Source organism: Epinephelus fuscoguttatus, linkage group LG1 (assembly GCF_011397635.1).
Source record: "Epinephelus fuscoguttatus linkage group LG1, E.fuscoguttatus.final_Chr_v1".
NCBI classification, from domain to species: domain Eukaryota; kingdom Metazoa; phylum Chordata; class Actinopteri; order Perciformes; family Serranidae; genus Epinephelus; species Epinephelus fuscoguttatus.
Window position 1 is genome coordinate 48,727,695 of NC_064752.1, and position 288,358 is coordinate 49,016,052.

The following is a 288,358-nucleotide window of genomic DNA, read 5'->3' on the forward strand; positions in this document are numbered from 1 at the left end:
ATAAGGAAGAAGTATAAGCAGGGAAGTATAAGTTGAGGAAGTTGAGTATAAGTATAAGTTGAGGAAGAAGTATAAGCAGGGAAGAAAGAGAAGGGAGGGATTGAACGAAGGGTAGAGGGGCAGATATTTGGTCTCTTTTTGTTTACAAAGAGTGAAGCTCAGTGTTTCAAAGTGCTCTGATCACTGGCTTTGTTTTGACAACAGAAATACTTGTACGTGGGCTTTGAGAGCTCAGGTTGGTCTAACAAGTGATGTAAGCGCGTTCTTTTAAGGTGCTGAATTGGTTTAAATATCCTGATGGTTTGCTGTCAAAATATTGTTGTTTAGCCCTTCTGTTTTGGGCCTTCTAAGTTTGTTTAGAGAGTGAATTGAAGACTCCATGTACATGTACTACGTCTTGTACATTCCCAGCCTTGTATTGCTGCTATAGCCAAAGGAAGTTTGAGTGTCCTTCAGGCTAAATGTTTGAAGATATTCCATAAACAATATGATATTCAAACTTTGGACTGCTTTCTTTTTTAACTACATAACATATTAAAACTTCATCCTTGTACTTTTACTTTCAATACAATACTACTTAAAATACACTACTTTTAATACTTAAGTACAAAAAATATTGAATCCTTTAATACATCTACTTGAGTGTGGTGCTTAAAGTAGACTTCAACTTCTACTGAAGTCTTTTTTTTGGTGAGTATCTGTACTTTTACTCAGGTCTGGGTCTCTGGTACTTTATAGATCTCTGGTTAAACCTAAAGTAAACAATAGAAATGAATAACATAACTACCAGCAATCTCCAGTCCAAACTAACACAACTAACTAAAACAACAAAACTCCAGCACCTGAATGAGCATGGGGGATAAGAACCTGCTTGGGGAGAGAAAAAAAAACAAGGGAGGAAGAAAAAGACTCCTCACTACCTGTGCAGTTATCTGTGTGTCATGTGCCATGCCCCTGTCTCTACACCTCCCTGTCCCTCTTATCATCTCCTCCTCTTTCTACCTGAGTGCCGATTGCACTCAGGTGCTCAGTATTCAGAGGAAGGAGGGAGACAAGGCTGACAGAGGGAGAGGGAGAGGGAGAGGGAGAGAGAGAGAGAGAGAGAGAGAGAGAGAGTGAGAGAGAACACGCTGCTGCACATAATAGCCATAGCAGTTGATAAGGTGATAATAAGTCATGTGTGTGTTGTTTCAGCTTGTTGTGTAGTTTCTCTGCCAGCAAATGGTGTCTTGTAGAATCAATTACTGCAACATGTAAGTAAGTTTGTAGAAACCAACAAACTGGACCAAAGGTTTTGATTGTGGAGTAAATATTTATAAAATAAAAATATAGTCCCTTTCACACATGCACTGAAATCCAGAAATTATCTACACATTATCTACACCCAGAGGAGCTGTATGTGAGAACGCAAACATCCAAATCAGTTGGATGGGACACTAAATAGACTTTACCCCACCAGCTCCCAGTACAAAAAAAAAAAAAGATTCAGAATAAGATTTCAAAACAAGACCATAAGATCTATTGCCAGGTAGGTTTTTACTCACATGGAATTTCTTTTAGTTTTTGATGCACCACTTAAACATACAACAAAAAATATTAAAAGGAAATAAGAATAAGGTTATGTACTGCAACACTCAGGAAGATAAACATAAATAGAAAAGTAACAATAAAAATATGATGAAGATACTTTTAAAAAGTAAAAATATGTACAACATAGCTATTTCATAATAAAAAAACTCTACAGTTTTGTCCAGGATGTGCAAAATATTAATAAGGGGATTCAATACAATTTTAATTCAGTTTTATTTATAAAGCCCAATATCACAAATCACAATTTGCCTCAGAGGGATTTACAGCATACAACTTCCCTCTGTCCTTGGACCCTCACAACAGACAAGGTAAAACTCCCCAAAAAACCCTTTAACTAGGAAAAAATGAGCAACTGAGGAAGGATCCCTTTCCGATGATGGACAGAGGTGAAATAGCTGTTGTGGGCACAGAACAGATTAACATAATAAATGTACAGTGATCCATATGACAAAATGAGATATTAAGAGATGGAGAGACAGAGACAGAAAGTGAGAGAGAGAGAGATGCATAGTAAACAGGAATGACAATAGCTACAATAACATCAATTTTAGTAATAATATAATGATCATAATAATAGTATTTTGATAGAATATGTGTTATATGAGTATTTTAATATATGATAGTATATGTGACAATAATAATCATATGTGTATAATAACAGCAGTAGTATAGATATCACGCAGGACCATGGCAGCAGTGCAACCACAACCCACGAACCAGGTGTAGCGCGATTTGAGGAAACCTGTGAGACAGGGGAGCACAAAGGCTCAGCAGAAGAAGCTGACTTTGTGATATGCAGTAATAGGACGTGAATGTTAGCAAATAAAGAAGAACCATCTTTTCAGAATCTGAGAGTGAGAGAGAGAGAAGGAGCTCAGTGTATCATAGCAAGTTCCCTAGCACACTAGACTTGTATCAGCCTAACTGGTCCAAGGCAAGCCTGAGCCAGGCCTAACTGTAAGCTTTATCAAAGAGGAAAGTCCTAAGTTTGCTCTTAAATGTGGAGACAGTGTCTGCCTCCCAGACCGAAACAGATAGATGGTTCCACAGATGAGGAGCCTGATAGCTAGGGTTGGGAATCCACGGTACAATATTATCACTATACTTAAGTCACGATACAATATTATTGTGATTTTAAATATGTTCAGATATGCTGAGTATTGTGATAAAAATATATTGCAATATTGCGATTATCACCTCCAGAGATGGTGGTCACTGGCTATTCATGGGCGGGGATGTATGCTAATTGCTGACTAGCGGATGCATGCCGCTAATTTGATTGGCATCCATGAACATACACATGTGCCTATGATCAGATCTGAGTTTCTTACAGGGTTCATTTTTAATACCAAGGTTTTTTAAGTGCAAATCTACTCATCGATTTACAAACATTTCATGAATGAGACCCAGTGTCTGGAGTTCAGAAAACAAAAGAAAACAGTTTCTGTAAATTATATTCAGATCAGGGGCCTATTGCACAAAACTAGGATAAGGGATTAAGCCGGGATATCTTGGTTATCCTGGCTCAATTTATCTGTGATCCGGTTGCACAAAAGCGGGACAGTGGAAAGCGGGATATGCTATGACATAAATTACCATGGAGATTTATTCTGTGGAGCTAGCCTGCTCCAGACCAGGCTAAGTTCCAGGATCTATTTAATCTCATCCCTTATCTCAGTCAGCAGTCACCACAAATGGTAACCAATAGTTATTCCACTGCCCACTGCACATTGTCATCATTAATTGCAATCATTTTAGATAAATGATGATTTTAGATAATTTACAGTTTCCCATAGACTATACAGTATCTCACATAAGTGAGTACACCCCTCCCATTTTTGCAAATATTTCATTATATCTTTTCATGGGACAACGCTATAGAAATGATACTTTGATATAACTTAAAGTAGTCAGTGTACAGCTTGTATAGTAGTATAGATTTACCTTCCTCTGAAAATTACTCGAAACACAGCCATCAACATCTAAACAGCTGGCAACATATGTGAGTACACCCCACAGTGAACATGTCCAAATTGTGTCTAAAGTGTCAATATTTTGTGTGCCAACCATTACTATCTAGCACTGCCTTAACCCTTTTGGGCATGGAATTCACCAGAGCTCACAGGTTGTTTCAGGAATCCTCTCCCACTCCTCCATGATGACATCATGGAGTAGATGGATGTGAAAACACCTTGTGCTACCCCACCTTCAGCTTGAGGATGGCCCACAGGTGCACAGGTGAGTTTAGGGCTGGATACATACTTGGCCAGTCCATCACCTTCACCTTCAGCTTCCTCCAAGGCAGTTGTCATCTACTAGGTGTGTTTTGGGTCATTATCATGTTGGAAAACTGCATTGCAGCTCAGTTTCCGAAGAGGGGCGATCATGCACTAGAGCCGGCAGCACTCATGCAGCCCCAAACCATGATGCTGCCACCACTATACTTAACTGTAGGCAAGGGACACTTGTCTTGGTGCTCTTTCAGCATGTGTGGCACCTTGGTGAAGAGCACCATGACAACTGTCCCTTGCCTACAGTCAAGTATAGTGGTGGTATACTGTGGGCCATCCTCAAGCTGAAGGTGGGGTAGCACAAGGTGTCTTCACATCCATCTGCTTCATGATGTCATCATGGAGGAGTGGGAGAGTATTCCTGAAACAACCTGTGAGCTCTGGTGAATTCCATGCCCAAAAGGGTTAAGGCAGTGCTAGATAATAATGGTTGGCACACAAAATATTGACACTTTAGGCACAATTTGGACATGTTCACTGTGGGGTGTACTCACATATGTTGCCAGCTGTTTAGCTGTTGATGGCTGTCTTTTGAGTAATTTTCAGAGGAAGGTAAATCTATACTACTATACAAGCTGTACACTGACTACTTTAAGTTATATCAAAGTGTCATTTCTATAGTGTTGTCCCATGAGAATATATAATGAAATATTTGCAAAAATGGGAGGGATGTACTCACTTATGTGAGATACTGTATATAAAGAACACATCCCATATAAAGATAAATACACATCAAAGAGTAGCATGATGTTCCTTTATTGAATAAGGATAAATCAAAGCAAGTAAACCATCAGCTCCTTTCAAAACTGAAGTCACACAGTGACTCTACAAGATAGAAAGCACGGAATCAAAGCATATTATACAACACAAGAATAAATACACATTCAAAGTTCTGTATATGATACACCCCGCATGTCTGCACACTGGAATAAATGCAGGGCAAATCCATACACAACAAATGAACAGACAAATGAATGGATGCAGTAGCCTCCCTGCAAGCTTGTATACACACAGTATACAGCACAAACAACATAAGAGGCCAAATCAATTTAAATTGAATTAAAAAAAAACAACACAAATTCCTCTACCAATGCAGGCCATATTTAACTGAAATTCACATCATGCATCTCTGCCACTGCAGGACATATTTAACTGAAATTTAAAGCATGCATGTTAACTAAAATAATTTAACACATATTGGTCCCTGACCAGCCGACCACTGTCGTCATAAGGGAAGATGGCAGGATTGTCCCAATCCATGTGTGATGGCACTCTGGGGGCCCTCTCCTTTCTCAGGCAGTGGAGGACAGCACAGGCCACAGTGATGTCACATGCCCTCAAAGGGCTGACCCTTAAGTGGTGAAGACAGTGAAAGTGTGCTTTCAGGAGGCCAAAGGTCATTTCAATCCTGGCCCTTGTCCTGGCATGGGCATGATTATAGGCCTGCTGTGTTTCCTGAGGGTCTGTGTATGGTCTGAGGAGAAAAGGCTCTCATCATCACAACTTCATAAATAGAGTGACATTCTTGACACAGCCATGATGTAAAAAGTGGTTATTACAGTTTTTGTCCGTTGCTTGAACACATTTTGCAAAACTTGGCTCATTGTGTCAAAACCCTACACACAAGCAAGTAAGACACAACACTGGGAAATAGACCATTCACATCTATGTCAAATTGAAACTCTGCTATCAAAACCTAACAATCCTTTGTCAAAATGTCACTCTGATGACAAAATGATACCCACTTGCATCATATGAATACACTTTCAGATCAGCAGCAACACACTAGTCTACTTTATATAAAACACTGCAGTCTTTTGTTTTCACTGTTTTTATTCAGTTCCACAGAAGGCACCTTTTCACAACAACCAAAAAATGAAATACTCAATTCAAAATCATGACATTACAGTAGTGTATTTTACAGTACAGTAAATTCAGTTAAAGACAAAAATAAAACAAAAATAAAACAAACAATACACTATTGTAAACACAGAAAAACACAATTATGCACAAGTGGGCCTATGGATCTGTTGGGGTCTGGCCACAGGATCTCACCAACATCACAAGCAATGTTTTCTCTCGCTAAGCATCGGGGAAAATATCCCCTTGTGTGCCGAATCCATCCCTGGATTAACCTTACCTCAATGTCTCCGCAGGCCTGTTCCATTGCCTGCAGAAGAGGCATACGGGCATGTGGTTGGCGATCATATACGCATCATCTCCAAGTGGAAAAGAATTCCTCTATAGGATTTAGAAATGGCAAGTAAGGGGGCAAGTACGCAACTTCAAATTGATCATGGTTGGTGAACCAGTTCTGGACCAGAGCAGCCCGATGGAAACTAACATTATCCCAGACAACAACAAACCTGGGCTGCTCTGGTCTATCCTGTACAACTGCATCATGAAGTGCATCTAGAAATGTGATTATGTGTTGTGCATTATAGGAACCCAGTTTGGCATGATAGTGCAGTAGCCCTCGAAGACTTATGGCGGCACACAATGTGATATTTCCCCCGCACTGCCCTGGGACGTGCACAATTGCCCTTTGGCCAGTTCTATTACGTCCCCGTTGTCTGTTTTTGCTAAGGTTGAATCCAGCCTCGTCAATGCCGTCATATATATATATATATATATATATATATATATATGGCGGTGTTGCCTTTCTTTTTGATTTGATCCTTTACCTTTTCGTAAGCCTCCATGAAGATTTCTTCCGTCACCGGGGAAAAGTACGCTGCTCTTGTTGCCACGGTGAATCAGTGAATCTGTGATTGATGGCGGGGTCTATTTGAGGAAGCCACGTGCGTGCACTGATCCAGGATTGGTTTCACCTGGCTTGATGAATCCGTGTCTGCTCATCCTGGCTTGGTCTTTGTGCAACCAATTAAGCCTGGACGTTCTTGTTTTGGATTCGTTAAACCCAGCTCAGTCATTTATCCTGGATGTCTGAATCCTACTTTTGTGCAACGGGCCCCTGAAAGTTCTCCAGCAAGAAGAATGTTGTGGACCCCCATGTTGTTGAATGACACCATACATGCCTATATGACCTCATAGCTCAGCTCTGTGCTTGACTAGAAATGTGTGGAAAGCTTTATTGCAAACAAATGTGCCATAGCATCATCTTAGCAGATAATTACTTTCTCTGCTGCAGGGTGAGTTTCTGATGAAACTCCGCTAGCTGTAATGCTGCAGTCAAGGTCATTTACTGTTATTAATGGCCGTGTTTCCCATATCCATTTAAGAAGATTTTAGCGCTAAGAGATTCTTAAGAACTCTCTTAAGACTCCCATGAAAGAAACGCGTTTCCTAGATGCACTTAGCTTAAGAAGATCTTTCACTAAGAAGGAGTTGTAAGATTGAGCTGACCCACTCTTAACAGTCTTCTTAGTGACCAAACGCTCACAGATCCACCCGCGGCATTAATATTACACTAAGAAAGGAGATATTAAAAGAGTGTGCACCGTATATATTTGGATCTATTTCTTATATATTCTATATATTATTATTATTATATATTCAATATTCTATTGTTTAGCATTAATTGGTGACATATGACAATAAACACTTTGAATCTTGAACCTATATGTTTTATGAAGATCCTGTGTGCGCTCAAAGCTGTGGCACAAGTTACCAAAATCTGGCGGAAGAAAAATAACAATAATAATATGAAAAATAGGTATGAGGAATAACAAGTGTGTTCCTGTATGTGCTGTGTACATCAGGCACACAAATAAAATGAATCGTCATGACTGTCATTTATCATAATTTGTCCACACATATCCCTCATCTGCATGCACATATGAGATAGTTTACCACACCCAAAACATGCGTCAGGGATAAACAGAAACACATCCACCCTCCAAACAGGTGTAATTGAGCTCAGCTGGAACCTCATCAAGGGATGCTCCACCCACTACTCTATATAAAGAAGTTGCCAGTTTATACCTGGCGTTTTGTCTGATTGTCAGTGTAGATTACTATACCCATAAAACTGTCAATTTTGTCCTTCTGTGAACTGGTCACGTTAAGATGATCATTAGCAGAGACACAACATTGATGAATGCAAGTAGGATACAATGTGGTCAGGATACAATGCAGGTCCTTAAGTTCATTTGTCCTTTCGGCCGTCTTTCATATTTTTGTTTATAATACATTTCCTCATGATTTGCTTACCAAGACTACTTCTTATTTAGTTGAAGTCCTGTTTTCATCATGAAAATATGTCATTAACAAATATTTATCATCTTAGTTTTTCATTAGAATTATTACAACACACATACACACAAGCAGCAGGGAATTGGTGAGTTAGGTAGCAGCGCTGTATGTGACTTATGCGCTGATTAAGTGGTGTGTGATTGATTTGCCTGACATCGATTGATTTAGTTTCATCACCACGGTAGTAGGCAGCTCCTGTTAAGAGCTTCTTAAAGAGCAATCTTAAGAGCAATCCTAAGAAGGGCATTAAGAACTCATCTGGGAAACACTCTTATCTTAGCGACCATTCTTAGCTAAGACGTTCTTAACTGTGCTCTTAAGTCTTAAGATCGTTCTTAACTGGGAAACGTGGCCATTACATGAATCTCTCCATTTTCCAGAGCTATTCAAAAGGCCTGGGATAATATCTAGTGATAATATCTAGTACAAAAGGTACCAGCTCTTAACTAGCAGCTAATTCAACCGTCCTGGCTGAGGCATGGGGTTGGCGCAGACAGCTTTTAGGCCTGTGTGCAAAGAAAAGGATAGCTCTGTTTCACAGTGTACAGTCCTTTATGTTCACTGATGTACTGGAATGAGAATAAATGGCTGACAAAATGTTTCAGGAGAGAGATCTGTGGGGTGAAAAACATGTGAAATACCCTGAAATGCACACTCACACATGCGCACACACACATACATATATCCCAAGGCGCTTATATCAGACACAAAAAGAAATAATTCAGCTTTGCACTCAGAATCACCTCTGATAGTCCCAAGCCATGAAATTTCAGCTTTGGCAAAGCAGCGGCCACAAAAAGGGAAGACAAAACCGAATCACACAAACACACGCAGACACTCATACACCCTCCCACATACAGGCCTACCAAATCTGCATTTGACCAGGGAACTCTCTCTCTCTCTCTCTCTCTCTCCCTCTCTGTCGATGTCTCACTCTCTGTCTCTCTGTCAGTGTAAATACAGCCTGCTGCTGGTGATTGGTGCCTGATGGGCTCAATGCCACGAAGGGGCAGATGTTAAACTCTGGCCCTCTCCTCTCTTACATAACTTCTCCTTTATCGGGCCAATTCTCTGCAGTGTAATGAGGCCAATAAAATCAGTGCCTCGTTAGCATACTTATGTAAGCTGAACTAATGAACTGGGCCCAATCCCTGATCCACAAGGAGAACCAGGGTATATTTAGAGTCTGTATATTTACATGTCTATAAGTATTTCATCAATACCAGCAGAATTAGTTTTGAACTCGTCATGTTTTTTGTTTTTTCTCAGCCTCTGTAGTCAGGAGTCAGCTTCATTTTGTGATCAAAAGCCATGGAAATGGTTTATGGCACAGTCAACATATTCTCCCTTTAATCCGCTGAACACTTGTATTAGTGAGCGAAGACAGCGAGGCAGCATAGCATAAGCCATCCTGAATGCTTTCTGGGGTGACAGTATGAGAGGTGAGGGGAAAAAAAAACAGAGAGGGTGAGGGACGGGTCGGGAGTGGATGAAGGAGGAGGACTGAGAGAGAGAAGGAGGCTGGAGTAGAAGACAGGGTTAAGCTGGGTGAGACAGAGACACAGCATGTCAAAGAGAAGGGAGGAGAACAGAGCAAGAGGAGGGCGAAAGGCAGAGACAGGAGGGTAGGGAGGGAGTCAATAGGGGAGAGCAGGGAGTCAGGGCCCCTCCGTGGGGGTTTGACTTCTCCCCCGCTGTTCCTTTTTCAGCTTTTTTTCAAAACCTTATGTCTGGAACCTCACTTTATTTCTTTTATGACATCTTCGCCTAGTGTTGTCCACGCATCAGTGCCCTGCCCTCCTTCCACTGTCTGCTTCTTCTTCTTCTGTCTTTACAGAGAGTCATGGTTGGAACTCTAGGTGTAGATATGTATGTGTGTGTGAAGTGTGTCTGTGTTATATCTAAGCTGGAGTTCCAGATAAGCCTCTCCTAAACAGCGTGAGATCGACAGAGCTGCAGGCAGCCAACTAAGATTAGGTACACCCACCCTCTGAGCAAACCCTCAGGAAACCCAGCTAACACATGGACATTTACTCAACTACCTAGGCACTTGTACTTAAGTACTTACATTTTTTTGACGCTTTACACTTATACTCCACTACATGTCAAATGTCATACCTTTATTCCACTATATTTGACAGCTTTACATACTTACACAAACAAACAAAATAACATTTTACGCAAACACATGACCAACTTTTGTACTTTAACTTAAAGGCAAACTTTGGCATTTTTGAACATGCACCCTGTTTTTCCACGTCTCCGTGCCTAAGTGACCCATGAGGATGAAAATTATTTATATTGGTCCGGAACTGAGAGAGAGAGTGCTGCAGATGGCATGACAAAACAGGCTGCAATGTAATCCCTAGGGGCAATTGTCCGCAGTCAATTTACATCCACTGAAGAGCTTGTATTTGCCACTGACAGGCTCATATTGTTATTAAAAGTGTCTCACAACATAGACCCTACAGCAAATTGAAATGTTTTTCCGTGCCTTCTACTGGTCTGTTTGGGTGGTCTCACTCAAGGAGAATCTTCAGCCATGACATTGGAAATCTTTCAGGTAAGACTAAGCTATGCTTTCTGTACTCCAGCACAACAAACTTTTCCAACTACTCTTCTCCCCAACCCTTTCAAATGTTTCCAGTCATCTCTTGTAAAACTTCAGAACAAGACTTCTCCTTGAGTGAGACTTTACCACACAATGACAAACAGACTGGCGAAAGATACAGAAAAATGTTTCTTTTCTTTGTAGAGTTTCTGTGATATTTTGCCACACTATATTGACAATCTGAGCCTGTCCGTGGCAAAAATTAGCACTTTCAGTGGATATTATTTGATGGTGCACAACTATCAGTAGAATTACATTGCAGCCTGTTGTGCAGCTGCAACTGCACAGGAGGTCTCTCTCAATACTGGACCAGTTTCAAAAGTTGTTGTTCCATTAGTCACTCAGACACAAAACCATGGAAAAATATGGTTCAAAAATATCAAAGTTTCCCTTTACTGGAGTAACATTTTGAATGTAGTGTTGATTTTGTTGATGAAAATTTGGCCAAATTTTTTTTGGCAACAACCTTTTATCCATGACGAAAATGAGACGATGGCAAGCAAAAAACAGATCTTGATAATAAAAACTAAGACCAAATCTCTATTTCATTTTCGTTGACGAGATGAGATGTGATGAAAATGTTGGTGGTGGACTATTGGACATTGAAGGCCGAGAGTGGCCGTGCTTGCAATTATCTTCAAATACTGCATGAGCAATAGGCTGGCAAACTGCATCAGAATGTTTCCCTAGCCAGCAAAAACACTTACACCGGAGCAGCATCAGCTGCTGGTGTGAGTTGTGAGCTGTAATTCAGAAGTAAATAATCAGTTGTGTGTGTCATAGTATGCAAAACATTGCCTTCTGGTTTTTATTGGTATTATCGGGTAACTCCATATTTTGTTTATTATTTAAATGGTTTGATGTTTGTTATTGCTGTGTGCTATGAAGCAATGGACAATATTGATTATTATTGATGTTTATTATCGCTGTGCGCTACAAAAGCGATGGACATCATGGTGTGATTATTATTGTGTACTGTGGAAGTGTTGGACTGTTTTACCTGGGATCATAAACTGTAAACAAAGGCACATGTTGCTGCAGGCGGACACACCTGAGCCTCATCACATCAGTGATTGCAATCACCGGTTGTTCCTCCCACTCCCTATAAGGGTGTGCAATTTGAACCCTTATCCTGTCTTAATACCTCAACAGCGCCCTCTTCCTAATGTCTTCCAGGTTGATCCAAGCCAGATCCAGGGGGAAAAGGATCTCGTACTGAACACTTTGGACCCAGGGGTCGTTGAGGTGGATGTTCAGGCAAGCCACATTACTACAGAAGATCCACATCCAGTCAGTCTGCTGAAAGGTGAGGGATTGACGACAGAACAACAGCAGAAAACTGACTCTCTGTTGCAGCGTTGGAGGGAAGTCTTCGCAGCTGGCGACGAGGATTTTGGACAGACCAGTGCAGTCCTCCATTCAATCCCCACAAGGTCTGCACCACCCAGCAGGGAGCGCTACAGACCAATTCCACCAAGTCTCTACCCTGAGTTGAGGGGGCTGCTCCAAAACATGTTGGACAATGATGTCATTAAAGAAAGCTCCAGCCCTTGGGTGGCACCCATCGTTCTGGTGAAGAAAAAGGATGGATCATGGTGGTTCTGCATAGACTACTGGAAGCTCAATGCCCTTACACACAAAGACGCCTACCCTCTACCCAGGATAGAGGAATCCCTCGCCAGTCTCAAACAAGTTACTTGGTATTCCACCCTTGATTTGGCCAGCGGATTCTGGCAAGTGGAGATGGATCCAAAAGACAGAGAGAAGACTGCATTCACGACCCCCTTGGTCCTCTATGAGTTCCAGAGGATGCCCTTTGGCCTATGCAACGCACCAGCAACATTCCAACGGCTGATGCAGTGGTGCCTGGGTGGGCAGGTCAGCGAGTCTCTTCTTATCTACTTAGACGATGGTGTGGTGTATTGATGTGGTGATTCTGACACCCACATCGAGCACCTGGAGCAGGTCTTCGAAAAGCTAGCTGCTCATGGCCTGAAACCGCAGCCCCATAAATGTAGCCTGTTCCAGAGGAAGGTCACCTACTTTGGCCGTGTCATCTCCAAGGATGGAATACCCACAGACCCTGAAAAGACAGAAATTGGTCCATCCCTTCAACCATCAAACAGGTATGGTCATTTCTGGGGTTTGTAGGATATTATCGGAGGTTCATCAAAGGTTTCTCCAAAATAGCAGCACCCCTGACTGCTCTCCTAGTAGGCACTGCTAGTATGCAGCAAGGAAACAGGACGGTTGATTGGACTCCAGACCGCCAGGTGGCGTTTGACACCCTGAAGACCGCTTTGGTGAGTGCCCCAGTTTTGGCCTATGCAGATTTCTCCAAGCCATTTCACTTGTACTCTGATGCTAGCTTAGGGGGCTTGGGGGCCATACTAGCACAAGTGCAGGACAGCCGAGAGAGAGTAATTGTCTATGCTAGTAGAAGCTTGCACCCCACAGAAAGGAATGACAAAAACTACAGTTCTTTTAAACTGGAGTTTCTGGCCCTTAAATGGGCTGTTACTGAAAAGTTTAAGGATTATTTGTGGGGCAACAAATTCCTGGCTTTCACAGATAACAACCCACTTGTCCACCTGGACAAAGCACACTTAGGGGCCACTGAACAGTGCTGGGCAGCCCAGTTGGCAAATTTTGACTTTGAGTTGAAGTATCGCTCAGGTATCGCTAATCGTAATGCTGATTTATTGTCCAGATTGCCACAGGAGACAATACCTACCCAGCAGGCTGAGATGGTACCTGCACAGCAGGCTCAGGTTTCAGCAGTGGAGTTGGATACTGCCCCTGATGTTGGAAACGAGTGGAGGGACTGGCAGGAGGAAGAGCCAGCATTGGTGCAAGTGAAGGAATGGGTGACAGAAGGCCACCCCCTAAGACCAGAAGAAAGGAAGATGAGCCTGCCTGTTGTAAGGCGCCACCTAAGAGAATGGAGCCGGCTACACATCCAGGAAGGTGTGTTAAAGTGTAGGGTCCTGGAGCGCCATACCAGACTGAGTCTTTCCAAAATTATGGTGCCCATGAGTAAAACCCATGAGCTGTGGGAGAAGTATCACAACACCTCAGGCCACATGGGTGTGGCCAAGATGGAGGCCTTGCTGAGGAAAGCCTTCTACTGGCAAGACATGACCACAAACCTGCAGGAATGGGCATCAAAGTGTGTGAGCTGTGTCCAACAGAAGAGGGGTCCAGAGGTAAGAGGTAAGGGCATCAAATGTGAGTAAATATCATTGCGTGCATATAGATCTTCGCTGACTCCATAGTCAGGAAAGGTCTTATATGTTTGAAATTTCATAAGTTAAATTTAATTGTATTTGTGACTTTTTTAAGATGTTGCTAAAAATTAAGATTAGAATCGAAGATTACCCCAAGGTACTTAAAATGTTCAACCACATCAAGTCTCTCTCCACCCACCATGACTGATGGTTGCTGTCCCTCTGTTGGCTGTCGGGAGAAAAACATACAGACTGTTTTTTTTTTTTTTGTATTCAAATGTAGACAACAGTTTTGGAGCCAATGGCACATTGGCACCATGGCTCCTGAGAGTATTGCAGCAACTTCTTGGATTGAGTTGGCATGGCAGTATAATACAGTGTCGTCGGCATATAGTTGCATTTTTATATTTCTACAGACATTTGGTAAGTTATTGACATATAGGCTGAATAAAACAGGACCCAGTATTCAGCCCTGTGGTACTCCACCAGAACAAGTGAGGTATGAAGACAGTGAATCACCAATTTGAACTGCCTGTTTTCTGTCCGACAGGTATGATTTCACCCAGCAGAGGGCTCTATTTGAGAAGTTGAAATGAGTTAATTTAGCAATAAGCACATCATGATTAATGGAGTCTAAAGCACGCTTTAAATCAAGAAATACAGCAGCTACAAAGCCACCCTGATCCAAAAAGCTCTTTAGGTTTTCTAGGAAATAACAGGTAGCTGTCTCTGTTGAATGAAACATTCACATTATCATTCAAAGGGAAGTGGCTAACTTAGAGGCCAGATTGGCTTTGAATTTGCCGGCTGCGGGACAGGCTGGGCACTGATTTTATTGTTTTCGTCTTGTGGCAAGTGGAGGGTGGGGATGAATGTGTTGCCGAACAACGCCACCTTGGGAATTTCGCCCCAAGAAGTAGTTACTATTTGTAGGGAGGCTAAAGGTCACACAGGTTCGGATCACCACTGGGCAGGAGACGGTGTTCAAGGTATAAAAATATCCTTTATTGCACAGATTATTATTAAAAAAGTCTCAGAATTACCAGTCTGAACCACAATGAAATACTGGGCCAAAAGGGGAATGGACAGGGCTGGGGCTTACCACAGAGGCCCGAAACCAATGAGGGAGAAAAAAAACCACCTAAGCTATCACCCGTGACACTGCATACATGCACACTGAGGAGAAGTGAAGAACCCGCCACCAGGGATTGGGGCGCTGCTCTGGGCCCACAGCACCTGTCCACAGGGAGAGAGGGAAAATTAAAATGGCCTCACAGTATGACTGGTCTTACAACACACGCACGCACACACATACAGGCATACATGGTTTAAGAGACCAATTTTGCAGATTCTTGCATGGCAGTGGTTTATGAGACCACACCTAACGCAACATCTGGTGAACTTAAAAGACGTATCAAAAAATTGTATTTTATCTGCAGAACACAAATCTGACTTCAAAATCATCAGTTCTCTTTTAGAAAAATATGTGACATATCGCAGGCTTACGGGGTCAGACAAATAGTGGTCTGCGAGACCAACAGTGTTTATGAGGCCTGTTTACATATAACACACAAACACAGACCAGGTAATGGTATGAGAGGACTGACCAACATTACAAGGTCTGTTTACATATAACACACAAACACAGACCAGGTAATGGTATGAGAGGACTGACACACATTACAAGGTCTGTTTACATATAACACACATACACAGACCAGGTAATGGTATGAGAGGACTGACACACATTACAAGGTCTGTTTACACATAACACACAAACACAGACCAGGTAATGGTATGAGAGGACTGACACACATTACAAGGTCTGTTTACACATAACACACAAACACAGACCAGGTAATGGTATGAGAGGACTGACACACATTACAAGGTCTGTTTACATATAACATACATACACAGACCAGGTAATGGTATGAGAGGACTGACACACATTACAAGGTCTACAAGAATACAATACTATATTTAATGTCTTAAAAACCCTTTTAAAGACCCACTCCAATCATCCTTTTTAGCTATTTTCATTTGCAGTTGTCTCTAAATTGTTGTTATGAAGTTTTTAGCCAAAATAACAAAACCTGTGCCACTTTCCAAGACTTTCCTTCTGCAGAGCGCCAGTTGCTCATTAGCAATGCGCTCTGAGTCGTGGCAGAGGCGGTGCTGCTGCTCTGCACCCTCCCCCTCACACACCACATCTCAACCGAGGAAAATAAAAAAAAATAAGTTAGTAGCAAGGTTAGCATATTTTACAAGTCAAAGCAATCTGATCCCTGCATCCGATGCTCTCTGCTGCTGTCCCCCTCGCAGGGGAGCCTTCTGCCTGCCAACTGCCAGCCTGCTCTGGCTGCTGAGCAGCGAGCAACCAAAACTGCAAGCTTTGGTTGCTGCTGTAGAGTCAGTTCAAAGATTACATGCAAACCTGCAAGTTTTTAGTATCACATAAAAACTTACTCTTCAGGTTAAGAGAATAGACAAATAAATCTGGGTTAGATTAATAATTGGATCACAAATTAATGAATGAATGACAACCATTACTTCTTCAATGTGAGAGAAACCACAGAGACACAGTCGGTACATGTAGCGTTAGACGCCAATCTGTTGTTGATCTTTTGTTTACTCTAAGCAGCACGTGTTAGGAATTTTCCATCATTAATATGCACTGGGTCAAACTAGGCTTTGCAGTCATGACAAGGCCACCCCAAACCTTGGGTTTAGACACTGTCTCCCCTTGAGATAGTGGTAAGCAGTGATTCTGCTCCTTTTGGGGAAAACAGGAGGCATTCTAATAGCATTGCTATAGCAGCCAAGGCCAGATATGTGTTTGACTGTTTTCCCTGAACAGGGTACAGGTAACTGGAATCAGAGGTTTGATATTATGTTGGATGGAGAACAAAGGTCCTGAGTGGCATCTAAGCAATGTTTTGTCTATAGACCAGTAGACCAAATTCTGTATATTGTAGATGTGTTGGATCTGCCCATATTTGGGCATGACTCAAACCTATGGCATTATCTGTGTGGTTTCCCCAGAGGACAGACACTTCAGAATTGAAAGGAACATCAGAACATAACATAATAAACCTTTTCAACGCAAGACATCCTGGACTCCTGTCTACTCTCTCCACTGATGTATGGGGCTGCATGATTAAAATCTCTAACAACACGTAAAGTAATAGTAATCGTGTTTTAAATGGCTTGTTTATTATTGTTTCTGGAAGCTGATAATGCAGTAAATGTATTTTTCCTTTATGATTTAAGGTTATCAACCTGACCTGAACCTCCTTCTGAATTAACAAAATTAATTCAGAAAGGAAAAGGAAAAGAAACTGAGTTGTCTGCGCGTCATCTGTTGTTTTCTAGGCCTTTCAAGTTTGGCATGTTGAGGAAGAGTACGAAACTTGACAAACACAAGCTGTTGTATGACACCATAGATATATTCTAAAAGACAACATAAAAATGGAGTGCAAATGCAGCAGTTGTTTTTGTTGGAGCCTTACTCACCCATAAAATTGTGTTAGACGTTAGAGGTGCTCCTATCAGGATTTTTTGGTAAGATAACTGATACCGCTCACAGGGTCTATTTGAAGCCTGAATTTTTTTGTGTAGCATTACATATTGATGTAACTATTCTTAAGAACATTAACTATCACAATTAAGAGATTTCAATTTCAATTCATTTATTTCAACGGGACAATGTGCAACATTGAACATATTAAAAAAAAAACATTATTGCACCCAATTGCAGCCAGAGGCTGATTTACATTGGCTGTCCCCCTGCCAGATGTACCGGCAACTTCCTTAAAAACATTCAAAACATTACACTTAATAATATATAACGATCATGAATTGATAACTATTTATTGCTTATTAGCTGCACAGATTGCTTCTTCATTGTTCTTCAGTGTGGATGACAGTTTTGGCGCTTAAAAGTCAGCCCCTTGTTTCTCACAAAGTCTCTAATGTTTTGGCATGTTCTATTTTTCAGTGCTGGCTGTTCACATTCTTTGCAAACCAAACACTCCTTCATTGATGCCAAATGGCCTTTAACTATGTGAGACTTGAAATGTCTCAGCACAGCATTTTCCTCTGCTTTGGTCCATGGTCTTCGTGTTGTGCCTTTGCGTACTGAAAACAAACAAGATGACATAATTGTTTGTTAGTATGGCTGAGTACATGTTTCATCCAGATATAAACAATGACTAACCATGAGAATTAATGGGAGTTTTGTTTGCCACTCACAGAGTAAGAGGCGGCTGTGCCAGCTGTTTACTAATTGTAATAAATGATGATGTACTTCCTGTATGCGTACGCCTGTAATCTGTAAAACTGTTTCTACTGCAAAAGGCTGCATATTTCGTTTATCAATATGTTGACTTTTCCACCTACTCCCACCGTAAAAACTTTCTAGCGATATTTCAAGTTTTTTCAAATTTCCAGCGTTTCCATTCAGATTTTTCATGTGCAAATTGAACATACAAACCCCACTTCTCTGTTTGTCTCTGTTCGTCTCTGTCCTTACATGTTGATCTGATGATGATGACCTTTCTCTATAGGCCTAGAAACTCCTGAAGGTTATGCACGGATATTATAAACTTGATACGTATTAAAATTCAACTTGATCATACCATTATGTACAGGAAGGAGTCCGTCTGTGTCAGGAGTGTCCATGTCTGAAAAATGTGTAACAGGAGAGCATAGTAGATGCATTTTATTAAATAGTATCTCTTGTTCAATTTTGTAATGCAATTTGTTGAACATTATTTACAGTTGGTTATTCTTTCTGTAAATATGTTCGTCATTATTGAGGACAAGAAACCTGGCCCAGAGAGCAGGTTCAATAAACACTAATTGCCAACATCAGTTAGCTCAATGAAAGCAGAAATAGATCAGACAGGTTTAAATTGTATTGACACCTCATATCCTGATCCAAGAAAAGTTTCAGGGTTCTAGTGATTTTCAGTCAAAAATGTGTCTTTAGATGTCTGTTTCACATTTATCTGTAGCCTTTAAAGAGGTATGTCATGGCCATTTCCACTGTTCATCGTTTATTCTTGGTGTCTGCTTAAATAGATTTATATGCTTCAATGTTCCAAAACGACATTATTTGTATTATACTGTACATTTTACATTGAACTCTAATCAGCCTCTGTCTGAGAAAATCTTTTCTTATCAGATCACACTTAAATCGGACCATTAACACACAGGTTGTTTCTGATTCTGCCCTGACACTTCAAGACATTGGCCATGTTTCCCAGAGTCGCTCTTAGCTTAAGAAGAGCTTTCACTAAGTAGGAAATAGGAATAGGAAACAAATGGTGTGTCATATGACTATATTTGTGCTTGTTTAACTGTCCTGAGACATTTTTCATTTTTAGGGGGTGCTGTTGCCCCCGCCGGCGGGGCTCTCAGGCTTATTAAGATCCTTATTAAGGATTTATTAAGAGGGTTCTTAAGTCCTTAAGAACAATCGAATCCAGTAAACGCGGCCATTGTAAAGTGGCCAGGATCTACACAGGATTAAAAAATTAAATGATAGAATGGTTAATAAATTAATCAATGGAGAGTATCTAGAGCTAGTTTCCAGTAGTATGTACTATGTGTACCAACATGCTAGATCACATTCAAAATACATACCGTTCGGTTCACGAGGACAATCCACCTCTGCTTCTTTATCAATGGTTTGTTCCTCCTCACTCTCATCTTCATCATCATCTGTGACATCTGGACAATTAATGGAAAGTATTTTAATTTGGTTATAAAACAAATTAAAACGTTACACCATACATCAGTGTCCCAGTGTCAACAGACAATGAATAGATTTTAATTTGAATTCCATGTGTAATATCTGAATGTCGGAGCGTTATGTCAATGTTACTTTGGTAACTGACTCAGAATGAAAGTGATCTCTGTTTCTGGATCAAGTCAGTTTTCATTGAACACACTTTCTGGAATACCCCCCACCAATACATCACCATTTCATTCACCATGATGATTAAATCTAAGTTTCAATGAATAAATAATAAATTCAATCAGTGCCCACACATCCTATACTGCTTTATACTGCTATATTTTACATACTGCCTGTCCAACATATAGACTCATAGATGCTGTGTTGCCCAGTGAATTGTACATTAATGTCACCACCACATTGGACCAAGCAAGACTGGCCTGTAAATAAACACAGGTAAACAGAGAAGCTGGGGTTTTCTGGATAGAAAGCACTACAACATTTACATTTCTCATTTGATCTCAATGAGTCCACCATGTAAAAAAAAATCTGACCTGTTTCACCCATTTATGACATAGGCTCATGTTGATGGGCAGATGTAAAATACGATCAGGATGTCTGCACTGGGCTATTATTTTGAAAATTTACTGGATGCAGGCACCGCATTTTATCAGTCTAATGTCAGTGCCATGGACTACATATATCATTACCATAGTTTACATGTGTCAGGTCCACAACTACATGTACCAGAAATTGTCATTGTAACTCTGTATATTCAGTGATTGTTGATTGCTTTGTACACACATATGAATGTGCATCTGTCCGTCCTGGGAGAGGAATCCCTCCTCTGTTGCTCTTCCTGAAGTTTCTTCCAAATGTTTTTTCCTGTTAAAAGGTTTTTGGTTTTTTTGTAGGAGTTTTTCCTTATCCGAGATGGGGTCTAAGGACAGAAGATGACGCCCCTGTACAGACTATAAAGCCCCGGATACCAATTGTGATTTTGGCCAATATAAATAAAATGATTGACACACTATGTTTATGCATCTGGTTTCCTGTCCAGCTCAATCTGCTCTGTGCAGCTTGACAGGTTCGGCAGAAATAGACAGATTCTAAATAATAGGAGACATCAGATAGATCATAATTTTTCTACTCCACATATTACAAACCTTTGAATATGAAAACATAGTTCGATTAAGTTCATTATGTCTTCACAGCTTGATTATCACTGAACAGTGTTCTTTTTTACCTTACAGTGATTGGAAAAAAAAACCAAAAATGAATTCAGGTGAGGAAAATAAGTGTTACAGTGCTTTTTATCCAGAAAAATCACAGTTCCTGTTTACTTGTGTTATCTTTCCCAGAACTACAGTGGGTAAGGAAAGTATTCGGACCCCGTTAAATTTTTCACTATTTGTTAAAGGGATAGTTTTGGTTTTTTGACATGAAGTTGTATGACATCCTCACCCTCAGTGTCGTGCATCAACAGTGACTTTTCCCCCACTGTGTCCTGTGAGCAGAGTTCTGTCCTGGTTTTGGTGTTGAAGTAAGTAATTCCGGCTAGTTTGCTGGGGTCACAAAGACGAAGCGTTTCGCATCACAAAACAATGTGTTCAAAAGGGTAACACATTTGCATCACAAAACCGGTGTCCTGAAAAAAAGTCAGACCTCACAACTTTGTCAGATGGAGTTGTAACGGGCAGAGAGAGAAAGGAGAGATAGAGAAGCGGTGCGAGCTGAAGTTGGACCCACAGCTGTAGCTGCGAGGTGGAGTGAATGATGAATGGTGGTGCTACAGCTGTGGGTCCAACTTCAGCTGCACCGCTTCTCTGTCTCTCCTCTTTCTCTCATCACTTGTTTCATAGTCAGACATGTTAACTTTAACTATTTGTTAACTATTTCAGCTCATTTGCTCGGGGATGGAAGTCATCATCTCAATGACTCCCATCCCCGAGCAAATGAGCTTCAGCACATGCCATCAGGCCATAGAATCAGAGTCCCAGGGTCAAAGACCACACGTTAAACCATGACCAGTGAGCTTGATTTTCTGCCCATGTCTCTGTCCTGTGCTGGGTTGAGTGTCCCCTTGTCTTTGTTTTTGTCTTTGTGTTGTTGTTTTCTTGTTTTTGTCTCAAATGTTTTATTTTCTGTAGATGTTTTGTCCTGCTACAAAACAAGTTTATCTATTAAGCCAAAATGCAACCAAGGCTTTATTTGTGATTGAATATGAGTCAAACCTTCGGGTTAATGCATAATTATGACGAAAGAGGCACTTTTAAGATTTACCATAGTTTCATTTTCAGGCACGATAATTTTTAATGGTAGCTCTTTGGGGCACAGATACGATGGCATCAAAATCGCTATTTTTAGTAGGGATGGGTAGCACAAGCAAGAACAGTATTCAAAAATCATGGTAACTATTCGACGATTTTTCGAATAATCGCCCCCCTCCCCCTCCCCTCCCGGAGCCACGCACACAGAGATCCATTCATCATTACGGCCGGGCTCCACGTGCTTCAAACGTACAGCGTAGCGTCGCGGCGTATTCATTTGGGCTCCACTGACTGCGTACGGAAGCGACACGTAGAGAAGCCAGCAGGGTTGTTTACCGTTTGCAGAGCCGAGAGGCTGCATGAAATGTTAAAGCATTTTCCACCTAAGTTATTACATATATTTGAGTTATCTACAAGTTTACTGTACTGTTTGTCATCTACTCGCTTTCAAATGTCCACCATGGACATTTACACAATGTCATGGATAAACATGGGTAAATGCATGAAAAAAAGTCATCACGTATCACCTCTGATAATGGTTAATTCATTTAAAAACACATTGTGCTCCTTTAGCACACTATTTCATGTAGTTTTTATCTCCTGGAGGGTCGCGTAGGGGAGCGTAGCATGACAAAAATAGAAGAGCCGCGTAAAATAGAGAGTTGTCGTGTGACAGACAGGGGTTGTCGCGCTGGAGCCGCTGTAATCGATTAACAGGGGCGAGCTGCTACGGGACTCGCGCTGCTGACGTGCCCAGCCGTCACGGTCCTCGCCACCTCCTGCGTGCCTCACTCTCAAATGACTGTGCATACTTGTTGTAGATTTGTGATATGCAAGCTTTGCCTCACAGAGTTTGCACTGCACCTCATTTTCGTTTATTTTGTTGAAGTTGTTCCACACGGAACTTTTTGATGACTGTAGTAGTCTCTGCATGTTTCTCCTGTTTGTAGAAGAGCATCATACTAGCTGGTAGCCCATCTCACACTGCTGTGGCAATCCGATACTCCCCTCGTGCGGTTAGGAGCTGAATTGCATGTCAAATAAGGGGGGGAAATAAGACAGCGAACAGTAATAGTCGCATTAAAAAAAAATAAATAAATAAAAAAATCGATTTTTCAAAAAAAAAAACACTATTCGAAAATTCGAAAATCGTGACCCATCCTAATTTATAGAACACCAAGAAGGCTTTACACAACATGAAACTTTGCCCGTAGCTTCACCAGGGTCTCTACACATGAACACAAGCATTGAGAACATTGTTTGTGTACACAGAGTTTATGAAAAAGGTTTTTGAACTGCTCACGTTAGCTGCTGCATCTCCAGCATGCGGCTGTCATGGCAGGCAAAAAGTGTCGATCCTGAGTGCGACCTGACAGGCACGCTTGAGGAGCGGTTCACCATTGCTCTCCTGCCTGAGCAAAGTTTCATGTTGTGTCGAGCCTTCTTAGTGTTCTAAAAATAGCGATTTTGATGCCATAGTATAGTAGAGAGAAAATAGTGCCAAGTGATTGTGAGGTCTGACTTTTTTCAGGACACTGGTTTTGTGATGCAAATGTGTTACTCTTTTGAACACATTGTTTTATGAAGCAAAACGCTTTATCTTTGTGACCCCAGCAAACTAGCCAGAATTACTTAGGCTACTTCAACACCAAAACCAGGACAGAACTCTGCTCACAGGACGCAGTGGGAGAAAAGACACTGAAGGTGAGGATGTCATAAAACTTCATATCAAAAAATGAGATGGTTCTACACCTTCATCAGAGTCCAGCTGTGTTGAATTTCTGTCTAAATAAGGCCTTACAGCCCATCAGAGCAAAAATGAGATCCATGAGCTCAAAGAACTGCCCCAAGAGCTCCTAGACAGAGTTGTAGAAAGGCACAGATATGGACAAGCTAGAAACAAAAATTGCATTCTGATATGGAAGAAGTTCAGGTCAACCAGGACTAGCCGTCCAGCCAAACTCAACAGTTGGGGGAGAAGAACCTTGGTGAGAGAGGTAACTAAGAACCTAAAGATGACTGTGACTGAGCTCCAGAGATCTTGTGTGGAGATGGAGAAAGTTCCAGACCGACAACCACTGTTGCAGCTCTGCACCAAAACTGGGCTCTATGACAGAGTGGACCAATGAAAGCTTCTCCTCAGTGAAAGACAAATAAAAAGGCTGCACAGAGTTACTCACAGCCTGGGAGTCCTTCAGGTGTGTTTTTGAAAACCCTAACCCGCCTTTCATGTGGTCTGAAACTTTCTCCATCTCCACACAGGATCTCTGGAACTCAGTCAGAGTGATCTTTGGGTTCTTAGCTACCTCTCTCACCAAGGCTCTTCTCCCCAGTTGTTCAGTTTGTCTGGACGGTCAGCTGTAGGAAGAGTACTGGTTGACCCAAACATCTTCCATATCAGAATTATGGAGACCACTGAGCTCTTAGAAACAATAAATGCAGCAGATTTTTCTAGCCTTGTCCAGATCTGTGTCTTGCTACAGCTCTTCTTCAGCTCTTTTGACCTCATGGATCTCATTTTTGTTCTGATATGCACTATGAGCTGTAAGGCCATATTTAGACAAGTGTGTTCATTCAAAATCATGTCCAAACCAATTAATTCAAGACAGCTGGACTGTGATGAAGCTGTAGAACCATCTCAAAGCTGAACAAAAGAAATGGACGGCACCTGAATGACCTTCATAAGTATGACAGCAAAGTTACGTATTTACTCAAGTATTTACTTGATAGGTTAATTAATTACTTACTATTAAACTACAAGATTCACAAAGGCACGGTCGATAAAACTCCAGTGACGAAGCCCTCTGTAAAATGTTACCCATGAAGATCCCGTAAAACCAAGATTTCTTTAAACACATACATATAGCCCTTTAAGTCTGCATTTTACATGAAGAACATACACATTTAATTACCTTCAATTTCGTCAAGAGATTTTCCTTTGAGTTCATGCATCTTTCCCCTTTCCAGTGCAAGGAGCAACTTGGAGATTTTTGCACTTTGTATGGTAGGGTCTGACAGGCGGTAGAACTGTCTATGTACTGATATATCGTGCCCCATGAAATCAGCAAGCTGATCTAGTTCGTTGCTCTTCAAGTTCAGGATTTGTGATGTGGTCGCTATGTCTTTGCGCAGTTGAGTTGATCGTAGATACTCTGGCCTCTTGGCACCACACTCATCTGCGAGCTGTCTGAGACACTGATGTCCTCTGTAGTAAGTCAGACAATTTGGTACAGCAAACAAGTATTCATTTTGGTCTGGGACACCACATTCCTTCCTCTTCTCAATCAAAAGGTTGAGTGCATTTACCATCTCAGGTGTCAGCAGCACTGCTACCTTTCTGTCCCTTTTTCCTTTCAGTTCAACACGCTCAAAATAGTTGCAGAGTTTCTTTTCAGACTCTGACAGCCCCAGTTCATCAAGGGTGTTCGTTTCTTTGTTTCTTTCCAGAAAATTCCTCAGTTTTATCTTTGAAACCTCCCCAACACGTCTTCTATTGAAGAGGACAATCTTGGTCAATGCAGCTTTTGCAAGGCTGGAGTAGTTCTGCACTGTTGTGTCCTTCGTCAATGCAGCAGTTGCTGATTCAGCAGTTTTGTCAAGATGCTTGTTAAATTTTGTCACATCATCAGTGAGCGGTAATTTGGCTGCTTTGTTATATTTCAAGTCACTAATGGTGCTTAAGGCACAGTGGGATATGTACTCCGACCACTTTGCAGTATATAGCTTCTGAAAAGCTTTTGAGGATTTAATCAAGTTGTCATCTCCAGCCATAAGAGCATGACAATGAATGATGTCACTCACTTTCAACAGTGAGTGTCCAATTTTAAGTGCAAGGCTTGGAGTTTTGTAACAGTTCTTATCTTTATCAAATCCTGCTGTTTCTTTACTGCTTCAATTACTTCATGAAATTTCCTGGTTTTATGGCATCCTCTAAGGTTAGGATTGAAGACCTTTTGCGGATGGTTTGCAGGAATCTTCCCAGCTTGGATTTTTGGCGGATATAATCATGTTTTGAAGGTCATGTCCATGTTTTCTGAAAAGGGTGTCAGCATACCGAAGAAGGCAGAAGTCATTCTGAATAACACTTGCAATGTCATGCGTCATGCATACGGCTTAACATTTTAAGCACCCGTCATTAACTGTGCTTGAACATGCTGACTGGATTGCAGATGCTAGGCCAAGCACCCTTTTCTTCCTTGATGTTCCTGTTCCTCTGCTTTGGAGGAGCACCTTTTCATATGTCTCCATAGTTCGATTAGCAAAAACATACCCTTACAATGGATACAATATTCATATTTTTACATTCAACCTTCTTAGCTTTGCGCTTCACTTTAAGCTGACCACTTCCTTTTTCAGTACATCTCTGTTGTACTGAAGTTTCCCCTGTTGAAGATTCTCTAGGAGCTTCTTCTAGTTGCTGAGCCTGCTGGGAGACTGAGGGCATATGCTATATCAAATTGTCTTTTATGTGAGTTTTGAAATGCCGCTATTTTGAAATGAAAATCCTTGCAAATGAAGCAGAAATTTTGTCCTGCTCTTACAACACTGGTTGAAGGTACTGTGTTGGTGCAAGATTGTCCAATGTCAATGTCATCTGTGACAGTACAGTTCATAGAAGTATCCATTAGTGATTCTTCAGCAACCTGGCATGTTGAATTCGCCAAGCCTTTTATTGGTTCCTCATCTTCTGTGTCACTTTCTGAGCCTGGAACGTATTCTGGATCACACACATCATCCGATGCCTCCTCTTCACTGAAGTCACTTTCATTCTGATTAAAATACAAGGAAAACAAAAGAAAACATAAGGCATACATAACACCTGCAATAAGCACTACATGACAATCAACAAGCAACTGGACCTCACATGCTTCTCATTGTGCTTGTATAAACCACTACTGAGCGCACACACACACAAACTAGGACTGTTGATGTTTAAAAATTCAATTTCGATTATTTTTATTATCATTTTAACAACAAAGACAAAGTTATTTCACATAAGTTGATCAAAGTGGTCAAATTAGAGAGTGGAAGTGGCAGCAGTCTAGGAACCACAAATCTTGTAGAAATGCCCCTGTGTGGACTATAGCAGCGATTGTAACTGCTGAGAACATGGCTAATTAATTAAGCTCATACTCTGCTGGTTCACTTTAATTTTTGTTCTGTTTGTTCGCTGGCTTTTATTTTGAAATGTTGTTTCCAGACAGGAAGACACTGTTATGAGGTTGCAGTAACCTACTGTAACATGTCAGAGTGTCAAACTCCACACCTCTCCTCTCCTGTTATTTTAGATATTATAAATTACAGTATTAGATGAACCCAGGGCACATGGCTACAGAACATTATGGTGCATCGGTGGGGATGTTTACATCATTATAGCTGTATAGTTATAGTTCTGTGTGGACAGCGCTTAACAAAGTTGTGGTTGTAAACATACTACAACTATGAGTAGGAGGGGGGAGACATTAGCGGAGCAGATGGAGCCGTGTTGTCCACCTCGTGTTAAACAGCGGTACACAAGTAAAGAAATGCGACAACGTTCAATTTAATAACAATGAATTGAAGTCAAGTGTAAACAAGCCGGTAGATATGTTAAGCGGTGGTCAGTCGCTGAAGTAATTAGCGGTTGCTCAAGTAGTTGAAGAGAAATCTCGATTTAGCGATTTCATTTTATCAACATTATCATAACTAAAAAATTTGATTTACGATGTATAACCGATTTATCGAACAGCAGTAAAACAAACACACACACGCAAGTCTTTGTGCTAAAGTATTGCTTCTCACTGCTGTCCTCATATATCAAACAATGGCCTCAAACACTATGAGTAGGCTTACACACAAAACACACCAGGGTTATAGGACCATACCAAATCATAAGTCATATACAAAGGCAGAAAGTGAGCATCATTTCAGGTCATGTGAATGCATTTCCTGTGCGTAAAGCTACACCGACAAAAGTACTGACAAACCTCTTCAGGAAGCACTGTGGAGGAGAGGAATGGTGTGTGGCCTGTAGACGGAGACACAACTGGTGTGTGACTTGTGGCTGGAGAGAGGACTGGTGTGTGGAGAACAGGTTTCTCGACAGTAGTTGGAGCCATAGGCTGATGGAGAGGCAAAAAGGGAAAACCAGAGGAGAATGAAAGAGGGAGACATGGCAGTTATTTCAATGTAAAACATCTGCTGCTGAAATACTGAATTTGACATTGAGCTGACATATCAAATTTCCGGCCCGCAAGAAATTATATATTAGGGATGCACCGAATATTCGGTAACCGAATATATTCGGCCGAATATTGCAAAAAAACACACATTCGGTATTCGGTGGAATAAGTTAAAAGCAAGGCAGAATAATAGCGGCGTGTTTTGATAACGCAATCAAACAGCGTCCGTGACGGGTGGAGTAAAATGTCGGCAGTGTGGCGATCCGTCCGTCACGGCGCTCGCATTTGCAACTAAAAATAGTTTTGAGCGAGCAAAATAGGCTTAAATCATTCAGCACGCTGTGCGAGCAGCCTACAGATTTCAACCAGCAGCAGAAACCAAAGGCGAATCCCACAGGTTGTGGGTTGAACGGGGGTCACAGACACAGACAGTAATGTATTCCTGTCAAATACGGCGGCCATCAGCTTACCACGACAGAGAAGTCGGCTCCAATAATATCCTCTTCTTGGCGTGTGGACTGCCCAAAAGTACCTGAACAGCCGAGCCAGCCGAACACAGGTATGTGACGTGGCAGAGGAGAAGCGAGCGCGTTCACGGCCCACAAACCTCAAGCGCACTTTAGGGACTGTTCTTAACTTATGAAGGGAGGAGGGTGGCTGGTTGATTCTTATTTTATTTATTTATTTTATTTTGATCCCCCCTATGTTAATCACTTGTTGATGCTGTTTTGAAGTATGAATAAGTCAGTAAGTAATTTATTCCATTGAAATATCATTGATGTATTATAGAAAAGTGATTTATCTTTTTATAAATGACAAAAGGCACATCTGCCTCATTTTCGCTGTGGTATCGTGATACTACTCAGAACCATGATATTTTCACTGGTATCGTACAGTGGGTCCCAATATTGGTACCGTGACAACACTAATCTGGAGGGCAGTGTCAGAAATTAGCAAGGGCCACGGGCCCGCAATTTATCCAAGAATGCCCCCAAAAGCCATGTTCCCCCAAGTTTTTGAAACAACTATATGTATTTATATTTTTAACGGTATTAAAATCTGACATTAAAGTATAATTTTATTTTCATTAAATTAATTTACCGTCACGTCTACAACTCATTTTCCAGACATAATCAACGAGATTGCACTGATTACGTGAGAGTAATCTGACAGAGAAGGGGAGGGGCTTTGCTGTACCATAAATTTAAATTAACCATTTCTTGGGAGATCTGTGTCTACACAATGTCAAATTAATGAAAAATTAAGGTAGAATGAATGTTAAATTTTAAATTATCTTACTTCCAGGATTGCATCTAAGGAATTTATAGTAATTTGGCCTTTTAACAGTAAAAGTAACTGTAATGTGGTGAAACATTAGTACTGCTATCAGTAGATTAATGGTTAAATCATCACATTTAAACTGGTTGAATTATAGGAAATCTGAGTGATATTTTGCAACCATAACTTTATGTAACCCATTATTTGTTTCATTTATAGTGGTTTCTACTGAAGAGTGAAGACACTATCTTAGTTAGTTTTGCTTTTCATGTGCTTACTGTTAGAACATAATTACAATTTTTGATGGCCCCAAACATTTTGAAAATGCCCCATTTTTTTAGACCGTGGGGGCCAAAACTGCCCCCAAAATATTTTGTTAATTTCATACCCTGCTGGAGGGGGTTCATCTGCAAAAACTAATGAAAAACTAAACAATATTCGGTATTTGGCCAAGCGTTTAATATTATTCGGTTTCGGCTTCAGCCACAAATTTTCATTTCGGTGCATCCCTATTATATAACATATATATATATATATATATATATATATATATATATATATATATATATATATATATATATATATATATATGTTATATCCCTATCAGAGAGACGGACAGAGGACAGAGAGAGGACAGAGAGAGCGGACAGAGGACAGAGAGACGAAGAGAGGACAGAGAGGGGACAGAGAGAGACGGACAGAGGACAGAGAGGAGACAGAGAGAGGATGGAGAGGAGACAGAGAGAGGATGGAGAGGAGACAGAAGAGACAGAGGACCGAGAGAGGACAGAGAGAGGACGGACAGAGGATGGATAGAAGACAGAGAGGAGACACAGAGGAGACAGAGAGAGAACAGAGAACATGGCTAATTAATTAAGCTCATACTCTGCTGGTTCACTTTAATTTTTGTTCTGTTTGTTCGCTGGCTTTTATTTTGAAATGTTGTTTCCAGACAGGAAGACACTGTTATGAGGTTGCAGTAACCTACTGTAACATGTCAGAGAGTGTCAAACTCCACACCTCTCTCCTGTTATTTTAGATATTATAAATTACAGTATTAGATGAACCCAGGGCACATGGCTACAGAACATTATGGTGCATCGGTGGGGATGTTTACATCATTATAGCTGTATAGTTATAGTTCTGTGTGGACAGCGCTTAACAAAGTTGTGGTTGTAAACATACTACAACTATGAGTAGGAGGAGACATTAGCGGAGCAGATGGAGCCGTGTTGTCCACCTCGTGTTAAACAGCGGTACACAAGTAAAGAAATGCGACAACGTTCAATTTAATAACAATGAATTGAAGTCAAGTGTAAACAAGCGGTAGATATGTTAGCGGTGGTCAGTCGCTGAAGTAATTAAGCGGTTGCTCAAGTAGTTGAAGAGAAAATCTCGATTTAGCGATTTCATTTTATCAACATTATCATAACTAAAAATTTGATTTACGATGTATAAGCTATTTATCGAACAGCAGTAAAACAAACACACACACGCAAGTCTTTGTGCTAAAGTATTGCTTCTCACTGCTGTCCTCATATATCAAACAATGGCCTCAAACACTATGAGTAGGCTTACACACAAAACACACCAGGGTTATAGGACCATACCAAATCATAAGTCATATACAAAGGCAGAAAGTGAGCATCATTTCAGGTCATGTGAATGCATTTCCTGTGCGTAAAGCTACACCGACAAAAGTACTGACAAACCTCTTCAGGAAGCACTGTGGAGGAGAGGAATGGTGTGTGGCCTGTAGACGGAGACACGACTGGTGTGTGACTTGTGGCTGGAGAGAGGACTGGTGTGTGGAGAACAGGTTTCTCGACAGTAGTTGGAGCCATAGGCTGATGGAGAGGCAAAAAGGGAAAACCAGAGGAGAATGAAAGAGGGAGACATGGCAGTTATTTCAATGTAAAACATCTGCTGCTGAAATACTGAATTTGACATTGAGCTGACATATCAAATTTCCGGCCCGCAAGAAATTATATATTAGGGATGCACCGAATATTCGGTAACAGAATATATTCGGCGAATATTGCAAAAACACACATTCGGTATTCGTGGAATAATTTAAAAGCAAGGCACAATAATAGCAGAGTGATTTGATAACGCAATCAAACAGCGTCCGTGCGGTGGAGTAAAATGTCGGCAGTGTGGCGATCCGTCCGTCACGGCGCTCGCATTTGCAACTAAAAATAGTTTTGAGCGAGCAAAATAGGCTTAAATCATTCAGCACGCTGTGCGAGCAGCCTACAGATTTCAACCAGCAGCAGAAACCAAAGCGAATCCACAGGTTGTGGGTTGAACGGGTCACAGACACAGACAGTAATGTATTCCTGTCAAATACGGCGGCCATCAGCTTACCACGACAGAGAAGTCGGCTCCAATAATATCCTCTTCTTGGCGTGTGGACTGCCCAAAAGTACCTGAACAGCCGAGCCAGCCGAACACAGGTATGTGACGTGGCAGAGGAGAAACGAGCCGTTCACGGCCCACAAACCTCAGCGCACTTTAGGGACTGTTCTTTACTTATGAAGGGGAGGAGGGTGGCTGGTTGATTCTTATTTTATTTATTTATTTTATTTTGATCCCCCCTATGTTAATCACTTATTGATGCTGTTTTTGAAGTATGAATAAGTCAGTAAGTAATTTATTCCATTGAAATATCATTGATGTATTATAGAAAAGTGATTTATCTTTTTATAAATGACAAAAGGCACATCTGCCTCATTTTCGCTGTGGTATCGTGATACTACTCAGAACCATGATATTTTCATTGGTATCGTACAGTGGGTCCCAATATTGGTACCGTGACAACACTAATCTGGAGGGCAGTGTCAGAAATTAGCAAGGGCCACAGGCCATTTGGCCCACAATTTATCCAAGAATGCCCCCAAAGCCATGTTCCGGGGGCCAAAATTGCCCCCCAAGTTTTCGAAACAACTGTATGTATTTATATTTTTAACGGTATTAAAATCTGACATTAAAGTATAATTTTATTTTCATTAAATTAATTTACCGTCACGTCTACAACTCATTTCCCAGACATAATCAACGAGATTGCACTGATTACGTGAGAGTAATCTGACAGAGAAGGGGAGGGGGCTTTGCTGTACCATAAATTTAAATTAACCATTTCTTGGGAGATCTGTGTCTACACAATGTCAAATTAATGAAAAATTAAGGTAGAATGAATGTTAAATTTTAAATTATCTTACTTCCAGGATTGCATCTAAGGAATTTATAGTAATTTGGCCTTTTTAACAGTAAAAGTAACTGTAATGTGGTGAAACATTAGTACTGCTATCAGTAGATTAATGGTTAAATCATCACATTTAAACTGGTTGAATTATAGGAAATCTGAGTGATATTTTGCAACCATAACTTTATGTAACCCATTATTTGTTTCATTTATAGTGGTTTCTACTGAAGAGTGAAGACACTATCTTAGTTGGTTTTGCTTTTCATGTGCTTACTGTTAGAACATAATTACAATTTTTTGATGGCCCCCAAACATTTTGAAAATGCCCCCATTTTTTTAGACCGTGGGGGCCAAAACTGCCCCCAAAATATTTTGTTAATTTCATACCCTGCTGGAGGGGGTTCATCTGCAAAAACTAATGAAAAACTAAACAATATTCGGTATTTGGCCAAGCGTTTAATATTATTCGGTTTCGGCTTCAGCCACAAATTTTCATTTCGGTGCATCCCTATTATATAACATATACATATATATATATATATATATATATATATGTATATACATATATATATAGACAAATACACATATATATATATATATATATATATATATATATATATATATATATATATATATATATGTTATATCCCTATCAGAGAGAGGACGGACAGAGGACAGAGAGAGGACAGAGAAGACAGAGAGAGGACGGACAGAGGACAGAGAGAGGACGAAGAGAGGACAGAGAGGGGACAGAGAAAGGACGGACAGAGGACAGAGAGGAGACAGAAGAGACAGAGGACAGAGAGAGGACGGACAGAGGATGGATAGAAGACAGAGAGGAGACACAGAGGAGACAGAGAGAGAACAGAGAACATGGCTAATTAATTAAGCTCATACTCTGCTGGTTCACTTTAATTTTTGTTCTGTTTGTTCGCTGGCTTTTATTTTGAAATGTTGTTTCCAGACAGGAAGACACTGTTATGAGGTTACAGTAACCTACTGTAACATGTCAGAGTGTCAAACTCCACACCTCTCCTCTCCTGTTATTTTAGATATTATAAATTACAGTATTAGATGAACCCAGGGCACATGGCTACAGAACATTATGGTGCATCGGTGGGGATGTTTACATCATTATAGCTGTATAGTTATAGTTCTGTGTGGACAGCGCTTAACAAAGTTGTGGTTGTAAACATACTACAACTATGAGTAGGAGGGGGGAGACATTAGCGGAGCAGATGGAGCCGTGTTGTCCACCTCGTGTTAAACAGCGGTACACAAGTAAAAATGCGACAACGTTCAATTTAATAACAATGAATTGAAGTCAAGTGTAAACAAGCCGGTAGATACGTTAGCGTGGTCAGTCGCTGAAGTAATTAGCGGTTGCTCAAGTAGTTGAAGAAGAAAATCTCGATTTAGCGATTTCATTTTATCAACATTATCATAACTAAAAAATTTGATTTACGATGTATAACCGATTTATCGAACAGCAGTAAAACAAACACACACACGCAAGTCTTTGTGCTAAAGTATTGCTTCTCACTGCTGTCCTCATATATCAAACAATGGCCTCAAACACTATGAGTAGGCTTACACACAAAACACACCAGGGTTATAGGACCATACCAAATCATAAGTCATATACAAAGGCAGAAAGTGAGCATCATTTCAGGTCATGTGAATGCATTTCCTGTGCGTAAAGCTACACCGACAAAAGTACTGACAAACCTCTTCAGGAAGCACTGTGGAGGAGAGGAATGGTGTGTGGCCTGTAGACGGAGACACAACTGGTGTGTGGCCTGTAGACGCAGACACGACTGATGTGTGGCCTGTAGACGGAGACACAACTGGTGTGTGGCCTGTAGACGGAGACATGACTGGTGTGTGACTTGTGGCTGGAGAGAGGACTGGTGTGTGGAGAACAGGTTTCTCGACTGTTGGAGCCATAGGCTGATGGAGAGGCAAAAAGGGAAAACCAGAGGAGAATGAAAGAGGGAGACATGGCAGTTATTTCAATGTAAAACATCTGCTGCTGAAATACTGAATTTGATGATTCGAGACAATGAATATAATTTCCAGAAAGTGAACATCACTGATTCACTGTTGGTATGTAACACTTCAACAGTTAACACTGAGGCTTCAAAGCTGTGTTTCATAAGATCTACCAACTCACACACATCAAATATTATCTGAACATATTTGGCTAGAACTTCTACTGAGCAGACTCACAATGTTTACATTTTGCTCAAAGATGAAAACCTTGTGAAATGTGATCCTATAACTGCTAGTAATTGAACTGCAAGTTTTGTGCTTAACACATAATGACAAGTCACTGCTGATGCTGCCATTACATCTTTGGTGTAGTGGACTGCTAGGATTTTTCACCTTTCTGATGTGTTCAAAGTTCATACAATTTCAAATTTAATTTGTGTTTTGTTTTAAAATCAAAATGGAGGTATCAGCATCTGTCAGAGTCCCTAATTACCATATATGCCACTTTTACCATGACCGCAGAATTATTTTGGTGACATCAGTTTGAGAATGAATTTTGTTACCTTCCCTGTTAACACCAAATCTATTACCCATGACACACAATACACTATTTGAACTAACACTTTAAACGTTTTGGAAAAGCATTTCAATAAATATATGTTTATGCCAGTTCTTAGTGCTAATGTAGGTGTAGGTGGTATGAAAACCTTATGAATACTGCTTCTAGTAAAGGGTTACCAAAATAACTACTTACCGAAGTCTTTTGTCTTTTGTCTTTGGAGTGAAAGCAGTATGTATGCCATACAGTGGTACAAACTGTTAAAACAACAAAATACTAAGGTTAGCATTAATGTTGTAATGCTTCACAAAATTGTGTTGTTTTTTTTTTTACTTAAAAGGTGCATTGCAGAAGATTCTAAAAATGGTTGTTTTCAGCGCCACTAGTAATGTCAAGTGAACTGTTGCTCTCTCTCACCGTACGTGCTCATAGCATGAGTGACATTCAGACAGATTTCACTAGAGAAAACGTTTTTTGTGCTTATGTGGCCTTTGTGTTGGACTCGTGATGGATGTCACAATGAACCTACAAAGACATGTACAGCACGTCAGTGCTGCTGCCGGGAAAACAGGAGGAATTTGGCGCATTCCACGCAGAGACCCGTGGCCAGGTACATCCACTCACCACCATGGATCCCTCCTCGTGATGCTGCACAACAGCGTGTTGAACAGCAGGTAGACAGCATCGCTGGGATGGATCTGTGGTGTGTGTGGCGATGGCTGGCCACCTCGCTCAGGTCTTGGGATGAAGCTCGCCAAACCCCAGCCTCTACTGTGCTGCTACGCTACTTCTGTAAACATTGTCGAAATCTCGCAGGATCACCCGGTGTTGCTAGTAGACCACTAGTTATTTTTCCTCAGTGCATCACGCAACATTTTGACAATGTTTACAGCAGTAGCAGCAGAGTAGAAACCATCAGGTAAGTGTTATTTTAATAAACTCCTGGTATACTTACAAACTTTCCAATGCATCGTTTTATGAGTACAGACCATATTTGTACTACTGTAGAAGTTCGATACCATTCTGGGCTTTTCTCCAGAAATGTACTTTAACTAGCATGTACAACATCTGCTGCCTTCATCCTGCAATGTGGGCCACCTGTTTTTTCACAGAATCAATAGCCTGACTCATTGAACCCGACACTGCTATTATTTTGAACAGCCTAATATCTGATTTCTTCACTTTTCTGTAAAATAATAACAAAGTTCATGGTTTTTTCCTTCATTTCTTGATTTGGAAAAGAATGTGCAATGTTCCTAAAGCATGTTCATGTGTGAATCTTACAACTATGATGAGGAGTTTAAGCTTTATTCACTTTTTTAAACACACTGCTATTATTTTGAAAACAAGTGTAAGTTTGTCGACCATGAGAAATGTCTTTCTACAAGCAAACACAGTGTACATGTGTAATGCAACATGTCGATCTTAGAATTTTATACAAACCTTCACATCTTAGCCCCCACCACTTCAATGAAGAAAATGGCCCACGGCAAAGTGAGCATTTTTCAAATGAGCCCAAGTTCTCTTTCACGACATGATGTGTCTTGCAATCTAAAAGAAAAAACACATTGAAATTTATCGTGTGAATACAGATTTGAATTTTTTACTTAGATAACTTCCTCTAGGTGGCTGAAACCTAGCCTTGCAATGCCAGCTCAAATCCTGTGAACTCACATTCGGTTTTACTTCAAGATATTAGTCTGGAAAGAAACACATACAAGCAGCTTAGATCTGACAAGAACTCCAATCAGCATATCACCAGGTTTAAAAAAAAAATCCCCACATTTATAAACTATTTAGAATGTTTTTTTCTCTGGGATGTTGTTTTGACAAATTTTAGTTTAATTTGAATGTGAATTTGAATGTTATTAATTGATATCCTGGGGGGATATCGGGCCTGTCTTGAGGTAGCACCGCTGTGTTAAGCAGCGTCAACAGCTGATCCCCGGTGTAAACGATAGCGTCATGGCTGTTCACGGACTCCCCAGACACGGCTATAATAAGCATGAAAAACAGTAGTAAGGCCAAAGCAGACACAAAGTCACTAGTGTCCATAGTGCAAATAAATCAAATCCACCTAATAAATCCTAAGAAAAGTAAGATAAAAGTTCGAGGAGAAAGAAAAAAAAGAAGAAAACAATGGCTTTGTTAATTCTTACCCCTATCTCTCTTCCTCATTCCTCCTGAATTCTCTTGCTTTCTTCTCTTCCTTCCTCTCTGTTCTTCAAAAGCTTAAATAGATTATAATGAAAATGAAAAGAATTGGATTGTGTAAATGAAGGATACACACACCAACTTGTATGGTATCCCCTCAAATGAGTCACTACTTATAATAAGGTTTTGCCTGGTATATCCTTCCTCTATTATGTTTTATATAAAGATTTCTTACCATCATTGCAACTGCCTGGCCTCTTGGCTTGCTGCTGTGATCCAACCATCTTTCCATGTGGAAAAATAAAGCAAAACCACAATTAAACACACAAAGGTCACACAGCCATAACCAAAACATCAGTCAATTGGGCAGCCATAGAGTAGAGGAAAGAAAAACCCATCATCAGTCATATACAGAAGCAGAAAGTGAGCATCGTTTCAGGTCATGTCATAACACTTCCTGCATTTAAAGCTACACCAACAAATGTACTGACAAACCTCTTCAGGAAGCACTGTGGAGGAGAGGAATGGTGTGTGGCCTGTTGATGGAGAGACGACTGGTGTGTGGCTTGCAGATGGAGACACAACTGGTGTGTGGCCTGTAGACGGAGACACGACTGATGTGTGACCTGTAGACGGAGACACGACTGGTGTGTGACTTGTAGGAGAGAGGACTGGTGTGTGGGGAACAGGTTTCTTGACTGTAGTTGGAGCCATAGGCTGATGGAGAGGCAAAAAGGGAAAACCAGAGGAGAATGAAAGAGGGAGACATGGCAGTTATTTCAATGTAAAACATCTGCTGCTGAAATACTGAATTTGACATTGAGGTGACATATCAAACTTCGCCCGCATTTCAATTATATCTGGCCAAGAAATTATATATATATACAGTACAGGCCAAAAGTTTGGACACACCTTCTCATTCAATGCGTTTTCTTTATTTTCATGACTATTTACATTGTAGATTCTCACTGAAGGCATCAAAACTATGAATGAACACATGTGGAGTTATGTACTTAACAAAAAAAGGTCAAATAACTGAAAACATGTTTTATATTCTAGTTTCTTCAAAATAGCCACCCTTTGCTCTGATTACTGCTTTGCACACTCTTGGCATTCTCTCCATGAGCTTCAAGAGGTAGTCACCTGAAATGGTTTCCACTTCACAGGTGTTCCTTATCAGGGTTAATTAGTGGAATTTCTTGCTTTATCAATGGGGTTGGGACCATCAGTTGTGTTGTGCAGAAGTCAGGTTAATACACAGCCGACAGCCCTATTGGACAACTGTTAAAATTCATATTATGGCAAGAACCAATCAGCTAACTAAAGAAAAACGAGTGGCCATCATTACTTTAAGAAATGAAGGTCAGTCAGTCCGGAAAATTGCAAAAACTTTAAATGTGTCCCCAAGTGGAGTCGCAAAAACCATCAAGCGCTACAACGAAACTGGCACACGTGAGGACCGATCCAGGAAAGGAAGACCAAGAGTCACCTCTGCTTCTGAGGATAAGTTCATCCCAGTCACCAGCCTCAGAAATCGCAAGTTAACAGCAGCTCAGATCAGAGACCAGATGAATGCCACACAGAGTTCTAGCAGCAGACCCATCTCTAGAACAACTGTTAAGAGGAGACTGCGCGAATCAGGCCTTCATGGTCAAATAGCTGCTAGGAAACCACTGCTAAGGAGAGGCAACAAGCAGAAGAGATTTGTTTGGGCCAAGAAACACAAGGAATGGACATTAGACCAGTGGAAATCTGTGCTTTGGTCTGATGAGTCCAAATTTGAGATCTTTGGTTCCAACCGCCGTGTCTTTGTGAGACGCAGAAAAGGTGAACGGATGGATTCCACATGCCTGGTTCCCATTGTGAAGCATGGAGGAGGAGGTGTGATGGTGTGGGGGTGTTTTGCTGGTGACACTGTTGGGGATTTATTCAAAATTGAAGGCACACTGAACCAGCATGGCTACCACAGCATCCTGCAGCGACATGCCATCCCATCCGGTTTGCGTTTAGTTGGACGATCATTTATTTTTCAACAGGACAATGACCCCAAACACACCTCCAGGCTGTGTAAGGGCTATTTGACCAAGAAGGAGAGTGATGGAGTGCTGCGGCAGATGACCTGGCCTCCACAGTCACGGACCTGAACCCAATCGAGATGGTTTGGGGTGAGCTGGACCGCAGAGTGAAGGCAAAGGGGCCAACAAGTGCTAAACACCTCTGGGAACTCCTTCAAGACTGTTGGAAAACCATTTCAGGTGACTACCTCTTGAAGCTCATGGAGAGACTGCCAAGAGTGTGCAAAGCAGTAATCAGAGCAAAGGGTGGCTATTTTGAAGAAACTAGAATATAAAACATGTTTTCAGTTATTTCACCTTTTTTTGTTAAGTACATAACTCCACATGTGTTCATTCATAGTTTTGATGCCTTCAGTGAGAATCTACAATGTAAATAGTCATGAAAATAAAGAAAACGCATTGAATGAGAAGGTGTGTCCAAACTTTTGGCCTGTACTGTATATATATATATATATATATATATATATATATAGTATCCCTATCAGAGAGAGGAGACAGACAGAGGATAGAGAGGAGACAGAGAGAGGACAGAGAGGCATGAAAGAGGACAGAGAGAGGACAGAGAGAGGACGGAGAGAGGACAAAGAGAGGACAGAGAGGAGACAGAGAGAGGACGGAGAGAGGACGGAGAGAGCACAGAGAGGAGACAGAGAGGAGACAGAGAGAGAGAGGACGGAGAGAGGACGGAGAGAGCACAGAGAGGAGACAGAGAGGAGACAGAGAGAGGACGCACAGAGGACAGAGAGAAGACAGAGAGAGGACAGAGAGGAGACAGAGAGAGGACAGAGAGGAGACAGAGGAGACAGAGAGAGGACAGAGAGAGAACGGAGAGAGGACAGAGGAGTGAAAGAGGACAGAGAGAGGACAGAGAGGATGGAGAGAGAGGATAGAGAGGAGACAGAGAGAAAGATCTTATGCAGTGCTGAAGTCTTCTTATTATATACTATTCATTATTTTTAAAAAATAGATTCAATTGGTCAAATGTACTCTACCTTGGATATTTGATGCCTTTGGCAAGAACGCCATGGCAGGTTTTCTCCTCCGTAGTCATAGGTTATTTCTTGCCCTTCCTCAATGTCAACGATGGCAAACAAACACAGACTGGGTACACCATCCACCTCTATTTTTTTTATTTTCGCATTCGGCTTTTCAGCATCATTCACGAGTCTGCCAAGTGTCCCATCTTCACTTGAAGCATCAATGCTACAGGAGTTACAAGAATGAGTTACTAAAAATGTGAACAAAATTGTGGTCCAGAAGCAAGAACATCATTGGCAAGCATTTCTATCACCCAGAAATTTCTGCATAGGGCCGTTTCCACTCACGGGGCCAACCGGCCAAAATACGGGGCCGGGCAGCAGGTCTGTGTCTCCACTATAGGGCCTTCCCCCTCAGGGCCATCTCCGGGAACATTTACGGGGCCGAAATAAGACCCTGCCTCGGAGTAGGTACTCAGATCGGCCTCGAAAAGCTCCCAGGTGGGGCTTAAGGTTTACTCGCTGATTGGGTGAAAACAGAGCGGGATGTGACGTTTTCAGAAAACACCAAATCAAGCAGCATTTTTAAAACCTAGCAGAAGAGAAGCATTAGCCTAGTAGCAACCATCTACACAGTTAAAAACAACAAAAGAAGATGTTCGACAAGTGGGCCAGCGACAAAGTCGCACTACAAAAACTGTCGCATTGCGATTCGTGGACATTGAAACACTGCCTCCCTTACCACGCGGTAAGGAGGCATGTCTCCACTGCAGAGTGGGGCCGAGAGGGGCCCATCCGCGAAGTCACGAGTTTCGATGTCCCCATCATCGTAGTGCCACTATTCCATAGTGGAAACACGGGTCATGTGTAGTTTGGCTTTTGATCAAGAATAACATCCTGCAATTCAGCTTACTCACCAATATTCTGTTCCTTTATGTTTGAAGATGTATGTATACTCATTCCATGTTGCAGTCTTCTCAGTCTTCTCCAAAACTCCTCTGTACTCCAAAATGAATGAGCCTTTACGAATTGGCTCTAATGCAAACACACCTCTTCCTATCAATAAATAAATAAATAAATAACAGTTAATGAAAACCAGCATAATAAAAAAAAAAGTGAAATTATGATAAAAAATGACAATCATGAGGAAAGAAGGTGAAATTCATAAGATCTGCTAACTCACTCATCAAATATCATCTCAACATTACTGTACAGATTCACAATATTTACTGTTTTTCCCCCTCGATGAGAAACGGCATAATTTGATGAAAACATTGTGAAATTTGATCCTAAAACTGCTTGTCATAAGCCAATATTTAAAATCATGCAAAACTGTGATGTGACACACTGTATTTTACTGTATGACCTTGTATGTTTCACTCTGTCCTTATAAACCATTACTGAGCCACACACAAACACACAAAAGTCTTTGTACTAAAGTATTGGTTCACACTGTCTCACTGTTGTCCTCATATGCCAAACACTGGCCTCATACACCATGATCATGCAAACACAAAAACACACAAGCCATACTGAATCTTACTCATATACAGAAGCAGTGAGTTAGCATTGTTTCAGGTCATCTTAAAGCACTTCCTGTGTTTGAATCTACACTGACACAGTGTACTGACAAACCTCTTTGAGCAAGACTGTGGGAGACACGGCTACTGTGTGCAAAACCTGACCACAATTGACCAAAAACTACAAAACTGATCTAAAAATGACCTAAAACTGAAAAAAAGAGAAGAAATTAATAAAGATTCAAGCTTATTGTGATTTGGGAGCCTTTACAAATTGGCTCCAATGCAAACACACCTCTTCCTATCAATAAATAAATAAATAAATAAATAAATAACAGTTAATGAAAACCAGCGTAATTAAAAAAAAGTGAAATTATGATAAAAAATGACAATCATGAGGAAAGAAGGTGAAATTCATAAGATCTGCTAACTCACTCATCAAATATCATCTCAACATTACTGTACAGATTCACAATATTTACTGTTTTTCCCCCTTGATGAGAAACGGCATAATTTGATGAAAACATTGTGAAATTTGATCCTAAAACTGCTTGTCATAAGCCAATATTTAAAATCATGCAAAACTGTGATGTGACACACTGTATTTTACTGTATGACCTTGTATGTTTCACTCTGTCCTTATAAACCATTACTGAGCCACACACAAACACACAAAAGTCTTTGTACTAAAGTATTGGTTCACACTGTCTCACTGTTGTCCTCATATGCCAAACACTGGCCTCATACACCATGATCATGCAAACACAAAAACACACAAGCCATACTGAATCTTACTCATATACAGAAGCAGTGAGTTAGCATTGTTTCAGGTCATCTTAAAGCACTTCCTGTGTTTGAATCTACACTGACACAGTGTACTGACAAACCTCTTTGAGCAAGACTGTGGAGACACGGCTACTGTGTGCAAAACCTGACCACAATTGACCAAAAACTACAAAACTGATCTAAAAATGACCTAAAACTGAAAAAAAGAGAAGAAATTAATAAAGATTCAAGCTTATTGTGATTTGGGAGCCTTTACAAATTGGCTCCAATGCAAACACACCTCTTCCTATCAATAAATAAATAAATAAATAAATAAATAACAGTTAATGAAAACCAGCGTAATTAAAAAAAAGTGAAATTATGATAAAAAATGACAATCATGAGGAAAGAAGGTGAAATTCATAAGATCTGCTAACTCACTCATCAAATATCATCTCAACATTACTGTACAGATTCACAATATTTACTGTTTTTCCCCTCGATGAGAAACGGCATAATTTGATGAAAACATTGTGAAATTTGATCCTAAAACTGCTTGTCATAAGCCAATATTTAAAATCATGCAAAACTGTGATGTGACACACTGTATTTTACTGTATGACCTTGTATGTTTCACTCTGTCCTTATAAACCATTACTGAGCCACACACAAACACACAAAGTCTTTGTACTAAAGTATTGGTTCACACTGTCTCACTGTTGTCCTCATATGCCAAACACTGGCCTCATACACCATGATCATGCAAACACAAAACACACAAGCCATACTGAATCTTACTCATATACAGAAGCAGTGAGTTAGCATTGTTTCAGGTCATCTTAAAGCACTTCCTGTGTTTGAATCTACACTGACACAGTGTACTGACAAACCTCTTGAGCAAGACTGTGGGAGACACGGCTACTGTGTGCAAAACCTGACCACAATTGACCAAAACTACAAAACTGATCTAAAATGACCTAAAACTGAAAAAAAGAGAAGAAATTAATAAAGATTCAAGCTTATTGTGATTTGGGAGCCTTTACAAATTGGCTCCAATGCAAACACACCTCTTCCTATCAATAAATAAATAAATAAATAAATAAATAACAGTTAATGAAAACCAGCGTAATTAAAAAAAAGTGAAATTATGATAAAAAATGACAATCATGAGGAAAGAAGGTGAAATTCATAAGATCTGCTAACTCACTCATCAAATATCATCTCAACATTACTGTACAGATTCACAAAATTTACTGATTTTCCCCCTTGATGAGAAACGGCATAATTTGATGAAAACATTGTGAAATTTGATCCTAAAACTGCTTGTCATAAGCCAATATTTAAAATCATGCAAAACTGTGATGTGACACACTGTATTTTACTGTATGACCTTGTATGTTTCACTCTGTCCTTATAAACCATTACTGAGCCACACACAAACACACAAAAGTCTTTGTACTAAAGTATTGGTTCACACTGTCTCACTGTTGTCCTCATATGCCAAACACTGGCCTCATACACCATGATCATGCAAACACAAAAACACACAAGCCATACTGAATCTTACTCATATACAGAAGCAGTGAGTTAGCATTGTTTCAGGTCATCTTAAAGCACTTCCTGTGTTTGAATCTACACTGACACAGTGTACTGACAAACCTCTTTGAGCAAGACTGTGGAGACACGGCTACTGTGTGCAAAACCTGACCACAATTGACCAAAAACTACAAAACTGATCTAAAAATGACCTAAAACTGAAAAAAAGAGAAGAAATTAATAAAGATTCAAGCTTATTGTGATTTGGGAGCCTTTACAAATTGGCTCCAATGCAAACACACCTCTTCCTATCAATAAATAAATAAATAACAGTTAATGAAAACCAGTGTAATTAAAAAAAAGTGAAATTATGATAAAAAATGACAATCATGAGGAAAGAAGGTGAAATTCATAAGATCTGCTAACTCACTCATCAAATATCATCTCAACATTACTGTACAGATTCACAATATTTACTGTTTTTCCCCTCGATGAGAAACGGCATAATTTGATGAAAACATTGTGAAATTTGATCCTAAAACTGCTTGTCATAAGCCAATATTTAAAATCATGCAAAACTGTGATGTGACACACTGTATTTTACTGTATGACCTTGTATGTTTCACTCTGTCCTTATAAACCATTACTGAGCCACACACAAACACACAAAAGTCTTTGTACTAAAGTATTGGTTCACACTGTCTCACTGTTGTCCTCATATGCCAAACACTGGCCTCATACACCATGATCATGCAAACACAAAAACACACAAGCCATACTGAATCTTACTCATATACAGAAGCAGTGAGTTAGCATTGTTTCAGGTCATCTTAAAGCACTTCCTGTGTTTGAATCTACACTGACACAGTGTACTGACAAACCTCTTTGAGCAAGACTGTGGAGACACGGCTACTGTGTGCAAACCTGACCACAATTGACCAAAAACTACAAAACTGATCTAAAATGACCTAAAACTGAAAAAAGGGAAATTAATAAAGATTCAAGCTTATTGTGATTTGGGGGCTTTGAGACACAAGACATCAGACATCATCAAATCTCAAATCAAGCACTTACAGTACGCAAGTACACACAGGGTTTAAAGCAAAAACTTACCTTTGATGGGGTCTATGTATCTCCAGACACACAACGCTTTGTCCCTCTTTAGTCTTACGTGGTGTTGCGCATCAGAAATGGGGTCTTGTCTGCCTTGCCGCACTGCAAAATACCATGTCAAGTCAGTCCTTACAAATATACAGCATTATCAGAACTCATTTTAGCTGTGGCCTAAAAAGGTATTATGCTCACTGTTGTCCTCACATGCCAAACACTGGCCTCATACACCATGATCATGCAAACACAAAAACACACAAGCCATACTGAATCTTACTCATATACAGAAGCAGTGAGTTAGCATTGTTTCAGGTCATTTTAAAGCAAAAGACACAGGGATAGTTCGTGTTTTTTGAAGTGGGGTCATATAAAGTACATATCTATAGTCGGTCTGTTCCCTACCGTAATCACCGAGCAGCGCAGACTTAGTTTGGAGGACGAGAGGTATATTTTCGATAAAACGAAACTTAACAGACTCCCTACTCCCTACGCAGTTGCGCTAATGCGTAGGGATACGGAGGTTCTACGGTCTGTTAAGTTTCGTTTTATCGAAAATAAACCTCTCGTCCAGCAGCTGGGCCTCGCATTGTATTTCGCTGCTGGCAGATCACCTGTTGCCCAGTTGCGCTAATGCGTATGGATACGGAGGTTCAAAGCTCGTTTATATACCCAAAATACAGCTAAAATCATAACTATAACCATAACTTCATATCAAACTTCATGAAGCAGCTCATAAACGATAATTCGGGATTATAGAACAACAATATTTTATGCAAACAACACAACCAACCCTCAAATGAAAGCGGAGCCTCCGCAGCTTCCATCGTTACGAGCAAAGCCATCGACAACAAAGCGTCCAAAGCCAGCAGCCAAACGGCAACAAAACTAATTGCTTCGAATGATGGTTGAAACCTGACTAGATGACAGAATTAGCTTACCAATTAGCTGCAGTGCTAAAGCCATTTACACGAGCTCCGGTCCGGCTGTAACAGACGTGATGCAAACAACGGGAGACACGTTCTGGCATGACACAAAAAGGACACCGCGTTTGTTTTTTTAAAAAAAACAAATTGCACCTCTCCCTCAAACCTAGCTTCACAGCGGAGTGTGTTCAGGCCAGGGGAGGGAACTACTGTAAGTCAAACGTTGCGTTCAAGATCATCTTGTTAAACGGTTCTGTCTCAAACATGTTAACCTCCTTTGACGGTCAAAAAGTCCGCGTTCACACAGAGACACACACAGAGGTTAAGCAGGATATCTGATATCGACATAACACCGTCAGTCTCTTCATGCTAAACAAAATGGATTTTACTCTTTCAGAAGCTACCGCTGTTAAGCTAGCTGACGGAGGATCCAGTGAAAGCTGACTCACATTTTATGAAATAAAAAAAACAAAATAAGCATGTGTACAGAGTGTGTAGTTATCAGATAACTCCTTAAGTTTTAGAGTAATCTGTTAGCTAACAACCAGCATGAACATTAATTCATAAAATAAAATATGAAAGTCTTACTTTTCGAAGTTCATCCTGCTCGCTGCTCCCGGCTCGCTGGTCCACACTGCAAGCCGGCTGAAGGCGGTTTTGTGTGTAAAATTGGCGGGTCAATGTGTGTATTTTCGCGGAAACGTGTGTAACTTGCAATGTCTCTTGCAGCCTGTGGTGTCGCTGTTGGACACACAGGTCTTGGTCTCACAAACCCATCCTGTCATGTGAGACCAATATGTGTGAACGTCAGAAAGGCAGGGGGTGGGCCATAACAGTAGAACAACTATATTAACTGATAACACTAGAAACTATGTAATCACACATATATTCATAATGACTTGTACAATTGATATTCAATAATTATAACATTATAAAGTTTTATGTTTACGAGACCATCAAAATTGGTTCCGTAAACCGATTGGTCTTGTAATGCTGGTGAGTAAACCTGAAAATTGGTTTTGTAAACCATGTATGCCTACACACACACACACACACACACACACACACACACACACACACACCAAAAACAATAAAGTAATATGAAAAATAACAAAAACAAAAAGGAATTAAATCTTCAATTAAAAAAAACGAGAAATACAAAAGAAATCTGACTGAAATTAATCAGTGTTCAAATCAGTTAATCAAACATATTAATCATGAATCAACAAAATCAACAGCAGGACCCCAGAAATCCAGGAGACCGGTTAGGCCTCCGCCAGCAGCTCAGTGATGAGCAAGCATCTGTCAGTGTTATGTGCTGAGGGTTCTGGCTCCCACTTAACCCAGAAAAAACAAAACAATAAAATAATCAAACGTTAAATAGACGAACCAAACACAATGCCAAAACAATAGAGCCAAACCAATAAAGCCAAACCAGCAGCGTCATCCAGGGAGCCCTGGCGATGAATTAATTTTTAAATGGACCTCACCAGCGCAGTGTCACAGCAGGCCAGGCAGCGGAGTTATTTCCACGGCTTCTGCCTGATCCAAACACGAGGAGGCACAACCACACCAGGAGGGCTTCCAGTAGGGCAACCTGGCCCCACGGCAACAGTAGTCTGCCACACCATTATGCTGCGAGAGGAGACGTGCGCCACGATGGCAAAACATGCCAGACAGCGCTCCGATGTGCTCACAGCCACGCCACAATGGCTCCACCACACCTGCACAGGCTCTGCCATGCCAAGCCAGGCCACAGCCACCACGGGGGACGAGTGGAACCGGAAGACAAGAGAGGAACAGCAGGTGTGACCGGACCAGTATATAAAAGGTGCGTGGCGCCGCCCAGCAATCAGTGGAACACCAGAGAAGCCAGAGCCCTGCACTGGGGCCAGAGCCCTGCACTGGGGTAAGGAACACTGCACTGGCTACACTCTGAGTGGCAGGCAGCAGCGTGGAGGTCCTGGCACTGGGTCCACGGATCGGACTGCAAAGTGTAGGGAGCCCTGCTGGCTTTAATGAAGTTATTTTTCTGCTTCTTAACAGTGAGATGAATAAGTCAGAGTTTACAATCAACCCTGGTACAAATCCTAGTTGTCTCATGTTAGTTATTTGTGGTGTCAAAGTTTTTGAGAGCATAAATAGATAGATGTTGAGCTTTTCAAATGATGGTCAGTGAGTGTGTGCTCATAGATCACCCCTTAAAGCCACAGTGTGTAGGAATTTCTCCCATCCAATGTTGAAATGATATATTGCATTCAAACGGATAGCGCACTTTAGTGCCTCACTGTTTCAAACATCACTGTGAGTGATGGATCCCATATGAACACACTATTATCTGACAAAGTTATAACAGTTTTCTGGATATTCTGCTTTTCTCTGCCCTCTTCTCGCTGGTTTGAAGTGGGAAGGCTGAATTGGGAAAAGGTATGTCACATACTTCCGTGTATCAGAATGTATCACACATCTGCTCTGAGCTGGACTATAAGTAGCCTCGCCCTGTTTGGTACTGTCTCGTCCACTCTGTGATCAATCAGCTTTTACCATCAAAACAATACCATGTGGTGTGTTGCTAACTCCAGCAAGCCTGCTGGACCTATTTTGGGAAGTGGGTGGTCTTTTACTAAAGAACTGCATATGATTGGTTAGAAAGTGTTTCTGTAATGAGATTGGCATTTCATTTACCTGCTTCCTTTACAGTATATCAAAGTTGATTAAGTTGTCATCATTTGAATGTTTTTTGTTTTGTTAAGTATTTCTATCACTAAGTCCTATTATGAAGTATTTTTACATTGTAGTATTTGTAATTGTACTTACTGGATACTAAGTTCTTCCATCACTGCATATGAGACTCACACTTGGATGCCTACACACACTACACTGCAGTACATAAGGTGTTGACAGTTACTACACAAAATAATGTAAGCCAAGGGAGGCTATTTTAGTTTGCTCCAAATTTCATGTCTTACATTCACAATCCCTCCTCCTTTTCTTCTGTCTGCAATGTTTCCATTTGGAAAAGTAGCGAGGCCCAATAGTCATCAAAGGCTGGGCATTATCTTTCTGTTTTAAAAGAGAAGGGGGGGGGGGGGGGGGGCAGCAAAGAGGAGAAGGAGGAGAAGAAGGAGAGGTGGCTAATAATTGCAGCTGGCTAGTTTTAATTGTGCCCGGAGTCCCTGGTGTTTACAGGGGCCAATAGAGGGACTAAGGCCATGTTGTGTTGATCAGCATGCTCTTTTCTGTTCCACACAATATCACACATAACCATAAAGGCTCATTGATTCTGACCCACACACACACACACACACACACACACACAGAGCATTTTTTAACAGCAGCCAAGCTGTCAACAAACACAACAACAGTGACCATTATGTGCAGCCGTACCGCTGCCCCCCTGTGTGGCTCATTCCCACAGAGTAAGTGTGTGTGTGTGTGTGTGTGTGTGTGTGTGTGTGTGAGCATACAGGATGTTTAGGAGCGTCTGTGTTCTTTGAATCTTCAGAACATGCTGTCCAAAGCAGCCTCTGCCAAGTGAAAGTCAGTGGCCAGCGGTGATTTGCTGGCCAAACACTGACTGCTGAGCATTCAATAATTTTTTTTTTTTTTTTTTTAAAAATCCACTTTGATTTAGCTAATTTGCATAAAGAAGGAGAAACTGGCCCTCACTGAATTTTAAATTTGGGGCCGTCTTTAAGCTATCGCCCTGGTTTGCGTGTGTGAAGTTGACCAAGGTTGTTTGTGTTCAAAGGGAGTATACTGCAATCAACCTGGTGGAGAAAATCCTCACCATCTTTAATCAGGAGAGAAGTGTGTCAAGGCAAAACTATCCTCTTGTCTGTCTAAATGTACTTTTTTTTCTCACCCATCCTTTGTTTGATGCTCATCGAAAGACACAACGAACAGAGTGAGTGTGTGTGTAAGAGTGGGGAAAGAGAAAGAAGAGAGAGTGCGTGCGAGCATGCGAGGGAGAGATTCATTATTCGGATAATGAGTCCATCTGGGACAATGTGAGACAGTTCACTTCCCCTGTGGTCATCTCCAGCATTCAGGGAGAGGACACTTTTCCAGCTCGGAGCCAGAGGACGTCGAGCAGCGGCACAGCCTCGTTAGCATGCCTGCCAACGTCCGCCGCCACCATGCAGAGTTCCATTCAAGACCACTGTCAGGTATGCCTCTTCAGGAGTTTCTCTTTATCTACAGGTTGTGTAGTTTTTGTCCTCTGGTTAAGGCACGCTCAGTACATTCAGAGGGTTTTATTGTCAGTGTGGCCCCAGCGAAAACAGGAAGTGACAAATCCTGCTTTTCACTGAAAGCCATATACCTTTCAAAAATGGCAGCTTGACAAAAAGTTGTTTATTGTAGAGAATGTAAACAGGCCACATTACCCAGTTATTATAATCAGTACACATGGACATATTTTTGTGGGTTCTGCCGATCCGATGGGTTTAAATTTTAATTAAACTTGGATACTGTATACCAGTGTTGCCCAGTTGGGCAAATTTCTATTTAACTGTGTGGGTAAAAATGATTTTGAGCAGGGTGTGACCATTTGGGCTACATTTTGTACCATGTGTGTGGTAAATTGACCACTCCTTTCCTCTGAGTCTGACAGGACACCAGTCAGGGGCAGTAGTTAGGATGGGGTCCAGTGCATGTTATTATAATGGGCCCTAGTGCAAGATTTTGCATCTGAACTGGCTACAACTTGACATTGGACAACATCAATATACATATTACCCAGCAATTATCAGCATAAATCTGTATATTACAAAAACACCTAATAAAATAATAAAGTATTCATTCAGTTGAGATGTGTCTGCCTCCCAGACGGAAACAGGAAGATGGTTCCACAGAAGGGGAGCCTGATAGCTGAAGGCTCTGACTCCTGTTCTACTTTTGGAGACTTTAGGAACCACGAGTAACCCTGCATTCTCAGAGCGCAGAGTTCTGGTGGGATAATATGGCACTATGACCTCAGTGGCGGTTCTAGGCCAGTTTCAATGGGGGGGCCAAGCTAGGGCCAGTCCTTTTGATACAGGGGCACATAAGTACGGTCAAATATCTAAGTCTGAACAATAAGATATATATATGTGTAAGGGGGTCCGGGGGCATGCTCCCCTGGGAGAAAATTTTGTATTTGATTTAAAGGCATCAATCTGGTGAATTCTGAGAGCAAAGTTATAATGGCAGAATATGCCTAGATTTCAACATCTTTGTGCTTTTTATGTGTGAAAAATGTTCCATTTTTACTGATAAAAACACTAGTTGTATGTTATGGTGAAGGGTTACACTCAAAATACGGCTAAGTATTAGTGGTTAAACATTTCAGTAATCAAAAGAAAAATGACTGACGTACTGATCTGCCTCTGGAGGGCTATTTTAATATTTAAAATCATGTGCAGACAAAATATTCTTTTAAAATTCTCACACTCAAGTACAGTTCCAGATACGCAAAACAATACAAAATACGCAAAACGAAAGGAAAACAAAAGGTGAAATTCAAATAAATTACACACAAGCAGGCACAAATTACTGCTTTCCTCCCTCCCTCTCGATTTGCAAGTACAGCACCCTGAATCAGAGCATTTCAAAAGCCCTCTGGTAGTTGAATGCCTCTAGGACAGGCCCATTTATAGCAACCCACTGGATCCGTGGTGTGTGCGATCCGGCCGAGGCGCGGGTGCTGGAGCTAATAGCAGCCATTCAAGAAGCTGCTCCACCAGCCGCGGCCTAGAAGTGGCTCGGCGCTCCGCTCCGCTCAAATTACGCGCCGGGTCTATTTCTGACGGCGCGTCAATTTGCACAGACCAAATGAGTCAAACAGGAAGTCAGGCGCAGAAAAGACGAGAGTATCCAGTCGATTTTCAAAATAAAATACCCATGAAAACTCCGGATCGTATATCACATCACTGCATAAACATGATGTGACAGGCATGAGTCAAATGAAAAGGAAAAAGTTTTCAGAGCTTACCTCAATGGTGCTGTATGTTGCTGTGCAGGCTCAGAGTTGTCTTAAATACAGCCACACAATTCCCTACTGATGTGTTCTGGGTGTTTTCAAGAATGCTCACGAAGTGGATGTCAATATTCCTCAATATTCCGCTTAGAAATGCGGTCTGCTCTATTAGCGCTAGGAGAGCGACGTCTGTGGTGAGGCCGGGGAGGGTGAGGGGGAGGGAGGGGGGAGCCGAAGAATTCCCAGTAGGAGCTCCAGCCGGTGCGCTACCGAGTGACGTTCATTTACCGGAGGCATTTTATATCTGGCCAGGTTTTGGAGACTGTGGCAGGGCAAATTAGTCAATGTATGGGAAACACTAAACACTAGAAAACTCAGGCCCTTTTCCTTCTTGTGTGGTGTATTCTGCATGATTCACTTGGTGCGCCTCTTTAAGTGGTCCGACCGGCAACCTGTTGAGACGATTTAGTTCCGCGTTCCCCCTCCGACTCCTCGGCGGGGGGGCCAAAGGGGGGGCCGGACTCGGAGTTACGGGGGCACTGGCCCCTGCTGGCCCCCGCCTAAAACCGCCATTGTATGACCTCATTACAATATGAAGGAGCCTGAACATTTAGAGCCTTGTAAGTGAGGAGAAGGATTTTAAATTCAATTCTGGATTTTACAGGGAGCCAGTGCACAGGAGCTAAAACAGGAGAAATATTGAAACGGGCGTGTTGGTGAACCCAAATGCAGTACCAGGCTCGCAGGAATAGTTGGTAATGACTTTTATTAGCACCACAGCAAACAGGGAATGCAGCAGGCAGAATAAACACAGGATAAAGTTCGTTCTTCGGGCAAGTTGCCCTAACACAGTCTCTGAAGCACAGATAAGGGGAAGAGTAGCGGCTGGGCTCAGTCACGGAACCGAGGGGAAGCTCCAGAGCCCCCGGTTCCACACAGTTCAAAACTCTTTCACAGAGAGGAGAAGAGATGTAGCTTACGGCAGCCGAAGGTGGCGAGGCAGGCGCTCTGTAGGCTGAAACGCCGGCTGATCGAGCTGAGAAGCCGACGAGGAGTGAGCTGAGGCGAGGTCGGGAGCCGGTGTGGGGGTCGTAGCCAGAAGAGCCGTCAGCGAAGGCAGAAGCACCGTTGAGGAGCAAGCAGGAGAGTTGACGAGGCCGGGCGGAGGAGTCGAGACCAGACGAGCAGGCAGAAACCAGAGACGCTGAAGCAAAGCACGAGGTCGGGGACAGAAGGCAGGTGAGTTTACCGGGAGGCAGACGAGGAGAGCAGGTCGGGGACAGGCAGAGTTGGCACCGGGAGATCAGGCAGGAGAAGAACGCTGGAGAGTCTCGCATAATGCAGAAGAACAATCTGGCAGTGAGTGAAGGTGCTGGAGTGGCTTATATGCAGGCCTGATTGCAATGAGCTGCAGCTGTGAGGCAGGTGAGCAGAGTGGCCTGATGAAGTGGGCGTGGCTGGCAGGTAGAGTGGAGCAGAGGGAGGGAGAGTGGAAAACTACTGCAGCAGTGTTGCAGGAGAGGACTGAGAGACAGGGATTGTGACAAATATGATCTCTTTTTTAAGTTCTTGCCAGTACACGTGCCGCCGCATTCTGGATCAGCTGGAGAGTTTTCAAAGACTTATTGGAGCTACCTGATAAAAGAGAATTGCAGTAACCCAGCCTAGAGGTAACAAAAGTGTGGACCAATTTTTCTACATCTTTTGGGGACAGGATAGGCCTAATTTTTGTAATATTAAGCAGATGAAAGAATGCAGTCTGTGAAGTTTGTTTTATGTGGGAGTTAAAAGACAAATTTTGATAAAATATTACTCCGAGGTCTCTTGCGTTAGTGCTGGAGGCCAGAGCAATGCCATCCAGAGAAACTATATCTTTAGATAGCGAGTTTCTGAGGTGTTTGGGGTCAAGAACAATAACTTCTGCTTTGTCTGAATTTAACATAAGGAAATTGGAGCTCATCCAGGTTTTTATATCTTTAAAGCCACAGTGTGTAGGAATTTCTCCCATCTAACGTTGAAATCATATATTGCATTCAAACAGATGGCGCACTCTAGCGCCTTACTGTTTCAAACACGTATTGCAACAACAGTAGCCACTGTGTACCAAAAAGCTATGATAACACTGATGAAACCATGTCATCCGATACTTCATGGAGTATTCATTCAGGCTCCTACACAGACACACGCAACGCGAGTTGACAAACCCCGTCCTCACCATGCTGGCTATGTTTACAGCGTAGGACTGGGGGCGGATGTAAATTGAAACAAACCAATCACGTCTTGTCCTTTGACAACTGACAAGTGGCTCAACCTCACACACCTCATCCCTCTCCTCGCATTACTGCGCTGCTAACAGCTGTTAGTGGCCAGCGGCACTACTGCCGCATAACAAAGTCCCACTCTTTGAGCATAATGCAGGATCATGTATTATGCAGCATCACGGGAGACGGAATCCTCGTCGCCAAGAAAGTGCAAAAGGGAATCAAAAAGGCAGCATGACCGGCGAATTAAAAAAACAAGGGTCAGCATTGGGGTTGCCTTTCCCAGGTGGAGAGAGCTGCTGAAGGAGAAAGGTAATACAAAACGCAGAAGGCGGTGCTGTATGTCCCTTGCTGGCGGGTGTATTCTCAAGATGGCGAAACGTAATGGAACCCCACAGATGACTTACCCGCACAATGTACAAACAAATCCGAAATTCTCCTTTTACAAGAATAAGTCCGATTATTGGTGGAGGTAACAGTACACCAGTGATGACATATTTATGAATGCAGACATCAATTTTTGCCAATAAACAACTGAAAATGTTACACAATGTCCCCTTAAAGCATTTTTGAAGTTTAGTGAATTGATCCGTTTCGTCTGACTTTATCGATAGATGTAATTGTGTATAATGGAAATTTACAGAGTGATTTCTAATGATGTTACCTAAGTGAAGCATATATAAAGTGAATAGAATTGGTCTGAGGACAGAACCTTGTGTAAAATGTCTAAAAGTCAAACAGAAGAGATGAGCCGAGAGATGAGATCGAGACTGATGAACGGGAGAAACAGGCGTGTCTGGAGGAAGGGGTTGAGGAGCAGACCATCACTGCATCAGATCTGATTCAACAAGACACCGACATCAATGAGCCTGTTGGCAATTTGAAGAAGCTCTTGGAGCCTATTATGACATCTGCTTGCAGGACGTCTTTAAGGCATGTTTGAAGTTTAGTTCATTGATCCGTTTCTTCTGGTTTTATCAATATGTAACCCCTGGATTATTTTGTTGTTCACTAAACCCTAGACTATTTTCTTGTTTTATTTGTGTAGCCATATAATGGCTAAAATGTGTTTAAATGTCTATTTCCTTTTGAGTAATGCCATTTAGTATTGACTGTGAATGCACCGCAAGAAATTTGTTTGCAAGGCACAGTTTGTTCCAATGTGTGTTTCCTGAATGCTAAGGAGGACTCTTGCCTTGCCTCTGCAGGATCCAACAGGCTTACAAGTGTCCTCAGGTGTGTGTCATTAACTCTCAGCAGACTGAGGGGATTTCAGTTATTGTGATAATTTTGACACTCTCTAATGCTGTTGTACATATTTAAATAAATGTTTCAGTATTGTCAGAATCACGTGACATTTAGGGAGAATAATTTTCTAGATCATATTTAAGAGTAAGTGGAGTAATGAAGTAAAGACAACAGCTAAAAAAGTTCTAAATTATCATTAACAGTATACAGACTCACACACAGAATCACGCTGTCATTTCAAAGTGATCCATATTTTCTGTGTGTATGACCACACACTCTGCTACAATAACATGAACAGACCTGATCTGATGAGCAGCACTGCTCTGAAACAGCTGTCCGCGCAGATTGTACATGATACCGCCGGGTAATCCTCTAAAATATGTTCACCTCAAAACAAATGAGTGATTCTTTGACCTGCAGGATATTCTAATGTGTCTACTGCGGCCGTTCTCACCGCGATTCCCCCGAAAAATACACCTATTGAAGCTGACAGAATGAGAGCAATTATCATGTGAATAATGGGGGAAGGAGGGGAGGGGACACTTAGCGCTCCATCTCTGCTCTGAATGATTCATTTAAAAACTTTTATGTTTTATCTAAATCACATTATTTAAAAAAATCTCATTATGTGGCACTGGACGCATTGGAAAGTGTAAATTATTTAAAAGAGACCTGGTGTTTAAAAGTGGCATGTTGAGAGCGGGTGGAGTTAGTGATTTGGGTGGTGTATGGTGTTTGAAAAGAGGCCTGAGGTTACTGAAGTTCACTCTTTTGGTGTTTACATTGTAAGATCTGTTTGAAATTTTAACCAGAATGTTCATGGATGTGGGAGTAGGGAGACAGCCAGAGGGATAGGGGGCGCTAGAGGAGGTTACAGTGTGGTCACTGTATGCACCCCAGTACAGTATGTGTTAATGTGCGTGCCCTGCAGTCAGGGAGTCTTGCAGGATTGCACAGTTAGGTTCATGTTAACTGCTAAAAGTCGTGATCCTTCCCAGTTGGGATGGAGAACATCCTTCTTAAAAAGCCGGGGCTTGTTTGAAAAGCTTGCACTCCACCCCCATGTTGTAGCAAAAATGCCTAAAATGACATACCCAAATTAAAATGACTGTAGCCTCTGAACCGCTCTGACTACATGCATGCATGAGGTCTTGCCAGAAAGAAAACTCCCTTAAGTTTCTTGTGAAAGTGTCAGAAACACTCCAGGTGATACAGAGACAGAGTAATGGGCCACTGAAGTCAGTAAAAAATTGAAGATTTTGCCTAAAATAAATAAAAAATGTGTTTCAGGATGAATAACTGTCTGTGGCTTCATCTGAGCAGGTAAATGACACTATGGGGCTGTAGGCACACTATGAATGAACATTTGTTTTAAATTTGAAGACGATTGCTCAAAGTATGACCATTCTAGTGTTCTTTTCATGAAAAGATCCACGTGGAGTTCCAAATGACCTAGCATAGTAGGTAGTAGCCTACTAGGTTGGTAGCCTATGCCTACAACATAGTAGGCCTATTCATAATTTTGCATTTTTCCAACAAACAACTGAAGCAGAACAGAAGTAAAAGACAAGCAGTGAAAACATGAGCTAACATAACATACACAACAAAGCAGGAAACACGGTTCTATAGATATGTTATTTGTTATTTTGAGGGTGATTTTTGTGAGTTTGTGTGGCTTATTTTATTTTGCTTACCTCATTCTCAAAAGTGTCAGTCTCTCGATATTTGATGAACTGGGACAGCCATTCGAGTTCCTTCAGGATCAGTGGCACCAGTTGGCTTCCACCAGGGTCACGGGTCTTTCCATGTGCTCTCTTTTTGGCCTTTACAAAACGGTACTGCAGGTTCTTCCACATTTTTTGAAATTTGGATCCTTGCCCAGTGCATCCACTCTCTCTCTCCACAAGTTTTGGGCCATTTGATGGTCTTTATAATCTCGTAGGGATGAGTTATACAAATGCTGGTGTGGCAGTACAGAGACCTGTGGGTTGCCATGCCTAATTGGCAATGGCACAGCCAACCACCGGAGGCGCACCCACCTATAAAAGGGGCGATCCCTCCCTGCCAGTTCTCTCTCTCGCTGCTTCCGATGGGTGACGTCATTTCCGAGCCGGACGTTTTGCTTCGGACAGGTAACTCGGCTTGTCTGCTCACCTGCTGCTTTCGGCTCATGTGGCAGGGAGCTAATGATTTTGTGTTGTGTTGCAGAGTGGCTGACTTGGTGCTTCCCAGGCTCGTGTGTGTGTCACCTAAATGGCCTGCTGTGGTGAGTGTCTCCCTCTCTGCCTGTTAAACAGCTGATAATGACCGTGGCTAACAATAGCCTGATTGTAGGTGGACGTCGGTAGCTGTGCGTTACCCTCTCCCTCTGGTGTGTGTGTCATACTGGTCGACCTGCTAACTGGTATGTAGCTTCCTGCATTCCCAATTGTTGTATGCGCATGCGAAATTTATAGATAATAAATTTATCGGGTCCTCAGATCCCTCTGCTAATGGTGCGTGTGCGACGTCTGCCAATGGTGCGTGAGTGACGTCAGCACCAGCTGACCGGGTTTGCGGCCAGGGTTTAAAGCGACACATCAACACCAGCTACGGGACCGCTGCTGTTTTGTTTTCTGTTTTTGCTTTCTGCTTTTCGCTGCTGCTTTTTTCATTTTGTCGCTTTTTCTTTTTCTTTTTTTTTTTTTTTTTGTTTGCGCCTCCGGTGGTTGGCTGTGCCATTGCCAATTAGGCATGGCAACCCACAGGTCTCTGTACTGCCACATTTGTATGAGCGTACCAGCTCAGCTATTCTTCCCTCAAATTAATCCATTTTGAACTGAGCGACACTAGCGCGGCTTGTGAAAAATTTCAAAATCCTGGAGGGGCACAAACTTGCGAAGCGCCAGCGCGCGCCGCTATCGGCAAGTGCGCGATTACGTCATTTGTGGTGTGCGAACCTCGCGCACTCACAACTGCGTCGAGTATAAACTAGGCTTTACACTGGGACCTGTAAATTTTGACTTGTAATTTAAGTTTTTCATCGACCTTCTCAACAATAAAATGATTAATATCCCTCCAATGCTTAGTTTAGGCCCTTTTGGTTTCTTCTCAATGACATCTGATCGTTATGTCTCCAAAAATCATCAGTTGCCTCCTGCAAAATGCCATGTATTGTGACACTTGCCATAGCGCCTGTCACTGAATATTGATATTTTTTCCGAGTGAGTGGAGGGGTGTGTGGCTTAGCCATAGGTCAATTGCAAATCGCCTGAAAAGCAGAGCATAGATTTTTTATTTTTTTTTAAATAGATTTTTTTTTTTTTTTGATGTTTTTGCCTTTAATTGATAGGACAGCTAAGCCTGAATGGGGGAGAGAAAGAGGGAATGACATGCAGCAAAGGGCCACAGGCTGGCGTCGAAGCCAGGCCCCCGCGGCAACAGCCTTGTACATGGGGCTCCTGCTCTATCCACTAATCCAACGATGCCCGGCATTATTAAAACAATTGAAGACTGAGAACAAACTGATGGTTTTGGTTTCATTTGGATTCAGCCAAAATGTCCAAACTTCACCGCTATTGCAGACTTGCAGACTTTGCCAGCACGTTTCATGGAGTGCTTAGGGCTTTCTAAATCCACAATTCATCCAGTCCACAAGGGGCCTCAAGAGGACTTTCTGCAGACTTCCAGAGAGTCCGCTGGGGGTGCAGACTTCAGCAGACTTCACTGATTAAATAACCCACATTTCATTGCCACACGGATGTGATGTTGTGGGTTTTACAACTGCTGAAATGAATGTGTAAAATAGTTATTGATAGTTAGGCCTATTAAATGCTACTTGAATTGTGTAGGCCAGAAATAATATTCAGCCACATCATGATAGAGAGATATGTTGAAGTCTAGGCTGTAGAGGGACTGAAAATACATTTTATCTCCAGGCTGCAATATCAGGCAGTGAAACAAAAGAAGGTTTCTAATGTAAGTAATATGCAATTTATAGGGTCTCATTCATGAAAAGTTAATAAATCTGTTTGTAGATTTGCACATAAAAGCCTACGCTACTAAAAACCTACTCCGGATTCAGGAACGCTGTGTGAAACTCAAATTTGATCGTAAACATGTGTATGATCATGAATGACAATCCATCGTAAAGTGATAGCGTGCTCCCGGTAATCAGCAATTAGCATAAATCCCCGCCCATGAATATCCAATGACCACCATATAAGGAGGTGTAGGTACATCCTGCCAACCTGTCAGTCATGGCGCAAAGAAAGAAAGAAAGAAAGAAAGAAAGAAAGAAAGAAAGAAAGAATATATTTATTTTCCGAAGCGGAGATTGAAATAATTTTGGGTGAAGTGGATTTAAGAAAAAACATTTTATTTTCTTCAGTTAGTAGTGGTGCGACAGGGACAGGCAAAGCGAAGGCCTGGAGGGAGGTAACAGATGCTGTTAATGTTGTCTCTGTGGTACAAAGAACCAGAGGTGTCAGAGGTGAAGCGTAAATGGTTTGATATGAAACTGGAGGCAAAGAAGCACACAAAAATACAGCGGTCACCAAACAAATAGAAGATTCATTTGTGGGGTTTTGAATGAAGTGGGAACGGGAAACCAGAGATGTTTTGTGCGTAATGGATAAAGATGGATAAACTCTAAATCAGTGATGGCTGTTGGAATGTAGAGCTATTTAACATTTATTTTAACAAATGGGATATTATATAGCCTACAGCAGTTTTGTATGCATCGTCTTCAAATTAGCCTATTTGAATCTTAATAGCCTAAAGCTCTGTTTAATAGAATGAAATTAAACATTTTTCAAATCAGATTTATTCATTCAAATTATCAAAAAGCCACAAAAAACCCAAAAAAACAAAAACAAAAACGTGTTGTCTCAAATAATTCTTTCAGCTGGCACGTGCTCCTTCGTGGCTCCAGCACCTGCTGCTCCTGCTGAACCCAGGCACCGAGGCTGAAGAGGCTATGATCCGGCTGTCCTTACGGATATTTTTATTATCATCATTCAACATGTAGAAAAAACGTGTAACCTATTGAGTCGATTTACATAGATAATTCACAATTATGAACCTAATTTGGATCTTAAACCTGCTAATTGCCAACTAATTTAACTAAATGTGTTATATTTTTAATATTTTGTCATGTTTAGATTACGTGTTTCAAAGGCATCTGTGTACTGTGTACATAACAGAGCGCAATTAGAATTAAAATTGTAATTTCCAATAGTGACAAGCAATATTTATGTGCTTTACTAAATTTACACAAGCACTACAAGTGGTCAGGAGCAGGAGTAGATTTTGTTAGTAGCTACGAAAAGATCGGAGCTACTAAAATATTGATCAATGACATGCACGTAAATTTCTGTCTGTGAACAGTTTACACATAAATTCCTTCTGCTCATGTTTCATGAATGAGACCCACAGAGTTTTAGTCCTGTCCTGTACAGAAATACGTGAAATGACCACAACCTCTTAACACCGCATTCCGTGGTGGCAGCACGTAATGGGTTGAGATTACGTGCTGCCACCACGGAAACAATGCCAATGTAAAGTCAGTTAGGATCCATTGTCGTGGTGGACACACAAATTCCCTGATTCAACAACATCACATCAACCTCGTTTTCCTCAATGATATCTTTAACATTCCTGTATACACACAAAAACACGAAAGTGTTCTTGATAACTCAACAATATGACAGGGTAATGTCAAGGCCCCCCCCCCCATATTAAGATGTAGGCCTAAAATAAAATACATTCGTTATTAAAACTTATAGCCTACAGTAGATAAAAGTAGAACATGCTAAAAGTAAATGCAATAATAGGCTAAATAGTTTCTAAGCAATAATAAAGCGTCTAAACAATAATAAATTGTATCTAAGTTATCTGTTAGGCTACCATTCCACTCTGTAAATAGATTTTAAAATTTCAATATAATTTTAATATTATTTTTGCTTATTTCATTATTGTTATTATTGGTTTTACTTTTTAGTTGTATTGCATTGTCTGAGGATGACTGATTTTAGTAACTATCTACAGTAAAAAAAGAAAAAAACACAAACAAAGAAACAAACAAAATCATTTTATACACTGGGCCTTCAAAGTGCTCTCTGAAACTACATCTGGCATGGCTTGTGTCCAAAAAATGAAAAAATCAAAACTTTGTCGTAGAGCTAAACCAAATACATCATTGGAAAGGTCTCAACCTGGAGAGTAACTTATGTCAGTATGAAGATTCTACATGGCTCCTGCTTTGAGCCATAAACCTTTGAACCTTGACCTCAGTGCATGTTTGCAGGCTTATAACTCAGCAACAAAAGGGGGTACAGACATGGGACCAACTGTTATAGAGAGCTCTTGACCTCAACTATCATGTGAGTGTCGTCAACAACTGGGGGTGCTGTCAGATATGGGTAAAATATGGATGAAATTAATTTCCACCCATTTAGAAATTAGATATTTAAAATTTGATTACGCAAGTGTGTTTACCATCCCCTTAAAGTCCACAGTGTACTCTCAATTCTGTATTTACAACTTCCAAATCTAGGAAAAACACTTATATTTTTTAAAAACGACAATTCCCTAGGACTGTGCCATGCAGCTTGATACATATCAGCAACATAGTTGTAGTTCTTCTGATTTGCAAAGTAGGGTTCTAAATAGGGTTGTAAAAAGATATATCTACTAAATATATTTAATATCTAGTGAAGCCGAACTAGTAAACACACTGCACCTAGATGAACTATGTTAAGAAAAAAGTAAAGATGTCGGCTAATTTGGAATATTTTAGCTAATACGCTAGAAAAAGCGTTTTTGGGACAGTAGGTGTATGCGGCTTGTAAAAGAGGGTCGTAAAAAGATAGATCTAGTGAATATATGTAATATCTAGTAAAGCCAAACTAGTAATGACATTGTACCTAGATGAACTATGTTAAGAAATAAAGCAAGGATGTTGGTATTTTAGATTATTTTTTGGGACAGCAGTTTTTTTGCGGCTTGTTGTAAAATAGAGTCGTAAAAAGATACATCTACTGAATATATCTAATGTCTAGTAAAGCCGAACTAGTAATGACACTGCACCTAGATGAAATATGTTAAGAAAAAGTAAGGATGATGGTTGATTTCAGATATTTATTTTAGCAAGTTCTCTAGAAACTGCATTTTTGGGACTCCAGTTGTAGAGTTGTCAAATAGTGTCGTAAAAAAGTAAATCTACTGAATATATCAAATATCTAGTACAGCCGAACTTGCATGTTGTTGTTGTTGTTGTTGTTATTATTGTTATTATTATTATTATTATTATTATTATTATTATTATTATTATTATTATCATCATTATCATTGTTAACTTATTGTAACTTTACATTGGCATTGTTTCTGTGGTACCAGCACGTAATTTCAACCCATTACGTGCTGCCACCACGGAATGCGGTGTTAAGAGGTCGTGGTCATTTCACGTATTTCTGAGAAATCAGGTTGGACAGTTGAACGTTTCCACGGCAACAAGTAAAACAGTCTCGAGGGCTGTCTATCAGCTGCTTGCAGTCTCTGCCCTCGCAGACTTAATGTGCTGACAGTACATACATCAAACTCTGTACAGCTCAGTCTGCAAGTCCAGAGGGTGGACAGTCAGATTCACCCTCCAACCTGACTGCAGCTTGTTGTCACCGCCTCCTGCTGCAGCCGCATGCTCTCGTCCACTTTCCAGGCGAGGTGTTGTTCATCTCTAACGAGCCTACTGATGAGTGTAGATGACACGATCCTCACAATTAGCATCACTTACCCTCGGACTCTCCCCCTCTCACACACATTGGTCTAAACTGGCGGACTCGCTCCTTCGTTTTAAAACATGAAAAAAAAAAATGCTCGCAAATTTGCAGGTCATGCACGAGCGAGTAGTTGTAAAAAAATACTCGCTCTGACTCCAAAAATGGTCGTAAAATGCAACCAATTAGTCACAGTCTGGAGCCCTGAGATGACTTACCTTCATCCATTATCGATGCTGTGGGAAACCTGCTGGAAAAGACTATGCAGCCCCCACAAGAGAATAACGCCTTCCGCCAGTTGCGGATTTACTCGGGAGTGATGCCTACACCTGCAGGTGAGGAGACATGGGAAACCTGTATTTTAACTTTAGGTCCATGCAGCAGAAGCCTAATTAATAACTCTCACAGTGTGTTCACACCGGACGTGAGGTGAATTTTTCACGCGATAAGATTACATACAAAGTCAATGTAAAGACGCAAATAGACGCGAATTTGTGCCGGTGGGGCGAATGATGCGAATGGCGCGACGCGAGTGACGCGAATGACGCAACGCGAATGGAGCAAACACGCGAAATTCGCGACATTCGCCTTTTCGTGCAAGTTCAAAATATTGAACTCAAGCGAAATATTCACTTGATGCTGTGTCGGGGCAGCCTATCAGCGTTGAGATTTTCCTGTCGGCACTGACGTGCTGCTGCCGTTGTAGTAAACAACATTTATTCAGGCGACATGTGACTTGCCGGATACAGTGAATATTTATTGATTTTTCACACGCAAAAAACTCACCGGAGACAGATGGATATTTATTTTGGTGCTAATATTCAATGCAGGCTCCACTTCACCGACGGCGACTGGGATGCTCGCCCTTACTGCAGGTGTCTGAGTTATGGAGAATGCAGGTAGCCTTCACACACTTCTCTGCCATATCTGGATGGACCTCAGTGGTCAACAATTGCCCCACGTTGTTCCGAAAATGGAGGACAAGCTAATAATAGCTGTTTGTGGCCACCCTGAGCTTTATGACGTTACGTCCCCAAATTATAAGCTTCGGACCAAGAAAGACCTGGCGTGGAGGAAAGTGAGTGAAGAGGTCGGTCTGCCTGGTAAGTTTTGAAAATTGATTCCAACTATCGGCTGTACGTTTCTATCAAAGTTAGCACTAGCATTAACGTTAGCCCCAGTTAGCACAACCGATGTAGCTTGCTTTCCGGCTGGCATACTTGTCTGATTTACTAGCGGTGTGAACACACTGTTCCTCGCGAATGACTCGCGTGAATGTCGCGAGTAAAAACAAATATTCCAGCGGTCAAACTCGCGCGAGTAGAGCAAGGCGAATATTTTACTCGTGCCCGGTGTGAACACACTGTCAGATTTCCTCAGACGATTGGAAAAAGGGCTCACTGAAGCAGTACAAAAAGGTGGCCTTTTCTCAGGGCTGGTAGAGGATAGAACAAGGATGCAAGGATATAACAGCTACTGAGAGGTGCAACAGAGTCTGAGCTAATGCTGCTGCAGTTTTGACTAAAGGAGAGACTGAGTAATCTCCCTCTTTTATGACGCTGCAAAGTGAAATTCAAGCTGAACAGGATCAAGAGGCGACCAGACAAAACCTGACCACTAGTGTGCGCCATTTATGCACAGCCCTATTGAAACTGAAGGAATTATTAGGGGCCAAGCACTGACCGCAGGCAGGTGAAGGCCCCATTGACACTGAAGGAATTACTAGGGCAAGCCTTCTCCAAACAGTGGCTTTTACTGCCCGGCTCCTAAAAAGGTTTGAAGAACTCCTCAGATGGGCCAGAATGAGAATAAAACCACCTAAGTCTTGCAGTCTCTCAATCCGGAAGGGAGCCAGGAATGACCTCATCTCCTTTACAGTGGATGGAGAAAGAATTCCACTGCTGGCAGAACAACCTGTCCAAAGCTTGGGAAGGCTGTGTACGGCCGATCTGTCAGACAACCATTTGCCTGCCACTGTCAGGAGACAGCTCTCTGAAGGCCTGGAGAGGATTGACAAAAGCCATCTTCCAGGGAAGCTCAAGGTCTGGTGCTACCAATTCACCATCTACCAGCGCTTGATGTGGCCCCTGAAACTGTGCGAGATCACAACATCCACAGTACTGAGGATGGATGCCAAGGCCAACAATTTCATCCGCAAGTGGCTGGACCTACCTCGGAGCCTTTCCAACATAAGCCTTTTTGGAAGAAACACACTCCAGCTGCCAATTAAGTTAATCAATATGGGCTACAGACAGGAGATGGCGAGGCTTGTGTTAGATCTGAGAGACTCAACTGATCCGTTTGTAAAAAAATACCAAGTCCCCAGTCCGAACAGGACACAAGTGGAAGGCTGAAGAGGCAGCCGACTAGGCCATCAGCAGGTTGATGCACAATGAAATCATTGGCAGGACGCAGGCAGGGAGAACTGGCCTGGAGTGGGGAACAGCTCCCAAGTTTTGGTCGAAAGCCACAAGAAAGGAAAGGAAAGACCTGGTGACTGCAGAGGTGGTCAGGGTGGAGGAGGAGCTATATAAGATCAGAGCGCTCAGCCAGAGGCAGCAAGGATGTTGAACAACCTGGGAAGGAATGGTCAACAGGACTATCAAGTGGACTGACATGTGGAAGATGCCTCAAGCAAGGTTAAGTTTCCCCATTCAGGCGACCTACGACACCTTCCCCAGTCCCAGCAACCTGTGTCAGTGGTACAGCTCAGAGGAAAACTGCCAACTCTGCAATGCCTCAAACCCAAGCCTGCAGCACATCCTGTCTAGCTGCAAGACAGCTCTGGCTCAGGTGGCGTTAGTACCAGGTCCTGCGGAAGCTGTCAGAAGTCCTCGAGGCATGCAGGCTGGATGTGGCCAAAGACCATCCTTCAACATCACAGAAGTGGATCCATTTTGTTGGATGAGGAGCAGGGGCTCAGAACATCGCTCAGAGGGAGAGAAGATCACTACTAACACCTGGATGTGTCTGGAACCTAAGAGTGGACCTTGATCGGCAGCTCAGGTTCCCGACAGAGATAACTACAACCTCTCTGAGACCAGACATCATCCTGTGGTCCCCCTCAGTCCGAACAGTGATCATGGCAGAGCTCACTGTCCCTTGGGAGGGAGGAATGGCGGCAGCTCACGAAAAGAAGAAGGACAAATACACCGAGCTGGCAGCTGAGTGTCGAGAGGCGGGATGGTCGACTGTCATCTGCCCTGTGGAGGTTGGCTGCAGAGAGTTCATTGGAACTTCCATCCAACGCCTCCTGAGGAACGTGGGAGTGACTGGGCCAAAGCTGTTTCGGTCCGGGAGGCAATTATACATAGAGGGAGAGAGAAAGACAGAAACAGAAGACATAGAGACAGATGCACGCAATGACAGTTATGTCAGAAACTATATTAACAATAACAGAAATATGAATAATAACAATAGTAGATCACAATAGTTTATATTGATATGTGTATGTTATATATGATGTATGTGACAATAATTATGTGTATAATAGTTGTTGAAGTATGACTAATAGTAACAGCAGTAGTAGTAGGCATCAGGTAGGACCACAACAGCAGCAAAACAGGCACAGTCACGATCCGAGGTAACCTGCGAGACAGTGGAATGCAAAGGCTCCAGGAGAGAAGCCAAGGGCTGGTGGAATGGAAGCATGAGTTATAATTATAAGCTTTATAGTTTGTTGTTTATAGGTTGTTCATCACATTGTTAATTTTTATTCTTATATTAATTGAATTTAAATAATGTGGGCTTTCATGTAAATGTCAAAACAGTCAGTAGGACACTGTAGGGAATCGAACCCCATTCCAGTAGACCAGGAGTACCATTACTATAATATATAAATATAAGATATGATATAAATATTATAGATGATGAAAAACAAACAAACCTGGAACTGAGCTTTAAACAACACAGCACCGAACACTCTCTCCCATCTGCAAACCAAGTATTGCTCTTTGCAAAAGTGTAACTGCACTTATTCTCCTCTACTATTTCCCTGTTTCTTCGCCACGTTAAGTGCCTCAAATAGGAATTAACTGCGTAAAATAGGAACAAACTCATACGCATCATACAATGTCTCCAAAATTACCTGCCTCCCCATACCTGAGCAGCAACATGATTACACATAAAGCATATATCACAACACATGACCTTAGAGACCTAATCATCCTGTCCATCTATCTTGTCAGTTTGAAAACTTATACAGTAAAATGAACACACAGTCCCCTTATGATCACTAAAATATGTTGGCAACACTACTGTTTCAACATCATAATGTGCAGTTTTCACATACACATGATCAATTAAGGTGCCTTTGTCTGTTGTGGGTTGCGTCACTAGTTGAACAAACCCTTCTTTTGTCATGAAAGTGCATATTGTCGAAGATGTTAAAATGTTGTCATTGAAATCTCCCATGACAGCAACTGTGTTACTTAGTGAAACTATATGATCAAGTAACTTGCCTAGATGTTCTTTAAACGAAGACATGGGATAAGATGGTGGACGATAAATGACTGCTATTAAAATGTGTCTAGGAAAACTGTAAACCAAACACTCCAAGCTGACATCTGGTACTTGCACAATGTTAAATGCCAAATTGTGTGCACTCTGCCAACTCCACCATATTGTTGGCCTTGCAATTTGACCGAAGCCGGGTTGCTGCTACTGTAACATGAACTTCGTGGACAATTATAAAAACTGTAACCATAAGTCTTTACAGTTTCAAAAGAGGACGCAGCAGATAACCATGTTTCTGTTACAGCAATACACTTAAGCTGCAGTTGCTGTGTACACAATGCCAAATCTGCTATATGACATGCCAAACTCTGTACATTCATCATAAATACTGTAAAGGTATGTGTATTAAATTTGTGCCTTGTCATATTTTCTACAAAGAAAGGAGGCATGCTTTCAATTGCATCTTTAATACTATCTTTGCAATATATGGCTTCTTCAAATTCCTGAATCACCAACCCTGACAAACTTCTTACACAACTTAATGCCACATATGCTTGTCTTGCAGATTTTTTTTTAAGGGACACTAGGGCTTCATCAACAGTAATTCCTTATACTTCTGTACTTGTTCTGTACAAGCCCAAGCAAGTATTAGTGGAAACTGCAGATGCAATCAACCTTTATTAGTAACCCTTTCCTCTTCTGGTTCAATACCTGTAGAACCCATTATGCTGGTGCATATGCACAGTGTTTCCTCCGCCGTGCGCCAACTTGATTGTCATCAAATTTTGATATATACTGTGTGACGAAACTTGTTATCGTCACTGGGATAAATTATGTGTTACTGTGCCACAAACTCCATTAACCAGACCATCCATATCATCTACATTTGTACACATTACATGGGCATCTTTCCCCAAAAGCAGTATTTCATGCAAACATGTATTAGGCTATATGTTTTGGTATGATGTGCAGTCATTAACTCAAGCTTGCCAGTTTTCTTGCTATTAACAAAATCTTTAGCCTCTATCTGAACATATTCAGTTCGTACAGTAAGTCTTAATTAGCTGCTCAATATTATGCTCATGTACTTGTTTATTTTTTTGGAAATACAGTGGTGGAAAAAAGTTTTCGGACACCCTTAAAATTTTACACAATCTCAAATATTATCATGAAATATTTGTGGAAAAATCTTTTTTGTGTTCCAAAAGGTGTGGCTGCATTATACAGATACAAACAAATACAAATTATATTTTTTTGTTTATTGTTTACAAGAAAAACTAACAAAACTAAATTCTTGACAGTTTCAATATGTCAGTTCTCAACATTGTCGGTATCAAAGTCAACAAATAACAGAGAATGTGTTCAAAACTGAACAAAAAATAAATAAACCATCACATCATCAAATTAATATTTAGTAGTCCTGCCACTGGCACGTAGTAGAGCTCTAATCCTGGCTGGCATGTTCCCCACGAGCCTTTCACACTGTTGAGGGGTAATCTTGTCCCATTCTTCTTGAATTACTGCTTTTAATTCTTCTAAATTCTTTGGTTTATGCTTTGAAACAGACCTTTTGATAATCCACCACAGATTTTCAAGGGGGCTCATGTCCGGGATTGAGCTGGCCACTCTAAGACCTGGATACTGTGCTCCTGCAGCCAAGTTCTACTGGCCTTGGATGTGTGGCAAGGGCATTATCTTGTTGAAACATCCAGTTTTTACCTCGACGGAACAGTGCACGCGCAGAAGGGAGCATGTGGGTTAAGAGAATGGTACAATACTTGGTAGAGTTCAATGTGCCATCACAGACAGTGAGATGACCAACACCAGCAGCACTCATGCATCCCCAAACCATGATACTGCCTCCACCATGCCTGACAGTAGGTACTGTACATGCTGGAGATAATGCCTCGCCTGGCCTTCTGCGTACCCTCACGTTAGTAGGAGGAAGATAAAGCTGGAAACTGGACTCATCTGACCACAAAATCTTCTTCCAATTCCTGGCTGTCCAGTTCTTGTGTGCCTGGGCCCAGCGACGCCGGGCTAACCTCTGTCTCTCATTGATCAGGGGCTTCTTGATAGCCTTGTAGGACCTTAAGCCATGATCTAAAAGTCGGCCACGTACAGTGCGGGTGGAACACTGGACACCAGTTTGGTTTGACCACTGCTGCTGAAACTCCTGTGATGTCATTCAGCGGTTTTGCCTGCACATGCGGATCAGGATGCCGTCATTTCTTGCTGAAGAAACCCTTGGAAGTAGTATATAGGGACCAGCTTTGCGCGTGTGCGTGAAACGCGCGTTCGTGCACGCGAAACGTGCATGCGTGTTATGAATATGAATTATGAATTATGATTATGAATAATAATCCCCTCCCCCTAGCTAGGCTAAGAGTGTGTTACTAGGCTAAATAATGGTATTACTTTCCAGCTGCAGCACAAAGACGCTCACTTTCATTGAAAAGGCGCAGAACAGACCCTCCAGCCTCTGCTGCTAGAGATTTTATACCGTAAGACTGGTTTTTTTATATATTTTATTTATCATTAATGGGGGAATGCTTGCGGCATCATTGCAAACATCTGTTTTACCTCCTCTTTCTCCACAGTGCACAGCGCAGGCCACTGAGACCCCTCCATCAGTTTTCTAGCGGGTTTAACACGTAAGACACAATGTTTTAACGCTACTTTATATGAATATTATGCTAATATGTGTCGGATACAGAATACTGCTAACATATCGTTGTTTTTTTTTGTTTTTTTTTTTCCCATAACAGTGCCTGGGCGATTCACCAGGACTACCCAGCTGAAAATTTCCAGAGGGTTACGCCGTCAGGACAAGGATTTCTCACGTAAGACACGTCGTTATATAATAATAATAATAATAATAATAATAATAATAATAGCAGCCTAATAATGATAATAATATTAATAATATTGATAACGTTAATGTTGGAATTTTTTTTTTTTTTTTTTTTCTTAATAAACAGTGCTCAACCGCCTGAGCTGACGGCCACACAAGAAACAAGCGCTGCGGTAGCTGCGTTACTGGTTGCCCAGGGATTATCTGGGGGTGAAGCGTGGAGCGCACAAGGATCAGGCGATGTAGTACTGGCTCCAACGACTGTTGAGGAGTGCTTCAACGACACATTCGAGGAGGTCGTGGAGTCTGTGAACTCGTTTCCTAACGGCCGAGAGGAAGTCGGCGGAACAGCGGGCGCCCAGCAGCGTGAGAGGCTTCGATCAGTGAGGAACACGGCCATCTCCTCCTCCTCCTCCGCACCGTCAGCTATTTCACAAGGGAATATCTACAGAGGCTTTGTGGAGTCAGCAGGAGTCGCTCTTCCCACCACAGGACACCAGCCTACAGCATCAGCACGAAGTAAGCAAAGATCTGTTTTCTACAAGTACACCTGTGAAGGCTGGCGTTGCTGATACTGGTGCTGCTTCTGCTCCCGCAGCGGGGAGAGGTGTGTGTGTGGGGAATCTCCCCACAATCCCCACATTATTAAGAGGTGATGACTATATTCCAGATTTTGATGACCTGTTAGACAGTACTGGTGATTACAGACACAGTAACTTACTCAATTTACTGACATTATCACCTATACCCGCTTCACCTCCTCCCCCTCCTGCTGTTTTTGCTGACGTTGTTGAAAATGGTGAGGAGGAGAGCATAGTATTTGTTGACGCATATCCAGGCCAAGCCTCCACCCCGCTGCCGCTCCCCAGGGTCCTCATCCCCCCTCCATCCCCTATCCCTCTTCCCAGGCCTCCTCCATCAGCTGTTGGTGTTGTTGTTGATGCTGTTGATGAGAGCGTAGTATTTGTTGATGCATATCCATGCCATCCCTCCACCCTGCCTCCAACTACCCCTCCTCAGCCTATCCCTCTCCCCCTGCCTCCTCCAGTAGGTGTGGTTGTTGATGCTGGTGTTGAGAGTGTATTGAACCTTCCGTCCCATCCCTCCACCCCACCTCAGCCTCCTATCCCTCTTCCCCTCTCTCCTTCAGTAGGTGTCGGCGTTGTTGTTGATGCTGTTGATGAGAGTGTCGTAAACCATACATCCCCGCCCTCCATCCCGCCTCCACCTACCCCTCCTCAGCCTATTACCGACCCTGTCTCACCCTCTGATTCTCCCACCCCAGTGGCTGCTCTAGCAAGAGAGAACGTTTTGCTCAAAATCAGGTGCAGGCAGCAGGTTAGGTTAATCAAGCGCGAACAGCGTCAGAAAAGATTTGCCGAGACGCGATACCTCCTCCTGGCAAGCGAGCGGCGAAACCTGATTAGGAACAGTAAAACTAACGAGAGACGCTACAGAGCCCTTAATACACAGGTACAGTTGCTTAAACAGAGCGTCGGCACCTTAATTGAACTACAGCACACAATCACAACATCAATAAATAACCGAGTAGACGCATTGTATAGAAAAAACAGGAGCACATTGTAAGTAGACATAGATAATGGCACCACCAAGGAAACTGTTAAAAACGAATGAGCACCCAGGTCGGGATGGTCGTTATGACACCAATGACGAAAGCACACATTTTACTGATAATGTCGATTCGTCCCAGTGCACTACAGAGGGGCAGCGTGCTTTGACAGGTACAGTTAGGGAACGTTTTAACACACCCTCTGGACCAGATGTATTGGCTAGCCACAGCAGTGTTATGCGCTGGTCCAGATACATTATAAAAAGAATGCGGGGGATAGAGAAGAGAACAGCACTGTTTTTAAGAGACAGAATTTTATCCTCATCATCATCGTCATCACCATCACACGCTTGTGGTTCAGGTTCTGGTGTTGCTGCTACTCCCGCTACATCTAATGCTGCTGTTATTGTAGAAATCAGTGTTAATAATAACAATAGTGACAATGATAATAACAATGATGATAATATAGCCTCACCATGCCGCTGCTGTCAGTTCTGGGACCGTGAGTGTCTCTGGTCTCTGCTGAACATGCTGCTGTCGGTTCTGTGAGTAACTCTATGGTCTGTCAACACGGCGCAGGAAATCCAGTAGAAGGAACACCTGCTGTTCCATCTACCAGTACAGGCGGTGCACAGTTGTGTGTCCGTGACATACCTAGATTCAACGCTGCCGAATTTCGCCAGAGGGTCGATTTCAGAGACGTTAGTCTTGATAATATCACCCAGGCAATTGACAGTGTTAGAGAGAGGTTGTCAGGCGTGATTGGTGCAGCCTTAGAGGACTCTCCTGCAGGTAGTGTATTAAATGTGGTTTTGAGAGGACCATCTCTAGCCAGCGATGTGCAAGCTGTTTTAAGCTCTGACAACGCATATAACGCTGACGAGTTTTTGGAGGTGATCTCTCAAGTTGTGCAGAGTAATGACACGTCGCTGACAGATGATGATCTGGAGTTTGTTGTGACCGTGGTACGTGGTAGTAGTGGTGGTGGTTCTAGACTGAGGCTAGGAAGCGTCCCTTATGATGAAATTTTATCTAAGAAGGGAAGGCACCTGTATAGCCCTGAAAGCAATGGGTCTCAGAACAGTCTTTGTTTCTCTCGCCCATTTTGTTAATGAAAGCTCGTCTGCCACTGATAAAATGCAGTATGCTAAACAACTGCACAGCGCCGTTGGATTTGATGAAACCCACAAGGTGTCGCTCTCTGATATCACAAAATTTGAAAATCACTTAAACCTAAAAATCGTAGTATTCCACCATGGTTCAGGGCGTAAACACCTACAGTGTTACAAAACCCATGACGCTGTACACGCCAGCACTGTGTGGATGTACCTGCACAATGACCATTATTACCTGATTGTAAATAAAACCGGTTTCTTTGGCGGTACCTATGTGTGTGACTACTGTTACGGTTCATACACAGAACCGTTTAAGCACGTTTGTAAATACCTCTGCAATGATTGTTATACACAGTGTCACATGCACACAGGGGCCACTGTAAAATGTACAGAGTGTAAACGAATCTGCAAGTCCAGACACTGCTATAAACAGCATAAACACCCTCACTCTAAACACGACGCAGCGCCGTGTGACAAAGTGAAATATTGTGAAGAGTGTGGTAAAACCTATAAGGCGGCAAGAACGCAGCATAAATGCACACCGGTGAGGCCCTAAATGAGAGCGATGCGGTACACCAGTGTTTTATCCAGCCACTGAAAAAACAAACCCCACACACAAAATACATATTTTTTGATTTTGAGACACGTTATCACAAGGACAAGCACGAAGCAAACTTTGTGTGCGCTATGGACACAGAGGGAAACAAATTTTGTTTCAACACCCTGAAATGCGTTGACACGTTTGTTAAACGGTACCGGCAGCCAAAATATAAGGGGTACACATTTATTGCACACAACGCTTCTGGGTTTGATAATTACATACTGCTGGAATATTTTGTGCAACAGGGGATCCCTCCCACAGTAACCATGCGTGGCAGTAGGGTCATCCTGATGTATGACAAGGCATTCCAGCAACGCTGGATCGATTCTTTCAGCTTTCTACCCATGCGTTTATCCAGGACACCGGCTGCCATGGGTTTTGAGGACATGGAGAAGGGGTATTTTCCGCACAAGTTCAACACCAAGGCAAACGAGTACTATGTGGGCAAATACCCCAACCCCTCTTATTACGGGTACAACACCATGTCTGACAGCGACAAGCATAGGTTCATGATGTGGTATGACACCGTCCGTGAGAAAACCTTTGCTTTCCAGACAGAAATTCGCCACTACTGTGTTAATGATGTAGAAGTGCTTCGCAAGGCCTGTCTAATTTATCGTGAGACATTTATCAGGTGCACAGACCTCGACCCGTTCGCGTTCACGACACTGGCATCGAGTTGCATGGGCATTTTCAAAACGCGTTTTCTACCCAAAGACACCCTCGCCCTCACGTATGAAGGCGCATACACACAGCAGAATAAAACCTATTCTGAGGTGTCTATGCAGTGGCTGGAATACGTGGCCAAGGTAGAAGGCTCTGAGATTAGACATGCTTTGAACCACGGTGAGCAACGATTTGGGCAGTTTTTTGTGGATGGGTATAACAGGGCCACAAACACCTGCTACGAGTTTGCGGGATGCTTTTTTCACGGATGTGTCAAGTGTTGCGTCCAGACCGAAGTGAATCCTGTCACCAAAAAACCCTATGGCAGTCTGTACCACTCATTCTGTGAAAAAATATCAGCATTGAAAAGTGTGCATGGTCTGCGTGTGGTGGTGATGTGGGAATGTGAGTGGGAGGCACTAAACGCGTTCAGACCCATCTGTTCAGGCGCACCTCAACACTTACAGGCCCAAAGAACGCCTCGACCCACGACAAGCCCTTTTTGGAGGGCGTACAAACGCCATCAAGATGTACCACAAGGCTGATAACGCAGATGAGAAAATCAGATACTCCGATTTCACAAGCCTGTATCCTACTGTACAGTCAAAAAAACAATACCCAGTTGGACACCCTCAAATTATCCACCGAGATTTTGGTCCGGTAGAAAAGTATTTCAGGTTTGTAAAGTGTACCGTGCTTCCTCCCAGAGGTCTGTACCACCCTGTACTGCCCTACAGGTGTCACAAAAGGCTCATGTTTCCGTTGTGTGGCAGGTGTACTGAGGAGTTAAACCAGACCAGTGTCTGTGCGCATACTGACGCCGAGCGACAGCTGTCAGGTGTGTGGGTCTCATTTGAACTTCAGAAAGCTGTCGAGAAGGGGTACCAGATTGTCTGCATTGATGAAGTGTGGCATTTCCCAAACAAGACAGACACATTGTTCAAGGAATATGTCAAGACGTTTTTGAAGTGTAAGCAGGAGGTGTCAGGCTACCCCGGGCATGTCATTACTCCTGCAGAAAAAGCCCAGTACATACGCGACTACCATGAAAAGGAGGGGATTTTACTCGATGCTGACAAAATCTGTGTCAACAAGGCGGTCAGGAATTGTAACAAGCTTCTCCTGAACTCATTGTGGGGCAGATTCAGCATGCGGAGTAACATGCCCTCCTGTGAGTTAATTACAGAACCGGAGAGATTCACGCAGCTCATGTTCAGCGACCATTATGACGTGCGTCAGTTTGGGTTTATATCCGATGACGTGGCCATTGTCCAGTGGTGTCAAGCAGATGGTAAGGCGTCCAGAGTGAATGATGTGAATGTGTTCATAGGGGCTATGACCACCGCCTATGCTAGGCTAATGCTGTATGACTTGTTGGACAAGCTACAGGAGTGTGTGCTGTACTGTGACACGGACAGCGTAATGTTCACGTCCGGCCCAGGTGATTGGGTTCCCCCCTAGGCTCATACTTGAGTGACTTAACCGACGAGATCAATGACGGTGATGTGTGCGGGCTCCCACAGGAAGATTATATCACAGAGTTTGTGTCTGGGGGTCCAAAGTGTTACGCCTACTGCACAAAACTTGGTAAAACGCAGGTCAAGTGCAAGGGTGTCACACTTAACGCCAAAATGCAGCAGTGCTCACCCACGAGTCGCAAGGGGTTGGTCCAGTCCTTTGTGACCAATCAGAACAGTCAGATGCATGAGATCACAGAGGCGGAAACCATCAGACGTGATACAGAGCAGTGTCATCTGAAAAATGACGTAGTACACAAAAAAGTCAAGGTAGTATATAACAAGCGCAGAGTCCTGTCAGACTACAGCACGCTGCCTTATGGCTACTAACATCTTTTGACTCAAGACTGCAGCATCCGTTTAGTTTGGTGGTGAGTGGTCCCTCAAATTGTGGAAAGACGTATTTTGTCAAGGGTCTTATTGAAAATGCATCTACAGTTATTTCACATAACATTGATAATTTGGTCTACGTATATTCATGCTGGCAGCATTTATATGACCAACTCCTTAAATTAAGAGACATCAACTTTGTTAAAGGGTTACCCGATTACCTGTGTGACGAGTTATTACCCCCGGACAAGACTAATCTACTCGTCATAAACGATTTAATGAATGACGCCAGTAACAATATAGAAGTTCAGAATGTATTCACCAAATATGTCCACCATAGAAATCTCAGCTGTATATATCTGGTTCAAAATTTGTTTATACAAGGCAAGGCTAGCAGAGCCATTAGTTTAAACACAAACTACCTTGTCTTGTTCAAAAACCCTGGGATAAATATCAGGTTACACTTCTGGGCAAACAGATGTTTCCTGGAAACACTAAATATTTTTCAGGGGCGTTTAATGATGCCACTAGTTCTGCATACGGGTATCTCCTCATAGATTATAAAGCTGCCACTCCAGACCACTTGAGGCTCAGAACCGCTTTGTTATCAAATCAGCACGTTGTTTATATGCCTAAAAAAACAAAGGGCTAAATAATGTTGTCACGCGTGCAGAGGAATCTAGCCATGTTGGAGTTGTTATATAAAGCAACGCAGGGTATGAGAAGGGTCATTGTGTGTGGCGCTAGCGCAGACTTTATCGATGCACTCTGTGAAATAGCTTTAAATGTGTTGAGAGGTAACATCCCTTTGACAGAAAAACAGTACGCTCAGTTAAAAAAGAAGAGAGGCATCATCAGACTGGTTGCGGACAAAAATGTTAAACATTTAAAGAAGAAAAAGACGATTAACCAGAGTGGCGGGTTTTTACTACCACTACTTGGAGCAGCTATACCATTTATTACAAGCCTGATAAGCAGAGGTTAAGAAGAATATGGAGCATGCGCAGAAGATGTTTTTGGTTCCTCAGCATCAGCTTGACATGTTAAAACAGCAACAACAGCAGCAGCAGTATCAGGACCAAAACACTGCAAGCATAAGACAGGTAGTACAAAACGACCTTGACCAAGCCATGTCTGACATATTGAAACTACCGGACACAGACGTATATGAAAAGGCCAAAAAATACTCAAGTACTGCAGCGTTATTTGGCATTGGTGAGACAGGGTGAGTGTGAAAAAACTGTACTGACCCTGTCAATGCCTGATACTGAAATTAGACCCGAGGACCGCAGACCTGACGATGATGATGGGCATAAAAAGGACACGGTTTTAGAGGGTGTGTTAAAACACATTCCCAAAAGAAGTCAGAGAAATGCTGAATACATTCTAGATGCAATTACCCGCTCAAAGCATGTTTTATCCTGGACAGACAACGCTGAAATTGTTGTTAACGGTCGTCCCCTCCACGGTACTCATTTGTATGACCTGGTGAAAAGTGTCACTGCATCACACAATATTTCAGACATTTCTAGACCACTGGGGTGGGGCGTGTTCCTAAAAACCCTAGCCCATTTAAACATACCTTTAATGGCCATCCCTAACAAACAGGTGCGTGGGGATATAGCTGAGTATAAAAGAATCGGAGACGCCCCTAGTTTTTCATCCCATAAAAGCAAGGGGAAAAAACGGTCGGTAATAGACTCACCGGGGTGCTTTAGCACCCCACTAAGGACACCTGCTTCAACACATTCACTACCTCACAGACTAAACACTTCACAGTGGGAGTATTTTTAATAATAAAAGGGTGTGTGTAATTTTGTTACAATTGTTCTGATTTCTTTATCTTTTTAATATTTACTTTTGAATGCCGTTTGAATGTATTTTTATTTTTCATTATTACTATTATTAAATTCTTGACCAAATGAATGTATTTTTGTTTTTAACTCTTGACCAATTGAATGTACCTTCGTTTTTCATTATTACTATTATTAAATTCTTGACCAATTTAATGTATTTTTGTTTTTAACTCTTGACCAATTGAATGAATTTTTTATTTTTCATTAATACTATTATTAAATTCTTGACCAAATGAATGTATTCTACAAATGTGTTAAATAAATGGAATGTCTAAACTGCGGATCATGCTTTCTCTCTCTCTTTATTTATTAGAATTATTCACAGTTACACAGCATGTTGCTGCACTGTACACATGTGAAATTATATCCACGGCATACAGAGGGCTGTATTTTGTTTACAAACTTGCACACCATAGCATCATTGCGTGCCAGATTAGCACTATACATGTTTAACATTCTTGTAAAAGGAATTTCTCTTTGTATATGACACAGAAAAAAGACACAATGCTGTCCACAGGTTGTAGAGTAGTTGTTCTGAACCTGCCTCTGGGAATAATACACGTCTGCACAGATTTCAACGAGGTATCTGTATACCTCCGATGGAAATTTGTCGCTGTTGGGAGGGTTTCCAAAACTGTCGAAAAAATATCCATGCTTCTGTTTCATAATATAAATAGCGAGCCAGTGTTCACCGGGCATGTTAGAGGGATGTGTATTCACAACCAGCATGGCGGGGAACGCTGTGCCTTTATGGTTTGACAGTTGGTCGCATGCCAGGACTCCTAAAAAATTTGTCCCGTTAATGATTCTTTTATTGAGGATGCCGGTCAGCTCTATAGTGTTCATGGCTGATACCGCTTCTTCTTTTTAGTAATAATCCAAAAGTACTTGTCTCTTGTTTGATATTTCGATAACAGAATTGTAAACAGCATAACACACGAGGTTAAGGGTGCGCTGTAGAGGTACTCTGAAACGGACTTCCAACCTCACATTACCACTTTTAATCAGTGATACATTCCCTGCACGACCATCGTCCGGTTCCAGATTGAAGCAGAATAACGTGTAACCACTCCCGAAATCATTACGTGATATGGCCAGAGACCTGTCTTTTAAATGACGTCCTGTAGTTTGTACCAGCTGGAAATACTCTCTCACATACTGGCCTCTCTGAAATAGTGGCTGAAAGGGCTTTGCAGGGTGAGACTGCCCGTCTGCGTACAGGCTAATAAACTCTGTATCGTAATGCTGAAAATAGAAGGGGTTCCTGTTATAGCTCCCCGAATATGCCTCATGGTCAACAAAGCCTATGATGACGAATTTGGGGATTTGTCCCATGTAAAGATTTTCCTGGTTGCACACTCTTGTTCCTGCAGGTATGGAAAATGTTTTCAGAGCCACTCTGTCAATAGCGTATTTAGCATTAGTGTGCTGCAGTGCCCTGCTATGCGCCAATCTAACGGCAGGTGCCACGGCCACCTTTTTCACAAATAAGCTAGCCGATACGATCTTCACGGTGTATTGATTATTTTGCACAGTCATTAAGGCAAACTCGTCCTTTGATCGAATAAATTTTAGGGAAATGTCTATACCGTTTAGCAATAACTTTTCCTGAAAAAACAAATCGGAGTGTATCTGTGCTATTAATTCCACAGTGCGACTGTTGACAGTGTATCGCCCTCTTTCGGCTAGGCCTTCGTTATCTCCGGCTATGGAGACAGCATTCATGTGGTCTGCTGTGTCTTTACAAAACAGGCCGCTGCTAAACTGTGTATCCAAGGTGTCCTTTCCGTAGTTGATTAAACACTTGATTATCCCACGGTACGGGTATGTGTTGGAAGATTGGGTTATAAGCCTGTCTCCTAACATGATATCCACCTGTGAGAATAACGTGCACCCGGGGTAGTTTACAAAACCCACATCTGCGGCTTGGGCCAAATCGGTACCATCGGGGTTCGTGATTCTCGCGCGCATGTACAGGTAGATATTGTTTAGATCAATGTAATCCTCGCCGCAGGCCGATATAAAAAATTCCAGAGGCTCGGCATCCCGTAATGCTGAAACCAGGGGTATTTTGACAAATGTAGATTTTTCAATGGATGTCTGTGTGTACGGCACTGTGAACAGATCCAGCTCCGTCTTCACACATTCTTCCGACTGGTTGTGTATGAGAGCCATGGCTGTTGCTGTTGTTTTCTCTTCTCAGACTAGAATATGTCTTTACGCAGAATCAACGTGCGTCTTTTGGAAGTTGTGCTTCTCTTGGCGGCCGACTTCTTTCTGATGCGTCGTGACACTTTGACGGTCGTTTTACGCTTTTTGGACCTGCCGGAGCTGCGACCCCTCGATGAGGGGGGTCTTTTGGACGGTCTTTTTCTGATCACCATCAACCCGTTTCCTTCCTGTCGTCTCGATACAGCGCTTCTGGCAATGTTGGACGCCATATCCCCTACAGTGTTTACAGCTGCGTTTTTTAAATGTGGCTTGGCGATGCTGAATCCTTTTTTAAATAACGGTACAGCCATTCTAAGCAAGCCTCGAAATATGCCGCCTAAACCGTTACCGTATTGTGTACTTGAACCTATAAATCCGGGTAATTCGCCACCCGCTTGGTTCATGTAATATGTCATATATCGGGCATCGTCACGCACATATGGTGTGTAGGCCATTTTCTCAGGTCTAGAAATACTGCTTCACAGGTCTAAAGTGTAGTTTAACAATCACTTTTCCGTACGTGAATGGTATATACTGGTTTTGATCGTTTTTTAACGATATCTCTATCGTCAATGACAGATTTGGAGAGCGATGTATAGTGTGGCTTGTCATATGTCAGAGTGGACATACGACCTACCTCCGGCGTTATATTTATACATCAGAGGAGCGGCACGTGGCTGTCTCCCACTAGCTGATAATCAACAATATCGCTGTAAACGTATATATTATAAACTCCCCCAAAAATATCTGCGGGGTGAGGAGCAGCGTAGATTTTCTTAAAAACAGGGGTCACCGGTATCTCAAACGGCTCGCCGGGCTTAAAACCCAATATTTCGGCCAGTTTCCCGCGGAACGTCACCTTATATTCTTCTCCTCCCGAAAAATAAACATGATTTGTAATGTTGTTATATTGAAGACCTAAGCGCGATGTTATCGGGTTACCGATGCATTTAGCATTAAATTCTTTTAGTATTCTGGGAATGGAGTCGTAAAACCCGGCAAACAGTGTTATAGTGGCTGTCTGGTTGGTTTTACTATCGATATTAACACGTCGCGTCAGAAGCAGGGAACGTTGACCACACCCTAGGGTACTGAAGTTCAATAACCCCCACCTCGTACGGTTCGCTCAGAACGATCGGTTTTGCTAATTTTGTTCGGTAGCGCCATATCTTGTTATTAGGATACACGTGTAGCGATGCATTACTCAGTAACGTGACATAAAATCCATTCTTGTTCTCCATCTTCTTGATGTTGTTGGGACGTGCAACAATTCCAAAGTGGCTGTGTAAACAGATAACGCCCCGTGATATATATATATTACACGTCAACGATGTCCTTTTCAGAGACCCACGAGTTAAATTTCTCAGGCCACCCCAACCATTTCACAAGCGCCATCTTTTTCTGGCCTATAGTTTTTCTGGATATTATTTTCTTTATTTTAAACACCTTGTTTTTGTCAATGATTACCGGCTGTAGCTCAGGCTTGTAAAATGTGCCTTTTACCTCTTCACCCGAGCAATCTGATATTCTATACACAGGCTGGTCACGGGCTATGCGCCTAGTTATTGTAAAAAACTCGTCTGTATATGTTTGTTCATAACCTTTTCTAAAACACCCCTCGGAGTTTTGATATTCTCACAGTCTCCCCTACATTATATTTGAACGATACGATCCTCGGCGGTTTCTTCTCCTTGTACAGCGTGTTAAAGACGAGCTTCTCGTTGTCTTTGTTTACATTGGATGGGGCCATCTTTATCGATCTGTGGTGAGACTTGTTGTAGGCGTTGACGAGGTCCTGGACGACATCAACATATCTACGCGAATTAACAGACATTAGATATCTCCACATGCGGGTCTTAAATGTTCTGTTGAAACGTTCAACCGTGCTAGCCTTAGTCTCGTTTGAGGTAGAGAAATGTTTAATTTTATCCACCTCCATTAGATGTTGAAACTGTTTGTTATAAAACTCTGTCCCCTGATCGGTTTGGAGTTTTACAGGTGTGCGGCCTTCGTTCAAAATGTCTTCAAACGCCTTTGCAACAGATGTACCGGTCTTGTTTTTAAGACACCTAACCCATGCATATTTAGAAAATACATCGATACATGTCAGCAGGTAGCGCACATTGTCATTTTCTGCTGAATATTCACTCATGTCCACCAGATCGGCCTGGAACTGTTTGTCAATACCGCTAACCAACACCCTATTTCTAGGGAAGTGTACAGCTGCTTTAGCGTGGAGGGTATACACATCTTGCCCCTGTAAGTAACGCTTTACTTCAGGCATCCCCGGAGCCTCCCCAGTGCATTTTCTAACAGCATCGCAAAGTTTTTGTACACCTCCAAGACCCCCTGGGTGTGCAGGGTCGTGGTAAATCTTGTCTAGCGTGCGCTCCATATTCAGTCAACAACACAAGTGGCCAAGATGAGGTCGACACACCGTCTTTTATTTATTTATGGTTTTTTCAACATGTTTAGGTATTTTACACACACCACATCTCTGTCTATCATGTGTCGCACTAGGTGCTGAACTGCATCACAAACATCTAATGGTACACCATTTTTAATCATCAAAACACACGCATCACAAAGAAATGCACAAAGACAAATAACGTGGCCTGTTGCAAACACCTCAGACTCATTACAGTTTGTGAAATATGCCGTTACCACATCTTTAACCGCTGATGAACTGTGTGCTGCCGCACACACTGTATCATTCCAATTTATAACACTTGTCCTTATATCGTTTAAATGGTTGTTGAATGTAACACAGTCACGTGGGACACCGTCACCAGTAATTACCCCGTACAGAAGTGATGTCAGTCTGTTCATGGCATGGCGTCTTTTCCACGAGAAAAGATACGTGGCTATTGTGATCCCAAACAATAACATCATTTTCTGCGGTAAATATTACAAATCTGTCGATATGCAGCAGCAGCACTTGGTCCACACGGTGAAGGCGTTGCGTAAAGCGGTCTCGTGCTTGTGGTCCTCCTCCGTCTCCATTTCCTCTTTGGCAGATAGTCTGTCACATCCGGGTCTGAGATAGTGTCTCAGAGTCTCGGCCGCTCCTAAAAGCCTGTCTTGTGAGAAAGCCCCCGGTGATATCTGCGCAAACAGGTAATGTAGAGCTTTTCCTAGAGACGGCTTGAATACAGAGTCCAGAATCTGGTCAAAATACATACATCTGATCTGATCAAATTCAAACAAGCAAGAGTGTTGACGCTGACTCGGGTGGCTGATTTTACACCCGTTGCAGAGAGCTCTTGTTTTTTCCCGCCCTGCGTGATATTGGCAGCGTGATAGAAAGTCTTTGATCGTGTCCACGTCGTCTTTTGTCAGGGACCGTGTCGAGACATGTCCCTTCTCCTTCTCCTCCTTCTACTTCTCCTTCTTCTTCACATGCAGCGCCTCAGGCGGCTTCATATGAGGTGTGCAGGGTTCCACACCACCGCAATCGTTTTCCCAACACCCTCTAGTATCATCGTCATAGGTGCTGATAAAGATTGTAAAAAAACAACAGAAAAAAACAACATTAAAATCTTATACACCGTTTATCATAATTTAAAAAGACAAAAATACAAAAGTTATGCTAACCTAGGCTTTATCAGTAGTCGACGTGTATGATGATTTTCGGGCGGCACAGGGAAGGAAGGTGACTACCCCGCACATTAGCCTACACATCATCGAAAAGAAGACGTTTTCTAACACTCTGATAAGAAGAGAGGATCCTGTCTCTTCTGATGCCCTTTTCAGCTTCATCAAACAATTTCTGCAGAGATCTCCAGTCGCACCACTGAATAAAGAAAACAGTTTTAAACCACTCATCACGCTCTTGAAGCGTAAGAGAGTAGGGTTGTTGTCCCCATGCGTCGCGGCCTCTGCTCGCGATCACAGATTCTCGATCTTTGCACACACTGAGAAAAATAAAGTCCTCCCGCCGTTTGTTAAAACGATCCGTCTCGATGCAGTACATCTCGGGGCCCGTTTTGCTGACCCACTGCGAGACATAAATACTCTCTGGGAAACCAGGTTGGTCTAGGTCAGGGCAGACCTCAGACCAAAACAATTTCCAATCTCTATGCATCAAACTGACCGACCATGTTTCAACGCCTGGAACCACACTGCGACCGGTGGCCGCACTGAGTGTAACGACAGAGTCCTGATATTTAACATTGTAAACATACCCATTAACCCCCTCCAGCTCTAGCTCAAATTCACGATTCTCCGGTGTAACGAGCCCGCTTCCTACACGTCTCCTTTTCTTGTAAGGGGACCGAGCATCCACAACTGTCGCCGGGTCATCAGACATACCTGGGCGATCGCATGACCCGATGCCGCTGCTGCGGGTGCATGAAGACATGGTTGCAGAAACATCTTGCAGAATACAGGCGATCGTTGAAGAAAAAAATCAGAGTTCGTCCCGCCGTAGCTTCGCCGTCCGAGAAGTTGAGGATGTCCAGCTAAGAAAATTCCTTGTATATATATATCCACCACCTACATCCGCCCGCAAGGAGGGGCTTTTGATTAGCCAATAGCTACGGTTTCATTCGAAACCACCCCCAGAAGGAGGCGCTATGTTTAACCAATGAGAGCAGGATTTCATATGACGGGTGTGGGGCTGCAGGAGTGGGGGCTGGGAGTCGGGGGGGGGGATTATTATTCATAATCATAATTCATAATCAATAATTCATAATTCATATTCATAATTCATAACGCGCACGCACGCGCAAAGCTGATCCCTATATACTACTCTTGGACGCCCAGATCTTGGTTTGTCTTCCAAGCTGTTGGTTCGTCTATATTTCTGCAGAGTGTATCCAACTGCTGAAGGACTGCATCTGCACTTCCTGGCTATCTGGCGGCAGCTGTACCCTTCCTGGCTGAGAATCTTTATCTTCAGGCGTGTTTCCTGCGTTAGGTTCCTTGTTTTAGCCATTTTTGTGTCTGAAGAACTTTCAAATGTGCTGGCTTTATGTAGACACGAAGCTTGGCAACAAAAATTGTGTCTTTTAATAAAAAGAACGACCATCATCACTGGTACCAAAATGACCCAATACTCAAAATTTCTTATGTATTTTTATGGAACCAATCAATTTTAAAATTTTAATGGTTTTTTTTAGGATTTATTTAGTATTTTAGCTGTGACTGTAATAAAAGAAATTGCACTTGAAGACGTAAGAGTGATTCTTAATGCAATATTTCACAAATGCATGGGGTGTCCGAAAACTTTTTTCTACCACTGTATGTGTAAAGCTGAGCTGACTTCACCGGTTTCACAATGTTTCAATATCCTTGTATCACTGTCAAGCATTGGGGTCCCTTTTGAACAAGTTCTTACTCTGTTCAGCAACTGGGCAAAAACATCATCTGTCGTAATCTTCCATGGATATAAGACAACAGGTTATGATCAACCATGGAGATTTCATCAATTATCAATATCTGTAAGCTATTATATTTAACACTTAAAGAATTTACCTTTTCTTCACCCAATGGCGTGTACGGTAAGCATACACTTTTTCCAATGCTAAATGTGTTGTGAATAGTAGCTGCATGTAAATTGTACACAGCTATCCCCATAGGAGCAGTTAACAAAACACAAATGTTGTCCGGATGACGACACAATGATGACAATAACCTCATTGCCTTGTACTGGATAGCCTTTATCAAATGGTTTTCACCTGTCCTTGTACCACCTGTAATGAAAACATGAAATAAATCAATCAATCAATCAATCAATTTTATTTATAAAGCCCAATATCACAAATCACAGTTTGACTCACAGGGCTTTACAGCAAACGACATCCCTCTGTCCTTTGGACCCTCACAGCGGATAAGGAAAAACTCCCCCAAAAAAACCCTTGAACGGGGGAAAAAAACGGTAGAAACCTCAGGAAGAGCAACTGAGGAGGGATCCCTCTTCCAGGACGGACAGACGTGCAACAGATGTCGTACAGAACAGATCAGCATAATAAATTAACAGTAATCCGTATGACACAATGAGACAGAAAAAGAGAGAGAGAGACAGTGAGAGAGACAGACAGAGAGAGAGAGAGAGAGAGAGAGAGATGCAGGACAGACGGTAATGACAGTAGCTTACAACAACATTAATGAAAGTAATAATATAATTACAGTTCTGGCTACTGTGATACAATATGTTGAAAGTGTTGGGAAGAGGAGGAGCTAAATATGATCATTGGCAGTAATTCATAATTATTAAAATTAATTATGGATTATTAAAATATTTGATTAATTAATTAATAATTAATTAATTATTACATAAGCATAATAATCAAATTAGCTTACAGCGGGGCACCACCGGGAAAACCGGACCAATGATCAGATGTAAATTCAGTCTCAAGAGTGTTCACTTAGGAAGCTAATTCTAGGGAGATATCAGCAACTATAAGATGAACAGGAAGGAATGGAGCTCAGGCACTGACTTTGTCAACCAGCTTCATCACAGTATACAATGAAAAACCAAAGCAACCTCTCTTTGCAGTATAACAGGGTTTATTCACACTGATGACATTAATTTACAACCAACATCAACATTGCTCTATAAACCCTATCAACTATAAAACATTACTGAATCAACCAGCAAGCATCAAGAAGGGTGTGTGTGTGTGTGTGTGTGCGTGCGTGTGTATGAGGGTGTGGGGGAAAGTGGGTGAGTGAGCGAGAATGTGTGTGTGTGTGTGTGTGTGTGTGTGTGTGTGTATGTGTGTGTGTGTATGTCTGAGCGAGTGGGTGTGTGAGAGAGAGAGGCGTGTGAGCGTAGCAAGATGGCGGCTGTGACGCTGCGAGCTACGTCACGCAATGGCGGCTTGCCAAGAAAGCACGCACTCAGAAAAAGGTGGGTAGCCGTTAGATATGGAAGTTCGAATTGCTCGGCTCCAAGTGTAGGTTAGTGGAAGAGAGGAAGAGAGAAAGGGAAGCACTCAGGAGTGTGGTCACGCAGGCAGTATTGAGATGCAGTAACCCGTCTGAGTTACGAGAGACGCGCTCGGCTCAGCTGGTGAGCGGCGTGAATCTGGACATTGAACCAACACAGCCGAAGTACTGATCGATCCCGCGTGCGGGGCGACACAATAGCGGTCCGACGAGGTCGGATCACTACGTATTACAAGCAGACACAAACGGGCAGGAGAATAACAGACAGCAGCAACACAGGCAATATTTTTACAATATCAATGCAGCCAAAATCAACAAGCCCTTACCAACTTAAAAAGAAAACACACACTAACTACTATCTGCCCAGAGCTAAAGCCTCTTACTGTTGCAGAAGGTGGAGTGATGTGTCGGTCGTTCCTCGCGTGTCCTTTGTCACGGCAGAGGTGAAGTGGTTAGCGGCTCACAGCGGCTAACGGGTCCTTGGCGAGGGGGCAAGTCTCTGACGAGGCGAGTTAATTCCGGCTCGTAGCGGGGAATCACTCGGGGAAAGAAGGGGGTCCTTGTCCTTCTTCTTGAAGCAGGCAGTCCTTGTTATCTACCAAACTTCGCATCCGCGGGCATCCGGGTGAGAGGGTCAATCCGTGGTCTCGTACCAGGCTATTCTGTGTTCCTCGGCGCACAGAGTGAGGGAGAGGAGAGGAGATCAGCTCGACCAGCGAGGGAAATCCGTAGGCCTAAAACGCGTCTAACTGTGCACAGTAACTCTTTCTAAAGCGTTCGCCACGTGGGACGAGTTGCTAAGCTTTAGGAACAGTTGTGGGTACGTCTATTAGCTATGAGGATCACAGCCAGAAGCGTTTCCCTCAGGTACGCTCTGTGATGATATACCCCGGCGTAACGTCACCGGTGCGGGGTTGGCCGTGGCGGATTTCACCCAATGGGAGCTGTGTATTTCAGGGGACCTCTGCTGGTCAGCTGGGGTGCTGTGTTGGGGTTTGAATCAGCTGATTCACACAGAGAAAGGGGGTTGACTGATTCCTTTGTTCTTCTGGGCGCCAACATGTGGTCTCAGGCTTTGATTGTTACATGTAGGCCCAAAAGTTTATGGATAAAGTGTAGGCCTTTGTTATAAATCCTTGTACGGCACAACAAAAGTATATATTAATATCTGACAGTATACATATGTGACAATAATCATATGTACATATAATAACAGTAGAAGTATAACTAATGACTAATGATGACAGCAGCAGCAGGAGGCATCTGGCAGGACCACGGCAGCAGCACAACCACACATGTCACACTCTCCAGGCACCGCTGCAATATGAGTTAACCTGAGAGACAGTGGAGCACAAAGGCTCCGGAGAAGAAGGGAGTTAGTGACATCCAGAATGGCCGAGTTAGCAAGATGCAGTAATAGGATAGTAATAGAGAGAGAGAGAGAGAGAGAGAGAGAGAGAGAGAAGGAGAGAAGGTGCCCGGTGTATTATAGGGGGTCCTCTGGCAGACTAGGACTAAGTCAGCCTAACTAGGGGCTGGTACAAGGCAAGCCTGAGCCAGCCCTATGGGTCTGGCTTTTTCCCCATTACCTTATTTAAGCACCACTGTCTAATCTGATAAAAAAAAATACACATCTGTGTCTCATTCAGAGATACACTGAACAAAAATACAAACGCACCACTTTTGTTTTTGCTCCCATTTTTCATGAGCTGAACTCAAAGATCTAAAACATTTTCTATCCACACTAAAGACCATTTCCTCACAAATATTGTTCACAAATCTGTCTAAATCTGTGTTAGTGAGCACTTCTCCTTTGCCGAGATAATCCATCCCACCTCACAGGTGTGGCATATCAAGATGCTGATTAGACAGCATGAATATTGCACAGGTGTGCCTTAGGCTGGCTACAATAAAAGGTCACTCTGAAATGTGCAGTTTTGCTTTATTGGGGGGGGGGGTCAGAAAACCAGTCAGTATCTGGTGTGACCACCATTTGCCTCACGCAGTGCAACGCATCTCCTTCGCATAGAGTTGATCAGGTTGTTGATTGTGGCCTGTGGAATGTTGGTCCACTCCTCTTCAATGGCTGCGCAAAGTTGCTGGATATTGGCAGGAACTGGAACATGCTGTCGTATACGCTGATCCAGAGCATCCCAAACATGCTCAATGGGTGACATGTCCGGTGAGTATGCTGGCCATGCAAGAACTGGGATGTTTTCAGCTTCCAGGAATTGTGTACAGATCCTTGCAACATGGGGCCGTGCATTATCATGCTGCAACATGAGGTGATGGTCGTGGATGAATGGCACAACAATGGGCCTCAGGATCTCGACACGATATCTCTGTGCATTCAAAATGCCATCAATAAAATGCACCTGTGTTCGTTGTCCATAACATACGCCTGCCCATACCATAACCCCACCGCCACCATGGGCCACTCGATCCACAGCGTTGACATCAGCAAACCGCCCCCCCCACACGACACCTCACATGCTGTCTGCCATCTGCCCTGAACAGTGAATACTGGGATTCATCCGTGAAGAGAACACCTCTCCAGCGTGCCAGACGCCATCGAATGTGAGCATTTGCCCACTCAAGTTGGTTACGACAACAAACTGCAGTCAGGTCGAGACCCCGATGAGGACGACGAGCATGCAGATGAGCTTCCCTGAGACGGTTTCTGACAGTTTGTGCAGAAATTCTTTGGTTATGCAAACCGATTGTTGCAGCAGCTGTCCGGGTGGCTGGTCTCAGACGATCTTGGAGGTGAACATGCTGGATGTGGAGGTCCTGGGCTGGTGTGGTTACACGTGGTCTGTGGTTGTGAGGCCGGTTGGATGTACTGCCAAACTGTCTGAAACGCCTTTGGAGATGGCTTATGGTAGAGAAATGAACATTCAATTCACAGGCAACAGCTCTGGTGGACATTCCTGCAATCAGCATGCCAATTGCACACTCCCTCAAAACTTGCGACATCTGTGGCATTGTGCGGTGTGATAAAACTGCACATTTCAGAGTGGCCTTTTATTGTGGCCAGCCTAAGGCACACCTGTGCAATATTCATGCTGTCTAATCAGCATCTTGATATGCCACACCTGTGAGGTGGGATGGATTATTGCGGCAAAGGAGAAGTGCTCACTAACACAGATTTAGACAGATTTGTGAACAATATTTGTGAGGAAATGGTCTTTAGTGTGGATAGAAAATGTTTTAGATCTTTGAGTTCAGCTCATGAAAAATGGGAGCAAAAACAAAAGTGGTGCGTTTATATTTTTGTTCAGTGTAGAAGTAACGCCAGACCATCACTTCTATTCATGATGTTATTTTTCTTTTCTAAATTAGCAACTTGCTCCCTACTCACTCCTAAATCAAGAACATTTTCTATCTGCTCATCCACAATCTGTCTTTCATCTCTGTGTAGCTGTATGCACTCTAAATGCTCCAATTCTTGCTCTGGGCACAGCTCGCACCAGGCATCTTCTACAACCCCATCTCTTTCAATTGTATTTTAGATATTTATCCAACTCGACTGCCTCAATTTCAAATCTGCTTCTACACTGCTCAAAAAAAGTAAAGGGAAAACATAATCATCACAGTGTAACTCAAAGTCAGTGAAACTCCTGGGATATCAACCTGTCCAGTTAGGAAGCAACACTGATTGTGAATAAATTTCACCTGCTGTTGTGCAAATTTGACAGACAACAGGTGGAAAGGAGAGACAATTACCAAGACAACCCCTATTTAGGAATGGTTTTGCAGGTGGTGACAGACCATTTCCCTCTCTGTGTCCTTTCTGGTTGATTCTTGACTACTTTTGCATTTCTCCAGTGCCCTCACCACTAGTGGTATCATGAGGCTGTATATGCAGCCCACAGAAGTTGCTCAGGTAGTACAGCTACTGCAGGATGGCACATCCATATGCGCAGTGGCCAGGAGGTTTGCTGTGTCTCCCAGCACAGTGTCAAGAGCATGGAGGAGATACCAGGAGACAGGCCAGTACACCAGGAGAGGTGAAGGGGGCCGTAGGAGGGCAACAACACAGCAGCAGGACTGCTTTCTGCTTCTTTGTGCAAGGAGGAACAGGAGGAGCACTGCCAGAGCCCATCAAAATGACCTCCAACAGGCCAGTAGTGTGCATGTTTTTGCCCAAACTGTCAGAAACAGATTCCATGAGGGTGGCATTAGGGCCTGACGTCCACAAGTGGGGCCTGTGCTCACACCCAGGCACTGTGCAGCCCGATTGACATTTGCAAGAGAACAACAAAATTGGCAGATTCACCACTGGCACCCTGTTCTCTTCACAGATGAGAGCAGGTTCACACTGAGCATGTGACAGACATGACAGAGTCTGGAAACACCATGGACAACGTTCTGCTGCCAGCAACATCCTCCAGCTTGACCAGTTTGGTGGTTGGTTAGTGATGGTCTGGGGAGGCATATCCTTGGAGGGCTGCACAGACCTCCACATGCTAGCCAGAGGTACCCTGACTGCTGTTAGGTACTGGGATGAGATCCTCAGACCCACTGTCAGACCATATGCTGGTGCAGTGGGCCTTGGGTTCCTTCTGGATGACTGAGGCATCCATTGCTATGCACATGATACACAATTGTATTTATCGATAAAGCCAGAAGAAACAAATCACTTTACTAAACTTCAAAAATGCCTTAAAGACATAAAAACCTGGATGAGCTCCAATTTCCTTATTTTAAATTCAGACAAAATTGAAGTCATTGTTCTTGGCCCCAAACACCTCAGAAATTCTTTGTCTGATGATATATGTTGCCTCCCTAACTGGCTAGCCAGGGAGGCAGCAAGTCCGTGGTCTTGCCTGTGGTAAGAATAAAAGGAGCTGTGGTAAGAATAAAAGGAGATACACGTTGTGCTGGTGTTAACTTCACAGCAGCAGGATTTATTCTTCCTATTTGCATGGAAATCCTAAACTTCAGGTATCAACATCTTAACAGAATCATGAAATCTATTGGCCTGAGCTTCAGTCCCACTGTTGTATCACATGGCCATTTTTATAGCATTGTCAACACAACAAATATTCACATATTCATCTGCTTTCCAACACTCAGTTGTTCAACACATACATGTTAAGTAAATACATTTTTAACCAATAATCAGAGAACTTTTACCATGTTCTCTAATTCAAATCTTTTTATCATCATGATCTAATAAATGAATTTGTTTTTAACAATTACTTTTTAACCAACACATTCTTCAAAATCATGTAATTACCCTTTTAACCTATAGGCTATCTCATCTTCTTTTATCCCTGTTGTCTCAAACCAATCATGAATAACATTATTTCCATAAACATATTTCCTCATAATAACTTTACATTCACTTGAGCAAGGACGCTGCATTCTGACTTCAGAATAGCATTTCCTGGTTTTGGCAATAACACACAAATATCCATTTGGCTACAGATAAAACCAGAAAAAACACATATTGCATGAGAACAGATTCAGTAATAAAGTGCAAGTCGTCTTTCTTCACACACTACTATACAGGTCCGCTTAGCATTAGCCAGTTAGCATACACGGCCGTCTCTCAATTCACATCAAACTCTCTCTAAAACTCGTTACTTTGGCTTGTATGTACACGACTAATCCTCGAGTCACATGTTTAACTCTTCACACATGTCATGTACACCTGATTACATGTATATTTACCAACCTGTGGTAAGAATAAAAGGAGATACACGTTGTGCTGGTGTTAACTTCATGGCAGCAGGATTTATTCTTCCTGTTTGCATGGAAATCCTATCCTACCACAAGCGCTATGTGCCATCTAGCGGCCTGAATGTGTCATAGCACTGTATTAGTGTGAATGCAAGTGAATGATGAAACTAATGAAAATAAATGAAAAGGGGTAATAAAAAAAAATTATAGTAGGGGTGTCTGTTCTTCTCATCTATTTCCTCCAACTATTTCTACTTTTCCCCATTCTTTAACTGTTTCTTTTCCCACTTCTTTATCAGTTTCCAGCCCTCTACATATACAGTAGTTTCTCTGGATGGCATTGGTCTGGCCTCTAGCACTACCATAAGAAACCTCAGACTAATATTTGTTAGGTTTGTCAGTTGCTCTTCCTGAGGTTTCTACCATTTTTTTTTTCCCCATTAAAGGTTTTTTCTTTTGGGTAATTTTTCCTGGATGTCGTATGCCGTAAAGCCCTCTGAGGCGTTATTTGTGATATTGGGCTTTATATATAAAATTGATTGATTGATTGTTGGATTGGTTGACTGATTGGTTGATTGATTAATTGATTGATTGATGCTATTGACGGACAGTCAATAGCATCAATCCAGACCTGAATCCAATCGAGCACCTTTGGGACATCATGTATCGTAGCATCCACCGCCGCCACATCGCTGACTTGATGCCCTGTTCCAGGTCTGGGAGGAGATCCCCCAGGAGACCATCCGTCGTCTCATCAGGAGCATACCCAGACATTGTAGGGAATGTATACAGGCATGTGGAGGCCATACACACTACTGAGCCACATTATGAGTTGTCCTGAGGAAATTCACAGAAGTTGCATCAGCCTGTGTTCTGATTTTTCCACTTTGATTTGGGTATGATTCTGAATCCAGTCCTAAAAGAGTTAATGAATTTGGTTTCCATGGATTCTTATTACATTATTTTGTTCTCAACAAATTACACTATGTAATCAATAAAGATTTTCATCTGAAATATTTAATTCATCGAGATCTGGGATGTGAGATTTACTTGATCCCTTTATTTTTTTGAGCAATGTATTTAAATCAACAACTGACTTGACCAAATGTAGTAACCCAACCCCATGTAAAACTGCTTATAAGTCTCAAAGCCTGCTGGTTTTAGCTGCCCATTTTTACAATATGGCAGAAACAATTGCAGAATACTCTGATAAAACAAATCTGTTTTTGTTTGTAAGGCTGTGCAATTAATTGTCTGGTGATCGCGATTACCAAACGGTCAAACGATTTCTGGTGTGTGTGGTGTGTGCGTGTGCGCGCTCATAGGGGCCAAACACTGCGCACGATACAGAGAACAGAGGAGAATTGTAAACACGCGACCATGTAGAGACAGAAATAACATGCTGTCGTGTAAACAATATAAGTCATCACGTGCACTGGCACCAGAAGAGCTCTTTAGGACTAAGTACATACAGTACATTTCTGCACAGTAATGAGCAGGTGAAATGTCTGTCTAGCTTACATATGAGGTGTCTCAAGATTTAGGAAAATACAATTTTATTGAACATGATAAACATATAATCTTTAAAACAACTGATATGTATTGAACAAAAATATATTAACAACCAACCCATATACAGTAAAATCACATAGTTCAAATAAACACAAGAAATTTGTGCTCTAGAGAAAGGATCAGCGCTCAGTGAATAACCTCCTAAGCCCTTTGATAAGCTATTATGGCAAAGCTTAACTATACAGACCAATGAGCATTGATAACTAACATGTCTTTGGGGTCATCAGATGGGAACCTCCTATCACCAGTGTTTCGTCTAGTTGGTCCCATGACACCTCCAGGAGGCTAGACAGTGATCTCTGACGTCCCAGAGACACTTCCCTAATACCACATTACACATGGCTTTCTCAGTCCAAACAGCACTGCCACCTTCAACAAACCCAGGCTCCATTTATGCAAGCTCCAGGTAGTGACCGTGCCAATACTACCTTTCCTAGCACATTCACCATACCCTTTTTCCACACGCTACATATCATAACCCCAACATAAGCTGAAGTTAAGGGAGATAGAAAAGATTAACTCACAGAATCAGCAAACACACTCACCTTGCAGCATGGTCTCAAACAAAAGGGATTCAGATAGGCCACACCCACACCTAAATATTCCTCCTTCTGGATTTTCTGAGAGGACTGATTGGTGGATCTCTCCATCTGATCTCAAGGAGTTATGTACCCTGCCTAGTAGGTCCCCCTGCTGGCCCCCAGTTGACATTATTTCTCCTCATCTAAATCCAATGACTACATCTAGCTGCTATATCTGACATTTCCTTCACTGTCTTCCTCAAACTCTGGCCCCGCACTCTGAGTTCCCCCAGGAGCGAGACAGCTGATCTTGCTATGAATCCCCTACACCCCACACCCACAAGCTAACTTTACAGCCTGACAAAATATGCTTTAAGGTTGCGGTACCTGAACACAATGGGCATGATGGGTCCCCATTTACCCATAGTTTTAGGTTCTGAGGGGCATATATTAAAACAGGTGTGTGCCTCCAACCTATGCATCTCCCCACTCCCTCCCCTCTCCCCACCACAATCCTCCCCTCCACCAATTATTCACACCTCTTGCCCTCCCAACCTTTCTACCATCCCCTCCATTTTGACTATCACATTATATGTGAAAATTGCATTGTTATAACAAGATGTTTTTCATGTTATTACAACATACAAACTTATCATGTTATAACAAGAAACTTTCCTTGTTTCAATTATAAAATTAAAAGCAAGAGGCAACTTATTAACCCTATGGGCCCGAACAAGGCATAGTGCATCCAAATTCACACCTTTTCTTCTCTATGGCTTTTCTCCGCGCCCGTGCATCATAGCGAGAAGCCACACATATCACATGAAACAGTGGAACCGCGGCTTTCTGACAAGACTTGTCGGTAGTTAAGTGTTTTCACAGCGGAAAAAAAATGATAAAGTTAGACTAAAATTATGTATAACAAAGCTTTCATACAGTTTGCACACACATTACTCTTGGATGGATGACTTGCGAATGCAGGGTCGCAAAGAAATGCCACGCATATCACATGAAAGTGCAGGACCAGAGCTTTCCAGTGATACCACACACATCATTGTACTGTCATCCCATAATGCTATAAATACAGATCAGTTGTTTACAAAATAAAAACCTGACGAATTTCTTTACAATCCATTATACAGATCTTGTTATCAGTCACTTCATATAGTGAGGAATATTGTATCTTACCACGTCTTAGGCTTTTGTGTGTTTCTCCCTGTCTATCCACATTTGTAGTCAAGCTTTCAAGATGCAAATATCTCTACACTGTCCAGTTGACACTCCATCAAACTTTGTATGACAGGACCAGCACACTTCACGTTTGCGCACTCAGACAACTGAGACCTAATTATGCGTGCGTGACGGCAGTAATCACCATATACATTGAGGGGGAACCCACCCCCCCCCCCCCTTTTTTTTTTTTATTGCAAACAAAATGGCAAATATTACCTTGGAGGACATCATTGCACTTGGTTGACTATTTTTATATTATCTTACATGTAAATATTGCATGTTTCTTTAAGAAAAAACACATTTTTGACTTGTGAATGAGTCAGTGGAATTTCTTGCAATAATGTAAAAAAACTGACAATCATGTCCGCCTTGGACAAACCACAAGTTTTGGACAACTGTGAAGTGACAGAATGTCTCACCATCATGGTTCTTATATTGCCAGATTCCAGAGAGTCTCCCCTCTTCAAATATGACAGAATATGTCAACTTCCAACTTGCTATGATGAGATACATGTAAAAATGTAAGAATTTAGTAACACAGACTTGTTTTTTTCATTGATATAAAAATTAATATAAAATACAGGCACATAGAAGGACATGTAATGATGGCAAATCTGGTTAGCCCAGATTGTCTTGAAAAAAAAAAACCCCAACAAGATATAGCATGTGTACGAAGTCTTTATAATGACTGTGATATGATCTTAAAAGTAAAGGCAGAAAAAATACCCCAAAAAGGCCTAGGGCCCATAGGGCTAACCAGACTGGCAGCAACCGTTGTAAAAAAAAAAAAACTTAAAATGACAGGCAACCTGAGTGCTTGTCAAAACACAACTCATCCTTAATGACTATCCAAATATTACCAGACTTTGACTTTGATTTTGCAGTGAAGCCCATGTCACTAAGTACTCTCCATAGTTACTAAGTACTTTCCATAGTTCCATATAAGCCTCTCCAGCTCAGTCAACCTTTGCGAGATTGTTGTTCGCCCACATGCAAGACTTTCCAGCACTCCTTACCTACCTGATCGCCCGTTGCTGACCGTGCCTGCCTCTGACCTGCTTCCATACTTTGTTTCCTGGTAAACTCACCAACCTTCTGTCCCTAACCACAAGTTCTGCCTCTGCGTCTCTGGTTTGCATCTGCCTGTGGCTGTGTGGTGTTTTCCTGCGAAGACAGCCTGAGTGTTTCCACCTGCTCACCAGTTGCCTGCTGCAGCTCAGAGACTGTGTCTGTGAGACGCCACATGCTGCCTTGTGTGTGTTCTCCTTTCACCTACCTGACGGCTCCTCGATCCTTCGCCTGGCTTCTACTTACCCCCTGCTTGTCCCTCGTTGACTTGTCTGCCTGTCCTGTCTGCTCACCTGGTTCGACTTCTCTGCCTGGTCCTGACTTTCATGCTGCTCATCCTTTGTTGGCTCTGCTTCTTCTCTGGATTGCTCTTTTGGTTCCAGACCCTTCGCCATCTAGATCATGCCATCAGTAAGCCCTTCTCTAGCAGGACTGAACTGTTCTGGTCCGAGGACTCATGTCCTCATCCTTGTTCTTGGTCCCACTTCCGGGTTCGGCCTGGCTTCTGAACCCAGAGGCTGTGTGTGGGCTCTCAGCCTGAAGAACAAACTTTACCTGTGTTTCTATATCTGCACAAGTGCCTTCTTTGCCTGTGTTTAATTTAAGGTCATTACCAACTGTCACTGACTTCCAGAGTGCCGCATTTGGGTCCTCAATACACTTGTCACACCTATCTCTCCATCTACATTAGGGGAAGGATAGGTGTCCATACAGGTATCCATCTGTTAGTCTATCGTCCGTCTTCAGTGTTTTTTTTAAAATTTTTATTTAACTTTTATTTTACCAGGAAATAGTCTCAGTCAGCACCCCTGGCTGCTGACTGAGTCCTGCGCCTGGCCAGTAAACTGTGATCGTGGTGACATGTAAAGTGCATGTAAGGAAACGTTACTATCACTCACTAGAACCTCCCTGTTGACTTCATACTCTGAGATTGTAGACAGACACAACAAAGTCAGGAGGGCAAGAATCATACTTGCCATGGAATTGACACAGCTGCAAAGCAGGGTGGATGGAGTGGGCCTTCAGGCTGCAGAGCAGTGTGGATGGAGCCTTCAGGCTGCAGAGCAGGGTGGATGGAAATAGGCCTCAGGCTGCAGAGCAAGGTGGATGGGAATAGGCCTCAGGCTGATGTAATTCTTGGCTAAAGTCAAGTCCCACTACAGCAGGTGCTGGGTCTCGGTATGCCTTGCTGCTGTATTGCTGCAGTTGTAGGCTAAAAACTAGCCATACCTGCAGAAACGCTGAGTAGGCCACAGACAGCAGATCAATCCTCTGAGCAGGTGGAGTAGGCCAGAGCATGCAGAGCAGAATAGCTTCCCAAAACAGATAAAAATATGCACAAACCACAAAGCTGGATGTGTACTTCCATGGGTTGGTACATCAGCAATAAAAACAGCTTAGGTGAAAGTATCGAGAAATACTAAAATCCAATAATAACTACTAGTAACAGACAAACAATGAACAGAGACACTAGACATGCTGCCATCTTTGAAGGTTCACTTAACGTTCACATTCATCTAACCAATAGTTGGACCAATAGGTGTACATAGATTGGGTAATCTAGATCCACATGCCAAAATATGAATGTATGAATACTGAAAGTCCAAAATGTTGGGATTTCATTGGCTATCGGAAATAATTAATAATTATTATTAATAATTAATAATTATGTTAAATAATGTGACTTAATTAACATTAAATCACCTCGTGGGGCACCATTCCCGTAAAGGGAAAAATGATAGCCAGTTAAAGATATTAGTCTCATAAAATAGGCTAAACTATTAATTTGGAGTTTGATTAATAATTCAATTAATGACAAGAACCAAAATTAACGGTAATGCGTGAAGGATTTCAGCGTTCTTGACGCAGCAGAGGTTGACTATTCATTCACTCTTGTGCAACATTAAACAGACAGCAGGTATGATTCCAAAGAATTATATTTATACACAAACCAGCAAAGCAAACTAAAATACACAAATTCTAACTAGCTATATACAAGCTTGGTGTGTGTGTGTGTGTGTGTGTGTGTGTGTGTGTGTGTGTGTCTGTGTGTGTCTGTGTGTCTGTGTGTGTCTCTGTGTGCAAGAGAGAAAATAGAAAGACAAAAGCAGGTGTGGTGATCAAGGAGCTATTTGGCCTACAAAACAAAATGGCTGACAACAGAGAACTACCTAAATGGCCCAATCAAAGGTGGTTTCAGATCGGGGGAGGTGTTTGTCTGACCATGTGGTCAGGACAAAGACAAAGGAAAAGAAGCGGGAACCTTGAGATGCCTCTTTGGGTGTAGCTCTGTTGAAAGCCTATTTGTTAATGAGTCTATGTCAATGTGACTTGTGTTGCAAACGGTCTGGATTAGTGCAGAGATTGTTTAGTTGTGTGCAAGAATCTGTTTGTGAACAGTTTTAGCAAACTAAACACTTAGCTTTGGCGAAGCCAACTAATCAATGACCTAACTGCAAACTATCACAACAATAACTCAATGACAGCGTCAAATCACATACAACAAGTTAAACAGTCTTGCTTAGCCTGCCAGCAGAAGACGGCTGGGAAGATGGTTCCAGGTGCAGTCTTTGTTGGGTCCTTTGTTCCAAAGGTGAAACTCAGAGGAAGCTGGTCACTCAGGGTTTAGCAGAGTTAGATGCTGGGTGCTAACTCACTTAGTTCCTTGTTACTGGAAAGCTAGTTGCAAGCCTTGTGTTTGCAAGAAAGTCTATGCTCAATTGCCCTCCCTTTAGTGGTTTGGGGCAAGGAGCAAGGGTCTGGGCCTCTGCTGTTCCAGGCCCAGCCAGAAAAAAGTGTGCACTGCTACGCAGCTGTAGAGCAAGAGAGATCTGTTGGAAGGGAGCACAGATCCACAGATGCCTGTGACATCACAGTCACATGTCACTGTAAAAGTCCTGTCCAATCAAGTTTTGGGTCTTGAGTCTCACTGAGGTGTGAGGTGAGATCTCCTGTGGAGATGGGTGTCACATAGCTCTCTTTGTTTGAAGAACAAAGAGCATGCAGAGGAAAAAGCCTTTAAATCTCCAGTTTAGATTTTACCAAATGATAAATCATCTGTGGTCCTGTGAACCCCAACATTAATGAGTATAGTTCAAATTGAATGTAAATTTGAAGGGCAAAAATAGAGGAAGGCCTCAGTGTTACTACTAACCCTGCTGTATGGAAATTTTATCAAGCATAGCTAACACGTACTGGGACTTGGTTATATAGCTCAAAATGGTGCTGTTGGGAACAACATTTTGGGCATCAAGGATCACCGCTTATGTTGGGAACAACAATATTAGGCCTCACCTAGGGGCACCATTAATGTAGGGAACAATTCTGGGCCTCAATGGGGGACATTACTAATATTGTAAATTATACTGGTGATACTGTAAAAGAGGGATACTATTTGTTGTGATCTAGGCACCAGTGCTATGTTTTACACGGCGGCACCATTTGTTGGGACTTCAGCCTTAACTCGGGCCTGACGTAATAACAGTAACCAAATTTAATAGTAAAGCCTGAAAGATTTTATTCACTCTTATGCAACATTAAACAAACAGCAGGTAGGATTCCGAAGAATTATATTTATTCATAAAGTGAGCAAAGCCAAACACAAATTCTAAAACTATATACAAGCTTGGCGAGTATATGTGTGTGTGTGTGTGTGTGTGTGTGTGTGTGTGTGTGTGTGTGTGAGCAAGAGAGAGAGAGACAGAGAGAGAGAGAGAGAGAGAGAGAGAAAGACAAAGGAGGGTGTGGTAATCACAAACAAAATGGCTGACAACAGAGAACTACAAGATGGCCGAATCAAAGCTGGCTTCAGATCGGGGGAGGTCCTGTCTGACCGTGTGGTCAGGACAAAGACAAAGGAAGAGAAGCAGGACTTTGAGTTGCCTCTTTAGGTGTAGTTCTGTTTAAAGCCTATTTGTAAATGAGTCTGTGAGAATGTGATATGTGTTGCAAACAGTCTGGATCAATGCAGAGGATGTTTAGTTGCATGCAAGGCGTTGTCTGTGAACAGCATTAGCAAACTAACATCACATAGCTTTGGCGAAACCAACTAACCAATGACCTAACTACAAACAATCACAACAGTAATTCGGTAAACAGCATTAAATCACATTCACCAAGTTTAACACTCTTGCTTAGCCTGTACAGCTGTGATAAAACTATGCCCAGTTGTTACATTACCGATCCTTGAATGGATGGAAGAAAGAGTCGCTTTGTGGTGTGCTGCTTTTGTTAGCCGGCAGAAGAAGGCTGGAAAGAGCTGCGGTTCCAGAAGCAGTCTTTGTTGTGTTCTTGTTCCAAAGGTGCAGATCTGAGGAAGCTGGTCACTCAGGGTCTTTGCAGAGTTAGACACTGAGGTGCTAACTCAACTTGGTTCTCCCTGTCACTGGAAAATTAGTTGCAAACTGTGTGCTTTTCTGGTTCAGGTTAAGAGAGTCTGTGAGCAATGGTTCCAGGAGAAAGAGGTCAGAATCGGAATCAGGATCAGAACCGGTTTTACTGCCAAGTAAGTTTTCATATACAAGGAATTTGGCTTGGTGTATTGGTGCATAACGAAGAATATAAAATATATAAAAATATAGAGTAAAAGTATAAAAAGCAAATACTTTTAACAATTAAATATAAAATTTGAGTGCAAATAACAATTATAATATTAATATAAAAAGTATGTACACTGTGAACATGAATAGGGTGCCCAACTGTGCAAATAACAGACTTTCACGGGTCATTGTTTGGTGGTTTAGTGGTCAACTGGGCAGTATTTTTTTTTGGAGGCAGATATTGATGCCATTGTAATGCATCTTTTTGAACATTCAACGATTGTATGACTGCCTCTGTTAATAGAAAAGCACAATAAACAATTGATCACAAAAAACTGGGCAGTATTTTTTTATTTAAAAATTTTTTTAAAGATATTTTTTGGGGGCATTTTCAGCCTTTAATGCATAGGACAGACAAGTGTGAAGGGGGGACAGAGAGAGAGGGAGTGACATGCAGCAAAGGGCCACAGGCTGAAGTCAAACACGGGCCGCTGCGGCAACAGCCTTGTACATGGGGCGCCTGCTCTACCACTAAGCCACCGACGTCCCAACAGGGCAGTATTATAAATTTTTCATTATTGTAACAGTGGCTTTGAGTTTATATTTGAATTATGCTGATGAAACGGCAGAACGGAGAAGAGAGGAAGGATTCTTTTTCATCTGAAAAACTACCCAATCTGAAAAAAAACTGACTTCTTGTCCTGTTGGACATTGTTATGTAGTGATGTGACTGCAGTTAACACAGTGAGGGCTCCATGTCATTGGTCTGACAGCCCATTGGTCCGACATCCCGCTCCCGGCGGCTCCGCGACCGGCTCTGGGTCAGCTGGGAAAGGCTTGAGGCGAAGCAGGCTCACGGCTTATGTGTTTGCCACTTTCTTTTTCATTTTAACCCACACCATGATCTTTTCCTAACCCTAACCAAGTGTTTTTTTGCCTAAACCTAACCAGAGCTTAACCACAGGGCAACAACGGGACTTCGGAACAATGGGTTTAATATGGTCGGAACAATGAGATGTCGGAATAATGGGCTGTCGGACCAATGGGCAGACCCCCACAGTGAGTACAATGTTATTACTTCTATAAACTGGCCTAATCTCTGAGAATTATAGTGTTTTTGTGACAAGTTAAAAGATAATACTCATTAAAAAGCAATTAAAAAAGCATAATACATTAATGGTTTGTAAGGATTATAAAATCTGTAAAAAGGGTAAAAAGATCATACATTCAACAGTAACAATTCATAAGGATCGTCTAAAACAATAGAAACTTTTACAACAGTTAATACACGTCATGTTTGATTATAGTTAAAACCTAAAAAATATCTTATTTTACATCGGCAGAAAGTCTTTGGCACTTGGACTCCAGAGGGAGATTTATAGTCGCGCGGCATCTTTGCAGAAGGAGCAGGAATAATCCCCCATGTAGTTGAGACACTGATGGTGGTGGTGGGCTGATGACTCTGTAACTGATGGCTGATGAAGCTAATGAACCTGCAAAGACCGGACGGTGATGGGGAGGTGGAGGTTGCGCTCAACTGCAGCATGAAAGAACTACAGATAAAAAGAGGACTATATTTAAAATAAGAAGCAGTGAGATGATAGGCTAACAGAGAAGGTGTGTTGCTGTGCTATTGGTTAAGTGTGATCAGCTGACAGAACAGCTGATGTCTTTGACAGGCCCTGACAATGACAGGTTTTATGAGGATTATGAGTGAGCATGCATGCAAGGAGGGAATGGCAGATGGTATGAGAAATAAATTACAAACATAAGCATGCAAAAGTATAGTCCTGACTGAACTTTCATAAGTGCTCCATATGTAATAGCGTTAATCTGTGATCTGCATAGCTATCTTAATCTGCTAACCTATGAACCACAGGTTTGGTCTCCACTGACATACCTCAGTGAAAATGTGATATTTTCCCATATGACTGTATCAGAAAAACACATAGTTACCGTGATGTCACCCATTGGCTTGTGGATTCCCAGTTTGAAGCCTTCAGTTTAGCATTACAGCTGTCCCTGTCTTGGATTTTTGGAGCCAAATCCCTCACTCCATCACTATTGAGATTATTTGTCCCTGTTTTCCAGGGCCCTAACACTTTCACATCTGATGTGATTGGTGTTGTTAGTTTGTGGTGAGAAAGTTGACCAACTTCAGAAGAGATATTGGCATAAAATCAAAAGCTAAACTACTATGAAATCCATCTGCTAATTTGTCAAGTAAGCAGTCTCATAAGCACGTCCATATGGATTCTCCAAACACAGAACTCCACAGATTCTACAGATTTTAGTAAAATAGATGCTGCTCGTAAAACTCAGTATGTTGTCACTGTCTCCTCCACCTCCTTGTGAATGTGTGTGACTGTCATGTTGTATTCAGTTAGCATTACAATTAAATTTAGTGGTGTAGTGAGACGAAATGTGAAAAAGAAGATTTTTTTTTGTTGATAGATTAATAGATTGGCAAATTAATTTTTGTTCTCTCTGCTGCATATTGAACCTTCCATTTTAATGGCCATATGTCCCAAATTTTGTCGACTGACTTTTTAAACAGATGTTTACATTTATTTCTTGATGTACTCACGATTAGGGCGACACGGTGGTGTGGTGGTTAGCACTCTTGCCTCACAGCAAGAGGGTTGCCAGTTCGATCCCGGGCGTGGGAGCCCTTCTGTGCGGAGTTTGCATGTTCTCCCCGTGTCAGCGTGGGTTCTCTCCGGGCACTCCGGCTTCCTCCCACAGTCCAAAGACATGCAGATTGGGGACTAGGTTAATTGGTAACTCTAAATTGTCCATAGGTGTGAATGTGAGCGTGAATGGTTGTTTGTCTCTATGTGTCAGCCCTGCGATAGTCTGGCGACCTGTCCAGGGTGTACCCTGCCTCTCGCCCGATGTCAGCTGGGATAGGCTCCAGCCCCCCCGCGACCCTCAAGAGGATGAAGCGGTTAGAAGATGAATGAATGAATGAATGTACTCACGATTAAATCAAATTTCTGAATCAAAGTGTCTACTAAAATCTACCAAGTAGGTATTTTAACCTGGTTGAGGTAATTTTAGGTTTTAATATTGTGTGAGATTATTTTTGTTCAGAAACAGTTGTTATCATATATGAATATTGTCTATCACATTACATACAAAAACACTGTGTAGAATTCCGCAGACTTTTATTTTGGATCACTGTTGACAACAATTAAAAAATCTGCAGATTATGTTTGGACCCCTCATAAGTCCCTTTTTTAATATATTCACGCAAGATCATGGTAACATGGGATTTTTCCTCCGAGAAATATTACTCTAAGTTCTGTTATTGCAGATACTGTTACTTTGATAATAATAATAATAATACATTTTATCTCTGCTTGCCTGTCATGACACTCAAGGTCACTTTACAGATTAAAATACAGAGTAAAATATAATAAAATACAAAGTACAAGATAATTAAACATTTAACAACAAACAAACAAACAAACAAACAAATATCAGTTTTAAAAAGCAAACAAAACAAACATAAAAAAACATCTGTTCAGGCTTACCCACTCAAAGAGAGTAGGAAAGCCTGAACAGGTGAGTTTTCAGCCTGGAGTTAAAGTGTGGAAGTGAATCAATATTTCAGAGGTCAGGGAGGAGCAAATTCCAGAGTTGGGGAGCAGAGTGGCTGAAAGCTCTGCCCCCCATGGTAGTGAGGCGAGCAGGTATGGTGATCGGAAGGAGGTCAGAAAGGTACGGAGGGGCGAGGTTGTGGATGGCCTTGTAGCTTAGAAGTAGAATCTTATAGTGGATGCCGTAGGTGATGGGGAGCAAAGAGAGCTCTTGTCAGCGGGACACTGGGTGAAGCTATGTTTGGAATTATGTTATTTCACCAAACTCTATGCACTAATAAGACTGATAACAGTGTAGCTTGGCCCTCCCAGCAAGTACAACAAAATCAACAGAAGTCTGAGAAAGATGTCAATAAAACACAGTGCTAATTAGTCAACATAAGTGGAAACTCCTGTGTAGGTGGACTATGGGTGTGCAGAAATTAAATGATACTCTATGAAATATGACTCATTATTATGAATTAAATCACCAAACAGTATAATAAACAGTATAATAAGTAATTAGCATGAGCTCCATTTCTATAATTAAGCTTTTCCTTAGATGTGGCAAAAGTAACAATTTACTTCTACTTGTGATGCTTTAAATACATTTTTGTGATTGTACTTACATGCTTTTACTTAGGTCAAATTTTGAATGTTACTCAGTGTTTTTTAAGTATGGCATTATAGCCCAGTTCCTTATGTATTTTTGTTCAAGATTCTTGGAGAAGTTGTTAAACTATATATTTTTGGAATCGTTAGAACATGACAAATATGAAAACTAATGTTTCCATTTTTTCCAAACTCTCTATGGTGGCCATTTTGGATTTCAAAAATGGCAAATGTCAGGTTCTTAAGTGTACAGGTAGTCACTTTCGGTGACGAAACATACATTGTCTTTATTCAGCTGTTCACATACACGAAGAACAATTATTTGGATATGAATTAGTTAAATTTGGTTGTGGAGGGTTTTGACCTTTGGGTCAAAGTCACTGTGACCTCATAAAACACCTTTTTGGCTGTAACTCAAGAATTCATATGCTAATGTTTAACACAAATGTGTGAAAGGCAAAAATGATGACACTTTATGTTCACAAGGTCAATGGTCAACTTTATTTTGATAACATAATTCCCTCCAAAAAGACTTTTCTGGCCGTTAATCAATGCCATAACTCACAGGGACAGAAAGGGAGACATTTGGTCAGATACTGAATTGGTGGCTCTAATCTTGAAACTGGTGGGCAGAGTCATACAACCACAGGCTGTAATTCTAGTTTTAGTGGTTGTCTGTAAAAGGTCAGTGCATAGTAAGTCTCTTGACCTACAGAAACATCTTTGTGTTGAACAATATTCTTTGCAGTGGCATCTCACCATTTCAGTGGTGGCCTGAGCAGCTGGTAGTATATCAGTGGTAGTGGTCTTAACTGAACTTTATCATTCATGTACACATTTTGCAGAGGATTCAGTGTTATTCACTGCTGGACACTTGCCTGGCCCCAAACTTGAGCTTGCACATGTAGCGCATCCTCTGTAGGTGGTAGCTTGTTACTCCCTGCCTTATATTTGTCAAATTGTGCCATCTCAGCTCTGGAATGTTTTTTTATTGTGATTCCTTCTGAGTAATAGAAAGCACACACAAACCTAGTCAAGGGTTTCTGTTTTTGCTCTGTTACTCTAAAATTATCCTAAAGCATCCTCAGAGTTTCAGTGATGTCATCCTCAGCTTCAAGGAAGATCTTGAAACATGCCTTGTTAACATTACACAACTTAAGCCTTGATTTCCCACCTTTTGGAGCTCCTGAACAGAGGCCGTAGATAAGACACAAATTAGTGTTGGCTCTGCTTTTGCAGAATTGGTACTCAAACACTAATTGTTAAAAGATGTGAGGCGAGAATTTGCCAATGCAATGCAGACACACCCCCGATATCTAGCATGCTGAATATCTGGACCTGTCAGGGACTCTGTCAGGGAGCTACAGCCGATGAGAGTGCAAGACACAGGTTGAGAACAGAGACAAGAACTGATTCCTGCGGTTCTGTCGAGAGTGCTTGTGTGTTTGAGAGGGATAGAGAAAGAGTGCTGAGACCACTAATAAATCCAGATAGCTCACTTCAGATTTTCCTCTCTGTATCTGTGTCTTATGGGTTTCACCACTGACCCGCCCCTTTAGGAGACTAGCAGCAGTCCTGAGTCTGTTCATTCCAATGGAAGAAGTAAACATGAGTACAAATCATGACCAGTCCTCTCATCTCATAGTCACTAAAGTATGCACTGGACTCATTTATGACAAAGCAGTGATCCAGAGTGTTAATTCTTCTTGTGGCGCAGGACGAGCAGGAACGGAGCAGCACCTCACATTCATATTGTCACACCAGTCCTTATTTATCATTAAACACACACCTCCTCCCTTTCTCTCACCAGAGTTTTCTGCTCTGTCAGATTAATAGATAAAGAGTCCCCTGGCTGAATGACACTGCCCGTCCACGCCAATGTCTTTGCTGTCAAGCGAGTTCTCAGCTGACAACTGGAAAATAACTTATTGTGTTTAACATTAGCTAGGTATGCCAACCAGTGGTTAACACTGGCCACTCAGCGAATCTTAACTGTTGTTTTTCTAAAGCCACCTGCTAACACTACGTAGCAAGTTGTTAAGTGTAGTGATAAAAGATACAAAACAAGAAATACAGCAATTATTAACCTGATACCAAACACATTACAGGCAGGTGCAGCATCAGATTCTATTTTTAATTTATTGGAAATGGTCCCCTTTGTTTCCTTGGCTTGAAAAATATGCAATTAACTTATAATCTCAGAACCGATTTATCATTAGGGATCCACCTAAAAACAGGTTATGGCTGGTCCCCATTTTGAAAGTCCAAGATGGCCACCACAGAGACTTTAAAAAAATGGAAACATTGGTTTTGGGGTTTGTCACACTCCAAGCTTTCCAAAAATATATAGTTTGTAAACTCCCCAAAGATTTTGAACGAAGGTGGAAATCAGGACATTGTGAGCCTGACTATTACTATTTCTCCCCAATCAAAGCATCTAAAAACTTCTTCCTTCACTGCCTATTCCAAGTATTTTAGTGGTTCCTCATTATAAAGTGTGTAAAATGCAATGATCATACAGTCACAACCTGCCTATAATATAACAGTACAATACACTTCTTGTCCTGTTTCTACCTGTCCCCTGTTATTTATTATACATGAGATAAAGTTGCAGTCCAGACTAATATTACTTATAGTGAAGTATCAGTTTGTGAGCTGTTTGGGACACCAGAGAACATTAAAGCATAAGGCACAATGAAATGCAGCATAATTTGATTCAGTCTATGCAGGGGGGACATCACCAAAACCGTCAAATTATTGACTTGCCTAACAGTCTGTATGGTTTCATGTTTACAGCTCATGGTTTGTGCTCATGCTGGGGCCTCATTTACAGAAATGTGCATCGGATTGCTGTCCAAAGGTTGTGTATGGATGAAGTGCTTACACACAAAAATAGTCAGATTTATAACAGTGCACACACGTCTAGTCTGCGACACCAGGGATCAGCACGCCTAGGGCCCCGCCCCTGCCTGCTGCCCGGCACACAATGCACCCGAACCTGATGCCAGTCCCTGCAGGTGGTGGGCCCATAGAGTGGCGGCCCCATGTAAGTCATTCGGGCTGAGCCCGACCAGGCCCCATGGCTCAAGGCTCAGCCACCAGACGCTGGCCAAATCTGAGGCCATGGTTCTCTGCTGGAAACAGGTGGACTGCCCTCTCCGGTTTGGGGGAGAATTACTGCTTCATGCGAGGGACTTCAAGTATCTCGGGGACTTGTTCACAAGATTACTGTTATTTTATTACGCTTATCTGTTCTGTACGGCATCTATTGTATGTCTGTCTGTCCTGGAAGAGGGATCCCTCCTCAGTTGCTCTTCCTGAGGTTTCTACCATTTATTCCCCCATTAAAGGTTTTTTTTGGGGGGAGTTTTTCCTTATCTGCTGCGAGGGTCATAAGGACAGAGGGATGTCGTATGCTGTAAAGCCCTGTGAGGCAAATTGTGATTTGTGATATTGGGCTTTATAAATAAAATTGATTGATTGATTGAAGTGAGGGTAGAATGGAGCATGAAAGGGATCAGCGGTTTGGTGCGGCTTCTGCAGTGACGTGGGCGCTGTGCCGGTCCATTGTGGTGAAGAGGGAGCTGAGCCGGAAGGCGAAGCTTTTGATTTACTGGTCCATCTACATCCCAATCCTCACCTATGGTCATAAGCTCTGGGTAGTGACAGAAAAAATGAGACTGCGGATACAAGCAGCCGAAATGAGTTTCCTCCATGGGGTGGCTGGGCTCAGTCTTAGTGATAGGGTGAGGAGCTCGGACATCTGGAGGGAGTTCGGAGTAGAACTGCTGCTCCTTCCCAACGAAAGGGGTCAGTTGAGGTGGTTTGGGCATCTGATCAGGATGCCTCCTGGGCGCCTCCCGCTGGAGGTGTTTCGGGGACGACCCACTGGTAGGAGGTCCCCGGGACAGACCCAGAACACACTGGAGGGATGCTGGACAAGTTGATCCTTTGGCCCTATTGTCACAGTTTAAGTTTAAGACGCCTAAGGAGGATCCTTTTGAGGTTTTATAGTGGTGGAGGGAGCATGTTAAAATGTTTCCTAACCTTGCAGTGACTGTGCAGAATGTTTTCGTCATCCCAGCATCGAGCGCAGCCAGTGAAAGAGACTTTTCTTTGGCTGCATTTGTAATTCAAGAGCGGAGAACCCAGGTTAATGTGAGTGACTGTAGCTTGTGTGTGTTTAAACGTGGAGGTGGGGTCGCAGGACTTTTAAAGGTGTTATGACCCAGGTCATTATTTTTTGGTATGGTTGTCCTTGTGTTGATCTACAGTGACCTTTAAGATGTGCTCTGTCCTCATCTCAGAGTGTATGCATGTGTTGCAGTGTGATTGGGTGTTGCAAGGCAGGTGGTGAATGCTGATTGGGCTGGCTGAAGAAGATTGCTGACACTGGATTGGCCTACTGCGAGTCAGAGGGTTTTTAAACCTTCAGCTGACAGAAGCTCTCCCCTCCTTTCACCTTTCCACCACCAACAAAGCCAGAACTTAGACTGTGTTGTAGTATTTTGTGTGTGAGTACCTGCAGGCAATAAATTAGTGTGTGTATTTTAATAGCTTGTGTAGCTGGCTGTCTCCCTCCCACTATTTGGCACTGTGCCAGCTTTTCAGGCACTGTGATTGCTAGGCGGTGCCATGCGCACCTTTATATTCAGGTGTGTGGTCGCGCCATGTTCTCTCTTCCGCTCCTCGCTTGCTCCCGTGGTGGCTGTGGCTCGGCATGGCAGCCTTTTGTTTGGTGTGGCAGCCCTGTGTCTGTGACTGCTGTCGAGGCACACAATCTTTTCTATCCAGTGTGGCTGACTGCTGGGGCCAGGAGAGATGGAGTTATCTGCTGAAGCCCTAATGTGTGTAGCTACCTGCCCGCCCTGGCTGTGTGTTTGAGCCGCGTCCTCTGAGGCTCACATCCTCCGGTTGCCTAGGGTTTGCTGTGCCTGGTGCTGGGTTGACGGCGGCAGTTCAACCCCTGTTGATTCATTTCAGGGCCCCTTCTCCGATTTTGGTTGTTCCTGCCGCTTGGTAAGCCCCAGCCCTGTCCTCATCCCCTTTCTTGTCCAAGTGCTCATTTTATACTGTGTGTGACTGGTGTGTGACTTCATTTAGTTATTTTCCTTTGAATAATTTTGTTAATAAAATGTGTTTGTTTTAATTGAAAGCCGTCTCGCTGTAGTGGTATTAACTAATCTGTGTGACCTTGTCTATTTACAACTTTAGTTTAGGATTTCCTGGGGTGCGCTTCCTCTGGTGGCATTGTTGAGCTTTTAAATCCTGGTATCTCGCCATACTTGGTTCAGTAGAAAAGATATTTGATTGATGTTGAATAGGTGAGTAGAGTTTTGTTTAGCAGCTTTATGTTTAGGATTGTTAGTAGATTTTTCTTGTGTTATTTTGTAGAGTACTGTATATAGGAGCACCAAAAGCAGTATTAGTAGGAGTGAGAAGCCCCTTTTCTTTGGCATTGCCATGTTCTTTTCTCCTGTTTTGAAAGGTAAGAAAATTGTCTTTTGTGAAGTGGATCTTTTTCATGTCACTTTTCTGTATTGTTAGGTAAGTGGTCTTTTTTTTCCAGCAGATTCTGCATGTTAAATCAGCGTCAGAGATGATGGGCCCATCTGTGAACAAAATCTGTTTGATGGGCAGTTTAGCTTATTGCACTAGAAAAGAAATGGAAGTGAGGAAAGTAAACAGAGCTAAAGTCAGGAGGGAGTGAGACAAAAGCTTCTTACTCTTTAGCCATTGTGCTCTTTAGCAGAAACATGTGATTGTTTCTGTTATTGTTCACTGACGCATGGTAAATGTGCTACGTTCTTTCAACATTGTGTTCATCTGTAACTCTTTTGCGGAGACACAGACAACATGAGGTGACCCTACAATCAGCTCTCATTGCTGATAATTCTTTTATGTCGGTTTGGTTTTTCTGAGCCTTAAGGTTGCTTTTAAATAGCCAGTGAAATGCCCCTTATTAATATTCATTGATAATGACTACATTAAAACGTTCATGGCAAATGTTGAGAGAAAAACAAAAAGTGACATTTCACACAGTGTGACATCAAAGTTTTGTTGGGGAGGTTTAGACAAGAAAAAAATATTGTTTGGACACAGTGTGGGCCTCACAAATGCGAAAAAGGCTTTAGAATGCCGGCATGTGGCAGATGCTGTACATGCAGAAGGTAGGACTGCCACCGAAATTTAAAAGTGGCCCGATATAAAAGTGGACACCAAAACTTGCATAGCAGGGTTACACAGACAGAGTGTTTGTGCCATGGGGACAGAAAGGGGACACTGGAGCTCAGTAAAAGTGGCAGGGATTAAAGGGATAGTGCACTCAAAAATGAATATTTAGCCATTATCTACTCACCCATATGCCGACAGAGGCCCTGGTGAAGTTTTAGAGTCCTAACATCCCTTGCAGAGATCGGCGGGGGCACGGCTAGCACACCTAATGGCTGACGGCGCCCCAGACTAACGTCCAAGAACACAAAATTGAAACCACAAAATATCTCCAACGTGCTCATCCGTAGTGATCCAAGTGTCCTGAAGCCCCGACATAAAAAGTTGTTTCAAAAAATGTCATTTGAACTCGCTCTGACAGCTTCTTTCCTCCTTCTCTGTGCTCCGCGCTCACGTGTGTGCTCAGGGTGAGCAGCAAAGACTTTCCTCATCTGTTTTCATTGCTTTGCATTTGAAACAACTACACCACCAGGTTTCCAGTGCTCGACTCCGGTATTCTGCGGCTGGCTGAGGGTTAGGCTCATGTGCTGCGGCGGCTGCTTCGTCCAGTAGCCTGAGTTCCACATCCGTATACTCGGGCTCAAACAAATACGGCTCAACAAAGAAATGCTGTTCCTCCTCAGTTTCAAAGTCTTCAGACATGTTGGGCTGTCCCTTGCTAAAAGACCATAGTGCAAATTATCTTTTAGCTACTGTGGTTACTGTTGTCTCCCCCTGCGGTGCACGTGTCACGTGATGTAAACACGGGTAAGCAAAGCTTATGCTTTCGCTGGTCTCGCGCAAGCATGCACACATGAGTGCGGAGCACAGAGAAGCAGTCAGAGCTACAGGCTACAGTGAGGCTAAAAACAGAGTTCATATGATGTTTTTCGAAACAACTTTTTATGTCGGGGCTTCAGGACACTTGGATCACAACGGATGAGCATGTTGGAGATATTTTGTGGTTTCAATTTTATGTGCTTGGACGTTAGTCTGGGGCACTGTCAGCCATTAGGTGTGCTAGCCGCTCCCCCCGCCAATCTCCGCAAGGGATGTGAGGACTCTAAAACTTCACCTGAGCCTCTGTCGGCATATGGATGAGTAAATAATGGCTGAATTTTCATTTTTGGGTGCACTATCCCTTTAATAGGGAATCCCTCCTGGGTGGAATGGTGTTAGAGGGGGACCCTGATGTGCAAGATGCACTGGATGACTCAGGTCACTTGCCTAATATCTATTCCCTTGTTTGAAACGAGAGTAAACAAAATTCAAATTGTGTTAACTCATGAACAAAAGCTACAGAAACTTAATTCACAAGTAGATTTATCACCCCATGGTTGTATGCCTCATGCACCAGTAAAGTTTCTCTTACAGTTTATGTGTCTGTGAAAACTTGAATGCTTCACACACATGATCTTTCCCTTGGGAGCACAGAAGATGTATACAGTCAGCACAGTGTTAAGGTGGACACCCAAGATTTGAGTCACCAAATCTCTCCCCCTCTGTTTCTGAAATATGAGGTTGAATAATGGCCAGAAAAGTGTTTTATGCAGAATATTATGATGATGATGATGATGATGATGATATCCTGTCAGACATCTGTGTAAGTTTGTGGCCGAAAACATATTTTGTGAGGTCACACAAAGCAGCCTCACAAGTGAGCATTTCTGCTCTGCACGGACAAAATGAGCGCTCGACACTCCTTATCCGTGCCAGGTCAAAAGCTGCGCAATGCAAAGAGTTGAGTTTTGACACTGGAGGGTGGGACAGTGACTGGGTTCTCCACTCCTTTGATTAGTTAGCTGTCTGTTCCTTTGATTGGTTAGACAGAGGCTGAAGTCTCCGCTCCTTTGATTGGTCACTTTCCTCTGACAAAAGGACAGACCAAGTTTTACCAGTTTGTTATTCTCTGTCCTTCATATTCAGATATTCAGTTTCTTAACTTTGAATTAATTTCTGCTGTTGTTAGAAAGCTCATAGAAGTGATAACATTTTAAAAAACAGAATTCTTAAAACATTTCATGGGAATCAAGTGATGGATCAACTATAGCACAGTCACCACCTGCACAGGTGAACTTACTCACTTACTTAATCCTCTTCGTTCCCGGTGGAACACAAGGTTGCGACTATCAGCTTCCATCTGGTCCTATCCTGTGCAGTATGTTGTGCCTCGCCCCATGTTAAGTTTGCCGTCTTCATTTCTGAGGTCACAGTTCTCTGACAGGTGGTTTTTGGTCTCCCTTGCTTCCTCTTTCCAGGTGGGGTCCATCTCAGGGCTATTTTAGGAATGTGGTCCTGGTCCATTCTGAAGACATGTCCAAGCCATCTGAGCCGTCGATGTTTAATTTCCAGCACCACATTGCAACAGTTTGTCTTTTTGTACAGGTCCTCGTTAGAGATCTTTTCTGGCCCAAAGATCTGACATATCTTCTGAAGACCCATTGTGGAATGCATGGATCTTTTTCATGTCACTCTCAAACACTCGCCAGAATTTCAAACCATACAGCAGGACTTACTTAACATTGCTGTTATACAGCTGGATCTTAGTTTTGAGACTGTACTGCTTGGATTTCCAGATAGTCTGAAGGCTTGCAAATGTGCTGTGAGCTTTCCCAATCCTTATACTGATGTCTCTGCTGCATGAATTGTCCTTACTGAGGAGACTTCCCAGGTATGTAAACTCCTTGACATAATCGAGAGGGTTACCATTCACAGTGATTGGTGCATGTTGTGTTGAGTTTATGCACATAACTTGGGTTTTGGAGGTGTTCATGTTTAGACCGATCTGTTTTACAAATCTGTCAGTCCTGTCAGTCTTCTCTTGCAGGTGGGTGTGATTGGTGGAAAGCACAGGAAGGTCATCAGCATAATCAAGATCTTCTAGCTGGGTGAAGAGAGTCCATTGGATGCTTCTGGGCTTGTCTGAGATGGTCTTTTGCATGGTCCAGTCAATGGCGATCAGGAAGAGTATTGGGGAGATGGTAAAATATATTCACCAGTGCAGTCATCTTCGGGGGAACTCCATATAATTGCACAATCTTCCACAAGGTGTCACGATGTAAGCTTTCAAAAGCTTTCCGGAAGTCGATGAAGTTGGTGTACAATGGATTGTTCCACCCCAGGCATTGCTCAATGATGTTTCTTATTGTGAAGATCTGGTCTACACACCCTCTTCCTTTCCTGAAGCCTGCCTGTTCCTGCCTCAGTTTGTTGTTAACTGCCATGTCAATTCTGCCCAGCAAGATTCTGCAGAAGACCTTAGATGGTATGGACAGCAATGTGATGCCTTGCCAGTTGTTACAATTTTGTAGATTGCCTTTCTTCGGGGCTTTGGCAATCAGATCTTTGGCCCAGTCTTCAGGAATGACATTTTTATCTTATCAATGCCGGTGGATTTCCCATTCTTTGTTGCTTTATGGCACTCTTGACTTCTGTTTCAGTTGGGGGGCTGGTGTTAATGAGTATGTTATTCGCAAGTGTGGGAGTAGCAGGATGTAGTGGCTCAGGACAGTTGAGGACTTCATGGAAGTGTTGCACCCATCTTGCTGCCTGTTCACTCTCTGTTAAAAGGTTGTTCCCATCTTTGTCCTTTACAGGAGCAGATTGGCCGGTCTTCTTGCCACACAGTTGTTTGGTGATTTTATAGACGAACCCTATTTTGCCTCTTGCAGCTGCCCATTCTGCTTTGCAAGCTAGCATCTCAACAAAGGCCCTTTTATCATTCTTGGCACTCTTCTTGGCCTCCTTCTCCTTGTTCTTATAGGCATCTTGGGCCTGTTTCTGGAGTCTCAGTGACTTGGTTTTCAGCATCTTGGCTTTTAGTTGTTTCCTTTGTTCAATTTTCTGTCACGTGCCAGGTGCCAGCCACTCCTTGTTGTTCTTTAGTCTGAAGCCCAGGACTTCAGTAGCTGTCTCAACATAGGGGTTCTTGATGGTTTCCCATTTGGTGTAGATAACAGGGTCCGCATCAGTTGGATCAGCCAGAGCACCAAGAGCACTGAAACAGTTTCTCAGCCCCCACACAAACTCCTTGTTGGTATTTGGGTACTTCAGTTTGCTAATGTCAAGTTGCCTCCTTTGTTGACCATGTTGTTTTATTTTCCAGAGTTTCAGCTTGATGTTAGCTATCACCAAATAGTGGTCACTGTTGGCACCTGCACCACGACAAACTCTGACATCTTGGAGAGACCTGCGCCACTTCCTGTTGATTAAGATGTAGTTGATCTGGTTGGTCGTAAGACCATCAGATGACTTCCAAGTGAGTTCGTGGATGTCCAGCCTGTACCTTTCCATTTCACTAATGACCTGGGCAAGTTTAGATGTTTCATGCATGGTGCGGACATTCCATGCTCCTAGGCTCTTCGTTTTGGGCCCGAGCAGACTCTCCTTCGCACTTTCTGACTGTTGGAGGATTTAATCAGAAGTAGTCATGCTGCCGTGTTGGTTAGAGTCTGCTGTGGGACCCATGGTGGTGTTTAAAGCAGTTGTCGAAGTTTTTGTGAGGGGTTACGGGGTGGGGTTGTTAGCCCCACGCCCAAACCCCAACCTGGAGGGCCAGGTGCTGCTTTTCGTCCAGCCTCTACTTAAGACACCTGCTGGTTGAATCTACTGATGGTAAAAAAAAACCCTCCAGTATAGCCTTCAGAGTCACAGAGGCACGCAAGCTTCCCCACCATGGCAAGGTAGCAGCATAGGAGGAAGGCACAGGTGAAGGTATTTCCTAATTTGACATTAAAAGAGTCTTGATTAGGAAACAGCTGAAAATGGCCAAACCAGAAGTGCACCCAGGAGCAAAATGTGTATCCTGTAATAGATGTGTATTGAATATTCATTACAAACTCTGTTGGGTGTAATGATGATTTGACAATAAGATTTCAATTTCAAAGCAGTTGGGCTCAGTAATTCATATTGCATGTCCTTGTATGTTTTTTCAGTTGATCAAGACCTACAAGGTATCATTTGCTACAGCTTGTATAGATTATTTTTATTCCAAATTACAGTAATCAATTGAAAAGATGTGTTTGCCTTTGTAATTTATGATGATAGTTTTCTATTTCATTGAATTTTAAATAAACCCACTATGATTCAGCTGTACTAAGTGCATTTTTCAGTAACTACGCAACATTCTTATCTGGTTTATTTCAGATTTACCATGTGTCTCATAATTAATCTAATACGACACTTATTAATGATTAGGGATTTTCAGTTCATCATAAATGTCACAAAAAATACACCAGAAAGCACAGTCTGTAATATCTGCTGTTTTATCCTTTACTGTCCCTGTAATTAATTACAAGTTCTAGCAAAGCTGTTGATGTGTTTCGGCATCATTACAATATTATATATATTGGCTATTGTTTGAATTTAGACCAGATATGCACCATAAAAACCATCAACAAACTCAGGGCATGATCTTCATTATTACCTTTATTGAAAAATGCTTTGATTTCAACAGTGTTATTATCCATAAGCAACACCAGGAAGATATATAAAAAAATGTGATAAAAGGGATTAATCAAATAATGTGACAGCACAGCTGTGGATCAAGGAAAGGGTGAATTTAACTGTCAAAAGACAAGTTTGTAAAATGAAAAGAGGTAGTTGAGTTTCAGTGCAACATACTGTAAGTTTAGTATGATTGACAGAAACCACAATGTAAAAACTGCTTACTGTAATGTATAGCTTCCAGCGCTTATAAACTGCCTTTACAGTTAAAGTGAGGATAGCGCAACAGTGAAAAAGCTGGTAACACTTCATAAGTCAGCCCGCGTTTCAGAGTGTACCTCTCGCCCACTTTCCCGGGAGTTAGCATGTAACTACCGGGAACTTACGTGTACTTTCCCGGGAGTTAGAGCATAATTCCTCCCGGTCACTTACCACATACTTTACCAGGAGTTAGAGTATCCCTCGCGGTCAACAAAAACGTTATAATCCTGATCGTGGGTATTCACAGCACTTCCTATGTTGGACTAAACGTCATCACGTTGTGAGCATGAACTGTCACGTTATTTTCTTGCATGTCTTTCTCGCGACACTACCCACGGCAACAAGGAGTGACATCATTTCCCGGGAAATTGCTCTCTCTCTTCCGCGGTAAATATTTATCTCAGCTTGCAGTCACACACTCGCTCTCGCTCTCGTTTTGTATTTTACTCTTTCACAACAACACTTAGACACACACACACACACACACACACACACACACACCAGACACTCGCACACATATATTTATGGAACCGCAACAACACGGATGCGCGAAACAGCTTTTCTCCCGGCGCAAAGCTTTCAAGCTAATCACAGCGTCGGATGAAGATTCAGTCCACTCATCTGGTCCGGATTCTGCCGACAGTGGTGATGACGCCGACCTCATCCAAGGGAGAGATCCTTCCTATGGCATGTATGTATATATTCATGAAATATTGTTTGTTTATGAGTTAAAGTAAAGAAAATATACATGTAACACAACTGAAAGCATTTTGCACTAAATACGCACCATTATTGTATTACTCTCATGTTGAACACACCTAACACACTGTGTAACATCTGTATGCAGAGTTGACGATGATAATGAGGAGGAGGAAGTGGGGGGGTCTCCTCGTCCTGCACCTCGGAGGGAAGCAGAGGGGGAGGAAGGGGTCGGTCTCCAGCAAACAGAGGCTCCAGGTCACTCCCTGGTGATGCAGCTGGCTGGAGAACCGAAGAGGAGCCTGACATCTTGCCACATGCCCTACCACATTTTCTGCCCAAAAGGAGGCCAGGTGTGCAGCCACCCCTATCACAGTATGTGGACAATCCCTCTCCATCTGAGCTGTTAAGGATTTACTTTCACCGGGCTGCCATCAAAACACTGTGTGCCAACATCAATAAAAATGCAGCAAAAATATTGCTCATTGTGGACAGGAACTGTCACAAGACCTATCACAGCTCCCCTGGTGCTATTGAAAAGTAATGTTTGTCTTTGAACTTTGGTTATTCTATTGTAAATAGTTTATTTTGATGTACATGTTGTATTTTTGCTAATTGTGCACAATGTGCATTTAACTTTCATTTTTGTCACATTTTATAAAAATGAGTGTATCTCAAAAATTAAGTTATGAAAACACTCAAAATAAATTTTCTGTGGTTTGAAAGGATTTTGTGCAACTTTTTTACATTTACAATTTTGAGGGATACAGCCATGATATTTCTGTATTTAGAAAAATATGTGTAAAAACAAAAACGATTTTCTTTTTTTTAGTGGTTTATTGCACTTTTTAGCAATTTCTTTCATTAGTATGGACATATGTCCACACATTATTAAAATTTGGGATTTAAGGGTTGTATTGATGTATGGTATATTAAAATACTCCAAAAAATGGCCCTACAGCAGGTAAAATTGTAAAGATATGCTCTGGCGGACTTGTTCTATGGTAGGTCAGAAAGGGTTAATAATATAGCCTACATATATCTTAAAATACACAATAATGAGTCATGAAAAGTTATAAAAAAAAATTATTATTTAATTACAAAAAACTTCATGCTAGGTGCTGTTCTCACATCTACAGCATACTTTCCCCAAAACTTACAGGGAAACTAGGCAGTACTTTCCACCTAAGTATATACTAACAAAAGAGACCGGGCTGCATTATGAAGTTTGCACAGTGACAGCTGGTCTAAGCACAGTGACTGTGATTGACACCTTGTTTGATCAGTAAGACTATGCCAGAGCGATGTAGTTAGATTGACAGGTAAAAACAAACAAACACACATTCAAGCAACTTGAAGACAACTGAGGGATGATACAGGAATATTGCAAGAAATAAACTCCACTTCTCTGTAAGTAGAAACAATACTTTATCATGTCTTTACATTTCACATCATGAATTATTAGCCTATTAATCCATAACTTGTGATTATTAATCAATTACAAATAATACGTATTTCCTTTGAACTACAAAGTTAATGTTTTTAACCATTTGTTTAACATTTTTCAACTTAACTATGAATAACAAAATCATGTATGCTATTAACACACATATTTCGAAACTGTGGGCTACACCAGTACACACACTGTGTTACGCTTGACTATTCATCGTTAATAACATTCATAACCAACTGTAATGGTGCAAATGTATACAGTACACTACTAACACAAATACAAACAGCAACGACCTCAAGGCAAAACAACTGTAGCACTTTACTGTTAGGAGTAGGTCACAACGCCAAGTTAGTGTGGTATAACAGTTGGAGGGAAGCACACACTTTACACGGTGGCAGGCACCAATATCATCTGCAGCACGAGCTAACATCACTACCTGGGTTAGCATTAACTCACCAAGACGTTGATAAACGCGATAAAACTCCCATCGCACAGGGCCTCGGTTCCTCCCTCACGTCTCCTGTGAGTATTTTGGAGTGTTAGCTTTGTGTTTACATCAACAGTTCACATCGTAGACATTGTGTAATTTCACTCGTTTCTCTTTGTCGTCTGCTCGTGTCATTCCTGTGCCTATGAGTAGAAGCTCCTCGCTGAGAGGTGGGACTTTCAACCTTTAGCCAATGGGAAGTGTGCACCTCCCTGTTTGACCAATGACAGCTGGTCTAAGCACAGTGACTGTGATTGACACCTTGTTTGATCAATAAGACTATGCCAGAGCGATGTAGTTAGATTGACAGGTAAAAACAAACAAACAAACAAACAAACAAACATTCACACCTTTGTTTCTACTTACAGAGAAGTGGAGTTTATTTCTTACAATATTCCCGTATCATCCCTCAGTTGTCTTCAAGTTGCTTGAATGTTTGAATTGCTTGAATTATTGTGTATTTTAAGATATATGTAGGCTATATTATTACATTACTGTATTGTTTGTGTTTCGTCCTCGGGTGGCACTACAAGACTTCCAGAGATGTGCACTGGAGAGAGGTAAGTTTGCTTTGTACTCCAGCCTGCCCGTTAATTAGGCAATTTGCAGAATATAGACCCATTTCTTGACATATTTATATTCAAACTCATTCAATGAAATGTAAACAAAACATAAATATTAAAACCCTGGAGTGTGGGTGAAATTGCCTGATGACACATAGGCTACATAAAAGTGACTTAATCAACTGCCATGAGCAAAGGGCAAAAGCATTTGTTTTAACTGCACTTCATACATATACAGATTCATATACGGAAATTAAACCATAAGTTTTGGGAAATTACATAAGTGACGAGTTGTACTCTAACTCCCGGGAAGTATGTGCCAAGTGACCGCGTCATTATACACTAATTCCTGGGAAAGTATGTGGTAAGTGACCAGGAGGAATTATGCTCTAACTCCCGGGAAAGTACATGTAAGTTCCCGGGAGTTATACGCTAACTCCCAGGAAAGTGGGCGAGAGGTACACTCTGAAACGCGGGCTGACTTATGAAATGTTACCAAAAAGCTATTGCAGCAGTCCTTACGTGATGGAGGTAAGGTGCAAAATGTACAGTAGCCGCTATTCATTATTAGTCCCTATGGCTTATGTGGAAGACAATTTATATGTAACAGGCTCACAATTAGGGGAAGAAGCTGTTCTGAAGTCTTTTCATGTTACAGGAACAGATTCTTGGTTTACTTTGGTCACTATGAAAGAGACAATAAGGCAACCTGACAGTGTTTGAATGTAAATTTTGTCCCAGTAACATCCTCTCTCTAAGTAAGTGATGTTCTTGGAACAGCACAGTGATCACTATAATGATATAATGATTCAAACCATTACACTATATCAACTCTGAACTCTAATGTTATAAACTAGTTATAATTTGTTACAGCTACAGCCAAGAGAGAGTGTCAAAGACCATGGGTGATAAGAGAATAAGACAAAAGGGAATAGGAAAGAGTGTAGGGAACAAGGAAGAGCAGAACTGGTTATACTGGTTATACAGTATTATGGCCACAAGTGTTAAATATGGAAAAAAAAAAAAATATATATATATATATATTATATATATATATATATATATATATATATATATCTGTGTGTGTGTGTGTATATATATGTATATATATACACATATATCATGGCGTGCCATTCAGGAAATTATTATATATATTATAAATTATTATATATATAATAAAGTCAGAATATATGGAATGAAATCTGAAGTCATCAAGGCACTAGCGCCATCTTGTGTTTCCTCTGTATGCTTGTATTGGATGCTGCAGCAAGAACACAGTGAATATGAGTGAGTCAATTTCAAGCAATGAAGACATAGTAATTTCCACATTGGCTAATGCACGTGGTAATGTTAACCATACCCAATACCACAGTACAGTATGGGGTCCCGTTTGTAAGTGGCTCGCACTGAAAATAACAGCAACAATTTGCCATATTTAGCTTCAAACATTTAAAAAAAGTGGTGTGAATTATCTCAACAGAAAATCAAGAGAAAATATGAGAGAAATTTTGGAGAATGTTGCTGAATGAGGCCCAGCGTTTATAAATGAGGCATGAGAAGTAAAAAGCAACAATGGATCATTTTGTTCCAACCAACCAAGTGTGTAACCCAAGCTGTAACAAGCCTGAACCATTGTTAAGTAAAAAATGAAAACCCAGTCAATAAAAACTGGCGTGTACACTAATTAGAACATGAACCTTCCATTTAAGTAAAACAAAATATTGAGGTATGAGGTATTCAGACAGCTGCAGCATTACTCTTTTGTTCTTTTCTTTTGGATTATTCTTAGCTTCATGCAGTGCGCTGCTGTGTGGTGCATCCTAATCACTGGAATAAACCTCAAAGTATGGATTTTTCCATTGAGTTGAGCCGCCAATTTAGCACCCATGGCTGATATGATTTTACCCCACCTGGGTTTGCAGTTTGCTTCCCGGTGGGAGAATCAGGATTGTTAATCAATAGACTCTCTCCCTCTCTAACTCCTCCTGTCTCCCTACCTCAAAAAAACAAATGAACAAAAGAGCAGCCTGCCCTCGACGACAAGGAGGTAGGCAGGAAAACAAGTTTGTGGCAGGAAGTCAAGGCCCTTTCAAGCTTTCTTTGAAGCACCTTAGTGAATATGTCATGTTGTGACAGTGTACTCTGCCTCCACCTTTTGTCTTTTCTCCAGTCATGGAACCATGTCCTCCTCTTTTTACTCCTCCACTTCTTTTCTCCAGAGTCAAAAAAACATCAGGATGGTGGGCAAGCCCTGCAGGAGAGAAGAAAAGTCGGTAAGATTGTGCAAGGTCGGAGATAAGTGGAGGTATTAACTTGTGGAATGAGACAGAAAGAGACCAGTAGAGATGCACATGCATGCCTGTATGCCAGTGCACGTGGTTCCATTCAGAGCTGCTGCTACAGTACTGCACACAGGAAGCATGCATGGTAAATTCCATTGTCATTAATCACAGTGACAGGCCTTTTGTTGTCACTTAGCAGTTGTGTGCTGGGCACCATCACTCTACTGTTTATGATTACACACTCATACAATACACACCGCAGTTGCAGGTACATGTGGGACCATGCAGGAGATACTGCTGGCAGTGATTGAAGCTGCAGAGATGATCATCTTGCTGCAATAGTTGTGTGTGTCTTCTTAACTGAGAATAAATCAGGGGTTTTGATATTAAAGTTTTGATAAAATGTAACAGCCTGGCTCAGGGAAGGACCACATTACTTTTAACCTTAAATTTACTTGACAAAAATATAAGCAAAAATACTTTATAATATGTAAATATGTAACAAGAGTGGTGTGCATGGGTAGGGAATGTTGTGTCATGTACAAATGGCATGAACATGAAACTAAACGTAACCAAACAAAAGCCCATGGTAAGAGACCAACCTGATCTCACAGAAATACGTGAAATGACCCCGACCTCTTAACACCACATTTCGTGGTGGAGGCACGTAATGGGTTAAAATTATGTGCCGTACCACGGAAACAATGCCAATGTAATGTCAATTAAGATCCTTTTTCGTGGTGGACAAACAAATTCCCTGGTTCAACAATGTCACGTCAACGTCGTTTTCCTCAATGATATCTGTATACACACAAAAACATGAAAGTGTCCTTGATATTAAAACAGCAAATATATTCCTCTTTTATAATTTCCCCTCAATAACAACAATAACTAGAACAGCAAGCAGTTATTAACGGGGTCCAAGCCTCCCAGCGCAACTTGGCCTCCATGCCCCATGGAGCCCACGATAGTTGGCCCCAAAGGATGACGGGCTCGGGGCGAGCGTCAGGACACAGGCCAATGTCTGAGCTGCAGTATTCACCCTAATGGGAAGTGCATTGGATGTACCAAAGACTGAATGTATTTATTGCAATAAGTCATGCCCACTTTGACCAATCATTACCAAACTTTGCGACTGACCTCAGGACTGTCCCCACATCATGCTCACTATTTTTCGAACAAATCCGATCAATTTTTATGAAATGTGATATGTCTGGGTTTACAGCGTCCACTAGTGGCCAATTTGGGCAAAATTTGGCACCGAGCCTCTGAACGACCTCTGGAACAAGTGTGTTACGTGTCATGTTGATATAATTTAGTCTGACAAAAATATGCAACAATATGTGTATTTTAGCTAGCAAATTTATTTTGTCGTTAATAATTCGCACATTATTTGACCAGGCAAAATTCTTTTGATCATTCAGAACAGGTCCATCTTGAGAGTTGACCTGCTAAGTTTCATGCAGTTTGGACAAAATCTGTAGGAGTTTGAAAAAGGTTTTGGATGTGTAGCGACTTAGTGAAGGAAATATGCGGTGGAAGTGGGCAGGGCCTATGTCAGCAAATTCAGCTCTATTTAGAGAATACGGGTATATAAAGTTTATGGATATGTGATTTAAAATGTGGAAATTACAGGGGAAAAAAACACATTTGCATCTGTTATAGCACCACCTAGTGAAGTATCTGTGCAATTTTTGGTATGGTAGGTCTGTGTCTTATTCTACATGTACTCTATAAATTTCACAGCTCTCAGTACAATAGTTCAGCTGAATTAAAAGTTTGTTGTTTATCTTGTAAAAAGCCCCGCCCACTTTGACCAGTCGTGACCACCTTCAATATATGGCCTCAGGAATGGCCCTACATCATACCCACCAAATTTCGTAAAAATCGGTGTAGCCGTTTGGGAGATATAAACTTCCCATGTTTGTAGCGACCCCCTAATGGCCAATGTTTGCCAAATTCGGTTCACACCCTCACAGTAACATGCCAACAATAGATCTCAAATTTAGTGTTGATAGCATTTAATTTGACTGAGATACGGAATAGTTTGCGTTTTTATAGCTAGCTACAAAAATTTGTTTGTCAACAATTTGCAAATTTTTTGACTGAGCGAAATTCTTTTCTCAACTTTAGATTAGGTCCTTGTCAGGAGTGTACGTGCTAAGTTTCATCCCAAGGAGGAGTTTGAAAAAGTGGATTTTGCAGTTTTTGCTATTTCGGCGGGAAAAAAGTATACTGAAATGGGCGTGGCCTAGCCCACGTGATGTATCTCTATTCACGGAATCCAAGAATATAAGGCTGTTGAATGTACCACATACTGTTTGGAAGTTATAGACCAAAATGTGTTGGCCTTAGTTATAGTGCCCCCTAAAGGTGTACATGTGTCATTTTTTGCGTCTGAGGTACGTACAGGGGTCTGGACCAACCCTCCAAATTGCACCGCCTTCCCATGCACGGTGTAGCCTGCAGCAACACTTTTATCAATGGAAAAATAAAAATAGAGATGGAAAATAATAAAAATCCATACAATTACAATAGGGTTCCCAGCACCGCTGGTCCTGGGAAACGCGTCTGCTTGCATACGCATTCCCCAGGCCCCGCGGGCTTGGACCCCTAATAATAATATGATAGTCGGCTGTACTAAATATTTGATATATTCATTAGATTTACTTTTTTACAACCCATTTGACAACTCTACAACCGGAGGATCTACTGTCGCCAAAACGCCATTTCTAGAGTACTAGTTAAAATATCTGAAATTAAACAACATCCTTACTTTTTCTTAACATCTAGGTGCAGTGTAATTACTAGTTCAGCTTTACTAGATATTTGATACATTCAGTACATATATCGTTTTAGGACCCTATTTAGAGCCCTACTTTGCAAATCAGAAGAACTACAACTATGTTGCTGATATGTATCAAGCTGCATGGTGCGGTCCTAGGGATTTTTTTTTTATATTAGTGTTTTTCGTAGATTTTAAATACTGAATTGAGAGTACACTGTGGACTTTAAGGGAATGGTAAACTCATTTGTGTAATCAGATTTTAAATATCTATTTATTAAATGGGTGAAAATTAAGAGCTCTCTATAACAGTTGATCCCATGTCTGTACCCCCTTTTGTTGCTGAATTATAAGCCTTCAAACATGCACCGAGGTCAAGGTTCAAAGGTCAGTATTTTAAAGCAGGAGCCATGTAGAATCTTCACATGAAGACATATGTTACTCTCCAGGTTAAGACCTTTCCAATGATGTATTTAGTTTAGCTCTACGTCAAAGTTTTGATTTTTTTCATGTTTCAGACACAAGCCATGCCAGGTCTAGTTTCAGAGAGCACTTTGAAGGCCCAGTGTATAAAATGATTTTTTTTTGTTTGTTTGCTTTTTTTTTCTTTTTTACTGTAAATACTGTACTGTAATTACTAAAATGAGTCATCCTCAGACAATACAATACAACTAAAAAGTACACCAATACTGAACAATACTGAAATAAGCAAAAACAATATTAAAATTATATTGAAATTTTAAAATCTATTTACAGAGTGGAATAGTAGCCTAATAGTCAGGAAATGGCATATAAAACGTATTGCAATGAAGTGTATGAAATATATGACGGTTCCAAGAGCAACAATGTGCATAAATCATTAAATTATGTAACAGTGGAAGTTGAATGCAATGCACAAACTTAAGTCCAGTTTGATGAAAGAATATGAAAGTGACAAGTGCAGAGATTAAATTAGGGATGTGAAATGTAAAGTCTAGTTTGATCCTTCCGTCTTCATCCTGTTTATATTTCCATATTTTACACACACACACACACACACACACACACACAAACTTTTCTTAACAAAGATAGTGGTGTTTGGATTCGGGTTGCAGCAGACTGGCCTAACTAGAGACTTTTATAGCTGAGGAGCAGCCAACACAGCTGTCCTGCTGATGGACTTCATACATATTTCCAAAAAAGAAGCATAGTCAATACTCTTTTCCACCACAATTAGCACAGGTTTTTTTAAAACATAGGAAAACCCATAAATACGCTATAGACTCCATTCCCATTGCTAGTACGCCAGAACTGTATACATGGTGTTGCAGCAGTATGCCTTTCTGTGTGTGTGTGTCTGTGTGTTTGTTTGTTTGTTTTGTTTGGGCTTTTTTTTGTTGTGTTGCAGTCAACATCATGGACAGTCGGGAAAACAGGTTAGTAAACAGTAGAAAGCCGCATGGAAGCCTGTTAAAACCTTACAGTGGATACTCCTTTTTAGACTTTGTCTTACTTATTCAGTCTCTCTTTCACACTTGGTGCAGACTAATTTGGATCGACGTTTGAGCGCTGCTTGGATGGTGACGGATAGTATTTTGTGGTGGTGTGTCATTGCATGTTGCTGGTTAAGGGGTCAGTATTAGCACATTTACCCGAGTGTTGTGTTTCCATTAATGCCGAAGCTGATAAATACCCATGACTACTGCAGAGTAATTTGACCCAGGTGTGAATGCAGATTGAAAGCTTTTCTCGTTACATTAAAAAGTCAGATGTTAGTGAGTGCTAGTGGATTCTTCTTTGTGCAGTGGAAAGGGGGCTCAAGACAGAAACTAGAAGGCTATCAAAGCCTAAGTCTTAAGAAACGCCAACAACTTCAGCAGTAACATTTTGATGATTAACTGATTAACTACATGATTTCCTAACTTTAACTAGAGTCTGTCTTGCCATGGGATCACTCCAGCTGCTATACAGAAATCTGGGACTTAAAATGAATGTGAGACAGGGTTAATCAATCAATCATCTATCAATCTGTCATTTATTTATCACATGGAATTATACAACGTTAATGTTGCAAGTAAAATGTGATCCCATCAGCTCCTTTAACTAGTGCAATGTAATTTAGTCCTTTTTAGCCTTTTTAGTCCTTTATAATTGCGTAAATGTTTCTGGATGGTTCTGCTAATCCATGGTTTCTGGTTGTGGAATGATTTAACTGTCCACACATCCCTATCTCAACAAGATGGCCGTATGGTCGCTCCCTCCACAACACGTGCAGTGGCTCCACTTTGCAGCCGCTTCAGTATGACCATAATGTAATAGCAGTGATCGACAGCAGGAACAGGACAGCACCTCGCATTTCCACTGTCACACCAGTCCTTATTCACTGTAAAACACACTCTTCCTCTGCACTGTCAGATCAGCATATAGAATAAGAGACACCTGGTTAGATGGCACTGTCCAGGGCTTTCTGGGCCAGGTTTCTAAGAAACAAAGTGTAACCCCTAGTTGCCAGAACCCTAAAAAAATCAAAAAAGTGTGATTTTAATGTAAGAAATAATATTGCACGTAAATAGTAATATGGAATGACTGTAGCTGTGAAAGGAAAAAAAAGTTGTAAAACCAAGATAAAATGAGTGCTCTTTAAAGTAATGGTGGTTATTGAAAATAATATCATCTGCAGATAATTACAAGTGCCAATATTAGCAGAAATTCTAAGTGAAATAATAAAAAATCATGGGAAGTTGAATCTATGGTCAGAGGAACTGCTTCTGTGAAAGTCTTTCATGGTTAATTTCATTTTTATTAGCCATATCAATCAAATGGTCAAGCCCGCCCCCTCACGTAGTTGAGATCGTGTTGAGATACGATACTGCCTCTTTTCAGAGCCATAGAATAAACATATTTTATTGCCCTATTCAAAGGCTCTGCCTCTTTCTACCAGAGCAGAGATCAGTGCAGACAGTGACTGCAGTAGACACGAGTAACTAAAATGTCTGTGTGCTCACAGTGATTTACCACAGCTTTCTAAAGTTCTGATACTGACTATGAGAAAAATATCTCCCCAACCAGATTCACTGACCCACAAAGACCTGTGTTAGTTACAATCCTATTTGTCAAAGGAAAAGTCTTGGTGAATGACTGAGATGTTAATGTGCTTGCTAATGTGAAGCATTATGACATTTGTTAACATAGTAAAAACAACAGTAACAATGCTATTGCCATATTAAAGGGGAAAGAATATAATAATGATAATAATAATAATAATAATAATAATAATAATGATGATGCATTTTATTTGTTAGGGCGCCTTTCAAGCCACTCAAGGTCGCCTTACAGCAAAGATTAAAAAAAGCATACATCAAACAAGAAACACAGCATACAAAACATCATACAAATACATTAAAATAGAGGGGAAGACAGTAAGACAGTATAAGAACATAGTGCATTTGATCAGAGGGAATGGGCAAGTCTGAACAGATGTGTTTTGAGTTTGGATTTGAACAGATTGTCAGACGTGACATTGCGGAGGTCAGGGGGGAATGAATTCCAGAGCTGGGGAGCAGAGCGGCTGAAAACTAGGATTTGTCCAGTGGAAGTGGGGTGTAGGAGATTCATAGCAAGATCAGCTGTCTCTCTCCTGGGGGAACTCGGAGTGCGGGGACAAAGTTTGAGGAAGACAGTGAAGGAAATGTCAGATGAAGCAGGTAGAGCAAGCCAGTGGATCTGGGTGAGAAGAAATAATGTCAGCTGGGGGCCAGCCATGGGAACTACTAAGCAGAGTACATAACTCCTTGAGATCAGGTGGAGAGATCCACTTCCTCTCAGGAGGAAATCCAGGAAGAGGTAGGTTATTTAAGTGTGGGAGTGGCCTATTTGAATCCCTTTTGTTTGAGACCATGCTGCAAGGTGAGTGTGAGCTGATCCTGTGAGTTATCTATCTCCTTTAACTTTAGCTTATATTAGAGTTATGCTATGTAGGGTGTGAAACAGAGTATGGTGAATGTGCTAGGAAAAGTAGTATCAGCACTGTTTCTACCTGGAGCTCGCATGTACGGAGCCTGGGTTTGGTTGAAGGTGGCAGTGCTGTTTGGGCTGAGAAAGCCACTGGTAAGTGAGGTAAAGGAGGTTATTGGGTTGGTGTGGGGAGCAGTGAGACCTGGGATTAGGGGAGTGTCTCTGGGACGCCAGAGATCACTGTCTAGCCTCCTGGAGGTGTTGTGGGACCAACTAGACAAAACACTGGTGAAAGGAGGTTCCCACCCGATAACCCCAAAGACATGTTAGTTATCACTGCTCACTGGTCTGTTTTGATGTCTGTGACGAAGTGTGTAATTCAGCAAGATCCCTGGACTCTTCAGCCCAGCTTGCTTCTGTTGGAGAGAGGTGTAGTTGGTCCTGGAGTGGCAGGCAAGACCTGTGAACAGGATCAAGAAGAACAAAGAGATACATTAATTACTAACCTTCAACTAAACGTGGTAGGACAATTACATACAGTGGCCTCACATCTGACCATAAAGAGTTTCAATTAAATGGTAGGACACTCACATCCAATTGCCTCGCACATGAGGAAAATTGGTAGGCAGTAAATGAGTTATTGTCACTGAGCAGACCTAGGATGGCAGTGTAATCTGAATACTTGTAGAATGTGGTGATTGGTGAGGGGCTGAAGCAGTCATTTGTGTAGAGGGTGTAGAGAAAAGGGCTGAGGACACAACCCTGCGGGGCTCCAGTGTTGGTGATGACGGTTGATGATGTGACTGTGCTTATCCTTACAGCCTGTGGTCTATTAGAGACGGAGTTGTGAACCCAGCGGATGAGGAGTGGAGATATGTTGAGGTGACGGAGCTTCTTGATCATCTGGTGGCGTTGGACTGTGTTGAAGGCTGAGCTGAAGTCGATGAAGAGAATGGATGCAAAGGTGCCAGGTGATTCCAGGTGTTGAAGGAGGGGGTGGAGGAGACATGCTACAGCATCCTCCATCCCCCGTCTGGCCCTGTATGCAAATTGATGTGGGTCCAGCTGTGGTCTGACGACTGGCAGGATGATGTGGATGATGAGTTTTTCCAGGCATTTCATTATGATGGAGGTGAGTGCAACTGGACGGTAGTGATTTGGTGCAGAGGGGTGTGGTTTCTTGGGTACAGGGATGATGGTTGATGTTTTACAGATGGTGGGGATGGATGCTGACCTGTATGAGTCCCAGAAGATGGAGTGAAAAGGGGGGGCGAGTTCCATGGCGCAAAGGTTTAACACCTTGGCTGAGATGTTATCAGGCCTGGGTGCCTTTCCAGCTTTGCACTTGCTCAGCTGCTACTGCACATCCATTGTGGTGAATAGAGTGTGTGCAGGTACATCCGGCGGGATGGCATTGAGCAGCTCCTAAGAGTGGTCTTGAATGTCGAACCGTGTGTAGAAGGAGTTCAGGGTGGCACCAAAGGTGGTGGGATCTGTGATTGTGGAGTGAGCCTGACTGGGTAATTGACCGGTGAGAACTTTTACTTTATGGAAGGCTTGTTTAGTGTTCATGGTGCTGAATTCCTGCTCCAGTCTGTCCTTGTATTTGTGTTTGGCCTTGATGATGTCATTCTTTATTTGTCTGTTGAGCGAGCTGACAGCAGTCCAGTCCTTGCTTTGAAAAGCTTTGTGCTTTTCCCTCAGGCTGTTTTTAATTTGGTAAGTGATCCAGGGTTTGGAGTTAGGATATCTCCTGACAGTTCTGATGGGGGATGGTGCATGAGATACAGAAATTAATGTAGTCCGTGATCAGTGACACCCTGTGATCCAGATCGCCCTGAAAAATGTCCCAATCTGTGCAACCAAGTGAACCCTGTAGTTGTGTAATGGCATCCTCCGACCAGAGGGCAGTGCGGTGGATGTGTGGCTTGTTGCATTTCAGTTCCGGTTTGTAGTGTGGCAGCACAAAAACTACACTGTGATTGGAGTAGCCAAGTGGAGGGTGTGTGTGGGCGATAAACACATCAGAAATGTTCCCATAACATGAAATGTCCATGTACTGGTGGAAAGATGGCATGACACAGTCGAGTCTACAGCTGTTAAAATCACCCATAATGAACACTGGGGCATCGGGATATTTAGCCATCATGTGGCTAGCACCCTCGGCTACCAGTTCCGCTGCTGCCCCAGTGTTAGCACTTGGTGGGATGTAAACACAGCTGATTACAACAGTGGGGAATTCCCTCAGGAGGTGGAAGGGATGCAATGACAGCGTCAGCATCTCCACGTCAGGTCTACAGACTGTGCGGTGGACTTTGACGTTTGTACACTGGCTGGTCCTGTCAGCCAGCAGGATGGAAAAGTTGTCAAGACTGACCTCCGTGTCTGGGACAGGTTTCTGTCAGGGCGATGATGTATGCATCTCTGAAGGCCCGCTCCACTCGGCATTTGGCATGCAATAAATCCATTTTATTCCGGAGGGAGGGTACATTTGCCAGTAAGATGGAGGGAAGAGGGGGTCTGAAGGGATGCTTCCTCAACCTGGTGCATACACCTCCTTCTGCCGGTTTCGCGTGGCGGAGGACAGTAGAGCGTAGTTGGAGAAGCTCTACCAAGCTGTAGGTGAGTTGTATGTACCTGCCGACCTCTGGTAGTAGCACCGAGCAGTTGTTGAGGATCCATAGTAACATGCATGTAATCCAGAAAACCTTGTACAGATCCAGCATCCTGAGTGCGTCACTGAACAAACTAACAGTAGCGGACTGGACAGTAACAGACATTAGATAGTATGAAAAACACCAACCCAAACGAGACACCGACAGGACGCGTGACAGAGTGTCGTTGCAGCAGAGCATGCGCTGTTACCAATTCTGGACTATGCTGATGTTGTGTATCAGGCAGCATCCAGCACAAATCTTCTTTCTCTCACTGTATCTTACAATGGACTTTATAGATTTGTTCTTGGCTGTCTTTTCAGAACTCATCACTGCGTAATGTATGATGCTCTGAATTGGCCTTCCCCTACTATAAGAAGACAGCGCCATTGGCTTCAGTTTGTCTTTAAGTGTATTTATCTTGATTACCCTTATTATCTCAAAGAATTTATGCTTCCTTTCTCCTCCAGTTATCAATTAAGACACTTGGCACTTTAAATAGGATTTACAAAATGATAACGTGATGATAACGATAAACAGGTGTCTAACTACAAAATTAGTGAAATAAAATAGCACTTCAACTAAACAAAATTAGGAAGCATAATAATACCTACCTGATGGGTGAATTCCAGGTTAAATCTGAAAGGAGAAGGGAAGTTTTTTTTGAGGGGGGTGGGGTGGTGGGGGGTGGGGGGGTTATCGTATATGATGTGAAGTGATTTGCACGTTTGTTACCTTGTTACCTTACCATTGTTCTTGTAAATGTTTCAACATAAGTCAAAATACATTTAAAGAGAAAGGAAAAAAAAGACAATGGTATCCATTTTCTCCCAGAGCCAACTAGAACTTCTGAGACACTGGTCCACATTGAGATTGAGGGTATAACTGTTCCTGATTTCCCTTGGAAACCAATGTGCCACACAGTATATTTTCCAAAACCTGTGTAATGGCTAGCAGGATGCTGGTTCAGGTAGTGCCATCTTCTCCACCTTTCTTCAATGTTTACTGATGTTCACGTTCAAAATTCTCGAGCTGGCTGGCTAGCAGCTAGCTGGCTAGAAGTCACAGAAATGACTGTTTACAGACTGATGAATTGATTTGCTCATCATGATCATTGTTGGACGCTATCATGTTTACAAAATCTTTCCACAGACAGACAGACAGACATATAAACATATGGCAAAGTAATCAAATCCACCTCTGTGGCAGGTCCCACTACAATTGGTCACCTGGGCTACTCCATGTGTCATCTCCATGATGACACTAACACACACACACACACACACAAAAAACCAGACTCGCAGACTTGCAAGGTGAGAAGAACACCAGCTGTTGCAATGTTGTTGTAGCTGGTAAAAAGTGTATTCAGTGTTAAGTTACTCGTTAAAGTTGTGAATTTGTGGAAAATAAGATGACAAACTATAATAAAATGATCTTTACAAAGTATATCCTTTTTTGTCACACTGAATAAAATACTGCTCTGTCTGATCTCTGTTTCATTTTTATGAGATTCTGAAGCAAACAGCAGTCTGTAATTTAAAATACATGTGGATGTTTCTGGCCTCATTACCATTTGAGGCAGTCTCTCACCAAAACAATTGGCGAAAAAATGTGGATAATGACCATGTAACATGGCCATTACTTTTGAGTGTGCATTATCATGGTTACGCATAGCTTGACCTTTGAAGTGTTAGACAATTTGTAATTTGAAATTTCTCACCTGATACGCCAAACTATCTTCCAAAGCCACACACTCTTTGAGGAGTGATTGTGGATGCAGCCACATGCACTGTAGCAGTGGTTGTTGTTGCTTTGTCTGTTAAAGCTTAATGAAAGTAAAGCCTATTTTAACAAGACAATTCTCCATGCAGTGAGTTTAATTTAAGTAGGGCTGCTGGCTGGTACATAGAAATATAGTTGAAATAACTGCTGTCCTTCACTATCTGCAACTCCCCTCTCCAAAAAACAACAACAAACAGCAATATACATTTCCAACAAGCAGCTGAAAAACTAACATCTTAATTTTTATTTTAACATCATGGGAGAAGCAGATGGAAGTGTAAAGGGTTGAGCATTTGTTGAAAAAGACATGCCTATTTCATGTATGTCCAGGGGCCGGTTGCACCAACTGGTCTTTACTAAGCCTGGTCCTAACTGCTAAGTCGGTCTTAGTTAAGACAGTCTTTAGAATGGACTTAGAGTCAGTTGCACCAACAGGGCTTACGTCTGGTCTTAACTACGGCCAGTCTTGGTGATGCGCGTTCGTGAGAAAGCGAACGTGACTATGTTTATTGCCTAGCAACGAGCGTTGCTGAGTTACATTTTTAACTTTATCCCGTTGTCACTTCACATTTTGCGGCATCATTATGGAGGATCAGCGCAAAAGGAAGGGCAATTTCACTGATAGTGAAATTAGAAAATTAATAGAGCTGTACAGTCAGCACAGAGACACGCTGACAGCTAAGCAGTCAAATGTTGTCACAAACAAAAGAAAGCAGTCCATCTGGAGAGAGATCACAGAGGCCGTTAACGACTGTTCCGACTCTGGCAGCCTGCGTTCAGAGAGCGATGTCAGAAAAAAGTGGAAAGACCTTCTGAGTAAGGCGAAGAAAGATGTATCTGCGAAAAAAATCCCTGTAACCGGTGGGGGTCCTTCCCCAAAAACATCAATATATAGCGACATTATTGTTGATGTTTGGGGAGGATTCCCCTGCTTTTACTGGCTTGGTCAGTGTGGAAAGTGGCAGTGTTGACCCACCACTGGAGAAGGAGGATGCAGCGGATGTGATCCAACTAAGTGATGAGAGCATTACTCTGAATTGTGAAGGTGTGTAACCTATTTCACATAAGCTACCCATTTAGTTTCGTATTTATTCAGGTCAGATTTAACGAGTTTGCTATTTGATTTCGGACTCGACCGACACCTCTCCTCCTCAAACTGGCAGCAGCGGAGCACCACCCAAGAAACAAAGTACTCTGAACTGTGATGGTGTGTATTTCACATACGGTAAACTTCCAGGCCTGGCGCCAGGATGAAGTTACTGAGGGGGCAGTTAAAAATTATGAGGGGGCAAATCTTTATTATGCAACATAAGTTCACAGTGAGTTACAAAGAGTGCGCAGACGTGCATAATTGTCACGCGTAATGACAGCTCGTCACCAGTGAAACACAATAGACTGCACGTCTTCTTTCAGGTTTGTCTCATGACAGGTGGAGCTGACTGACAGACAGACAGACAGACAGACAGGTGGAGCAAGCGGCAAATTGGTATGAAAGCTGGTTCAGGGCATATTTGTCCATTTATGAATAAATATGGAGTGGAAACGCTCATGCATGTGCAACAAGTTCCTACATTAATTGAGAGGCTTTACAAATATGCCAAAAATAGTGTGTATATTTCTGGATTTCTGAGTACATATTTTTATCATGTCATGAATCTACACACTTTTTCCACTAGTGTAATCTGTCACCCAAAGCTGGATGTCCCCGATTTCAAAACTCATCATCCTGCTATGTCTGGATGCTTGTCTGACATAGCTATCCAGCGGGAAAAAAATGTGTGTGGCAAAGAACATAGAAAAATAAACCAGCTAAATTCTGTCTTACCATTCCTCAGTAGAGTTGTGTTTGTTTGTTGAACTTTCTGAGTAAGCGAGGAGCCACTGGCCTGGACTGCAGTCTCTTCTGTAGTTGTTTTTTTTTTTTTTTTTTTTACAAAACCACGTTCTTATATCCATCTTTGGCTTGAACTACTCTTTGGGCAAAAAACACACTAACATGATGGCAAAGTAAGTTGACCAAACTATTTAGCAAGCAAGCAAGCTTAAATCACATACTATGGTGCGCCGTGAGGCCAAACCTAATACAACACGCAACAAACGGCGCTGTCCATGGTTCTGAAATTACCGCAAATAACGGGGTTATGGTGTTTCACTCTCCTCTCAAACACCATAACCCTATGTTCAAAAAAACAACAAAAATACTGGTTGGTTGGACCAGTATTTTTGTAAACTACCCATTTAGTTTCGTATTTATTCAAGTCAGATTTAACGAATTTGCTATTTGATTTCAGACTCGACCGATGCCTCTCCTCCTAAAACCGGCAGCAGCGGAGCACCATCTAAGAAATGGAGGAGACAGTGTGATCTTCAACAGATACTACTGCAGAAGGAGATCATCAGAGTGGAAGCTGAAACCAAAAAATTACAGACTGAACAGGAAGAGTAGGAGTTGGAGAAAGAGAAATTAAAGTTGGAGATACAGTTGCTCCAACAACAAGTTAGTAGGCCCTCATCTCGCATTTTTGAAGAGGAGGAGCGGTCCTACGTGGTTTTTAATTAGCCTATAGTGGCCCAATAACAACACAATGTAATGTAGACAATCGCGTATTTATTTAGCAACATTCGTGTATAAAAAATGATAATAATAAAATATTTAATTACAAACAGTGTATTATAATAATAATATAATAATTACATACTTATTTACTAACATTGCTGTATACTACTACTACTACTAATAATAATATTTATTTACTAACATTGCTATATACTAATGATATTTTTACATACATTTGTGAATAATAATAATAATAATAACTATAATAATATTAAAACAAGTATTTACAAACATTGCTCTCCATTCTTATTTGTTTTCTTTACAACAAGCAGGCATTTAGCCAGGAATTATTTTGAACTGAAACAATACATTGGAAATAGTTTGACAAGGAGCTGATTAAGATTTTTTCAAACAAGAGAGATCTGTGATAACTTATAAGGTGTTAATTAGGTGTGCACGGACTAGACGTCCACCGATGTCATCCCGCACTACAGAGACTGCAGGGTGCTCTTCTTTCTCCTGCAATGGCTGATGGTGTTGCCTGGGGAGAGGGATCCTCTTGGTGATACAGATGTTATGGAGGACCGTGCATGCTGCGACCACAGTGCAGACTCTCTCTGGTTGCATGCACATCTCCCCTTGAAGGCAGTGAAACCTAGAAAATATAGCAAACTATTAACCCACATTTCTCACTATGTTTATTCATTTATATAGTCTATTTTCTTTATCTTTGTCTTCTTCATTAGAATCAACATGAGGTGAGGATTTTTTAAGTTAAAAAGTGGATGAATTCAAGTCCCAAAATGGGCACATAACTTGGTCAGCTCTGTGTGCAGTGATCAATCAGCACCATGAACAGCGTCATTTCTTACTGTCTTTTTTTTTCTATCCCGGATGAAAATGAAATGAAGCACAATTTTATTTAGCTTTATCCTGCATTTTCCAAGTTAAGTAGACCTATACCTCCATGTTTACACATTTGTTCAGTTATTTAGCATACATGTATATACAACAGACAGTTTAGACATTAAATGAATATTTTAGAGTAAAGACAGCATAAAGGCAATTACTGAAGTTTAAGTGGGAGTAATGGAAGTAATAGGCTAATAGTAGGCTATTTTTTGGGCATTTTTTCAATGAAATGTGCAGATAATGTAGCTTGCCTGCGCTTGAGGACTTCAATGCGTCACTCAACAACTGATCTAGTGGCGGCGTGGATGCTCTTGCTGAGTCCTCTGAGTGACCATTGGTGTCATCAGCCAACGTTCCAGTAGGTAGCCACTGTCACACAGCAGCCCTGTCACCCTTCCAGCCTCAAACTCCTGATACAGTGCACTCTCCCGCAGGATGCGTGCATCATGGGTGGATCCAGGCCATCTTGCCACCAAATTGAAGATGTAATAACGGGCGTCACAAGCAACCTGTACATTGATTGAATGGCATCCCTTGCGGTTGACATACAGATACTCATGCTCAGATGGTGCCTGGATCCAGACATGAGTCCCATCGATGCAGCCCACAATGCCAGGAATGCCGGAGGCCTGGCAGAACTGCTGCTTCATCACCACCGCCTCTGCTTCAGTGGGGAGGTGGGCGTACCGGGCGAGACGGTGGCTCAGTGCCAGTGACACCCTGCGGATGGCCCGACAGGATTTGTGGACGAGGATCATTTCTCCAACTGTGTTTTGAAATGCACCGTTAGCATAAAAACGAAGTGCAATAAGTAGCTGCAAAGTGGTTGACAGCGCTGCATTGTGATCCGACACATACTCCAAGTCTGGTGACAGCTCTTCAATCAGTTCCAACAGATCTCTCCTACAGAAACGAAACCTCTCAATCAGCTCCTCATCCCTGTAGATCTCCAATGGATTGCTCCTGTCCCTAATAACTCTCTCCCATCTAAAAGCCCGCTCGTTGTAAAGGCGATGTATAAGACGCGCCATGGTGAAATGAAGCTGTGTTACCATAGAAACGGCTTAGATTTTGACCTTACGCCTGGTCTTAGTGAGAAGAAGGCTTAAGCCCTGTTGGTGCAACCGGCGTAACCATTAGGTCAGACTTAGAACACCAAGTTACAACCGACTTAGCTTAAGACCAGGCTTAAGACCAGTTGGTACAACTGGCCCCAGATTTTCTGCCATTTATATCGTCTCATTTTGAAACATGAAATCCATCAGTCAGCCCCTCATTAGGGGTGGGGGGAAAAAATCGATACATCACAGTATTGCAAAATTTTGCGTGGTGATATTGTATTGATACACAGATGCCAATTATCTGTCTTGTATTATATACATAATTAATTTTTAGAAATACACATTTTGGCACTAGAATAATAAAAACCAATTGCTTTCTGTTGCTTATGCTTTTTTTTTTCCTTTGTGAGGTGAGTAGACATCTGTCAGCATTTGGCAGGAAGTTCATCAAAACAAAGATGGAGGCACTGGATAGATCACATAGAAGGAAAGACTTGGATATGACACATGGGATTTGCAAGCAGTGTCATATCATAATAAAATACTCTGGGATACTATGAACATGAGGGCTCACCTCACACTCCACCATCCAGAGATAGCGTTAGCCACTGACAGCCAAGCTAACGCTAAACCTGCTCCATCAACTAACATGGGAAAAACTTGCTTGACAAAACTACCATCCAAGTCTGAGAAAATAACAGAGTCCATCACCTACTTCATGTGCAAAGATCTGCATCCATACAGCATTGCTGAACATGAAGGTTTTTGTAAATGCTTAAAACACTGGAACCCAGGTATGAGACTCTGCCCCGACATTTTTTTCACCGACACAGCTGTACCCAAGCTTTACAGAGAAGTGAGGTTTAGGAATCTTTGAGTACAGCAGGACGTGTGGCATTAACTTGTGACGCCTGGACTTCAAGGTCAGTGGAATCATATGTGACTACAACAGCACATTATCTCACAGAGGACTGGTGACTGCTGTCTCACGTTCTCCAAACTAGAGCTGTACACAAAAGTCACACTGGAGCAAACATTGCAGACCTTCTGCAAAATGCAGCACAAGAATGGGAATTGCTGACAAAAACCTTGTCGTTGTAACAGACAAAACTTCTAACATGGGTGTTGCCATTCAGTTAGCAGGATATCTGCATGTGGAGTGTTTCACTCACACGCTTAATCTGGTCTTGCAGAGGGCATTAAATCTGCCAACAGTTCAGTTTGTCAGGTTTATGCAGCATTTCTGACGGGTTTTATGACAGTGTTGGTCAGTCTGTCTGCTTTGCATCACAGTCTGCTGCAATAAAAATGATTAAAGTCAGATGAACAGACTGAAAACTTTATCTTCTGAGGCAAAACTGATGTTGACAAAGTTTTCCTGCCGCTTAGTCAGTGGACTTTCACGTTTAAATATGACATGCTCATTGATGGCATGACAATTTTCACAATAAACTTACTACATAGGTAAAACACTTCTTTTTTAGGTTTACTTCATGGTAAACATCATGGTTTGGCTCACAGTTCACATGGAAAACAGATTATGGGCTCCCAGGTGAAAGTCCTTCTCCTCTCCTGCTTGCCCTATATGGACTTTCTTGCTCTTCATTTCATAAAAATTCAGGGTGGCATTGCAAACTGCAGCCCACCAATGTGTATCATACTGCCGAGAGGGGTTCATGTGTGTGCTCATGTCTAACACTGACGTCCACTGACAAAGCATTGTTATTTGACATATTGGGTTGTTTCCCGCTGCCTCTAAAACCATGCGCCTGGTGCACATCATACCCCCATTGAAAGATGCCTGGGAGGCGGCTGTTTTTGTCCTGTTTGAAACCAAAAGTCAACCAAGTTATTAATTTTAACAAAGTGTAGTATGCTGCATGTCTAGCATAGAGTACCAGTACGGCAGCACTATGGTGCAGTGGTAAGGGATAATGCTAACAATCTAAAGACATGCAGGTTAGGTTAATTGGTGCAAATTGTCCGTAGGTGTGAATGCAAGCATGAATGGTTGTCTGCCTGTGTTAGCCCTGCAATAGTCTGGTGACCTGTTTAGGGTGTTCCCTGCCTCTCGCCTAATATTAGCTGGGACACGATGGCCGTCCTGGGCAGTAGTGAGTGTTGAGTAGTTCCGCCGAAGATTACCACTTTAATCCAGTTTTACTTGGAGATCTACAGTATGCTTTGAGATACTGGTCGTTTTAACCCTACATTTTAACCCTGTATTCTGTCATAGTAAACGGTTTTAACGATAGCTTGTTTTTACCTGGAATTTTAAGTCACCCTCCACAGACAGCCTTGCTGCTAGCATACCTCAGCTTGTCTTTAGCATTGTAGCTAACTTTAGCCAACCGACAAGCTACCACCACCGCTGGGAGAAGGCTAACAGCCTGCCAGTTTGGTTACCGGAGGCCGGAACACAGCAACAGGCTCAGTCTCTGAGCCTGCTCCCGCTACCACCAGAATCACCATGCCAACACTTACCTCATCATCAGGCTGCGACGGCTGTGTCTGCCTGAACCAGACCATCTCCGAGCTGGAAAAGAGAATATCAACCCTGTACCAGCTCCAAGACAAGGAACAGTTACTGGATTCCCTGGTCACCCTTGGCCGTGTTGCCATCACCACAGAAGCCGCTGAGTTGGACTTGACTGTCCTGTGTCTTGACACCGTCGCTGACCAGCCTCAAGACCACTGGACTCAGCTAAGAGCCAGACCCAAGTCCTGGGCTAGCTCCACTCCCGTGGTGGGAAGCTCCTGTCCCGGTCAAATCTATCTCAGGATCTCACACCCCACTGGATAAATGAGGAAATCAAAAAATTGAAGAGAAATTGTAGAATAGCTGCGAGATGATGGAGGAAAAAGAAATTAACCATCAACTACCAAATTTACTGTGAACAGGTGATTATCTATAATAAGGCAATAAAGCAATCAAGACAAGCACATTTTTCAAAACTCATCAACCCAAATATTTTTTTAAACAATAGATCACTTAATTAATTCTGTTTTTAATAACACAAACAATATGTCATCTAACTCAAAGTGTGAAGACTATGCAGCCCATTTTAATAATAAAATAGATACCATAGGGTCAGATTTATCCTATTGTCAAACCTTGGATTTTAACACCCAAGAACCTCTTTTTGCAGGTGGGGAAATGCTAGAGAAATTTGTCCTGGTTGATGCTGAGATGTTAATAAAGGTGATTTTCCAACTTAAACCCACAACCTATGTTTTAGATCCCATTCCCACATCCTTTTTTAAATCAGTTTATGGCTTTTTAGATGAAGATTTGCTCAACATTATTAACTGTTCTCTTCAGACGGGTGTTTTCCCAACCTCTCTTCTTTTAGATCCAACTCTTTTTAATCTTTATATTTTGCCACTGAGGGATGTCATCAGGAGACACGGCATTCATTTCCATAGTTACACTGATGACACACAGCTTTACATAGCCATGTCTCCTGAACACACTGGGCCAATAGATGTCCTTTTAAAATGCATTTTAGATATCAAGTCATGGATGGCCGATAACTTCTTACAGCTCAACCAGGACAAAACAGCATTACTTGTCATCGGTCCTGTAGCATACAGAGAAAAACTTAGTTTAAAACTCAAGGCCCTGGCCTTTAACACATCTGAGCAGGTAAAAAACCTTTGTGTTATTTTAGATTCAAAACTAAATTTTAATGCTCACATCAAAAGTATAACAAAGAGTGATTTTGCCAGATCATTGCCAGAGTGCGGCCATTTTTATCCAAAGCCAACACAGAGACACTAATGCACGCTTTTATCACCTGCAGAATTGATAACTGTAACTCTCTTCTGGTCTCTCTAAGAAATGCATTGCTCCACTACAGCTTCTTCAGAACTCAGCTGCACGAGTTCTGATGAGGACCAGAAAGAGAGCAAACATTACGCCAATTTTAAAGTCTCTGCACTGGCTACCTGTCTGCTTCAGAATCGATTTTAAGATCTCTTAATGGTTTTTAAAGCTCTTAATGGTCTTGGTCCTAATTATTTATCTGATTTGCTTTATGAGCCCTCTAGAACTCTCAGGTCTTCAGGCAGCAGCCTTTTAATTACACCAGAAGTTTTAACCAAAGCATAGGGTGAGGCCTCCTTTTATCATTACGGCCCACATTTGTGTAACAGTCTGCCTGAGGACCTGAGGAAAACAGAGAATGTGGACATTTTTGAAAGCAAACTCAAGACCTACCCTTTCAGTCTGGCTTTTAACTGAATTTTATTTATTTTATTATTTTTACCTTTTTAGTCTGGGTTTTAACTGAGTTTTATTTATTTTATTATTTTTACCTTTTTAGTTTGGCTTTTAACTGAATTGTATTTATTTTATTATTTTTATCTGTTAGATATTTACTGAATTTCAGTTTAATAAAGTTATCTTTAACTGTCTATAGTATCAATTATCTTCTCTCTGGTGTTTCCTCACATCAAAGTGGTGAGTGTGGGATAGTGTTTCCTCAGTGTTTTTAAACCTGCGTGTGTGTGTGTGTGTGCGTGTGTGCATGCGTGCGTGCGTGTACGTATGTGTGAGAATGTGTGTGAGAAGGGGGGATGTCTCTTGTTTGTTGTATTGTTTTTATGTAAAGCACTTTGGGCTGCTTCTTTTGTATGAGAAGTGCTCTATAAATAAAGTTTGACTGTTTGATTGACTGATAGGCTCCAGAACCCCGGTGACCCCTAACAAGATAAGTGGTTACGGAAAATGAATGAATGAATGAATGTAACATTACATTAGTAACAAACATGCTCATTTTAAGCCAAACCATGATGTTTCATTACAAACCTAACCACACATTCTTGTTGCCTAAACCTAAAGAGGTAAACATAAAAAATTATGAAAACAAAAATTATTTTTGATCGCTCTTGATTCTACCCCCCAGGGTCCGAGGATCTTAAACCTGACTATCCTGCCTGTTCCAGTCTGCCAGTTCCCCCACAGACCAGGAGGGCATTCTCGTCTCCACATCACTGCTATCCTTCTCCCAGTGCCTGTCCTAATAAACACCTGTTAGTTCCTGTTCCTGTCGTTTTTCATGGAGATATCCTCGCTCTGATGGTAACACTGATTCTCACTGTTGTAAACTACTCATTTCATCCCCTTACCCAGACTAATCTCCACTGAGGAAACTTCTGAGATAATGCTTGACAATGTTTTTCGTCTGCACAGCCTCCCCAGTGCGCACATACCTGTGCCTAAACTGTGCATACCAATGTTTTATGCAAAAACCCCAGCAGGCTGTTCTCATAAAGTGTATGTTTTTGTCCAAAAAGTGATGCAACAAAAGTCGTACATATTCCACATATTTTGAAAGGCTGCAATCACATGACCACCTTGCTGAGAGAAGTAAACAAGAAAGCAGTCTCAAGCAGTCTTGTAAGGGGCCAGGTTGGGGTAGTAGATGGGTCACAAAAATGCAGACTTTCCCCTGAAGATGTGTTCAGAACTGTGTGGGCATCCATGCCATGTTTCTTTTCCTAACCCTAACCACAGTAACTTTGCCTGAGGGATTTCTGAGTTCTTGACATAGCAGAGGCTGACCATTCATTCACTCTTGTGCAACATGAACAGACAGCAGGAATGATTCCAAAAGTATATTTATTCATAAAGGAAGCAAAGCAAAACAAAACACACAAATTCTAACCAACTAACTAGATATAAGCTTGGCGTGTGTGTGTGTGTGTGTGTGTGTGTGTGTGTGTGTGTGTGTGTGACAAAGACAAAGGTGGGTGTGGGAAACAAAGGGCCGTTTGTTCTACAAAACAAAATGGCTGACAGAGAGCTACAAGATGGCCGAATTGAAGCTGGCTTCAGGTCGAGGGTGGGTTTGTCTGGCCATGTGGTCAGGACAAATGAAAGTATGCATGTCTCAAACATTTGTAATAATCTCTAGGATTCTCTCAACCTGTATGTTTAATTTGGAGGGCTGCAACAATTGAACCAATCTTGTCAGCAGAAGAAAATTATTTTGTCACTTGGAGGCTGGCACTGAATAAACTTGTGGAGAGCTTTTGAGCTGGTCTTCCACAAAAGTTTAATGTTCTCCCTTTTGGTTCTCTAAAATAATCATCAATGTATTGATCATTGTTTTCTGGATTAAACATTTCATTGTCCTTGGATTAAAACTCAAGCACAAGGCAAGAGCACTCTGATGTCCTCTCTGATGAAGGTGAGACTAAATTAGCATTTCTAAGGACGTGTGAATCACGTGCAACAGGTCTCTGTGGTTGAAAGGCAGGGGCTGAAAGGTTTTCAACCCCTCTTTCCCTCTGTGCCTTTCCGTCTGTGCAAGTGGCAAACTGAGAGGGACATGGGACAGAAAATCTTGAAGATAAACTACATGCATCTTTAACACCTGTGTTCGAGACATGTGAAGTCAGGTCACTGTTACTTCTGTCTGTTGGCGAAGGTTGGGGAACTGAGTTGATTCCCAAAGACCTATCGTTTGGGGGGAAGTTTCCACTTACTGAGCGGAGGAGGTGTTAGCCTCTCATCCAGGGAGGAGTGTGAATCAGAGAGGTCGGAATCACACTGGCTGTGGTGGGGCTAGATGTTCTGGTCTAACTGCTGAATGCAAGTCCTCTAGGTAGCACATGGCTTTCTTGTTAGCCATCTGCACTTCATGGAGGAGAAATTTCAATTCAGTTATTCTCTTTCAGTCCTTTCCTAAATAATTTTGTTAATACTGACATGATTTTTCTATAAAATAACAAAAAAAGCAAAAAGAACAAAAAAACAAACAAACAAACAAAAACCTAAAAGCACTAAAGGAAATGATACACCCTATGTTTACTTAGTTTGGTTTTACATTAGAGACATTTTTTTGTGATGGTGGATATGTGATTAATTATCTTATACCAAAGAAATGCGCTCTCGCCCCTTTCTCTGGCAGCTTTCATTGCAGGCAGGAGTTCCTTCCTTTTTTTGAAGCACAGCCTCTGGAAAGTGTTCATTTAGATGGTTGTTTTTACCTTTGAGGTATTTTGCCTTCTCCAGTACAGCTTCCTTGTCCTTGTACCTTAGAAATTTAACCACAATGTGTCTGGGCCTGATGGAATTCCCATTCTTAGGTCTCCTTGTTCAATGCACTCTCTCCAAAGTGACTTTGCTATGATCAAGTTTTAATTTCTCTTGCAACAACTGCCTGACTTTCTCCTCAGACTCTCTCCATTTCTCATCTGGAGACTCTGGAATGTCACCCACCACGATGTGATTCCGCCTGCTTCTAAGTAGCTGGCTTTAGTGTCCAAGACCAGAAGAGATTTGGCCAGTTTACATATGTCCTGTGTGTTTGAGGGACATCCAGTTGAGTGATAACTATTAGTTTTCAGTTCATCCTCCTCTTTCTGGGTGAACTGCAGACTTGTTTTCAACTACTGTACCTCCATCATGAGCTCATCCACTCTCTGATTAGCAGAGGCCAGGGTCATTTGTGTAAAGCTTCTTTAACTGTATTCTTGTTGTAGCATTAATTCTTTAAAATGTGCTCTTTCTTGTTCAAGCAGTTCCCGTACCTGAGTTAGGGAGATTGTGTCCTCATTGCCACTGTTCCCATTGTTCCTCGGCATGATGATGCTATTGGCTAGTAGCTAATAACTAGTTGATGGGTTGGTCTCAGCACATCAAAAGCCCCCCGCAACAACTGGATTACATCCACTGGCAGGAAAAATTACCCACAACCAGCTGTAAAGTTGGTGCTCTCCCACTCCACAGTCAGCTGATAAAACTGGCCCCTGGTGGTTGCTCGGTGCGTGCTTTCCAGATGAGCCGGCCCGCTATCGGCATTGCATCTTGGTGGCCTCCCAGCGCTCTCCTGCTCCAAGGTTTGCTGGAATGCGACCTGTTGTGCCAGCAGCTTCTCAACGCTTTCCCAACCCTCCTCCATCCCCTCCTCCTGAGGGTTTAAGCGTTTCCGTCTCGCTTTGCTGGCCTGAGTGAAAACTTAATGCCAGTGGACATGATGACAAACAGTCCTGCTGTCTAAAATGTCCGTTCACCAGTTTTTAGGTGTAGAAATGTAGCCAAACTTTGGGTAAACAAGTGACAACAACAAGCAAGCAACTGAGTGACCACAAGCACTCTCTGAGCAACCACAAGTACTCTCTGTTGCACTGAATGTTCATTCATATACTGGTGGCCGAGGCTGCCATGCAAGGTGCCACCTGCTACTCAGTAAACCATTCACACAGGCCACAACACAGTATAAGTGCATCCCATCTGAAGCAATTTGGGGTTCAGTAGGCCTATCTCACCCATGCCTTCAACATGCAAACCAGAGAGGCTGGGGCTTGACTCTCTGTAGACACCCGGCTCCAACTCCTAAGCCACAGCCACACCAAGTTGAGACAGAGTTAGAGCTCTTCTATCAGGAACATCACTATGACTGTCTGCCTCCTCAGAGCAACACATACACTTACCTGTGCTATGCACTCACCTTCTCATATATATTTATATCTATATTAATACAACTGTCCACACTGTATATACACACATCTGGTCTGCAGTGTATACACCATATCATTCTTCCAGCTGTTTATTCTGTATATATTATCTCACTATTGCCACTGTTGTACTTACACCTGCACTGTACTGTTTATATCTTAGTGTATTCATATCTACAACGTATTCTACATTCTGTGTTTATTTTATATATCGTTGTTTATTCTGTGTATTACTTTGGACATTACTTTGCACTCAGTGGTGTAATGAAATGAAGTAATAATACTTTGTGGAAAATAGTCTTTTTGAATATCTGTACTACACTTGAGTTTTTATATTTCTGTCAGTTTTCACTTTTACTCCTTTACATTTCCCAAACAATGATGTATACTTCTGCTCTTCTATAAAATCAGGTTTGGTTGAATCAGTGGTCCTAGTTTGCAAGTTAGATCATAGGTTAATCACGTAAGATTACACATTAACATGCTCTCATAGCAGCAGTTAGGCTTCAATTTCCAGTCAGGTCCCAGTGCGCTCTCATTCTGAAGTCATAAACTGTACATCACTACTTTCATAATGATATTATTACATTGATTCTTTGGACAATGATACAATACTTACCGGTATTACAAAGTCTGCCACAGTACGATTTTGATTCGATGTGATTTAGAGGCCTGCGATTGATACGAGACAACATTATCTGCCCATTTAACACAGTCAGTTACAGAAGAAGTTGCCACCCCTTTCTTTTTTGCTTTTGGCCATAAAAGATAAAAAAAACACATAAATAATGTAAATAATTGTAACCTGTTAAAGGGATAGTGCACCCAAAAATGAAAATTCAGCCATTATCTACTCACTTATATGCCGAGGGAGGCTGTGGTGAAGTTTTAGAGTCCTGACAACCCTTGCGGAGATCAGATTAAAACATCCAAAAAACATATAATTGAAAGCACAAAATATCTCCATACTGCTCGTCTGTAGTGATCTAAGTGTGCTGAAGCCCTGACATAAAATGTTGTTTGGAAAAACGTCATTTAAACTCTGTTTTAGCCTCATTGTAGCCTGTAGCTCTGACTGCCTCTCTGTGCACTGCGCTCACGTGTATGCGCTTGTGCAAGACATGGGGACCGCCTTCATGTGTGTTTGCGTGCTTTAGCTGGTCTCGCATGCAAGTGCGTACATGTGAGCTCAGTGTGAACAGAGGCAGTTAGAGCTACAGGTTACAATGAGGCTAAAAACAGAGTTTAAATGACGTTTTTCCAAACAACTTTTTATGTCAGGGCTGCAGCACACTTGGATCACTACGGACAAGCAGTATGGAGATATTTTTTGGTTTCAATTATGTGTTTTTTGGATGTTTGGTAACATTTTACAATAAGGTACACAAAATTAGAGTAGTTACTGAGGAACTAATGAGGAACTAATGAAGAACGAATGAGGAACTAATGAGGAATGAATGAGAAACTAATGATGAACTAACTATTAGTTAATGGTCAGTTCTTCAGTAACCCCTGATCAAATTTCAGAGGAGTAGTTACTGAGGAACTAATGAGGAACTAACTGTTAGTTAATGGTCAGTTCTTAATTAACTCATGATCAAATTTCATAGAGGAGTTCATCACGACTTAATAATTAGTAAACTAGTTACTTCATCAGTGCAGAATCATTACTCAATAACCTGTCCATTAGTTAACCTTTTTATGTCCTAAAGTAAAGTTACACATAATGAGTAGTCTTTCATTACTTCTTCTTACTTCTTCTACTTTGTTAGTTCCTCATTAGTTCCTCAGTAACTACTCTAATTTTATGTACCTTAGTTCCTCAGTAACTACTCATTAGTTCACCATTCGTTCCTCATTCGTTCCTCAGTAACTACTCTTATTTTGTGTAGCTTAGTTCCTCAGTAACTACTCATTTGTTCCTCATTAGTTCCTCATTCGTTCATCAGTAACTACTCTAATATTGTGTACCTTAGTTCCTCAGTAACTACTCATTAGTTCCTCATTAGTTCCTCAGTAACTACTCTAATTTTGTGTACCTTATTGTAAAGTGTTACCGGATGTTTTAATCTGGGATGCCCAGCCTGCATTAGGTGGAGTTGTGCTGCTACCCCCTCTCCCCCTGGATCTCCGCAAAGGATGTGAGGACTCTAAAACTTCACCTGAGCCTCCCTCGGCAGATAATGGCTGAATTTTCATTTTTGGGTGCACTAACCTTTTAAGGGCAGTATACTTTATACCATTTCGCTATCTGGCTTAAAGCCTTGAAGGCATTTTTTTCCCAACAGCCATAAAACACAGACTAACAAGATCATTTGGCAAAAGTAATTTGGCTTAATTACAAGTGTCACAGTTCATAGACATGTCAGTTGTTTTTTGGTAGTGACCCATTATTAGCTTATAAGTGCTTTTACATTTCATAAATTAGCCTTGTGACTTACACAGTTTGCTCTACTGATAGCTTAACAAGTTACATGCATTATTTATACATTTTCTCACTCACTGTTCGTTTAACCCTTTGAACTCTGCAATGGAAATGGTCCACCAGCGCTCACATGGTATTTTTGCTTATTGATGTGATGTCATTTTTTGGAATATTTTTAAATGCTTCATATCTCTAAAACCTGCACAACCTAAGCTAAATTGGTATGTAAGTTAATAAACCATACCAATTGATTAAAGTGTTAAAATCGTGTCCTTAAAAAATATACAAAAATCAGACATGTTTTTTCATCAGATTTTACAAAATAAAAACACAAAAAAGAAAAAACAAAATATTTCTTAATATTTCAAAAGTTATTTGAACCATGTAATTTTTTTTTAGTTTTTGAGATATTCACATTTTTATAAGCAGAGTGAAAAGGTTTTCCTCTAGCGCCACGTTGTGTGTGGTGCAAAACCAGTCAAAAATGCACAGTTTTGCACCACTTGTAATGCGGCACCATGACGTCATTGCGCAGAACTGGGGTCCGTTTCACAAAGCAGGTTTAGTCAAAACTCAGAGTCTGTTAACCCTGAAATGAGGGAAACTCTGAGTTTTCCGTTTCAAAAAGGGAGGTAACTCAAACCAGAGAAAGAGGGGTAACTCTAGCCTGTTTCAGAGAGAGAGGTAACTTAAGCTCTCGATCAGTTACCATAGTAACAGACTCTATGAACCTAACCTGGTCGGGACCAGGTTTTTCTCAATGAACCTCGAGTTTCTCTCTGTCTCCGCCCTCTTTCAGAGCCACACACTCCATTTGATTTCCTCATTCATTCAGTCAGCAGGCGAGTTTTGGCGTAGCCGTCTGTCATTTCAAAAAATCATTAAAAAAATCAGAGCCAGCATATTAGAAGTCCATTAGGCACAGATAATTAAATATTTGTCAGGAGATGGTTATCAGACCGCGCATAGATGTTTTAGCATTTCCACACAATTATCTTTTTGAGCTGTACCGTTTCACGTCACAGTCCATCATCTACACAACCTAATCCGTCCTTACATTTGCAACATTACCAATCGTAGTCATGCTTTCACATCCCAGCAGATATTGCGTGTTGCACTGCGTTTCTTTACAAATGGAAGTTTTTTGTACAATGTCGGAGACGCTGAGCACTTGAGTGAGGCAACTTGCAGGGCGGTTAGAAAAGTGTGCTCGTTTTATGGGCATCTGCCTTCTTTCTGTTGGCTGAGTAGAAGTCTGTGTTAGTTTAAATGGGCTTAATTATTTAACAGAACTGATATAGATGAGAAGACATTTATGTGTGTGAAAACAGCATTATGTTGGGGGTAAAACAACTGCACAGCCAAACAGCCACTTAATATTTACTTTACAATGTAATCCTGATAAAAATGAGGTACACCCATGGGATTATGCTGAGGTCCTACCTGTTTGAACAATGTTTTTCTTAGTCCTAAGACTAGTGTGCATGCGCCCGCGCGTGCAGCCTGTTGCAGTCGCTCCTGCTTGTTTTCTTGGTTTTCTTACTTTTTCTGCTTTATTAAGTTTGGTATTTGTGCTGGCTTTTTGTGATTATCATTTTGAAACTGCGCCCTCTCAAAACATGCTGACTGAGAGAGTTGTACTCGTTTTCCTCACCCTGGAATTACTTATTTCATTCGGACCCGGCACCATTGCGCAACAACTTCATGGCCGCATTGTTTACTCCAGAGATCAGCTGATCACGCTGAGGCCGGCCGGCTTGGCGGCCGGAACATCGGAGATACCAGCTGAACTGTGGAGGAAAACACACAGAGGATGCAGGGGAGGAAGTAAACAGCGGCGGAAAAAAGCAGGGTTGAGACAACGGAGGCTTATGGAGAAGAGAAGATATAAGCCGTGTCTCCCCTCTCTCATCATGGGCAACGTGAGGTCACTGGCAAATAAGATGGACGAGCTGACAGCGGTCGCCAAAAGTACCAGGAATGTAGTCTTATGTGCTTCACTGAGACATGGCTTCACTAGGACATTCCCGACAACAACATCTCCATCAGCGGCTTCCAGACTGTTCGGGCCAACCGGGACTGCACCGAGAGCGGTAAGTGCAAAGGAGGGGGGCTTGCTGTTCTAGTAAATAACCGCTGGTGCAGTCCTGACCATATTTCTATTAAAGAACGAATCTGTTGCCCGGACATTGAACTGTTTGCTGTTGGACTCAGGCCGTATTATTTGCCCAGGAAGTTTTCACATGCAATTATTGTAACTGTTTACACCCCCCCCTCTGCCAACCCGACGTCGGCATGTGACGTCATTCACTCCGCCATAGCCCGCCTGCAGACTAAACACCCGAGTGCCTTCATAGCTATCTCGGGTGACTTTAACCATGTCACCATGGCAACAACATTGCCCACATTCACACAGTATGTGAGCTGCCCTACCAGAGAGGAGAGGACACTGGACTTGCTGTATGCAAACGCCAAAGATGCATACAGCTGCTCCCCCCTCCCCCCTCTGGGTAGGTCAGACCACAGCCTGCTGCACCTCAACCCCTGCTATGTACCACTAGTCAAGAGCCAGCCTGCGACCATGAGGACACTGAGGAGAAGGTCGGAGGAGGCTTATGAGACACTGCAGGGCTGTTTTGGTGTGACAGACTGGCAGGCACTCTGTGAGCCACATGGGGAGGACATCGACGGGCTCACAGAATGCATCACGGACTACATCAGTTTCTGTGTAGACTCCACTGTCCCAGCCAGGACTGTCCATTGTTACCCAAATAACAAACCGTGGGTAACAAAGGACATCAAAGCCATCCTAAATGCAAAGAAGAGGGCCTTCAGAGCTGGTGACAGGGAGGAGGTGAGAACAATACAGGGGGAGCTGAAGATGAAGATCAGGGAGGCTAAGGAGAGGTACAGGAGGAAGCTGGAGAGGAAACTCCAGCAGAACAACATGAGAGGTCTGGAGTGGAATGAGGACCATCACTGGCTTCAGGACCAACAACCACAGAGGAGTTGAAGGCAGCATGGACAGGGCCAATGAATTGAATCTGTTTTTTAACAGATTTGACACTACTGGCCCTGCTCATACCCCCCTGACTCTTCTGCTGTCTGTCTTGGTCTACCATCTCCCACTCTGCCCTCTTCCCCCACTCCTCCCTCTCACACCTCAACACCCTCCTGCTTGACCCCCCCTCCTCCTCACACCTCATCCCCCTGTGGTCAGACTGACTGCTCTCTCCATCATGAGGACTACACCCCTCCCCCACGTGTCGTCACCTCCACGATGTGCTTCACTGCTGACCATGTGAGAAGACAGCTAATGAGACTCACTCAAATAAGGCTGCAGGCCCTGATGGTGTCAGCCCCAGGGTGATCAAAGCCTGTGCCCCCCAGCTATGTGGAGTACTTCAGCATGTCTTCAACATGAGCCTGAGTCTCCAGACGGTCCCCTTGCTGTGGAAGACATCCTGCCTCGTTCCTGTGCCAAAGATGTCACGTCCCAGTGGCTCCAAGGACTGTAGACCTGTGGCATTGACCTCCCACATCATGAAGACCCTGGAGAGACTTGTCTTGGAGCAGCTCCGGCCCATGGTCAAGCCACTTTTGGACCCCCTCCAGTTCGCCTATCAGCCCCGACTTAGAGTTGAGGACGCCATCATCTACCTGCTCAACCGTGTCTATGCCCATTTGGATAAGCCAGTGAGCACTGTGAGGGTCATGTTTTTTGACTTCTCTAGTGCGTTCAACACCATACGTCCAGCTCTACTGGGTGACAAGCTGACAGCAATGCAGGTGGATGCCCCCCTGGTATCCTGGATTGTAGACTACTTGACTGGCAGACCACAGTATGTGCGCTTGCAATGCTGTGTGTCAGACAGAGTGGTCAGCAATACCGGGGCCCAGAGGACTGTCCTCTCTCCCTTCCTCTTCACCCTCTACACCACGGACTTCAGCTATTGCACTGAGACCTGCCATCTTCAGAAGTTTTCTGATGACTCTGCTATAGTTGGATGTATCACCAAGGGTGATGAGGATGAGTACAGGGCAGTTGTGGATAACTTTGTCAGATGGTGTGAGCAGAACCATCTGCAGCTCAACGTGGCAAAGACAAAGGAACTGACTGTGGATCTGAGGAGGACCAAGACACCGGTGACCCCTGTTTCCATCTAGGGGGTCAGTGTGGACATTGTAGAGGACTATAAGTACCTGGGGGTACACACTGACAATAAATTGGACTGGGTTAAGAACACTAACGCTCTCTACAGGAAGGGCCAGAGCCGTCTCTATTTTCTGAGGCAACTGAGGTCCTTCAATATCTGCCGGACTATGCTCAGGATTTTCTATGAGTCTGTGGTGGCCAGTGCTATCCTCTATGCTGTTGTGTGCTGGGGCAGCAGGCTGAGGGTGGCGGACGCCAACAGACTCAACAAACTGATCCGCAAGGCCAGTGACATTGTGGGAATGGAGTGTGACTCTCTGATGGTGGTGTCAGAGAGGAGGATGCTGTCTAAGCTACAAACTATCTTGGACAATGTCTCACACCCACTCCACCATGTGCTGGTCAGGCACAAGAGTACTTTCAGTGGGAGACTCATACCACCAAGATGTACCACTGAGCGCCACAGGAAATCATTCCTGCCTGTGGCCATCAAACTGTACAAGTCCTCCCTCTGAGTGGCCCTGAGACTTTTTCACACATTGCAGTAATTTAATTTAACTTGTGCAATAACCCCATTTCACCCTGACTCTATATATTCTGTTTGTGTAAATACTCTTGTTCAGTTTACAATATATATATGTATATATATGTATATATATATATATATATATATATATATGTACATGTATATTTATTTCCGTTTATGTTTGTTAATAATTCCTGTTTATTTAACTATATATTTGTTAATACTACTGTTTAAATTTCTTATATTTTCACGTATCTTTCCTCTCTTGCAAGGAGCACCTGTAACATAAATAATTTCCCCTCGGGGATCAATAAAGTATTTCTGATTCTGATTCTGATTCTGAGTTTTTATATTTCATCCTAAACTGCTGCCAAGTGCGCTTCTCCCCCGCGGGATTGCACCTAAATGAAATAAATTAATAGGCTACCATTCAAGCAGTTTTCCCCTGTAATATTATTGTGATTGCAAAGGACTACATTTAAACGTATGCATTCTCCCACGCCGTCTCCCTCTCTTTTGCAGCTGCAGCGGTGTTGCACTTCTTTTTGAAAACGTGTTCAAACTCGCCCTATGAGCACATTAAGATTTCTAATTCTAGTGGGGTGAAAAACGCAGCCCTCCCCGTCCCCATTGCCATGGTGACTCGTCGAATCGGGGCTCCATTGATGCTGGCTTTTTATAGTTGTGGTGCACGCGCTTAACTCCAGGTGAAACTACTCCGAGTTGATTAAACTGATTCAAATAAGCTGTTCCGGAATTGGAAACTCAGAGTTTCCTATCTCAGAGTAGATCAACTCAGAGTTCAGGATTAGACTCAGAGTTTGTTGAACCTGCTTTGTGAAACGGACCCCTGGGCTTTTACTGATGCACTTTTTACTTGATTAGACTTCTGTTCTCTTTAGGATATTTTTTCATTATTGTAGGCTATAATTCTTTTCAGTTAATCAGTGAGATCACATCTTCAAAAAATGTCTGAAAGAAAAGTCACCGAAAAGGTGTAATACTGAAGATTTCGTTACTTTGAATTTGGAAACTTGTTTTGTTGACCTTTTTGTAATAAATTACGGAGCCCCGCAGTGGCCGTGAGAGGAAAAAATATACATCGTACTTTGCAATTTGAATCCTCATTCATTCATTCAGTCATTCACTCTGCACTTGGTGCTTTGCATGGGATTGTTGTCAGCAAAAGGCAATTAACGAGGATATTGAGAGTTTTAGAGGATATTCTGTGTGTAAAACTGTGTGTAATATCTTATATTATTTGTGTTCTTGTGAAGAAATCCCACTGGCTCTGCTGTGCCTTCCCAGTTCACACAGGCGCAGTCCGGCGCAGGCGCTCGGATGCGCATAAAAAACCCATAAATGAAGCAGCAGTCCTGTTCTTGTGTCCTGTGCACTGATGTTTAACGTTTAACTTTTGTTGAGCCATCATCGCGTTTAATTGGCACAGTTCTGACAGCCGAAATACACCTGGTTCCGGCACTATTCGTCAGTCGGCGGAGTGGTGCGTTTTTTGTTTTTTTTTTTTGAAAACTTTTTAATTTTTTAATTTCAATTGAGGGGACAAAAATAATAAATTGATGGCAGCTTACTGCATGCTTTTGCACACTCGCAGAACCGGGGAGCTATTTCTCAAACAAATTGGTGAGGTGATCCTCTTTTTTCCTTTCTTTTCTCTCTTCTCTCTGTCCAAAACTGTCATTGCGCCCCACGTAACCAGCTGACTTTGCTACGAGCTGATTGGCAGTTGAAACAGGCGACTTGCCTTATGATCTAAAACCAGCCACTGGCGATTGCATGAAAGGCATCTGTCAATAAGTCTCTTCAACGTCTTGAATAGAATCTTGTACAGTAGCCTAACTGTATAGATCTGGTCAATACACAGTACGTTAAGACTTTACTTGTAGACTGAATAATAAGAGATTATAATCACAACTTTACAGGATTTGACAAGCAGCCGAAGTTTTCACATACAGTACAAAGACCCCTCTGTTTTGACAGCGGACAGTTTAGTCAAAATAAAAAAAAATAAAGCGGTCCGGCGCAGTTGTTTTTGCTATTTTGGGCAAGAGAATAAAAACAATTATTAAACGGGATGCTGAGCAGTAAGATCCGTTGTGTAATTCAAAGGGATAATTCACATTCAGCTGCACACTACGCTAACAGGCAGGGTCCCCTCTGGTTTACACGTATTGAATGTTGTCAGCTTATGTCGGCTGCCGGAATGTGCGCGCTGTGAGCTGCCCTTCCCCCTCCAACGCCAGTGATTTAGCATAACTATGCTCTAACTTTTTGTTTGCGTACTGGGTTATTTGGAATGCGGGAAGAGAGAGAGGACATTTCTACACTGAGTCTTTTTAGGCTATATGGAGTTTTTCGATGACTTTGTGATTTTTCGTTTCATAGCTTTATTAACTTAATTATTCTGATATTGTAAAATAAACACATTTAATTTTTGAAGTGACGTGACGAGAAGTTCTTGAATGTGTGTTGGAGCCAAGTGTCCCTGGCTTTCATGGATAAAAAGCCGACACACTAACATACAGCAGGAATTCACTGAACTAATTGTTATGTTGGCTCTGACTGGGAGAAATCGAGTGCTTGTAGCCTATTTAATGAGTCTTGTTTAATTTATTTTATTAATTCCTCTGCCCACTGTAGCAGTGGGCAGCAGTACCGATGCAGGTTATATAGTAGCCTATCCTACAGTAAAGCCTTAAAAATCAACAGAGAACCAAATCAATATTTTTACTGTCATGTCATTATAAGTTGAACTCAGGTTTGACAATGGGTAAAATAAAAAAGAAATAAAAATAAAAGGTGGTCTTGCGCACTCCTGGCTCGGTGCTGTCTAACCGGAGCGAGGTTCTGCAAGCATGAAGATTTTAAGCCCTCTCTGCACAGAGATGCATTTATTTATAGTAAACACATTTTATAGTGAGCAGCATACATATGTCCCCTACAAATCCCAACTGTGTTTACAAAGTTTGAATGAACAAGACAGACGCAATCAGAAAGGAAACAGAGGCTGCGCATTGATCCTTTTGCCCCTGTCTGCAGGGACGATGGTTATTTTCTGAAAGCACAGAGCAAAGAAGTGTCTTTTTTTCTCCCCCGGTCTGCTGTCAGCAGCAGCGGGGATTTCAGCACCACGCTTGGGCTTTCGTTGATTGTGTAGCCTAATTGTGTTTGCACCTTCAATAAAAACATGCAAATGGCAAAAAAAACCTCTACTCTCTTTCTTATTACATTTTGGGGAAATACCACTCCGCTGCGCACTGCAGCTGTGTAAAATGTCATACAAAAATAAATATAAATTCCAATAGAATAAGCTTGCCTGATTTACTGAAAATAATTATATAATAACGAAAAAAATAATAGCCTAATGAAAATATAAGTCAGTCAAGTGTGTTTGAGATCATCATGCACAAAGATCAGTTTGACGCCTTGAACAAATTTAATTCATTTTTGGACATTAAACATGAGAAGATTATTTCAAATGGACTTTCTCATTTCGTAGAAGACTCAGTTTAAGCATTAATGAGTGTTACATGCCAGTAATATGAAGTTATTTACATGTTTTGTGGTTAATTATACCGTGGATCCTTTCGCTCCTTTCATGTAATATGTGCATCCCGCATACAGCGGCGCACGGGACCGATGAGCAGCCTTCGTTTCCTGTAGATTGACTGTGACTCGTTCATCCAAACTTGGTCGGGATTTGTAGAGGAAATGTATATGCTGCTCACTATAAAACATGTTATAAAACAGGTTTTACATGGTGGCACTTCCACCATCATGATGAAGTGGCTCCCCTTCTAAATTTAAAGTTATGATGTTGACGAACGTGGAAAAAATTTGGTGCTTTTGTCCAGTGCGTCCCCATTATTTTGTTAAGCTGCCTGACTAAAAGGAAATTAAAGGTGCAAGCGGGATTGGGCGCGACCTCGGACTCACGCCGTTTCAGCCTCCAGCTCATGCAGACAGTGCGAATTATTCGTAAAAGTCGAAATGCCACCCTCTTGATTAACAAAAATGAGACAATGTGCCCTTTTGGCTGCCCTCTTGAGCTTCTTGTGCACCAATGGGGCCCCATGTCATGCAGTAGGTGCCCTTTTTTTCCTTTTCGCCTCTGCTCTTCAAACATCCTGAGTCCATCACTGAAAGGGAGAGACAAGCTGTGAGAGCAGGTAGATTGAGATGGCTTTCAATTGTATCGAACTCCTCCCCTTAATTCCCAAACCGTGGGTCCAATCGTCAGTTTGAACATACTAGCAGAGAGATACTCTTGTCCCGAACGCAGCCATATAGGTTTTATGTTTGTGAAGTCAAAAATGCGATATTGGTCACAAGTTTAAGATGTCTAGTTCACAGCTGACAATTTCTCCACATTTTCACGTTACTTTCTCACTTCCTGTTGGATTTAAGTAAGGGGTGTCAGCACGTGATTTGTAGGTTTTGATGAGACGAACAAGGCAGTTTTGGTTTGATCTTCCTACGATGTTCCTACGGGCCACAGTGGCCATTTTAGTGTGTGTAGGTGGCGCGAAGATCGTCAGGATGTTTTATTGCACGTCATCTTGAAGAGCCCATAAAATCAAAACCGTTTGAGTAATGACAAAGTTATACAGAGGATCTGTTCAGCAGGAGTTGGCCTGTAATGTCTGCGTGTTTGAAGCCAATACGATAAATAGTGTAGTTTTTTGTTTTTTGAAAAAGAGCATTTTTGAGGTGAAATCTTACTTTGAAAGGGCAAATAACTCACTCTTGTGATTTGTAGGTCTCGATGAGACGGACAAGCCAGTTTTGGTTTGATCTTTCTACGACATTCCTACGGGCCACAGCAGCCATTTTAGTGTGCCAAGGTGGCCCTTCATTTTATCAAATTTTTCTCCAGTCCTGACATGCGTGCCAATTTTGGTGAGGATGTAAGCATGTTTAGTGGGTCAACTTCAATCTCAAAGAGGCGGCGGGAGAAAGAAAGAAAGAAACAAAGAAAGAAAGAAACAAAGAAAAAGAAAGAAAGAAAGAAAGAAAGAAAGAAATAATTAGAGCTGCAAGCAGCGTTGGGCGGGACCTCGCACTCGTGCCCGTTTTGGCCTCTAGCTCATGTAGTCAGTGTGAATTATTTATGAGAGCTGAAATGTTGATAAAACAAGCAATGTCAGGGGTATGCAAGATCATTTTTGGCAATAGAGGGACTTAATATTACAGTACATCACAATATGTATTTAACAGTCATAATCACAAAAGTAGTAACAGTATTATATTAATAAAGGCTGTAGTGGTATGTGATAGATGGAAAACACTGATATAGTAGCTGTGTCCCAATTCAGGGTCTGCATCCATCGGAGGGCGAATTTGAAGGCTGCTTATGTCAACGCTGCGTGAAGGCTGTCCCAATTCATCCAAATTCGAAGGTTCCTCCAAATGCAGCTGACAAAAGCACGCTCCTTTTCCCTGTATTCGGAGGATGCACTGCGACTATCCTTCATGGCCTCCCATATCCCAAGATGCTTTGCGCGCCTTTGTTCAACCTGGATCTTTTTGACGATAGCGGCAAACACAAACAGCGGCAGCGGCAGCGGCACCGGCACCGAATACACTTTCAAATGTAAGTAACAGATTTTTACTTAACGCCAGAAGTTCAAGGGGCCTTAAAACCTCTAAATAGCTGTTAAAATACGTGACGTTAGTAATGCTAACACGTAGCCACCGGAATGTAGAGCCAGCTCCGCGATGTAACGTTAGCTTAACGTTAACCTGTTGATACGAGGAGCTCAGTTAGCCTTTAAAAGTAACGGTAACGGTTAAAGCCTTAAACCCCTTCACTTTCAATTGTTTAAAAGCTCGAAGGGTGACTCGTTATATCTTATTGTAACTGTGGAGATGTTGTAGGATGTTTATACCTCACATCAGGTACATAAACGCACCGCAGTGAACAAATATAAAGTTAATGAGAGGATAGGTTGTGAGTTGTGTGTATGTATTTCTAGGCTGTAAAACTGTACTAAACTAAACTAAACATTTGGATGGAATATAGCCTAGAGCTAACTTCAGGAGCATTATTGTTATTGTCGTTATTAGGCCTATATATGTATATCATTTTGCCTGTTGACATAATAGAAAATGTGTCTTACATTTCATTTTGTTGTAGGGAGCAAGGAGCAAATGGAGGAATTTATTAAACTTGGGTGAAAACGACCACCTCTTCACAGGGGCCAAAAATACGGCCACACTCGGATGGAGGTACCTGTTAAGGCAATAATAAATAGCCCATCTGTACTCTACACATATTTGTATGTAAAGGTTACTTAAATTAACTCAAATCCTGTACAAAGTACAAATATAATCCTAAGATCACAAGTTAATGTTGTTTTAGGTGGTGGTGGGAGTTTAATGTCTGTCCTGATCTCACCTTTTGTGATCTTGTGTGTTTACCTTTTGTAATGCTTCTCTCTTGTTTAGAACAATCCTTCAAAACATGGGCCTGGAGGGGAGCCTCAACAGGCAAAACAAAAATGGGACAACCTAAAAAAAATATAAAGTATGTGCAGGTTTGGATAATGATATGGAAGTTAATACTTTGATAAAGAAATGTAGAAAAAACTCCAAGGCACTCTGCCATAGCAGTTAAAATGCCTTTATTCTTTATTCCTTGAATCTGTTTAACTTCCTGTTGAAGGCTTGATGCCGAAACGTGTCGAAGGACTGTCTTTTTAAGGTTTATATGACCATGGCTTAAGAATAAAGGCATTTTAACTGCTTTGGGAGAGTGCCTTGGGTTTTTTTTCTTTGTTTCTTTATCACTACATCAATCCTATTCCAAAGAGCATCTCAAACATACCTCTTTTTGAGTCCATGATAACCTCCTTTTCAAGACTTTTTAAAAAATACTTTGCAGAAAATTGCTGCTGTTGTGATTGATTTCCTCTACCTTAGGAATGCAAAGATCCAGGGACAGGGCAGGGGGTCGGCGGAAATCCCACTGCTGCCACCTGGCCCTGGTTTGTCCTCATGGATGAGGTTTTAGGACAGAGGCCTTCCATTGCCCCTCCTGTCCTAATTGCCTCCATTCCTGAGGACACACCAGGGCCAGGTGCTGCATGTACAACTATTTACAAATGATCAGCAGAAAATTATGAAACACATTACTAACCTATTAAATAACAAAAAACTACATTTATTTACAGTATGATTATTGGCTGAGCAGGAGTCCCTGGTGGTGCTGCTGGACTGGATGGGATGCCACAATAAAGACCCTGGAGTCTTCTGGCTGTGAATGGGACATCATGTGGGGGGTGGGGGATGCATGTCTCCACTGTCCACCACATCATCCATCAACAGGGTTTGCATGGCTGACGCAATCAACGGCTGCCATGTCACTAAAATGTTTAAAAGAGAGGCAAGAATAAAACAAACAAAATACTACTGCACAACTTTTTAAACATCCCACCACAAACTACTTCAACAAACAAAAATTTACAAAACACTTTAAATAGGAATAGCTTTAAAATTATTTAACTTGCCCTCTAAAGGTAATCATGGTCAAGGACACCCTCCTCCAGGGCAGACACCTCGGCAGACAGCTGGTTCCGCCATGGAGCACCACTGACTGCCTCCAACCCGTTCTCCCCCTCATCCTCCGGCATGTCGTCCTGCACTTCATCCTCTGGGGCCATGATGTCACCAGCACCCAGGCAGATGTTGTGCAGGACGGCACATGCTGTTATGACCTGAAAAAAAGAAGGAAAAAAAAGATTAATGTAACTGTAATTTAATTTTAATTAATTTACTGGTATTCACCATTTAACAATAATTCTGTTGTGTAATGACATACCTGAGGCACAAAGGTGTGGTGCACCTCCAGCGCTTGGAGGAAGATGGCCCTAAACCTCGTCTTCATTATCCCAAAGGTACGCTCTATGATGGAGTGTGCCCTGGAATGATGGCTGTTGAAGCGCTGGGCTCCCACACCTTGTACCGGCCGCTTGTAGGGAGTGATGAGAGGGAGTGGATGTTGGAGGCACGGGTACCCACCGTCTGCCACGATGAAGTACCCTGGAGGAGGGTAGATGGCCCGCTTGTACAGTGGGCTGTGCCGGAGTACCCTGGAGTCGTGCACCGACCCTGGCCAGCCCACGTACGTGTCGATGAAGCGGCCCTGATGGTCACAAACTGCTTGCAGGATTAGAGGCGCAAACAGTTTGCGATTCCTATAGCATTGACCATCAGGGCCGCTTGGTGGCTTGATCCTGACATGGCAGCCGTCAATTGCTCCAGCAGCTTTTAGAAAAGCTCTGTGTCTTGCCAGCCCTGCAAACCCCTGAGTTACTGCCGCCAGGTCGTCAGCGGTCTTGGGGAGGTAGATGACCCTGTGGCGAATGGCCACCACCTCCTCAGTAACTCGATGAACGATGCGGTGAACAGTGGAGCGAGGCATCCCAAACACCCTTGAGACCACCCTGTCAGCTCCCACTTGCCAGCCGGAAGAGAAAGACCAAGGTCTCTATTGTGGCACCCCATCCGTGTCATCTTTCCTGGTGGAGAAGGTCCAGCAGCACTGCCAGGGACTCTCTGCTCAGCCTGAAATCTTGTGGGGTGTCATGATCATCAAAAAATATTTGTAGAACCAGAACATTCATATTAATGCAGCAGTACATCGGCCTCATCTGGATGGGGAAAGGAGGGTAAGAACAGGAGAACATAAATGATTAAAGCAACAATAGCTATTTAATTCTAGTTAATAAGACAATGCTAGTTAATGTTATAGCTTTGATCAATAATGCTTTATTTGCCCATCTATCCACTTTGGCTTCTCAATATGGTTTTGATGTTTAATGACACAACATTACATCCTGAACGCAGACATATAGTTTTTATGTGTGTGGAGTCAAATATGCAATCTATGTCACAAGTTAAAGTTGTGTTGGCCCTTACCTTTTTTCCAGAAATTTCTCCTCTAAGCTTACATGGGAGTGAATGAGAAAAAAATTGGCACTTCCTTCGCTTGGGAGCTCACTGACCCAAATGTTAAAGTGTGAGTGATCCATGGTGATACCAGTGCGACCAGGACAAATTTTCCTACTTTTTTTTGTGTGTATATATAGTGAAAGTTCTGGCCTTGGCAGCCAGTTAAAGACAGAAGTTTTAGATGGTTTTTAGACCCCTCTCCACTCTGGCTCACAGCATTCCGTGCAATACACACACATTATAAACTGACAATTTCTCCACATTTGCTCATGGTGCTTTCAGAGGCACAGATTAAAAACGGTAAAAGATATAAAAAAGATATGACATGGGTGAATAGACGAGACCTGTCGCAACATTTGAGAGTTGGAATGGAGTCTGTAGCACCAAGTATGGAGAAGCTGTATAGGTTAGACAAAGCCCAAAGATTGGTTCCTTTCTCCCCCTGCTCCCATTCATTTCCTATGGGACAGCTTTCAAAGATCGTCAGGACGTTTTGTGGTACGTCACCTTTAGGAGCCCATAAAATCCAAACCATATTGACAAAGTTATACAGAGAATCTGTTCAGCAGGGGTTCAGCTGGCATGTGTGCGTGTTTGAAGCCGATACGATAAACGGTGTAGGAGATGTTTTTTGAAGAAGAGCATTTTTGAGGCGAAATCTTACTTTGAAAGGGCAAATAGCTCACTTCCTGTTGGATTTAGGTCAGGGGTGTATGCATGATTTGTAAGTCTTGATGAGATGAACACGGCAGTTTTGGTTTGATCTTTCTACGACATTCCTACGGGCCGCAGTGGCCATTTTAGTGCACCTAGGTGGTGCTAGAGAGCCCATTTTGGCACTTTGGGGGTACTTTTTTTTTTTTTTTTTTGCATTTTACCAAATTTGTCACCAGTCGTGACATGCATGCCAATTTTGGTGAATACTTGAGACTGTTTAGGGGGTCAAATTTGGCCTCAAAGAGGCGGCGGGAGAAAGACTAATGAATAAAGAATAAACGCAGCAAAAATAATAATAATGGCCGAGGTCTCTAATAAACGTACCAGAAACAATAGGGTCCTCTGCTTTCGGCCGAGATCCATAATAACAATAATAATAATAATAATAATAATAATAATAATAAACGCACCTAAAACAATAGGGACGTCTGCCTTCAGCCGAGGTCCCTAATAATAATTGACTTTAGAACTGGGAGCTACACCCACCAGCATATGGTTATTAATGGAGAAAGTATTGAGGTTGTGGCATATTATAAATACTTAGGAACAATAACAGACGACAAGTTGACATGGACCTGTAATACTGACACTATCTATAAAAAGGGTCTACAGAGACTGTATTTTATGCAGAAGCTAAGACAATTTAGAGTGGATAGAGACATGATGTTACTTTTCTATCACTCCTTTGTCGAGAGCATTTTATTTTTCTGTTCTGTTGCCTGGTATTTCTCCTTGTCAGTAATAAACAAAAACAAATTAAACAGGATAGTTAACATGGCCAGCAAGATTGCTGGTCAACCACTAAATAGCATGGCCATGGCTGGTGAAACGAGGGTGGTCAAGAAAGGACAAGCTATTAGTGAAGATATGTCACACCCCCTACACCAGGCATATGAGTTGTTACCATCAGGCAGGAGGTTCAGGCTGCCTTTTTTCAAAACAAGTAGAGCCTGCAGGTAATTCATTCCTAGCAGTATAGCACTGTCGAACAAGAATTTGAATGTAACTGCACTGCAAATGCACTTTAATAGCACTCTGCACTCTTTCTCTCTCTCAAATAAATGTCATAATATGCACAACTGCACTTTATCATTCTACTTATGATGTGTAGAGGGGTCTATATCTTTTGTCCTGGTCTTGGGGGAGAAGGTGGTGTTGGGATTCACAGGACCACAGATGTTTTGTCATTTGGTAAAATCTACACTGGACATTTAAAGGCTTTTTCCTCTGCATGCTCTTTGTTCTCCAAACAAAGACAGCTATTTGACACTCATCTTCAGGAGGTCTCACCTCACACCTCAGTGAGACACAAGTCTCACAACTTGATTGGACAGTACTGTTACAGTGACATGCCTCTCTGTGATGCCACCAAACCCTGTAGAAGATCTGCTCCCTCCAAGCCTTCTCTCTCTTGCTCCAGCTGCTGAGCAGCTCACACCTCTTTCTGGCTGGGTCTGGACCAGCACAGAGGCCCAGTCCCTTGCTCCATAGCCGAAACCACTAAATGGAGGGCAATTGATCATAGACTCTCTTGCAAACACAAGGTTTGCAGCTAGCTTTCCAGCAACGAAGAGAACCAAGTGAGTTAGCACCCAGCGTCTAATCCTGCTAAACCCTGAACGACCAGCTTCCTCTGAGTTTCACCTTTGGAACAAAGGACACAACAAAGACTGCACCTGGAACCACCTTCCCAGCCTTCTTCTGCCGGCTAACAAAGCAGTACACCACCAAGTGACTCTTTCTCCCATCCATTCAAAGATCGGTAACGTAACAACTGGGCATAGCTTATCACTGCTTTGAAGGCTAAGCAAGACTGCTTAACTTGTTGTATGTGATTTAATGCTGTCATTGAGTTATTGTTGTGATAGTTTGCAGTTAGGTCATTGATTAGTTGGCTTCGCCAAAGCTAATTGTTTAGTTTGCTAATACTGTTCACAAACAGATTCTTGCACCCAACTAAACAATCTCTGCACTAATCCAGACCGTTTGCTACACGTCACACTGACACAGACTCATTAACAAATAGGCTTTCAACAGAGCTACACCCAAAAGGCATTTCAAAGTTCCCGCTTCTTTTCCTTTGTCTTCGTCCTGACCACACGGTCAGACAAACACCTCCCCCGATCTGAAGCCAGCTTTGATTCGGCCATCTTGTAGTTCTCTGTTGTCAGCCATTTTGTTTTGTACGGCTCCTTGATCACCACACCTGCCTTTGTCTTTCTCTTTTCTCTCTCGCACACACACACACACACACACACACACATATACACACCAAGCTTGTATATAGTTAGTTAGAATTTGTGTGCTTTGGTTTGCTCTGCTAGTTTGTGAATAAATATAATTCTTTGGAATCATGCCTGCTCTCTGTTTAATGTTGCACAAGAGTGAATGAATAGTCAACCTCTGCTGTGTCAAGAACTCAGAAATCCTTCAGGTGTTACTGTTAATTTTGGTTGTTGTCATTATTTTAATTATGAATCAAAACTCTAAATTAATAGTTTAGCGTATTTTATGAGACTGATATCTTTAACTGGCTATCATTTTTCCCTTTACGGGAATGGTGTCCCACGAGGTGATTTAATGTTAAGTCACATTATTTAACATAATTATTAATTATTGATAATAATTATTAATTATTTCCGATAGCCAATTAAATCCCTACATATTTGGTGCCCCTTGATGAGACCAAATATATTGATTCCAACATTTCTGGTGCCGCCGTGTGAAGCCCATATTTATGTTCCCAACAGTGGGTTGGGTAAGCTGTCTTTCTTTTGTCTAGTCCCTTTTGTCGAGTAACTGTATCAGATGTACTGTATGGCAGAGAAAGTTTCCGTAAGGACAAATATCTGTCTATCTATCTGTCTATCTATCTATCTATCTATCTATCTCAAGTACTGATTGGACTTAGTATTGCACAGAAACATACACACAAAAAAAAAAACAGTTAATACAAGCTAACTGACTAAGAAGCCATAGAAATGCAGATACAAATGCATACAAATTTGCACACACACAGACTTTCTCTCACACATAATTGGATTTACAGTGTCTAGTGTTTTTTGTCCGTCTGCTTTATCTCAACTGTTGGCAAACAAATGAATAGCCTACATTCAGTCCAGATAAGCTCATAACTGTATGTGTGTAGTGGTTGTCTATGCATGTGTTTGTGTGCGTTTAAGGCTTTAGATGGTGCTTTAAGGCACCAGAGGCATTATGCCCCCAAGATACAAAAATTTGGACTCAGCCATTATCCTGAATTTGTGTAGGTGTGTGTGTGCATTATCCTGACAATGCTTCTGGGTCAACTTGCTCAGTATTGAACTCTATTTGACCCTACCTCCCACGATGCAACACTTCTAGTAACCTCCCACGGCTTCCTACAATTTTTACCGTCCTTTTCTATCATGGGCACAAAGATACATTCATTGTCGCTGATACACACACACATGCTGAGATGCTGACACAAACACACACATCCGTCCTTTCTCTGGCAGAACTGTTTGCTCTCTTTCTCAAAGTGTCAAAGAGCTCTCAAGCTGTTTGGTGACAGTCCTTGTTTATCTGCCTTCACTCCTCCTCCTCTTCCTCTTAATATTCCTCGCTCATTTTTTTTTATAAAGAGTAGATAGAGAGTCCATCATGGATAAAGAGATCCTGAGACACACACTAGGACTGCGAGAGGTCGACCCTGTTGTCTCTGTGATGAGTTGCACAATACCTGAAGATCTACTTCTGTCCTTTATTCAGGCACAGGAGTGTGTGTGTGTGTGTGTGTGTGTGTGTGTGTGTATGTGTGTTTCCCTGTTACCTCAATGCTGATAGGTCACACACACAGCGGGGCCGTCACAGTTTATCAGCTGGTAAATTTGTCCGGTATCGATTCTACACTTTAAATGAAAATGGGTGCTGGGAGAATCATAAAACACTGCAAAATGAATTGACATAACTGTTTGCACCTTGTAAAATGAACCTTAAGAGTGCAAAGACATCACTTCCTATAATCGTACTCACATTGGTATGCCCGTGTATGTACAAACAAGAAGTATGTCCTTAAGGCAAGTAGGCTTTTGTTAGAAGTATAAATGAGCAAGGAGATGTGTTTGATGACAGGAGGGGGGTGCCTGCAGTCACATCCGATGGTCTTACCGTCAGTATTGTCATAAAGTCTCTGCTCATCATTATGTTCATCCTCAATTACAAGTATTCCCTTATTGACATGACTTATAATAAACACATGGCTCTTAAATTAAAGTGAAAGATTTTCATATATCATTTGTTTTGCTCCTCTTTATTGATTATTGCACTGGCATCATATCTTTCCAGGAAACAGTTACTTGGCACAATATGTGATGTGCTTTACGTATCTGATGGGAGCAACAGTTATGTGTCTGAGATAAACAGACACTCTTGTCCCATCCCACTCCCAGTTAGTTAAGTTAAAAAAAAAAACAAAAAAAAAAACTGTCCTGTCCCAGTCCCAGAGGAATGACTCCTGTGCTTACTCCTATTAGAACAGCATATTTCTATAAAAAAAAACCCTAAGTATTCAGTTTCAATTTTTTTTCAATTTCAGTTTATTATTGCTGCCATTCTCTATTTACAGCATCATAAAGTGAATAAAATGTCCAGGTGCTGTAAAGAATATAAAGCAAACACGACATTCAACATGGACAGAACAACATTAAAGTACAATTAAAGGGCAACTTTGGTATTTTCAACCTGGGCCCTGTTTCCCCATGTGTATGTGTGCGTATGATTCATGGGTACAACTCGTTCTAAAATTGGTTCAGTGTTGAGGGAGGCGGATGCAACTGGAGCCGCAAAACGAGCTAAAACGGTAACGGGGGCAAATGTGTCCCATATAAGTTTGCGCATTAAAAGTGCTTTTTTTGCACACTGACCAGTTCAGATCGCCAGTGTCATGAGTGCTATGAGTGAGTCAGCTGTCAGTCAGTGTTGGAGCAGAGAGGGGGAGGGCTGCCCAGCTGGGTACTGTAAGTGAGTATGTGTGTATGAAGTGTGTGTTTTTTCACCACTGACCGGTTCAGATCGCCAGTGCTATCTCTGTAAATAGCATACTAACTTAGCCTTTCCCTTACCTCTGGGCTGCACTGCAAAAACTGAAAACTAAGTAAGATGAAATATCTTAGGTCAAGGTGATATATGCTTGTTTTTTGTCTGATAAGATAGTTCTTCTCGGTAAGCAGTTTTTATGTTAGACTTTTTCACTTGTTTTAAGTGTTTTAGTCCTTAATTATCTCAATAAGATATTACAACTTGTTACTGAGATTGTATGACCTAGTCTGAGTAAGTACATGCTTGAAACTAGAATATCAACAGTTACAAAGCTGTTTCATCAACACATACAAGTATAAAGCTGTTTTTTCCAAGTAGTAGTTTCTTATTTCAAGCATGAAATAAGAAATCATGACTTTGACATAATTTTATCTCTTCACATAGTTAAAACAGATAGCCAAATAGAATCAATTGTTTTATTATCAATGCAACAATAGAAAATATGTAGTCATATACTATAGCAGTTGGCACAGTACTGTAAATTAACACTTGATATTTAAATATTTAATATGTAACATTTTAAACACTTTCAAACCGAAATAGTTTATCATTATACATTCAGATAATTCACTGTATTGTATGTTTTCATCTGCTACAGACCTTCCTTGATTTGATCTCCCAAGGTCAAATTACAAGGCTACTAAAGCTAGTCATACCATATCTGGGGAACACACCATGAGTTATTTTTTAACTGTTGTACAACTCTATTACATCCCCATTCCATCCCTGATTTGGTATCAAAATTAATTGTTCTTTTACGCCAGAGCAGATCAAGATGGTATTTTACCTGTACAAAGGTTTGGCTCTTGCTGCTAGCTATGTAATACGATGTAAAATCCACCAGCTTTTCAGCATCGACTAACTCAGTAGCCTGGTTAGGTGTGGGACCGCAGCTTGATATGCCATGACATTTCTATCAAAGTGTATAGTTTGAAATGATTGGTATTCCAAACAATAAAGACTCGAATCAACAAGATATGTTTTTCACCAGTCCAAATTAGTAAATATTACCATTCACCACTTTGGCAAGGATCATTGACTTCTGAGTTATGTATTTATTGCCATTTATCATAAGCTATTTGACTGATACAGCGTGGTTTACTTCATCATAACCTAGGAAGTCTCTCAGTTTTCCTTGTAAATACTGTAGATCTTTAATCTCAGATGCAGGTCCCCCATCTGTAAAGACTGGGTGTAATGAAGGGTCAGCATTTTGGCAGCTTTCATATATCTGGTTCTAATTTATCAAAGACTTGCAAATGTTTTTAAAATTGAGCTTCTAAGCCCATTGTTTAAAGAGGCAATGTTTAGATTCAAACCACATACACATATGTCTAACCATTGAACCCAATGATTTAATCTGTGATGGCAAATGTATCATAATGCTGTTTAGGTGTAATATTGCGTTCTGGGAAAAGCTCCTTTCAATACTTCATATGATTTTCAATTACTGACTTCAATCTAGAAACAGTTGTAATGGCAAGAATAGGTACAAACACTATCTGCACAATCTCTATTAGCTCATTTATCAGATGCACATATGCATTGTCTTCCAAACTTCCCAAAACAAATGGTAATATCCTTAGCAGGACAAGAATTTGCCCAGACGACTGTTTTAATTTACCATCACTTGACATTAATGTACTCAGTGAAATTGGGGATGGCCGATCTCTCACATCCAGAGGGGAATAAGAGAAACCCAGAATAGCAGAATTCACAGAGTCCAGATCTATCAGTCCTGACTGAACAAGATGGTGCAACACATTCTTAATTTCCAAAGGAGCTGTACCCTCCAGAATTACATGCATAATGTCTTGAGGAGTTTGTTGTATAATGTCAAAGACAGGGAATTCGACTAATTTGCTACTTCGATTGATCCCATATGTTGTTCTCAAGCTGTTGCGAAGGAAGTCTGTATCTGCCTTTTCTATTTCATCAGTCTGTCTGATATGCCTCTTCGAGGTTCTTTTAGTAAATGCATCCTCATTGAAGTGTGACTGCATGTCCTCAAAAGAACACTCACAGTGTCTGCATTTACTGTAGGCAAAGCCAACACCCTCCTTGAACCCTGCCAGTTCATGCTGTGCCAGAGTGTCACCACAGATGGAGACCATGGCACCATAAATAGTTTTCTGTCCATTAATTGTTTGCATTTTAACACCATTGTACAATGCATCCATGTCTTCTTTGATTCTGTTCAATATTACATTTACACCACATTGACGGAGGTCTACGGATCTAGCCATGGCAAGTAGCCTAATAGCAGCAAGTTTAGACCTATATTTTGGATTTGTGTTTGCTAGGGTATAAAAATAAAAATATAATGGACAAACTTCCGATCGTAAATCGTCACCTTGTCAACATTAGTTTCACCTACTGTAACAAGCACCGAATCATCAATCAGTCAGAGGGTCCTAAAGCTAACAGGACGTCATGGATGGAAAAAGATGGTGGTAATGGTAGCAAAGTTACTCACCTGTGCCTGCAGCGGTTCTTGACGTTCCTCTTGTGGCTGATCATTTGCGTGGTTGCCATCTCCTGCTCTGGTGCTTTCAAGAAGATGTTTGGAGTGTCTTCTCTTTACATGATGATAGAATGAGTTATATACGCGATATTCCTCAGTGCACCCGTCAGTACCACACAGCAACCTGAAGTCAGGACTGCGGCTGTGCATTCGATTGATGTGGCTCAGTAAGAGTTTCAGCAAAAAAGTGATGACAACGAGGCAGATATCACACCGCCAAATAATTTTGAATTTAAGAAAATAATATTCAAAACATATGCACAAGTAGAGTTAGGTCTGCAGTCTCTGAAAAAGACGAGGGAAAAGTACGTGAAACGATATATTGCTGATGTATTTCACTACATTATCTAGCAAAATTGGGGAGTTCTATGAATTAATCTTTTTTAAATTAGTATTTATAATGGCCTCTATAGGAGTAACCAGTTGCAGTGATACATTTTTGAATATGCTGCAGGAATTTCAAATTATGACTCTGTCTGTTAGTCATATTCTCCGTTTGTACAATATTTACAACATGTTTGTCACCCCCCCATTTTATGACATGGTACCTTCCAAATGGGAAGGCGCCAACAGGGGTCAGTCAGCGGCCGGTTCAGTTGCAGCCGTTGCCTAGCGCTTTAGCTGTCTTCCATGTGCTGTCTGAAGTTTAAGCCGTTTCAAGTCCTCTAAAGTCGCAACGCCATGGATGAAGATGGAAGGGCTTTTTCCAGTATGGATCCTACAACAGTCGCAGTATTGAAAGGTAATGTTAATTTGCTTTTGCCTGTTTTTGCAAGTTAAGCTAATTGTGAAGTTGGCTAACAAGTGCTAACATGCTAATTTTAACAAACTGGTTTACTTGCTGAGCTTTTAACTTACATGTGGGCTATGAACAGTTAGTAACTACACTAACAGTCATGCCTTCAAAATGTATTGATAATGTTTTATTGCCGGAAACCGTTTTAAGGTACAAAATGCAGGGAGTTAGCTTAGTTTAGCTTTGGCTTAATTTCTTGGTTTATGTTAGCATGACTCATGCACCATTTTCCAAGAGACATGGCGGGAAGGTCTCAGACCCTCTGTGCAGTGAGGGTGGTGGGGGGGCATATTCGCGGGGCAATTGAAACACTGTACAATTAGCTATTTGGCACGCTTAGCATTTATTAATGTTCCAGCACGATCTCTGCGCAAGAGAGAGACCTAGTCCAGCTGGGGAAGGGGCTGACTGAAGGAAATGAGAGGTGGCGGCTGCCAAAGTCTCCTTAATTAATGGGAAACACTGGTTGATGTGTTAAAATCATTTCTACCTTTAGTGGAAATGGCAGGCAGACTTGACCTTAATGTAGATACCTATTCCTGCTTGGATGTGTGCTTCTCTGCTGCCACCATCAGCACATTCTCACCCTTTGAAATAGAGATTGTGGCAACAACCAGTTTATTACATTGCTGTATATTTACAATGTGGTTGTATGTGTTTATCAGCTGCTAATATCAGCACAGACATGCTCCCAAGTCTTTCTAAGGAGGACCTGCGTGATCTCTTTCTGGGGCCTGAGCACTTTTTAAGAAGGAGAGCCATTTGGAGGATGACACATGGAGAAAATGAGGTGAATTTTAACATTGTGGAGATTTAATCATGCTGTGATTCATAATGTCAGTGAGGCATTGCCTTTTTGGTGTTGTTGTTTCTAGTGCACTGCTATTGACTTATAATTACTACAAGATAAATGTTTGTCTTTTTCAGGGTGAAGAGTCAGACCAGCTTCAACCAGGCACCTCCTCTGGGACTTGTGAACGTGCCAGCTCCCGCTGCCCCACTACCCCAACCCTTTTGCCCACCACTTCTTCCTCCCCCACTTCACCCCCCCTTCAAACCCAGGAGACCAAGATGTTACCAGCAGAACTGTACAGCTTGTAAGTCCACAATATGTTGTATATACATACACAGAGCTGGAGCAGTCAAGAACCACCTTTTTTGAAAAACAACGTGCTGGACAAGAAGGAGACTATACACTCTCCAAAGAGCTTTGCTGTTGCTTGATAAGGAATACATTAACAAGCATGATTGCCATCAAGAGAGCTGCAGGGGATGACTTCCAATATCCATGCAGCCGTGAGCTAACTGTGATGGCTAAGCGTCTCATTGAGTACTACCCAATGCTGCGGGACAGGTCTACAGCCAGTGGAGCTGAGTGGGTAGGAGGATATGCTTTATTTAGGATCAGTGCTTGTATGGTTTAGTTTTATTTTGATTAATGTGATTTTTATACGATCTGTTTTGTGTTTTTGTCAGGAATCTGTGAAGAAACAGCTTTTGAAAAGGATCCAGAATGTGACAACCCACAAAAAGAAGCAGGGAGCAACTCCTTCAAGAAAGAGGCGACGGGGCATTAGCTTTGAGAGCAGCAGCAGCCAGGAGTCATGCACTGATGACACCGAGTCCAGTGCTTCAACTTTAATCTTGGAAAGATCACCACAGTTGACAGGCAGTTCCCCAGAGGCTGAACAGGTGGATGGTAAGAGCACATATTGAGATTGTGTTTTGGTGTTTAAACTACTACTGGTACTGAAATTATTGAAATGATTGCCAGTTATCATTAATTATTAATTATTCATCAAGTCAGTAACTTTGGGTATTTGTTGTTGTTATGTTTCTTCAAACTGTAATGGTAGAAACAGTGGTTATAAATTCATTTCAACAGGAGGGCCTGAAACAACTGACAGCCCACAGAGCCAGGCAAGACACTACGAAGAACTGCAGGATCTATGCAAATCCAGGCCCAGACCCAACAACAAGGATGTTGCCCAGCTGTTGGACCTTGAATACCAAGCAAGACGGGCTTATATTGACTCTGATGTTATGAAGGAGCAGGACAGGCCTACCAAGATTCTTCAAGCATATCCCTGCTTCAGAGAAGTGGATCATGTAAGCAAATCAAATCATTTTAAGTTTGTTTATGTTGATTATAGTTGTACACATAGTAATTGTGGATACTGTTTCAAGGTTGCAGCAACATAGATGTTTTCACAGAACTTTGTGTGGGAAGATTCTGTTATAGTTTTGTCCTATTTGTTAAATTCATAAAGCAGTTTAGTCCACTTCCATCCAGAAACTGGTACAAATTAGAAGTTTTGTTAGATAGATTTTGATTGGAACGAAATTTTAAAAGATATTTTTCTATCTGTCTTTCTGTGGCAGATAATGTATGATCTGCAGCGGATCCTCAATCAAGGAAACTCCCACTTCATACCTGTAATTACAGACTTAATAGAGAGTCCTTAATTGGTGGCAAAATGTGTTTGCTGTGGCATCCCTAAATCCCATGTTAGTGTAATGGATTGTTTTTTTGTTGTTGTTTTTTAAATAACTGACTTCTGTAAATAAAATGAGACTGTTTTGTTTTTCACAGTAAAGTAAACCATTGCCATGATGAAGGCTTTGCCTGACATGTTCCATCACCTATTGCTCCACCCAAGAAGTTAGGAAGTCATGCAAGTGAGGGTATGCTTCACATCCTTTAGGTAAGAAATTTATGCATATGCAGACCTGCCAACCTTGAAGAAAGGTTATGAGTACCACCTTACCAGACACTTGTGCGTGGTCATGAACATATGCGGACACGGCGGCACTTTTTTGTTTTTTGTTTTTTTTACCATAAAAGTCATATGCACATGTGGCAAACAGAAGAAACGAGCGTACGTTTACATATTCATATCTATAGGCCTAAGCCCCACATACGTCCATAGACGCCCAATATTTGTTTTATGGCACAGATCAAGGTCAATTTCATCAATCTGATGGTAGCATTGATCATCTGCTTAAAATTACAGTAATATGTCCTGTTGTGACAAAAAGAAAGATTTCAAGTGGGATTCGGGGGGTTCTCCCCCGAGAAAATTTTGAAACATCACATGGCGAAATCCTATTTTCATGCAATTTCATACAGAAATAGATAATAGATCATAGACAAGTGCATTACATTAGCATTCCTCATCATGTTCTTGTGTAGTACGACACCTATTAGAACTACTCTCTTCTTATTGCCTTGTTTTTTTCTTATAGAAATTCAGCAGACTCATCAAAATAAAGTCTTTTTATCATAAGTGTGTTATAGTTATTCAGGCAGGGCACATGGTTTCATTACACAGTTGAATGTAAATTTGTCTGCAATTTGCTTACCTTGGTACAATTCTCACCAGCAATGTATCAACGACAGGCGACTTTGACACTATTTACTTCAGTGTTTGCCCTACCATTTTATTAGGGGGGCACCCCGCCCTGCCCCCCCTTGAAGGTCAAGTTAATTTTATTTAATTTTATTTTCTATATAGTGCCAGATCACAAAGAAGTCAACCTTTCCTATAGAACACGTCTATACCTTGTCCTTTTATTAAACAAACTAAATAGCCTTATGTTATTTATCTTATTTACAGACCACGTGTCATTTCTGTCTCTACATGGTCGCGCGTTTACAATCTCCCCTGCTCTCTGTATCGCGCACGGCGGAGTTTGGCCCCATTGGGCGCGCACACACACGTGCCCGCGCACACACACACACACACACACACACACACACACACACACACGCACACACACGAGTGAACCAAGCCCCAACCTCCGGGGGAGACGAGTGAAACCAATGCGGAAGTGCCAAAAACTGCAGTTCACTGACTGTCCACTTGAGGCTGGCTCCGGAAGTGAGTCAATTCCCATAGACCCCCATGTTAAAATGCCCAACTTTAGAGCAGAAATAAACATGTTTACAGCCTGGTACAAAAAATGGTTTTGGTCTCTATAGTTAAGTTCCCCTTTCATGACAACTCTGGGGGGGGTGAATTTTTTTCCAACTCTTCCGTTTAAATGTTATTAAGGTTTGAAATTGCGCATAATTAAGGGCGTGGTCACTTTGACTGACAGGTCGCACCATCACAGGTGGCTAACTAGCATGCTAACTAGCCGCTGGCTCTGCTGCAGAGCTGAGCCTCGACTCGGCCGTCTGCTCGGCATCATCTCAGCCAATTCGTGCCCATGTTCAAGGCATAGAACCTGTACTCTCAGCCGTGTTTGCACCTTTCGGATAATTTTTCAGGCAAATATTGGAGTAATATGGCTTGCTGTTCGACTAATTATACCAACAGACCGTCCAAGAAGTCTGTGCTCCAGGTTTTTCGGTAAGTGAAATTCTGAAATTCTAGTATTATTTTATTTATGTTTATATGTTAGCACTAATTAGCGGTCATCATCTAGCTTGTCAGCAGCGTGTATCGGTGTTTGCGGTCACCACCTAGCTTGTCAGCTTATTATTATATTATTAAGTCTTTATTTAATACATGTAAAATCACGTTGATACCGGAGGTCTCATTTTCAAATGCGACCTGTATCACAGCAGCAACATCCACATCAAGTTACAGAGCCACAGACAATACGATACAACACAAGCTTAGCTCGTTAACTAGCTAAACAGCCAGCTAACATTTAGCCTTCGAGCAAGACGCCAGTCCAGGGATGCATCGAAGTCAGAGTCTGACAGAGAAGTGTTAGGATGTAGGCATTTAGGGGGAGAATATTTTGAACAAAAGGCTGAGGCTGTGTGAGGTTTGAAAATAAAGGTCCACCACGTTAGTTAGCTAACGTGTTGCAATGTTAACATTGTCATATGAGCAGTGTAACGTTAACGTAACATTAAGGCTGTACTTGTGTATTTAAATTAAAAAGTGGCGGACTGTGTGAAATTACAATAAGGTGTGTAACGTGATTGAAAAAAAACTAATGTGACATTTGACTGTCACATATAAAATATTAAGAAGACTAGTGTATGATATAGGCCTGTGCTTAAACAACAATAGATAATGCACAGACAGAATATGAGGACTGTGATGGCCACCACCTTTTTGTTTTGCTAAAATAAATTGATTATGATCTGTTAAATATTGAAGTAAGTTAAGTTGTATTGTTTGCATGTAAAGGTGTCTGTGAAGTAGGTAACCTAACACATATATTACTTTTAATATCTATTTGTCTGTGTAAAGTTTTCCTCTAGGTGACCCAGACAGACTGGACCAGTGGACACAACACGAGGAGACAGAACTGGACTCCAAACAAGACTTCCCATCTGTGCAGTGAACACTTTGAGAGTCATCACTTCAGCACTGACTCCAGGATAAAGACAGCTTTTTTTATACAGTACCTCACAAAGAGTCAAGAAACTTATTAGTTTAAAATGAATTATTGTCCATAATACATTTAAATGCATTACATAAATTACTAATTGTCATACATTACTAAGTACTCGATTAGGGCACAGCTTGCTCCGTACTATTCCTGATAAGGTGAAATTAATGACACACCAGTGCAGTTTAGTGTTCCCCTGATGCAAAAGGCCAAATGAAGATTTTATTAATCAAGGAACATGACATGTATTTACCGACTTTAACATTTTAGTGCCTTTTATGCAAAGACCCTTTATCAAAGTGAGAACTACTACTTTTTTCCCCACACACAGTCTGTGAAGAACCAATGGAAAAAATATTCTCATAATGAGACAGCTGAACATAGCATGATTCCACAGTGGCAGTGAGCTTTGAGAACAGTTCAGTTTCCTTTTGATAGTAGCAATTATTTTAATGTGGATGAATTGCATACTGTACATTCATACTCCACTTGTCTTGATAGTACAGTTAAATTTAAAATCACATTCAAATATAAAGTTGAATATCTACAGAACTTAAACACAAAACTATTTTATGAATGACAGCCACTTACTCAGCAATAAGATCAGGCTTTTAACCAAGACAGGCTGTAGTCAATGTTTTCTACCTGTGTTTTTAGCCTGTCATCTTTCTCGCATGTAGGACACTTGTGGAAAGTGACAACGCCTAGGCCAGTGTGATATTTACTCCACAGTAAAGAGGTTGTTTCACAAGAAATTAAGATTTTGCAAATTATGACACAGGGTCCTAATCCATAGGTTTTATAATTACTGTTATAAATCTTTTTATTTATTTCATGTGTACTTTTTGTAACCTTTTAATATGGATGTTTTCATAAATGCAAGCTTTGACTTAATTTTGTTAAACTGTTTGTGAAATGGTTCGAATTTTTGTGATATAAAGTGGATCAGACAAAATTTACTTTAGAGTAAAAGCTAATTTCTTGAAAGCTGTCTTTCATCAGTTTCCTGTGATGATTGGAAATATAGTGGTGATTTAAACCTTTAACAAAATATAATAGTTATTAATGGCATCTTAATGTTTTCATTTATGTCTTAACATTTACCCAAGTTTGCATTTATCTTAGCAGAATGTAAAAAAAAAAAGAAAATGAAAAGCTGATGTTATGTGCTGGTTTTGTTTGAACATTTCTTTAAGACAAATGAAGAAATTTCACTGAGAAATATCTGCACATTGAATAGTTTTAAGTCCCGTAGGAGGTATCATTTATTTGTGACGTTGTGACATATGAGAAGGTTCTGTGGGTATTGCTCGGTATTGAGACTTATACAGTGAGGCTAAAAAAAACCCAGCAACACATAATTGGCTGATTATCTTTCTGCTTGCCTCACTATAAAAACGTCACAGTACCTTTGCCTGAGGAAGACCCTCTCAGAGTTGGCAACATAGCGAACAAGTGATACCTCCTTGGTGCTTCAAAACTATTGTGTCCAGCTAATTTTTTGTTTTTCACTTTGAGCCCTTTTATCCAGTCACATTCTTCTGTGTTAAAACTAGACTTCTAACAGAGCAGCAAACAAAGGTTACTCTCCAAAATCTTCTCAGGCTCTGCTGCTGGGTGTAAGATGCTTAGTTATCTTCAAGTACAAAGTTAAAATAATCAGAAATGGACAGCTTAATTTTTTGTCAGTGACAATGTTAAACATTAATGCTTAATGTTTTATCTGTAGTATATGATTTGTTTGTCCTTTCAATTGACAGTCAGATTTGATTGTGAAATACAACATTCAGTCAGTAACAAAGACAAAAGGAGTGCAAATATAAATAGAATTTATTGAAATTTTAAACAAGTTATAGATGAATATCAAAAACTCAACATTAGCCATGACAGCCTGGGCTATGATCAGGCCTAACAAAATGTGTCCTAAAGGCCAAATTCAAAAGCAGTGACACTGCCAACAGTAAGCAGTTCACTGCGTTTGGAGGTGGTCTTTAAGACAATTAACTAATTTACTTAAAACATATAATTTCCCCTAGGTGTGAGATGAATGTGTCTGATGTGAGGGTGCTCAATTATGGCACCATTTAAACTATGAACAAATGTAGCCATAAAACACATTTCCTGGCCTTATCAATCTTTGCTGGATTGCCACCAGCCTCCCACCTGCACCTTTGGGCCAATGAAGAAACTATTATCTTAATGCCAGGATGCTGGAGGTGAAGCTGGTGCAGGTCCTCCTTCATCATGCTGATCAGCTTCTTGACACTGCTGACCTTCCCCATGTCACTGCCGCCACAGTGGATGATGAGGACATCTGGTGCTGCTCTTCCTCGCAGGGAATGCGAAAAGAAGGAGAGAAGGTCTCCCCACTGCAGTCAGCCAAACCAGCAGACACGGACGCCCGGCATGCTGAGGGTACTTCCCAAGGTCTCTGCAGCTCTCTGGACACCACGCCGGACATAGCTGTCACCAATGATCCACGCTGTGTATATGAAAGTAAAATGAGTGTAATAAATTATTAGCGTTATATATTTTTAAAAAAGTTGAAGCTTTTTTTTTTAAGATAACAGCTGAATCGTTTCAAAGTTTGTTGTATAACGTTAGTTTCAGCTAAACTCAACTTACCTCAAGTTTCGTGAGGGAGCTGGCACCAAGGGAGCAGCCAACACCACAGGGCTAGCCAAAGTAGCGTAGCTTCTTAGCCTCGTAGCTTCTTAGCCTAGCTTGTTAGCCTTAGCTAACTTAACAGCGCCGAGCGAGGTGGGCGTGTTTAGGCAGCCAGGCTTCCTTTGGCCCACCTCTTTGCCCATTTTTGATTGTCCGGGAGTTGGGCGGAGTCAGGCACTGCCAAGATGGCGACGTCCAGAGCGGAGTATTTTGAGCTTCAAATCCACTCTTCAGAAACGGACAGATGACGTCACGGTGACTACGTCCATTATTTTATACAGTCTATGGAGTGAACACACTAGAGGGCGTAAAAAAAATAAATAAAAAAGGACTCGGTGGTGGAGTGAGATTTCTTAAACGAGCGTGAGAAGGTGCTACTGTCTACCGGACTGAACACACGGTAACTCCGGTCTGAGTTGACGGTGAGGAGCTAATAAGAGCTAACTGCTAACAGACAGAAGCTAACTGCTATGAGACTGTAGTTAACTGTTTACAGACAGAAGCTAACTGCTAAGATAGAAGCTAGCTCTAATAGACACAAGCTAAAGTTAACTGTTTACAGACAGAAGCTAACTGCTTACAGACAGAAGCTCTCAAAGCTCTCAATTTTTGCATTTCTTACGTCATTTTACCTGTCAGCGTTGTTTGAATTGACAGAGTCATCACTGAGGACTACCCAGAGGTGTGGGTGAAGAAGGTTCATCTATCTTGACGGTGAGGGCGACAGTGTACTGTCTAACTGGATGGAACTGAATCAAGCGCATCTTTCTTTGTCAGCCGTGGATGGGAAGGCGGGGGGGCAATATGCAGCAATCTGATTGGCCGAAATCTTTTCGTTCCGCCTACGCACCTATATTCACCGGGTATCAACTTGAGTAACATCTTGCATAGACAAATACACTGAAACCGGCGAAATGCGCGATCGAGTGATATGCGTACTTTTAGAGCATCAAATCGTACCAGCGTACTTTGATGTCAAAATGCATGCCTGGTACGCAAAATGCGTACAGGTTGGCAGGTCTGCATATGTGACAGTATACAGTTTTTCTTGTGTTCCACTACTTGACCATAGTCTCTAAACAGTGAATTGTTTTGTGATCATTTTTCTTTATGTGTTTCAGTCTGCGGAAGACCCCAACACTTTTCTTCAGGCAAAACCACTCTTCAGCCCTGTGGTCATTGTCTGCAAAAACAACTGCATACTGGCCATTGGAACCATGCCTGTGCTGATCTTCCCAAAAGAGGAACACATTTCACCTCACATATCCCAAGTGCATAGCCACACTCCTCTCTGTGCTGCAGACAGAGGTCCTCATGGACACCATCCACGACAGAGACGTGACTTTCTCATATAAAAAAGCTATGGCTGAGTGGAAGAAGTTTATCACTAAGTAGAACATGAGTAATAAAGTTGATGCCCTGTTCCAGGAAGGTTTGCCTTGGATGATACAGTTTGTTGAGGTGCCACAGGAATTTGGCACTGTGTTAGATGTTTATATATTATTATGTATATTATTATACAGTTAACCTTTCAGTTTACCAGGCTTTTAATCTTGACCAGTGGCTATCATGTTTTGTTGTGCTCATGTGCATCTAAAATATAATAAAGAAGCATTTCATTTAACCAAGTCTGTGACATTTCTTATTCTAGTACTGTCAGGATCACTGATTATTAAGCATTAATATGATATATAAATTCCACAGCTTTTGCCTTATTTCAAGAATTTTAAGAAAATTATTCTACATAATGAGAAAAATATTGTTAACTGTATCAAGAAAAGTACAATAGTTTTTAGTATAACTTTGCTGGTTTCAAGAAATACAATGCCTAGTGCATGGCATTATTGCAAGATGATGGCACTAGCATTTTTTTAATTTAAGAACATTTAAAACATATTAAGAAAATAGCTCTCATATATTTCATTTTAATCAAAAAAAATGCACTTGTTATTAGTGAGAATACAATAATTTTGAGGTATTTGTGCATTCATCGAGGTTAGATATTTTTACTTGTTTTGGAAAGTCTTGACAAGCCAAATTTTCTTGTTCTGTTGGCAGATAATTTTGCTCATTTTAAGTAATATACACCTAATTCTTGTACTTTTTTTTCTTGTTTTTGAATGCTGGCTTTTTGCAGTGTGTGTGATGTCACAAGCTTTGCTCCACTGTGTCTGTAGCTCTCTCTACTCGTGGGACAGCCGTTTTCTTGAGGAAGAGGTGTTTCTGGATTGGATGTCTTCTCTTCTTCGGCTGGCAGTAGTCATCTTGGGAGAAGTGAGCACTGCAGACCCGATGGTCTGCAAGGCGCAGTGTCTGGACAGGAATGTTAGCATCCATTGGTAGCACAACTAGCCACAACTTCAGCATCTCGCCGTCCAACAAAGGCAGCCTGTGAAAGCTGTACGGGGTGTTGCGCGACATCCCGTTCTTGCGTTCGGGAAAAAGGCCCGTTTATTTGAGCACTCCAAAAACTCTGGTAACACTCCAGGGGGTAGCACGTAAAAGACTCAATCCCAAACTCTGACTCTTCTAGCGTAACACACACACTATATACACACATACTCACTTACAGTACCCAGCGGGGCAGCCCTCCCCCTCTCTGCTCCAACACTGGCTGACAGCTGACTCCATTCATTCACACTCACCACTGCCCCAGGGCCGCTACAATATGCTATCTACAGAGATACCACTGGCGATCTGAACTGGTCAGTGGCAAAAAAACAGCACTTTTATACGGGACACATTTGCCCCTGTTCCCGTTTTAGCTCGTTTCGTGCCTCAATACTGAACCAATTTTAGAACGAGTGGTACCCATGAATCATACGCACACATACACATAAGGAAATAGGGCCCAGGTTTAAAATTACCAAAGTTGTCCTTTAAGTGCATTGTGAATACTCATAAGAATAAAAAAGGTAAGTGCAGAGGAATAAATATTGAGTAGCAATAAACAGATAAAACAGCAAAATGAAAATCTGGTTAACAATTAAAATTAGTTTCAGAGTGTGGCCAGGTTAGTCTATGCAGTCAGTGAGCAGTCATACAGTAAATGTCTTGCTGTATAAGCAATCAGTATAGCATAAGGCTGACATAACAGCTGGAAAAGCTATATTGTACATGTTTTTTTTATGTCATAATATTTTTAACATTTTTTTTTAATTTTAATTTTTTATGCTATGTTTAAGTTTTTTGATTGTTGCAATACTTTGTCTTCAATTTTATTTCCTCTTTATATGATTATTGTATGCAAATTTTTTGTGAGTGAAGGCCTACTTGCTAATAAACCTTATTCTGATTCTAACTGCCACAACCATATGGAAAATAACTAGTGATTCATCAGTTAGCTCGATGCAAAGACATAATGAGAATTAGTCTTAATGTGCTAACCAAAGTTAGCATCAGGTTTGTGATAATATTATCATAGCAGACTATCCATTTTACTTCATGTTATGAACATAAAATGATATGTGTGCTCATACTGACTGGCATAAGTTATTCTTACTGGCATAAGGATGCCAACACTCTTTATAGATAAGCCATAAAGGTATAGAACAATAGATGCAGACATTACATACAAAAGACATTTAAAAATGAAGAGTGTAAAGTTTAGGATGATTTTATGGCCTCCTGTGGTGAAGACTGCAGACTGCAACAAGCTTAAATTTTGCCTGATTAGAATTCTTTCATTGTTCAGTGTTCATGAGGTTTTTACTGCTCCAGAGTAGGTTAACGTTAGGGTGTCCGCAGTGATAGTTTACACTCTGATTCCATCACTGCAGCTCGGAATAATGTGAGACACCTGTGTGATGAGAACGAGGATAAAACAGATGATATTTTATAAGTAAAATAATCCACACACTGTTAATTGTCGTCCATTATTATAGACACCACATTTCGGTAGGATAGGCCTCATCAGTCATTAACTACTTTTTCACCCTTTATTTCAGTAACAGAAACTAGCTCATGCATGTAATTTAAGTCTCAGAATTCTCAAATTTTCTGTTTTGAGATTACAGATCGACCTTAACATCCCACTCCATTGACATTTTACTGTCTCATGGCTGGAGACACTTTTGATACCATTTCATCTGATATGATATGATGCAGCCTACTTCATTCATGGTTCTGATGGTGTCACTTGTAATTAACATCCCCGCCTCTTTCACATGAACCTGCTCGTGGCTGGATAGGAAAACCCAGAGTTGATGGAACTGGTTGATAACCAGCTTTGTAGTACTGGTTATCCAGGCGGCTAATGTTAGGGTTAGTCAAACCAGATATAACGAAAAGATATCCTGGGTAAGTTGAACAGGCCTCAGGTGATTTAAATCACTTAACACACTGAATAAAGCAATTGCATGTTAAAAATCAGTATTTCTTCTACGCTGTTCAGCATGTTGGAGACAGACAGCTCGTCCACCACATGCTAACGTGTGTTTTTACCAGGAGCTGAATTATCCGCAAAGGTCTCTTCACAAAGGAACCAGGTAGTTCAAAACTATGAAAACACTGAATAAAGCAGTTTCACATTACAAATCAGGTAATCTCCAAAGCTGCTCATTGCAAATGGGCTTCTAATGATGGTGGCTGATGTGAAAACACGAATGGCCCTATTTAGTGTTTGGTTTGTCCTGTAGAAACATGACAGTGCAACATGGCGATCTCCATAAAGGAGGACTTTCTCCCTATGTAGATATAAATAGCTCCTTCTAAGGTAACAAAAACACAGCGATTCTTTTTTTTAAGTAATTATAGATTAATTAAAACATACATACAGTGATGGAAAAAAGTTTTCGGACACCCTTAAAATTTTACACAATCTCAAATATTATCATGAAATATTTGTGGAAAAATCTTTTTTGTGTTTCAAAAGGTGTGGCTGCATTAGACAGATACAAACAAATACAAATTATATTTTTTTGTTTACTGTTTACAAGAAAAACTAACAAAACTAAATTCTTGACAGTTTCAATATGTCAGTTCTCAACATTGTCGGTATCAAAGTCAACAAATAACAGAGAATGTGTTCAAAACTGAACAAAAAATAAATAAACCATCACATCATCAATCAATCAATCAATCAATTTTATTTATAAAGCCCAATATCACAAATCACAATTTGCCTCACAGGGCTTTACAGCATACGACATCCCTCTGTCCTTAAGACCCTCACAGCGGATAAGGAAAAACTCCCCCCAAAAAAACCCTTTAACGGGGAAAAAAAAACGTAGAAACCTCAGGAAGAGCAACTGAGGAGGGATCCCTCTTCCAGGACGGACAGACGTGCAATAGATGTCGTACAGAACAGATCAGCATAACAAATTAACAGTAATCCATATGACAGAGAGAGAGAGAGAGAGAGAGAGAGAGAGAGAGAGAGAGATGCAGGTAATGACAGTATCTTACAACAACATTAATGAAAGTAATAATATTATAGTTATAGTTCTGGTTACTGCGGTACAATATGTTGAAAGTAAGTATTAATATCTGGCAGTATACAAGTGTGACAATAGTCATATGTGTATAATAACAGTAGAAATATGACTAATGTCTAATGATGGCAGCAGCAGCAGGAGGCATCTGGCGGGACCACGGCAGCAGCACAACCACACACGTCACGCTGTCCAGGCACCGCTGTGATATGAGTTAATCTGAGACACAGTGGAGCACAAAGGCTCCGGAGAAGAAGCCGAGTTAGTGACATCCAGAATGGCCGGGTTAGCTAGATGCAGTAATAGGATACGAGAGAGAGAGAGAGAGAGAGAAGGAGAGAAGGGGCCCGGTGTATTATAGAGGGGTCCTCCGTCAGACTAGGCCTAAGTCAGCCTAACTAAGGGCTGGTACAGGACAAGCCTGAGCCAGCCCTAACTATAAGCTTTATCAAAGAGGAAAGTCTTAAGTCTAGTCTTAAATGTGGAGACGGTGTCTGCCTCCCGGACCGTAACAGGAAGATGATTCCACAGGAGAGGAGCCTGATAGCTAAAGGCTCTGGCTCCTGATCTACTTTTGGAGACTTTAGGGACCACGAGTAACGTTGCGTTCTCAGAGCACAGTGTTCTGGTGGGATAATATGGCACTATGAGCTCTCTAAGATATGACGGAGCTTGACCATTTAGAGCTTTATAAGTTAACAGTAGGATTTTAAATTCAATTCTGGATTTTACAGGGAGCCAGTGCAGAGAAGCTAAAACAGGAGAGATATGATCGCGTTTCTTAGTTCCTGTTAGTACATGTGCTGCTGCATTCTGAATTAGCTGGAGAGTTTTTAAGGACTTACTAGAGCTACCTGATAATAGAGAGTTACAATAATCCAGCCTTGAGGTAACAAAAGCGTGGACCAATTTTTCTGCATCTTTTCGGGTCAGGATAGGCCTAATTTTCTCAATATTACGCAGATGAAAAAATGCAGTCCAATCATCAAATTAATATTTAGTAGTCCTGCCATTGGCACGTAGTAGAGCTCTAATCCTGGCTGGCATGTTCCCCACGAGCCTTTCACACTGTTGAGGGGTAATCTTGTCCCATTCTTCTTGAATTACTGCTTTTAAATTCTTTGGTTTATGCTTTGAAACAGACCTTTTGATAATCCACCACAGATTTTCAATGGGGCTCATGTCCGGGGATTGAGCTGGCCACTCTAAGACCTGGATACTGTGCTCCTGCAGCCAAGTTCTACTGGCCTTGGATGTGTGGCAAGGGGCATTATCTTGTTGAAACATCCAGTTTTTACCTCGACAGAACAGTGCACGCGCAGAAGGGAGCATGTGGGTTTCGAGAATGGTACAATACTTGGTAGAGTTCAATGTGCCATCACAGACAGTGAGATGACCAACACCAGCAGCACTCATGCATCCACAAACCATGATACTGCCTCCACCATGCTTGACGGTAGGTACTGTACATGCTGGAGATAATGCTTCGCCTGGCCTTCTGCGTACCCTCACATTAGTAGGAGGAAGATAAAGCTGGAAACTGGACTCATCTGACCACAAAATCTTCCTCCAATTCCTGGCTGTCCAGTTTTTGTGTGCCTGGACCCAGCGACGCCGGGCTAACCTCTGTCTCTCATTGATCAGGGGCTTCTTGATAGCCTTGTAGGACCTTAAGCCATGATCTAAAAGTCGGCCACGTACAGTGCGGGTGGAACACTGGACACCAGTTTGGTTTGACCACTGCTGCTGAAGGTCCTGTGATGTCATTCGGCGGTTTTGCCTGCACATGCGGATCAGGATGCGGTCATTTCTTGCTGAAGAGACCCTTGGACGCCCAGATCTTGGTTTGTCTTCCAAGCTGTTGGTTCGTCTGTATTTCTGCAGAGTGTATCCAACTGCTGAAGGACTGCATCTGCACTTCCTGGCTATCTGGCAGCAGCTGTACCCTTCCTGGCTGAGAATCTTTATCTTCAGGCGTGTTTCCTGCGTTAGGTTCCTTGTTTTAGCCATTTTTGTGTCTGAAGAACTTTCAAATGTGCTGACTTTATGTAGACACGAAGCTTGGTAACAAAAATTGTGTCTTTTAATAAAAAGAACGACCTTCATCACTGGTACCAAAATGACCCAATACTCAAAATTTCTTATGTATTTTTATGGAACCAATCAATTTTAAGTTTTTAATGGCTTTTTAGGATTTATTTAGTATTTTGGCTGTGACTGTACTAAAAGAAATTGCACTTGAAGACGTAACAGTGATTCTTAATGCAATATTTCACAAATGCATGGGGTGTCCGAAAACTTTTTTCCACCACTGTATATTCCATTTCCGCTGATCCCCCAAAATCCTACTGGACCTTTAATTGGTTATCATGCTCCCCATAGTAATATTAATAAAATTCACATCAATTGCTGTATTATAATGTACTAACCCAACTCAATAACTTGCCCTATAACATACCTGAAGGCCTGCAAGTGTCTCTCTGATCCTCACCAGTTCTGTTGGGGTTAGGCCTATCTGGCCACATTCTGGCCTTTGTGATAATTGTAACTGGCTTATACAAGTCTCGATGTTTCTCTACTACAAGGGCATTATGCTTCCAGCTTCTTTTCAACAATAGTACAGCTGCCAGAATTACTCAGTGCATTTTTGTAAATAAATTATCAATGCAGTGCATTATCTCCTGTCAGTATGACCCTATATCTTTGTACTGTGTAGGTCAGTTTTAGTTATAGAGGTCTGTAAAATAACAGGTTTGTCACATTGGTATTTAACAGTGTTTCAGTTAGCCTGTTGATGTTAGGCTAACTGAATGGCATTCCTTGGCAACTCTCTGCTAGAGAATGAGATGCTAACGAGCTAATACTAGCTGAGCTAAGTTTGGCAACTATTAGATCAATATTATATGCCAGAGAACATGAAATTCCACCTAACATGCTCCATCAGCAATCATAGATGTCATGTAGTGATGATCAGTGTTGGGTAAGGGTTACTTTAAAAGTAATCAAAGTACGTTACTGAGTTACTCTTTAAAAAAGTAACCAGTTACTTTACTGTGTTACTCCCTGAGTAAAGTAACTCAATTACTTTAAAAGTACTTCCAACGTTACTCCCTGAGAAAAGTAACTCAAGCACTTTCAAAGTACTTTGAATATTCTACATTTCCTATTGGGCAATGGACCACAGGGCGCTAAGCCTACGTTTTTTTGTCTCCAAAATTAAAGTTATGGACCACTTGCCCTTCACTGAGATCCAATTCTCCCATCACAGCCGTCACTTTGACCAGTAGAAACACAGAAGGATCTGCTGCCGTAGACAACTGTATGACAACAACACCCCAGCATTTTTAATATTTCCTCTAGGGATGTTACCACACAGAGTAAAAGGGGGAAATGATGGTGTGAAACAGCAGAGGCACTTTGTCAACCCGCTGAGTTAACGTTACTGTCATTAGCATCAAGCTAGCAAACAATGGTACATCCTCACGGTCAGACATAAAGAAATAACATTAACAAATAGTGGCGGGGCTTTTACTCACCACAACTGCAGAGGCTCCCAGCTTCATTTGAAACAAACTACATTATAGACAGTCTGTTATTTATTAATCCCTCTGTGTGTTTATATATTTACTTTTTATCTGCTCAGTTGTCTTTGTAAAGTTAACATATCGCACCGTCATTTCAAACTCAACACTTCCTTCCTGTCCCTTATAACCTCGGCTAGAGAATCCCTCTATTTTCTAAATAGGCTTTTATTCTGAAACATTTGTCAGAACTTCCTGTGGAAGATACAGTAGCTTGACAGTTTACATATGGCGCTTCAAATGTAGCTCCTGCCATCTGCTGATGCTTTTAGGTGACTACAACAACATGTCGGCTGGCTCATGAACAGACACAGTGACTCAAATAATAGTGAAATAAAAATAGGACAAGAATAACCCGATGACATTACACATGCCGTGAAAGACGACCGGGGATAATTGGTGAGTACCAGCGTGTAGCGTGTACCAGGCATATTGCAAGTCCTGAGTCTGAAATATGTCTGTCAGTGAGTCCTCCACCTATTTAGACTCCACCATAGACAATGGCACCATTTCTCCAACCATGTAGCGTTATCTCCATTATTAGAACCAAACGACAGCCGTTGCTGTTTTGGAGCTGAAGGACCACCAAAACTGAGTCATATTTATGAAATAGATATTGGATGTCAGTGCAACATTTTGCACACAGTTGTATTATAATGATTTTGGAGCATTTACATTTTTGTTGATTTATGTTGATTTATGTTGATTTATTTATGTTTAACATGATGAAGCTGACTAACTTGTGTTGACATTATGGCTGTTCTTTAGCTTTTATACATTCAGATGTTGTTTAATGAATTACACAATTGTAAAACATACAGTAGGCCTACGTTTTCCTCAGGCTACAACAATCAAAATCTATGACTCTTGCATCTCAAATTGTCCCACTGTTAACATTTCTTGCATCAATATATTTTTTGTCAGATGACAAGTAGTAGAGAGACTGGAGGAGATGGAGGAGGAGAGGCAGGAAGAGAGACAGGAGGAGACAGAGGAGAGACAGGAGCCTCACAGGTGAGACTGAATCATGAAGGATATATGTTGATAGTGAGATTCAGCATTGTGACTAGGGGTACGTAAAAATATGGATTCATGCATAGTATAAGTTTTTACCCCATATCAATATCAATTCGGATCACTATTGCCAACCCAACTGTAGACCGCAGGCTGGTACTGAAGTTACGTCCCTTCGGAGTAGGCTATACTGTTATTTTTATTATTATAGTTTACCCTGGGAAGCACATATGGACAGATGTGGTGAAGTTATCAGTGTATATTCATGTAACTGATAACAATAGAGAATACATAAACCAAGACATTCTTGTATTTAGTGTAGATATCTAAATATGCATTATAAAGCAGTGATCAGTTTCAAATGACTTGAAACTGCATTAAAAAATCATTAACGTACAGGTCGCCGCCATGGAGCACTTTTATGTCCCTACCATCAAATCTACGCCCTTGCATTGCAGAAACACAGAGAACTGCTGTTTATTACAGCTTTGCTTTCATTCCTGTAACTCTAGTCATCAGTTCCATTCAGGATAACATTCAGGGCTCTAGTTTCCCGGCGCGGCGCAGGGTGGCGAACCCCGCGCGGAGCTAGTTTCGAGCAGCGCAAACCGAGGCGCGCTCAGTTTGGTAGTTTGGCAGACCGAGGTGTGCTGAGATGGGTGTGGCGGCGCAGCAGGGGGAGGTGTTGACATTTCCAGCTTGGCGCAGTGACAGTTTTGTGCCAAAAGGCTTCGCCGAAGGTGCGCTAAAAGCTCGCCAGCTGAAACCAGGTCTACTGTCAGCACAGGCGGAGCGCAGCGGTTGTAAGCCGAAGTTTGGCTAACCAGCGGACAGTGTGCACACGTCACCAAAACCTCACAGGCAGGTTTCCAGAATATCAGGCACATTACTAATGCAATAAATACCCCAAAAAAACACTATTCAATGCAACTATTTGCCAATCAGCACATAAATGTATCTCTATATCGACTGTCCCATCACATCTGATGTCAGATCAAAGGGGATTGGCACCGTTTGGCATGTTTGGCACGTGTAATTGAAACCCAACCTGATTTGATTAACAAAACTAATGAGTTCACATCCCTCTCAGCCAACCACAAAGAGCCACAGCATCAGATAGGGAGTATATATTCAGCATCTGTCATCTCAGAAAAGTCAAAAGAAAAGAAACAGAGTGAGACTGCAAGAGAGAAAGAGAGAGTGCGCGTGCACGAGAGAAACGCATCATTGATTTACAATTGTGGTGACCTCCTCCCAGGCTGCCTTTGCATCATCAGCCCGTGGAGGTCTGCTCGCAGTTCCGTATATTCAGACACTGTGAGCTTGGACCTCCCGGACCAAAACATCAGTTTCCTCCTGGGAGAAGTTTGGCTGTCTGACACTGCTGCTCTCTTCTGCCATGGCGAATTGAGTAAACACTCATTACGCCTTCGCGCGGCACATTTAAGGGCGGGGAGAGAGGCTCATTTGATTGGTGTGTTGTGTGTAAAACCCACTCCACGCCTTCTCTCCTCCCTCTTTCCGACTTGTGCAGGTAGGAGGGACGGAGGTGGGATAGAGGAGTAGCTGCTGTAGTGTAAGGTTTAATCATTAATACATTAATCAGTAAAGTTAATTAAGGTTGAAGTTCATATAATAATGTTTTTATGTATCCAGGTATGGCAAAACACTTTTACACAAGTTTATGTATTCATATAACGAGAACACACACACATACCATACCATGTACTGCCTGGAAGTGTAATAATAGACACACACACTCTAAAGTTTTATATTGCATGAAGACACAGGGGACCTTATAGAAATAGTCCCCAAGTTCCATATGTTTTTTAAAAAATAAGGTGAAACCGAGTTCAAACCTACTGTAATGGTGGGAGAGTTTGGGGATTTCCAGGCCGAGGGAAAAAGATTACACCATTAAGACAGGTAGGAAGGGCTAAAAGAAAGAGGGTGGAGATTCTCTCAACCAGCATAAAAGGGAAAACTCAGAAAGTTAAACTTCAGTCTTGCTCCGGAGCCTGACTCATGAGTTGTATGTGTTGAAGCTTGTGAACACATTAAACTCGATTGTACCAGATTCTATTGGTCTCCAGTGTTTCTCTGAGTACCAGCCAACCAAACCTACGATACTAAACTGACATAGAGGACGATTTGAAAAGAAGGTGAGGACGAGGTTGGGAGCCATCTGGCCCAATTCCAGGCACCGATTTTCGCCTCATCACTGCACCAGGCGCATAATGTGGGTGTGGCAGGTGCGCTGCGCCCCCGCCTCACCCAGTCTGCGAAACTAGAGCCCTCAGTCTAATATTAGCTCTGCATAGGACTGCATTAAAATTACCTTTCCACGCTTAATTACCTGGGTTATTGAAATGTTTCAGCTTCTCTCTATGCACAGTGGCTTTCTAATTCATTCTTTCAGTCAATTCAGAGCTCAATTTGCAACAAAGTTAAAAACAAAATGAGCTGACCTGCAACATTAAATTCTGGTTAAAGAAAAAGTTCATCTCTGTTCTGAGTTTCTGACACCACAGAAAATGTGCTATTAACCATCTGACCAAATTTGAATGTTAAAAGAAATCGCCATTTAGGCTTTATAAAGGTAGGTTTCAGTGTTGTAAAAAAACGATGCCGTCTTTCTGCCCTGAAATGCTAGGTGCGTGTGTGCTAAAGGCCAGTGTAGTCGGTCCAATATTGCAGCGACATTGACAGTTCTCAGTAACAAGCTGATGTAGTCATTTATGTTTGACAAAGTGATAAAGCAGGGTTCTGAGGAAGTTATTAATAACTTACAGAAACATTGCGTGCAATAGTCCACCTTCCACCATCTCTTGCCCTCTCTCTGTCACACACACACAAGCCCTTTTTTCACAGAGATCATACAACTGTGCTGCTAGGAAGCCCCTTCTTCATGTCACCTTTGCATTTTTACACAGTAATGACAGCAGCATCACGTCAATCCCGTGTGTGATTATAGACAGCATGCCGGCATTGCTGAATCAAGAGAGGCACAATGGGCGTGACATGAAACACAACAGTGTTGTTGTTTAGCTGTAAAATGAAGAGGTTTGTGACCCAGCCGGTGGGCAGTGCTTTGTTTTGCTTACAAACTTTATCATTTTATAGCTAAACAGTATATGTTTCTGGAAGCATTTGAGGAGAGAAATAGGCAATGCAGTAACAGAATCTTGATAATCATGTGATCAGTGCTGCCTTGTTTGACAGTGACTGCGGTGCCTGCAGTGCCCATTAGGTTCGAGTCACACAGCCAAGCATGCTGTTTTCTAAAAAAATACCTGGTGAGCAGAAGATCATTTAGCAACACTAACTGCTGTTCTCAAGGTATTTCCAGAATCCTAGAAGAGTCTTACACTGAAATGGATAAAACATATTCCATCTGATGTACAATTAAATAAAAAAAAAAAGATTTAAACCTGACTATAGACCATACACTGTATAAAAATAATGGACGTAGCTATTGTGACTTTACCCATTGGTTTGTGGGCAGCTGTTTTGAAGCTTCGAGTTCAGTTGCCATGTTGTTGTTTTTTTGCGCCAGGAGTGACCACGTTTGGATCAGAAGGTGGAGCTTTGAAGGAGTGAGGGGTGGATCTGAATCATAAACTGTAGCAACAGCCTATCACTCAAGTGGCTCCACTCTTAAATATGCTTTATTCTAAACCTTAATAAAATATAAATGGGTGAGTTATATAAAAATTTAGCCCCCTGTATACTTGTCATGAAGGGGGAAAGTAGCTATAAAGACCAAAAGAGTTTTTTGTACCATAAACATGTTTATTTCTGCTGTAAAGGTGGGGTCTGGTATGAAATTATGAAATAATAGCAAGTAACATTAATATAATTTTTTTTCTTTTTAAGGCTGTAAGGGATGTGAGGTGAAGACGCTGCATGAGGGGAAAGGGATGTGTGTGCCAAAGTTCTAAGAACAACAGGAAGTTAGTCATTGTAGCTGAGTGCGTTGATCATTGACTTACAACTCAGGTTATTAAAGCCCCATCTCCATTAAACACTTTCGGTATGGTACCTTTGGAACCAAAAGTACTCTGCAGACATGGTACCTAGACCCTAGGGTTTCCACCGCAAACATTACCCTTAAATGTGGGCAGGGTTGTTGTCACTCACTGCTCCATCCAGCACTCACTGCATTTCCTCATCACCAGTGACACAAATGGAAGTCTGCACCTCATTTATCATTCGCAGAATGGGGTTGCACACCAATATTTTCAGAACAAAATAAATAGGCTGCAGTGAGAGTATCTCTTTACACAATATTTAAAAATTCGAGTTTGTGCATTCAGTCCATCTCAGGCAAGCTTGGGGATTTAGTGTTTTGTAGCCCACAGAAACAACTCTCCGCATCACTTTTTTTTTCTCTGAGCGAGGGTTACAATATATCTAGTACACATAATCTAGCCGAAATAAATATAAACAAACACTTAAAGATCCACTCATTACTAAAAGTGTATGTCATAGAAAAACTAAAGTCATGGTCAGAGTTGTCATATGGAATATTTAAGGTGTGTTGATTGATTCATGTCGTCACCTTACATTAGATAACATTACAATTAAACGCTCCACCTTAAAAGTTGGTGGCAGTGGGCCCAGTGCATTCAGTTATTTTTTTTCTCAGACTACAGCTGCTGCAAGAGGCAGCAAAAGATCCTTTAGTTTCATAGTTACAGTTTGCTAATAAAACTCTCCACGGTATGAATAGTGATTCCATGAGCCTCAAAACCAGCAACAGCTCAGCCCTGAGCAGAGTGATCATCCGCTATTGACCAATGAATGCACTACAGTGTTCACAGCTCCACCTTTTAGTGCCAGATCTGTGAGCTAGGTACCTCAACAGAAGGGTTACCAAAAATGGGAACAGTTCGAAACGGTTCCATTGGTACCATCCACAAATTTTCATAGTGGAAACGGAAAAAAAGTGTACCAGACTGAACTGTACTGTATCATAGTGCTCAGTGGAAATGGAACTTAAGTGACTTAAAAACCCTAACCACCTGATTACTGCCGTCGTCGTCGTCGTCCTCCGCTTATCCGGGTCCGGGTCGCGGGGGCAGCAGCCTCAGCAAGGAAGCCCAGACAGTCCTCTCCCCAGCCACTTCCATCAGCTCTTCCGCGGGAACCCCGAGGCGTTCCCAGGCCAGCCGGGTGATGTAGTCCCTCCAGCGTGTCCTGGGGCGGCCCCGAGGTCTCCTCCCGGTTGGACATGCCCGAAACACCTCCCAAGGGAGGCGTCCGGAAGGCATCCTTACCAGATGCCCGAACCACCTCAACTGGCTCCTCTCAATGTGGAGGAGCAGCGGCTCTACTCCAAGTCCCTCCCGAATGTCTGAGCATTAGCAAGGGGCCACCCACCCCATACTCCCGGAGCACCCCCCACAGGATGCCCCTGGGGACACGGTCGTAAGCCTTCTCCAAATCCACAAAACACATGTGGACTGGTTGGGCAAACTCCCATGCCCCCTCCAGCACCCTGGCGAGGGTAAAGAGCTGGTCCACGGTTCCGCGTCCGGGACGAAAACCACATTGCTCCTCCTCGATCCGAGGTTCAACTATCGACCGGACCCTCTTCTCCAGCACCCTGGAGTAGACCTTACCGGGTAGGCTGAGGAGTGTGATCCCCCTGTAGTTGGAACACACCCTCTGGTCCCCTTTCTTGAAAATGGGGACCACCACCCCAGTCTGCACCCAGGGCACTGCCCCGATGTCCAAGCAATGCTGCAGAGTCGTGTCAGCCAAGACAGCCCTACAACATCCAGAGCCTAGAGATATCCGGGACCAATCACATCAACCCCCGGGGCTCCGCAGCCTCGGAGTTGATTCACCACCACCGCGACTTCTGCCCCAGAAATTGGACGACCCGCCCCTGAGACCCCCGCCTCTGTTTCCTCACTGGAATACGTGTTGGTGGGATTGAGGAGCTCCTCAAAGTATTCCTTCCACCGCCTGACAATGTCCCCAGTTGACGTCAGCAGCTCCCCGCCTCCACTGTAAACAGTGTGAGCAAGTTGCCGCCTTCCCCCCCTGAGGCGTCGGACGGTTTGCCAGAACCTCTTTGGAGCCGATCGATAGTCTTCCTCCATGGCCTCACCAAACTCCTCCCACGCCCGAGTTTTTGCCTCCACGACTGCCGCCGCCGCGCTCCGCTTGGCCCGCCGGTACCCGTCAGCTGCTTCCGGAGACCCACAGACCAACCATGCCCTGTAGGCCTCCTTCTTCAGCCTGATGGCTGGATTACCGCCGCGACTGGCACCAGCGGCCTTGCGGCCACAGCTTGCGACCGCCGCCTCAACAATGGCAGAGCGGAACAAGGCCCATTCGGACTCAATGTCCCCCTCCGCCCTCGGGACGCGGTTGAAGCTCTCCCGGAGGTGGGAGTTGAAGATCATCTGAACAGGTTCTTCCGCGCATAGGCGACAACAGTCAGACCCTCAACCCGGCCTGCCAGGGAAGCAACCCTTCCCCACCATCTGATCCAACTCACCACCAGGTGGTGATCAGGCAGACAGTTCTGGGGCTTCAGAAAGTGTCCAGAACAGCCTCCGCCTCTCACCCGGATACAACTCCAAAGTCGATCATTGACCTGCGACCTAGGACCTGGTGCCACGGCACCGGACATCCTTATAGTTTCAACATGGTGTTATGGCCACAACCGACCCGCACAGAAGTCCAATAACTGAACACCACGAGTTCAGATCGGGCAGGCCGCTCCTCCCAATCACGCCTCCAGGTCCCCAGCAGAACCCAATGGAGTCCCCGGTTGGGGCACTGTCCAGCACCCGCCCCAGGGACTCCAAAAGGGTGGGTACTCTGAACTGTTGTTCGGCATAAGCACAGACAACCAGTCCGTCTCTCCCAACCCAACCCGGCGCAGGGAAGCAACCCTTCTACTGGGGTAAACTCCTGACAGGCAGAGAGTCTGGGGCTATCAGAAAGCCCCTGCCCTCCGCCTCTCACCCGGAGCAACTCCAGCGAAGGAGAGAGTCCAACCCTCTCAAGGACTAGTTCCAGAGGAACTGAGGTGACATTCCATGTCCCAAGAGCCAACTTCTGTAACCGAGGATCTTCTGCCATTTGGATCAAAATCAAGCTTCATCTTTTGGTCAAAAGTCCTCTTGTCAAATATGAACATACAGACATGATAAACATACTTTAAGATACAGCACAACTTCCACATTCTGAGGATGTTGCTATCTCCCTATAGTCCTTATTTATCAACACATTTTGGTTCAGCTCGAACCAAATTTGACAAGGGACATACAGTGGCATGCAAAGTTTGAGCACTCCTGGTCAGAATTCCATTTACTGTGAATAGTTACTTAAGTACAAGATGAATTGATCTCCAAAAGGCATGAAGTCAAAGACACATTTCTTCAGTATTTTAAGCAAGATTACCTTTACTAAAAAAGGAAAAGGGCCCGAAGCACAGGTTTGGGCACCCTGCATGGTCAGTATATAGTTGCACCGCCTTTGGCAAGTATCACTAGTACTACTATCACTACTAAATACTTTTGTAACCGGCTAAGAGTCTTTCAGTTCTTGTTTCACACATTTTTTCTGCAAAAGGCTTCTAGCTCCGAGATTCCTGGGCCGTCGTGCATGCGCTGCTCTTTTGAGGTCTATCCACATATTTTTTTATGATGTTTAGGTCTGGGGACTGTGAGGGTCATGGCAAAACCTTCAGCTTGCTCCTCTTGAGGTAGTTCATTGTGGATTTTGAGGTGTGTTTAGGATCATTGTTCTGTTGTAGAAACAATCTTGTCATCATTGCCAGCTTTTTTATGGTTGGTGTGATGTTTGCTTCCAGAATTTGTTGTAATTGAAGTGAATCCATTCTTCCCTCTACCTGTGAAATGTTCCCTGTGCCACTGGCTACAACACAAGCCCAAAGCATGATTGATCCACCCTGTGTTTAACAGTTGGACAGGTGTTCTTGTCATGAAATTCTGCACATTTTTTCTCCAAACATACCTGCTGCTCCCTTGTTCATTGCGTCCAAAAGGTTTGATTTTAACTCCATCAGTCCACAGGACTTTTTTTCCAAAAAAGCATCAGACTTGTTTAGATGCTCCTTTGCAGACTTCTGACACTGAAATTTGTGTTGAGGACACAGGAAAGGTTTTCTCCTAATTACTGTTCCATGAATATCTTATTTGTGCAGGTTGTCGCTGTACAGTAGAACAGTGCACCACCACTCCAGAGTCTGATAAATATTCCTGCAGGTCTTTTGCAGTTAAATTGGGGTTTTGATTTACTTTTCTAGCTATCCCATGAGTAGCTCTCTCAGAAAGGTTTCTTGGTCTTCCAGACCTCAACTTGACCTCCACAGTTCCTGTTAACTGCGGTTGCTTTATTACATTAAAAACTGAGGAAAGAGCTACCTGAAAACACTTTGTTATCTTCTTAATGCCTTCTCCTGTTTTGTTGGCATCAGTTATTTTAATTTTCAGAGTGCTAGGCAACTGTTTAGAGGAGCCCATGGCTGCTGATATTTGGGATTAGGTTTTAGAAGTCAGAATATTTATAAAGCTTTAAAACTTGCATCATCTGGCCTTTCCTAATGATCATTGTGAACAAGCCATAGCCCTAACAAGCCAATTATGGCCTGAGACCCTGGTAAAAGTTGTCTGAGAACTCAAATGTCTTGGGGTTCCCAAACAATTGCACGGTGCTCCTTTCATTTTTTTCACTCCAAAATTGCACAAAACAAAATTAATATGCTAATCTTGCTTAAAATGTTGAAAAGCATGTTTCAGTGTATGTGCCACTGTATGTACAAGTAGTTCAAATCATGATTAGTCAGTAGTGAACATTCAGTGTTCATGTATAGTGAGAAACACCCACATGCTTGGACAAATACAAGATTTCTTCAAACAGTGGTTCTACAGCACCCCAATATCACCTTTACAAGTGCAAAGAAAAGTACGTTTGCAAGAGAATGAGTGGTAAAACAACCTTTTAATACTAAAATGTAGTGGAAATAAAGTTTCCATTGATGCCTCACTTTAAATGAAATGTTACTGTGAGCATGAAAGTTTAATTTGATACAGACTAAAGTCACAATAAAAATATTGTAAACACCTGCTTTAAAATTCAGTTCTAACCATCAGATGAGAGCTATGAGTCTTTTTTATTATTATGAAGATGGAAATGGGTTTGAGCCTTTCTCCTGCACCTCTATAGCTCATGAAGTAATTTAATATAAAATAAGAAGGAATCATAGCTTTCATCTCTCAACCCAACTCTTTGCCTGTTGTGTGTTTTGTGGTTTACTGTGCTGTTCTTATATTGTTCTTTTCTGTGTATTTGATTTTCTTTTGTTGGCATTATTGATTTCGTGTTTGACACCAACCTGCCAATGGGACTGGAGATGGAAATTAGCCACCTGGCTATAATCTCGTGCATTTACATGTAAATATCCATTAATGCATATTGTCCCATTTTCTTAAAAAATAAATAAATGTCAAATCTCAAAAATCTGGTTGGTTTAACCATGGAGCAAGTGTTGTTCTTGTTTCATTTAGTGAACATCATTGCCACTGCAAGCAACAAACACATTGTTAGTGCTGCCTCTAGTCCATCCTTAAAGGACAACTTCAGTATTTTTCAACCTGGGCCCTATTTCCCCATGTGTATGTGTGCGTATGATTCATGGGTACAACTCGTTCTAAAAGTGGTTATTGAGGGAGGCGGATGCAACCGGAGCCGCAAAATGAGCTAAAACGCTAATGGGGGCAAATGCGTCCCGTATAAGTTTGCGCATTAAAAGTGCTTTTTTTCGCCACTGACCGGTTCAGATCACCAGTGCTGTGAGTGCTATGAGTGGAGTCAGCTGTCAGTCAGTGTTGGAGCAGAGAGGGGGAGGACTGCCCCGCTGGGTACTGTAAGTGAGTATGTGTGTATGAAGTGTGTGTTTTTGACCGGTTCAGATCACCAGTGCTATCTCTGTAAATAGCATACTAACTTAGCCTTTCCCTTACCTCTGGGCTGTGTGATGTCACAAGCTTTGCTCCACTGTGTCTATAGCTCTCTCTACTCGTGGGACAGCCGTTTTCTTGAGGAAGAGGTGTTTCGGGATTGGATGTCTTCTCTTCTTCGGCTGGCAGTAGTCATCTTGGGAGAAGTGAGCACTGCAGACCCGATGGTCTGCAAGGCGCAGTGTCTGGACAGGAGTGTTAGCATCCATTGGTAGCACAACTAGCCACAACTTCAGCATCTCACTGTCCGACAAAGGCAGCCTATGAAAGCTGTACGGGGTGTTGCGTGACATCCCGTTCTTGCGTTTGGGAAAAAGGCCCGTTTATTTGAGCACTCCAAAAACTCCAGTAACACTCCAGGGGGTAGCACGTAAAAGACTCCGTCCCAAACTCTGCATAACACACACACTTCATATACACATACTCACTTACAGTACCCAGCGGGGCAGCCCTCCCCCTCTCTGCTCCAACACTGACTGACAGCTGACTCCACTCATTCACACTCACCACTGCCCCAGGGCTGCTACAATATGCTATCTACAGAGATAGCACTGGCAATCTGAACCAGTCAGTGATGAAAAAAAGCACTTTTATACGGGATACATTTGCCTCCGTTACCGTTTTAGCTCATTTTGCGCCTCTATACTGAACCAATTTTAGAATGAGTGGTGCCCATGAATCATACGCACACATACACATGAGGAAATAGGGCCCAGGTTGAAAAATACTGAAGTTTATTTACTTTAATTACCAACACAGAGACGCTGGACAATTAAAAGAATGTCTGCCAGAGGAAGGAGGCTCATAGTCTGACTGCAAAAGGTTGTAGAATTCAGTTCATAGCTGTTATTTCATTGCTGTCAACTGAATGTAACTCACGCTGTCAATGCTAAATGTTAGGTGTAGTAATAAGGAAGGTTATGGTATGCTTGAGGAAGATACAGTTTAATCTGTATTTTACAGGCATCTAAGCAGTAGCAAAGAATGGGTGCAATGCAAGTGCTGCAATGAGTTAGCAACAATTGAAAATTAATGAATACACAAGTAATTAGGATTCTAAGAGGGGGGAAGGGCACTAATAAAAAGTAGTAATAATCCATTTCACTGTAACATGTCAAATTAAGCAGGAGAACTGAGAAAAGCAGTTACAGTAAAAGCAATGTATGTTTCTGCCTGTTTTTATGCCCATTTTCAATTTGTGAAAAAAGGTGGAAACACTGGATATTTGAAACCAAAGTTGAATTATAATTATTAGATTATTGCAAAAACTTTATGACGGTTGCTTATCGTAGGTGGAAATGTTGGTGTATTGATGAGAGCAAAATGCAATGGAAACAGGTCAGGTTAAATAACGATGTATGTGGAAAGATGTAAGGTAGTGTTATGTTTCACTGGTGCTCTTTTAAATATGCCTTTATCTTTAGTGGCACCCAACTGCAGAATTTGCACCACCAACTGTTTTTCTTGTTAAACTTAATATTTACATTTAAGTAGTGGATGGCAGCATTAACTTTTACACCTATGTTAGATTTAGTCTTAGTCTTGAGATGAAAATGCTTATTAGTTTTAGTCACGTTGTAGTCATTTTTATCCTTCATAATTTTAGGATGAAAATGCTTATTAGTTTTAGTCACATTTTAGTCATTTTTATCCTTCATAATTTTAGACGACAGAAATTCAAAACATTTTAGTCAACTTTTAGTCATTATGTTTTCTAAATGTCATTAAACTAATCTATTGAGGCTAATTCATATATCAGAAATTAGAATCAAGATGACAGGTTGTATAAAAATTTCATTAGACTTTTTTTTTTTTCTACAACTACAAATAATTTCTACAGGCTTATAACCTTCATTTCTCCAGCCATTTTTGTCAGGCTTAAGGGGTCATTTACAAGCACACACTTACTGATCATCATTTAAAAAGCTCAACATCTCTCTACTTGGGGCCTCAAAAACTTTGACACCACAAGTAACTAATCTGACACAACTAGCATTTGTACCCAGGTTCACTGTAATCTCTGATTTATCAATCTCAATGTTAAGAAGCAGAGAAATAACTGCAACATTTTAGTCTGGAGGTTTAAACTTGGCACAGTGGTTTAGTGGTTAGCACTGTCGCCTCACAGAAAGAGGGTTCCTGGTTCAGGAGGGAGCCCTTCTGTGTGGAGTTTGCATGATCTCCCCGAGGGGTTTTCTCCGGGTACTCCCACAGTCCTGGTGTGAATGTGACTGTGATTGGTTGTCTGTCTCTATGTGTCAGCCCTGTGATAGCGACATGTCCAGGGTGTACCCTGCCTCTCGCCCAATGTCAGCTGGGATAGACTCCAGCCCCCCCCCGCGACCCTCAAAAGGATAAGCGGTTATGAAAATGGATGGATGGATGGTTTAACTCATGTCTCACAGAGTTGGTGAATAAAATTAAACTTTCATCTCTGTCAGAGAAAACTCTGCTGAGTTTAGGCTGTTTACTTACAGCACAGCTACACCCACAAATAACTGAGCCTCATACCTGCCTGTCAAACAGCAATCAAACCATAGACCTTCCCGACTGAGTGGAGTCCAGCGGGAATCAGCTGTGAAGTCTGGCGGCCGGTGGCTGCTTGCTGCGTAGCTAACTGCTAACAACCACTGCTGTAACTAACACATTTCACAGATCCATTCAGCAGCTCCACTATCCACAGTCAGAGACACACCGATGATTATTTAGTGCTGAATTACAGCTCACAACTCGCACCACCGATGTGATGGTTTTTGCTGGGCAGCAAACCACCCTGGGGCAGACTATATACCAGCCTGTCACTCATGCACTTGGCTTACAGTGTCCAATAGTCCACCACTAACATTTTCATCATGTCTCGTCTCGTCTCGTCTCGTCATGTAAACAACAATGAAACATAGATTTTGTCTTAGTTTTATTGCCTTCTATTTTTAGCCAATTAATGTCTCGATTTTGTCACGGAAAAAAGGTAATTTAGGAAAAAGTTTGTCATAGTTTTTGTCAATGAAATTAACATTGGTGGATGGAAACACGAATTAATTAAGTTTTCTGTTATTTCAGTTAAACTTTACATTTGAATGGAATCTTGACTCCAAGATAACTGTGGGTGCAAAATTACTTTGAACATCTGAAATCTTCCCAGGTACAACAAAAACCCCAATATAGCCAAGTATTTGATCAATCATCAAAGAAGGTTCAACTACTCCCTCTCATCACTCTTCCTACCAGCTGTGGAGGCAAGCAGCAGGTCAGAAGGGTGATGAGGTGATGAAAAACCATGCTGGACAGGTGAGGCATGACTGCATATAAAAAAAAAAAGAAAAACAGAAACAAACAGCACAGACAGATGGAGATGAGGGAATGGGGAAACAGGGGCAGATGAGGGAGAATGGGATGATGCAGATGTTGCCAAAACATGACTGCCAGTCAAAGTAAAGTTCATCATCGAATGGTGGACATACGTGCTGACGTATTGCGGTAAGCGAGTTGTGTCATTTCCGGTGTTTCTGTGACAGCGTCTCTGTACTGCTCTGGTGAATTCCACTTGCCTGCTTTCTCACCTCAGTTGCTTTAACGTCTACTTCAAGTCATAACCCACACTGGTTCTGTTTAAGCACCTATAGCTCTCCTCCTTTCTACGACTTTCTCGCTAATCTCTTAGCTGTTGTTTGCACGCTCTTAGCCTTATTAGCTACATTAGCTTAGCCATGGCTTCTCCTTCTCCTGCTCTCTGTTGCTCGGTGTGTCAAATGTTCAGTTATGCCTCTGCCTCCTTTAGCGACAGTGGTAACTGTAACAAGTGTAGCTTATTTGCTGCGTTGGAGGCGAGGCTTAGTGAATTAGAAGCGCGGCTCCGCACCATGGAAAACCATTCAGTAGCTGCGGTAGTTAGCCAGTCCCCTGTAGCCGGTGCGGAGCCACATAGCCTAGCCTTAGCCTCTGCTAACTGTCCTCCGGTAACTCCCGTTCAGCCGGGAGGTTGGAGTTACTGATTCGCCAGAAGCACAGCTCAAGCCGAAGCCCACGGCTCACCACCAGCCTGTTCACGTTTCCAACCGCTTTTCCCCACTCAGCGACACACCCGCTGAGGATAAAACTCTGGTTATTGGCAGCTCTATTCTGAGAAACGTGAAGTTAGCAACACCAGCGGCCATAGTCAAATGTATCCCTGGGGCCAGAGCGGGCGACATTGAGTCAAATTTAAAGCTGCTGGCTAAAGCTAAACGTAGATTCAGTAAGATTGTTATTCACGTCGGCGTCAATGACACCCGGTTACGCCAATCGGAGGTCACTAAAATTAATATTGCTTCGGTGTGTGAATACGCAAAAACGATGTCGGACTCCGTAGTTTTCTCTGGACCCCTCCCAAATCTGACCAGTGATGACATGTTTAGCCGCATGTCATCATTTAACCGCTGGCTGTCCAGGTGGTGTCCAGCAAACGATGTGGGTTTTGTTAATAATTGGCAAACTTTCTGGGGAAAACCTGGTCTTATTAGGAGAGACGGCATTCATCCCACTTTGGATGGAGCTGCTCTCATTTCTAGGAACCTGGCAAACTTTATTAGTAATTTAAATCCCTGACAACCCAGAGTTGAGACCAGGACTCAGAGTCGCAGTCCTAAACGCCTCTCTGAGCTTCTAGTTCAGTTACCCAGCCATAGTTTTAATAGTTTTATACAAACGGTGTCTGTCCCCGACCGCTAAATTATTTAAATCTAAAATTAAACAAAGAGGAGTTGTGCATAACAACCTCATAAAAATTAAAACCTCTTCTGTGACAGAAAGACAAAACAGGAGAATTAAATGCGGACTGTTAAATATCAGGTCTCTATCGTCTAAAGCAGTGTTAGTAAAATTAATATCAGATAATCATATTGATTTACTCAGTCTCACTGAAACCTGGCTGTGTCAAGATGAATATGTCAGTCTAAATGAGTCCACTCCTCCCAGTCATAATAATACCCACATTCCTCGAGGCAGCGGCCGAGGAAGTTGCAGCCATTTTTAACTCTAGTCTGTTAATCAGCCCTAAACCTAAATTAGATTATAATTCATTTGAAAGCCTCGTTCTTAGTCTTTTACATCCGACCTGGAAAACCTCGCAGCCACTTTTATTTGTTATAGTGTACCGTGCTCCTGGCCCGTATTCTGAATTTTTATCTGAATTCTCAGAGTTTTTATCCAGTTTAGTTCTTAAATCAGATAAAGTTATTATTGTAGGCGATTTTAACATTCATGTCGACGTTGATAATGACTCCCTGGCTACCGTGTTTATCTCATTATTAGACTCCATTGGCTTCAGTCAGGGTGTACATGAACCTACTCATTGTTTTAACCATACCCTTGATCTAGTTCTGACGTATGGAATTAAAATTGATAACCTAAAAGTCTTTCCACAGAATCCCTCGCTATCGGATCATTATCTGATTACTTTTGATTTCTTTTACTCGATTACACGCCACTCAGCAACAGTTACTATACTAGATGTTTATCAGATAGTGCTGTCGCAAAACTTAAGGAAAAGATTACTTCGTCGTTAAATTCAATACCAATACCTTCAGTAACAGAGGTTTCCCGTGCCGACTTTAACCTCTCCCGAATTGATCATTTTGTTGATAGCACCGTAGGACGCTACGAACAACGCTCGACTCTGTAGCTCCTCTTAAAAAGAAGTTAAAAGCAAAGAAAGTTCGCTCCTTGGTATAACTCTCAAAGCCGTAAGTTAAAACAAATATCGCAAAATTTGAAAGGAATTGGCGATTAACCAAACTGGAAGAATCTCGTTTAATCTGGACAGACAGTCTCAAAACTTCCTCCGCAATGCCAGAGCAAACTATTACTCAGCTCTAATAGAAGACAATAAGAACAACCCCAGGTTTCTTTTCAGCACTGTAGCCAGGCTGACTGAGAGTCAAAGCTCTATTGAGCCTTGTATTCCCTTAGCCCTTAGCAGTAATGATTTTATGAGCTTTTTTAATGACAAAATTCTAACTATTAGAGGCAAAATTCATGACCTCCTGCCCTCAGATAGTACCTATCTAACCTCAAACACAGCTGTAAAATCTAATATATATTTAGATTGCTTCTCCCCAATTTCTCTTCAAGAATTGACTGCAGTGATTTCTTCATCCAAATCATCAACGTGTCTCTTAGACCCCATCCCAACTAGGCTACTTAAGGAGGTCTTTCCTTTAGTTAACACTCATATATTAGATATGATCAATATATCCTTATTAACAGGCTACGTACCACAGTCTTTTAAGGTAGCTGTAATTAAACCTCTACTAAAAAAGCCCACCCTGGATCCAGAGGTGTTAGCCAACTATAGACCAATATCTAATCTTCCCTTTATGTCAAAGATCCTTGAGAAAGTAGTCGCAGACCAGCTGTGTGATTTTCTCCAGGATAATAATTTATTTGAGGAATTTCAGTCAGGATTTAGAGTGCATCATAGCACTGAGACAGCTCTAGTTAAAATTACAAATGACCTTCTGATTGCTTCAGACAAAGGACTCGTCTCTGTACTTGTTTTATTAGATCTTAGTGCGGCGTTTGACACAATTGACCATCAAATTCTGCTGCAGAGACTGGATCACTTAATTGGCTTAAAAGGTTCAGCACTAAGCTGGTTGAAATCTTATTTATCTGATCGTTTTCAATTTGTTGACGTTCGCAATGAACCATCCTTACGTACTAAAGTTTGTTTTGGAGTTCCGCAAGGTTCTGTGCTCGGACCAATCCTGTTTACTCTATATATGCTTCCGTTAGGTAACATCATTAGAAATCACTCTATAAATTTATTTTATTATACACATATGATTATTGTCACACATGTATACTGCCAGGTATTAATACATACTTTCAACATATTGTACCGCAGTAACCAGAACTATAACTATAATATTATTACTTCCATTAATGTTGTTGTAAGATACTGTCATTACCTGCATATCTCTCTCTCTCTCCCTGTGTCATATGGATTACTGTTAATTTATCATGTTGATCTGTTCTGTACGACATCTATTGCACGTCTGTCCGTCCTGGAAGAGGGATCCCTCCTCAGTTGCTCTTCCTGAGGTTTCTACCGTTTTTTCCCCTGTTAAAGGGTTTTTTTTAGGGAGTTTTTCCTTATCCGCTGTGAGGGTCTTAAGGACAGAGGGATGTCGTATGCTGTAAAGCCCTGTGAGGCAAATTGTGATTTGTGATATTGGGCTTTATAAATAAAATTGATTGATCATTTTGAGCAGTATGCTTGTTCAGTCTCTGGCAGAAATTCAGTAGATGATAAGACTGATACCACTCAAGCTACTAGGACTTGATATTTCAATCCCTGTGGTAAGTCAGTAGTGGGACAGGGGTGGTGAAAGGGAAAGTAGGTACATTGTTGGGGTCATCAGGTACCCCATACTCCCACCTGCTCCCTCACAGTACCCATGCACACAATTGATCTCCCTGGTGTGAGTGTGCATCCAGCAGATGTAGGCGGTGGGCCGAAGGTTGCTATCTGCTTTTGTTTTTGAAATGATCGATCCTCAGCGATAGAGTAGCTGCTTTTTTAACATTAACTTAATACATTTTTTCTGAACAAGTTTTCGTTTGTTGGCAGTCTCAATTTGATCATATTTTTATGAAAACTACACTTATGTTTGATAAACTAATCAGGCAAACGCTATGGCGTACTATACCGCAAACCAATCAACAACAAGTTCCAGCGTCACCTGACTTGAATTGTGCCAATGATATTCGCCCAAATAGGAAGTAAACACGGCTCAGAGGAGTTGACCGGAATTGACCGGAGTTAACCGTAAAAAGTATGTAGTCTGTGTCTTTATTCATGGTCTTTATGCTATCTAACCGACAGTATTCACCTGGACATTTTCTGCATATCTTCCGTGAGAAGCTGAAGATGTTTCTAACGTTTACTCAGTTGAAGTGTTTTGAACAGTTATTCATGTTGTGTATTAGCTCATTAGCCACCGATGTGTTGTTAGCATTCATCACTAGCAAAGTGAACGGACTTTTAGCCGCAGTACAACCTCTATGAGTACAGCTAACTCAGCTTACTAATGAGGCTGCAGTAGCTAACGCTCAGAGTATCCTGACTGCACTGCTCGGGCCCCGCTGTCATGGACGACATCGATGGGCCGTCTTCATCTTCGCCACTGACTGAATGAATGACTGAAAGGCTGTTACACATCGTCTGGACACATGTGTGACATCTTGATCCTCGCCTGCTGGTTCGAGAGACCATGGAGTTGACAGGAAATCAGACGCAAACTATCTAACTATCAAACTATGTGATGACTATAGTATTAGTACTTTTACTGAACAAAAGGATCTGAATACTTCACCACTGTATGATATATGAATAACAAAAGGATCTGAATACTTCATCACTGTATGATATATGAATAACAAAAGGATCTGAATACTTCACCACTGTATGATATATGAATATTTATGATATGAAAATTGAATGTACTGTCCAAAGTCAAAACCACAATGTTGTACAAACCAATCTGCTGTATTGCCCTCTCTTTACTCTTGCGATCTCTCTCAGTGTTTCTTCTGTTGGCATATTGCATATAACATTCTCGGTGGTAGCCAACATTAGCTGGCACACAGACATTTTCCTTTAACTCATATTTTTCTACAGCTATTGCTGCAACTTGGCTTTCTTTAGTATCAAAACTGACCCACTCCAGAGAACTTCTTACAAATGCTTCTTACAATAGCTGCAGATGTGCTAGCTAAGGTAAACATGTGTTTGGGTTGATGCAAATGAGATGACATTTAAAAAAAAAATAAATCAAGTGGAGAAAACGACTCAGACTCATCACTTGTTGTATATTGTAGTTTATTAGGTCATTCATTAGACTCTAGAAGCTTATAAACTAGTCAGTTTAGGGTCAATTATTAAGAAATATATACATATATATTAAAATTACTCTTTTGTATAGTATTAGAACAATATGAGAAGCAGATGTAATATACGCCTCTTGCATGTTACATTAAATACATCAGTTGAGCTTTAAATGGTCACTATGTCGAATAGCAAAATCTTGTAATATAGAATATAATTTTGCCAGTAATTTTACCTTCATTTAATATTTGTAAGGTGTACATATTTGTGTTATTTTCATATTTTTATGCTGTTATCTTATATTTCAAATTTAATACTTGGCTACACAGTATCCAAGGTAACGATGCAGCTATAAAGCCCATCATCGGGGAACAAGTCAGACCAGGATTGTATCCCTCAGGTGAGTGTGTGACTGTTAAATGGAAACTTGTAAATATTAATGTATAGCTGATCTGAGAGAGACTTTATTACTAATTATAACTATATTGACATTCAGAGTTATTATCAATGTGTACTGGTTCATCTGTATCAATAGTGTCTTTTATGTAATTTGTAATAGGCTATAGTAAGTCTTTGACATAGCTGTCAAGTCTCCCGTTTTGGCCAGGAAACTACCGTATTTTACCCCTCTTTCCCACCGTCTTCCCGTATTAGTATTTTCCCGTAAATCTCCCGTATTATAATAACATAATAACCCTGTATTATAATTTAGGAATGTTCACAGCATTTCAATGTCAACAAAGGTAGGCCTATCAGATTCTGATCACCTAATTGTAGTTAGTAAGTGGTTGACAAGTGGTTATTTTAGATTTCCTGTACACCTGTCTTAAAATGTAAGGGATACTGGAGCTTGGTTGGGGTGGTGGGACGGCTCGCGGCGGGCGCCGGAAAATTTCCCTTATTTTCAGATCCAAAACTTGACAGGTATGGTCTTTGATCCTGGTCAAGGTTAAACCGTTGACCATGTAATTTGTTATTTAACGGTTATTAAGCTTCGTCATGTTGACATCATTTATTAGCATTGTAAGTTTCCTTTGATTATGATTTTATTTATATTAAATAGTTTTACTGAGACCGGGCTTGTATCCCCCAGACCCCGAAGTGCTTGTAAGCAATAAACAGTCATCATTGAATCAACATCGGAGCATCTGTGTGTCTTCGTTGGAGTCAACTGACGTTACTAACTGTTAGCCATTCGTCATTATCACAACACAACGCAGAGACTGTAGGCTGTCGCTATTATCAGCAATATGATGATGGTGATTATATACCATATATTTACATTCATTCATCTTCTAACCGCTTCATCCTCTTGAGGGTCGCGGGGGGGCTGGAGCCTATCCCAGCTACATCGGGCGAGAGGCAGGGTACACCCTGGACAGGTCGCCAGACTATCGCAGGGCTGACACATAGAGACAAACAACCATTCACGCTCACATTCACACCTATGGACAATTTAGAGTTATCAATTAACCTAGTCCCCAATCTGCATGTCTTTGGACTGTGGGAGGAAGCCGGAGTGCCCGGAGAGAACCCACGCTGACACGGGGAGAACATGCAAACTCCACACAGAAGGGCGAACTGGCAACCCTCTTGCTGTGAAGCGAGAGTGCTAACCACCACACCACCGTGCCACCCATATATTTACATTAAATTGTTCATTTTGACATAATAATAAGTCAAAAAAAGATGGAGCTGTCAGTCTTCCCTGTTTACATTTTCGAGTCCTAAGGCCGTCTGCCATTGGTTGATATTCTCTAAACTACAATCTGATTGGTTCATCAGCTAGAGTTATCCCGCAAGTTGCCTGAGCAGAGTGACAATTAAAATACAAGTTTGTGAAAATATATGATCAAACCAGAGCTGCCAACAAATTTTCCCGGACTCTATAGAATTGTTTAATATCACACACAAAAAACTGTATACTCTATCGATGGAAATCGATCAACAATACGAAAAACGCGTTCGGCCCACTGTCTAATGCCAGAGACTCTCCTGTACAAACTGTCCTTTTTGTCGGTGGTGCTGCATTTGGGTTCTCATCCATTGCACTTGCTGGGCTTGATTTTCATCCATGCCTTAGTGATCTTTTGATGAAGCTTTTCCAGAAGACAGCTGTTTGCAGTGTTGTTATATTGTCCATGTAGGCTTGTATCTATGGTAACCTCAAAACAAACTGTAGCTGTTTTCCTCCCACAACCCATTTTCAGGCTTGATAATGAGCTCCCTTGCCAAAGTGAAGGCCAATAGGAGATGGTGAACCCTGCCATGATGCCTGCTTCCACTGGCTGTCAAGCTGTGGCATAGTCTGATGTGAGACATGCTGGACCCTGGAAGGAGTATTTTACCAGATCTGTCATTGTTGCATAGACCTGAATTGATGAAAAAGCAGACCACGGTATTTAATGTAGGACTGATCCATAGGCATTGATCAGGTCAAGGAGCCTGTCCTTACTGTCCTGGCATCCCGAGAAGCCTGCTATGCCAGCTTTTTTTTTTTTTTTTATTAAATTGAACTCAATCAATTAACTGGTTTTGTTTCCAATACTTTGTAAGTCTCTGTCCCAACACACTGAATAAGGTCTTGTCTTCGAGGTTTAGAAGACTTATTTGGCAAAACTGTTCAATTGTGGACACATTTTTTTTTTCTTTTGGGATGAGCACTCTCCCCCATCTTTGCCAGGCGAACTGGCAAAGACTTATGTTTCTCTGGAGGAGAATCGCCTGCACTGATGCATAACATCCCATAGGTAATCAATTGGATATAGGTCAGGGGAATGAGAGGGCCTGTCAATGGCATCAAAGCTTTCACCATCCAGGAACTGCCTACACTGCACCTGTGTTAGGTCTGACAATCACCTTGAGGCGACTTTTATCACAGTACCTAATAGCAGCCAGGGTGCTGTTGTCTATGACATGGAGGTCTGTGCGACCCTCCAAGCAGTGGCGGCTGGTGAAAAATACTCTAGGTGGGGCTGTGCCATATTAAGCCAGTTTCAGTAACTATCCCAATTTAACACAAACAACAGGATACCAGTGCTCTGTGAAATAGTAATTATTTAATACCAGTATTAAAAAGTTGAGGCATTCTTGCACAAAAACATAAACATCATATTGCACAAACACAAGTTTTGCATTTGAAACTGAACATGTAAACAAATTACTTAATTACATTGACACATTTTTACACACAAGGCTGTTGACTGTTACGCCAGTGCCCCCTTGTGGCTGAGGTGCACAGCTGAGCACATGAAACGGTGATTTAGTAGTAAATAGGCAACACAAGAGACACGCCACCAGAACAGAGTGCAAAGTGGACTATATACAATAACAAAATTATATAGATTGTAGTAATGTATCTATGAAATTAACACTGTATAAAGGATGTACAGTGGTGAAAAAAAGTTTTCGGACACCCTTAAAATTTTACACGATCTCAAATATTATCATGAAATATTTGTGGAAAAATCTTTTTTGTGTTTCAAAAGGTGTGGCTGCATTAGACAGATACAAACAAATACAAATTATATTGTTTTGTTTATTGTTACAAGAAAAACTAACAAAACTAAATTCTTGACAGTTTCAATATGTCAGTTCTCAACATTGTCGGTATCAAAGTCAACAAATAACAGAGAATGTGTTCAAAACTGAACAAAAAATAAATAAACCATCACATCATCAAATTAATATTTAGTAGTCCTGCCACTGGCACGTAGTAGAGTTCTAATCCTGGCTGGCATGTTCCCCACGAGCCTTTCACACTGCTGAGGGGTAATCTTGTCCCATTCTTCTTGAATTACTGCTTTTAATTCTTCTAAATTCTTTGGTTTATGCTTCGAAACAGACCTTTTGATAATCCACCACAGATTTTCAATGGGGCTCATGTCCGGGGATTGAGCTGGCCACTCTAAGACCTGGATACTGTGCTCCTGCAGCCAAGTTCTACTGGCCTTGGATGTGTGGCAAGGGGCATTATCTTGTTGAAACATCCAGTTTTTACTTCGACGGAACAGTGCACGCGCAGAAGGGAGCATGTGGGTTTCGAGAATGGTACAATACTTGGTAGAGTTCAATGTGCCATCACAGACAGTGAGATGACCAACACCAGCAGCACTCATGCATCCCCAAACCATGATACTGCCCCCACCATGCTTGACGGTAGGTACTGTACATGCTGGAGATAATGCTTCGCCTGGCCTTCTGCGTACCCTCACATTAGTAGGAGGAAGATAAAGCTGGAAACTGGACTCATCTGACCACAAAATCTTCTTCCAGTTCCTGGCTGTCCAGTTTTTGTGTGCCTGGGCCCAACGACATCGGGCTAACCTCTGTCTCTCATTGATCAGGGGCTTCTTGATAGCCTTGTAGGACCTTAAGCCATGATCTAAAAGTTGGCCACGTACAGTGCGGGTGGAACACTGGACACCAGTTTGGTTTGACCACTGCTGCTGAAGGTCCTGTGATGTCATTTGGCGGTTTTGCCTGCACATGCGGATCAGGATGCGGTCATTTCTTGCTGAAGAAACCCTTGGACGCCCAGATCTTGGTTTGTCTTCCAAGCTGTTGGTTCGTCTGTATTTCTGCAGAGTGTATCCAACTGCTGAAGGACTGCATCTGCACTTCCTGGCTATCTGGCGGCAGCTGTACCCTTCCTGGCTGAGAATCTTTATCTTCAGGCCTGTTTCCTGCGTTAGGTTCCTTGTTTTAGCCATTTTTGTGTCCGAAGAACTTTCAAATGTGCTGGCTTTATGTAGACACGAAGCCTGGCAACAAAAATTTTGTCTTTTAATACAAAGAACGACCATTATCACTGGTACCAAAATGACCCAATACTCAAAATTTCTTATGTATTTTTAGGAACCAATCAATTTTAAGTTTTTAATGGCTTTTTTAGGATTTATTTAGTATTTTGGCTGTGACTGTACTAAAAGAAACTGCACTTGAAGACCTAAAAGTTATTCTTAATGCAGTATTTCACAAATGCACAGGGTGTCCGAAAACTTTTTTCCACCACTGTATAATAAAGAAATGAATATAAAGTGGCTGAACTCAAACTCAAACGAATACTGTACAGTACTTTATGATCAAGCTAAATGTTATCTAAATGTAATGTGGTCAGAACTGCAACAATTAACTGATTTTTCAATTAGTCGATCAAGACAAATATTATCTGCAACAATTTTGATAATAATGTCAGCATTTGAGTGATTTTCCAAGGTAAGATTCCAAAATTTTTTTTTTTAATTTTGATTTGCTTCTTTCATATGTCTAATATGAGTCAATGAAAAAACATTTTATAGACTAAACAATCAAGAAAATAATGAACAGATTAGATATACAATAATATTAGCAAACACACTACTAAGACAAAATATTAGAAATTTCTAAAGTGCAATATATTGCTGGATGATGTCTTGTGCCAAGGTCAACTACAGTATCTCACATAAGTGAGTACACCCCTCCCATTTTTGGAAATATTTTATTATCTCTTTTCATGGGACAACACTATAGAAAATGACACTTTGATATAACTTAAAGTAGTCAGTGTACAGCTTGTATAGTAGTATAGATTTACCTTCCTCTGAAAATTACTCAAAACACAGCCATCAACATCTAAACAGCTGGCAACATATGTGAGTACACCCCACAGTGAACATGTCCAAATTGTGCCTAAAGTGCCAATATTTTGTGTGCCAACCATTATTATCTAGCACTGCCTTAACCCTTATGGGCATGGAATTCACCAGAGCTCACAGGTTGTTTCAGGAATCCTCTCCCACTCCTCCATGATGACATCATGGAGCAGATGGATGTGAAGACACCTTGCGCTCCTCCACCTTCAGCTTGAGGATGGCCCACAGGTGCACAGGTGAGTTTAGGGCTGGATACATACTTGGCCAGTCCATCACCTTCACCTTCAGCTTCCTTAGCAAGGCAGTTGTCATCTACTAGGTGTGTTTTGGGTCATTATCATGTTGGAAAACTTGATAATGAAAACTTGCAGCCCAGTTTCTGAAGAGGGGCGATCATGCTTTGCTCTGAATTCATGTTTCCCTAAGTGAGCCGAGCTCCCCAGAGCCGGCAGCACTCACTCGGCAGCCCCAAATCATGATGCTGCCACCACTATACTTGACTGTAAGCAAGGGACAGTTGTCTTGGTGCTCTTTCAGCATGTGTAGCACCTTGGCGAAGAGCACCAAGACAACTGTCCCTTGCCTACAGTCAAGTATAGTGGTGGCAGCACTCATGCAGCCCCAAACCATGATCCAAAACCACATCCATCTGCTGTGGGAGAGGATTTCTGAAGCAACCTGTGAGCTCTGGTGAATTCCATGCCCAAAACAGTTAAGGCAGTGCTAGATAATAATGGTTGGCACACAAAATATTGACACTTTAGGCACAATTTGGACATGTTCACTGTGGGGTGTACTCACATATGTTGCCAGCTGTTTAGATGTTGATGGCTGTGTTTTGAGTAATTTTCAGAGGAAGGTACATCTATACTACTATACAAGCTGTACACTGACTACTTTAAGTTATATCAAAGTGTCATTTCTATAGTGTTGTCCCATGAAAATATATAATGAAATATCTGCAAAAATGGGAGGGGTGTACTCACTTACAGTATGTGAGATACTGTAAAGAAAGATTTGGTTAAGGGAATATGTGTGTGTGTGTGTGTGTGTGTATCTATTTGTACAGGAATTTTGCCCTTCTGTCCTTCTGAGTGGCAAAGCTCTCAATGACCCTATTATTAAAGTCAGGGATGTTTCTGACAAGGTTTTTCTCCATGGAGAGCATGGCCAGAGCATTCAGGCGATCCTGCGTCATGGTGTTCTTCAGGAAGGTCTTGATCCTCTTTAAAGTAGAGAAGCACCTCTCTGATTCTCAATTCAATTCAATTTTATTTATAAAGCCCAATATCACAAATCACAATTTGCCTCACAGGGCTTTACAGCATACGACATCCCTCTGTCCTTATGACCCTCGCAGCGGATAAGGAAAAACTCCCCAAAAAAAACCCTTTAACGGGGAAAAAAAACGGTAGAAACCTCAGGAAGAGCAACTGAGGAGGGATCCCTCTTCCAGGATGGACAGACGTGCAATAGATGTCGTACAGAACAAATCAGCATAACAAATTAACAGTAATCCACATGACACAATGAGACAGAGAGAGAGAGAGAGAGAGAGAGAGAGATGCAGGTAATGACAGTAGCTTAAAACAACATTAGTGAATGTAATAATATTATAGTTATAGTTCTGGCTACTGCGGTACAATATGTTGAAAGTAAGTATTAATATCTGGCAGTATACAAGTGTGACAATAGTCATATGTGTATAATAACAGTAGAAATATGACTAATGTCTAATGATGGCAGCAGCAGCAGGAGGCATCTGGCGGGACCACGGCAGCAGCACAACCACACACGTCACGCTGTCCAGGCACCGCTGCGATATGAGTTAATCTGAGAGACAGTGGAGCACAAAGGCGGAGAAGAAGCCGAGTTAGTGACATCCACAATGGCTGAGTTAGCAAGATGCAGTAATAGAATACGAGAGAGAGAGAGAGAGAGAGAGAGAGAGAGAGAGAGAGAGAAGGAGAGAAGGTGCCTGGTGTATTATAGGGGGGTCCTCCGGCAGACTAGGCCTAAGTCAGCCTAACTAGGGGCTGGTACAGGGCAAACCTGAGCCAGCCCTAACTATAAGCTTTATCAAAGAGGAAAGTCTTAAGTCTAGTCTTAAATATGAAGACGGTGTCTGCCTCCCGGATCGTAACAGGAAGATGATTCCACTGGAGAGGAGCCTGATAGCTAAAGGCTCTGGCTCCTGATCTACTTTTGGAGACTTCAGGGACCACGAGTAACCCTGCATTCTCAGAGCGCAGTGTTCTGGTGGGATAATATGGCACTATGAGCTCTCTAAGATATGACGGAGCTTGACCATTTAGAGCTTTATAAGTTAACAGTAGGATTTTAAATTCAATTCTGGATTTTACAGGGAGCCAGTGCAGAGAAGCTAAAACAGGAGAAATATGACCTCGTTTCTTAGTTCCTGTTAGTACACGTGCTGCCGCATTCTGAATTAGCTGGAGAGTTTTTAAGGACTTACTTACTTAGCTACCTAATAATTGAGAGTTACAGTAATCCAGCCTTGAGGTAACAAAAGCGTGGACCAATTTTTCTGCATCTTTTCGGGTCAGGATAGGCCTAACTTTCGCAATATTACGCAGACGAAAAAATGTAGTCTGTGAGGTTTGTTTTAAATGAGAATTAAAAGACAAATCTTGATCAAATATTCCTCCGAGGTTTCTTACGGTAGTGCTAGAGGCCAGAGCAATGCCATCTAGAGAAACTATGTCATCAGATAAAGAGTCTCTGAGTTGTTTGGAGCCAAGAACAATAACTTTAGTTTTGTCTGAATTTAACATCAGGAAATTGGTGCTCATCCAAGTTTTTATGTCTTTAAGGCAGTTATGGAGTTTAGTTAATTGATTGCTTTCTTCTGGCTTCATCGATAAATACAACTGTGTATCATCCGCATAACAATGGAAATTTATAGAGTGATTTCTAATGATGTTACCTAAAGGAAGCATATATAGAGTAAATAGGATTGGTCCGAGCACAGAACCTTGCGGAACTCCAAAACAAACTTTGGTACGTAAGGACGATTCATTATGAACGTGAACAAACTGAAAACGATCAGATAAATAAGATTTAAACCAGCTCAGTGCAGAACCTTTTAGGCCAATTAAGTGATCCAGTCTCTGCAGTAGAATTTGATGGTCAATTGTGTCAAACACCGCACTAAGATCTAATAAAACAAGTACAGAGACAAGTCCTTTGTCTGAAGCAATCAGAAGGTCATTTGTAATTTTAACTAGAGCTGTCTCAGTGCTATGATGCACTCTAAATCCTGACTGAAATTCCTCAAATAAATTATTATCCTGGAGAAAATCACACAGCTGGTCTGCGACTACTTTCTCAAGGATCTTTGACATAAAGGGAAGATTAGATATTGGTCTATAGTTGGCTAACACCTCTGGATCCAGGGTGGGCTTTTTTAGTAGAGATTCTACAGATTCTGCTGTTGTCATGGGTGTGGTGATGAGAATCTTGAGAAGACTGACAGTCTCAGTGAATGTGGCCTGAAGGTTGTTCTCCATGAAAAACTGGAACAGAGTCAGTGCACCACTGCAAGCCTTGAACTCGCCATTCTCATAGATGAGGGATAGCTCTGTTCTGAGCTTGGGCTTGTTCAACATGGGGTAGGCCTCCACGGTGGTTTCCAGTGCTGCATCCGGGAACTGTACAATGCGTTGCGCAAACAAGTCTCCTTGCAGCAGAGTGGCACTGATGAGGTGCTTGGTAAAAGAGAACCGCTCTCTGGCGTGACTCAGAATGGTATCACATACCTATGACATGATACATAAATAAAAAATTAAAAAAACAGGTCAGTACACATAGTAAACATCAGAATTTAATTTTCACATCTGTTAGTCTAAATGTCATCAGTATCCTCTTACGAGATGAGCATGTTATTTTGTGAAAAGATGGGATAGCTTACTGCTTAAGATCAGGAATGTGAAATAACCACATCTAAACACTTCAGTGTCTGCCTTCCTCAGTACATGTGTGGTGAATTGAACATGGCGTAATAAAAACAAATATATAACTCTTGATATTACTCAGGAATTGAGGAAGGTAGACAGAGAAACATAGCAGAGGGTAATTTTACACATTAATAAATAAAAAAAGTAAAAACACCATTGAGTGTAAACAGAAGTGTAATGTTACAGCTTACCTCTGTAGCCAACTGCTGCTGTTCTCCTTCTCCAAGTGTCCTCCATTTCTTTGTGGGCTGCTGCTGCACAGATCTACTGTATTCCTCACCCAGAGAAGGAATGGAGTCCCTAATCAAAAACACAAGTTACCATCCACAATTACTGTTTCAGAAACTAACATACTGGAGACATAAAATAAAATAGTCTTGTCATTGTGTCTAATAGACTGTATACATTATCATCCTAAATGAATTTCCTGTTTGCTGTCTTTAAAATGATGAAACAAGTATTTATGAGTTGCTGTAGTGTCATTTATGTTTTTACACTGTTTAAGATTGCAAAAAAATATCATAATAAGCATTTTTCTCAGCTAATGATAAATAATTATTTACCTGATGTTTTGCATGCGGTCAGTGAACCTCTGAATGACTCCTGTGATGTAGACCGAGTCGATGTTCCTCTTCTGCAGCTGGTTAAACAGCATGTCCACGTGTGGCATAATCTTGTGAAACAACACCAGGAAAAAGCAGAAATCCTCATCTTCCAGCATTCTCACAAAGTCCCCGGCCTCTCTGACAGTTAGAGGATCAAAGTCACCAGAGTCTCTGATGGTCTGGAAACACTGAAGGAGGTCATCCCTGTGCTCATACACAGTGTTAACAGCACGACTGGTTGTCGAAGTTCCACGAAGTCTGTGTGCCACCACTTGATCAAGCACACTGGTTCGCTTGAATGACCAGGAGAAGAACGCAGCAAATCCACCAAGGTCTGAAAAGAAAGTACTGATCCTGGGGATGTGAGATGTTGCCTGCTGCATGATGACGTTGAGCTGATGGGCATAGCAGTGGACGTAGTGTGCACTGGCGTACACATCCCTTACTTTATGCTGCACTCCACCTGTGGCTCCCCTCATCACTGCTGCCCCATCATAGGCCTGGGTGATCAGTCTGCTCTCCTGTCCGGCAGGGAGGATGGTGCTCAGCCTCTCCAACAGTGCTGTTGCGATTGTGTCAGCGGTTGCATTCTGAAGAGGGATGAACTTGAAAAAACGCTCTTGGATGTTGTTATGGGTGTCGATGTACCGTAGCACAAGCACCAACTGGTAGCGGGTGGTAATGTCAGTTGTCTCATCTGCCTGAATAGCAAGATAATCCGTGTTTTTTACTTCCTCCAGAATTTGAGTTTTAAGCACTGACAGCATGCAGTTCAACAGTTCGTTCTGCACAGTCTTTGAGGTGCCTTTGAAAACCGTCGCTGTCTTCAGGTGCTCCTCCAGTACAGCATCGAGCGAGGCGACCAGATCGACTAAGCCCCTGAAAACACCTGGGTTGTCTGAGGACTCTGTCTCATTGTGGCCATGCAAAGCCAGCTCAAAAGCCCCACAGAATTTAATACAGTCAGTTATCTTTGATAAAATGTGCCTGTTCTTATCCACCTCTTCGTTGTGCTTCCTCACACCAATCCCGTGACCTTCGTCCAGCTGCGTAGCGATGTTAGCTCTGCCTAGCATGGCTCGCTTGACGGTGTTCTCCATATGTGCCCTCGTACACCCATGTTTCTTAAACTTTTCAGATAAATGCTTCATGTCCCTCACTCCTATAACAGTCCATGTTGTATCTGTCCCCGCCATTTTACAAAGTAAACATGGGAAGCAAAATATCGCATTTACATGACTGCATCCAGCTAGCCAAGCCTTCCTGTTGTACCAAATATGCGAGAAGCCTCTCGTATACACTTTACCTTTTTTATCTGGTTTGCTGGCTAATTTTGATGTCCGGCTGATCTCCTCTCAAATGGAATTTGGAGAAGAGACCTGATTGAATTCGGGGGCTGCTGCTGGAATCCTCTGTCTTGAATGTCCGCGTCCACCATTGTCAATGTCTTCAGATATCCACTCCATCACCGACAGACTCGGCTGGGGGCGATAAATTAATCGCCCTTTAGGCATCAGATTCGACGACGCTGATTGGATACATTTCTGTTGCTATGCGCATATCTAATGTCAGCAACAGGTAAGCAATTGGCTGCGCTGCTGCACTGACTGGGCGCTGTTTCTATCACCCCAGAAGCTCCGATGAGGTTAGGAGATGACCAGGAAGCTATTTTCCCCCCAAAATATGATTATTTATATTTTATATACGGCATGTTTTGGTGCATTTTAAACACATTCATACTCAAAATAAGTGATTATTGTTAATTTTAAAAATGTTTATTAAAAAAAATAAATGAAAAATCCAAAAATACCAGGGGGGGCGGCGCCCAAGCGTCCTCTATGGGCCAGCCGCCACTGCCTTCAAGGATATGCCTCCCCAGACCATCACTGACCCACCGCCAAACCGGTCATGCTCGATGATGTTAAAGGCAGCATAATGTTCAACACGGCATCTCCAGACTCTTTCAAACCTGTCACATGTGCTCAGTGTGAGCCTGTTCTCATCTGTGTTGCCAGTGGTGGACCTGCCAATTCTGGTGTTCAATGGCGAATGCCAATCGAGCTGCACGGTGCTGAGCTGTGAGCACAGGTCCCACCAGAGAAAATCAGGCCCTCATGCCACCTGCAGGAGTCTGTTTCACTTTGGTCAGAAACATGCACACCAGTAGTCTGCAGGAGTCTGTTTCACTTTGGTCAGAAACATGCACACCTGTAGTCTGCTGGAGGCCACTTTGTAGGACTCTGGCAGTGCTCCTCCTGTTCCTCCTTCCTGAACATACCAGTCATGCTGCTGGGTTGATGCCCTTCTATGACCCTGTCCAGCTTTCCTTGTGTAACGGTTGGTCTCCTGGTAGCAAACCATTCCTTTTTTGGTGTTGTCTTGCTTTTGTCTGCCTCTCACCTGTTTTCACTTTCATTTGCAAAGCAGGTGAAATTGATTAACAATCACTTGTGCTTCCTAAATGTACAGATTAATATCCCTGAAGTTTAACTGACTTGGTGTTATACTGTGATGACTAAGTGTTCCCTTAAGGTTTTTGAACAGTGTATACATCTTCAGAATGTTACAGTTACGGCTGAAAATGAAAACAGAAATAAGTTTGCAGATTCTGCATATCTCTGCAGTTGTCAGTTGTCTACCGGAAAGTGATTGTTTATGTTGTGGGGGTGAGATTGTCATATCCTCACCTGCAGAGTCTGTGTTTTTAAACTCCCTCCCTTGTGTGTCTCACTCTCTCCTAGGGACAGGTCCCTGGCACACGCAGTGGCTGCAGGATGCACACCTGGAGCTCATCACCTCATCACCACTCAGCTCTAATACTCCGGCTCTCCTGTTATTCTTCGCCAGATCGTTACAGTTCCCCGCGCGGTAACTCTCAGGCCGACTTCCAGTTTGTGTGGATTTCAGTGTTTATTCCTCGTGCTTCCCTTGTGTTTTCTCGTGTCCCAGGAATCATCCAGCTCCTGCTCAGCCGCTGCCTCCCCGGATCCGCTCCAGCCCCGGCTCCCCTCACCGCGACTGGATCCGCTCCAGCCCCGGCTCCCCTCACCGCTACCCTCCATGTGCCATCACCATCCCCCCCCCCCACGCCTCTGCTCCTCTGCCTTCCCCGGGTCCCTCCACTGCCTCGCCGCCTGGATCCCCTCCTCGCTTCCCGCTCCTCGCCCTGAGCCTCCTCCTTCCCTTCCAACCTACCATTCCCTCACAAAATAAACCTGTGTTCGTTGCTCAGCTCTGGGTCTGTGTCCTGGTCCTTCACACCCCCCCTGGTTAACACAGAGATTGGTGGTATGACAGTGGGGACAAATATCGCTTCATCTTTTGGCTTCATCAGTGTGAATGGTTCTGAGATGTCCTTTAACCTCCTCTTTTGATGTTTTCAGGGATTTGCTTTTCTCTTTAATAAACTTAAACAGATCTTTGTAACAGTCTTCTTGATTTTTTCTTCTCTTTGTGTCATTTCCTTAAATTCTCCTCTTTGTGCAGCTTTGAGAGCTTCTGATTTATTTCCACTTGAAAGAAACTGATGTCCTCTCTTTCTTCTGTTGGTATTTTTTTTTTTTTACAAATTCCTCAAGCTTCTTCTTTCTTAAAGGGCCAGTGTGTAAAATGGGTTGAAAACAGTGACATCAGTGGTCAAATTCTAGACTGCAGGGCTCACTCGCTCACCCCTCCCATCGGGTAAATGACGGTGGCCTCGTAGGGACAAAAAGCCTTGCGCACGAGTTTTTCAGGAGTAGGTCTATCTAGCGAGGAGGTGAATATTTATTTAGAAATCTAAACCATGTTATGATATTGTAATGAATCCCTCATGAACAGGAGACCAGAGTAGCGTTCGGGAAAAAGGCCAGCTTATTTGAGCACTCCAAAAACTCTGGTAACACTCCAGGGGGTAAAAGACTCCGTCCCAAACTCTGACTCTTCTAGCGTAACAGACACACTTCATACACACATTCTCGTTTACAATACCTAGCGGCAGTGGCGGTTCTAGGCCAGTTTCAATGGGGGGGGCCAAGCTAGGGCCAGTCCTTTTGATACAGGGGCACATACAAGTACGGTCAAATATCTAAGTCTGAACAATAAGATATATATATGTGTAAGGGGGTCCGGGGGCATGCTCCCCCGGGAGAAAATTTTGTATTTGATTTAAAGGCATCAATCTGGTGAATTCTGAGAGCAAAGTTATGATGGCAGAATATGCCTAGATTTCAACATCTTTGTGCTTTTTATGTGTGAAAAATGTTCCATTTTTACTGATAAAAACACTAGTTGTATGTTATGGTGAAGGGTTACACTTAAAATACGGCCAAGTATTAGTGGTTAAACATTTCAGTAATCTAAAGAAAAATGACTGACGTACTGATCTGCCTCTGGAGGGCTATTTTAATATTTAAAATCATGTGCAGACAAAACATTCTTTTAAAATTCTCACACTCACAAGTACAGTTCCGGATATGCAAAACAATACAAAATACGCAAAACGAAAGGAAAACAAAAGGTGAGATTCAAATAAAATTATGCACAAACAGGCACAAATTACTGCTTTCCTCCCTCCCTCTCGATTTGCAAGTACAGCACCCTGAATCAGAGCATTTCAAAAGCCCTCTGGTAGTTGAATGCCTCTGGGACAGGCCCATTTATAGCAACCCACTGGATCCGTGGCGTGCGTGATCCGGCCGAGGCGCGGGTGCTGGAGCTAATAGCAGCCATTCAAGAAGCTGCTCCAAAATTACACGCCGGGTCTATTTCTGACGGCACGTCAATTTGCACAGACCAAATGAGTCAAACAGGAAGTCAGGCGCAGAAAAGACGAGAGTATCCAGTCGATTTTCAAAATAAAAGACCCATGAAAACTCCGGATCGTATTTCACATCACTACATAAACATGATGTGACAGGCATGAGTCAAATGAAAAGCACAGGGGGGGCCAGACTCGGAGTTACAGGGGCACTGGCCCCTGCTGGCCCCCGCCTAAAACCGCCATTGCCTAGCGGGTACCCCCTCCCTCTCTGCTCCGCCAGTCTCCAGCCCGCACACTGACTGACAGCAGAGCCGGTAAACAGAGCTCAGCTGTTTATTTAGCCTAGCAATATCTCCAGACTATAGTAGCTGCAATGAACGACTTTGAACGCGATTTTGAAGAGTTTTTTGTAGTGGACACAGACCCAGAGCCATACCTGTTTGAGCCGGAGCATACAGATGAGGAATTCCATGTGTTTGATGCTGAGCAGGCGAGAAGAGAGGCTGAATGCACAGAATGGGATTCGGTGCTACCATCGCTGGGGAGATATATCATCAGGAGGAAAAGCGCCGCAGAGAGTGCATCACAAGGAGTGAAGCTGCGTCTTCTTTTCCTCGCAGATGACGGTTCGGGTTCATTCTCTCCTGTTGCGTGGTAAGAGTGGTCCATTAGCAAACTTTATAACTAAAAAAACTTTTCACTACTTTCCAACACTCTCTGCTGTTTCCTCCTCCTCCTTCCTTCCTTCCGCTGTCTTTGTTGGTTCATTTATACAGCGAAACGCGTTCTCTGGTTGGCTGGATTGTCCGCTCGGTCTGCCGTACATACATGGCGGCGCAAGATGGCGACCTCTCTAAAGCAAGGCCCTTGCTATTAATGTATATAAAAGCATAATTATAAGGCTACGAAAACCAAACGAATTTTATTTTATAGCGATTATACACTTGAATAAACATATTAATGGGTAGAATATTCAGATTCAGATTCAGATTGACAATAAACCATGCCAAATATTACACACTGGCCCTTTAAGTAAGTTGTTGGATTTTCTAAAGAGGACAGGATTTGAGGGGTGGAGGCATACTTTTCTTGCTGACTTGTTTCTTCACTCCAAATTTCTCCTCTCCGTAGCTGTACATCGCCTGTCTGCTCCAACTTCTTTTCTGCTGATCCCTTGATTCCACTTAAGATCAGGCTCTGTATTGATGGTTTCCGACTCCTTGGTCATTTCACCATTGACTTACATCCTTGCATGTTTTCCATTTTATTATGTGCCTGGTTGTGTCTTGGACTGTTGCTTGAAACATCTTTTGCCTTCATTGGTGTGCTGGTGCTCTGCTGACTGTGAGGTTCTTCCTGCTGCTGAGCTTCTGTTTGGACCCCTGGACAGTATCTGGTTGACGTGGGGTCCTGGCTTGGAGATTTATCAAGCAGTTCTTCCTTCCTTGATGGATTTTAAGACCATGATTTGATGTGTGTATGGCAAACATTAGTGTAAAAATGTAAATTTACTGTAACATAAGGGGACTGATATCACTTACGTCTGTGTGTCAGTTTAAACCCTAAGCCTGTTTTATAGGCCTCTGCTCAAAAACTGCATACCCATAATGAAATGAATATATCTCTGCAACCACAAGGTCTATTTGAATACTTTTGGTGTCATGGTAAAGGGAACACTTGTGAGATTTATTATGATGTGTAAATATCAGTATATGTGTTATATGTGAAGAGTAAATGAAGATGGCACACAGCACAAATGAAACATTTTGAGGTTTGCCTAAAAAAAAAAAGCATTTTTAGGATGAGTATCCCTTTGGAATGATGCAGCTGCAGCTCTAAACCTCTATCAAATCATAGTACAATATGTGAACATTAACTCTGCAAAGATTGATTCTGATACAGTGAATATTAAAGAGGTTTTAGTACAGAAAATTCAGGCAAGCTCTCCAAAATTGCACCATGTTTGCATATGATTTTTGTCATGTACAATCCTATATCTTTCATTTTTTGTTTCTGTAAATCCCTAATGAAGTTTAGGTTATACACATACAACTATGCAACTGTATATTGATTGAACTGTCCGTTTAGTTTTTTTCCTCTATTTCCCACTCCAAACTGACCAGTACACACCTACTACATTTGAAACTGATTTTCTATTCTGAGCTTTGAAGGCCCATATCTCCGTGACGGCTTGGTCAATTTGAGTGATTGATATCTCGTTTGATTCGTTAGAGCCAATAGAATGACGCTATACCCACCAAAACAAGACTAACAGCACTGTAAGCCAATCAGAGTCAGCAGAACACATTGTGGGGAGATGTCAGCAGCTTTGAGTGGTCATTGTTATGCTTACCCCTGGAACCTCCGGCCGTCAAGTTTTCCTCCCGGATTCATTTGAATGATGGACAACATCCGGTAAACGGGAATGAAGCTAATTAAATGGCAGAATGTGCTTTTCACGGCAAAAAACAACAAAGTAAGAGAGATATTACAAATATATTTTGGCAAAAAGATTTCTGTTGTTGTTGTTCTTTGGCCTTTAGCTCTCTGATGCTTTGGGGTAGAGTGCTTTGCGCATATGTGTGGAAACAGCTTTAATTTGAGATGAACGGCGTGTGTTTTGCATAATGTATGGTCGAGTTAGAGCCCGAAATATAGCGAATGGGTCGGGATATTCATGCTGTACGGAGTTGGATTTGTTGTTGTTTATTTAGTTGTTGTTTGAGCTGTGTTTGGGGCATGTAAAAAGGCTTTTTACAGCCTTGTAGCCCAGGTTCTGCTGTTTAATTTGATGTGCAACATCACTTTATTCTTTGTGATCAGTGTATTGTTTCACACTGTGCTTGCAAAGTCACTCTCAAAGTCCCCCCATTGGGGGACTTTCAGGCTTAACAGGTTTAAGCAGTAGCTGGGAGCTAAGCCCTGCTCACATAGAGCAGGCATGAAAATCGCTCACCTTTCGGCGAAATTCGCTGTTTTGAATACAAAATAGGTGACCTACATGAATCGTGTAGATCTGATGAGAAAATATTTTTTGGGGGGGTCTGTGGAGCGAAGCCACAAAAAAAAGACAGGAACGTAGGTGTCAATCTTGTGTTTTGATGCTTGAAGGAGGAGATGAGAGTGGCCTCCTCCAATACGAAAGAGGCTCTCGTTTTTCTTGAAATCTCATTGGCTCAGCTGCAGTCATCAGTCATTACTCGTGGCAGACCAGGCTAGTTTGACCGCTAGACAGAAAACATGGATAAAAATGGTAAAAAAAGAGAAAGGGTGGCGCGGAAAAAGAAAGAAAGAAGAGAAAAAGAAAAAAGAACTTAAATCTTTACAAGAAGAGGCAGCAAAATGCTCCAAAATAACCAACCTGTTTAGACGGAGATGGAGCCGACAGTGCCATTATAGCAGGTGTATTAACGTTAGCTAACGTTCGTGAGTGTGTAATGTGCAAGTTTGGCTTTGGCAAATTGCGTATTTCTTCTAGGTGTCCGGTTCAAGAAGCCAACTATCCTACTCGGTAATGTATTAAGTCATTATAATTTAAACTGTACGAAAAGAAAATGTGTGCTTGCTTTTTTCCTGTGGATGCATGCAATTAATATTAGGTGGTGCTCCCAGTCCCAAGGACAATGAAGCTGAGGGACAGACCCCAGTCGTGATGAGGAGGATGAGACCAGAAATATGACAGGTGCAATGTGAAGACATAGCCTACTATGCATTACATTTTAGCCAGAGGAAAACCTTTTTAGTAGTACTAAGTGGGATTTTTTTTTGTTGTAGTAATAAGTTGACTAAAAGTTGATATATAGATCCTATTGCCCATTTTATATCTCCTTAGCTCATGGCTGTGAGCCATTAAGATATAAATTGGGCTTAAATACAAGAGCAGGGCTGGGCAGGACAGGGCAGACAATTATATTGTGCATAAAATTAGATGCATTAGGATAGAGTCATAAGCTCTTATTTTAAGTTAAATAATAAGCACACAGCCATTTGTGGCCAATTTATTACTGCATTTATTTTATAGTCTGGAATTAAACTGCTAATTTTCTTATGCAGTTGATTCTGAAGACAGTGTTTGTGTAGTGTGTACAAGCATATAGAGGATTATAGGTAGAAACATATGGGCCGGTGCACCTGAATGTCCCAGGCTGAATTTGTGTCCCAGTCCTGGTCTCGTCTTTTATACAACATGTAAAGATACTGTAAGAAATCAGATATGAGCATTTGGAAGCTCATTTTTCCTCCAAAAAAAAAAAAAATCAAGGAGCATAATCCGGGGACCCCCTAGCAGGTGCTGGGTCTCATATGCTTCTCACCTTTTCACCCCTGACCCATTTTCATGCCTGATAGAGTCTGGAGAGGGAAACAGTTTGCCTAGTAGGGGTGCAAATCACTAGTTTCATCATGATATGATATATCAATTCTCAGGACAATAATATGGTATTTGCTAATATCACAAAATCTGCTACAATACAATTTCAATTAGGTTCAATTCAGGCCGCACTCAATTTAAGATGACATCATATGTCTTTTTAACACAAGCCGTTACATTCATATATATATATATATATATATATATATGTGTGTATATATGTACACACACACATTTTTTTTAAACTTTATATACTTTATTATTTTAAAGATTATTTTTTGGGGCTTTTTGCCTTTAATGGATAGGACAGATTGAAATGGGGTGAGAGAGTGGGGGTTGGCATGCAGCAAAGGGTTGCAAGTCAGAGCTGAACCTGCGACTGCTGCAGTGAGGCATCACCTCTGTACATGGGGCGCTGGCACTACCCACTACGCTTCCGACGCCCCAAGCAGTTACATTTATATCAACACACAAAACACAACTAAAGTATGAGTTGGCACTTTTATTATTTAGCTCTTCCGGACATAAAAATAAAAAAGTCCACTACTTTTAATAAAAATTGTGATTTGTTACAGTCACTCCAGTGTAAAGCATAGAGAATTATAAGTAAGAATAAGAGTAAGAAATAGAAGTATCTAAATATAAAGTAATGAAATACAATGACGTAAAAATGTGCATCATGCTACTATGTACGATGCACCAGTACTTAAGATATTAAGAATAGAAATATGTTCACTGTGCTGAGTCTGTACATGTGTTAATATGTGCATTGTGCTACATTACACTGTATAAACTGGTATGTTACATCTAGAAATATAAAATATGTGTTATGCTATAATAATATAATATGGTATAATAAGTCAATTCGGTGCTTTGACTAACTCCACTGTTGGCTTAAAGGCGAGCCAACTCCCTCCCATCATTTTGCAATCCAGCCTTTTATAAAGTGAAAGTGAGCAGGCACACTTGAACTGCAGAAGAGCAACTGAGGGATGGGGCTAATTTGCAAAGTCATAGCTCCATGAATACTAAATAAAGCTAATAAGTGGCGTTATTTCTAAGCCATTTAAACATTTAAATATGTAATTTTGATCAACAGAGATGAGTTATTCAGGGTTTAATCAATGCGAAGTATGAGGAATGAGGAAGTATGAGGTCATGATACAAAAGGGCTTTATTGTCTAAATTTACAATATAAATTCTGATTCTCATGAGAGAGACAACTTTCTGGCATAATACCTTGTCTTAATAATTCTGACTCCAGCCTTTTACCAAGACACATTTCAACATTTCTTCTTTGGCCTAATAGTCTTCAGTCTTTTTCCTGTTTCCATCACATTTCTTTTTCCTGATTTAAGATACAACAAGCCATGTGTCACACAGGCACTCCCTGACCCTCACTAGCACACATAGGAGGACGGAAAGACGCACAGCGTCTGACAGGGTCTCAGTGGAGCAATCCCTGTCAGTCTGTCAACTCTCGGGGTTTCCAAACAAGTCAAGACAAGCTTTCCTTGAGACAAGATACAAGACAACTCATCACTTTTGGCTATTCGTCTTTTGGGATGTTAGTCTTGTGCAGAAATGTCATGTTCATGAACAGGAAAACAGGAAAAAAAATGAGCACAACAACAGAGGCTTTGGGTCCTCATGCTGTAGTTTCAGGGCTCATTCTTGTTTTCCTGGAAATTGATTGTTAGAAAATGGTGTGTATTGTGAGAGCACACTTGAGGCTTAGAGGCAGCCTGCTAATTAAAGCTAAATTGTATTAGCACAACAACAACAGTGACCCCTCAAAGCCCTCTTTTTCTCACTCACACACTTTGTTTTCCTCAGACACACACATAGACATACACAAACATATAGTTTCTCATACAAACTTGTAAAAACGCATACACAAAAGTGTGACCTCATTATTGATGTTGGTCTTGGTTAAGACCCTCTCACGGTTCCTGCTGCTCTTGGCTTGTCTGAAAAACAAAACAAAAACACAGATGTACTATCAGCTACACACACCATTTTTAAAATTTACTGATTTATTCATTTATTCAGGGAACTAAAGCCCGGTTTCCACCAAGCTAATGAGTAGTTACTGAGGAACTAAGCTACACAAAATTAGAGTAGTTACTGATGAACTAATGAGGAACTAATGAGTAGTTACTGAGGAACTAATGAGGAACTAACTATTAGTTAATGGTCAGTTCTTCAGTAACCCCTGATCAAATTTCACAGGAGCAGTTACTGAGGAGCTAATGAGGAACTAACAATTAGTTAAAGCTATAGTTGGTAATGTTGGAGAGCTAGCAAGATTTGAAAGCGGCACCTCCTCTAAGCTCCACCCCCTCCTCCCCCTCTTCGATCTACAAGCTTGAACGCGCATCCTGCAGTAGGAGTCAGCAGGGCAGAGGAGAGCCAAGTAAAATAACAAATCCCCCCGAAGCAAACAAATAATTACCTGTCCAACAGAAAGACAGCAACCTCTGCATCACTTTTCAGGCCCTTCAGCTCCCTCAGTTGTCTCCACCATTCAAAAGCTGCACCGATGTTGACGTCTGGTTTGTCCTCGCGCTTTCTCCAAAGCCTTTTTCGTCGCAGCCTTTTCTGCCCCGACTTTCTTTTCTCAGCCTGTTTAGCGGGGCGAGCCATTACAAGTAACACTGAAAGTGGTACTTTTGGCTGCATTTTCTCTGCCATTGTTCAGCAAACTCCTGCTAACTCGATATTTCTACTGAGGAGTGTGCTGAATATTTCCGGCAACGGTGACACATGATGAGTGCACGCAGGGAGGAGGGAGGGAGGCACAGCGAGGGGCTTGGGCAGGACGAGACATGAAGGCATCTGATTGGTTCTTTCCATTCGCACCGAATGGCAGGGATTGGTCAGAGTTTTTACAGGCCTGCAGCTGCCACAGAGGTCGGATTCCTTTTTCTGAACACATTATGTATTGACTACTCTCAGGATGGAAGGACCATTTCACCCAATATAACAAGAAGTGTTTCTGAACAGGATTACCAACTATAACTTCAATGATCAGTTCTTCATTAACTCATGATCAAAGAGGAGTTAATCACGACTTAATGATTAGTAAACTAGTTACTTCATCAGTACAGAATCATTACTCAATAACCCGTCCATTAGTTAACCTTTTTATGTCCTAAAGTAAAGTGACACATAATAAGTAGTCTTTCATTACTTCATCATCATCTTTACAATTAGTTCCTTAACAAAAATAAAAATCACAGACAGCAGGATTCTTGAGAAGAGTTTTATTCATTATTTTCAGACCATATACACATTAATATGACCATCCCTGTTATTCTGTACAAGGTGCTGACACACCAAACCGACATCAAAGAACTAGTGGCAACGAAAACCAACTGTTGCGTCGTCTATGTCACCTCACGACGCCCTGTGTCAGTTGCATTTGAACACACTACAAAGACTACATCTGACGCTTGAAACTGTTACTCATTTATTTTGGCACTGCCCCATTGTCAAAAGACTCTGGAGTGATATTTGTAATTTTATTGCGAACAATATTGAAAAAGAATTTAAGCTGTTTTGGAGGGATGTGCTGTTTGGACTTTCTGACTTTAACAGCAATACGGCTAAACCCAATGAAAGATTTATTATTAATCTCATCTTACTTTTGGCAAGATTTCACATTCACAAATGTAAGTTTACACATAGAAAACCTTCTTTTGTTGCTTTCGTTACATTGATTTCATTAAATTTTCCCTTAATCAAAAGGCAATCAAAACCATTAATATTTGTGATCATTTTAATATTTTCTTATAAACTCTTATCCCCCCTGGCATATGTGATATATGACATATACAGTATGTGTAATGTTGAAGATCTGCACTCTGTAAGCTTCCTGTCTTAAATAAAGTTGTGAAAAAAAAGACTACATCCGACGGCCAAGTAGCATGTATGTTCTGTGCCTGCGTGAAAGGAAATAACGCAAAAAGGGAAACCGGAAGTCCGTTGAATGCATGAGATCAACAAAGTAGCGCGGAGTGACAGAGTGATACATCCTGTCAGCTGAGGGGTTTCCTATCTGTGCAGCCGAGTGCCGCAGCACCTCCACGGACTATTACATCCAGATGGTCCAGGTGTTTCCTCTGCAGGCTCCACTTCACTCAGCTTCACGACAAACGCTGCGTCTTCCCACTTTAACCTGAATAACAAACCAGGGCTCGGTGCTCCAGTTGGATCTAAACGGAGAGCCGGGGCTAGCTGGTAAGCTAGCAGAGGCTAACTGGCTGCTTCCCTCCGGTCATGCTGTGGCTAACGCTCCGCTAGCCGCTCCCAGCTAGCTCCGGTTTGTTATTCAGGTTAAAGAGGGAAGAGGCAGTGAATCTGTCGGGCAGCTGAGTGAAGTGGAGCCTGAGGAGGAAGCACCGGTTAGCCCCGGTTTCACTACAGGTGGATTCACTCGCTACAGGGGCGAGGATATAAAACCTGAACAGTGATCTCTCTCACCGAAAAGCTCCGCCGCCGATTCAACATGTTCAGTCGGCCGAAAATTTGGAATGAATGATGAACTAACTTTTAGGTAATGGTCAGTTCTTCAGTAACTCCTACGAATGAGGAACTATTTATTAGTTAAGAGTCAGTTCTTCAGTAACTCATGATCAAATTTCAGAGGAGTAGTTACTGAGGAACTAACTATTACTTAGTCATTACTTACCCTTTTTGTGTACACAAAAAGAGTAACTAATGAGTTGGTAATGATTAAGTAATCATAACCTACTCATTTTGATGTCTTACTTTACTTTAGGGTACACAAAAAGGGTAGGTAATGATTAAGTAATAGTTAGTTCCTCATTAGTTCCTCAGTAATTACTCCTCTGAAATTTGATCATGAGTTACTGAAGAACTGGCCATTAACTAATAGTTAGTTCCTCATTAGTTCCTCTATAACTACTCCTCTGAAATTTGATCATGAGTTACTGAAGAACTGACCATTAACTAATGAATAGTTCCTCATTCGTTCCTCAATTGTTCCTCATTAGTTCATCATTAGTTCCTCAGTAACTACTCTAATTTTGTGTAGCTTAGTTCCTCAGTAACTACTCATTTGTTCCTCATTAGTTCCTCATTAGTTCCTCAGTAACTACTCAGTACAGTTTGGTTCGGTACGCATTTTTTCCGTTTCCACTGTGGAAAGTTGTCAATGGTACCAATGGAACCGTTCTTTACTCTCCATTTTTTTGGTCACCTCTCTGTTGGGGTACCTAGCACACAGATCTGGTATTACAGCTGGAGTTAGAAACGCTGTAGTTCATTGATTGGTCAACAGAGGACGGTCACTCAGGGATGGGTTGTGGCTGGTTTTGAAGCTCATGTTACCACTGTTCATACTATGGCAACTCTTACATATATTCGTAAACTATAACTATAAAATGAAAGGATGTTTTGCTGCCTCTAGCAGCAGCTGTAGACTTAGAAAAAGAAATAATTTAATTCACTGGACTGACCGCCGGCAACTTTAAAGGTGGAACCTTACCTGTAGGAATGTAGCGGTAATGTATATCACAGTGCCAGTGCTTCTAAGTCTATGTCTGCACGCCCAATGAAAACAAAATGGGTACCCACCATAAACTGTATTCAAAGATAAACAATGCGTTCCCACTTCCTCCGACTGCACAAAAATGAAGCCAAAATATATTATTGTATATTGCCGCTGCCGTGTTGCACTGGTAACGCCATTTGGAACCAGAGTCTGCGCAGTAGCCATCACCGCAGTAGACCTATTGAGTTCCCACCAATACACCTGTCTGACCAATCGTGAGCAGTGCTGTTGATCGCAAACACTGTGATTGACACACACAGCTGTCAATCATAATGTCAAACCCCCTTTTTATATCATCAAATAACTCATTAAAACCAAACTTATCAGACAAAGGAACACTTGAACATACAGCAGCATGATAAAACTATCTAAAATGACAGAAACTATCTTTGGGAAAAAATTGTTTTACATGTACTACAAGTTTTTAGTTGGCCCATGTCCCATCGACTTACATGGAGGGGGTGGGGTTTATGACCTGTACTACAAGCTTGCCCCCAGGGGGCAATTAAAATGTTTTGGTTTCACTTTTCGGGGGTGTCTGTTGTCCATCTTAATTATACAGTGTATGGTACACACTCATAAAAAACAAAACAAAAAAAGAAACAAACCTCGAGCATTTGGATAGAGCAGCACTTTGGTAAGCATCCATGACTGTCTCCTACAGATGGGGCAGTGTCAAACATTATGACTGTACCGCTCTGCTCTGCTCTTATTTTGTCTTTACAAACACTCTGCAGCAGCAGAGACTCAAACTAATGGACTTGTGTGTAGATATAAACAAGAGAGCACTGAAGAAACAACATCAGTGAGGCAGCAATCAGTAACATATGCAGGTAAATTAGACTGAATAATCAACACTCATTACCCAAAGCACAACATACTAATAAGGCTGTGAGACGTCTGTCGTGTTGTCTGAGAGAACAGATTTCACCGCAGATTACATCATTTGAGTAAGTTCTTTTTAGCTGTACGTCAGGCAGTTCTGACAGCTTTCAGTTCTGTTTGGTCCTGGCTGCTCAGTCAGGGGCAGAGTTCACTGGAAGCATTACAGATTAGCAGCAGAAGACTGCAAAAGTTTTAACTGAAATGAGGACTCATTATAGCCACCAGACCTGAATGGTCTTAGAGATGTTGCAGGGTTACATAGTCAGGTTGAAGTTGTTGCCCATAAAAAGAGTTGCTTGAAGGAAGTAACTTTGAAGAAATGATTTAACTCCTGCAGTGAATATCATTATTAGCATTAACATTCCTGAAAGCTGGTGAAAGGCCCTCTGAACAGACATAAAAAAGGCACTTTGACGGCTCAGTGCCTCCATATGGTCTTTACTAATGTCTGTTGGGAGTGCAAGATGGGTTACTTATAGAGTTGTGCGCCCTGGACACTCAATCATACTGCAGAGATTTGATTTTCTCTGAGATCACTTTCAGTACACGTGCATACACCATCACAATACATTATGGCAATGATGTGTTACAAGACAAACCACTGAGAGCAGTAATTTAAGAGAACTTCTTGTTTTTCATATCTGTCTTTATATTAGTGTCTTAAAAGATATAGTTGGTAACTTTTATAACAGTAACTTTTTGTCTGAGACTGAGACCATCACTGTATTCACACAGCAGTACATGAGACCGATGATCTGTGAAAAAAATCATGGTCCTCTGCCTCTTTGTAGTGCTTCTATTGCATGGATGTCTAATGATACCTATATACCAGATGCCAAGATGGCACCTATTCAATCCAATAGAGTTTCTTGCCTGATGCATACGGCAAAAAGTTTCTAGCTTCCAGGGTTATTTCCGTCATATATGACCCACTTCTACTGGCCTGCAGGTTCCCGCTCAGCACATAGACTTTACGTAGTGATGACATCACAGATTTTTATATCATTATTCTTGGCTCAAGGAAAGTCTGAAACTAAAAAACCTCCATGGATAAAAAAAATCATAATAACAGGAACCATAATTGGCCTTGTTTGCAGTCCAAGGTCTGTCAACAGTTGTACATCTGTGTTACAAATGTGATCTGTGGAGAAAATGCTTTTTGGGCTGCAGGGGATTTTTTTAGCTGCTATACTGCAAGTGTCCACTGGAGGAAAAATTTGAAGCAAGGCTGAGTGGTCCTGGGGGCCTGTTTTACTGGCATTTGCAAGAATCCACATGAGCCAAAACAACCAATCAAAGCCAAGGAGTCCTCCAAGCAAGGACGTAGCCATCATTTCAGAAGGGGGACAAATTGTTCCGATGTCTATTGAGTGATTTATCATCCTCTGGCATTCAATTGCACCTCTCCTTAGCGGCTAAAGAACCACATAACCACAAACAGCCACAGTACAGCACCAGGGGACTGACTTTAGTTTTTTAAAATTATATACTATCAAAATCTAAAGTTTTAGCTGCCAAACTCTTGTTGAGTTGACACAGAATGACCCTCGAGCATCTACAGGGTAAGTAGCCAGATAATTAAGTGCCAAATACCTGCCTGGTTTCTCCCTGTCCCTCTTCTATCTATTGCAATAATATAGATAATAACTGTGCAAAGCAAAATTTATAAATAGAATTAAGAATAGTGGGCGGCATGGTGGAGTGGTGGTTAGCACTCTCGCCTCACAGCAAGAGGGTTTCTGGTTCGATCCCAGGTGTGGGAGCCCTTCTGTGCGGAGCTTGCATGTTCTCCCTGTGTCAGCGTGGGTTTTCTCCGGGTACTCCAGCTTCCTCCCACAGTCCAAAAACATGCAGATTGGGGATAGGCTAATTGGTCACTCTAAATTGACCGTAGGTGTGAATGTGAGTGTGAATGGTTGTCCGTCAGCCCTGCAATAGTCTGGCAACCTGTCCAGGGTGTACCCTGCCTCTCGCCCAATGTCAGCTGGGATAGTAAGCGATTTAACGTAGGTAACAATGACATTAGTGTTCTTGTTAACTAGCTTAACTTGATATATTGGCATCTATTAATTAGTCATCATTTAGCTAACATTATCTACATCAACAACATTGCTCGACTTAGAAGCAACTTGGAAGAAACTGTGCAAGGTTTTTTGCTTCTTGCTGGCTGGTTTGCTGAACATAGTTAAAGGGGTAATAAGCGAAATTCATCATTTCTAGATTGAAGGAATTAAAAAATTGCTATGTGAAGAACTAGAGGTGTAATTTCATCTGGAGTATAGCATGACCTCACACACCCTCTCTGTGTTGATCTCCAGCCCATTGTTTACAAGCCGGTCCGGCTGCACGTTCATGTACGTTCATGTGAATTCGGATTAACATTGACCTTGCATTTCCAAGGTGGAGAGCATTGCAAGAGCTAAAGGGGCTACAATCTGACTCGGAGCTAGCTCTTCTTCTCCTGGACAGGTACAACATAAAGTCAAATGTCTGTTTGAATTAGTGTTACAGTAACCTTAGGCACATGTCGCTATGTCGATTCAATTAAATTTAATGTTACAGTCATAGCATGGGTTAATGTCCGGAGCTTTGGTCCCAGCAATGGGTCAGGCGTTTTGGTTGTGTTAGGTAGCCTGGCAGCCCAGCTAATTTGCAATTAGCATTGTAAAATGTAGCCCAGCAGGCAGTCTGGCGGCTGTGTTTAGTTATTCCCCTGCCTACTTCAATGATGATGGTACCTGTAATAAATGTAATATATTTGCTGAAATGGAGGTGAGGCTCAGTGACTAGAAGAGCTGGTAAAAGCGTCCCATAGCTGCAAGCTATTCCAGTAGCCGTAGTAGCTCTAGTGCTAACTGTGGGAGCTAAAACTAACATTCCTCTCTTCTCTGGGAGCCGGGAGCTGGAACGTTGGAACGTTAGCATAGCAGCCGACTAGTGCTAAGGCTAACGTCCCCACGCCAGAGCTCGCTGGAACCGAGAAGCAGGCTCCCAGAACGTTAGCATAGCAGCCGACTAGTGCAGGCTAATGTCCCCACGCCAGAGCTCGCCGGAGCTGAGAAGCAGGCTCCCGGAACGTTAGCATAGCAGCCAGCTAACGCTAACGTCCCCACGCTTCTCGGCCCCGACTCACTGAGCCTGGCGGAGAAGCATGAGCCCGGCTCCCGGCTCAGTTGGAGAGTTAGCGTGGCAGTCGAGTAAGTGCTAATGCTAACAGGAAAGCAGGTAAATAGCTAAACACAGCAGAGAGTGAAAGACATTGCTAACTGCTAAACTAAGTTGGCTGTTTAGGTTTTATGTCCTCACCCCTGTGGTGAGTGAATCTGCCTACAGTGAAAGCAGGGGCTAACTGGTGCTTCCTCCTTAGGCTCCACTTCACTCAGCTACTAACACACCCAGTTAGCCGTATGGATCCAACCGGAGCACCAAGCCCTGGTTTGTTATTCACGTTAATGTGGGAAGAAGCAGCGGGTATATCGGGCAGCTGAGTGAAGCGGAGCCTGCAGAAGAAACACCAGGACCGTCTGGACGTGGTAGTCCGTGGAGGTGCTGCGGTACTCGCCGACACAGACGAGGCGAGTGTGTGTGTGTGTGTGTGTGTGTGTGTTGATAAGTTGATAAGTTTTGTGTGAGCATGCCATTGGTGTGCTGACAGCAGGAATGTTCACCAGAGCTGTGGCCTAATATATATTTGGATTGCTTCTCCCCAATTTTTCCTCAACAATTGAAAGCATTGAGTTCTTCATCCAAATCATCAACGTGTTCCCATCCAAACTAGGCTACTTAAGGAAGTCTTACCTTTAGTTAACACTCACTTATTAGACATGATCAATATATCTTTATTAACAGGCTATGTACCACAGTCTTTTAAGGTAGCTGTAATTAAACCTCTCCTAAAAAAGCCCACTTTGGATCCAGAGGTGTTAGCCAACTATAGACTAATATCTAATCTTCCCTTTCTTTTAAAGATCCTTGAGAAAGTAGTCGCAGACCAGCTGTGTGATTTTCTCCATGATAATAATTTATTTGAGGAATTTCAGTCAAGATTTAGAGTGCATCATAGCACTGAGACAGCACTAGTGAAATTACAAATGATCTTCTGATTGCTTCAGACAAAAGACTCATCTCTGTACTTGTTTTATTAGATCTTAGTGCGGCGTTTGACACTATTGACCATCAAATTCTACTGCAGAGACTGGAACATTTAATTGGCCTAAAAGGTTCTGCACTAAGCTGGTTTAAATCTTATTTATCTGATCGTTTTCAGTTTGTTCAATTTCATGATGAATCATCCTTACGTACTAAAGTTTTTAGTTGGAGTTCCACAAGGTTCTGTGCTCGGACCAATCCTATTTACTCTATATATGCTTCCTTCAGGTAACATCATTAGAAATCACTCTGTAAATTTCCATTGTTATGTGGATGATACACAGTTGTATTTATTGATAAAGCCAGAAGAAAGTAATCAATTAACTAAACTTCATAATTGCCTTAAAGACATAAAAACCTGGATGAGCACCAATTTCCTGATGTTAAATTCAGACAAAACTGAGGTTATTGTTCAAGGCCCCAAACAACTCTTTATCTGATGACATAGTTTCTCTAGATGGCATTGCTCTGGCCTCTAGCACTACCGTAAAAAACCTCGGAGTAATATTTGATCAAGATTTGTCTTTTAATTCTCATTTAAAACAAACCTCACGGACTGCATTTTTTCATCTGCATAATATTGCGAAAATTAGGCCTATCTTGACTCAAAAAGATGCAGAAAAATTGGTCCATGCTTTTGTTACCTCTATTATCAGGTAGCTCTAGTAAGTCTTTAAAAACTCTCCAGCTAATTCAGAATGCAGCAGCACGAGTACTAACAGGAACAAAGAAACAAGATCATATTTCTCCTGTTTTAGCTTCTCTGCATTGTCTCCCTGTAAAATCCAGAATTGAATTTAAAATCCTACTGTTAACTTATAAAGCTCTAAATGGTCAGGCTTTGTCATATCTTAGAGAGCTCATAGTGCCTTATTATCCCACCAGAACACTCTGCTTTGAGAATGCAGGGTTACTCATGGTCCCTAAAGTCTCCAAAAGTATATCAGGAGCCAGAGCCTTCAGCTATCAGGCTCCTCTCCTGTGGAATCAACTTCCTGTTGCGGTCCAGGAGGCAGACACCATCTCCACATTTAAGACTCGACTTAAGACTTTCCTCTTTGATAAAGCTTATAGATAGGGCCGGCTCAGGCTTGCCTTGTACCAGCTCCTAGTTAGGCTGACTTAGGCCTAGTCTGCCTCCTATAATACACCAGGCACCTTTTCTCCTTCTCTCTCTCTCTCTCTCTCTCTCTCATGTCCTGTTACTGCATCTTGTGCTACTGCCGTGGTCCTGCCAGATGCCTCCTGCTGCTGCTGTTATCATTAGTCATACTTCTACTGTCATTATACACATATGATTATTGTCACATATGTATACTATACTTTCAACATATTGTACCATAATAGCCAGAATTATAACTATAATATTATTACTTTCATTACTGTTGTAAGCTACTGTCATTACCGTCTGTCCTGCATCTCTCTCTGTCTCTGTCTCTCTCTCTCTGTCTCATTGTGTCATATGGATTACTGTTAATTTATTGTGTTGATCTGTTCTATACGACATCTATTGCATGTCTGTCCATCCTGGAAGAGGGATCCCTCCTCAGTTGCTCTTCCTGAGTTTTCTACCATTTTTTTTTCCCTGTTAAAGGGTTTTTTTGGGGAGTTTTTCCTTATTCGCTGCGAGGGTCCTAAGGACAGAGGGATGTCGTATGCTGTAAAGCCCTGTGAGGCAAATTGTGATTTGTGATATTGGGCTTTATAAATAAAATTGAATTGAACATTAAATTGAATTGGCCTGTGAACTGACTGTTCATTTCACGACTATAAACTGTCTCTGATGTTGTTTCCCTGAATTTGGAAGTACATCCAATCGGCCTAACAACTGCACAAGTTATCTGTGATGATGAACTGCTGCCAGGTCAAGAGGATGATGAGCATGCAGATGAGCTTCCTTAAAATGGTTTCTGAAAGTTAGTGCAGAAATTCTTTGATTGTGCAAACCAGTTACTGCATCAGCTGTTCCGGTGGCTGGTCTCAGATGATCATGCAGGTAAAGATGCTGAATGTGGAGATCCTGAGCTGATCACAGGTCTTCTCAGATCTACATGTATTACACACAATCATAAACAGCCCCAGGAGCCATGTTATTACAGTGGAACCCACTCCGGACCCGCCTGACCATAATGAAATATGGACCTGAACCTGTATGGGTCTCTGGTTGTGTCTCAAGTCGGGTAGAACTGTGAAGACAACTCGTTTAAACTTTAGGGAAAAATGTGATTATCTCAAGCTGTATATCTCATAAAGAGCAAACATAAGGGAAATTACAGAAACCATTGGAATTCCTGGTAAATTTGGAAGTAAGTCTGGTACACACTCCAATACAGTTTACAGACACATAGAGAGTTCACAGAATCAGTGTGTGTTGCTACAGCACTATACCATTAGTTGTGGAACAGTATGTAGTGTTTGTGATCATATTGATTATTAAATTTGAAAATAAATTTTGTGCTGAATCTAAAGTCAGGCTGGTGGCATGAAGCACTGCCTTGGAGCAAGACCACAGAAACTAAATGTAAATGCTGACAGTGCCTGTGGTCTTGTTATTGGTGACTGTATACATGGATGTGTTAACATGTAGTTAGTTTCACTACATTGAAGCTATCCCCGGAGAAATGTAGCAAGCTGTGCTACGAGAAAATGACAAAAGTAGCTTGCTATTTGCAAAGCTACTTGTATTTTTTTACTTTCTGTCGAATCAGCGTTTTCTCAGTGATAAGAAAAACTGTCAGCCAAACAAATAAACAGGCTAAAAATGTTCAGTTGAACTGTTTATTATAAAATAACAGACATTTCCGACATGTCCGCCAATAACATGACATAATCAGTCAGCCTATTGCTCTCTCTGTCTTAGCCACTTTCAGTGGGTTATCTGGCTATGTCAGTAATTCAAAAACTGAATTCCAAAATATACTTTTCAGTCCATAAAACCACAATAAATAAAAGACAATAATATAAACAATAAAAATAACCTACTTAAATGTAAACTGTTCTTTATGGAGGACATTAGAACATGAACTGCAAATAATACGTGACATCAGTATGTCACTCTTACTCTCCTCTCTTCCTTCTTAATACTGTTCTCTGTCTCTTTTCTTGGCTCTTGTCATGTCTTTTCCCCTAGTTTTCACTGCGAATCCACTAAATATATACGGTCTATGGGCAAGACACATGAGAGACGCATCAAGAAGTGCAATGTAGCCAATCAGAGGCAGAGTAAAGTGGGTCTTGCCAAGAAAAGCCAAAAGCGAAGCAGCAAGCAGAATAAACTGAAGGATTAGTATGTGATGTTATGTGGAAATGCTTCCGTTGCCTACATCCCTCGGTGTGGTGCTGGCGTCAGTGACATTACTTATCCTCAGTTTTATTATCCTTATTTTTATCCAGACCTCCGCAGAAAAAAGTCTGTTGCATTTCAGAGTTTATCCTGGGAAAAAGAGGTTGTGACTTTTGTAACACACTACTTGGTCAATTACTTAACTTCCCCAGTAAAAAGCTATTTGACTCAGAAAGTAGTGACGTTACCACCACACTACTGAGAAATGTAGTTAAGTTTGTAAGATTGATACTTGTAGTGACGCTACTGCCCAGCACTGCAAAAATTTGTAGTTGAAGAAGTGTTCTGATACAGAAAAGTGTCTGAAAATTGATCATGTGTGTGCAAACGTTGTGTAGGAGACAGCATTACTTATGTGTATTTGCATCTGTGTGTACACGGGCAAGTGGGGCGATTCTAGGATCAGAGGTTTAGGGGTGCTGAGCACCCAGAGAGCTGCCTGGTCAGGCAAGATAAATTTTACTGTTTTGTACATTTTAATGCAATTTCAATCAATCAATCAATCAATCAATCAACTTTATTTATAAAGCCCAATATCACAAATCACAATTTGCCTCACAGGGCTTTACAGCATACAACATCCCTCTGTCCTTTGGACCCTCACAGCAGATAAGGAAAAACTCTCCAAAAAAACCCTTTAACTAACAGGGGAAAAAAAACGGTAGAAACCTCAGGAAGAGCAACTGAGGAGGGATCCCTCTTCCAGGACGGACAGACGTGCAATAGATGTCGTACAGAACAGATCAACATAATAAATTAACAGTAATCTGTATGACACAATTAACAAAGAAGTAATAAGTGCAGACCAACATGTCTACCTATGTGCTATTTACATACCCCCCTCAGATTCCCCCTACTACAATGAAGATGTTTTTTTTCCACTCTAGAGGGGGAAATAAACCAATTTAAAACTTTAGGAAACGTGCTTGTCTGCGGAGACCTGAACGCTAGAACTGGAGAGAAAGCTGACACTGTAAACATCCAGGGAGATCAGCACTTAGGCCTACCTGGAGAAACCTGCTTTCCTCTCCCCGAACTCCCCCCAAGACACAATTTTGATAAAATTACAAACACAAATGGTACCCAGCTTTTACAGCTCTGCCGCACGCTGGGTGTGTATATAGTCAATGGTAGGTTACGAGGAGATTCTCTGGGCCGTTACACATTTAGTTCAGCTCTTGGCAGTAGTACGGTAGACTATGCCATAACAGATCTGGACCCAATGTCTCTCAGAGCTTTCACAGTCAACCCACTCACACCCCTCTCGGACCACAGCAAGATCACGGTCTATCTGAAGAGGGCACACAGTAACTATGAGGCCTCTAAACCCAGTGAACTGTACAACACCACACATTCATACAGATGGAAATCAGACAGCATGGAGAGCTACCAAAAGGCATTTGAAAATGCCAAAATCCAATATTCAATCGATTTATTTCTTTCTGAAATATTCCCCCACAATGATGATGGTGTAAACACTGCTGTGGGCAAAATTAACGCAATTTTTGATAAATTGGCAAAGTTGTCAAACTTGAAAACCTCTGATCAAAAACCAAAACAAATACACAATAACAAATGGTTTGACAATGATTGCAAAAATATAAGGAAAACTTTAAGAAAGTTATCAAACGAAAAACATAGAGACCCAAACAACCAAAATATACGCCTTCATTACTACGACACCTTGAAACAATACAAACGCACACTGAGAGCAAAGAAAGACCAACACACCAGAACCCAGCTCTCTGAAATAGAAGAATCTTTAGAGTCAAACCAGTTCTGGCAGAAGTGGAACACTCTCAACAAAACACAACAAGATCAATTGGCAATACAAAATGGCAGCATTTGGATGAATTATTTTACTGAATTATACAGCAATATTACAAAGAACAGTGACCAAAACAAAACACACGCCAAGTGGAAAACTTTAGAATTAGTAATCAAAGACAACCAAAACCCTCTAGATGCTTCAATAACAAAGCAGGAACTGACAGAAAACATCCAATCCCTGAAAGCTAAAAAGGCCTGTGGAGTCGACAACATCTTAAATGAAATGATCAAATATTCTGACCATAAATTAAAATTGGTTATACTCAAACTTTTTAATATAATTCTAGCAGTTGACACTTTTCCTGACATATGGAATAAAGATTTAATAACACCCCTTTATAAAAATGGAGATAAATATGACCCTAATAATTACCGTGGCATCTGTGTAAATAGTAACCTGGGAAAAACCTTTTGCAACATTATGAATAAAAGACTCATCAGTTTTATCAATGACCAAAATGTTTTGAATAAATGCCAAATTGGATTCTTACCAAATTTTCGCACAACAGACCACATCTATACCCTCCACACCCTGATTGAGCAAGAATTAGACAAGAAGAAAGGAAAGGCCTACGCATGTTTTGTTGATTTCACAAAGGCCTTTGTTTCCATCTGGCATGAGGGCCTTTTCTACAGACTACTCAACAGTGGCATTGGAGGAAAAACATATGATGTAATTAAATCTATGTACACAAACAGTAAATGTGCAGTTAAAATAGGAGACAAACAAACAGTCTTCTTTTCCCAAAGTCGTGGGGTGAGGCAGGGATGCAATCTTAGTCCAATACTCTTCAATTTATACATTAATGAATTTGCATGTCAATTAGATCAATCCACGGCACCTGGCCTCAACCTGAATGGCACAGAAATTAAGGGTCTCCTGTACGCAGATGACTTGGTGTTGCTGTCACCAACAAAAGAAGGTCTACAGCAGCACCTCAACCTCCTGCATACATGGCCCTGACAGTTAACCCAAAGAAAACCAAAATTATGATCTTCCAGAAGCAGTCCAGAAGTCAGGTAAACACACACAATTTCTATTTGGACACCACTAAATTACTACATACAAAAAACTACACATACCTTGGCCTCAACATAAGCGCCACAGGAAGCTTCAACTTGGCTGTGAAAGATCTGAGAGACAAAGCAAGGAGAGCTTTCTATGCAATTAGAAGAAATATTAAGCTGGACATTCCAATTCAAATCTGGCTAAAAATTTTCCAAAATGTATTAGAACCAATAATTCTCTATGGCAGTGAAATTTGGGGACCAAAATTAAATCATGAATTTGAAAAATGGGACAAAACAATAATAGAATCTTTCCACACAGAGTTCTTTAAGAACATCATGCACGTCCAGAGAAAGACACCAAACAACGCATGTAGAGCACAACTCGGCCAATTCCCCCTCATGCTGAAAATACAAAAAAGAGCAATTAAATTTTACAATCACCTAAAAACTAGTGACCCCCAGACATACCATCACAAAGCCCTAACCTGCCAAGAGCTGAAGCCAGAGAAGAGCCCCCTCAGCCAGCTGGTCCTGAGGCTCTGTCCAGACAACCTAACATGCCCCGGACAGCCTCAGGACCACAACACCAAGCCAATCAGACCAAACCAAATTATCAACCAACAAAAAGAAATCTATATCACATACTGGAAGGAAACAACTAAAACACAGAGTAAATTAAAATGTTATCTGACCCTAAAAAGAAACTTCACATTAGCAAATTATCTGAGCACAGTAAAAGATCCTAAATTAAGAAAAGCCTTGACTATGTACAGACTCAGTGAACACAGCCTAGCTATAGACAGAGCTGGCTGCCAGAGGAGAAGAGACTCTGCTCCCCCTGTGACAGACAGGAGGTCGAGTCAGAACTACACTTCCTCACCTCATGCCCCAAATACCAGGCTCTGAGAAATGAACACTTTCCCAAAATAATACAAATACACCCTGAAAACATGACAGACATGGAGAAACTCCCATATTTACTTGGGGAAATAACCAAATGTGAGAACATTGCAGCTAAATTCATCATCTCATGTCACGACCTGAGGACAGCCAGTGGAACCTGAGAAACACAACTCACTATTTACTTCTTCTTTTTAATTGTTTTTAATTGTTTAATTCTTAATTATTTATTTATTCATTTATTTCTCATATCAACATCAACACACACACACACACACACACACACACACACACACACACACACACACACACACAAACAAACAGTAAACAGTAAACACTACCACCAACATCAACACACACACACACACAACTTCAACACAAACTTCCACAATCTTTGTGCCTGCCAGAGACAGGAAGTGACACACATATTTGTTGTTTGTTGTTTTCTTCTTTTTTTGCTATTGCTGTTATTATTATTATTGTTATTACTGAGATTGACTGAATGTGACTATGACTGTGATGGAGTCAATCATAGTTATACATATTATACATATAGTATAGATTATAACTACTTTATTGTAAATATTGTTATTATTATTTTGAATTCCAAACGTTTGCTTTGACAATATGTACAGTGTTACCTCATGCCAATAAAGCCATTTGAATTGAATTGAATTGAATTGAGAGAGGGAGAGAGAGAGAGAGAGAGAGAGAGAGAGAGAGAGAGAGACAGACAGAGACAGAGAGATGCAGGACAGTCGGTAGTGACAGTAGCTTACAACAACATTAATGAAAGTAATAATATTATAATTAATAATAATAATAATAATATATTAATATCTGATAGTATACATGTGTGACAATAATCATATGTGTATAATAACAGTAGAAGTATGACTAATGATGACAGCAGCAGCGGGAGGCATCTGGCAGGACCACGGCAGCAGCACAACCACACACATCACACTATCCAGGCACCGCTGCGGTATGAGTTAATCTGAGAGACAGTGGAGCACAAAGACTCCGGAGAAGAAGCAGAGTTAGTGACATCCAGAATGGCCAAGTTAGCAAGATGCAGTGAGAGAGAGAGAGAGAGAGAGAGAGAGAGAGAGAGAGAGAAGCTTGACCATTTAGAGCTTTATAAGTTAACAGTAGGATTTTAAATTCAATTCTGGATTTTACAGGGAGCCAGTGCAGAGAAGCTAAAACAGGAGTAATATGATCACGTTTCTTAGTTCCTGTTAGCAACGTGCTGCTGCATTCTGAATTAGCTGGAGAGTTTTTAAGGACTTACTAGAGCTACCTGATAATAGAGAGTTACAGTAATCCAGCCTTGAGGTAACAAAAGCGTGGACCAATTTTTCTGCATCTTTTTGGGTCAGGATAGGCCTAATTTTCGCAATATTACGCAGATTAAAAAATGCAGTCCGTGAGGTTTGTTTTAAATGAGAATTAAAAGACAAATCTTGATCAAATGTTACTCCGAGGTTTCTTACGGTAGTGCTAGAGGCCAGAGCAATGCCATCTAGAGAAACTATGTCATCAGATAAAGAGTCTCTGAGTTGTTTCGGGCCAAGAACAGTAACTACAGTTTTGTCTGAATTTAACATCAGGAAATCGGGGCTCATCCAGGTTTTTATGTCTTTAAGGCAATTATGAAGTTTAGTTAATTGATTACTTTCTTCTGGCTTCATAGATAAATGGGTCAAAGATGTGGCATGTCAATTCTGGTGTCCAAAGCATATTTATAATGTTAAAAATATATAAATATTTCAAAACACTACATTATGTTACTCAACTCTCCCCTCTTTACTTACTCATATGAGTATTCACTATAAGAAATGAAAATTTAAGGAGCTATTAAGCTCAAAATTACCAAATTATCCTTTCTGGGTAACGTCTTCGCTTAAATCTAAGTACAAAAAAATGCAAAAAATGTCAGAAATCTTAATAAAAGGATTAATTATCTACTGGGGAATAATTGTGTTAATGTTTGCAATGACATATGCAAATATAGTAACAATGCTAAGCTTATTTACTTTTTAACGCAAGAAATACTTTTGTCTCCATATTTGTATTTCCATAATGTCCTTCCTTGGTAACAGACTATAGTGGCTATATATTACCATATTTGGATTTGGATAGTCATGTGACAGACTGTTGTATCAGCCAGAAGATTCTGAAGGACCCCCAAAACACATTACAAGGTCAAAAAGTCTCTCTTAAAATGTTGATATTTTGACCTTTTCGGTCACTGGTGCGTTATGTCCTCAAATCGTGTTTTTCTGGATAACGCTAATAAAACATTTATGATGTTTATATATTTAAAAACTACCTATTTCATGTGAAATATTACACTGATGCGTTGAAGTATAAGTTATAGTTTTCCACAGTAGGCCTAATTAAAGCCTGATTATAAAGGGAAAATTGTTTTTTTGTCCTTCCTGGATAACGATATGTCCTCCCTGGATAACAAAGATTTTCTGTTACCCAGGACATGTCCTCTATTATCCAGAGTGGACATGTTTATCAATGCAGATTTGTATTGGTATCTGTAGCTTTTTAGGCATTGAATTAATATTGTTATATTATATTAATAACAATATTATGTTTTTTTTTTTTTTAACTTTTATGGCATTTTCTGTTATTTATCTTGAATTTATCGGATTCAATGAACACAGGCGATTATCATAGATTTTTGTGAAGTTATAGTCCAAAAATGAACCAATAACAATGCTATAAAACAATATCAAAATAGGTTTACACACATTGCAAAAGGCTTAGATGTTTTAGTTAACCCTCCTGTTATGTTGTGGGTCAAACTGACCCATTTCATTGTTTAAGAACACAGAAAACATGTTTTTATTAAGTTTTGGAGCATGAAACTGTTTCTGCTGGACTTGATTAGTGTAATGAACATGTAAATGAAAATGACTACTGACAGGACAGTGATAATGGAGGAAGGGTAAAAATATCACATTTCTTGCAAATCGAGACACAAGAGAAGAGAATGACAGCCCAGGAGGCTCTGGAACATCCTTGATCAGGATAGTGAAGTTGAGGAGGAATTGTCTGAAAATGAAGATGATCTTGAGATCAACTCTGATCATGATGATGAATTTTCAGACCGTCAAGTTCAAGAGAAACATTCATATCAAAAAATGGCCAAATAGAATATTGAATGCCTCATTTTTGCCAGTGTACTAAAAGAAATCAGTTTGAAAGTTATTTTTTAAGGAAAAACGAGTGAATTCTCATGAGTAAACCATGATCTGTAAGGGGTGAAACACTTGATTACATTAAATAATGATTACATTAATGTCAATTGAGCTAACAATAATGTTTATAGAGAAAAATATATTTACCTCCGCCAAGGAGGTTATGTTTCCGCCGGCGTTGTTCTGTTTGTCTGTTTGTTTGTTTGTTTGTTTGTTTGTCTGCAAAATAACTCAAAAAAGTTAAAAATGGATTTTGACGAAATTTCTAGGAAAGGTGGATAATGAGACAAGGAACAGATGATAAAATTTTGGTGGTGATCAGTTGAAGCAAAGTGGATAAAATAATAAATAAAGTCTATGGTCTGACAGCCTCAGCAGCAATTAAGACAGTGAAAATAGCGCCATCTGGTGGCCGGAAAGCACGTCTCGTTCTACTGACTGAATATTGTTAAATTCTAAAGTTGCAATTATTGTTCTGTGTTGGAAAAAAGACTGTGAAAAATACAAAAAAGATAATATTCTGTGTTGGTACAAAATAAAAACAAAGTAAATATACCACAGTGTCTCCATGGTGAAGGCATATATAACCTAATAATGATAGTGATGCAGGCTGCAAAATCTGATGCAGAGGGGGAGGGAATATCACCTACTTGGCGGAGGTCTGCACTCTCTGAGTGCTCTTCTAGTTTTAAACTACTTTCAGATGGTTAAATATCCACCGGGTCAATTTGACCCGGGAACATCATTGTATTACTTGATAAATGAGTTACATTGTTGCATGAAATGAAAGATTAAAAAACATCTTTTCAGATCTTTAACAGCTGTCAGTCTCTTTGTATTATGTATGTTTGTTGAAAAAATGATGTTCCTGAGACAGTCTTTAATGATAATTACTTTGGAATCTTGCAGTATGTCATTCCGGGTAACAGCATGTCATTCCGGGTAACAATGACACAGTCAAGTAATTTAACCCAGATTTTCATGTTATATTACCCAATCATGTTTCTTGAGTTGAGGATACAATAACAACCCTGTTACCTTTACTATAAAACATTTTAAGACATTTAAGACATAAGACATTTTCCATCTTTTTTTCTCTTTTTGGCATGGAATGTTGTGTGATCAACAGCAACTAATGAACCCATTTCAGTATAAATATCCAAATATGTTACATTAATTGTGATGAAAATGTTGTTTTCTGAGCAGTAATTGTTTGCTGAGCTCTAACTATATCTATAAACTTTTATATGCCAACAATGGTAGACATTTTAATTAATTTTCAATTCCATTCCCGTTACCCAGGAAGGACATTTTTTTGACTGAAAAATGTTAATTGCATTTTTAAAATGAATTATTTTTGTTGAGTTATATACAGAACACTCTAATAAAGATAGAAAGTGCCTAAATTGGCATTTTTAGCCAATTTGATTTATTTTCAATTTTCAAATCCTTATTTGTCTTTTACCCAAATACAACTGTGTATCATCTGCATAACAATGGAAATTTACAGAGTGATTTCTAATGATGTTACCTAAAGGAGGCATATATAAAGTAAACAGGATTGGTCTGAGCACAGAACCTTGCGGAACTCCAAAACAAACTTCAGTACATAAGGATGACTCATTATGAACGTGAACAAACTGAAAACGATCGGATAAATAAAACTTAAACCAGCTTAGTGCAGAACCTTTTAGGCCAATTAAGTGTTCCAGTCTCTGTAGCAGAATTTGATGGTCAATTGTGTCAAACGCCGCACTAAGATCTAATAAAACAAGTACAGAGATGAATCCTTTGTCTGAAGCAATCAGATCATTTGTAATTTCACTAGTGCTGTCTCAGTGCTATGATGCACTCTAAATCCTGACTGAAATTCCTCAAATAAATTATTATCATGGAGAAAATCACACAGCTGGTCTGCGACTACTTTCTCAAGGATCTTTGAAAGAAAGGGAAGATTAGATATTGGTCTATAGTTGGCTAACACCTCTGGATCCAAAGTGGGCTTTTTTAGGAGAGGTTTAATTACAGCTACCTTAAAAGACTGTGGTACATAGCCTGTTAATAAGGATATATTGATCATATCTAATATATGAGTATTAACTAAAGGTAAGACCTCCTTAAGTAGCCTAGTTTGGATGGGGTCTAAGAGACACGTTGATAATTTAGATGAAGAAATCACTGCAGCCAATTCTTGAAGAGAAATCGGGGAGAAGCAATCTAAATATATATTAGGTCTTACAGCTGTGTTTGAGGTTAGATAGGTACTATCTGAGGACAGGAGGTCATGAATTTTGCCTCTAATAGTTAGAATTTTGTCATTAAAAAAGCTCATAAAATCATTACTGCTAAGGGCTAAAGGAATACAAGGTTCAATAGAGCATTGACTCTCAGTCAGCCTGACTACAGTGCTGAAAAGAAACCTGGGGTTATTCTTGTTTTCTTCTATTAATGCTGAGTAATAGTTTGCTCTGGCATTGCGGAGGCCCCTCTTATACGTTTTGAGACTGTCTGCCCAGATTAAACGAGATTCTTCCAGTTTGGTTAATCACCAATTCCTTTCAAATTTTCGTAATATTTGTTTTAACTTACAGGTTTGAGAGTTGTTTTTTTTTTTTTTTTATTCTTATTCTTTATTTCATTCATTTATAAAATAAAACAAAACAATTTAATATAAATACAAACATTCTCTGATCTAGAATGAAAGGGAGCAGAAAGAAGACTAATCTTATTTTGTCTGCCCCTTTATCCCCAGAAATCAATTTACAAAGAACGTAATTTAAAAAACAACAACAACAACATAAACAAAAAATATAATAAATTAAAATAAAATAAAATAGAATAGCTGCCGGCCACCACAGACAGTCACACCTTTTTAGTTCCCAAGTAACAATTCGGTTAATGCCATTCCAACAACAAAATTACAATGGCATGACAATCAAATATAGCTAACATATTCCATTATATTTCCTTAACATGCTGGCTTTAATTATTCTTTTAAATGTAATGTTTGACTTAGATTCTTTAGTTTCTTTGTTCAGATTGTTCCATAGATTGATTCCTTTTACAGAAACAACGTTCCATCAAGTCCATTAGTCCTGAATCTTGGTTTTTTAAAGATCTCCGTTCCTTTTAAGTTATACTTACTTTCTCTTTTTTCAAATCTTTTCTGAATATTAATTGGCAAAGTTTTTTATGAGCTTTCAGCATAATTTGCAGAATACTATAATCTACTAATTCATTAAATTTCAACAATTTTAACTGAAGGAATAATGGATTTGTTGGATCTCTATATTGTTTTCCAGTGATTATTCTTATGGCTCTTTTTTGCAAAATGAAAATTGACTGAGTATATGTTTTACAGGCATTTCCCCATACTTCAATGCAGTAGGTCAGATATGGAACAATCATGGTGTTATATAAAATGTACAATGCCCTGTTATCCAATGAATCCTTTACTTTGTGTAACAGAGCTATTGTTTTCGATATTCTTGCCTTTGTATAATGTATATGTGATTTCCAACACAAATTCTCATCCAGAATGACACCCAAGAACTTGGTTTCCCTTACTCTATTAATTTCAATACCATCTATATTAATTGAGGCACCAGTGTCTCTCCCTCTGTTACTGAATATCATGAAGTTTGTTTTTTCAAGATTCAATGATAATTTATTTACATCAAACCAAGTTTTTACTCTTTTAAATTCTTGTTTAACCACATTTAACACCTGTGTTTTATCTTCCCCACAATAAAATAATGTAGTATCATCCGCGAACAGAATACATTTGAGCAGTTTGGATACATGAACAAAATCATTAATATACAAAATAAACAGTTTTGGCCCGAGGACCGACCCTTGAGGTACTCCACACTGAATATAATGCGATTCAGATTTTACATTATTTATCTGCACATATTGCTTTCTATTTTTTAAATAGCTTGAAACCCATTTATGTGCCACCCCTCTGATACCGTATTTGCTCAGTTTTTTAAGAAGTATGGTATGATCAATGGTATCAAAAGCCTTTTTGAGGTCAACAAAAATACTTACAAAATATTGTCTCTTATCTATTGTGGTGGATATTTCTTCAGTTAATTCCATAAGTGCCATTGATGTGGAGTGATTGGTTCTAAATCCATACTGACTATTACTTAAAACATTGTGTCTGTCTAAGAATTTGTCTAACCTGATTACAAACAATTTCTCTAATATTTTTGAAAATTGTGGAAGCAAGGATACTGGTCTGTAGTTGGAGAAAACATGTTTATCTCCATTTTTATAAAGTGGAATTACTTTGGCTGTTTTCATATTCTCAGGAAATACCCCTGATGAAAATGATAGATTGCAAATGTATGTAAATGGTTCAATAACCAATTCAATTATATTCTGTACTAATGTCATGTCCATATCTACACAATCAGTGGATCCTTTACTTGCACAACTTTTTACAATATTCAGTATTTCTTCTTTTTCTACCTTACCAAGAAAAATACTATCCACATTATCCATTATTCTGTTTTCATCTGCATTGTCTTTTACTGTTGGTATGTTTGCTGCAAGACTAGGGCCTACATTTACAAAAAAATCATTAAACTCATTTGCTATTTCAGTTTTGTCATCAATGTCATAATTATTTTTCACAAAATAATTTGGAAGAGCTGATTTTATTTTATCATTTTTTATTACATTATTTATTATTCCCCAAGTAGCCTTCATATTGTTTCTATTTTTATTTACTAAATCACCATAGTATTCCTTTTTGTGTCTTCTTATTATCCATACTAATTTATTTTTATATTTCTTATACCTGTCTTCTGCTTCTTTTGATCTTAATTTTAAAAAACATCTATATAAATAATTTTTCTTCTTGCAGGCATTTCGTAGTCCTTTAGTCATCCAAGGTTTGTCAGTAGCATTCTTCTTGGTAATACTCCTGAGTCCACAGTGTTTTCCATACCAATCTATCAGTAATTTCATGAATGAATCATAAGCTATATTTACATCATGTACATACACTCCATCCCAATTCTGTTTTTTTAGGTCTTCTTTCAGTGCCTCCAAGGCTTCTTTAGATCTATTTCTTATTAATTTTTCTGAGGTGATTTCCTTTGTATTGCATTGATAATTTTTATAAACTGTAAAAACAGGTAAATGATCACTTATATCAGTTGTCAAGATCCCACTCACTATTTTTCCATCCGCTACGTTTGTGAAAATATTATCAATAACAGTTGCACTTTTTGATGTTATTCTTGTTGGTTTCCATATCATAGGAAACAGATTCAAGCTATACATTGAATTTATGAAATCACTCGTTGTGTTCAGTGAACTTGAATTTTCAAGATCAATATTAACATCTCCACATAAAAACAGAATCTTGTTACGGCTCCTGTCAAACAGTTCCATTATTATATCTGTGAAAGTCTCTACACAGGAACCTGGTGATCTATAGACACAACTGATTATAACATTTTTAGCTTTTTCATTAATAATTTCCACTGTGATCATTTCCATAATACCATCAACAACAGTTGTCATATTACCCACAGCATTACATTTCAGACCAGAGTTGATATACAAAGCTACGCCTCCACCTTTTTTTATCCGTCTATTTACATAATACAACTCATAGCCATCTATCTGAAATTCATCCATTTCCCCATCCTTCAACCATGTTTCTGACACTGCAATTATACTAAAACTCTTTCTGAATTGCTTCAAGTAATCTTTTATTTTTGGTAAGTTACATTTTATACTTCTACTGTTGAAATGGATGATAGACAGTGTACCATTCATCATTACTTTATCATTAAATTGCTCCTCAGTGTAATACTCACATTTGTTGTTAACAGGAATTAATCCAATTTTGTTTGTACCATCGTCTACATCATATATTTTACTCTCTAAATCTGCATCTAAGTTTGTGTATGCATCCATGTTACTGTATATGCATATTTTCTATATCCACTCTTCAATCCATTACCTTAAGCCTATATGAAATACTTTTTAAATCAGTTACATCAGCAATGCTTCATTTTCCTCTTCTAAATTTTTCTAGCTCTTTGAGGTCTTTTATCATCATAGCCTGTGACTCTTCTTGTTCTCTAATCCATACATTGCCATTACGGGCCCATGTTGCTGTGATTTTTTTCTGTTTTCTTAGCATCCTTGCCTCTCGTGCAATGTCCCCATTTTTCTTTGTCAAGTGTTCATTTAAGTATACATTGGTACCTTTCAGTTTCTTTGCTTGCATTAACAAGTCATTCCTCTGCTTTCTACTGTTGAATCTTATGATGATAGCTGGTTTTGCTTTCTCTGTCTTTCTTGGTAATGTGTGACAAACAGAAATAGTATCACTTTGGATGTTTATGTTCTTACTGTGCAGAAAGCCCACCACTTGTTGCTCCAGTGTCAGCAGTTCTTCCTGTGGTGCATCTTCTGTTGTCTCCAAGTTTGCAGTAGCTCGAGCATAGGTGCGGTGTCGAGTTTCCAGACCTGTTAATACCAAATTGTCTCTCTTTGTGTATTGTTACAGTTCGTCCACCCTCTGCTCCAGCACAATTATCTTTCTGTCTTTCTCTATTAGCATGGCTTTCAGTGTTTTTACTTCCTCCACTAGTCCAATTAGTCGTTCCTGCTGCGATGTTAGTTTTGTCAGCTCACCTGACATAGAGTTTAGAGATCTTTTAATCTCTTCCAGGTCGTCTGCAGTTGCCATGTCTTTGTCCCGCGTACTGTTTCTTCCACTCGGCATTCTCCCTCCACCAGTCACTGGCAGATAGATGTGAAGATTACAGTATGAAGATTACAGCGTGTTAAGGGCCTGGTCGCCCTCAAACAGCAGTGAGACTCAGGCTTTAGGCAGAACACAGTCCAGCAGGCTTGGGCAGCAGACAGAGGCCTGATGGTGGTTTGCAGCTGTACGGGCCTAACTAGGTTTGTTAGCTGTGCTGCTACAGATGCCTGCTGGTCTCGATGGTACCTGGTCTGACTTCCTGGATGGCTTGGCTGCTCCAGAGACTTGGGCCTGGCTTGGATAGCAGCTAGCCAGGCTGGAGTGGAAATGGCTGGCCTGAATGGCTGGGCAGCTCCAGCAAGAACCAGGGCCTGGCTTGGAGGCCTAGTGGTAGTTTGTGTACTTCACTTTACAATTCCAATCCCAAGTTTCACTTTTTAATAACAATCTTGAGTAAAGTAATGGACAAATGTATCAAAAAAACGGTGGTAACCTTTCAGTTGAGGAAATACCAAGGATTCTTTAGATTTTAGATGGATGGATCCACAGATTTCAGCAGAACAAAGCAGCAGCAGCCCTGCCTCTGACCTATCTAGAAAGGACCATGTAGAGAGTTATACCAAAGAGCGAACTTTCTTGGCTTTGTTAACTTCTTTTTAAGAGGAGCTACAGAGTCGAATGTTGTTCGCAGCGAGCCTACTGCGCTATCAACAAGTTTATCAATCCGGGAGAGGTTAAAGTCGGCACGGGAAACCTCTGTTACTGAAGGACTTGGTATTGAATTTAATGACGGAGTAATCATTTACTTAAATTTTGTAACAGCACTATCCGATAAACATCTAGTATAGTAACTGTTGCTGAGTGGCGTGTAATCGAGTAAAAAGAAATCAAAAGTAATCAAATAATGATCCGAAAGCGAGGGATTCTGTGGAAAGACATTTATCAAAAGACGGTTATCAATTTCAGTTCCATACATCAGAACTAGATCGAGGGTATGGTTAAAACAATGAATGGATTCATGTACACCCTGACTAAAGCCAATGGAGTCTAATAATGAGATAAACGCGGTAGCCAGGGAGTCATTATCAACGTCGACATGAATGTTAAAATCGCCTACAATAATAACTTTATCTGATTTAAGAACTAAACTGGATAAAAACTCTGAGAATTCAGAAACAAATTCAGAATACGGGCCAGGAGCACGGTACACTATAACAAATAAAAGTGGCTGCGAGGTTTTCCAGGTCGGATGTAAAAGACTAAGAACGCAGCTTTCAAATGAATTATAATCTAGTTTAGGTTTAGGGTTGATTAATAGACTAGAGTTAAAAATGGCTGCAACCCCCCCCTCCTCGGCCACTGCCTTGAGGAATATGGGTATTATTATGACTGGGAGGAGTGGACTCATTTAGACTAACATATTCATCTGGACACAGCCAGGTTTCGGTGAGACAGCCAGGTTTCGGTGTTTCATTCCCACATTTGTGAAAGAAAAGCACAACACTTTTTGGGAAAGTCTGTGACTAAACCATCAAATCTGATAAAGATTATTTAAATGCTGAGCCACAGCAAAAGACAAATGGATTGGAATCATAAAAGAAACATATCGTAACCCTAATTTCTGGGGGAATTTTGATACAGCAGCTCCTCAACATACACATAAACAGTATGTATGTTTCTGGAGTAAACCAGCCCCCTATAGTGAGTACCAAAAATACCAAAAATGGACCTTGGGCTTATTTTTTGGACTTTTATTTGAAATGCAATGCACAACATGTAACATTAACACATTAACAGTAATTGACTTTTTCAATGTTTGTCTCTTCCTTTTTCCTTCTCGTCTGTATTATATAATACAAATACATAAATAAAAATACACTTCAAAAAAGAAAAGTGCTTGAAATCTACAAAATAATCATAATAAATACACACAACAAGAGTTATAATGTTAATGGGCATCCAGTCAGTTAGCTAGTCAGTAGCACCTTGGCTTTAATATTAGTGCACATGACACAACAGCTAGTTTCTCTCATTCCAATTCAAACAGAGGACAGTGGTACTGACCACCTGTAACGTTTCGTAGCTAGAAAAAACGTCCTAACTCCTACCTGACAACATAAACAGTGACCTACTATTAAATGCAGCAAAAATGAGGACTGGTAATGATAATAATGTGTTGGGATTGAGTGGTAGAAGTTAAGAAATGTGCCACATATCCTGGTTTAAGCCAGGTACTTACACCACTACTGCATATCACCCACTCTGGAAGGCAGTGCATTGCTCTGTGCAGATAGAGCGCTCAGAGCCCGAGTTGGGGAAAGGTGGGAGGGATGGGGTGGATCAAACCATTTTTGAGGAAAGGGGGGGTGGGGTGCTGCTGTATTTTTGTTGTTAAAATATTACGTTGCAACCAAGTACTGTATGGTTTTGACACTTTTCTAGCTTGTTAAAAAGTAATTAAATTAATAACTCAATTGCATTTTTATTCATATTGTGCTGTTAGTCTTATGGGTGTATATAGGCTATGTGCGATTGATCTGTAGCATACAAGTGTATGCTGTTACTGTTTGAGATACTTTTATCCCAATAAATAAAATAAATACAATATATAGGCTAGGCCTACACGTTATTCACAAATTAAAATACATTCTATATAAAACTACGGCATGCTGTTAATGTTTAATGCATTTGTTTTTGAAACAATGCCTACTGTCTCATGCAATAATGTTTTTTTGCACTCTTGTTATGTGTCATTACAGGCAGTCAAAATAAGGTTTGCACGTGTCTTTGGAAATGAAGATGCTGTCCTGGCTGCTGTGACACTACCAAAATTCAAGCTTCGTTGGTTGCATGACCAGGAGCGGAAGGACCTGGCAAAGGCAAGTCTGCTGGCAGAGTGCCGAAAACTTGAACTAGAACCCGGGCGCTGTGTTGTGTCGGTGGCGCTGGTACCTGGCATCTGTGCCACTGCTGAAGCTGAAGTAGCCGAGTACCTCAAATCAGGAGCGACAGGGATAGACACTCTGAATCAATTTCCAATGATAAAGAAACTCTCTCTTAAACTTAATGCAGCCACTCCCTCCAGTGTCCCAGTAGAAAGCCTGGGAAACCTGATTCTCTCTCCAAAGAGGAACAGGCTGTCAGATCACAAGTTTGAGAAGCTTCTCCTCTTGAGGTACAATCATTGGTTTGAGGGCTAGCAATGTTGATGAGCGCTGATATGATGATGGCATGTGTTTCTCCCAAGGGTGCTCCACAAGGTCAAGCAGGTTAATATTTCCAAGTGAAATTTGCAAGTGTGTAACTTAGACTACTAAAGCACTTTATCCACCATTATTGATTTCATGAGTTGTTTTATTTATCTAAACGGCCAGACTGGAGGAAATATTATTTTTGTTAAACATTAACTATGTTTGTGAGGCTGAAAATACTTTTTTTTATTATTTATTTAGTTTCTCTTTGTGAGGCTGAAAATACTTTCAAGTTTGCCCACCATTACTGAAGATGAGGTCTCCAGTTGGTGGAGTTTAGCTGTTTTGAGTTAAGGTTACAAAGAATGGATAAACCTCACTGTGTTTATGTTGAAAAAATCTATTGAATCAGTTTTGCACTATTATTGATTCCTACAGCTGCTAAATGGTCTGAGGCACAGTTTAATTTTTGCACTGCCAAAAGTATACTTTCTACCTGTTTCAATGGCTACAATAAATATGCCGATAAAAAGTTTCAACATACTGTATGTTGTGTTTTGTTGATCCACTCCTTCATCGTAGTGATACTGGGTACAATGATCAAATTTTACAGTTGTCTTATCGAGCACTATGCCACATCAACCCCAAAATAATGTGTGTGCATTTGTAGGGGGTTGGAAACAATAGAAATAAATTAAAACAGTAGGAAAAAAAAAGAGAGGAAAACAGACATTATAATTTTTAATTTATTTTCATTTATTTCATCATTCACTTGCACTCACACTACTACACTGCCATTGAACGTTCAGGTCGCTAGGTGGCGCATTGCGCTTGTGGTAGGATCGGACTTACATGTAAGCAAGCCAGAGGACTGGCAGCCTCCCTGGTTATCCAGTTAGGGAGGCAACACATTAATAAGAGAATTTAGAGTAAAAAAAATAATAAAGTTACTTTCCCTAGTAACTAGTTACCTTGAAAGTAACAAGTAACTTAAAGTAACTGAGTTACTTTTGAAAGAAGTAACTAGTAACTGTAACTAAGTTATTAATTTAAAGTAACTTGCCCAACACTGCTCATTTATCATCCACAAAATTAGGCTGCTCGATGACATTTGAAAAAAAAAAAAAACAGGCTGCAGTGAGAGTCTCTCCCCATGGGATATTGAAAAATAGCGGGTTTGTGCATTTGGTCCTTCTCAGGCAAGCTCGGGGATTTAGTGTTGCCATAGCCCACAGGAATGATGCTCAATATCCCTTTTTTTCTCTCAGTGAGGATTAGAATATATCTTGTCACAACCCAGCTGCAATTAATATAGATATATATAAATCCACTCATTACTGAAACTGTATGTCATATATAAAAACTAAAGCTATGGTCAGAGTTGTCATATGGAATCTTTAAGGTGTGTTGATTAATTTAGATCTTCATCTCATGCATTGAGTAAAGTTACAAGTTAATGTTCCACCTTAAAAGTTGCTAGCAGTCGGCCCACTGAATTCAGTTATTTTCTTCTCCGACTACAGCTGCTTTGAGAGGCAGCAAAATTTCATAGTTACAGTTTACTAATAAAACTCTCCACTGTATGAACAGTGGTCACATAAACCTCAAAACCAACCAAAACCAGCCACAACTCAGCACTGAGCAGAATGACCATCCGCTACTGAACAATCAACGGACTGTGGTGTTCACAGCTCCACCTTTTAGTACAAGATCTGTGTGCGAGGTACCCCAACATAAGGTGTACCAAAAATGGGAATGGTATGGAATGGTTCCATTGGTGTCTTCCACGACTTTGTAGTGTTTGAACTGTACTGTACTGTACCACTCAGTGGAAACAGGGCTGTAGACTGTTGACTTTTTTAACAATATCAAATACTGGATCTGTATAAATGCTGTATTTCTTATCATCCACCATCTGCTACCTGATAGAGCTCTTTTTGTCCTATCAGTTGCTATGTTTTTTCCCTCTTTTTTGCAGCCTGTTATGACTCAACCACAGTCACAAAGCTCATCTCTGTCAGGCTACCTGGTAAGTGCAGCACTTCTGACCCTGAGCTGTGTAAGCTGCAGCACCCTGATTAGAGTTCCCTGACCTCCACATTGGAGGGGGGAAGCAGAGAAATGAGCGATGGCACGCAAAACAGTTGAGGAGATGTAAAAAGGTCTTTGCGGGAGATTTAGTTTCAGATTCTCAGTTATTCTCTGTTGCTGTAGCCAGAGAGAGGAGAGTAGCAGGATTAAAAATTATTATCTTTAAGAAGCCGAATATGTCAGGACTTTGGAGTGGACGGTGGGGTGGAGTCTCACTGGTTTGATCAAACAAGCAATCCAGATGAGGGAAAGATTAGATGAGATGAGAGTCTTTGCTGATGCGGCTGGCTGACCTTGTGATTGCAAACACCGAGTAGTTACCTTCATGTGGGTATGTAGTAGCGAGAAAATCCATCTCAACTTGGCTTACCCACTCTATTGGAGAAATAAGGTATGCCTCCTTTAGCTCTGTATAACACAATATTGTAAATTCTTAAATTAAAGCTGGTATTCACCCAGGGCAGTGGTAGGCAGCATGCAGCTCTTTAGCCTTTCTCCAGTGGCTCCCTGTGGCTTTGACATAAAATTATATGGAAATAAATAACGTTATTTTTAAGGGGTTAGAACCTGTCAGTTGGCTAGGGCCCTGGGGCCTTTTGAATGTTCTCCTTATGTCAGCGTGGGTTTTCTGCTGTTGCTCTGGCTTCCTTCCACAGTCCAAAGACATGCAGGTTGGATTAACTGGTGACTCTAAATTGCCCATAGGCGTGTATGTGTGTTTCAATGTTTGTCTGTCTCTATGTGTCAGCCCTGTGACAGTCTGGCAACCTGTCCAGAGTGTACCCCACCTCTCACCCAATGCCTTGTGGTTACAGATAATCAATGAATCAACTGTATTATTGTAGTTGGCCTAGAGTGATTCTTACATTCTCCAGTTGTAAAAATGTGCACCCTTTACATGGACTAGTTTTAATATTTACTTACCTAAAATGTGCGTCATGCATCCAGAGCCTGGCACATTTTCCTCTACATTTTGCAGAACCTTGATCATGTTGGCTAGTCCTGCGTCTCCCTAGGCAGGCTAGCTATGGATTCCAAATCCAAAAACAGACAAGTCTTAGAGCAAAATATAGAATTTATTAGTGCATGGACAGATTTGTTTGCTTTCACCGCCAACACTGCAAACTTAAAGTACTAAGTAATCATGAGTAGCCCAATGCAGAGTAGTCACCTTGTGCTAAAACACAGATCTATGCTCTTAGATCTGTGTATAATGTTACTCCACTAATTTAGACTGAACATGTTGTGTTATCTTCATTAAAAGGCTCAGATATGTTTTGCAATCCAGAGAAATTTCTTTTTCTTGTTTTTGGTCAAACATGGCTCCTTTGGTAGTAAAGGTAAAGGTAAAATAAACATGAAAATTTGAAAGGAATTGGTGATTAACCAAGCTGGAGGAATCTCGTTTAGGAGGGCCCTCTGGAATGCCAGAGCAAACTATTACTCATCATTAATAGAAGAAAATAAGAACAACCCCCAGCGTCTTTTCAGCACTGTAGCCAGACTGACAGAGTCACAGCTCTGTTGAGCCTTGTATTCCTTTAGCCCTAAGCAGTAATGAGCTTTTTTAATGACAAAACAGCCATAAGACCTGATATATATTTAGATTGTTTCTCCCCGATTACTCTCTAACAACTGACCTTTATGATTTTTTCATCCAAATCATCAACGTGTCTCTTAGACCCCATCCCAACTAGGCTACTTAAGGAAGTTTTACCTTTAGTTAACACTCACTTATTAGACATGATCAGTATATCTTTATTAACAGGCTATGTACCACAGTCTTTTAAGATAGCTGTAATTAAACCTCTTCTAAAAAAGCCCACCCTTGATCCAGAGGTACCACTTATAGACCCATATCTAATCTTCCCTTTTTTTCAAAGATCCTTGAGAAAGTAGTCGCAGACCAGCTGTGTGATTTTCTCCATGATAATAATTTATTTGAAGAATTTCAGTCAGGATTTAGAGTGCATCATAGCACTGAGACAGCACTAGTAAAAATTACAAATGATCTTCTGATTGCTTCAAACAAAGGACTTGTCTCTGAACTTGTTTTATTAGATCTTAGTGTCGCATTGACACAAGGGACCATCAATTTCTGCCACAGAGACTGGAACATTTAATTGGCCTAAAAAGTTCTGCACTAAGCTGGTTTAAATCTTATTTATCTGATCATTTTCAGTTTGTTCATGTTAATGATGAATCATCTCTACGTACTAAAGTTTGTTTTGGAGTTCTACAAGGTTCTGTGCTCTGACCAATCCTATTCACTTTATATGCTTCCCTTAGGTAACATCATTAGAAATCAGTCTGTAAATTTCCATTGTTATGCAGATGATACACAACTACATCTATCGATAAAGCCAGAAGAAACGGATCAATTAACTAAACTTCAAAAATTAAAGTCTTAAAGACATAAAAACCTGGATGAGCTCCAATTTCCTGATGTTAAATTCAGACAAAACTGAAGTTACTGTTCTTGGCCCCAAACACCTCGGAAACTCTTTATCTGATGACATAGTTTCTCTGGATGGCATTGCTCTGGCCTCTAGCACTACTGTAAGAAAACTCTGAGTAATATTTGATCAAGATTTGTCTCTTAACTCCCATATAAAACAAACTTCACGGACTGCGTTCTATCATCTGGTCCACGCTTTTGTTACCTCTAGGCTGGATTACTGTAATTCCCTATTATCAGGTAGTGCTACTAAGTCTTTAAAAACTCTCCAGCTGATCCAGAATGCAGTGGTACATGTACTAACAGGACCTAAGAACAAGATCACATTTCTCCTGTTTTAGCTTCTCTGCACTGGCTCCCTGTAAAATCCAGAATTGAATTTAAAATCCTACTGTTAACTTATAAAGCTCTAAATGGTCAGGCTAAGTCACATCTTTGAGAGCTCATAGTGCCATATTATCCCACCAGAACACTGTGCTCTGAGAATGCAGGGTTACTCGTGGTTCCTAAAGCCTCCAAAAGTAGATCAGGAGCCAGAGCCTTCAGGCTCCTCTTCTGTGGAATTATCTTCCTGTTGTGGTGCGGGAGGCAGACACAATCTCCACATTTAAGACTAGTTTGAAGACTTTCCTTTTTGATAAAGCTTATAAGCAGGATGCCTGACACAATGAGTGAACGCTGGCACGTGTACCTGCCACTGCTCTCCAGCTTTTTATGTGTTTTTAAACTGACGTCTGGACTTTGAAATAGACCCTATTCTCAAGATTAGCATGGGAAAGTTGTTATTGTGACCTCGTCATACTATCAAAACGATCAGACATTTCAGTAGTGAGTGCTTTAACTGTTTACCTGTGGAGTGTCAGTGGGCTTCCACTCCTGACCTGGCTGCTGCTACCTGCTGGTACTACATTAATCCGTTCATCATGTGGATTAACCGACTGTGAGTTTCATGCTCGTCTGGACTGTCCTGTCCATTATATCAAATACACGGCTGCTGAGCGCCTCCTGCTACGGGCCCACCTGCCTGACCCACCACTGATACTGCACCTCTTCCAGCACATCATTCCCCATCGGTAATACATCCACTGCGGATCCCGTCAGAGCTCCACATCAATGACTCCACTGCCATAAATTCCATCTGGTCCACGACCCATCGTCCGCCGAGGAACTCCGGTCGGACCGTGGACTGCAGTGTATTAGCCAACTTGGCCAGGTCGGCTAATGTCAGCACCGCCACCGACCGCAGCGATGTCAGCTTTGGACTATTCAACATCCGTTCTCTCATGGGCAAAGAGCAACTCCTTCAGGACCTCCTCTTTGACCGTAAGTTTGACTTTCTCTGTCTTACAGAGGCATTGCAACAACCCAATGACTTTTCCCAACTGAACGAGTCCACTACACATGGGTTTGTTTACACTTGTTAACCACGTCACACCGGCAAAGGAGCAGGTCTCGCGATAATCTACAGTGAGATGTGGAAAGTCTTGCCTTTCTCCATCCCAGTGTATGCATCTTTTGAAACAGTGGTCTTACACATAAATCGTCTAACACCAACTACAGTGGCCACTGTTTACTGCCCACGTAAACCCAAGGAATTAATTTATGAATTTTCTACCTTCCTCACTCACATCTCTTCCCTTTCCCCCAATATAATTCTGCTTGGAGATATTAATATACAGTACATAGAATAGAATAGCCTTTACTGTCATTATGCATTCTGTACAACGAGATAGGAGAGCTACTCCTTTAAAGTGCCAACATGTACAAACAATACACACATGTCATATGGACAACATCAACCACCCTATTACTAAGGATTTCACTTGGACTTGGTTTGCTGCTCCAGTGTCACTCCTTTTAACTGCTCTGCAAATTATCTTCCCATTTCTGACCATATGTTAATTTCATTCACCACAATCCTAACACTGTCCAAAACTAAACCACTACGGGTCATCTCATATCGCAATATCAAAAACATTAATCTAACAGCCCTCACATCAGGTTTGGAAACTCTACCCAACATCAACTTCTCTGCCTCTACTGATGAACTGGTCTCTCATTATAATAATGTTCTTCACACTCTGCTGGACCCACTTGCTCCATTAAAAACCCGGACTATATCCTTCACCCACTCTGCCCCCTGGTTTTCACCCCATCTATGCCAACTCTCTCTCTACGTCTCACTGGGCTTACTCCAGTATTTCGAGCCACGCCCTCTTTCAAGATGGCAGTATGTCTATTGTCTCTGTTAGGTGTCTGTCTGTTTTAGTGTTTTAGTGTTTTAGTGTGGATTTTAGTATTTTTCAACCCTTTTACATAAGGCTTTGTGCTGATGAATGGCCAACTCTTGAAGGTCTGTGGATTGTTCATGTTTTTGTCTGCTTTGGAAGGCTGCTCTGCCTTGTATACTCTGGCCTGCTCCTTCTGCTTGTGGACTGGTTTGCTGGCTGTGGCCTGTTTATAGCTTCTTGGAACTGTGCGGTGTAGCTGGCTTTCTGGCCCACAGCTGCAGCATTATTGCAGCAAGGAGCATCTGCAGCAGTGAGGCTTGACATTGATCTTGAACTACAGCAGCATACAGCAGTTTCTCATTCACTGCTCTAGGGCCTGGGGCCCACTTCATCCATCCTGCACTGCTCCCAGAGGCCTTCTCCATCCACCCTGCTTTGCAGCCTGGGGCCTGCTTCATCCACCTTGCTCTGCGGCCTGGGTCCTGCTCCTTCCACCCTGGACTGCAGCCTGAAGCCTGCTTCATCCATCTTGTTCTGCGGTCTGGGCCCCGCTCCTTCCACCCTGCACTGCAGCCTGTGGCCTGCCCCATCCACCCTGCTCTGCAGCCCGAGGCCTGCTTCATCCACCCTGCTCTGCAGCCCAAGGCCTGCTTCATCCACCCTGCACTGCATCCTGAGGCCTGCCCCATCCACCCTGCACTGCATCCTGAGGCCTGCTCCATCCACCTTGCACTGCATCCTGAGGCCTGCCCCATCCACCCTGCACTGCATCCTGAGGCCTTCTCCATCCACCCTGCGGCCTGCTTCATCCACCTTGCCCTGTGGCCTGGGTCCTGCTTCTTCCACCCTGCTCTGCAGCCTAAGGCCTGTGAGGTAACATCAACCCAACCCAAGCCTCCAGCGAAGCCTACAGTTTTTCTGTTTTTCTTCTACAATGTCGCTAATCATTGTATTGTGCTTTATTTCTTTGTGTGGGCCAGCTGGGTGGTGGCCCCACATGTGTGGCATTCCTCCTCCTCCTCCTACAACATCGTCTCAGGAGGATATATTATCTGGGGTAGGCCACAAATCTAACTGTGAAAATGTGACTTTCCCCCACAATGACTGTTGCCGAGCTACTCTTATAACTTCACTTGAGCAAAGGGTAGTGGTGTCTTTGAACATATCCAAGTGGTTGCTTAAATTTGACATGTCTCTTCAGTTTTTCTGTCTCCTTGTTTTGAATGAGCAATTTTGTAGTTCTACAACCTCCTCTACTGCTAACACTTACTCCTCCAGCCTAGTGCCTGATGTAAAAGGTTGTAGCACCAGGCTTAAACGTTTAGTTATACTATTGCTATTGCTTTCAGGGAATGTTGAGACTAATCCAGGCCCTGATACACTGGCACACTGTTACACTTCTGCAGATTTTAAATCTAGAACTGGTCTTGGGATAATTCATATAAATGTAAGGAGTCTACTAAACAAGATGGACTTGATAAAGGTCTGGATAAACTCAACAAATGCTGATGTTATTGTTTTATCTGAAACCTGGCTCACAAAATCTGTGCTTGATAAGGATATTTGTATTAATGGTTACAATGTTTATCGTGCTGATCGTCTAAGAAAAGGGGACAGAGTTGCGATTTATATCAAGAGCAATTTTGATGTTAATTTAGTGCTTACAGAGTCAGTATCTAAAGAGCTTGAGTTGCTTGCCCTTGAAATAGAATTATCACAGAATCACCATATTATGTTGCTAGGGTGTTATAGACCACCATCTGCTCCTAAAAATGCATTGTCCTCCCTTGTGAAGTTTTTATCACAGCTGAAATATAATGAATTACTTCTGGTGGGAGATTTAAACTGGGACTGGCTTATGCCTGTGTCCGACGATCTGAAAGCACAATGTGTTTCTCTTAATCTCACACAATTAATTAATCACCTACTAGACCCAATCCCAAATGTTTTCAAAAAGTGACACTCATTGACTTAGTTTTAACCAATATGCCTTCTAAATATGTGGCATCAGGTGTCTTTCCAAATGATGTGAGTGATCACTGTGTGATAGTGGTCGTGAGAGACACAAGGTTCCCGAAAAGTAAGCCATGTTTTGTAGAGAAGCACAATATGAAAATGTTTGTTGAACAAGCTTTCTTGCATGATCTTTATCATTTTGACTGGGATAGGATTGCCCTTTTTGATGATGTTGAACTGGCTTGAAGTTACTTTCATGAAAGTTTCAGTCACATTGTTAATAAACATGCCCCCCTGCGAAAATTCAGAATTAAAGGCCGTGACAACCTATGGTTTACAACCGAACTAGCAGAAGTTCTGCATGAGCGAAATTCTGCTTGGGCCAGGGCACATAAATCAGGTTTAGAGTCTGACTGGCTTTACTTTAGACAATTAAGAAATAAATTTACCTCTCTCCTTCGGAATACGAAGGCTGAGTTTTACTTGTCCATGACTACTGAAATCCCAAGAAATTTTGGAAAGCAATCAAATCTTTGTCTTCCACCTCTAACTCAGTTAATCTCCCTCTCAGTATGCTGATTGATGGTAGCAGGGTAACTGACAAAACAGACAAATTGTTTTAACAAACATTTTATTTAAAATTAACTGGGCTAAATCTTCACTGACGCCCCTTAACTCATCTCTCGATGCTTCCACATTGCCAACGCACATACAAGTGGTTGGGAGCTTCAAATACTTGGGCATGGATATCTTCCCCTCCTTGTTCTCCATCTCGTCTCCCAAATTCCCTACAAACACGTGTGTCAGTAATCAAAATGGACGTCCTTCCTCGAGTGAACTTTTACTCTGATACCCCTTTCCCCGCCTAAAGGCTATTGGGACAAGATGCATAGTTTAATATCAAAGTTTATCTGGGGTGGGGGACGTCCATGCGTCAAGCTACTCTTCAGTGCCATAAACGGAGGTCTAGCTGTCCCTAACTTTAAATTCTATTTTTGGTCTTATGTGCTGCGTCCACTATCCAATTGGCTTGACCCCCAGGTACAAATATCATGGAGACCTATAGAAGAACATTTGGCCTCCCCTCACTGGCTTCAAGGTTTAATACACTCAGGTCTTTCCATTAAACGCTCCAAACTTAAGCTGGGCCCCATTATGTCTTTCCTTTTGACTGTATGGCACTCAGTGGGGAGGGCGACTGGATCTATGTTAAAGTGGCACACACAAAGTCCTATTTTTCATAACTATTCTCTACTCACTGGTGGGATGCCTTTTTCTTTTAGGGAGAGGAGTGATAGAGGGGTTAATGTCATGTCTGATATCTGTGATGATAAAGGTCTTAGGACGTTTCATGATTTACGAGCTACTTATGATCTGCCAGGTACATCTTTTTTCCTCTATCTGCGCCTTAGATCTGCGATGTGAGCGTACGGTGTGCCCTGGGGTACTCCCCTTGCCACTCACAAGTTACACACATTATTAGATGTAGGAGTAAGGTCGAGAGGCCTAGTTTCTGCTCTTTACTCTTTTTTTACTGGAACCCTCTAGTGGGCCTCTGGCTGTTCATCAAGTGTGGGCTACAGACCTTGGTCTATCCAATGACGAAATATGTTGGTTGACTGTCTGGGACAATTTAGACAAAACATCAAAAAACCTTAATCATAAACTTATACACTTCAAACTCATACATAGAATGTATCTTACGCCAAGAAAACGATTCCTCGTGAAGCTCATACATTCTCCTGTTTGTGATCTATGCTCTCTGGGCCATGTGGTATCTTTCTTACATATGTACTGGCAATGTCCTGATGTGGCGTCCTTTTGGAAATTAATATCTTAATTTCCAAAAGTAGTAGCCTGTCCACTACTCGAACTCACACTCTATTAGTGGGGTTGACTGCAGCTAAAAGAATGATAGCCTTGCACTGGAAGCTCCCCCCCCACACTCACAATACACTCACACTATATATATTGTATGTAATAATGAAGAAGATCGGGTTGGAATAATGAGGGAGGGGGGTTGTCGCCATTTTGGGGGTATGCTGGAGGGGTGGGTTAAAGGGAAGTGTATACTATTTGTTGTATTACTGTCACTGAATTATGTTTTATTTTTATGTATTATGTCATGCCCTTCTCTTTTGAAAATAAAAAATAATTGGTCACAAAAACACACAAAAAAAACCATTTTATTTCTTCTGGGTTCTTGTTTAACTCTAAAAACCCCTCTAAACAACCCTCACCTAGTGAAAAGTCCTCTAATGTCCCTTCAGGGCCAGGGCCCCTGGCAATGTTCCGGCTTTTAATTTCACCCATTTTTCCACAATAGTGGTCGCTAAAGCTCTAAAAGACCTTGATCCTACCAGTATCAGTCTGGAGTACGTGTAAAATGTTTTGAGGGACATGGTTGCTCTGAAGATGGCTCGACCACTATCCGTGTCCCACAGGCTGGCAGCGGCCTCACCTCTGGACCTGTACACACCCACCAGAATCAGTAGACCCATGTATGCGCGCAGGTCCACCGAGTCCATCTCCCACCACTCGTCTCCACGGCCGTGGACACCCTCCCGATTGGTCTGATCCAGAATTAGCGCCTCTAGCTCTGCCGTGACAAACAGTTCAAATGTAGACGCCACGTCTCGAGCCCCACACCTGGCCCAGTCCGTGGGCCCTGGGTCACCTGACGCTGAGCGGTCCCAGCTCCGAGATGTTTGCGTCCTGCATTGTGGAGCCGGAGACCATGATATAGTCCCATTTTTTGAAAGAAACGAGTGTGTTTCGTCCTCTTCTCGTCCTCGTCCTTGTCCTTGTCTTCATCCTCGTCCTCGTCCTATTCCTCCTCCTCTCATTCGTACACCTCGGCCTTCTCTCACTCTTCTTACTCCTTGTCCACATCCACTGCCTCCTCTCACTCCTCTTACACCTTGTCCACATCCACGGCCTCCTCGCACTCTTACTCCTTGTCCACGTACTCCCCCGCCACCCCATTCTTCTTCTTCCTCTTCTTCTCCTCCTTCTTCTTCTTCTTCTTCTTCTTCCTCTTCTTCCCCTTCTTCCTCTCCTTCTTCTTCTCCCTCTTCGTATTCGTATTCATTGATGTCTACACCTTCTGCTGCTTCGGAACACGAGGCATCGCGGGTCGGGGTGCATTGCTCATCCTCGTCACCCTCGTCCTCCTCTGACACCTTCAGCTTCAGAGGGAGGGTCCGAGTCTTCATGGTGCGGATCATCAGCAAGCTGCTCCAGAACCTCTTGGACTGTGAAACGGGTGGTCGTCCTTGCTGCCATCCTTGCCGCCATCCTTGTGCCATCACACAACTACACACAGATACGCAACACACACACACGCGCGCGCAGTTGGATGCCGTTAGTAAGAGACACATGCAGTGTTTAGTAAGGGGGGGGGGGGGGGGTAACTACCCGGGTATAGTGGGGGGTGAAGGGGGACTACTACTACTACTACTACTACTACCATTTGAGCTCGGGTCACTTTGACCCCTTAGGACGGCGGGCGCCGGGGCCCTAAGGGGGACTACCACTCGAGAGCCCGGGTCGCTTTGACCCCTTAGGGCAGTGGGTTGGACATACAAAGGAAGACTACTACTCGAGAACTCAGGTCGCTTTGACCCCTTAGGACAGCGGGCGCTAGGGCACTAAGGGGGGACTACTACTACTACTACTACTACTACCACTCGAGAGCCCGTGTCGCTTTGACCTCTTAGGGCAGTGGGTTGGACATACAAAGGAAGACTACTACTCGAGAACTCAGGTCGCTTTGACCCCTTAGGACAGCGGGCGCTAGGGCACTAAGGGGGGACTACTACTACTACTACTACTACTACTACTACTACTACCACTCGAGAGCCCGTGTCGCTTTGACCCCTTAGGGCAGTGGGTTGGACGTACAAAGGAAGACTACCACTCGAGAGCCCGGGTTGCTTTGACCCCTTAGGGCAGCGGGCTGGACATACAAAGGAAGACTAGAACTCGACCTCGGGTCGTTCTGACCCCTTAGGACAGTGGGCGCTGGGGCACTAAGGGGGACTGCTGCTACTACTACTACTACTACTACTACCACTTGAGAGCCCGGGTCGTCCTGACCCCTTAGGGCAGCGGGAGAGCTAAATAATATTGGGGTGAATATTCCAAATGCAGCCTTTCATTTTTATGTTGATAACTCAGTCATATATTGCTTTGCACCCACGCCTATAGAAGTGTTTGCATATCTGCAGAATGCGTTTAATAGAGTGCAAGAACAGCTCTGCCAGCTGCAACTTGTTCTAAATGCTGATAAAACAAAACTTATGTTTTTCACTAACTCAAAATTAGCACGGTCAAATCGGTCTGTCATTGTCACCAGTAATGGTCAACAAATTGAACTTGGATTCAACTTAAATAAGTCTTACTTTTCTTTTGGGGTGAAACTGAAACTGGTGGAGTCGACCTTTCTTCCGATTATTGATTATGGTGATGTGTTATATATAAATGGCTCCGCTCACTGCCTCCATGTGCTGGATAGTGTGTATCATGGCGCTCTGAGGTTTATCACAAACTGTGGTGCTCTAACTCATCATTGTGTCTTATGCACTAAAGAAAATTGGCCATCTTTATATAAGCGCCAGCTCGGCCACTGGTATGTCTTGATTTACAAGGCTATTCCATCTTATTTATCATCTCTTTTAATCCTGAATAATAGAGTCCAAATGTTTTATTTGATCTCGACCTGATTGTGTAAATTCAATTGTTTGTTATTTGTATCTTTTATGTCTATGTTTAATGTGACAATGTGTTGAAACTACATATGTGCTGCCATTCTTGGCCAGGTCTCTCTTGTAAAAGAGATCTTTGATCTCAATGGGACAAACCTGGTTAAATAAAGGTTAAATAAAATAAATAAATATTCACAAGCAAATGTACCACAGCCATATTCTGTTTTACAAGGACTCTCTCTCCACAACAAAATCACAATACTATGCTGAATTAATCAGTGCTGGCGATGGGAACAATCAGGCACTGTTCTCACTGGTCACCAACACCCTCCGACCACCCGACTCTCTTCCTTCACATTTTTACTCAACTGATTACTGTAACTCACTGATGGCATTTTTCAATACAAAAATAGACCGGATCCACCAGCAACTGACCACTGACACCTCCTGCAGTTCATCTCCTGTTCTCCTGCCCCCCCCCCTCACCCAGCCATTTACAAGTTTCCACCTTCCTTCTGATGCTGACATATCAGAACTCATCCGGAAAACCAAATCATCCACTTACCAGCTTGACCCCCTGCCAACCACTTTAGTCACAGCATGCCTCTTGTCCCTTTCATCTATGATAACTGCAATCATCCATTCCTCCCTCACCTCTGGTTGTGTTCTAGCCTCCCTCAAATCTGCTGCTGTAATTCCAATTCTCAAGAAACCCGGTTCATATCCTAACAACTTCAGTAATCTCCGCCCTATTTCCAATCTCCCTTTTCTCGCAAAAATCCTGGAAAAAAACGCTGCATCTCAAGTTCACTCTCACTTCTCCAGCAATAACCTCTACGAACAGTTCCAGTCTGGCTTCCATCCTCACCACAGCACAGAAACAGCCCTTATCAAAATCACCAATGACCTCCTGATTGCACCTGACTCCGGACTTTTATCCATCCTCATCCTCCTCGACTTGAGTGCAGCCTTCGACACCATCTCCCACTCCATCCTCCTCGACAGACTGGCATCCATTGGAATATCCAACACACCCCTCTACTGGTTTAAATCATATCTCACTGGCCGCACTCAGTTCATTCAGTTAAAATCCTTCACGCCCCAGCCATCTCCCCTCTCCTCCAGTGTTCCCCAGGGCTCTGTCTTCAGTCCCCTCCTCTTCATTATCTATCTCCTCCCCCTTGGCCATATGTTTCGAAAACACAACATACAGTTTCATTGCTATGCGGATGACACCCACCGCTATCTCTATCTCTCCACCCTTCTCACTGGTCTCCCCCTCAAATCCATCCATAAACTTCAACTGGTCCAAAATGCTGCCGCCCGGATCATCACTAGAACACCATCTATCCAGCACATCACTCCTGTCCTCCATCAACTCCACTGGCTTCCCATACAATACCGCATCCAATTCAAAACCCTACTGGTCACATTCAAGGCCATCCATAACCTCGCTCGTCCATACCTCACTGACCTCCTCCACATCCTCACACTCAGCCGGACTCTCAGATCCTCCTCCACAATCAGCCTCACTGTCCCTCCAGCCCGCCTGACCACCATGGGGTCCAGAGCTTTCAGCTGCTCGGCCCCCCCGTCTCTGGATCTCCCTCCCACCTGATATCCGAAATATTCAATCCCTGGACACTTTCCAATCCAACCTCAAAACATATCTGTTTAAACAAGCCTATCACTGCTAAATGTCATTGTCTGCTGCAAACTATTAATTATTAATTAATAGAGTGTGCCAGTAAACCCAGAACTCCGTTAGCGCTTTTAGCACTTCCGGTTCTCTCGTCTAAAAGTCAATACGTTTTTTTGAATGGGATTTTGGTAAAATGCCTCAAATAAGGTCTGTGGTTAACAAAAGCTTAAGCGAGTTTCAGATTTTGTTCTACGACATAAAACACGTCAGTAAATACCCTACTTGTGAATTTTGAAGCTTTTACGTGTCGTAAAAAAGGCGGTTGCTAACAAGTTGCTTAATACGACTACAAACCCTGTCGGGGACATTAAACGTCATCACCCCCGAACAGGCAAGAGTGCTGGCAGTCCACCATTACAGCTTCTTATTCAGCTTAAACAGTCTGATTTCCCCATTATACAATGTTTTTAAAATAAAGCGGCCGAAATCAGTTGAAAGCTTAGTGGCGGTGAGTCATGCGACCGTGGAGTAGTCATGTAGTCCGTTAAAGCCTAACGTTAGCTTTTTACTTCTGGCGATGCATTTAAGCTTCAAATGCGGTATCAAAGTTGTTCATATGTGAAGATTATCTCGCTGAACAAAACCTGTAAGTATCATAAACTTGTGTTAGCCACAGAGCTTATTTTCTGACATAATCCAAAACGCAATGCAAAAATCACATTCACTTTCTCTTCCGGGAACCAGCGCAATGCTAAACTTCCGGGTTTTGACGTCAGCCCTGACACACTCTCTTAAGTTTTACATTAATGTGTTTTTCCACAGCACTAATAATTTCTTGCATTGTTTTTCTTTTAAATCACAATATTGTGTTAACTCACTTATTAATTGAAATTGCTTCTACATTGCCATTTTTGATGGCTTTTATAGTACAACAATCATATTCAACCCTTTCTGCAGATGTTCAAAATTAAAAGCTTACCAGAAAAGAGAGGTATTGTGGCTGTTAAGTTCTCAATGTGATATATCTGTGCAAGACATATAGAGTTTCAGTGATGAAAGTTTCATTAAATGCCCAAACGTTAGGAGAAATATGGTATACCTCCTTCAGTCCTATACAAAACTTTATGCTGCAAATTTTCAAATTAAAGTTGTTATCCAGATAGCTCAGTCTCAAACAGTAGCCCATTCAGAACCATCAATGAAACAAAATGCTAACTTAAAATTTTCTCTATGTTAACCTGTTGTCTTGATAAATTTAGTGTAATGTACATTCTGACAGCCTTTGTATAAAACCCTCATCTATCACATCACACAGATCACTCTGCTTCTATTACTTTGTTTTTAACATAAGTGTTTTTTATTCACTTATTCCAATCACTTTTACTTTGCTGTTCTTCCAAACATTGTCAGAGTAGAATAGAATAGAATAGAATCTATCCTTATTGTAAAACCCTAGTCCTAATTAAACGCCCAGTCCCTTTTACTAGCTTAGTGTGGCTACACATTTTGACAAAAAAAGATGCCAATTAGATGCCTAGTCTGGTTGCAAAGCAGTTCATTTTTATAGAAGTCCTTTGAAAGTTTCAGTATGTTGGCCATTGAGTAAAACTGGCTCTGTCGATCTTGTTTTGTGCAAATAATCACTTCTTTAGTCTTGGCAACATTCATTTCTAACTTCCTGATGCAACACCATGTTTGAAGGGCCTTAGTGTCGGCCAGGTTGACAGCTTCACCTGATGGGTCTGTTTTCTGTAAAAGATCAACTAAGGCCATGTCATCAGCATGTTAAACCAGGGTCCATGACACTTCTACAGACATTTTTAATTAAAAGTCTATCAGGATATGGAGGGTTTATAACCCCAGATGAAATCAACAGGACAAGGTAATTTGTTTGTGCTTTCCAAAACCTTAACCAAAACCTTTTCCAAAACCAAATCTGCTGAAAAAATGGTCTACATTATGTGACAAAGGTATTATGATTTGGTTAGGTAAAGTCAGAAAAATGACTTGGTAAGTTTAAGGAAACATCATGGTAAATAAATAAAAACATAGCTTTGTTGTCATGGTTACAATAATGACCACATGATTAAGACCAGGGAATGATCATGGTCATGACTAAAAAGAAACACTGACTGTTGTTCTGGGGTGTTGAAATGACTGATGGTAACATCAAGCTCTAGTTGTTATTTTTCATTAACTATGTTTTTGTCATATTTGCTGAAACTTTCACTGTATCAACAAAGCTGTACATGAGACAGATGAAAAAAAAATCATACTCCTCATCTACCTTTAAACGCTTCTAGTGGCATTATCACATGCGAACAAACATCAATCAGAGCTAAGGATTCTCTAACACAGCTATCAATCACCACGTGTAAACTGTGGTCAGACAAGATTCTTTTACATTACTTATTTCTTGCCTCAACTGTTTTTAGAAACTTAGTGTAGTGTACTGTTTAGCTGTAAAACAAAAACGTCGGTCTAGCCAGTGGGCAGTACTTTGGTCGACTGTATCCAACATAGCAACCGGGTCACAAATGTTCTCGATTTACAGCTAAAGGATATGCTAAGATATGTTTCTGAAAAGCAACTATTTTTGACATATCACTATATTGTTGAAATCCATCCAAACAGAATCTTAATTCATATTTGATCAATACTGCCTAGTTTGACAGTTTGACCACAGCTCACGAGCCATGATTAACATGACTGACAGCTGCATTAAGGACTACTCAGCTCTGATTGGTTTTATTTAGTGAGCAGTGGTAGATTCTAGCAAATGCCATCAAAAGAAGTAGGAAGAGAAGGAGGGACAGGTTTTTCTTTCACAGATTATCTCTCATTTAATACTGTGTGGATGTAGTTTAAGCAAATATGACTATTATTATTATTACTGTTATTTTCATAAACATTACCAACTGTAGCATATAAAACAAATAAAAAACACTTAAGTGCAACACACACCGCCGCCGTACGCCGCGCGTCAAAACACCCGCCTCCATTATATTCTATGAACCAACCCACACTGGCGCCGGCCGACGTGCCGCGCCGCTCTGCTTCAGCCCACTGCTCCATTTCCAGAGTGGCCAGCGCTCAAGGCGGCTCTGCGACATAAAATGCTGTAGAAATAGTCGTGTAGGAATGAGACCTAAAGTAAGAAAGTAAATTTTATTTATATACCACTTCTCATAAAGAGGACTGACAAAGTGTTTCACATGGTTAAGATACAAAAAAAACCCCAATCAAATATCAGCATATAGTATAATCAAAAAAACAACAGAATCATAGCAAATCAATCATAGCATAAAATAAATTACAAAAAAAATAAAATGCAGTGAAATACAGAGACAATACAACAGAATATTACTGGAACGCATGCCTAAACAGATGTTTTTTAACTGCCTTTTAAAAACGTCCACAGAAGAGGTGGCTCTAAACTCATATGGAGATGCATTCCACCATTTAGGATCAATGGACTCAAAGGCTCTATCACCTTTAGTTTTTAATTTTGTACAAGGAACAGCAAGTAGAGGGCAGTCAGCAGACCGCAGTGACCTAACAGGACAGTGAAAAGACACAAGATCTACCAAGTATGCAGGTGCATTATCATGGAGGGCCCTGTAAGTGATTTTGTATTGAATTCTGAAATTAACAGGGAGACAGTGCAAAGATGCCAAAACAGGAGTGATAGCAGCAGCATTCTGGACTAATTGGAGGCAGTCTAATAAAGTTTTGTTGAGACAGGTAAAGAGAGAATTGCAGTAGTCAAGACATGAGGAAACAAAAGCATGGATGATCATTTCTAGCTCGGAATGAGATACTATGGATCTGAGTTTGGAAATGTTTTTGAGGTGGAAAAAGCAGGAGCGAGTTATAGTTTTGATGTGCTCATCAAGAAGTATGGCCTGATCAAATACGACCCCAAGGTTTCTCAAACTGGGGCGCACATTTATAGTTAGGGACCCTAAGCAGCTGGCTACTTTAGAGGCTGAGATGTCAGAGGCAACAATTAATACTTCAGTTTTGGCTGCATTCAACTGAATAAAGTTACTAGCCATCCAGTCCATAATTGCAGTCAAACAATCCTGCAGTGCATCTATTCCGTCTGTCCTATCAGAGTTAAAAGAAAAATATAACTGAAGGTCATCTGCATACATGAGATACCTTCAGAATTGCTGATGACATCTCTGAGAGGAAGCATGAATAGCACGAAAAGGATAGGCCCTGAAACTGAACCTTGGGGCACCCCGCACCAGAGGGGGACAGACTCTGAATTGTAAGGGCCAACAACCACAGAGAAAGATCTATCAAACAGATAGGATTTAAACCAGTGAAGGGCAGTTCCTGAGATGCCTACCCAGTCCCTCAGCCTGTCTACAAGGATGTGGTGATCAACAGTGTCAAAGTTCAAATAAACACAAGAAATCTGGGTAACGCTTTAGATTACAGCCCGCAATTTACACCGTAAATATCGGGTAGTTACGGTGTTATCTGTTGTACTAACGGTGTACCAGTGTAGTACGTACAGATGTTAAGTTATGGAATAAGGGGCTAACAATTCGTGAATTTAGAGAGAATTTATATTATAGGTTTTTTTAACTACTGGGTACCTATTCTATTATAACAGGGTATGTGTGACCTACTGATCAATAATATGGAAGTTTGGGGGGAATTTACAGAGAACTTATACAATAGGTATTTTTAACTACTGGGTACCTATTCTATTATAACAGGGTATGTGCGACCTGCTGATCAATAATATGGACGTTTGGGGGGAATTTAGAGAGAACTTATACTTTAAATACTGGGTACCTATTCTATTATAACAGGGTATATGTGACCTACTGATCAATAATATGGAAGTTTGGGGGAAATTTACAGAGAACTTATACAAAAGGTATTTTTAATTACAGGGTACTTATTCTATTATTACAGGGTACAGTATGACAATAAAACTGAAAAATCCGAGGGAAGATGGAGGGAAGACTTCTGCAGCAAGTAATAAATCAGATGTGATTTTATTTCAAAATGACCTAATTACAAAGGAACAGTCAATCTACATTGTTTCTTTATATTTTCAGTGGGTAGCCTATACAACAACAGGGTACATCTGTGCGTTTACTTCTGAACAAAGGTCCAGGTGACAGTATGTTGTCATGGATACTGTTGGCGTCTGAAGACCGTCTCAGCTATCGTTCACCTCACCAGCTATACATTACTGGATGCTCGTTTATGACTTCATGACTCTGCTTGCCATCGGCAGACAATTCACCACAAAAATACTGGTCAGTTGGACCAGTATTTTTGTTGTTTTTGCAGATTTATTATGCTACACAAAACTTAAACTAAGGAGGCATTGCAAAACTCTGTAAAAGTACACCAAAGTATACATTTTTGTTTCCAAATATTTATTTGAAAACAAAAACATTCATACGGTCAATAAAAAAACATTTTGTTAATATTAAAAATTGAACGTAGTCTAATCTCAACAGTGACCACACCAGCCGGCAGGACTGCGGCTGAACCGCTTCCAATGTTCATTAATTCATGAGTTCAATATGTGTGTGTGTGTGTGTGTGTGTGTGTGTTTAGCAAAGCCACTTATAACTGGCGACATGGTGCAGCGGCAGCGCAGCAGCAAAAATAAAAAATAAAAAATATATATATACAAAGCCAACAGTGTTTTTTTTTTATTTTATCATAACTTCTTGGAAATTACTAAGCATAAACAATGAAGTTACATATGATGGTCTGGCCATTGCGGCGCTTGGAGGGGCGCTGTAATCCTGGCGGTCCTAGTGATATAGCGTTCCTTTGTGAGACAGTCAGGTTTCTTTCCTGTAGCTCATTTAAAGGGCCACTGTGTAATATTTGCCATGGTTTATTGTCAAATATGAATCTGAATATTCTACCCATTAATATGTTTATACAAGTGTATAATCGCTATAAAATAAAATTCGTTTGGTTTTCGTAACCTTATAATTATGCTTTTATATATATAGCGAGGGCCTTGCTTTAGAGAGGCCGCCATCTTGCGCCGCCATGTATGTACGGCAGCCCGAGTGGACAATCCAGCCAGCCAGAGAACGCGTTTCGTGTGTATAAATAAACCAACGAAGACAGCGGAAGGAAGGAAGAAGGAGGAGGAAACAGCAGAGAGTGTTAGTAGCTCGTCGATAGAGAGTAGTGAAAAGTTTTTTTAGTTATAAAGTTTGCAAATGGACCACACTTACCACGCAACAGGAGAGAATGAACCCGAACCGTCATCTGCGAGGAAAAGAAGACGCAACTTCACTCCTTGTGATGCACTCTCTGCGGTGCTTTTCCTCCTGATGATATATCTCCCCAACGATGGTAGCACCGAATCCCATTCTGTGCAGCAAAATGGGAGCAAAGGATTCAGCCTCTCTTCTAGGGATGTCACGATTATAGATTTTCTTGGTACGATTATTGTCAGAGAAATAATCACGGTTTTACGATTATCACGATTATTATGCATTAATTAATTTCACACTATAAATGTGTAAAATCACATGAACACTCCTTATAGATCTTTAAGTTTTATTTATTTCCATGCCAAGATAACAAAAATAATATAGCAACAAAGAAAAGTAACCAAAAAGTAGTGTGCAGACTCTACTTTTACTACATGCCTCTTTGTGGTCCAGCAGTCTAAGTTTTTCCTTTTTGTTCTCTTTAAATTACAATTACACAAATAAATTGAGAGCGTATCTCGTGCAGTGTTAATAATAAATGAAACAGACATCGTGCTGGAAGGACAAGTCCAACATTTACTCAACACAGATGGGAGGAAGCAAAAGGAGGTAATACTAATGCTAAATGTTCACTGACTGAGGACCTTGAGAAGACATTACGTATATCTTCCACACTGCACACTGACACTGAAACAGTCTGATGACTAAAAAAAGGATTTGAACTTATAACAATCGAATATATGAAATGTGCCTTTAACATAGTGTATACTGTGTCCCCTAGCAGCAACGTCATCAAGCAGCGCCTGTTATGATTTGAGTCTGTTGAGCGCACCCAACGCTGGTCGGACATATACTCATGTGCTCCTGCTTTTTCTTTTATCTCTCAACACAACAGTGATGGTTTTAAGTACGTGTGGCAACTATTTTGTTCATGTATGAAAATGTAGTAGCCGTACAACCGGGCTTGGTAAGCTTGGAGTGTTTTTAAGTTGATGTAAAAATAAACGACAAGCATTTGTGAAATCCCGCACTGGCGTAGACGTGAGTTTCTGCCTGTCGTCTCACTCCAAAGACTGCTGTGTGCACACAAACTGCAAAACTATCAACCTAATCTCACAGAAATATGTGAAATGACCACGACCTCTTAACACCGAATTCTGTGGTGGCAGCACGTAATGGGTTGAAATTACGTGCTGCCACCACGAAAACAATGCCAATGTAAATTCAATTAGGGTCCTCTCCCATGGTGGACACACGGATTCCCTGATTCAATTACGTCATGTCAATCTCGTTTTCCTCAGTGATATCTTTAACATTCCTGTATACACACATGACAGACTTGATATTAAAATGGCAAATATATTCCTCTGTTATAATTTCCCACCAATAATAATAATAATGATAAAAATGTGTTAGTTCGGCTGTACTAGATATTTGTTTTAGCCTATTCAAATATTCAGTCCCAAAAACACCGTTTCTGGAGAACTTGCTAAAATATCTGAAATTAACCATCATGCCTACTTTTTCTTAACATATTTCATCTAGGTGCAGTGTCATTACTAGTTCAGCTTTACTAGGCATTTGATATATTCAGTAGATGTATCTTTTTACGACCCTGTTTTACAACAAGCTGCAAAAAACCTACCGTCCCCAAAACACTGTTTTTAGAGTACTATCTAAAATAACTACGATTAGCCAACATCCTTGCTTTTTTTCTTAACATAGTTCATCTAGGTGCAGTGTAATAACTGGATCGGCTTTACTAGATATTAGATATATTCAGTAGATCTATCTTTTTACGACCCTATTTTACAGCAAGCCGCAAACAAACCTACTGTCCCAAAAACGCCGTTTGAAAAAAACATGTTATTAGTCATAAAAACAAATGTAATCTCAATGTGACCGCGCCAACCGGGGGGACTGTGGCTAGACCACTTCCAATGTTCATCCATTCATTCATTCATTCATTCATTCATTCATTCAATCACATGTTCAATGTGTGTGTGTGTGTGTGTCAGAGAGGAGTATCAATAAAAAAAAAATTCTAGTAATTATTTCGGTGTTTATTTCTTTTATTCTTCAATTTTGTTTTGTTAATTAAAAAAATTAAAAAAAAAAAAAAAGGCATTTTAAAAAGCCGACAAATAGTGTTAATTGACATGAGACATTGGAGAGGTCTGCTATTCTATAGTCTGTAATATTTTTTTTAATTTTATCATAACTTCTCGGAAATTACTCAAAAGTAGAACATGCTAAAAGTAAATACAATAATAGGCTAAATAGTATCTAAGCAATAATAAAGTGTCTAAACAATAATAAATATTATCTCAGTCATCTATTAGGTTGCCATTCCACTCTGTAAATAGATTTTAAAATTTCAATATGATTTTAATATTATTTTTGCTTATTTCATTATTGTTATTATTGGTTTACTTTTTAGTTGTATTGCATTGTCTGAGGATGACTCATTTTAGTAACTATCTACAGTAAAAAAGAAAAAACAAGCAAAGAAACAAACAAAAATCAATTTATACACTGGGCCTTCAAAGTGCTCTCTGAAACTACATCTGGCATGGCTTGTGTGTGTGTCCAAAAAATGAAAAAATCAAAACTTTGTCGTAGAGCTAAACCAAATACATCATTGGAAAGGTCTCAACCTGGAGAGTAACATACGTATGTCAGTATAAAGATTCTACATGGCTCCTGCTTTCAGGCATTGACCTTTGAACCTTGACCTCAGTGCATGTTTGAGGGCTTATAACTCAGCAACAAAAGGGGGTACAGACATGGGACCAACTATTATAGAGAGCTCTTGACCTCAACTATCATGTGAGTGGAGTCAACAACTGGGGGTGCTGTCAGATATGGGTAAAATATGGATGAAATTAATTTCCACCCATTTAGAAATTAGATATTTAAAATTTGATTACGCAAGTGTGTTTACCATCCCCTTAAAGTCCACAGTGTACTCTCAATTCAGTGTTTACAACTTACAAATCTAGGAGAAACACTTAGATTTTTAAAAAACTACATTTCCCTGGGACCGTGCCATGCAGCTTGATACATATCAGCAACATAGTTTTAGTTCTTCTGATTTGCAAAGTAGGGCTCTAAATAGGGTTGTAAAAAGATATATCTACTGAATATATCTAATATCTAGTAAAGCCGAACTAGTTTTTACACTGCACCTAGATGAACTATGTTAAGAAAAAAAAGCAAGGATGTTGGCTAATCGTAGTTATTTTAGATAGTACTCTAAAAACGGCGTTTTTGGGACAGTAGGTTTTTTGCGGCTTGTTGTAAAATAGTTGTAAAAAGATACATCTACTGAATATATCAAATGTCTAGTAAAGCTGAACTAGTAATGACACTGCACCTAGATGAAATATGTTAAGAAAAAGTAGGCATGATGGTTAATTTCAGATATTTTAGTAAGTTCTCTAGAAACGATATCTCCGGACTATAGTAGCTGCAATGGACGACTTTGAACGCGATTTTGAAGAGTTTCTTGTAGCGGACACAGACCCAGAGCCATACCTGTTTGAGCCGGAGCATACAGATGAGGAACTCCATGTGTTTGATGCTGAGCGGGTGAGAAGAGAGGCTGAATGCACAGAATGGGATTCGGTTGCTACTGCTACCATCGTTGGGGAGATATATCATCAGGAGGAAAAGCGCCGCAGAGAGTGCATCACAAGGAGTAAAGTTGCATCTTCTTTTCCTCGCAGATGACGGTTTGCGTTCATTCTCTCCTGTTGCGTGGTAAGTGTGGTCCATTCGCAAACTTTATAACTAAAAAAACTTTTCACTACTCTCTACTGACAAACTACTAACACTCTTTGCTGTTTCCTCCTCCTTCTTCCTGCCTTCCGCTGTCTTCGTTGGTTTCATTTATACACGCGAAATGTGTTCTCTGGCTGGCTGGATTGTCCGCTCAGTCTGCCGTACATACATGACGGCGCAAGATGGCGACCTCTCTAAAGCAAGGCCCTTGCTATATATATATGTATGTATATATATATATATATATATACATACATATATATATATATAAAAGCATAACTACAAGGCTACGAAAACCAAACAAATTTTATTTTATTGCGATTATACACTTGTATAAGCATATTAATAGGTAGAAGATTCAGATTCAGATTCAGATTGACAATAAACCATGCCAAATATTACACACTGGCCCTTTAATAGTTAAATCAAGTAATCGTGACATCCCTACTCTCTTCTCGCCCGCTCAGCATCCAACACATGGAGTTCCTCATCTGTATGCTCTGGCTTAAACAGGTATGGCTCTAGATCTGTGTCCGCTACAAGAAACTCTTAAAAGTCGCGTTCAACGTCGTCCATTGCAGCTACTATAGTCCGGAGATATTGCTAGGCTAAATAAACAGCTGAGTTTTGTTTACAGCCCACGTCTGTGCCTGCTCACCAGTGTATCCTTCCGCAAATCACAGTGCAGGACATACTGAAAATTTTAGTCTTATGTCAATAACAGACAATAGGATAGCAGTAACGTTACTCCTATGTACCCTGCTGATTGGATTCAGTACAGCTAAAACCATCGCTTATTACTGAACAGTACAGGTTACTGTTGGCCATAACCACGCCAAAACAACCAACAAACAACAACTTAGCTGTAACTCCAACTGTGCACTGCTGCTCTCTCCTCCAGCTCGCTCATACACACACCAGCACGCGCACTCACACGGCTCTCGTCCCTGTCACACTCGCACCCCGCCCCTACCTATACACATTCAATCCCAAACATGCCATTAACTCACAGAACATTGACATTATAACATAACATTTACTGCAGGGTGCCCAGTGGTGAGTGTGGTAAGCTGCTCGTGAGTGATTCATTACAATATCGTAACATTGCTTAGATTTCTAAATAAACATTCACCTCGTCGCTAGATAGACCTACTCCTGAAAAACTTGTGTCTGCGCAAGGCCTTTGGTCCTACGAGGCCAACATCATTTACCCGACGGGAGGGGTGAGCGAGTGAGCCCAGCAATCTAGAATTTGACCACTGATGTCACTGTTTTCGACCCATTTTACACACTGGCCCTTTAAGTGTTTATTGGCCTCATCTGCAAACACCTCTAATTCCATCGGGTCGAATTTCACTTTGCGCTCTCTCTCCAAACTCGCCATGCTGCAAACCATAAAAGATGCAAAACCCTCATTTAAATAGGGTGTCTCCAACACGTTTGCACCTGTTGTCATTTGCGCAAGCACTCTTAGTAAATCACCCGCAAACCGCGGTTCAGCCCCACACGCAAAATTTTAGATTGCGCAGGCAAATTAGTACACGCAAATTGGGATCTTAGTAGATCCGGCCCAAAGTGTTTTGTTTTGGGATTTTTTCACCCCCTTCTTCCTCTTCTAAGGTGGAAGAAGGACATTTTTCTATTAATTCAGAATTATTACAACATTGTATAATTTAAATATGTACTGCAAATATTGTCATTAGTTATTTATTTATTTATTTTAATTTATTGTATAATTTATTGTACGATGTATCACTGGGTGATACACCTACACACGTTATTTATGTATGTCAAAAATGTTCTGTCATCGTTACTTAATAAATAAAGTATTAAAAAAATAAGTGACACAGATTTGGTTAGGAAAAATGATAGAAAGCAATGCCAATAAGGCATAATATATAATAATAAGGCAAGAGTACTCATGGATGTAGTACTATGTTGTTGTTTTTTAATTAAACTTGTGACATATAACCTTTCACATCAGTGCAATTTGAATGGGTACGCTTCATTAATATCAAATGACAGCAGGGGGCAACAGTGTTGTCCGTCCGTCCATCCATCCATCCATCCATCTTCATTCGCTTATCCGAGGCCGGGTCATGGGGGCAGCAGGCCAAGCAAAGCACCCCAGACATCCCTCTGCCCAGCAACACATTCCAGCTCCTCCTGGGGGACCCCAAGGCGTTCCCAGGCCAGACGAAGACGAGATGTTGTGTATAAGGAAATAGAAGAATCTCTCCGCTCGCCCACACTTTGGCGTACGCTGGTGAGATGAGGCAACTTACCTAACCTGTTTCCTGCTAACCACAGAGATGTAGATGGCACTACTGTTAACCTACTTTACAGCAAACATACGATGGGTAATAACTTGAATATATTTACTGCACAAAACAGTCTGGTTTGTGGCTCATGACAACTTTAGCGTTAACTGAACAAATGAAAGGTGTTGTTGGAGTGTTAGCTCACTAATCATTTGTTAGCCACTGGGCGTTCACATCCAAGCTAACGCTGTGTGTCCAGCTAAAAGAGCAAAGCGTTAACGTTACCCTGCAGCTTTTACAACCTGACACTTATGATTGCTCTCCAAGAATTTAAAGTGTCATTACATTCAATGCAATAGAATATAATGCATGTAGGTTTGTGTCTTACAGACACAGAAACATGTTCAGGTGATTTTATTCACACAGGAACTTTCAGTAAGCTAATCTGCTAACGTTACTGTCCTGTCGTGCACTACAGCGCTAAAGTTAGCTTGCGACTCGTTGCATCTGATTCAGGATGAAAGGAAAAGTTAAGGGGAATATAAATAATGATATTTACTGGCGGATTCTCCATTTTTGCACCACTTATACTTATTAAAGTGTTAGTGTTAGACATCGTAGCAAAGGTCTTAACACTGTTAAACACAGTTTAAGAATTTTGAAACTTTTATTTCGCTTATTAAAAAAGGGTGATTTCACTGTTATTTATGAATCAAAAACCACTAACGTTAGACTTGTCAAATCTAGACTAAATTACTAAGGACACTTACTAAGACTCACTAAAACACAGTTTAAAATTTGTGAAACCTTTATTCTTTTGGGGAAAACTGAAAAAAGGCGATTTCACTGCTTTTTTCCCACCCAGAACACATTAAACAGAT

At 41.5% G+C, this 288,358-nt stretch overlaps 3 protein-coding genes across 4 annotated transcripts; 1 reads left to right on the forward strand and 2 right to left on the reverse strand.

Annotated features, from left to right (window-relative positions):
• Positions 1-17,780: 17,780 nt before the first annotated feature.
• Positions 17,781-25,799, reverse strand: LOC125885747 (uncharacterized). Of its 2 annotated transcripts, none has more exons than XM_049571506.1 (4): positions 24,860-25,799; positions 19,584-19,670; positions 18,575-18,619; positions 17,781-18,074 (listed from the first exon to the last, which is right to left on the reverse strand). In XM_049571506.1, the coding sequence occupies exons 1-4, from the start codon at positions 25,716-25,718 to the stop codon at positions 17,848-17,850; spliced, it is 1,218 nt and encodes a 405-aa protein (XP_049427463.1). In that variant the 5' UTR covers positions 25,719-25,799; the 3' UTR covers positions 17,781-17,847. The 2 variants fall into 2 exon arrangements, with proteins under 2 accessions (XP_049427463.1, XP_049427471.1); XM_049571514.1 differs by lacking the exon at positions 24,860-25,799 and adding an exon at positions 21,142-21,164.
• A 558-nt stretch (positions 25,800-26,357) lies between these two features.
• On the reverse strand, positions 26,358-46,355 carry LOC125895312 (uncharacterized). The gene is made up of 13 exons (XM_049587056.1): positions 46,218-46,355; positions 45,283-45,384; positions 41,266-41,404; positions 40,364-40,574; positions 37,792-38,013; positions 37,532-37,580; positions 37,302-37,373; positions 36,586-36,693; positions 35,338-35,399; positions 34,320-34,541; positions 31,099-31,233; positions 26,489-26,716; positions 26,358-26,381 (listed from the first exon to the last, which is right to left on the reverse strand). The coding sequence occupies exons 1-13, from the start codon at positions 46,240-46,242 to the stop codon at positions 26,358-26,360; spliced, it is 1,599 nt and encodes a 532-aa protein (XP_049443013.1). The 5' UTR covers positions 46,243-46,355.
• Positions 46,356-50,219: 3,864 nt separating this feature from the next.
• Positions 50,220-223,457, forward strand: LOC125895321 (uncharacterized). Its single transcript, XM_049587068.1, has 3 exons — positions 50,220-50,371; positions 222,925-223,051; positions 223,133-223,457. The coding sequence occupies exons 1-3, from the start codon at positions 50,317-50,319 to the stop codon at positions 223,455-223,457; spliced, it is 507 nt and encodes a 168-aa protein (XP_049443025.1). The 5' UTR covers positions 50,220-50,316.
• Positions 223,458-288,358: the final 64,901 nt, after the last annotated feature.

Coding starts and splice junctions, on each gene's coding strand:
- LOC125895321 (XM_049587068.1), top strand. CDS start 50,317: ATGCCTGCCAACGTCCGCCGCCACCATGCAGAGTTCCATTCAAGACCA. Junction 50,372..222,924: donor CCATTCAAGACCACTGTCAG/GTATGCCTCTTC, acceptor ACTCTCTCCTAG/GGACAGGTCCCTGGCACACG. Junction 223,052..223,132: donor TCGTTACAGTTCCCCGCGCG/GTAACTCTCAGG, acceptor CTCGTGTCCCAG/GAATCATCCAGCTCCTGCTC.
- LOC125885747 (XM_049571506.1), bottom strand. CDS start 25,718: ATGGCTGGAGATGACAACTTGATTAAATCCTCAAAAGCTTTTCAGAAG. Junction 19,671..24,859: donor ATCTCTTGACGAAATTGAAG/GTAATTAAATGT, acceptor TTAATTGTCCAG/ATGTCACAGATGATGATGAA. Junction 18,620..19,583: donor TTGTCCTCGTGAACCGAACG/GTATGTATTTTG, acceptor CACATTTTTCAG/ACATGGACACTCCTGACACA.
- LOC125895312 (XM_049587056.1), bottom strand. CDS start 46,242: ATGGCTTTAGCACTGCAGCTAATTG. Junction 41,405..45,282: donor ATACATAGACCCCATCAAAG/GTAAGTTTTTGC, acceptor ATTTATTGATAG/GAAGAGGTGTGTTTGCATTA. Junction 26,382..26,488: donor CAGTACCTTCAACCAGTGTT/GTAAGAGCAGGA, acceptor ATATGCCCTCAG/TCTCCCAGCAGGCTCAGCAA.